This window comes from Triturus cristatus, chromosome 4_2 (assembly GCF_964204655.1).
Source record: "Triturus cristatus chromosome 4_2, aTriCri1.1, whole genome shotgun sequence".
Lineage (NCBI taxonomy): Eukaryota > Metazoa > Chordata > Amphibia > Caudata > Salamandridae > Triturus > Triturus cristatus.
In genome coordinates, this window is record NC_140586.1 from 222,255,658 (window position 1) to 222,544,015 (window position 288,358).

Sequence of the window (288,358 nt, forward strand, 5' to 3'; positions counted from 1 at the left end):
TAATAGAATTGAAAATTCTTGTCACGAATGTTTGCAAATTTTTAATTGCTCACAAGTAGTCTCTAAAACTGCCAATTGTCTTGCTCGACAGATGGTATACCCGTCAACCTGTTTGTTGGCTTGTGAATGAGGGTAAAGTCTGGTATTTGTTAACGTGATCTTAATATAGTGCATGAATTGTATTTATTAGATTGCAGCAACCCTAAAGTGATTTCATATCTCTTGTCGAGGTCCCAAAGCACTTTGCAGACCAAAGTTAATGGTTATGATTCTATGGCAGTCCACGGAGGCTCTGATTATGCTTCTCTTTGCTTTACTGCAAAACACAGCAGCCAATAAAAACAACTTTAAACTCCAGCATACCCCAGAAGTACAACCCCCTCCAGTAGTATGCCCCAATCACTGTCAACACTTTAGTATATAAAGTCCGAATCACGACATCACTTCCTCTTTCTTTGCTGCTGCAGCAGCAGATAAGTGTTTTTCCCTTACCTTTTTATCAGTCTGGTAGATTGTGGGGAAATATTTGTTTGAACGATATTCGTCGCTAATGACTTCTATTTCAGGCTTGTGCTGAAGGTTTGTTAGCTTGTAGCGTGATCGGCGGATCGGTCCCGAAGCGTTTGTTCTCGGCTCCGGTCCCGCTGAGGACGTGGCGTCTCGCAGCGCGCGCGCGCGTCGCTGACTAGTTGCGAGCGTTAGGGGGCGGTGGAGAAGGAGGAGGCAGACGCGACACGCTCGTGCGCAGAGAGCGGTCGCGTCGTTACCCGGACGCTCTGCCTGTGCGCGCGAACTCGTTTTCAGCACTTTTGAATTAACGGCTCCTCGCGCACAGTAGAGAAAGACTGCACCCATCTCTGGCCTCATATTTTGAACGCTTACCGGAGCGTGTGACCGGAATAGAGCCTTGCTCTAGGGGAGTGTATTGGGGTTCTCCTTCCACCTTGACTTTGACTCAGAACCTTTAGTTTAGGTTGTTTTTGTTGGTGCACTTGTTAGTGACCAGGTTCTGACAGACCCCTGGGCTGCTCCCCCCCCCGTGAATCTCCTCCAACCCTCTGCTTCAGGCAATGGCGTACTACGCCGAAGAGGAGGATCAGTGGGTAGAGTGTGATAATTATGAGGACTATGAGGAACCTGAAAACTTGGAGGAGAATTTGGTTGAAGCCCTGGATACCCACGTCCAGGGTTCAGTTAACAAGGCGTTGATAAAAGCCCTCAAACCTTTTACTAAACCCCTCCTTAAGTATGGCAAGAGGAAAATGAAGACCCAGCATAGTGACGCAGGCACTTCGCAGTCTTCGGCCAAAGTATTGGCGCGTATGGCAAAAAATGTTATGAAAGACCATGGATCCATGGCTGCTTATACCACGGATGAATCATTACCATCTACTACTAACACTTCTGACTCGGAGGTGGAATCGGTGAGACCCAAAAAGAAAACAAAAAAGGTGAAACAAGGCGGATGACAGCCAGGCCCCTAAAAATCTATTATTCGACCCTCAGAGTCTTATTCATCCGCGATCCTCGGAGTGGGTTCCCTGTCCTGAAGTGGCCCATTATGTGGGGGTAAACTTACGGCAGGGTTTCGAGAAGGAGGTGCGCGCCACATTGAGATCGGAATGTCCGCGACCATCGCTGACTGGCAAAGTGGCGGACACGCCAGAGTTAGACCCTAATATGGCTACGTTTATGCGAAAATTCGCGAAAGACCCGAAAAAGGGTTTGGATAGAGCCTGGCGGGGGTGCCAGGATAAATTACTGGATGTTTCGGGGCCCCTTACAAAAATATTAGACGCGGCGGTCAACGCTAAAAACCAGAATGTTCCATTGGACACCTCTGATATTATGGAGTGGGCTCAGCGGGCCCTGTGCTTTTTAGGGAATGCCAATGTGGTGCTGTCAACTGAAAGGAGGCGCTCCTTCTTAATGAGAATAGACTCTCAATTAGCGGAGATGGCAACGACCGAACCGGGTTCCTTGGCCAATGGCATGCTGTTTGGCGACAAATTTGTCAAAGAGATGGGCAAATACGTGGCCACTTTCTCAGCCCTAGACAAGGCGCAGGCTAACATCAAGAAGGTGTTCCACACTGGTGTTTTTGATAGGGCCGGACGCGCTAGAGGTCGAGGGTCTGGCCGAGGCTATAACCAGACCTCCCGAGGGGCGGAGCAAAGAGGCAGAGGTGGTCAGAGGTCGCAGTTTTACCCTTCCCGCAATAGGGGTGGACGAGGTCGAGGCCACAGAGGAGCCTATAGAGGACAACAAAATTCCGGAGATAACTCCTATTCAGGTAACGATTTTGAATACCACAGAATGCATGGTGGGAGGTCGTATTGCGTTGTTCCTTCACAGGTGGCAGGAGATTACGGTCGATCCCTGGGTGTTACAAACAGTGCAGGGCTTCCACATAGAGTTCTACGCCACTCCGACTCAGAGTCAGGTGCCCGGCTCCCTACATTTTTCCCTACAAGAACAGAGTTTCATCGACAGGGAAGTGGAAGCACTACTCCAAAAGGGTGCGATAGTGAGGTCTATTCCCCATCCTCGGGGTTTTGTAAGCACGATTTTCTTGGTCCCGAAGAAGGACAAAGGGTTCCGTTTAGTGTTGAATCTCAGGGAGTTCAACGCTTGGGTGGTGTATCGCCACTTCAAGATGGAGGGCATCCATTTACTGAGGGACATCCTCCTAGAACAGGATTGGCTCGTTCGCTTAGATCTGAAGGACGCCTATCTGGCGGTTCTTATTTTCCCGCCACACAGGAGGTTTCTCCAGTTTCTCTGGCGCGACCAGTGGTTCGAGTTTTCCGCGATGCCCTATGGTCTGTCTTCCGCCCCTTGGTGCTTCACCAAACTCATGAGACCGGTGGTCCAATGGTTGAGAGAACGAGGGGTACGTCTGATAATTTATCTCGACGACATTCTAATTATGGCACAGTCGAGGGAACTCTTGATGAGTCACCTGTCTTGGACTCTCCAACTGTTACAAGACCTGGGTTTCCTTTTGAATCTGGAGAAGTCGGTCCTGATTCCATCGCAATCGATGGATTTTTTGGGCTTTCAGATCAATTCTTTCATGTGCCAGTTACTTCTTCCCTTGAGGAAGAGAGTGGCTATCAGGAAGGAATTGAGGAGAGCGCTTGCCTCTCCGACAATATCATTACGGACACTGGCTCGCCTCGTAGGCCTGTTGGCTGCGTCCATTCAGGCGATATTCCCGGGCCCCTTGCATTACAGGGCCCTTCAGAGATTGAAAATTTTGCATTTACGCAAGGGTCTCCCGTATGCGCAACAGATAGCCCTTTCAGCGGAGGCTCGTACGGAGATCAATTGGTGGTTAGACCATATGGATGCCTGGAACGGCAGAGCCATTTTCTCCTCCAGTCCGGATGTAGTGATAGAGTCAGATGCGAGTCGCTGGGGCTGGGGAGCGCGGTGCGGGACCATGGAGACAGGGGGTCGTTGGTCTCAGGAGGAGCTAAAATTGCATATCAACTGCTTGGAACTTCTGGCGGGAGCGTTTGCGATTCGAACTCTGGCCCCGCAGAAGATGTCTTGTTGCATTCTACTACGCATGGACAATGTGTCCGCGGTGAGATACATAAATCGACTCGGAGGGACACGATCTCGTCTCTTGGCAGAGATAGCCAAGGACTTCTGGCATTATTGCCTGGACCATCGTCTGGTGGTGACGGCGGAGTATATTCCCGGGTCGTCCAACGTGATTGCCGATTGGAATTCACGACATTTGCGGGACAGCAGCGACTGGAAGCTGCATCCCAGCAGTTTCGAAGCATTGAATCTCAAGTGGGGACCCTGTGTGTTGGACCTGTTTGTGTCCAGACTCAACAGTCAGCTTCCACGGTTCTACAGTTGGCGGCCGGATCCTCTAGCGGTCGGCTCGGACGCCTTTCTTCACTCGTGGACGACGGGCATTCTATATGCCTTTCCACCATTTGCCATGATTCCGAGAGTGTTGGCTCACATTCGCAGACAGAAAGCAGAACTAGTCCTGGTTACGCCTTGTTGGAAAGCGCAAGCATGGTTTCCAACCGCCTTGACCTTGGTCTGTGCGCCTCCGGTGCGTCTTCGGTCGTTTCCGGACATTCTCACGGATCCTCAGGGGCTTCGCCACCCGTTAGTGTTGCAGAACCAGCTGGTTCTCATGGCCTGGAGACTTTCAGGCATCGCTGGCAGGTGCCGGGAGTTTCGCAAGACACTCTCTTTTTCTTATCCCAGGCTTGGGCACCCTCCACACACAAGCGATATGAATCGGCTTGGAAGCGATGGGTTAGTTGGTGTGGTGAGCGACAGAGTGATCCCGTGGGATCCGATATTCATCTAATCGTGAATTTCTTGTCGGAATTAGCCAAGTCCGGTTTGGCGTACTGGACGGTGAATAACTTTAGATCGGCTATTTCAGCGGGCCATCCGCATGTGGAGGGCAGACCGGTGGGGGAACACCCCTTGGTTTGCAAGGTGGTGTGAGGGATTCGATTAGTGAACCCTCCGCAACCTAGGTACACCGTACTTTGGGATGTGTCGGTGGTTTTGCGTTTTTTGAGGAACTGGCCGAATAATGAAGCCCTGTCTAGGAAACAATTATCGGCAAAATTGACAGTCCTACTGTGTCTAATTTCATGTAGACGAGTGTCGGATGTGCGAGCATTGGATTTGGCAGGTAGAGTATTTACTCCTTCGGGAGTTTCCTTTACGATTTCCAGACGTACTAAGACGCAGTCTCAGTGTATTACATACCCTGCATTTCCTCATCACAGCAAATTGTGTGTGGTCAAGTGTTTGAAGGTTTATGAAGATTGTACTAGGGAGTTTAGATCTGATGTTTCAGGACAATTGTTAATTGCTCTTCAGCGACCTTTTCGCCCGGTCACATCTGCAACCCTGGCCAGGTGGGTCACTTGGTTACTGGGTCTTGCGGGGTGGATGCTTCCATTTTTGGAGCTCATTCTGTTAGGGGAGCTATGGCCTCTAAGTCTTTTGGGGCGGGTTCCCGGTTGCAAGATATCATGACTGTGGCGGACTGGTCGGCTGATTCCACATTCAAAACGTTTTATCATAAACCTATTGTGGATGTAGCTTCGGTGGTGGTGAATCAACTTTAAACTAGCATAATCAGAGCCTCCGTGGACTGCCATAGAATGAAAAAGTGTCTAGCAAGCGCGACAAAGAATTTTCAATTCTATTAAGGACACGGAGGCGAGAATTATCCCACCCAAGCAGTTGGAATGATGGCATTATTGTGTATTTGCTATGATGTTGTACCCACCCGATAATCCTATACATTGCCTTCAACGTCTTTTTGTATGGGCGTTACGATGTCAGTTTCCATTTCAGGAGAACAGACCAAGCAACCTTGAGGTTCTGGAGTTTTGGCATCGGCAAGGATGATACGGCTCATCTGGGAGACAACTCATCTTGGCAGAGGACAGATGGCAGCGTTTCCGGAGAGGAAATTCGAGGTTCAAGTTTGGACGCACGTCGATGGGGAAATCGGTGGTCCAGTGTTCAACGGTCAAGTTGGTGGACTGTGTTAAAGAGTTTTTCATGCAAAGAAAGAGGAAGTGATGTCGTGATTCGGACTTTATATACTAAAGTGTTGACAGTGATTGGGGCATACTACTGGAGGGGATTGTACTTCCGGGGTATGCTGGAGTTTAAAGTTGTTTTTATTGGCTGCTGTGTTTTGCAGTAAAGCAAAGAGAAGCATAATCCTCGCCTCCGTGTCCTTAATAGAATTGAAAATTCTTTGTTGCGCTTGCTAGACAATTTTTCATTCTATTACAGGACCGGAGGCTTCGTATTATGCTTCTCTTTCTATTTATTGCTACTCACAGCAGCCAATGAAAACTTGTGTTATATGAAAAAACAACAACATTTCTCATGATGCACATATCGCATCACTTCCTGCAGGGCCCCATAAGAGCCGGCCATACCGGAACTAGTCCTCTTTCTTTGCTGCTCACGCAGACAGTTAAGTTGAAAGCTCCGATTTATATCGATTGTTATGATGACTTTATAATGGATATGCATTTGTTTCATGGATATGCTAATGCTTTTGATAGGCACTTGTTTGCTTGGATATGCTATTGCTTTTGGTGCGCAATTGTGCTTCGAGTGATCTGCTAATGCCTGGGTTCACGGCGGTGGTGTCGGCGAGAGCGCCCTGATCTGTATCGGCAACCTTCGGGTTGCGGTGTCTTTCACTCGCGCTGCGGCGCTTTGTGTTCACCGCGGAGGAGTGCGGTGAAGTTGGGGGCACTTAGGAGGACGAGCGGTCCGAGGCGCGAAAGCGCGAAGGTTTAAAATTGAGGAATTTAGACGCGGCGCTCGGCCGCTTCGCATGCCTTGAGTGGCGCGCTGCACCCTTTCTCTCTTCAGCACCCGGTACCGCCCCGCCTTCGGTGGGACCGAGATTCTTGGTTTGTGGGCGCTGAGGCTTCCCTTGTATGCCGCTGACGCCAGGAGCCTGGTAGTTTTGGTTTCGTTAGTGTTCCCACGTGCGTAGCCCAATCTGGTTGTTTTTTAGTAGGATTTAGGCTACGCACGTCGCAACAGCCCGGTTACTTTCACTTTTAGGCATTTGGTTTGTGATTTCCTTCGAAGAGCACTGCTGACGCCTGGCTGGCTGCAAAAACGACCTGGGCCTGGAGGGAGCACACCTCCTTGTATCTGATTTGCTCTTTGGCTCCACTACGCCCTGGGGGCTGCAATAATTGTTCTACAGCTGGTGCTGAGGAGCTAGGTACCGGGGCTGCTGTGCTGTGGGTTGGCTCCCCCCTTGGATTTCCTCCTTGATATTACCTTATGAGTAATTACCGCTACAAGTGTGGTTCCACTATGGATACATGGGTGCATTATGAGGAGGATGATACCTTGTATGAAGAGGAGGTAGGAGGACCTGCCATTGAGGACAATATTGTTGAGGCCCTGGATGCTTCTGTCCAGGAGTCGGTCAGCAAGGCCCTAGAAAAAGCAGTTCCTGGAACTGTACAACAAGCTCTGGCGACGGCCTTAAAGCCCATCACTAAGCAGCTGGAGAGGTTTGCAAAAAGGCATGGCTTCCCTAGGCACACGGAGGGGACGTCAGGGGACTCCCAGGATAAGTCGTGGCCACATTCGGAGTCCTACGAGGCGCTTCCGCGCCCGATTAGAGAGCGTGAGAAATTTAAGGACACTGACACAGAGTCTACGTCCACCTCTTCTGACACCCCGGATGACTCCCCTCCTAAAAAGAAGTCCAAGAAGACTAAGCATGCGGAGCCTTCCCCGCCGGCTCCTACCCCCTTTAATTTCAACCCCGCAGATATTGTGCACCCCAGATCATCGGACTGGTTACCGGCTCCGGAGGTGGCTGCGTACTTGCACGAGAACTTAAGCAAGGGGTTTGATAAGGAGGTGCGCAACAGACTAAGGTCAGAATGCCCAAGACCGGACCTCTCAGACAAAGTGGCGGAGACGCCGGACATTGACCCCAGCATGCTTACTTTTCTGAAAAAGTTCGCCAAGGATCCCAAGAAAGGGATTGATCGCGCTTGGCGGGGTTGCCAAGACAAGCCGGTGTTTTCAATAGGGCCGGACGAGGGCGGGGACGCTCGTTTGGCCGTCAGCACTCCCAAGGTCCCCAGCGAGGAGATTTCGGACGCGGCAGAGGTGACTGGGACTCCACCCGTGGTGGCACTTTCTACCCCACCAGACAGCGCTTCAACAAGCGGCGCTTTAACAAAGGCTCCTACCGTGGAGGATTCCAAGCCGCCGATTCCTCAGGTGAGCGCTCCAGATTTACTTCCTCTTCCCTTGGGGGGGGCGTATTCGGTATTTCTTTCACAATTGGGCTCAGATATCACAAGACGCTTGGGTACTACAGACAGTTCAGGGGTTCCACCTAGAGTTTTTTCAGACACCCCGTCAGGTACAGCGCCCCAGGCAGCTTTCTTTTTCCCAACTCGAGTGCGATTTTATAGATTCAGAAATAGACGGATTGCTGCAGAAACGCGCGATAGCTCCTTGCAAAGAGGGCCCTCGCGGTTTCTGCAGCAATATTTTTCTGGTACAGAAGAAAGGAGGCGGTTACAGGTTGGTACTCAATTTGAAGGATTTCAACCACTTTCTGACTTACAAACATTTCAAGATGGAGGGCATCCATCTGTTGGCGGATTTACTGAAACAAGGGGACTGGTTGGTCCGTCTGGACCTGAAGGACGCTTATCTGTCCATTCCCATATATCGTCCCCACCGCAGATTCCTTCAGTTTCAATGGCGGAACCGGTGGTACGAGTATTTGGTCCTTCCTTTTGGACTTTCCTCAGCACCGTGGTGCTTCACCAAGGTACTGAAGCCGGTCGTGGCCTACCTCAGAGAACAAGGGGTTTGCATGATTGTCTACTTGGACGACATGCTCATTATGGCGCAATCTCCGGAGCTAGTGGCTCGACATCTGCGCATGACCATTCATATTTTGCAGAATCTGGGGTTCGTGATCAACGAACCGAAATCAGTCCTCTCTCCCGCGCAGACGATAGACTTTCTGGGGTTCGTCATAAATTCTCAGACGGCCCAACTCTGCCTTCCGAGCTCCAAACTACGAGATATCAAGAAAGAGCTACGCTCGTTCCTGTCCAAACAGATGGTCTCGCTCAGGGGGATTGCCCGAATAGTGGGCCTCCTTGCGTCATCCATTCAGGCGATATTCCCGGGCCCCCTGCACTACAGGGCCCTTCAACGCCTAAAGATCCAACACTTACAGAAGGGCCTTTCTTACACAGACGTAGTCCCTCTTACCCAGGAAGTGAGAGAGGAGATGCAATGGTGGTTGGCCCATGTCGAGGCATGGAACGGCAGAGCAATCTTCGGCTCGTTACCAGAGGTGGTCATAGAGTCCGACGCCAGCCGTTGGGGTTGGGGAGCGCGCTGCGGAAATATTTCCACAGGGGGACGGTGGTCCCTAGAAGAGTTAAATCTTCACATAAATTGTCTAGAGCTCCTCGCGGGATCCTTTGCGATCCGGACGTTGGCTCCCAGGCAGATCTCGTGTTGCATCCTTCTTCGGATGGACAACATATCGGCAGTCCGATACATCAACAAATTGGGGGGCATGAGGTCCTCAATGTTGGTGGAGATAGCGAAAGCCTTTTGGCACTATTGCCTGACCAACCAGATATCGGTGATAGCGGAGTACATTCCGGGTCAGTCCAATGTGGTGGCGGATTGGAACTCTCGACACCTCAGGGACGACAGCGACTGGCAACTTTGCTCACGAGTGGTTCAGTGGTTACAGGAAGTTTGGGGACGTTGCGAGATCGACCTCTTTGCCTCCAGACTGAACCGTCAAATGACGCAGTTTTTCAGCTGGAGGCCAAACCCTCTTGCGCTGGCGACAGATGCCTTGGCACAGGAGTGGACTCAGCAGTTGAATTACGCGTTTCCACCATTCATCCTCATTCCCCGAGTGTTCACTCAGGTGATGCGCCAGAGAGCAGAAGTGATACTGGTGACTCCTTTGTGGAAGTCGCAACCTTGGTTCCCGTTGCTGATGGAGGCGAGTTGCGACTTCCCCAGGAGGATTCCTTGGTCCTCGACCATGCTCCAGGGCCCTCAGGGGGAGACACACCCGATGGTTTTATCGGGGCACCTGTCCCTGATGGCCTGGAGACTTTCAGGCAGTGTTGGCAAATGCCAGGATTTTCGGACCAGGCTGCGAGCTTTATCAATCAAGCGTGGGCCCCCTCTACCAGGAAACGATATTCGTCAGCCTGAGGATGCTGGGTTCGTTGGTGCATGGGACAACATGTGGATCCCGTGGGGGCAGGATTACCCTATATTGTAAATTTTCTTTCGGAGAAGGCGTCGCAAGGTCTAGCCTACCGCTCGGTTAATAACTTCCGCTCCACCATCTCGGCAGGCCACTCTCAGATCGAGGGCAAGCCTGTCGGGATGCATCCTTTAATCTGTAAACTCCTAAAGGGCATTAGAGTAGCCAATCCACCCAAACCAAAGTATTCCTCCTTGTGGGACGTCTCGCGGGTTCTGTCCCTCTTTAATAGTTGGCCGGACAACAATACGTTGTCCAGGAAACAGTTGTCGGCCAAACTGGCCATGTTACTTTGCCTAGCGGCTTGCAGACGTTCCTCGGATGTTAAAGCGCTCGATATTACAGGTAGAGTATTTACTCCAGAGGGAGTTTCGTTTAAAATTACGTCTAGAACTAAAACCATGTCACGTAGTGTGGATTATCATGCTTTTCCAGATAATGCTAAACTTTGTGTGGTTCAATGCCTCAAGGCTTATGAAGAGTGTACCAGGTCTCTCAGGCCTGATGGTGTGGTACAATTGTTAATTGCTCTGCAAAAACCGTATAAACCTGTTACTGCGGCTACCATAGCCCGATGGCTTAAAAATGTTATGCAGGAGGCAGGGGTGGATACCCAAGTGTTTGGTGCACATTCGGTTCGAGGCGCCATGGCCTCTAAAACTTTCATGCTGGGATCTACGGTGCAAGATATCATGCATTCTGCAGACTGGTCGTCTGAATCCACGTTTAAACAATTTTATTATAAACCGGTGGGTGATATATCCTCTGTTGTTTTTAATCAGCGTTAAACTAGCATAATATGAAGCCTCCGGTCCTGTAATAGAATCAAAAATTAGCTAGCATTCGCGTCAAGAATTTTCAATTCTATTAAGGACACGGAGGCGAGGATTATCCCACCCGGTTAAATTACTGTAATGTAATTTTTGCCCACCCGTGTTGTATATACTCTGTTTTGACAGAAGTTACGGGTTGTTTATTTCTGTTCTTTCAGGATCTGACAAGAAGATGGATTGATCCGGTGTACAGAGTGACGTGTTTCCCAGCTGGTCTGGTGTTCTTCCACGTTGGAAGCTGTTGTTGTTGAACTTTGATACTTGTTGAACTTTAATACTTATTGGACTTCTGTTCGGAGCAAAGAAAGAGGACTAGTTCCGGTATGGCTGGCTCTTATGGGGCCCTGCAGGAAGTGATGTGATATGTGCATCATGAGAAATGTTGTTGTTTTTTCATATAACACAAGTTTTCATTGGCTGCTGTGAGTAGCAATAAATAGAAAGAGAAGCATAATCCTCGCCTCCGTGTCCTTAATAGAATTGAAAATTCTTGGCGCGAATGCTAGCTAATTTTTGATTCTATGACAGGACTGTAAGCTTCAGATTATGCAGTCTCCTCTTTACTTTTTATTCTCAACAGCCATATAATATTATTCCTGCGTACTACACCCTCATCCCCGTAATTAAACATGAGGTGATCGCCACCTATGACATGAGAAAGAACATACAGTCCAAAAATGGAACCAATTGACTGCAAGGGGATTGAGGCAATAAACGACCGCACTTACCCTAACAGTAGGGACACTTAAATGCTTACTGTGGTGCACAGAACCTGAAGTTCAACCCACCTCAACTATCAAACGGAGAATCTCCCAACTTTAAATCAATCTAGAATGATTCAGCACCCTAGGATACATAAATCATAACACTCATGATAAATAAGAGTTCAGCAAAAGTTTTTCAAGTAGTTAGCACACACAATACATGTTTTTTACAGTACATAATATCCATTAGACATATCGGATTAAGAATTCTTTATTCATTTTCTTCTTTTGACAATCAATTCAGAACCATAACCAACGCGTTTCATCATCGCAGATTTCTTCAGGGATCTAATCAAATCTCTTCTTAAAAACGGCTAGAATATTCTGCTGCATCTATTGTTTTGTACGTCATTTCTTTCTGAAACCAGCTGATGGCATCCTCTCAGTTGGGGAGTGTGACTCTGTGATTACTGAATCAAGACAATAGTTCAGAAATGTTCTGAATAGTATCAAAGTATCCAGTTTTCAATTTATAATTCCAATCCAGTTGGTGGTGTCCTATTGATAAAGGACACGTTCCAATATTTCTGCTCGCATAGCATCCCACGGTATGGTTTGAAGTGAAATAAAGCGCATCCTAGGGTGCTGAACCACTGTAAATTGAGACAGTTAAAAAATGGCTTCACCCACTCTTAGCCCAATAAGGCTAATCTGATCAATTGCATTTCCTGTTTTTTTCTCATGTTCTGACTAGGACAAAAATATGAAGTTGAGGTCCCTGCTGGGCTTGGACCCCCTTCCCCCATGGTGGCCATGGGTTTCTTCTGGGAGAGGCTAATAGGGTTAGTGGTCAGGACAACTGCATGAATAAAAAAAAATTAAGCTGGCGCATCAAGAATTTTAAATTCTATTAAGGACATTGAGGCAAGGATTATGCTTCTCTTTCTTTACTATTAAAATAAAATAGCCAATGAAAACAAGCAAAGCTTTAAACTATATATCCTATGAGCACTGAGCCCAATGTCTCTACCGATCAGAGGGTTCCAGTCCCCATATATATATACTCCTGAAAAGAATATCCATCCTTTTTATTTGGAAACATCGAACAACTTCAACCGTGTACTAACAACCTGCCTCCAATGTGGGTACCAGGAATCAACTGCAACTTCACGCGAACGGGCTCATCCTGACATGACAACTCCGAGGCATACTTTTGAACGTGAACCTATCAGATGGATCTCCAACCACACATGTCTCTAAGCGTCTATGCTGGTTTCTTATCTGCATCTGTGGATAAGAGAAAAAATCGAAACACCATGCTTTTTAAGAGGAAACTGAAACCACAGGGTGGGATAGACAACATCATATTGAATGTATAACAATTACGGTAATAATGCCAGCAATATGATCTATAATACTCAGTATCAAATATAACATAGAGTGGATAATCTTTGCTTCTGTGTCCTTAATAGAATTCAAAATTCTTGACACACTAGCTAGAAAATGTTTTATTCTCTGTCAGGACAAGAGGCTTAGAATTATGTTAGTTTAAAGCTGTGCCTCCAACAATGAAGCAACATCTACAATCGTCTTATGATGAAATACCGTAAATGTTGAGTTAGACACCCAATCAGCCACTGCCATTATGTCCTGCAACCGAGAACCAGAGGAAAAAGCTTTAGATGCCATAGCACCTAGGACCGAATGGGCCTCAAAAGAGGTCACATCAATTCCCTGCTTCAGCCAAGTGACCCAACAAGCCAATGTTGCGGAAGTCACTGGACGAAAAGGCTTTTGTAAGGAAATAAGCAATTGTCCAGGGTATCTATGAATTTTGCGTGTACAATCTTCATATGCCTTAAGGCATTTTACCACACACAATTTCTGATTATATTGAAAAGCCGGATACAACACACAATGTGAATCAGTCTTAGTGCATTTGGTTATCCGAAAAGAGACCCAAGTAGGAGTGAATAATCTTTGTGTTATATCCAACGCCCTCACATCGGACACTTGCCTACAAGAAATGAGGTACAGGAGCCAACAATTGTTTCCTTGTAAGATACTCGTTTGCTGGCCAAGCCCTTAAAAACCAAAGGATCGCATTCACATCCCACGAAACAGAATCTTTCAATTGATCGGATAAACCAACCTGATACCTCTAAGGAGTTTGCAAATTAATGCAGGCTCCCCTACTAGTCTATTATCCTCACATGGATGACAGGCAGAAACAGCAGACTGAAAATCATTAACCATCCTGTAGGCTAAACCTTGGGTAGCCAGTTCAGAGAGAAAATTAGCGAACACTGGAACGCTTGTTCCAAGGGATCAGTCTCGCGTTTACTACACCAATTAACCTAGTTGTGCCAGGAAGTAGCATATCGCTTGTGCATACTAGGGGGGCAAGACTGGGACAGGAAAAACATAGCCTGTTCAGAAACTCCTGGCACTTGCCATTTTCTCCAGAAATCCTCCACACCATGAGCGACAATCATTCCTGAACCACCAGCGGGTGTGGGTGACCCAACGGATCTACCAGAAGGTCCTGGAACATTAGGATCTGGACCAGCGGAGCACAAGACTGTGCCATCGCAACCGAGAACCATGACTGAGCCTTCCAAAAGGCAGTCACCAGGGGGGCGTGGCTTAACCGGCCATCATGGCGGACGCAGTGATGGAGCAGGTAGTGCAAACATTTTGTATACCTCCTCTATTCTTGCATGAAAATACTAATTATATAATCTATTAACTATAATATTATTAAAGAAGTATTGCATGTATACTAATCAACATTATTTAAACTTAAACTACACATGGGATTTGCTATTTGCATGGCTAAATAACTCTTATAACTAAAATCTGTACGCATATTAATGAATTGTATATGTGGTAATAGAATACTGCATGATATATGTTGCTTTGTGATGTTGCATCATCGCGGAGGATCGAAAAGGTGAATATAATGGCTTTAAATGTCGCTATATGCTAGATAAATACAAGCACATATAGGGATTAGTAAGGGGTTTACATTAGAATGACTATTTTTATGTATTAATTATTCTTTTGTGTTTGTTTCGCTTAAATTGACATCTGGGCCTAATCCGATATGGCTGTTGACATCGCATGCAGAAGAGGCCACTGTCTCGTGATGCGCGGAGTGAACTGCGCAAGTGCGAACAGTACCCTGAACCTCTTAGTCACCTTTGCTCATCATGTCCCCTTTCAAGGATATGAATTTGGTGGTTCGCCAAGATAGGGGAACAATCAACCTTACAGCAAACCGGAACAAGCCGACACTTTGGCTGACAAGTGACCTCACCCCTCGAACTGTACTGAGAATCTGGAAATAAGAATCGGACGATCCCAACCAGCCAATCACGACTGTCCTAAGCCTAAAAATGTATCTTCTTTAACCTGATATTATTATAAAAAGGGTAGTAGAATAGGGAGGGGTACCTTCGTAAGTTTGTGACGCCTTTCCTGATGGTCCAGATGCTGCCCGACCGCTTGATGGCTGCAAACTTTTTCCGAATCCACGGGCTATGATAGATGCTTGGATGATTTCTGGTCCTTTGATAAAAATTGGGGACTGTAACGTGCTGAGCAGAGGACTTTGAGCTTTGGCCTGCTTTATTCGGACAATTTACGACAAATTTGGTTATGCAGAGCCAATTAATTAGAGGACTCCAAATAGCCAGATTAGGTAAATATGATGTTCTGTGATTTACTTGAATTGATCTAGAAATTCTAAACTTTGACGAGACAAATGCAAATATAAACCATTATGAAAATTTATATAAACAAATATTGATTAACAAGAAATATAAGTTTGTAGTTTATCATCAAGGGAAATAAGGATTCTGAGTCTTAAATGTGTTTTAGCTGGTTCTAAATCACCATCAACCAATCCAACTAATTGGTCCGTCGACCAAGTGGGTGGAGCGCCTTGATGTTTAGGATTAGGGATCTATAGGCAACGAATTTAATGTATAATTTTGTAAAATTACTTTTCTCTCCCTATAGGTTATAAGGTGTTCCCCCACATGTCTAGCACTTTAATTACTCATACCTCCTGTGTGCAGACTCGTCAGAGAGACGTATGAGTGTTGGTGTTATGGGCCCCACCAATGACTGCGTGTGTGAATAAGCTAGTGTGACGTCGGGTCTCCGACGCAGGGAGGATATTTGTAAAATTGCCCCCTTTTCCCGGTCTTGCGCTGGATCAGCACCTTAGCAGAGCTCCGTCCACCCACACCATAATCCACTAAATATCCTTCATCATCCTGCTCGGAGACGACTTATAAGTTCCTCCGTTCCTCCCGACTGCCCTGGAGTGCGGCGATGCCACCGGCTTGGCGCCCTGCTGAGCGGCTGTGTAGCTCTCCTTCGCTCTCTCCATCTGAGCGCTGAGCGCTGCTCCTGCCGCTGTGACCTGCCTGGTGCCTGCTGGGTGAGACTGCAGTGTGGGCCCTGTTCCGACGCCTTGGGATCCGGACCTCGGAGCGGGGGTGCCCGGAGCCCCTGACGAGCTGTCCTCAAGGGGAGAAATTGTACAGGCGTGCGGAGATCCCTGCCTGCCCATCCTCCTCTGCCTTGCGGCGGCTATCTTGCTGGTGGGGCCTGAGACGCGGAGGCGCCTGTCTTGCGGTGCTGCCCAGATCATTGTGGGTGCGGCTTGGCGCTTGGGAGCAGACATTGGAGTGTGACGCCCTGTGTCCCGAACTGGCTGAGTGGCCGGGAGCATCGTGCAGCTGTGTGGGGCCTGCCGCCGATCCCTCCACGCTCGCTGTGCTGCCACCATCTTGTTGGAGGACTGCTGGGGGGGATCGGCGCCGCCTGCCCTCAGGTGCTGGCCTGCTTTCCTGCTGTGAGGGGCGTGGTGACACTGCTGCGGCTTGAACTAGCGGACTCTGGCTCATCGTTCCGCGGCCGGCGAGCAGCTGCCCCGGTGTTTTTCGGGGCCGGATTGTGAGCTCAGACAGTGAGTTACCCGCTGACCTCCTTCTTTCTCCTGCAACCGGCATGGGACCTGCCAGCCCCGAGGCAGCTTGTGGGACCATTGGCGCTCTCACATGCCTTGGGGACAATCTTCTGCACTGTGGGGCACACCGGGTGAAGACGGCCCTTTCTTGTTACACGAGGGCCCCGTGGGGGCTCTGACTGTGAGTGGGGTGAGTGCCGCGTGCAGCCTCCGCTCCGCGTGTTCTGGGCTCATTAACATACTGCCGAGGGGCCTGTGTGGGGCCCGCCCGGTTCCGGGGTGCTTGTTTGGTGTGCTGGAGTGTTGCGGCGGCCTCCTCACTTGTGGACCCGTATCTCCTCCCAGCCAGATACCTTGATTGTGCCACACGCATATTTTGTGTCTGTATCTCTGCCATCCTAGTTCCACCTTGAAAGGCGGCCGCCTGCCTGGTGGGGTGAGCTCCTCTTTCCCTGTTCACTGCCCGGCCCACAGTCGACCATCCTGATGGGCAAGCGTGGGCCCGGCGGGGCCAGCCTCAAGCAGGGCACCATAGATCAGTTTCCCACAGCCACCGGGGGAAGCTCAGCTCCAGATAAAGCTGCTCTACTGGCTGCAATCAACAATGCCTGAGATATGTTGGATGCAAAAATCGGCGCGGTGGGGTCTGAGGTCTCCTTTCTACTCCAAGATCTCCACAAAGCAGTTGACCGGATCACCGAAGCGGAAACAAGAGTCTCAACGGTGGAAGATTCAGTTACCTCACTTCAAAAGAAAGTCAATAGGTTGACTGTTGTTACACAGGAACTGGCTTCTAGGGTGGAGGATGCTGAGGGCCGCACCCGGAGGAACAACCTACACTTCGTGGGCCGGGCCGAGGGCTGCGAAGGGGTATCTATGACGATCTTCACCACTAAGTGGCTTAAAGATATCCTGCCTGCCGATCTCCTATCCTCTGCCTTCATTGTTGAGCGGGCGCACAGGGCCCTGACACGGAAGGCCCTCCTGGTGAGGCCCGAGGCCTGTCATCGCTAAGATCATGAACTACGCCGACCGGGATGCTATTCTGCGATTCGCCAGGTCACATAAAGACTGCTTCATACATGAATCTAGCTCTATCTTGGTTTTCCCAGACTACACGCGCTTGGTCCAGCAACAACGCCAATCCTTCATGGCCGCCGTAGACTTAGGGAACTGAATGTACAATACATGCTGCTGTATCCGGCCCGGATGCGGGTAATTTATAATTTCAAGTCATATTTCTTCAACCCTTGACCCTCCTGGTAGATCGCTCCCCCTCGGCACAGCTCTGCCTGTGTGCCCCCGCTGCAGCTGCCGCTGCTGAGGACTCGCTCGTAAGTCTGCTCACCTTCCGCTTCTGCATCTCCCTGTTGTGTCCTGACTTCTGTTTTTTGCCTTCTGTTTTCCCAGCTGCCCCCTATCTCCGTGTCCTTTTGCCTTCTCTGTGTCCTCTTGTCTTCTCTGTGTCCTTTTGCTTTCTGTGCCACTGTTTTCCCCCTCGTTTTGTGCCCCGTTTTGCTTTCTGTGCCACTATTTTTCCCCCTCGTTTTGTGCGCCGTTTTGCTTTCTGTGCCACTGTTTTCCCCCTCGTTTTTGTGCCCCATTTTGCTTTCTGTGCCACTGTTTTCCCCCTCGTTTTTGTGCCCCATTTTCTGCTTCTGTGCCACTCGTTTCCCCCGCTGCTGTGTCCCCTGCGGCCCCACCCCCCTGACTGCCCACTCGCTGCTCCCGCCTCCCGCCTCCCAGCTGCTCCTCCCTCCCACCTCCCTATATATGCCGAAGGTGCGCCTAAGGCAAGCCCATCTGCACCCGTCCGTGCCTGGACCGCGCCCAGCGCCAGGAATCCTGGCCCCCACACACACACCACGACACCCGCCTCCAGCACTCTCCACGCACTCAACACCGGACGATCTCGCACCTGCTGCCAGGCCGCCCTGAAACGCACCCAAGGACCCTTCTCCTGCCGGAACTGCAGCTTCACCAGCATCCGGCCCGCCAACCCGCCCAACATGGAAACCAACTTCCTCAGATGTATCCTGCTCAACACCCGCTCTGCCCGCAAACACGCCGTCGAACTCTGGGACCTACTCGACACCAATGCCCCAGACGTCGCCTTCCTGACGGAGACCTGGCTGACCCCCTCCTCGGCACCCGACATCGCCATAGCCATCCCGGAAGGCTACATGATCACCCGTAAGGACCGCACCAGCGGAATAGGAGGAGGAATTGCCATCGTCCACAGAAACACTCTCAAAATCTCGACACACGCCGACGACACCCTCAGCACCACCGAACACCTGCACTTCCAGATCCACACCGACCCCAACACCACCCTCAGAGGCACCCTCATCTACAGACCCCCCGGACCCCGACTGCAGTTCAGCGATTCCATTACCGACCTAGTCAGCACACACGCCCTCGCCTCCACGGACTACATCCTCCTCGGGGACCTGAACTTCCACCTCGAGAACAAGAACGATGCCAACTCCTCCACCCTAATTGACAACCCCGCCAACCTCGGACTCAGACAACTCGTCACAGCACCCACTCACTCCGCCGGCCACACGCTTGACCCCATCTTCTCAGCGAGCACCCACGTCTCCTTCGACCGCACCACCGAACTCCACTGGACCGACCACCGCTGCATCCACTTCACCTTCCGGAATCCCACCACTCGCCACCACACCCAGCAGATGTCTCACCGCAGCTGGGGCAAGATCACCGAGGACCAGCTAACCGCCGCCCTCGCCCAGAGCCCACCCGCAGACCCAACCGACCCCAAAGCCGCAGCCTCAGACAATGGATCAACGACAGCGCCAACACCCTCGCCCCACTCAAGAAGCCCCCCAACACCCATACCAGCAAGAGAGCCAGCTGGTTCACCGAAGACCTCCAGGCCACCAAGCGAATCCTGCCGAAAACTAGAAAAAAACTGGACCCGCGAAAGAACACCGGAAAGCTACACAGCCCACAGGAACGCCACCCGCCGACACCACCAACTCATCAGATCTGCCAAAAGGACCGCATTCAGAGACCGCCTAGACAACAACGCACACAACAGCAAAGAGCTCTTCAGCATCGTGAAGGAACTCTCCAACCCCAGCTCTAACACCAACGACATCCCACCGTCACAAGACTCACTGGCCACCTTCTTCCATCGCAAGATCGCAGACATCCACGACAGCTTCGTCGCTGTCACCACCCCGGCAACAGCCGACACCCCCGCTCCCACGACCACCACCCGCACCCACCGCCTGCTCGCCTGGACCAACATCAACGACGACGACACCATCAAGATCATGAACATCGTCCACTCCGGATCCATGGAAGACCCCTGCCCACACCACATCTTCAACAAAGCCAGCAGCACCATCGCACCCCACCTCCGGAAAACCATTAACATCTCCTTCGAGACAGCGACCTTCCCGGAGAGCTGGAAGCATGCAGAGATCAACGCCTTACTAAAGAAACCCAAGGCGGACCCCAAGGACCTCAAGAACTTCCGAACCATCTCCCTGCTCCCGTTCCCGGCGAAGGTCTTCGCAAAGGTCGTCAACAAACAACTGACCAGCTTCCTCAAAGAGAACAACATCTTGGACCCATCCCAGTCCGGGTTCCGCATGAAACCACAGCACCGAAACTGCCTTCATCGCCGCCACCGACGACATCAGGATCATGCTCGACGACGGGGAAACCGCAGCCCTCATCCTCCTGGACCTGTCAGCAGCTTTCGACACAGTCTGCCACCGCACACTAAGCGCACGCCTCCACAACGCCGGAATCCAAGAGAAGGCCCTGGACTGGACCACCTCCTTCCTCTCCAGGAGAACCCAGAGCGTCCGCCTCCACCCCCCTTCTGCTCCATAGCCACCGAGATCATCTGCGGTGTATCCCAAGGCTCATCTCTCAGCCCAACGTTGTTCAATGTCTACATGGCACCACTCGCCCACGTCGCCCGACAGTACGACCTAAACCTCATCTCCTACGCCGACGACACCCAGCTGATCCTCTCGCTCACCAAGGACCCCCACACCGCTAAAACGAACCTCCACAAAGGAATGAAGGCCGTCGCCGACTGGATGAGGAACAGCCGACTGAAGCTGAACTCGGACAAGAGGAAGATCGTCATCCTCGGCTCCACCCCCTCGGCCTGGGACAACTCCTGGTGGCCGACGGCACTAGGAGCACCCCCTACACCCACCAACCACGCACGAAACCTAGGGATCATCCTCGACTTTACATTCTCCATGACAAAGCAGGTCAACGCCGTCTCCTCCTCCTGCTTCAACACCCTCCACATGCTTCGCAGGATCTTCAAGTGGATCCCCACCAAAACTAGAAGGACGGTCACCCAGGCCCTCGTCAGCAGTAGACTGGACTACGGCACCGCACTCTACGCAGGAACCCGGCCAAACTCCTGAAACGACTCCAACGCATCCAGAACGCCTCCGCATGCCTGAATCTCGACTCCCCTGCCGCAGCCACATCACACTCCACCTGAAAGACCTGCACTGGCTCCCCATCAACAAGAGGATAACCTTCAAGCACCTCACCCACGGACACAAGGCACTCCACGACACCGGACCAGTGTACCTCAACAGACGACTCGGCCTCTACACCCCCGCCCTCCAGCTCCGCTCCGCAAACCACGCCCTCGCCACCGTCCCCCGCATCCAAAGAGTGACCGCCGGCGGCAGATCATTCTCCCACCTCTCCGCCAAGACGTGGAACACCCTCCCCATCCGCCTACGGCAGACCGAAGACCTTCTAACCTTCAGGAGACTCCTCAAGACCTGGCTCTTCGAACAGTAGCAGCATTCCCCCCCCCCCAGCGCCTTGAGACCCTCACGGGTATGTAGTGCACTTTACAAATGCTATGATTGATTGATTGATTGATTGATTGATTGATTCAATACCCCCGAGGCAGTCTTTGCATGGTCTGATGAGCACCCACAGCTCCGTGCGAACTCCCCATCTGCCTTAGACTCATACTCCTCTCGCAGCTCTAGAATGCAGCGGCCACAATGCAATAAGTCCCAGAAGCGGCGAGGACCGGGGTCGGATAGAGCCTCGCCGAGTCCTGAGCGCCCACCTTGATGGCTGCCGACTGCTCCACTGGCCAAATACAATTTATATATGGGGCTCTATCTTAGTAATGTCATCCTCTGGGTGGGCATGGGTCCCAGCCTGCGGGCTGCTAGGCCAGGAACGTCTTGCACTCCCAGTTTTCTTAGGCTGATAGGGTGGGATGGGAATCTTTGGTGTGATATCGGAGAGCCCCCCGTTGGGGGTCCTCTGCTCTATACACCGTGACAGATGATCCTTGTTTTTGGAAGTGTCGGGTGGGGGGGTTCGTTCTTTGGACACGTTGGTTTATTTTGTTTATGTATTGTCAACACATGCAGACGGTGCGTTAGTTTTCCTATTGTCTCCGGTGAGGCACACCCTCTCGGAGACTTAACAGTGGTCTCCTGGAATGTTCGGGGATTGCTGAATAAGGTGAAACGGGGGGCTGTCTTGCGGCAGGCAAAGAGGTATGGGGCAGACATCCTACTTCTGCAGGAAACCCATCTATTGGGTACGAAAGCCCTGTGCCTCGTTCGCTTCGGCTTCTATCACATCTACCATGCAGGGTTCACGAGGGGCTCCAGGGGGGTGGCAATTCTTATTCATCGCAGAGTCCAGTTCCAATATATAACACATAGAGCAGATCACGGGGGTCGATTCCTTTTCGTCGCAGGCAAGGTACATGGCGAGTAGATCATCATCGGGAGCATTTATGCCCCTCCACCTCTAGGTGCCGCCGTTATTGAAAACTTATTGGGGGTCTGGGGATCCCTCCCGACTGGTTTGACCCTGATGGGGGTGACTGGAATGATACAATGGGGCCTTCTGACCGACAGCGCACCTTGGACTCCCCTCTAGCACAGGGTCCGACCAAACTATATACTTTGGCATCGACATTGGACTGGGCAGACATATGGCGCGAATTCCACCCCACTGAACGGGACTACACATATCTGTCGGCGGTCCATGGGTCACAGTCCCGACTAGATTACTTTTTCGTTCCCCGGGTATTTTTGCATAGATTTTCTCATGTTCAACATCGACCACAAGGTCTGTCCGACTATTCCCCGGTCACGATGCGCTTTCACACGGGCTCACGCAGGCCCCCGTTGCGCTGACGAATGTCCCCTTGGCACCTGCGTAGCCCGGCCTATCAGGATATGCTCAACTCCGCGATCACTACATATCTAGCCAACAATGGTCCCTCCGCCCCCTCGAACACAATCCTCTGGGAACCCCTCAAACCGACCGCCCGGGGCTCTGACATTAGCTATCGCACACAGGAGAAACGTATGCACCGCGCACAACTTGATACGTTAGAATCGCGTCAGGCGACCCTGTCTGCCCAACTCAGTGCCAATCCTTGTCCCTTCCTTCGCCGCAATTTGCTCCTAGCGCAACAAGAACTGCGTCAATATCTCCTGGGAGAAGCCAAGGAGATCTGGGAGGCATCTCAACACTGGATATACCAGTGGGGGGACAAGTCCAGTAAAATGCTCCATAGACTGTGCCAAGCAGATGGCGCCCCGGCTGTTATACCTACGATTCGAGGTTCGGACGGGTCCCTGTACACATCGCCGGTGGAAGTAGCGGACAAATTCGCGAGGCACTTCACATCTCTATATGGCCGTAAAGAGCAGATCTCTGCCGAACTTATAGCGGAGTTCCTCACGGATATCCCGCCTTGCCGGCTCCCCGACTCTGTGCGGGAGACCCTGGAGGCTCCAATTACACTCGAGGAGTTGTCGGGCGCCCTCAATGCGATCCAGCCAGGTCATGCCCCGGGTCCCAACAGGTTCCCCATGGAATTCCTTCGGTCCCACATGATTCTATTGGGGTCTCACTTGTTGGCGACTATTGCGGATGCAACTGACCTGGGAAGTCTGCCTAGGGACTGGCGACGCGCCAAAATCGTGCTTTTTCTTAAACCTGGCAGACCCCCCGAAGACCCGTCTTCCTATCGCCCCATCTCCCTTATTAATTTTGAACCCAAATTATTGGGGAAAGTCTTGGCCGACCGCCTCCGGGGGTGTGTCGCTGATCTGATTCACCCAGACCAGTCGGGCTTTATGCCGCAGAGGGCTACGAGACATAACATCAGACGAGTCCACAATGCCATTGCCGCGGCCCCTACCTTAGGCCGTCCTGCTGCCCTTCTGTTAGCCGATATTGACAAGGCTTTCGACTCCTTAAGCTGGGTCTATCTTTTTCAGCTACTTGAAGCGGACAACTTCGGACCCCGTTTTCTGACATATGTACGCCTGCTGTATAAGAATTTGACGGCGTCCGTCCGGATTGCGGGACAACGCTCCCGACCTTTTCTGATCCTGAGGGGTACCCGCCATGGCTGCCCGCTTTCTCCATTGTTTTTCGCCTTGGCAGTCGAGCCCCTGGTGGCCTGGGTCAGAAGTGACCCGGTGCTCACGGGGTTCGATTGGTCTTGATCACGGTCTGATCGTGTAGCCTTATACGCTGATGACGTCCTTTTTTTTATGACGGACCCGTGGTACTCTGGACCCCAAATCCTGGAACTCCTTAGAGTATTTGGTGGCACCACCAGCCTTCACACTAATCCCTCCAAATCCGTTCTCTTTCCAGTGTGTGGACATCAAGGCCGTGGATCATGGGCTGCGCAGCTGTACCGGGCCATGGACGGGTTTAAATATTTGGGCATTTACATCTCCCCTTGCCCCAAGATCTCTTGGACACATAATATCACTCCATTAATGGTTGGCCTCAAGAATTAAACAGCGGTATGGTCTGCTCTCCCTTTGTCCCATTATGGGCGCTCTGCCATTTTTAAGATGGTGTCTCTGCCTCTGATTTTATATCGCCTCCAAAATTTCCCGTACCCTATCCCTCGTACATGGTTTGCACAAGTGAACGCAATACAAAATAACTTCCTATGGGGAGGTGGGGTTGTCCGTGTGGCGCTCCGCACATGTACACAGTCCACGTATTGTGGAGGGATCGCGGATGCCGATGTTTATTCCTATTATGTTGCGTCTCACATACTGGTCATCAATGAACTATGGTACAATGCTCCCACGGATCCGGCATACGCTATTGAACACGCTGCTATGGAACAGGTCCCACTACTCCACCTATTATATAGCTACACAAGGCGAGATCAGGCAGACTAACCGTACAGATGTGGCGGTCTAAGACCAGACAGATGGGATGGAAAGGGAGACTAACTCAACAAACACCCTTGTGGCAAGGTGCATGCCTCAGGACTGCTATTGCACTGTGAGGGTTTCGGGGATGGGACCTGGTTGGGATTTCGACCCTAGGAGATGTCATGAGGGGTACCACGTTAAAGTCATTCCAACAACTACAAACGGATTTCGGCTCACACAAGTCACAATTTTATACATTTTTACAGCTTCGACACGCACTCTCCCCCCAGATCCGTAATATGGAGACCCTCCCAGAGTTCCAGCCCTTAGAGGGCCATCTGATAATGGGGTACTTCGGACTGCATAAAATTAGGCAAATTTATTAAACGCTGATGACACACACCCCCACTACTCTGGACAAGACCAGACTGTCCTGGCAGGCAGACATCCCTGAATTGACGGATGACGATTGGGCCGAAGCGATAGCCAGCCCTAAGGGCGCAGCTGTTTCTACACGCTTCAGGCTCATCCAGTTCAAATATTTGCATAGAGTTTATTACACTAGGGTACGTCTGTGGCGAATGGGGGTCATTCAGTCCCCAGTATGCTTGCGGTGTGTCAGTGAGGAGGGGTCCTTCTTCCATACTGTGTGGACCTGTACGGCCCTACAGCCCTTTTGGAACAGGAGTCGATCATGTCTTAATGAGGTGTTGGGGTGGGTGCTTCCACTGGACCTACGGCTGTTTCTTTTACATTCCACAGACGACATTGGGGGGAATCGCTACAAACAACATATATTGTTCCTTGCCCTCACTATTGCTAAGAGAGACATTGCGCTGTGTTGGAAGGCATCATCTCCTCCGACTACAGGCAAATGGAAGGCCGAACTAGACAGGTGTATGGGAGCTGAGATCGCTGTCTTTGAGGCTCGGGGCTGCCCCCGGAAACACCGTAAGATATGGACATGATGGGCGACATATTGTGGAATTGACTTTTACCCCCGCCTGAGGAGGACCCATAAGGGATACCCCTTGCTCCTTGCCCGGCATCAACCCAAACTATGTTGTTTGCTTGTATTACCATCTTATAGTGACGAATATTGGGAATCTGTTGAATCATGTGCTGTATCTTGGGATTTGACCACTGTCTCCATATTGTATTTATTTTTGGTTTACCTGCATGTTTGGCAGGGCCTGTTTATTCTCATGGAAATGGTTATTGCTGCATATACTGTTCAAATGATCATACGTGCCACTGTGGGGCTACTGCCCGATATACTGCGAAATGACCAAATAAAATTTGTTGTCAAAAAATAAAAAAAAGGGAGTCACCAGAATCAACCCCTCAGTCTGCCATCGTGTTTGACATGAAAACCCGCTGGATCACTGAGAAAGGGAAAAATGCATAAAGCAACTTCCCCAGCGAAAACTGGAGAAAGGCATCGGAACCCGCCGCACGAAAGTCCAGCCTCCAACTGTGAAAAGTCGGAGATGAGTATTGAGGCGAGAGGCAAACAAGTCCACCTGGCAAGGGCCCCATAATTCATTAAGGTATCTGAAAAGCAGCTATAAAGAAACCCCAGGAGGGAGGCATTATCCATCGCAAGTCTGTTGACTGTATATGCTGGGTCTGAATGCGAGCAGTACCACCACTTGTTTATGTTTAGCAGGTGGGATGCAGTGTAATATGCAAATATATCAGCTGCCGCTATCCCACCGCTATATGTCGACAGGGTGCAGGTTCGTAAAGCGACGCAAATGGCACCTCCCCCCCACAGGAAGCCATTCAGGAGTGTGTTTATTTGGGTAAACCAAGTCTGTGGGATGGGGTATGGATAGTTTTGGAGCACATACAGGACACGTGGAAGGAAGACCATTTTAAAAATAGCTGACCACCCAAATAAAGACAGTGGTAGGGGCGACCATCCCCTTGTCTTTTCCCGGAGCCGGGACAGGAGGGGGCTAATATTCCGTGACCAGGATAACATTTGGTTCGGTGAGATATAGCTCCCTAGGTATTGGAAGCCCTCTATCACATAGGACAGTTGTGATGCCCATGTCGCACGCCCCTGATCGCCACATATTGGGAACAGTACCGATTTTGCTGGGTTATCACCGAGGCCCGTGGTTTCACCAAACACTCGGAGTATCTGAAGTATTCATGGGCCAGAAAATCCTGGGTCTGTGAGGAAGAAAAGCACATCATCTGCTTACAACGCGACCCTGTTGGACCTGCCTGCTGACCAGTTGAATCCCCTTATCGAATGTACCTCTTTTTTCTGCTTTTTGTTTCCCGCAGGAAATTACAATACGGTCGTTGTAACGACCGTGTTGTAACAACTCATACCATTACTCCACAATTCGTAACAACGACTTGCGGAGGGGAGAGGCGCTGGATGTTGGAATAGTATAATTTACTATTCCAACTCCAGTATGTGCACCAGTAGGGAAAGTGTTGGATTTTAAATTCAACACCTTCTGCCCCCTCCGCAAGTCGTTGTTCCGACTTGCATAGTAATGGTATGCGTTGTTACAACGCGGTCGTTGTAACAACCGCGTTGTAATTCCCTGCGGGGTAAAAGTATTTGTGGTAAACTATGTTTACCCCCTTATCACGTGGTCATGCCTCACCCACACCGCCAGGGGCTCAATCAAGCGGACACCCCTGCCCTGTACCGCGACGGATGGGGAAGCATGCTGAACACGTCCCCGCTCCCCGCACCAAAGCCAAGAGTTCTGTACACAGTAATTGTATATAGAACAAAAAGCGGGACCGAAGTTGAGGGCAAAGAGGAGCTGGAATAAGTAGGTCCAGCTTAAGGAGTTGAACGCCTTGACTATTTCTGCTAATAAGAGGGCCGCGGGGCAACCCAATTCAGGGGCTTTTGCGATGGTGTTATGGACTCGTCGGATATTGTGCCGGGTACAGCGGTGTGGCATAAAGCCGGCCTGGTCGGGGTGGGCCAGCTCCTGAATGCAGGCACAAAGGCGGTCGGCAAGGACCTTGCCCAGCAGTTTAGATTCGAAATTCAAAAGAGAAATTGGGCGATAGGATGATGGTTCCTCCGGCGGGCGCCCTGGTTTAAGGAATACTACAATTTTGGCGTGGTGCCAATCAGGAGGTACATTATGTTGATCTAAGCCTTCATTAAAGTAGAGGGGTTCTTAAACATCTGGCAGAGTTCATTCAGAAACCCTAGTGTCCCTCTACACTGAAATTGCATTGAACAAAACTCAAAGAATTTTAAATTCAGGTGCTTCTAACTCAGTTTCGACTGTGGACTGTGGTATTTATGAAAACGTACAATTCCTTCAGGATGGGTGTGACAAGAGGTTGTCAATTTTCACACTCAGAGTACAATGGGCAGCCAAAGGACTCTCAGAACTGCTGATGGGGTAGTTCTCCAGAATGAAGACCTAATGGTTAGAATTTTGAGAAGTTTTCGATTACTAGACCTATGGTGAAACCGATGTTACCTGCTTGGTATCTTCCACTGGTTTCTCTGCAGGGAGTTCAATTAGAACCCTTAACCTCTGTTGGTTTAAAATGTCTAAACCATGAAGGTGGTCTTTCTATTTGTGATTACTTCCCCTAGAAGGTTTGGGGAGCTATCTGCTTAATTGTGTAAGCCCTGTTCTCCGGCTAATGGAAGATGGGATATTTTTCAAGTCCTAATCCTGCTTTTTTCCCCAAAGATTCTTTCCAAGTTCTTGTGTTGATCAAGAGGTACAGTTATCAACTTTCTTCCCTAATCCTTCTTCTAAGGAGGAACAGTTATGGAATCTATTGTATGTAAAGAAAGTGGTATCTGTTTACTTGGATAGATCCACCAGCATCAGAAAATCAGATCATCTAGTTGTAACGTTTGGTATCAAGGACCAGCAGATGGATATGTGATACTATAACAACTAGCCTATTCTTTATCAGATGTACCGATCCCAGAGGGAGTAAGGGTAGGTCCATCAGAAGTGTCTGTACATCCTGGGCAGAGGTTCAGGGTGTTACATTGAGTGAAATGTGTAGAGTAGCGACCTGGGCCTCCACATATACTTCTGTTAAACATTACAGGATTGAGGGTGTTTGACTGTGAAAAACTGTTTGATCTGAAGGTCTTGGCCTCAGTTTTGAATATGTAGTTTGATCAATAACTTTGTGTTATTTGATTTTGCAGAATTATCTGTGTGGAGATGTTACTTATTCAGATGTGTTTGCCTGAAGGCCCAGTTATTACTTTGGTATGCCTTATGTTTAATGACAGGAATGAGGACATAGGCCTGGTTACTTACTGCTACATTTCATTATCCTTAGTACATTACGTCCTCGTCACAGACATTACACACCTCCCATCCTCCCTGTTTTACTGGCCTTCAAAGGCTTTGTATTTACAGGAAATGTAATTGGGCATACTAGCCTTTTATGGCTTAGGGTGGGTGTAGCCATTCTTGACCTTCCTATTCTTTCTCATGTTGGAGGTGGTGATCACCTTATGTTTAATGACTGTGACGATGACATACCGGACTAAGGATGATGAAATATAATGGTAAGTAACCTGGCAATAACATAACACCTAAAATATTGTAGGTAGGAAAAACCTGCAATACCAATTAGTATACAAAAACTACCTGTTAAAAATGATTCCTCTCTTTACTCTCCAGTGGGTCCAACTGTTTTCCCCATCCACTTACTTTGGACAGTGGAATGGTCCTGTTTAGAACGCTGGTGGTTAAGATAATGAAAGTTGGAGGGAGTGACACTGAGGAGTGGCAGCCCTGTGACAAACATGGTGTTGAACATTAAAGCTGAAGATTTTCTTACTACAACTACTGCGGATACTGTTATTACTACACTACCCATAAGCCCAATATACAATGACCAGTCAACAGTGAGCTGTCCATATAAACATCGATGACCAATTAAGATCCACCTCTTCTTTGCTGCTAGGCAGTCATGTTAAATAGTAATTTTATTACATTGTCTTTACTTTGTGATGTTGGTTTATCGTTATTTTGTTTAACATTTTATTTTTCAGCCTTTTTGGTTTGCAGGTTGTGCGGACATCTGTCGGTGACACCATATTATCCATTCTTAAATTGTGTCCTTTTTAGTTGGTCAGGTTGTGTTTAACGTACACCCTCGCTGATGCCTGTAACGCCCTGAACGTCTCAGGATCGTTTAACAGACACGATAATGAGAACGCAACCACTTGTGAAGGTTTAGTTATTTTAATGAAGGCAAAAATAATACAAGGAATAAACAAAGGTTATAGTCACTGGAATCCTCCAGGCTAAGTACGTTACCAGCCCACAGCACGGATGGTCCTAACCGTCCTCTGCATATACGCCGATCCCGGCGTATGTCAACAGAGGGCAGAAATGAAATGGCCGACAATGCCAATCGGTAGGCTGTGAGGGGCACGAAGAGTGTTGGGGAGAATCGAGGAGTCAGGGAAACACCCAGCCGGGGTCTCTACCTGAAGGGAGCAGCCGCTCAACCTCTTCCTCAGACTGCACCGGGACGCGGAGTCACCTCCTGGTGATGCGTCACCGATACCCCAATCACAAGCAAAGAAGACTGAACCGAGAGCAGCCGCTCGATCGATCCCGTGGACTTCCGAGTCTGTAACGCGGCAAACACCTCCTGGTGTGCGTTACAGCTGGCAGTCCCTGTATCTCTGGTCGGGCTGGGAGTTACGACTCCAACCAGCAAAAGCGCCACTGCGCTTTGACTCAGCCGAGTCAAAAAGCGAAGCTCAATGGTTATCCGGTAGAGCTTCCGGGTCCTTCACAGGTGACGATGGGGCAAGACACGGCCCAGGGAGTATCGACTCGACCTACCTCCGTTCTTGCCTTACTGGAGCACCACTCCGGAACACTGCTCTTCACTAAGCAGGTACGTCGGTGTAAACACAATATCCGACAGCGTTGTACCTCCCGGTTCCTCCCTTTATAGGGCGTGTTTTCCTTGAGTTATGTAACAGCTCTCCTGTTTACATAAGGGCGTGTTTTCCTTGAGTTATGTAACAGCCCTCCTGTTTACATAAGGGCGTGTTTTCCTTGAGTGATGTAACAGCTCTCCTGTTTACATAAGGGCGTGTTTTCCTTGAGTTATGTAACAGCTCTCCTGTTTACATAACCTCTCAACCGCTAAGCATCCTGGGAGATGTAGTCCGTTTTCGCTGGTTGCCGTTTTCCTCCCCTCGCATGACAGGAATTCTTGACAGTACATCCTCCCTCTCAGCGGCTCCCCCCGGGTCCAGCGCTGGCAGGAAAACGCCGATGGAACAAGGAGACCAAACGCGGAGCATGAACCCCTTCAGCCGGTTCCCATGACTGCTCCTCCGGGCCATAGCCTTTCCACGCAACCAGGTACCACAGCTTCCCCCTGCGCCATTTGGACGCCCGTATGCCTGACACTTCATACTCCACCTCCGACTCCACGCATACTGGCCTAGGTGTCCCAGACGGCTTGGAGGGTGCTGGTTTGAGCAATGATACATGAAAGACAGGGTGTATCCGCAATGACTGGGGCAAGCACACCTTCACGTTCACGGGACCCATACACTTGGTAATTTGATAGGGGCCCATGTACTTGGGATGGAACACACTGTTCTTTCGAAACCTCATGTTTCTTGTGGATATCCAGACGTAGTCTCCAGTGCGGTACAGTGGCCCGGGCCTTCTCTTCCTGTCTGCCGCAGCCTTGTTTCTTCTCTTGGCCTCTATTAGGACAGCCCTTGAGCGCATCAACGTGTCTTTTATGTGTGCCACCCTGTCCACTGTGGCGGGAATCCTGTCCTCTCTGAACGGATGTAGAAATGGCAAGAACCTGGGATGTTGGCCATAGTTGTTATAGAACGGAGATGACTGTGTGGAGCTGTGAGTGGCGTTGTTATAGGCTATCTCTGCAACCCATAGCAAGTCGACCCATTCTTCCCTGCCCTGGTCCACAAAACATCGCAGATACTGTTTGAGCATTTGGTTCAGACGCTCGGTTTGGCCGTCCGTTTGAGGGTGGTAGCTGGTGGACAGGGCGGTCTTAACATGCAGCGCAGTGCACCAAGTCTTCCAGAATTGCGCAGTAAACTGCGACCCCCGGTCCGACACGATCACCCCAGGTAATCCATGCAGTCGTACCACATTCTTTAGGAGTAGTGACGCCAATTCCCCGGCCGTAGGGACTCTCTTGCAGGGGATGAAGTGCCCCATTTTCGTCAAGTAATCCACCACCACCAGTATTGCCGTCATCCCCTGGTCTACCGGTAGGCCCACCACGAAGTCCAGTGATATGCTATCCCATGGTCTATCCGGGGTCGGAAGTGGATGTAAGAGCCCTTGGGTTCGGCCATGGTCGGCCTTCATGGTAGCACACGTAGGACACTCCTGTCCCCACCTCCTGACATCCACTCTCATGGTTGGCCACCAGAAATGCCGTCCCATGCTAGCCACCGTTTTTTCAAAGCCCAAATGACCTGCGCATGGAGAGTCATGGCACCAGATGAATGCTTGTTTCCTTAGCCTAGGCGTGGGTATCAATAGGCACCTGCCCTTCAGGGGTATCCCGTCCTTCAGCTGCCATTCTCTGTGACTGAGGAGCCACCTCCGCCATGCGAATGACCTGATCCCTCTTTTTATTCCCCTCAGGAAAGTATCCGGTTGGATAACCCCCAATACCATCCTCGGGGAAATGATGGAATGCTCGGTCGCAGGCAATGGTTCCTTAACTGCAGATTGACGGGACAGGGCGTCCGCCTTCCGGTTTTCCGTCCCCGGCCGATATGTGATGCGGAAGTTGAACCCCGCAAAGAAGATCATCCACCGCAGCTGTCTGGGAGAAAGGTGTCTTGTGGCCGTCATGAACTGTAGGTTCCGATGGTCCGTGTACACCGATACCACATGTCTTGCCCCCATCAACCAATGCCTCCATTCGGTGAAGGCGTCCTTGATTGCGAGAAGCTCCTTCTCCGCAATATGGTAGTTGCGTTCGGCGTCGTTGAGTTTGCGGGACATGTACGCAACGGGATGACGCACCCCTGTGTCGTGGTTGCGTTGGGACAAGATAGCCCCCAGCGCCACATCCGATGCGTCCGCTTCCACCACGTAGGGGAGATCCGGATCGGGGTGAGCCAACACCGGCGCCTTACCAAAGGCACTTTTCAGGGCCTCAAAGGCTTTGTTCGCTTCAGGGGACCAGACAAACTCCTTGGACTTCCTCAGTAGCTGTGTGATTGGGGCCACCAATCCTGAAAATCCATCTATAAACCGCCTGTAAAAGTTGGCGAAGCCAATGAAACTTTGGACGTCCTTCACGCTTTGGGGCACCGGCCATTCTTTCACTGCCTTGATCTTTCGTTCTGCCATCTCCTGTCCCTCTGGACTCAGTATCACTCCGAGGAATTCCACGGATGTGACGTGGAAGTCACACTTGCTGAGTTTACAAAACAGCATGTTTTCCCTCAGCTTTTGGAGCACAGCTTTGACGTGGTGTACGTGCTCCTCCACACTGGACGAATAGATGAGTATGTCGTCGATATATACGACCACGTAGATATCCAACTCCTCTCTGAATACCTCATTCAAAAAGTACTGAAAGGCTGCCGGGGCGTTGCACAGACCGAACGGCATGACGAGGTACTCAAAAAGGCCGAACCTGGTCTTAAAGGCGGTCTTCCACTCGTCTCCGTCCCTCATGCGCACCAGATGGTATGCCCCTTTCAAATCCAACTTGGTGTAGATACGAGCTTTCTTGACCTGTTCCAGAAGTACACTGATGAGAGGCAAGGGGTACCGATTCTTTACGGTTATCGCATTCAATGCCCTAAAGTCCACACAGGCTCTCAGCTCCCCATTAGCCTTCGGGATGAAGAAGAGTGGCGAGGCGGCCGGAGACTTGGACGGGCGGATGAATCCTAGCTTGAGGAGTTTATCCAGGTACCCCCGGAGATGCACGTTTTCAGGCTCCGTCAGGGCATACAGCCTGCCGCTGGGAACGCTGGCCCCTGGCACCAGGTCGATCTGGCAGTCAAACTGTCTATGTGGTGGTAGCACTTCCGCTTTCACCTCATCAAATACATCCTCAAAACTGTGATAAGCCTGGGGGAGAGCCACATCTTTTTCTGCCGCTGTAGCCACCGTCTGACTCCCGCTCTCATCTGCGTCAAGGGATTCCGTTCTTATTCCACAATGCAGGATGCAATACGGTGACGTCAGTTCGATGCGATGTGTTGGCCAATCCACAGAGGGGTTGTGTTTCTGTAGCCACGGCAATCCCAATATGACGCCATATTGGGGCGCTCGGATGATGTTAAAATCGATTTGTTCCAAATGGTTCCTCCCACATCTCATCGGAAGGACCCCCGTGTGCTGCCCGATGGGCCCCGTCACCAATCGCCTTCCGTCTACAGCATAGACGTCTTCGGGTACAGCTTTGGGAAGAAGCACTAGCCCTAGCCTGCATGCCTCGTTGTGGTCCATAAACATGCCAGTGGCCCCTGAATCCACCATGGCCACAACGGGTATCCACTGGTCATGCACTCCCACGTGCACCGTGAGAAACAGGTGTCGTTGTCCCTTAGTGACCGAGTTGGAAAGTGAAGGGATGGATGAGTGACTCCGAGATGCCCCTTCTTTGGTCTGGGAGTCCTCTAGTTTTCCCGCCGGTACGTCCACCACGGCTGTTACCAACCGGTTGGCCCGATAACGTGACGTCTTTGGTTTGGCAGGGCATTCACGTACGTAGTGGCCTTTTTTGCCACAATATAGGCACAATCCTTGTTTACGGCGTGACTCTTTCTCCGTGGCTGTGAGGCTCGCTCGTATTGCGCCGATGTCCATGGGTTCTCCCTTGGATGCGGTGGAAGTTTCAGGACTTCCCACTGTCACATAGGATGGAAGGGATTTTCCTTTTCTCCCATGATCCCCCATTCTTTCACTTAGCCTATGTTCCAGCCGTAATACCAGGTTGATAAGGCCCTCACATGTCTTGGGTTGTGGGTCAATATGAGCCACGGCGTCCTTGAGCTCATCGCACAGCCCGTGATGGAAGAGCGCCGTCTGTTTAGCAACAGGCCACTTGGTTTCCGCAACCAGCCTTCGGAACGCGTTGAGATACTGCACCAGGTCGTTGGATCCCTGTCTCAACTCAAGCATTTCACGGTCCGCCGTGTACGAGTCAGCCCTTCTGTCGAAGACCTTCAGGAATTCCTCGTGAAAAGCACCCCAATCACATAAGATGGGGTCGTCCCTGCTCACCAGAGGTACGGCCCATTGTGCCGCGTTTCCAGCCAAATAGGATATAAGGAAAGCCACACGAGCCTGACTCGTGGGGAACGCCCTTGGTTTGCACGATAAATGTAGCGCCACTTGTGTGAGGAATACCTGCACTGTGTTAGGATCCCCACTGTACCTCTCTGGTGTTGCCAAGGGGACGGCTACCGGCATTTCCACTACTACCGCAGGGGTCTGGTTCGTGAGGGAGGTGCTGGGCGTGAGCGGGTCCAATTGGATAGCATCCAGTCTGGCTTTTACATCGGCTGTTTCTTGCCTGGAGGCAGCCAATTCAATTTGCACGGTCGCCAAAGCAGCCAGCACATCATCAAGTGTTGCCATGTCTGTTATCGACCGGGAGACAGTTAGTGTTATTAAGGTCGGATATTTTGTAACGCCCTGAACGTCTCAGGATCGTTTAACAGACACGATAATGAGAACGCAACCACTTGTGAAGGTTTAGTTATTTTAATGAAGGCAAAAATAATACAAGGAATAAACAAAGGTTATAGTCACTGGAATCCTCCAGGCTAAGTACGTTACCAGCCCACAGCACGGATGGTCCTAACCGTCCTCTGCATATACGCCGATCCCGGCGTATGCCAACAGAGGGCAGAAATGAAATGGCCGACAATGCCAATCGGTAGGCTGTGAGGGGCACGAAGAGTGTTGGGGAGAATCGAGGAGTCAGGGAAACACCCAGCCGGGGTCTCTACCTGAAGGGAGCAGCCGCTCAACCTCTTCCTCAGACTGCACCGGGACGCGGAGTCACCTCCTGGTGATGCGTCACCGATACCCCAATCACAAGCAAAGAAGACTGAACCGAGAGCAGCCGCTCGATCGATCCCGTGGACTTCCGAGTCTGTAACGCGGCAAACACCTCCTGGTGTGCGTTACAGCTGGCAGTCCCTGTATCTCTGGTCGGGCTGGGAGTTACGACTCCAACCAGCAAAAGCGCCACTGCGCTTTGACTCAGCCGAGTCAAAAAGCGAAGCTCAATGGTTATCAGGTAGAGCTTCCGGGTCCTTCACAGGTGACGATGGGGCAAGACACGGCCCAGGGAGTATCGACTCGACCTACCTCCGTTCTTGCCTTACTGGAGCACCACTCCGGAACACTGCTCTTCACTAAGCAGGTACGTCGGTGTAAACACAATATCCGACAGCGTTGTACCTCCCGGTTCCTCCCTTTATAGGGCGTGTTTTCCTTGAGTTATGTAACAGCTCTCCTGTTTACATAAGGGCGTGTTTTCCTTGAGTTATGTAACAGCCCTCCTGTTTACATAAGGGCGTGTTTTCCTTGAGTGATGTAACAGCTCTCCTGTTTACATAAGGGCGTGTTTTCCTTGAGTTATGTAACAGCTCTCCTGTTTACATAACCTCTCAACCGCTAAGCATCCTGGGAGATGTAGTCCGTTTTCGCTGGTTGCCGTTTTCCTCCCCTCGCATGACAGGAATTCTTGACAATGCCATTTTGTACTCCAATCTCCTCAGGTGTACAGTTGCAGGTTGTCCGGGTTACCCACAGCCTCTCACTTACTTGGTGTTTAAGTGTGGCAGATTATTTTTCTCCACTTTAATTGACGAACTACACAGCAGTCTTTCGAATCCCTACTGCTCGTGTAACGCTCCCGCTTCTGATGCCTCAGCGCATATGGCTCCAATGCCTCAGTGTATCTCTGGACCTGCCTTGATCCCAACTCAGTCCCACCTCGACTTGACCATTCCACACCTTAAACGCTCCTTTCAGGAGCCGAGGCTCCTGAAACCATCACCCAATAGCATTTTAGCCATTTTTATAGAGCTTATAACTATTTTTACTATAAAGACGCTATGATTTTTTACAATAACAAGGTTGAAGTAATAATTTAAAGCAGTTTTTAATACCTGTAATAAATCTTTATATTGACCTGTACAATATTTTAGCGCACTGAAAATTACAAGTTTTACAACATTCCCTGTGGCAATGGTGAGTAACCCATTATTAAGTCGATCCTATGAGACAGCTCATGCACGCTCTGTTGCAAGGCATATTGTGACTTACCAAGAACATAGAGGGGCTTGGAGCCTACACATTGCTTACCATTGTTTGGCTTTTCTTGTCACTCTCATTTGCCTACTTCTTATTCATGTCCCAGCATGTCAATCTTGTGTTTGTCCCTTCCATGGAGCATTGCCCTTTTACGATTTCTTTGATTGGCTGGAATCTCTCCTTCCATTACTTGCATTCCATTGCACTACTGTTTAGGTCGAGCCTAGAGTCAACACCCATGCGCTGCTCTGCTAGGCATGCTGTATTCGGAATATGGCTTCAAGGACCTCCCATCTTTTCGATTGGCTCTGTTAGTGCCCTTCAGTAAATGACTGATTTTCATTGGTGGACATGCTTAATTAGTCCCGCCTTTTGGTATTTCAGAGATTCCTCATTATCATACCCACCGTAAACCGACCACCGTTCTTTAGTGTTTGGAAGGCACAGTTTTACCAAAACTGAGACTGGAACATGGTTCCCCAGGTCCGAAGTCGACAGCTCTGGCGGTTACGCCACTGCCTCTCTCCTGCCAAATATATCAAAATGTATATGCATGCAAATTAACCTCTCCCTTCATATCTACACATTATAAAATCACATTACTTTGACATGGCGCTGACAACACCTTTCAGTAACTTCACACTTATGCTCATGCCACTTATCTTCCTTTATTATGGCTAGCACAATGGCGGCCATCATAAACGCCAGCGCAGATGCTAAAAATGAACTACAGCCAATATCGTCATGGTGAGTGAGTCTATTCGGGTCTCACGCCAAAAAGGGGTTCTGCTACCTTACGTTTCTCTTTGCATGTTTTGGCGAGCGAGTGCTTTTAGGCATCTGTAGCACACTTCTTTAAACGCCCACAGTCTCTGAAGCAGGGAAGCACAGACAGATTTGAGGGGGTACCATCTCTCACAATGCTCTTCAGTCTGTGGTCCAGAGTCCCGCTCTTAGGCGCCCGCCCTTGGCCTCTCTTGATGGGGAGCGGGGCCTGGTCGTAGCTTATGGCTGCAGGCCGCCCGACCACTCTCAGTGGTGTTTAAAGCTGCCACAGCCTGGGATTATGCACAAGCAGTCATCGGCACAGCCTGAATTAGCTTGCACCGCAGAGCAAGCTCATGCTGTGCCTGCAACAACGCCCCCGCTGTGTGCACAAATGATCCCCTTTACACACCATCCAGTTAGCTTCCCATAAGTAAGGGAGGAAAAACACAATCCCCGAGTTGTGGGTCTAGAGCGCAGGGTGGAGGGACAGCGCTCTCTCAGCACACTGTGCCTGCTTAGAGTGAGAACCAGTCTAACCTTCCTGCAATGTATTGCTTGTGAAGAGTGTGCACTATTTAGCACCTGTACGGAAGAGTCGTGCACCATACACTACTTTGGGACGAACAATGGTAAGTTTGCACATTTACATACAACGTGCATACATACATTGTCATATGTATATACGATTCTGTCCACACAATACTAGTCACACAAATCTACAAAATAGTACTAACGGAAAGCAACCATACATAAGCTTATAAACAATTGCACACACGCATTTACCACACAGAACTGTAACATAAACCCACCACCGCCATTAATTATACACAACACCTAAAATGACAAGCAGCAATCACCGACCTCACACAATTAAACAACATGCATGCCCTAGCTACTGCCTAAATACGCACCAACATGGTTGCCACCTGCATTACATCTGTTCTTTAGCAAAATGCACAATAATATGATTATTTTGATTATTGCTGTGTAACTGCACCCTGCTCTAATTTATTTAGCTTTGCAGCACATATGGCACTCCCAACTTCTCCTCGCCCTAGGTGCTTTCACATGCAGTACAGCTTCCCTTTGTGTTCAGGAAGTGGCGGAGATCAAGTCAGATATAAGCGTACCACACCAGAAAACACTCAGTCTGCCCCTCTTTTATATAAGCCCGTTAAACACTGAGATGCTATTATTGTTTTTGTTGAGTATGCATCTTGAGGTGAATTAAATTGCCATGTACCGTATATTAACATACGTGCACACTCATGCATGCATGCAGTCATATAATCAAACACTTAGGGAAGGATTTGCAAAGATGCCGCTGCGTCTTACTCCTATAGTATTCCAGACCAGACTTACTCCCAAATTTCAACAGTAAGCCATAACTTGGCGCGGCATGGCTAAACACTTATAAAGTCCCAAAGGCGAGACCTATTGGCTATGCCAATGCTTGTTTCTTTTGTGTTAAGCGTTCCATGCAAGTGCATGTGTTTTCAAGCTGTTCTCCTTCGTGTACCTCTGTCCGACCTGCAGTCCGTGTACTCCAAAGCACCCTACGTCATTGCACCCTAAGCCCCTCTATTCTTCTCTGCACCACTGTACTGTATGTCACTGCTCTCTATAGCACTTTACTCTTCAACACACTATGCCACTGCACTTTACGCCAATGCACTCTACAACACTGCCCTCTAAAACACTCTACTCTGCACAACTGCACTCTCTGCCACTGAACTCCATGCTACTCTGCACCACTGCACTCTACACCACTCTTAATCTACTCTGCACTCCATGCCACTTCACTCTACGCCACTGCACTCTACACCTCTGCTCTCTATCATGCACCACTCCACTTTAGCCTGCACCACTTCACTCTACTCTAAAAAAAAAACCAATCTACTCTATGCCACTGCACTTTAATCCACCCAGCGCCACTCTACTCTATGCCATTGCACTATGCGACAGTGCAATCTACACTCCGCCACTCCACTGTACTCTGCATCACTCTACTTTATGTCACTGCACTCTACACCAATGCATTCTACACCACTTTAATCAAAACCAATGCACTCTACACCACTGCACTCTATGCCAATCTACTCTGCACCACTGTACTTTATTCCACTTCACTTTAGGCCACTCTACTCCACTTTACAACTCTCCACTCTGACACTCTACTCCATTAAACTATACAACACTATGGCATTACTTCACAATGCTCTATGCAACTCCCTCTACCCCACTCAATGCCACTTTACTCTATTCTAGGACACATTACTCCACTCAACTCTACCCTACTACTCCACACTACGCCACTCCACCACACTCCCCGCTATGCCACTCCACTCTGACACTCTACTCCACCCTTTGCATAGATCTAGCTTTGAACTTCTTTCTGTTTTTCTTCTCCAGGTCCAGCGGGATGGTGCTACCAACTCCCTGTGGAGAAAGAAGAATGCCCAGGTAAGTGTTTTGATATATTACTTTCAAGATTGCCCCTGACTGCAGCATGTTTTTCCCCTCTCTCTAGGAAATTTCTTATCCTTAAAAACAATGAACTTTGGCACCCATATTGTGTTGTCCCTCCATTGGTATTCACCTCTGCTTTTCCAAAATCAAATCTTCACTTTATTCAGTTTACTCACATAGAACCATATCCTATTGGGCTATTAGAAGTTGCTTTAGTATGCACCTACACATTTTAAAGGTGATTGTTTATCTTCGCTATCACTCATGTGTATACACCATGTTCCAAGCACATGCCCCTTCTTACCCGTTTCAGATTTAAGCCCAAAGATTATGGAACAAAAGAGAGGAGAACAAAAAAAAAAAACACAACACAGAATTCCTCTACAGTTTCCCAATTCATGGGTACTCACCCAGGCAGCCACAACCCTCCTCAGTTTTGGCTGGTGTCTCAGCTACTGTTGGAGACATGCACCAATCCTCCATCCAAACGTCCTCCTTCTCCTCTTCGTCTTCCTTGGCCTCTTGTTCTATCTGGTTGTCGGCCTACGAGTCCGCGACCACCTCCTGCTGCCTCTTTGCTCCTGGGTCGCCGGTGTCCTGTTTCCTGACGCCTCCATTGAGTCTCGCCTGCTCCCGCACTTCTGACGTCCTACATGTTTCATCTCCCTCTTGGCATCCTCTCAACTCTGTTTCCCCCATTCTCTCTCTTTGAGGGCTTTTCTGTCCTTCCCTCGTGCCCCCCTTCATTCTCTACTTTCCATATTTTTTCTAGTCCCCGCCCTATTTACTCCTCTCCTTCTAATCGTTCATTGTTCTTTCTCTTTTTAAGCTCTCCTCCCATTCGGGGGTATTACAGACATCCCTTCTTCTTTCCAGGTAGGTTTATAGGGGTACTACTAGCCCCTTCACAGGTTGCTTTCTTTTCTTTGTGGAACCAGCTGTGCGGTACTGATGGCACAGTGATTCTTTTAGTGAAATCATTTTTCTCACCTGATGTAATTTCCCCTTAGTTTTTAGTGGTTTGCTTTGCCTATGATGGAACAGTGTAAAACAAAAGACTGATTAAATATACAACATTAGCAGTAAACATATTCACAATACTTTTAGTTGTAAATGAAGAGAATCTAATTCAAACATTTATTACTTGCCAGTCTTTAATGTTTACTCATTAAATAATACAAAATTCCTTTTCAGTCGGAGTGCAAAATGCATTTGTCTCTGAATCTGAGGGTTACACAGCCATTCTATTGATTGTGCAAAGCTTACTAAAAATCTTAGCGTGAGTGGAATCTCTAGGACCTTAGATCTGTTTGTATTGTGGACCACATTGTTTGTTGAGTTTTAAATTTTGGCTTTAAATGTTATTGACATACATAGAGCAAATTGTGGGTAATTAATACAGTTCTGGTATGTAAGCAATTCAAAGTTAACATTAATTTGATAATATTGGAAACCAAGGGCCTGATTTGGATCTTGGCAGGTGGGCTACTACATCACAACGGTAACATATTTCCCGTCCGGTGAAATATAAATCCCATAGGATATAATGGGGTTTATATTTCGGCAGACGGAATATCCTTCACCGATGTAACCCGTCTGCCAAGATCTAAATTAGGCCCTAAATCTAAAAGTCACTAGGGCAACCTTTTCTGCACATATCCCATCCACACAAGAGACAAACCTTACATGTTTTTCAGCTTTACCCTTCATTACTTAGTACTGTTTTGTACTCTTGTCTATTTACGTGATTTTTTACACATATACAAATTAGTTTTACTGCCTTTTCTTTGAATAAATGTGTTCTGTTACTCAAGAGCCTTCCTCTTACCTAACATTGCATGACACTGACACAGTTCTTTCCCTTAATGTCTTGAAAGTCTCTTATGGCCTCTTGAGCCTCTTTTACAGCAGTATGCAGATGCTCTATATGTATCACCTAGACAGCTCGTGCACTGCCTGTTCAAGACCTTTTGTTTTTTATCAGTGGGATTTGAGACCACCAATTGTTTACTATTGGTTGGCTTTATTATCATTCTCATTTGCTTGCTTATTTTTGGTCAGCTACTGTAAGTTTACTTGTGCATTTGTCCCTTCTTTGCAGCAAGGACACATTACTGGTATCTTATCACTGCCCATTTTTAGGTGCCTTTTTCTTTGCACTTAAGCTCTATAACAGAGTGCTTATTTTTCAGCTGGCTCCTTCATGTACGTCTCTCCCTTGTCCACCTGCTTGCCCCTACCTCCCATAGTACATGCCGGCTGGCTTCCGGCCTCACTTCTCCCATTGTCAGTGTTGGCTTGCTCCCACCCTTCGCCCTCCCATTGTCCGTTTCAGCTTGCTCTCACCCTCCCTCCTCCAGTTTTCCATGTTGCCTCCGTGCTCCCATCCTTCCCCTCCCATTGTCTGTGATGCCTCCTTGCTACCATCCTCTGACCTCCTGCTGTATGTTTTAACTTCTTCCTCCCACCCTCCTCCCTTGTCTGTGTTGCCTTGCTCCGTCCCTACCGTTGTTCGTGTCGCCTCCTTGCTCCTACCCTCCAGTTGTCCATGTTCTATCCATGCTCCCCACATGTTGCCTGTATTGCCTCCCTGCTCCCACTCTCTCCACTTCTATTGTCCATATTGCCTCCTTGCTCCCACCCTTGCCCTTCCATTTGTCCCTGTTACCTCCTTGCTCCCACCCTACCCCTCCCATTGGCCGTGTTGCCTCCTTGCTCCCACCCTGCCCCCACTGGCTGTCTGTGTTGCCTGCGTCCTACCGCTTTATCCCTCCACCTGCCTGTAATTCCCCTTCCTCCATGTTGCCTCCCGACCCACCCTCCCTCCTGCCAGCAATAAAAATCAGTGCTGTACAACATGGCTAAAAAAAACATTGACAGAGCCAATACCTCACATTGGCAAGGCAAGGCCTATTGACTTTGCCAATCTTTTTATTATTAGGATGATTATTTGCAAATATTTAGGAGCTGTAAGTGGTACTGATACACAGTGTATTTTCAAGATACCAGGGATCGCAAAAAAGAACCCCACTAATATTCGGATCAATTTTACCCCAGACAATGTTTTTGTTTTCGTCTCTGAAAAAACACTCTTTGATAACATTTTACAAAATTATGTTCAAAATCCATTTCTAATACTTAAGGCCCTTTGGCTCAACAAATAAAATCATTACTATCTTTCATTCCAGACCCTAATAAAAATCATAGGATTTTACCTATTAAATGTTAAAAAAAAAGATTCATTTGAGAATTTGAAAATAACATATTTAGATGCTTTTTCTGAAGTTCTGAACAAGATGAAGAAGATGACTTAGTTAGCAGTGTTCTTTCTGTGGATAATTTTGATGATGAAAATAAAGAGTCTTGGCAACCCGCACAAGAAAATAGGAAACATGAAAATAAGGACGCTGGTGAAGGGTCATAAGGCCTTGAGAAATCTACTCACCCACTTGCTAAGGCAAGTCTGATTTTATCTGGGCAAGCTATTTTTAGGGACTATTGACCCTGTCTGATAAGAGACTCCAGCTGACAAATAGCAAGTGTTCATTTAATTCAGAAAAAGTGGAGGCAATAAAGATGGCTTTAAATCTTGTTCCATTTACTGTGTGTTCTTTTTACAGATTGTTATCCTGGAGATCATGTTTACAAAATCCTCTAAGTTTGCAGCCAGAGAAATAAAAGTAACGTGAACTGTATCACAGTTGTGCTGTGTGAAATGAAAGGCTACAGGATGTCAGTGGTTTTCCAACACATTTAAACAGCTTGTAAATGAACTGTACACATTATTTCAGAATAATTCAGTAGTTGGGAAACTCCTTTTTGATGTGTGATGGAAACACATGTTTAATAGGAATAAAACAAATCAGAACACTTTACTTGGCGATGTGCAAATGCAAAATATTTGCTGAAACCCAATTTCCACATTATCATTTGTACAGTAAAATTGCATGTCAGTGGCAGAGTTTGTGGCCATTTCAATGGAAATGGACTGTCAGTAATGAAAAAACAGTACCACATCATGCTTTAGTAATAAATCTATTAAACGTGAGAGTTTTTAAACATGACCTAAGAAACATTCCTGCCCTCACCCTGATGACAATGCTATTGATGAACCAAGATGCAAGTGATGAGTTATGTCGACTAGAGTTTTATTATACATGGAGCAAAGGTTTAGTCTATTAAATCAATAAAAAAGGTTTTTGTACAGCAGACATGCTAATCGCACATGTTTGAAGGTGCTCTCATATTTGATAATGAAGAGAAAAAAAACTCAATTAAATAAAATATTTGCCTAGGATCACACAATTTGAGACTAGATTATGGGTCAAACGCATTACGGTTAGGTTGAGTAGATTATTCAAGTCATTAGACCTGCGGGTCAAGTAACATTTTTATGATTTTTTTGAGACCTGATGATCTGACTCACAAACTCCTTCTTCTTGACACTTTTTATCCAGATTAAATTATGCATCCATGCTCTTCGAAGTGATCTTCTTTCCTAGAGCTGCTTCATATATTTAGAACAGACTAAGAAAACAGTTCCCAAAGGAAGTGTGTAATAGACTTCGTGAGGAATGCCCAACTTCCTCCCTGCCAGGAAATGTTTGACAGACTCCAGATATAGATCTTAAGCTGCCATTTTTTCCTGGATACATTTATAAAAGACCAAAAAAAGTGTATTGATAGATCTTGGAAAGCCTATCAGGATAAACCCCAGGATTTGTCAGGTTCACTTTCACTTTCCAATAGTCTAGATTTAGCTTTTACAGCAATAGACCAAGGCACCCTCACTGATCCAGAGATTCTAGCTAGCTTGGTTAAAAAAACATTTATCTCTTGGGCAACACCAATTATATCTTATCAGCTGAATGCTAGAGAGCCATACTCTTACTTTTCAACCTCATACTTTGCGATCTAGCAATTAATGAAGCTGGACTCTCAGCTGGAGGCTTCCTGTTTGGAGACACTTCTGTTAAAGCAGCGACTAGGTTTGACAACTTATTTATTCATTTGGACAATGCCCACGCCGCCCTGAAAAAAGTGTTTCAGCCAAACCTTTTCCCCAATGCTGGCAGGGACCACTCTGCCAGCAGTTTCTCCAACCGGGTTCTATACAGAGGGTTTCCTCATCACAGAAACACCTGGATTGACAATTAGAGAAGTATTCCCTTCCATACAATGGTTGAGGTCACAGAGGACACTTTCCACATGTAAATATCCGTGAAAATTCAACAAACTCTTCCTTTCAAGATGAGTTATCAACTTTCTTCCCCTCTAGGTTTAGGGGGTAGGATTCTTCATTTTATACACAATTGAGAAAATAAACTACAAAAAATGTGTGGGTTCTTCAAACTGTCTTAGGGTTTCATGTCAAATTCTTTTCCACCTCTATCCAAACCAGATGACCAAAAAAGATTATCTCTTTCACAGAGCAGACACAAATCTTCCTAGACCAGGAGATTTGTTCTCTTACTCATAAACAAGCCATCAGACCGTTTATACTTCATCCCAGTGGTTTCCTCAGCAATATTTTCCTTATGGACAAAAAAGAAGGAGAATTTCAATTAGTAATACAGCTCAAAGAATTGAACTCTTGGATTCTGTACAGACACTTCAAGATGGAAAGAATCAATTTTCTGAGCGCTTGTAAGAGAAAGCGACTTTATGGTCCACTTGGATCTAAAGGATTCTTAACTAGCATTCCAATGTATCATCCCCATAGATATTTCCTTCAATTTCAATGCAAAGACCAAACCTGGCATTTTTTACCTCTTCCTTTCTGTCTGTCTTTTGCCTCTTTGTAGTACACCAAGTTGCTGAAAACAGTTATGAAATTCCTAAGAGCCAGAGGAATATATATACTTAGACAATATTGTAAAGTCTTACGATACCCTTGTGCTTCAACTGATTCAGAAAATTTCTTTCCTTTCAAATCTAAGCTTTGTCATAAAGAAAGCGAAATCAGATCTTCTTCCTTCAAATCAAACGACAATATTGGGTATTGCAGTAGATTCTATCTCAACTTTATTATGTGTACCAATTTAAAAGATCTGAGCTATCTAGAAAGGGATTTTCAAGGTTTTGACAAACAAAATGATTTTGCTATGTTGCATAGGCCTTCTGTTCTTTTCTAAACAGGCTATTTTCTTGGACCCTTTACAATATTGTGCCCTCCAAAGGTTATTGATACTTCATTTAACCCCTTCGCTGCTAGGCCTTTTCCCCTCCTGTGCTAAGCCCTTTTTGGGCTATTTGAGGTAGTGCGCGCTTAGGCCCCTGTAACTTTTTGACCACATTAGGTATCCACGCCAAATTTGCGTCCTTTTCTTCCAACATCTTGGGGATTCTAAAGGTACCCAGGGTTTGTGGATTCTCCTAGAGGGGTCACAGAAATTAGTCAAAATACAGCAATTTTTTTTTTTTTTTGTGAAAAATGTGAAAAACGGGCTGCAAATGAAAGCTTCTGGGTTTTTCTCTGCAAATGGTATCAAAAAAGGGTTTGTGGGGCTGAAATCACAATTTCTCCAGCTTTTAGGGAATGACAGACTTTTGTTAGAAAACCAACATTTTTTACACAGTTTTGGCATTTTTCTGGGACATACCCTATTTTTGCTATTTTTTGTGCTTTCAACCTCCTTCCAGTTAACGGTAGAAAAGGGTAACAAAACAATACTGGATCCTGGAAAGCTATACATTTTTGAAAAGTAGACAAAATTCTGAATTCAGCAAGGGGTCATTTGCGTAGATCCATCAAGGTTTCTTTATAGAAATTTACAGGCAAATATAGGAGAAATTAAAAATTTGTTGAAAAAAGCAGCCTCTTGAGTCAACGTTTTTACCTGTAACTTCTTCGAATTATGACATCTCTTTGAAAGCAATGTACCGTTACATCCGGTAGACCTTCCTGGTTGTGTGGACATATAGGACTTGTAGGTTCATCAAGAGCCCAACGAACCCAGAGTAGAAAAATGAGCAGCATTTTGTAATGTTTTTTTTTTTTGGTCCGGGTATATAGCAATTATTGTGGGAAAATGTATACTTGGAAAAATCGGTATGAAAGTCACCTATGTATTTCTGAAATGGGAACAAATTACAGAGTTCAGAAACAGTGCATATTTGCACATTTTCGAAATTGGGAATACTCATATTTGCATGACAATTATTGGTCATTTTTCAAAATGACTTTTTTTTTACACAATGTCTTTCATTTGGAAGGGAGAAATGCATCAAAAATCAACAGGTAATAACAGTTGCTTTACAAATTTGAACTACCCTAAGTCTCCCGAGAAAAATGGTACCTCACTTGTGTGGGTAGGCATAGTGCCCACGACAGGAAGTGGCTCAAAACCTAAGGTGAACACACCACATTTTCACACTGAAAATTTACACTTTTTTTGCAAAGAGTCTAGCTGTAGTTTTTGAACCCTAGCCCTGCCGGCACCTAGGGAAACCTAGCAAACCTATACATTTTTGAAAACTAGACACCCAGGGGAATCCAGGATGGGGTGACTTGACTGCCTCCCACCATGGTCTGTTACCCAGAATCCCTTGCAAACGTAAAAAATTGAAAAAAAAACCACATTTTCCCCACATTTCTGTGATGGAAAGTTCTGGAATCTGCGTGGATCCACAAATTTCCACCCACCCCGCGTTCCCCAAAGTCCTACGAGAAAAATGGTACCTCACTTGTGCGGGTCGGCCTAGTGCCCGCGACAGGAAACGGCGCAAAACGCAACGTGGTTTTGGAGTGAAAAATGACCCTTTTTTTGGCAAAGTGACTAGCTGTAGATTTTGTACCTTAGCCCTGCCGGCACCTAGGGAAACCTAGCAAACCTATACATTTCTGAAAACTAGACACCCAGGGGAATCCAGGATGGGGTGACTTGACTGCCTCCCACCATGGTCTGTTACCCAGAATCCCTTGCAAACGTAAAAAATTGAAAAAAAAACCACATTTTCCCCACATTTCTGTGATGGAAAGTTCTGGAATCTGCGTGGATCCACAAATTTCCACCCACCCCGCGTTCCCCAAAGTCCTACGAGAAAAATGGTACCTCACTTGTGCGGGTCGGCCTAGTGCCCGCGACAGGAAACGGCGCAAAACGCAACGTGGTTTTGGAGTGAAAAATGACCCTTTTTTTGGCAAAGTGACTAGCTGTAGATTTTGTACCCTAGCCCTGCCGGCACCTAGGGAAACCTAGCAAACCTATACATTTCTGAAAACTAGACACCCAGGGGAATCCAGGATGGGGTGACTTGACTGCCTCCCACCATGGTCTGTTACCCAGAATCCCTTGCAAACGTAAAAAATTGAAAAAAAAAACACATTTTCCCCACATTTCTGTGATGGAAAGTTCTGGAATTTGCGTGGATCCACAAATTTCCACCCACCCCGCGTTCCCCAAAGTCCTACGAGAAAAATGGTACCTCACTTGTGCGGGTCGGCCTAGTGCCCGCGACAGGAAACGGCGCAAAACGCAACGTGGTTTTGGAGTGAAAAATGACCCTTTTTTTGGCAAAGTGACTAGCTGTAGATTTTGTACCCTAGCCCTGCCGGCACCTAGGGAAACCTAGCAAACCTATACATTTTTGAAAACTAGACACCCAGGGGAATCCAGGATGGGGTGACTTGACTGCCTCCCACCATGGTCTGTTACCCAGAATCCCTTGCAAACGTAAAAAATTGAAAAAAAAACCACATTTTCCCCACATTTCTGTGATGGAAAGTTCTGGAATCTGCGTGGATCCACAAATTTCCACCCACCCCGCGTTCCCCAAAGTCCTACGAGAAAAATGGTACCTCACTTGTGCGGGTCGGCCTAGTGCCCGCGACAGGAAACGGCGCAAAACGCAACGTGGTTTTGGAGTGAAAAATGACCCTTTTTTTGGCAAAGTGACTAGCTGTAGATTTTGTACCCTAGCCCTGCCGGCACCTAGGGAAACCTAGCAAACCTATACATTTCTGAAAACTAGACACCCAGGGGAATCCAGGATGGGGTGACTTGACTGCCTCCCACCATGGTCTGTTACCCAGAATCCCTTGCAAACGTAAAAAATTGACAAAAAAAACACATTTTCCCCACATTTCTGTGATGGAAAGTTCTGGAATCTGCGTGGATCCACAAATTTCCACCCACCCCGCGTTCCCCAAAGTCCTACGAGAAAAATGGTACCTCACTTGTGCGGGTTGGCCTAGTGCCCGCGACAGGAAACGGCGCAAAACGCAACGTGGTTTTGGAGTGAAAAATGACCCTTTTTTTGGCAAAGTGACTAGCTGTACATTTTGTACCCTAGCCCTGCCGGCACCTAGGGAAACCTAGCAAACCTATACATTTCTGAAAACTAGACACCCAGGGGAATCCAGGATGGGGTGACTTGACTGCCTCCCACCATGGTCTGTTACCCAGAATCCCTTGCAAACGTAAAAAATGGACAAAAAAAACACATTTTCCCCACATTTCTGTGATGGAAAGTTCTGGAATCTGCGTGGATCCACAAAATTCCACCCACCCCGCGTTCCCCAAAGTCCTACGAGAAAAATGGTACCTCACTTGTGCGGGTTGGCCTAGTGCCCGCGACAGGAAACGGCGCAAAACGCAACGTGGTTTTGGAGTGAAAAATGACCCTTTTTTTGGCAAAGTGACTAGCTGTACATTTTGTACCCTAGCCCTGCCGGCACCTAGGGAAACCTAGCAAACCTATACATTTCTGAAAACTAGACACCCAGGGGAATCCAGGATGGGGTGACTTGACTGCCTCCCACCATGGTCTGTTACCCAGAATCCCTTGCAAACGTAAAAAATTGACAAAAAAAACACATTTTCCCCACATTTCTGTGATGGAAAGTTCTGGAATCTGCGTGGATCCACAAATTTCCACCCACCCCGCGTTCCCCAAAGTCCTACGAGAAAAATGGTACCTCACTTGTGCGGGTTGGCCTAGTGGCCGCGACAGGAAACGGCGCAAAACGCAACGTGGTTTTGGAGTGAAAAATGACCCTTTTTTTGGCAAAGTGACTAGCTGTAGATTTTGTACCCTAGCCCTGCCGGCACCTAGGGAAACCTAGCAAACCTATACATTTCTGAAAACTAGACACCCAGGGGAATCCAGGATGGGGTGACTTGACTGCCTCCCACCATGGTCTGTTACCCAGAATCCCTTGCAAACGTAAAAAATTGACAAAAAAAACACATTTTCCCCACATTTCTGTGATGGAAAGTTCTGGAATCTGCGTGGATCCACAAATTTCCACCCACCCCGCGTTCCCCAAAGTCCTACGAGAAAAATGGTACCTCACTTGTGCGGGTCGGCCTAGTGCCCGCGACAGGAAACGGCGCAAAACGCAACGTGGTTTTGGAGTGAAAAATGACCCTTTTTTTGGCAAAGTGACTAGCTGTAGATTTTGTACCCTAGCCCTGCCGGCACCTAGGGAAACCTAGCAAACCTATACATTTTTGAAAACTAGACACCCAGGGGAATCCAGGATGGGGTGACTTGACTGCCTCCCACCATGGTCTGTTACCCAGAATCCCTTGCAAACGTAAAAAATTGAAAAAAAAACCACATTTTCCCCACATTTCTGTGATGGAAAGTTCTGGAATCTGCGTGGATCCACAAATTTCCACCCACCCCGCGTTCCCCAAAGTCCTACGAGAAAAATGGTACCTCACTTGTGCGGGTCGGCCTAGTGCCCGCGACAGGAAACGGCGCAAAACGCAACGTGGTTTTGGAGTGAAAAATGACCCTTTTTTTGGCAAAGTGACTAGCTGTAGATTTTGTACCCTAGCCCTGCCGGCACCTAGGGAAACCTAGCAAACCTATACATTTCTGAAAACTAGACACCCAGGGGAATCCAGGATGGGGTGACTTGACTGCCTCCCACCATGGTCTGTTACCCAGAATCCCTTGCAAACGTAAAAATTTGACAAAAAAAACACATTTTCCCCACATTTCTGTGATGGAAAGTTCTGGAATCTGCGTGGATCCACAAATTTCCACCCACCCCGCGTTCCCCAAAGTCCTACGACAAAAATGGTACCTCACTTGTGCGGGTTGGCCTAGTGCCCGCGACAGGAAACGGCGCAAAACGCAACGTGGTTTTGGAGTGAAAAATGACCCTTTTTTTGGCAAAGTGACTAGCTGTACATTTTGTACCCTAGCCCTGCCGGCACCTAGGGAAACCTAGCAAACCTATACATTTCTGAAAACTAGACACCCAGGGGAATCCAGGATGGGGTGACTTGACTGCCTCCCACCATGGTCTGTTACCCAGAATCCCTTGTAAACGTAAAAAATTGACAAAAAAAACACATTTTCCCCACATTTCTGTGATGGAAAGTTCTGGAATCTGCGTGGATCCACAAATTTCCACCCACCCCGCGTTCCCCAAAGTCCTACGAGAAAAATGGTACCTCACTTGTGCGGGTTGGCCTAGTGCCCGCGACAGGAAACGGCGCAAAACGCAACGTGGTTTTGGAGTGAAAAATGACCCTTTTTTTGGCAAAGTGACTAGCTGTAGATTTTGTACCCTAGCCCTGCCGGCACCTAGGGAAACCTAGCAAACCTATACATTTCTGAAAACTAGACACCCAGGGGAATCCAGGATGGGGTGACTTGACTGCCTCCCACCATGGTCTGTTACCCAGAATCCCTTGCAAACGTAAAAAATTGACAAAAAAAACACATTTTCCCCACATTTCTGTGATGGAAAGTTCTGGAATCTGCGTGGATCCACAAATTTCCACCCACCCCGCGTTCCCCAAAGTCCTACGAGAAAAATGGTACCTCACTTGTGCGGGTCGGCCTAGTGCCCGCGACAGGAAACGGCGCAAAACGCAACGTGGTTTTGGAGTGAAAAATGACCCTTTTTTTGGCAAAGTGACTAGCTGTAGATTTTGTACCCTAGCCCTGCCGGCACCTAGGGAAACCTAGCAAACCTATACATTTCTGAAAACTAGACACCCAGGGGAATCCAGGATGGGGTGACTTGACTGCCTCCCACCATGGTCTGTTACCCAGAATCCCTTGCAAACGTAAAAAATTGACAAAAAAAACACATTTTCCCCACATTTCTGTGATGGAAAGTTCTGGAATCTGCGTGGATCCACAAATTTCCACCCACCCCGCGTTCCCCAAAGTCCTACGAGAAAAATGGTACCTCACTTGTGCGGGTTGGCCTAGTGCCCGCGACAGGAAACGGCGCAAAACGCAACGTGGTTTTGGAGTGAAAAATGACCCTTTTTTTGGCAAAGTGACTAGCTGTAGATTTTGTACCCTAGCCCTGCCGGCACCTAGGGAAACCTAGCAAACCTATACATTTCTGAAAACTAGACACCCGGCGGCTTCCAGGGAGGTATGGCTTGCGTGGATCCCCCAACGTTTCCTTACCCAGAATCCCCTGCAAACCTCAATTTTTGCCCAAAAAATCACTTTTTTCACACATTTTGGGGTGGGAAAGTAGTGGCATCACCGGGCTCACACAAATTTACCACCACCCAGCGTTCCCCCAGGTCTCCCGGTAAAAATGGTGCCTCACTTGTGTGGGAGGCCCAAGTACCCGCGGCAGGCAAGGGCCCCAAAGGTAGTGAGGCCACCTCAAGATGGCCTATCGCCAAACCACCTGGTTTTGCAAGGGGGGTCACTTTGGTTTTTGGCCCGGTGCGCGGCGGCCATCTAGGGAAACCTACCAAACCCAGGCATTTTTGAAAACTAGACACCCGGCGGCTTCCAGGGAGGTATGGCTTGCGTGGATCCCCCAACGTTTCCTTACCCAGAATCCCCTGCAAACCTCAATTTTTGCTCAAAAAATCACTTTTTTCACACATTTTGGGGTGGGAAAGTAGTGGCATCACGGGGCTCACACAAATTTACCACCACCCAGCGTTCCCCCAGGTCTCCCGGTAAAAATGGTGCCTCACTTGTGTGGGAGGCCCAAGTACCCGCGGCAGGCAAGGGCCCCAAAGGTAGTGAGGCCACCTCAAGATGGCCTATCGCCAAACCACCTGGTTTTGCAAGGGGGGTCACTTTGGTTTTTGGCCCGGTGCGCGGCGGCCATCTAGGGAAACCTACCAAACCCAGGCATTTTTGAAAACTAGACACCCGGCGGCTTCCAGGGAGGTATGGCTTGCGTGGATCCCCCAACGTTTCCTTACCCAGAATCCCCTGCAAACCTCAATTTTTGCTCAAAAAATCACTTTTTTCACACATTTTGGGGTGGGAAAGTAGTGGCATCACCGGGCTCACACAAATTTACCACCACCCAGCATTCCCCCAGGTCTCCCGGTAAAAATGGTGCCTCACTTGTGTGGGAGGCCCAAGTACCCGCGGCAGGCAAGGGCCCCAAAGGTAGTGAGGCCACCTCAAGATGGCCTATCGCCAAACCACCTGGTTTTGCAAGGGGGGTCACTTTGGTTTTTGGCCCGGTGCGCGGCGGCCATCTAGGGAAACCTACCAAACCCAGGCATTTTTGAAAACTAGACACCCGGCGGCTTCCAGGGAGGTATGGCTTGCGTGGATCCCCCAACGTTTCCTTACCCAGAATCCCCTGCAAACCTCAATTTTTGCTCAAAAAATCACTTTTTTCACACATTTTGGGGTGGGAAAGTAGTGGCATCACCGGGCTCACACAAATTTACCACCACCCAGCGTTCCCCCAGGTCTCCCGGTAAAAATGGTGCCTCACTTGTGTGGGAGGCCCAAGTACCCGCGGCAGGCAAGGGCCCCAAAGGTAGTGAGGCCACCTCAAGATGGCCTATCGCCAAACCACCTGGTTTTGCAAGGGGGGTCACTTTGGTTTTTGGCCCGGTGCGCGGCGGCCATCTAGGGAAACCTACCAAACCCAGGCATTTTTGAAAACTAGACACCCGGCGGCTTCCAGGGAGGTATGGCTTGCGTGGATCCCCCAACGTTTCCTTACCCAGAATCCCCTGCAAACCTCAATTTTTGCCCAAAAAATCACTTTTTTCACACATTTTGGGGTGGGAAAGTAGTGGCATCACGGGGCTCACACAAATTTACCACCACCCAGCGTTCCCCCAGGTCTCCCGGTAAAAATGGTGCCTCACTTGTGTGGGAGGCCCAAGTACCCGCGGCAGGCAAGGGCCCCAAAGGTAGTGAGGCCACCTCAAGATGGCCTATCGCCAAACCACCTGGTTTTGCAAGGGGGGTCACTTTGGTTTTTGGCCCGGTGCGCGGCGGCCATCTAGGGAAACCTACCAAACCCAGGCATTTTTGAAAACTAGACACCCGGCGGCTTCCAGGGAGGTATGGCTTGCGTGGATCCCCCAACGTTTCCTTACCCAGAATCCCCTGCAAACCTCAATTTTTGCTCAAAAAATCACTTTTTTCACACATTTTGGGGTGGGAAAGTAGTGGCATCACCGGGCTCACACAAATTTACCACCACCCAGCGTTCCCCCAGGTCTCCCGGTAAAAATGGTGCCTCACTTGTGTGGGAGGCCCAAGTACCCGCGGCAGGCAAGGGCCCCAAAGGTAGTGAGGCCACCTCAAGATGGCCTATCGCCAAACCACCTGGTTTTGCAAGGGGGGTCACTTTGGTTTTTGGCCCGGTGCGCGGCGGCCATCTAGGGAAACCTACCAAACCCAGGCATTTTTGAAAACTAGACACCCGGCGGCTTCCAGGGAGGTATGGCTTGCGTGGATCCCCCAACGTTTCCTTACCCAGAATCCCCTGCAAACCTCAATTTTTGCTCAAAAAATCACTTTTTTCACACATTTTGGGGTGGGAAAGTAGTGGCATCACCGGGCTCACACAAATTTACCACCACCCAGCGTTCCCCCAGGTCTCCCGGTAAAAATGGTGCCTCACTTGTGTGGGAGGCCCAAGTACCCGCGGCAGGCAAGGACAACAAACGTAGTGAGGCGACATTTGGGATAGGCAATGTTGATGTTGCCTCACTACGTTTGGGGCCCTTGCCTGCCGCGGGTACTTGGGCCTCCCACACAAGTGAGGCACCATTTTTACCGGGAGACCTGGGGGAACGCTGGGTGGTGGTAAATTTGTGTGAGCCCGGTGATGCCACTACTTTCCCACCCCAAAATGTGTGAAAAAAGTGATTTTTTGAGCAAAAATTGAGGTTTGCAGGGGATTCTGGGTAAGGAAACGTTGGGGGATCCACGCAAGCCATACCTCCCTGGAAGCCGCCGGGTGTCTAGTTTTCAAAAATGCCTGGGTTTGGTAGGTTTCCCTAGATGGCCGCCGCGCACCGGGCCAAAAACCAAAGTGACCCCCCTTGCAAAACCAGGTGGTTTGGCGATAGGCCATCTTGAGGTGGCCTCACTACCTTTGGGGCCCTTGCCTGCCGCGGGTACTTGGGCCTCCCACACAAGTGAGGCACCATTTTTACCGGGAGACCTGGGGGAACGCTGGGTGGAGGTAAATTTGTGTGAGCCCGGTGATGCCACTACTTTCCCACCCCAAAATGTGTGAAAAAAGTGATTTTTTGAGCAAAAATTGAGGTTTGCAGGGGATTCTGGGTAAGGAAACGTTGGGGGATCCACGCAAGCCATACCTCCCTGGAAGCCGCCGGGTGTCTAGTTTTCAAAAATGCCTGGGTTTGGTAGGTTTCCCTAGATGGCCGCCGCGCACCGGGCCAAAAACCAAAGTGACCCCCCTTGCAAAACCAGGTGGTTTGGCGATAGGCCATCTTGAGGTGGCCTCACTACCTTTGGGGCCCTTGCCTGCCGCGGGTACTTGGGCCTCCCACACAAGTGAGGCACCATTTTTACCGGGAGACCTGGGGGAACGCTGGGTGGTGGTAAATTTGTGTGAGCCCGGTGATGCCACTACTTTCCCACCCCAAAATGTGTGAAAAAAGTGATTTTTTGAGCAAAAATTGAGGTTTGCAGGGGATTCTGGGTAAGGAAACGTTGGGGGATCCACGCAAGCCATACCTCCCTGGAAGCCGCCGGGTGTCTAGTTTTCAAAAATGCCTGGGTTTGGTAGGTTTCCCTAGATGGCCGCAGCGCACCGGGCCAAAAACCAAAGTGACCCCCCTTGCAAAACCAGGTGGTTTGGCGATAGGCCATCTTGAGGTCGCCTCACTACGTTTGGGGCCCTTGCCTGCCGCGGGTACTTGGGCCTCCCACACAAGTGAGGCACCATTTTTACCGGGAGACCTGGGGGAACGCTGGGTGGTGGTAAATTTGTGTGAGCCCGGTGATGCCACTACTTTCCCACCCCAAAATGTGTGAAAAAAGTGATTTTTTGAGCACAAAATGAGGTTTGCAGGGGATTCTGGGTAAGGAAACGTTGGGGGATCCACGCAAGCCATACCTCCCTGGAAGCCGCCGGGTGTCTAGTTTTCAAAAATGCCTGGGTTTGGTAGGTTTCCCTAGATGGCCGCCGCGCACCGGGCCAAAAACCAAAGTGACCCCCCTTGCAAAACCAGGTGGTTTGGCGATAGGCCATCTTGAGGTCGCCTCACTACGTTTGGGGCCCTTGCCTGCCGCGGGTACTTGGGCCTCCCACACAAGTGAGGCACCATTTTTACCGGGAGACCTGGGGGAACGCTGGGTGGTGGTAAATTTGTGTGAGCCCGGTGATGCCACTACTTTCCCACCCCAAAATGTGTGAAAAAAGTGATTTTTTGAGCAAAAATTGAGGTTTGCAGGGGATTCTGGGTAAGGAAACGTTGGGGGATCCACGCAAGCCATACCTCCCTGGAAGCCGCCGGGTGTCTAGTTTTCAAAAATGCCTGGGTTTGGTAGGTTTCCCAAGATGGCCGCCGCGCACCGGGCCAAAAACCAAAGTGACCCCCCTTGCAAAACCAGGTGGTTTGGCGATAGGCCATCTTGAGGTCGCCTCACTACCTTTGGGGCCCTTGCCTGCCGCGGGTACTTGGGCCTCCCACACAAGTGAGGCACCATTTTTACCGGGAGACCTGGGGGAACGCTGGGTGGTGGTAAATTTGTGTGAGCCCGGTGATGCCACTACTTTCCCACCCCAAAATGTGTGAAAAAAGTGATTTTTTGGGCAAAAATTGAGGTTTGCAGGGGATTCTGGGTAAGGAAACGTTGGGGGATCCACGCAAGCCATACCTCCCTGGAAGCCGCCGGGTGTCTAGTTTTCAAAAATGCCTGGGTTTGGTAGGTTTCCCTAGATGGCCGCCGCGCACCGGGCCAAAAACCAAAGTGACCCCCCTTGCAAAACCAGGTGGTTTGGCGATAGGCCATCTTGAGGTGGCCTCACTACCTTTGGGGCCCTTGCCTGCCGCGGGTACTTGGGCCTCCCACACAAGTGAGGCACCATTTTTACCGGGAGACCTGGGGGAACGCTGGGTGGTGGTAAATTTGTGTGAGCCCGGTGATGCCACTACTTTCCCACCCCAAAATGTGTGAAAAAAGTGATTTTTTGAGCAAAAATTGAGGTTTGCAGGGGATTCTGGGTAAGGAAACGTTGGGGGATCCACGCAAGCCATACCTCCCTGGAAGCCGCCGGGTGTCTAGTTTTCAAAAATGCCTGGGTTTGGTAGGTTTCCCTAGATGGCCGCCGCGCACCGGGCCAAAAACCAAAGTGACCCCCCTTGCAAAACCAGGTGGTTTGGCGATAGGCCATCTTGAGGTGGCCTCACTACCTTTGGGGCCCTTGCCTGCCGCGGGTACTTGGGCCTCCCACACAAGTGAGGCACCATTTTTACCGGGAGACCTGGGGGAACGCTGGGTGGTGGTAAATTTGTGTGAGCCCGGTGATGCCACTACTTTCCCACCCCAAAATGTGTGAAAAAAGTGATTTTTTGAGCAAAAATTGAGGTTTGCAGGGGATTCTGGGTAAGGAAACGTTGGGGGATCCACGCAAGCCATACCTCCCTGGAAGCCGCCGGGTGTCTAGTTTTCAAAAATGCCTGGGTTTGGTAGGTTTCCCTAGATGGCCGCCGCGCACCGGGCCAAAAACCAAAGTGACCCCCCTTGCAAAACCAGGTGGTTTGGCGATAGGCCATCTTGAGGTGGCCTCACTACCTTTGGGGCCCTTGCCTGCCGCGGGTACTTGGGCCTCCCACACAAGTGAGGCACCATTTTTACCGGGAGACCTGGGGGAACGCTGGGTGGTGGTAAATTTGTGTGAGCCCGGTGATGCCACTACTTTCCCACCCCAAAATGTGTGAAAAAAGTGATTTTTTGAGCAAAAATTGAGGTTTGCAGGGGATTCTGGGTAAGGAAACGTTGGGGGATCCACGCAAGCCATACCTCCCTGGAAGCCGCCGGGTGTCTAGTTTTCAAAAATGCCTGGGTTTGGTAGGTTTCCCTAGATGGCCGCCGCGCACCGGGCCAAAAACCAAAGTGACCCCCCTTGCAAAACCAGGTGGTTTGGCGATAGGCCATCTTGAGGTGGCCTCACTACCTTTGGGGCCCTTGCCTGCCGCGGGTACTTGGGCCTCCCACACAAGTGAGGCACCATTTTTACCGGGAGACCTGGGGGAACGCTGGGTGGTGGTAAATTTGTGTGAGCCCGGTGATGCCACTACTTTCCCACCCCAAAATGTGTGAAAAAAGTGATTTTTTGAGCAAAAATTGAGGTTTGCAGGGGATTCTGGGTAAGGAAACGTTGGGGGATCCACGCAAGCCATACCTCCCTGGAAGCCGCCGGGTGTCTAGTTTTCAAAAATGCCTGGGTTTGGTAGGTTTCCCTAGATGGCCGCCGCGCACCGGGCCAAAAACCAAAGTGACCCCCCTTGCAAAACCAGGTGGTTTGGCGATAGGCCATCTTGAGGTGGCCTCACTACCTTTGGGGCCCTTGCCTGCCGCGGGTACTTGGGCCTCCCACACAAGTGAGGCACCATTTTTACCGGGAGACCTGGGGGAACGCTGGGTGGTGGTAAATTTGTGTGAGCCCGGTGATGCCACTACTTTCCCACCCCAAAATGTGTGAAAAAAGTGATTTTTTGGGCAAAAATTGAGGTTTGCAGGGGATTCTGGGTAATGAAACGTTGGGGGATCCACGCAAGCCATACCTCCCTGGAAGCCGCCGGGTGTCTAGTTTTCAAAAATGCCTGGGTTTGGTAGGTTTCCCTAGATGGCCGCCGAGCCCTGGGCAAAAAACAAAAGTAACCCCCCTTGCATAACCAGATTACCTATTGTTACTACAGCGTGAGAATTTAGGAATAATACTGCAAAGAAAATGTGGCAGACAATTTGAGGTTTACAGGACAATGGGGATAAAAAATATTTTTCAAATCACTAGAGAGACATCACCATGAACTCCCAAAGGTTTTCGACAATATCTACAGTTGGTGGGTTATTCTTACATGGAAAGTGTACCTTGGCAGAGAAACAAAAAAAAAAGATTCCTGCACAACCATCTATTCCTCAAACACACACACATACTGGTTGGATTTGGCACGAGGGCAAGTCATGGTTCAGTGTATTAAATTTTATTAACAAGAGATTTCACAAATATGAAATGCACTGTCAATAATTAAATTCACAAAAAACCAAACCAATGACTTGCAGCTCGTGAGCTGTAAAGCCACGTCAAGGCACCAACCGCTTTACAGGCCATTCACACACCTTTCATACGTGATACAAACAAGACCATTCGCACCACCAGGTACAAAAGCAACACAGTACAAAAATCACCAAAAAGGGACAAGGTACACCCTGCTTCAAAAAAACAAATAATACTGCACAGTCATCTAACCCGCAAGCACACGCACATACTGGTTGGATTTGGCACGAGGGTGAGTGATGGTTCAGTAGATAAAATTGTATTACCAAGTGATTTCACAAAAAATGAAATGCACTGGTAATAATTGAAAGGGCAAGAAACTGAACCATTGACTCACAGCTCGTGAGCTGTAAAGCCACGACAAGGCACCAACCTCTTTACAGGCCATTCATACACCTTTCATACGTGTGAGACATACAAAACCATTCACACCGCCAGCCGCGGGCCCATCACATAACAAAACTCACACCGGCACACAGCGCCATTCAAGGGCCCATCACTTTCACACGCCCACAATCCAGACACAGCAACTACACAGGCAGAAGGATTGCGTGGAGTGGCACTCAGCTAGCAGTGTGTGTAGTGACCAGCAGAAAGTCACTACTCACACACAGCCAGCCAAGCACCGGTCGACACACACCGCTAGCCAAACGCCAGTCCACGCACACCGCTAGCCAAGCGCCAGTCCAGGCACACCGCCATCCAATCGCCAGTCCAGGCACACCGGCAGCCAATCGCCAATCCACCTACACCGCCAGCCAAGCTCCAGTCCACGGACACCACCAGACAAGCACCATTCCACGCACACCGCCAGCCAAGCTCCAGTCCACACACACCACCAGACAAGCTCCAGTCCACGGACACCACCAGCCAAGCTCCAGTCCACGGACACCACCAGCCAAACACCAGTCCGCACACACCACCAGTCCACACACACTGCCAGCCAAGTACCAGTCCACGCACAGCGCCAGCCAAGCACCATTCCACGCACACCACCAGCCAAGCACCATTCCACGCACACCGCCAGCCAAGCACCATTCCACGCACACCACCAGCCACGCACACCGCCAGCCAAGCACCATTCCACGCACACCACCAGCCACGCACCAGTCCACGCACACCGCCAGTCCATGCACACCGCCAGTCCACGCACACCGTCAGCCAAGCACCATTCCACGCACACCACCAACCAAGTGCCAGTCCACACACACCAACAGCCAAGCGCAAGCCTACACACACCGCCATCACATTTTGGATTTTTTTAGAAAAAAATAAAAACACAAACAAATTGCAAATAGATACAAATCTTCTAACAGAAAATCAGCAACTAAATACATTGCACTAACACCAACATTGAAACAGAATCAAATTATCCAAAGAATACAGACCAGCCAGTTCACTTTACCACTCAAGAATCCTCCCAAAAATTTTTTCGCGTGTGGTACGCTCTAAAACAAGCAGAGAGACACAGTGCAGGATGAGAGGGACAATCGGGGCAGTACATACGACTCTCCTTCCGCAAACCTCTTCGCCAACAGACTCTACATCTCCTACTGGGAAAATCTTTTGCGGGTGTGGGAGGAATGTGATCTGGAAAGTGGCGTTCTTTCAATCTAGCAACATCCTCCACCAGTCCAACTCTAGGAACACTTGCCTGTTCCACTACAACAAGGCTGCCTATTACAGACTCCTGAAACTTAACAAAAGTCATCTTTGACTCAGGGCAAGAATCCTGGAACACAACAAAAGCATTAAACATTGCCAAGTGGAAAAGATGGATAGCCAACTTCTTGTACCAAATGTAAGCCTTACGAAGAGCAGTGTAAGGTTCCAACCTCTGATCTACTCTGTCAACACCACCCATGTACCTATTATAGTCTAAAACACATACAGGTTTGCGCGCTTCAGCGACCTGACCCCAAACAGTCACAGGTGCAGTGCTTTCATCATGGATGGAAGTCAGCATGTAGACATCTCTCCTGTCTGTAAACTTCACAGCAAGAAGCTCCTGGCAACGCAACGCACTGCACTGTCCCCGCACAAGCTTTTGACAAACAAGTTCTTTCGGAAAACCTTTACGGTTACAGCGGACTGTGCCACAAGCAAAAGTGTCCACTTTGGCCAATTCCCTGAACAACCGTACACCAGTGTAGAAGTTATCTACATATAAATGGTGGCCTTTGTTAAAAAATCCTCTTCCAAGTTCCCAAACAATTTTCTCAGTCACTCCAAAAGTGGACGGACAACCAGGGAGGTTAAACCTAGATTCCTTACCGGTGTACACCCTGAAATTAGAGACATATCCAGTCCTACTGTCACACAGCATATACAGCTTTATTCCATAGCGTGCCCTCTTACTAGGAATGTATTGCCTAAAAACCAAGCGGCCCTTGAACAACACCAAAGACTCATCCACTGCAATTTCTCTACCAGGGGCATAAATCTCAGAAAATCGATCAACAAAGTGATCAAGGACAGGCCTAATCTTAAAAAGACGGTCACAATCAGGGTGATCTCGTGGCAACGCTAAACCATTATCTACAAAGTGCATCATCCGAAGCAGAAGCAAATACCTGTCACGACTCATGACTGCCGGAAAAATAGACGTTGCCATCAAGGGACTGCTAGACCAATATGAAGCCAATGATGGCTTCCTTAGCAAGCCCATCAAAAAAGTTAAACCCAAGAACTTCTTCATCTCTTCAACATTTGTGGGAGTCCACCGGGTAGCTCTAGAGTGTGGCTTAAGACTGGCACTGTTGTCCCTCAAAAACTGTTCGGCATACAAATTAGTCTGCTCAACAATCTCTGCCAAAAACACATCGTCCATAAACAACTGAAAAAAATTTACAGGCAAAAAGTTCTCGGTATTCACTCTAGACCCTGGAACACCAGTAAACTCAGGAAATTCCGGCTGCACCATGCCAGGGGCAACCCAGAGGTCATCACTTTCAACGGGAAGACTTGCAGCCCCAGCCTGCAGCCCAGATGTCTCTTGCCGCACTACACCAACGGAAAGGCTTGCAGCCCCAGCCTGCAGCCCAGATGCCTCTTGCCGCACTACACCAACGGGAAGCCTTGCAGTCCCAGCCTGCAGCCCAGATGTCTCTTGCCGCACTACACCAACGGGAAGCCTTGCAGCCGCAGGCTGCAGCCCAGATGCCTCTTGCCGCACTATCGGCACATCAGTCTCCTCTTCTAACACAGGCACTTCATCCGCGCTAAGAGTATCTTCATCATCCGATGACCCCATACGGAGAGAAAACTCACTGCCAGAATCGTCCCCTGCCCCCTCTCCCTCAGAAGCAGAGTCAGTCTCTGACCCAATATCAGAGGAAGACTCAAACAGCAAACCAACAACCTGCTGAGCAGTCATCCTGCGGCTAGCCATTATACCTACTAAGATGGAAGACTGCACAAACAAGTCAACAACAACCAACAATGTGCAAACCAAGTAAGTAAAGAAATGTGTACCTTATATCAATAAGATCAATGTACTCAAAAACTATACAATCCAAAATCAAAAGAGACAGCTACACTCACCAGAAACAAACTCTGCAGTGACACAGCAAAGACCAACGATATCAAACTAGAAAGAAGAAAAAAAAACAAATTACTCACAAGACAACAAAATACACATCATGCACCAATGCAAAAAGTTTTTGAAACTCAAAAACCAAACATACTGCTATTATTACACCATTTGCAAAAAAAAACAGGCAGAGAAATCAAACACATTTGCATTGTACAAAAAAACAGTCTCTTACCAAACTACACAAACAGCAAAACCACCAGAACCAAAATGTCACCGTGAACAGAAGAAAAGCCTTCACCTAGAACAAAAAAGTGAACAAAAAAAACATTACAATTGGAAATCACAAAACATATAACAATAAACATTATAACATGCCATGTCACTACCCAAATGGTCAATCGGTTTGTGTGCCAGGTCAGGCAGAAAACAGCAGGAAAAAAAAGGCTATTCAGTCCCGGGGCAGGTGACCCAAATACATATAACAAATTGCACCCTGGAAGCGAGGGGTCACTTCTATTTCTAATTGAACTAATTCCCTGGTGTCTAGTGGGCTTTTCTGCCTCCAATGGGAGCAGAAACGGCAAAAAAATAAAACCGATCTGCCCACAGAGGGGGCAGAAAAGTCTTCAAAACATTTAGGGGCCCAAGGAAGCGACCCTTGCCCAAGGGGTCGCTTCCTACAATAATATTTATATCCCTGGTGTCTAGTGGGCTTTTCTGCCCCCCCCCCAAAGAGCAGAAACGGACAGAAAGACGACCAATCTGCCCCCAGGGGGGGCAGAAAAGTATTCTAAAAAATTAGGCCGCAAAGGAAGCGACCCTTGCCCAAGGGGTCGCTTCCTACATAAAGAAAAAGACATCCCTGGTGTCTAGTGGGCTTTTCTGCCCCCCCTGGGGGCAGAAACGGGCAGAAAGACGACCGATCTGCCCCCAGGGGGGGCAGAAAAGTCTCCTAATCACTTTACCACCCTAGGAAGCGACCCTTGCCCAAGGGGTCGCTTCCTACATAACGAAATAGACATCCCTGGTGTCTAGGGGGCTTTTCTGCCCCCCCTAGGGGGAGAAACGGGCAGAAAGAAGACCGATCTGCCCCCAGGGGGGGCAGAAAAGTCTTCAAATTATTTGGCCCCCAAAGGAAGCGACCCTTGCCTAAGGGGTCGCTTCCTACATAGCATAAACAATATCCCTGGTGTCTAGTGGGCTTTTCTGCCCCCCCCGGGGGCAGAAACGCGCAGAAAGCGGACCGATCTGCCCCCAGGGGGGGCAGAAAAGACTTCCACAAAATTTGCCCCCAAGGAAGCGACCCTTGCCCAAGGGGTCGCTTCCTACATAGTAAAAACAGCATCCCTGGTGACTAGTGGGCTTTTCTGCCCCCCCTGGGGGCAGAAACGCGCAGAAAGCGGGCCGATCTGCCCCCAGGGGGGGCAGAAAAGACTTTGCCAAATAATCGTGCCCAAGGAAGCGACCCTTGCCTAAGGGGTCGCTTCCCAAACTCCAAATACAAAATCCCTGGTGTCTAGTGGGGCATCCCTACTCCACGATCGCGACGCTGTGCGCGATCGTGGAGCAGGAATGCCCTGTATTGAGAGATCGGGGGAGAGGAAATACTCTTTCCTCTCCCCCGATGCCTCAATACTAGAGATTTCACCGCCGCGGCCCCCACCAGACGCCAAACACCTACCTCTGCTCCCCTCGGACGCGCTGGAAGAAATGGATTCCAGCGCGTCCAACGCTTCCTGATGACGCCGGCGCGCGCTGTGCGCGCTGACGTCATCAGAAAGCGTGGGGGGGCTCGGGGGGGGTCGGGGGTGGCAGCGGAAGCTCTTCCGCTGCCACCCCCGTAAAGGGGGCCAAGATCGAGGGACAAGGGGGGGAGCGCCAGCGCTTCCCCCGGGGGCTGTCCTCATGACGGAACGGTTCCGTCATGAGCACAGCCCAACCGATGCTCATGACGGAACCGTTCCGTCATGAGCATCGAAGGGGTTAAGGAAAGGTCCCTCGTTCTCAGATAAGATTCAGCTCTCCACTGGGGATCGCCAGGAAATGCAATTGTGACTCAGCTCTACAGATCGGAAAACAGAAAGAAATGATTTTTATTTTTCCATTATGGAGAACTCTGAGTTGGTTCCCAGTTCTTCTAGAACTGTCTTGTTAACAACCTTGGATTTGTCCAATGTTTCCTTTACGGCTCCTGAACCCATTGGGTCAACCTCATCTTTTAATCTGTCAACAACTATTGCATCTAGTGGCCTTTCTGGAGATGCTGGCAAGTACAGGTCTCTCAGAACAAGGTCTTAACCTTATCAACAAAGCCAGGTATGGCTCAACTCACAAAAGACATAAATCATCTTCGAACAGAGTTGGTCTGGCTAGTGATTGGAACAGGATTTGTATCCCATGGCAATTTTTAAAATATTTTGTTGTAAAATTTCTAGCATCTTTGACAGTTGAAGGACTTTCTTGTAGAATAATGAATTATTACCGTTGAGCGATTTCTGCTGGTCATTTGCCAATAGCAGACCACCACATTGGTGAGCCACCTCTAGTCTCTAAACTGTTATGAGGTGTTAGATTTTCTTCACCACCTTTTCCTATATATTCAAAATTATGGGATGTCTTTATTGTCCCACAGTGGGTTCCGCAGTACATGGATGAATGGATGAATGCTCTCTTCAGCCCTTTCAAGTTCTCTCCCCAAACAGATTAGTATTGCTCCCAACACTTTATGGCAGTCGTCTTCGAGACATTCTCAACTGCACCTTACCAATGAGGTGAAGCATAATTTCTCCAAATTGATCAAACTCACCCCATTTTTCATCTACAAATCTTGACAACGAGAGGTTGAAATTCCGTTGAAATGTGATAATTGGATTTGTTTATAATTAATGTCTTTGCTGGACTGGAACAAAGAACGCTTGGTGAATTACCAGGATATCAAAAAAAATCATCATTCTGTCCATTGCCCTATCATTGTGCCATAGACACCTATATATATTTTATTTTTTGCAGAGTTTTATATAACGCGAACTTGACCCGAATCGGGTATCAGAGCGCGTTACATAGTACCAGTTATGTTACATGAGGACACACATTCATTTTTGTTAGGCACGGGGAGATTAAGTGATTTGCCCAGAATCACAGGATGTTCAGCGTCATTGCCAAGACTCTAACCCAGTTTCCCAGATTCGAGGTCGACCGCCCAAGCCATTAGGCCAACTCCTCTCCCCAATATGTTTCTCTTCATTTCACTCACTGTGATTACTTTTGAGCACTAAGCATAAGTTTAATGTTCTTGGAAAAATATTAAAAATGTGAATCAATACCAATATAACTAATTAATGGTGGCTATGCCACTGTTTGATTTTGTTTAATTCTGTGATTGACTAATTTTTATTGCTATAAATAATTATTGATTCCACTAGGAACCGTTGATGTTTAAGTATCACTGTCAGAGGGGCAATGGCTTCTAAATACTCCAATTTTGGGGCACGTCCAGAAGATATCATCTGAATGGCAGATTGGTCATTGAATTCTATCTTTAGGTTATTCTGTTATAAACCAGCAAGTAATATGTTTTCTTTAATTGTTGATATGCTTTAAACTTGTTGAACCTAAAGCCTCCAGTCCTGTCACAGAATAAAAAATGTAATAGCATACATGAACAAGAATTTTCAATTCTATTAAGGACACATAGGCGGAGATTATCCCACCCGATTTCTGCCTCCTTATTTACTCCACCTATTTTGCAATTTAATTTGATGATAACAGTTACTTAGCACTATGTTTTGCTTTAGTTTTAGACCAAAATCAAGAAGAACTCTCAAAGTTACAGTTTTCACAAGACATTGAAACCTCACATCAAGAAGAGTTGGATTGTATTTGGTCCTCATTGTTTATATTGACAGTTCAGTGGTCATTGATCATTGTTCATTGGACTCATGGGTTTTTGTGCACTCATGGGTACAGTAGCTTTTTTATACCTCCAATATATTATGTTTTAGGCTATTTCTATGTGACTGCTGAGAATAAAAGTGAAGAGGAGACTGCATAATCTTCACCTCTGTGTCCTTAATAGAATTACACAACCCATAGCTCGTTGAAGAAAAAACTTTTACTCACAAGATGGCAGACCATCCACTAATCACAGTTCAGTATATATTAACACACCTGACCATAGTAGGTTCACCTGTTCTTGCTGCAAAGACTTCATCCCATATCTGGCGAGCTATCAATTCTTGCTTTTGATATGCAACAAAACAAACAGTAGACTAATCATGCAAGTTGCCTTAATGCCTTTTTTAAGCAAAGGGGAGCTTTTTCCATGATTCCAACCGTGTTTGTGGCTGTCCACAGACACACAGGGCACTCAGGCTCAGGACACTTGGGATGCTTACCTGCTTCCTGCTTTTGTCTTTTTCCAAGGCCGACCCGCTGAGCGGCTGCATTCATCATTTGTACTTTGTAGGGTTGTTCGTTTTTTTACCTTGCTGTGTCACGGCATCAGGAATCCAGCTCATGAATCCATCTTTGCCCTGTCTGCTACGCTGACAACTCTGCCTTTTCAGCCCCTGTAGCTTGGCGCTGCTGCCACCTACAGGGCTGGACAAATTGCAAACGATCCAGATAAAGGTTTCGAGTAGTTTATATGAAGAAAGGTTTCTTCTAGAGACCATCAGCCTCCTGTAGTTAGATCGCCACATCTTGCACCCCAGCTAGATCGACTGGCATCTGCTTCGATCACAGTGTCAAAACAAGGCTGAAAGTGGCTCTGCCATTCCAAACATTCTTGTGATCGAGCCACCATTGTAATTCCTGTTGCAATTCCATGAAGAACTTGATCTGATCTGTGAATGATAGACCTGTCCTTAAATGAAGAATTGTTAACTTGTGGAGGGCACAATAGTGTAAAGGACTTGGGGAAAAAGCCTGAATTGATTAAGCTAGACAACCAACTAATCAGGCTACCCAGCGAATTGCAATGCAATTTTTTTTGTGAGAACTTTGCAAACCTCCTTTTTGATGGCTCCAACCTTTTGTATTTGCAAGGGTGAGGAAGTTTAGATGTATCTATGGCAAATCCCAAAAATGTTGTTTGTTTTGAAGGAAGAACATCTGATTCTTCTTTGTTTATGATAAATCCTAGATTCTGAAGAAAAGGCATAGTTAGATTCAGTTGTTGGAGGGTGATGTGATCCCGAGACATTAATAGTATATCGTCTAGATAAATAATTAGACTAAGGCCTCTGGCTCTTAGGAATTCTACAACTGATTTCAGCAAATTGGTGAAACACCAAGAGGCTGAAGAAACACGGAATGGAAAAGCTAAAACTTTGTACATGTAGTCTCTCCGTTGAAATGGAAGGAACCATCGATGAGGAAGGTAAATTGGAACCGCTAGATTAGATCTAAGCAGAAAATAAAACCTCCTTCTCTTAAAAGGTCTCTCAGAAGTCAGATGGATTCCGTCCATCTTGAAATGTCTGTAGGACAATGGTCTGGGGACTTTGAAACAGATAGTTATCCTCTCCAGGTCATAAATTAATCTATGTTAAAATTATATGGGCTACCTTACATAAAGTCAATTTAATGTATGCTGCTACTGTTCTGGATTTTAGAAATTTTGTTTGCAAGGCAAGTGTCCTTCTAGCTAATGTTTGTGATTTTGGACATATTTATAATGCAATTATATGGGTACCTTACACTGACATAATTTTAATGTATGTGCTTATTGTTTTCAGTGCCTAAAAAGTAATTGAACAATGACCGGGGTTTGTAAAACATTTTGGTTTACAGTAAAAGTATTGCTGAAAAAACCCTTAGGGTGATCAGGATGCCTCAGAGATGGCCTGTTTTATAATAAGAAAATGGATTTCCTGATCAATAAATGTTTCTTTTTGTCCTATGAAAAAAATCTTTTTAGAAAGATTTTTTGGGTTAAACTGTAATAGACAAATACTCCCTCCTAGACTTAGATGGAAAGAATGTTTTGACTCACTTTGAAAAAAAGGTTAGATGAGTTTCCACAGTAGTTTCAATGTGGAAAATGTCCTCTGTGGTTCCTATCCTTTGGAAGGAAAGGGGTGTTCCTCTGGTTATCATTCCAGGTGCCTCTGCATTAAGTGTATCCTCCATATGAAGGCTGGTCTGAGAAGCAGCTGGCGGAGCAGCCCCTGCCTCTGCCAGCCCTCATGAAAAGGTTAGGCTGGAAAACGTTTTTCGGAGCTTATTGCACTTTGTCCAGAAAAGTACTAACAAATCGAGAAACATCCTTGAGAAAAGGATTTCTGAAGAGCTGGCCTCCTGCCTGGACAAGCTCTGCTGGTTGCTTAATCACAAAGTTTATGGTCAATATGAACGAGGATGGGCCTTTGACGTTACACAGATAAAGCACAAATGGCATTGCCTAAAAATCAAATTGCCCTCTCGGCCCAGCCAGCTAAAATATCAGGGTTAATCGTAACACCTTGATCTTTGGCAGAGAATGCAAGGTCTAGGAGTTTAGATAATGGAACCATCAAGTCTCAGAGTTTATATTGACAGCCTTATTTTGGGCCTTAAATACATTTTCTAAGAAAAACTGCAAATGTCTCTTTCCTTTTGAATAGGCGTCACGTTAATATGACTTGGAGCACCCTTGCTCCAATTGATTGACTACAACACTGTATCCAAACTAGCAAACATAACCTGGAGAACATGTGGAATACATCATCCGCGTGCTAAGCCTTGAAAAAGTCCCAGGGGGACAAAACGCGTCGGCTATCAGTTGCATGCTGTGTTTTTACGGACAACTTATGAATAAATAATAAATAATCTATTTTCCAAGAATTACTCGTATAAGGCTTTACTTAGAAGATTTTCACTTTGTTCTCTCTATTTGTGGACTATGGACTACAACCCATGCTACTTGATTATTTAATTGTGAAATTGAGTGCTGAACCATGCTGTGTGTTTTGGTTTGGAGTTTTTCTTTTCCCCACATAGAGACGTAGTACAAGCCATGGAAATGCTAAGAAGCAAGTTTCCTTTAATTAGAAGTAAACTTAAGATTGCTGAAGCGTGCAAATATGTAATTTAGAAGTCTGACCTTAATGTGAAATGCTTAGAAATGTTCGTCATAACTGCAGAATGTTCCGGTTTTAATCAATGTTTTATTTTACTAAGGAATATATTTGTAATGATTAACTTTCGATTCTCACCCTATTTCATATAATGCTTTAAGAGAATAGTTGCACATTGAAAATAATATTTCTTGCTGGTATTAATGAAATGCATTACTAGATAGTATTTTGAAATTGATGTTTCTCTTCTTTAGCATAGTCCTTGTGTACGCAGTGAAACATTTAATATTTAGAAGGCCAACATGCGTTTGATGGCTATGGGAACTGAGTCTTATGTTTACAGAACTTAACTATGTAAGAATGTCTGTAGCTAAATTGTGACAAAGCTTTGCAAGCCGCATGTATTTTTGTGGGAAAGGAAAAACTGACCTTGGTCACAAAGGAGTTCTGCCATTTAATTGGTCCAGAGAGGAAGAAGCCTGCAACAATGTTTGCAACATGTATTCACGTTTTTTATATCAGTGCGTGTTTCTAGTTAGATTCATTGCTTTATCTCCACTCCCTGCCTACCTTCTGGTCCTAAACTGACGGTTGTGTCCACTGCCTGCTTCTGTTTATCCTTATTTTATTTCAGTGCTTTATTTTTACAGATTGCTACTGCAACTGTATTGATCACTTACTTGTATTACTGAGATTCTGCTGAGTTTCATGAACTACTCTTTATGGGAAGCTTGGCTGCTTTAATTTGGCTTTGAGCTTTATGCTCCTTTAATCTCACTCTTTCCCTTGGAATTTGAACTCTTCATGGGGTCTACTAACTTGGAAATTCTGGTCTGATCTCTTAGAATATGATCTAATTCCTTTATAGTATGCGCTTGATGCATTATTTGTCTAATTTGTTTCTAACCAACCCTTTTTATGAGATTTCTGTAAACTTATATATGAATAAAAACAATAAAAATACATTTACTAATCTCTTTATGAGAATAAAGCTTTTAAAACATATTCAAACTCTCCTTATTGACTGAACTTCGAATTTTATTTGAAATTTGGTTGTGATGCTAAAATAGCTCTTTGAATCAAAATACAGTGGCAAAAATCCGTCACCTGAAGCGGGAAGAAACCAGCACGAGAATGGGACTTAATACTGTAAGTGTTGGTAATTGAAAGGATGATTATCACAAAAATTGTGCTCGGAATGTACTCAAATACACGATACGGGAGGTCGGGACATTCAGCGTATCGACAGGGTCAACTACCCAACAGATAAGGCAATTAGAAAATCTGATGCACACAGAAATCTACCAGTGTCTACATGCCACCACCTTAATATAATATCACAAGACCAGCAGGATTCCCAGAGGCCTGCGTTTGGCCATAAAACCATTACTATTTGAGCTCTACAAAAAGTTCATGGGTAACTGTTAAGTAAAAAAAGGAACCAATGTTCATTAGATCCCATTCTTATGATTACAGAAGAGCTATCTCCGGTCCTCATTGGATTAGAAGAAATCTCTGAACTCAAAAACACCCTGAAGCTGAGCATGGAGGCAGATATTTGGCAAACAACCTTGAATGATATTAACTCAAAACTTGATTCATATGCCAAAGAAATCCATGAAAGGAAAATCTCCAAATACAAAAGAGATACCATAGACTACAAACTCGACGAAGTCTACACTTGGGCTGAGGTATATGCCCAGAAAAGAGGATTCCGTAAATAAACCACTACATCTTCTGAAGAAAGCATAGCTACCAACAGTGAAATACAGCCTAACCGGCTGCCGGTCACAACGAGAATATTTCCTGCAGAGAAGCAGATGACATGTGTGTCAGAGTTGTGGCTAAAAAAGACACTTTTGTTGCAGACAAGTCCAGCATCCAACCACCCACCAACAACACTGAGCAGCCACAACAGCACAAGCCTAACAAAATCCACAGGGAAAGCGGACAAATGCAAGGGAAAGAGTGACTACCAGGAATCAAACGAAACACTAGTCATAAACATCTCTTCAACACAGCTAACCCCTTTACAGACATCTGTCCTCAATAAGGGTATGTCTTTTGTTCCAACGCACCACACTAATGCACTGACTACCAAGGTATCTTTATTTAAATTTATGCGCAAATTGCGATTGCGGCATTTCTTTGGTAATTTGGAATCTACATCAACAGGTGGGGAAGAACCTCAGTACTTGGCATTCAAACTTAAGTGCATTTTTAACCTCCCATATCACACAAAACTTTGGATTCATTTGAGACATTTGTAAAAAAAAGATTTCCTGAAGATGGATTTCTCAGCCCCTAACCATAGAAACATGTCCTAATGTGAAAGGGATGCCCTGAGGTCATTAATCTTGAATAATATTCTCACATTTCTACCAGCGGATAAAGGGGCACCTTGGTTGTAATGGATCAGTGTTTTTATGAACAAATGGCTTTGAACACATTAGTGATGAGCAGACATACCTGTCTCCGGATCAGGATACCACTGTGCCATATATGAGCAAACTGACGTTAGACAAAGCTATGGAAATGGATTGGATCAGTACTAAGACCAAACAATTCTTGTTCACGGATTACTCAAGGAGGCCACTCCTGTATATGTTACCCAAAATATACAAGAGTTTAGATGATCCCCCATTCAGACCTATTGTTTCTGGATACAGGTCGATTCATTAGCAACTTGGGAGGTATCATGACACATTTCTTCAACCCCTAGTACAGACTAGTCCATTATATGTTCAAGACACCACAGATTTTTTGAAACCACTAGAAAGTACGAAGATTGATGACAGCAAGGAAACATGGTATGATGGAGTGGTTTCTTTATACAAATCGATACCCCACCAAGTGGGGATTGATGCATTGGAATGGGTACTAGTAAATACAGATGAGATAAGAGCAAATAAGTTATTTCTGTTGGAATTACTTCATTTTTGCCTATTCCATAGCTACTTTAGCTAGGACTACAATTTTTACTTGTAGAGGAATGGGACATCCATGGGCTTTTCTGGGGCTCCCAGGTATGCAAATATCTTTATGTCCAAGTTTGAGGCTGACTTATCAATCGATGCATGGATGAAACCTTTGGTGATGTACCGCAGATACGTTCGGACATGCTAGTGCGCGATGGGCGGAAAGCAAGCCAGGAACAAAAGGAGCTGAGGAGAACGGAAGAGCGCTTTGTGTTCTAGAGGACGCGTGCATGTCTCACGTCCTTTCTCGCTGCATTTACCTGACTTCCTTCTGAGTGGCTCCCACGTCCATTGGAGTTTCTCGCGCTGGGATCCTGTTCCTTACTTCGGAATGCACCAGTCGCCGTGGGGGCCTTCTAACCCTCTTCTTCACTGCTGAATTCATCCGACGCTGCAGGGGCCTTCAACTCCTTCCAGCAGTTACGGAGGTTTGTCCGACGATCGCGAGGCCCTTCAACTCCTTCGTGTAGTTACTGCGGTTCGTCTAACGCTGCGGGGGCCTTCAGAGTCTTTCCCTATTACAGCGTTTTTCCTGAAAATACAAAGAAAAAAAACACATTTATTTAACTTTGCATGAATCATACATGGTACTTATCTGAGTTAGTCTCCTCAGTGTATGGAGATTCTGTTCCCTTCCTGACATTGCTTGATTGCTATAAGTAACAAAAAATATATATTTAGTATCCTGAGCTTGAAGGGACTGAATTATATTCTTAGTAATTAACCCTGCACATTTTTGTGTATATTTTTGTTATCCTTTGTGGGAGAATATGTTTTTTGGTTTTCTCCTGGTTTTATAGGATATGAATAAGTTGGGGCCTACCTGGATTCCACGCTGAACCTCTTTTAGGTTAGTATAAGGTATATCTGTTTTGATTGCTGTATCTTTTTGTCCTAAGCAGTAGCTCATAATTTCATATCCCTGCCCTGTAGATATATACCACTAACCCTGATTGCTATTATCAATACACTTACCTGGAAGATATAATTCTACAGGTAGTTATCCCATCACATCATTAATGGGGCCTCAGTGTTGTTTTTCCTCCTACATGCTGATGGTAATACATATAACCTCATCTCTACTAGAGGAATCACATAAGGACCATCCACCAAGAATATCCTTACCTAATGCTATGCATTCCCTTCTACCTTTCCTTGTTTTGTTTCCCCTCTTCGGCCAACTCTGCCATGTTAGCTTTGACACTGTTAGGCTGCATTGGTGAGTGTGGGAAGTTGGGACCTATCTTCAGATCTTGAATCTCGACCCTGTTGGAAAAACAGGTGAAAATTACAGAACGCGAAGCCCATGTTTGTTTTCCACCTGGGCGAGATGGATGAACATCAGATTACTTTAGCTGACGTAGCTCACATGATAGGGAATTTGCAGAAAGAGACCCAAGCTCTTACCATTAGAGTAGCTGCCTTGCAGTGAAGATCTCCTCCTGCAGCCTCAGCTGATTCCACTGCTGGGGCTGCTGGTAATCTGTTTTCCTTGGCACCCTCCTCTTCTAGTGTGGGTCATCCAGTCTTTTATGTAACTATCCTTGCACAATACCTGTACCACCTCCTGTGTGATTTCTGGGGGACCCGGCCATGTTTGCTACTTTTATAAATCAATGGCAATTACATTTCATGTGTAAAGCATCTTGCTGTCCCACTGAACAAGCTAAAGTCGCATTTGTCTTCCCATCCCTAGGAAGAACAGCTTATCATAAACCTATACAAAGTTAAAAAATAAATTAGATACGTTGTTTGATAGGCATTCCATATGCAATCCGTAGACACTGAACTCTTAAATCTAAAACAAAGGTCCAAAGATTTGATGACTTACATTTCCAGTTACAATAGATTGGTGGCAGAGGCAGGGTGGCCTGAGGACAAACGGAGTGCTCTTTTTTAAAGGGCTTAAAGTTGAACTTAAAGGTGTACTTGCACAAGTAGTAGATCCCCCAGAGTCCTGTAATCCTCTTATTGATCTTGTGGTTAAATTAGATCATCAGCTACATGAGCGGAGATGAGAGAAAGGGTGTTTTGACCCCAAAGTGGTTATGTATAAAGATAAGAAAGTAGAATTTGACAAAGGCACAGGAGGACCTGAGCCTATGCAAATAGAAAGTTTGCGGGTCCTCTGAGTGACGAAGAGATACAGCGAGGCTGGGATAAGACGTTGCGCCTTTATTGTGGAAAGCAAGGACACTTTCTATGTGACTGCCCCATAAAACCAAAACGGAGTAGTGAGCTGCAGTGGCGTCACTGGGGATGGTGTCACCCGGTGCGGGTAACTCATGGTGTCACCCCCTCATGACTTACCGCATGGACCTCCTCTGCTCCGAGGCCGGCTTCCCCCTCATTTCAGGGCGTGCCTGGCGGTTTAACCAGATTTAACTGGTGGATGCGTTTCTGCCAGGCAGCTCTCCACCATGGTGGAGTCATGTGACAATGACACCGTAGTTGAGCCTCCCACCCAGGCTTGGACATCGGGGGGAGGTGCTCCTACAAGCTATTCCAAATAAAGGTCTCAGTTCAATAGCACATAAATGCCCAATAAAGGGCAGCCAAATATATCCCCCCGCCCCCCTTCCTTTACTCTGATGGGAGTGACAGAAGTAAATGGTCTGAAAAATGATAGCGCCACAGATTCACCCCTTGTGTCGTCTACACATTTCAAATTACAGATGGTTGCCAGGTCACATGATAGTGAATTTTACAGTACATTTTTCATTACATATTCAAATTGTATCAACTTTCAAAGCACAGTAAATAGTAGATGATGACCTTAAAGAACATCAGGTTACCCACCCAGTCATATGTACCCATAGACATTATTTCAGAGAGCACCAAAAATAGACACAAGTAGTGAATCAAGTGTGTAGCAAGCAAGGCAGTGAGTAACCAATACTAGGGGGATTTTGGGGGGTTGAACTTCTCACACCCCAAGAAAATTTGGGAGACAGATAGGCCAAAACAAAGCATTTTTCAACACATTTTTCATTACATATTAGATTGTATTAACTTTTAAAGCATAGTAAATGATTACTTTATAGAGCACCAGGATACCCAGTCATAAATCACAGACATTCCTACAGAGAACACTAAAAAATTAAATGCCGAGCATGAAACATGAATTTAAATATAACCAATTTATTAAGCGAGATATTGCCCAACACTGGAAGTCATCTACCCCGCCCCCAGTTCAGGCCTGGAAGAAGGCATTGGATCGCTGTATGTCCGCGGAAGAGGCAGTCTTCTTGGCAAGGGGCTGTCCGAACAAGCATAGTAAAGTCTGAAAGAGATGGGCCCGCTATTGGGGCATCGTCTTATCCTTGCGTGCGGGCGCAGAGACATTGGACCCGATAGAAAGACTGATCAGAGCCCCGGTAGTCACCCATCCGAGGCCCCAAGAACTTTGAGCTGCAGGAGGGTAGCCGGAATATGGAACAGGAACTGATGGGAAATGTTAAATGTGCATGCTGGGCAGTGGGTTGGTGTGATGTGCGGGAGGGGGGGAGGGGTTGTGGGTCTGGTGTTCCGCAGACCAGGGGGGGGTTGAACAGGGATACCAATTCTCACTCTTCCGATATCCGTTTTGGTACTCTGTATGGGGACGAGTTCCCCGGTGTCCTTAAAATGCCAATAAAGTCTGTTGTCAAAAAAAAAAATATATAACCAATTTATTCTTCTACCACCCAAATCTGTGTAGACAATGAGAGCCCAGCCGTGCCTCTGCAGACAGATACCCCTGTGCCTGTTAACAACAGTGTGATAATGACTCATTAATCAGGTTGTACAGTGGGCTACCTGCTAGTCAACAGTTTATTGGAATTTATAATATAATAGGTATGGTACTTCATACTGGTGTGGTGTTCCCACTATCCAGCAACACGATATATCAGTGGTCGAAGTGGGGAAAAAAAAGTAGGGGAACTGTGGGCGGAGAATCAGAGGGCGGGAATAACCCAAGGATTGGATCAGTGGGCGGAGCCAGAGGTGTGGCCAGAATGCGCAAACAACCCAATTTTTTGTATTTGTTTGGTTTCACTGCCCATTTTTATCAACCAATGGATACACATGATTATTTAAGGTTATAATGAGTTATTGACAGTAAAATGTATTCACAAAGTGGGATATACTAATCACAGAATGTCCCCAAATACGTTAAAAAGCACAAGCCATTTGTCTCCGAGCCATGGAGTTTCTGTCATCAGCACTTCTCCCTTTTCCACAACAGCAGTTCAAACATGAATGGCTAAAAATACTAGTTTGCAAATGTTTTCTAAATAATAATGGCTCTGCCATATTTGCCTCATAATGCAAGATCTGCAGCATGATCTGACCATTTAAACTAATAAATTGTTTGTAGCTCAAATGTATCAAAAGTTAATAAAAAATGTGACTTGGGTTGCTGCGGAGTAGATGACAGCTCACTGTTCTATGTTAGGATTTTAACTTATAAACTGCAAGTAACAAAAGGATCTCTCTGACAAAAGCAGTAGCCCACTGGCCTATTTACATTATGCGCACTTTGTGATCTGCATGGTACATGTTCTTTGCAGCAGGTACATTAACCCTCTGAGCTACCTTTCCATGAGTCAAATCTTCCATTAGACAAAATTCCGATCTCTCTCTACGAAGAACATTAATCACCAGTCATCATGACATTTTTATTGTTACCGAAAATTGCTGGAGGCCTGGAAGGAGGCAGCAAGCACTTTTAAAACCATAATATACTTACAAAAATTATGCCTCCACCTAAAGTCAGCACCTGGTGCGGTCACACCGGTTGCACCGCCCTAGAGCTGGCCCTTCTCAAGGGTCCTGTGATCTCAGTAATATGGTCACTGTTGTTCTAGGATGTGCTGCTTCATAGGCCTGCCCTCAAGACTGGAGGTGAACTTCAGTATGAATATTGGTGGACAAGCCTTGAAAGTTAACCTACACTTGTCATGCTAGGGTCCACCTGCTGGTGCTACGACACCGGGGCTTCTAATGTCTTGCGAAGCCTTCTAAGGTCTAGCATGAGATAGTGCTCTCTCAGGAGAGGGGTCTGGCGGACTGGTTATTAAGGCTGAACCTGGTTCCCCAGTTCCAAATTCAGCAGCTCTGGCCATAGTGCCACATCCTCTCCCCCACTGAACACCATACTGTCTCACTGAGAAAAACTCAGACTGCCTTCAACTACAACCCAATTGTTGCCAGCTATAAACACCTGGATGCGGCTCAATTTAAATTACACACTGGGCAAGACTCTTTCATACTATAAAGAGGTGTCTGCCATCATGCGTCTAGTAGCAAAGCTGGTGACTTTGGAACCTGGGCTTGAATCCAGGCAAGGGGATTAGTTTCCCATTGGTGCAGTGGCACTGACGAACAGCATCCAGGTAGGCCAGTTCCTTCCTTGCGCTAGGCTACATGACACGCTACCGATCCATACTCGAGTACTTAATCGAAATTCTGTGATTGCAGACATTCACATAACAAAACTTTTTTTTAAAAAGCAAATAATGTGTGAAATGCAGTTTTAAATGTAGGTAATTTCATTGTTTATTTAAAGGCTGTAAATATCCCCTTGGTATCTTTTAGACTGACACTCCAGTGCAAAACGATCCATAACAGGATTTGTAATGCGTAAAAAAGAAAAAAAAAGCACATACATACATACACAGAGGCGTACCTAGAGCTTGTGGCACCCGGGGCTATCCCTCAGATTGCCGCATCTGGGGAGGGGGGGTTGCTAGGGAAAAAGGACGGCGAGCACTTGAAAGAGGTCCGAGAGACACGTAGTATCGCCGCTAATAGTTACCTCGATCATGCAAGTTACATGCACATACATGACACGGTCCAAGGCTACACAGTTGAATACACCGGTGGCTGGCAGTGACTGGCAGTACAAAAGAGAACACACAGACTGCATGATCTATCTGGGGACTCAGAAAAACCGCATGAGACATCCATCAGAGAGCTGCGTGAATAATTACCTGGTAATCCCCTCAGCACAATGCAAACATGCCCATACATGACACTGTTCAGGGATCCATCATCTACAGCTGACATTAAATGACCATTCATCATGGTTCTCCCCATTAAAGCAGTGCACTTTGTGATCTGCATGGTACATGTTCTTTGCAGCAGGCACATTAACCCTCTGTGCTACCTCTCCAGGAGTCAACCCTTCCACTAGACAAAACTCCGATCTCTCTCTAGGAAGAACATTAATCACCGAGGTTAACATGACATTTTTATTGTTTCTGAAAACTGCTGGAGGCCAGGAAGGAGGCAGCAAGTTTTTTTTAAACCAAAATATACTTGCAAACACTACGCACCCACCCGAAATAGGTACCCAGTACAGTCACACCGTTCGCATCACCCTAACCTGCTCAAGGTTCATGTGACCTCAGTGACAGAGTCACAGCAACTGGATCACTGTTGCTGCTTCGTAGGCCTGCTTCGTAGGCCTGCCCGCAAGACTGGAGATTAACTTCAGTATGGATTGTGGTGGACAGGCCTTCAAGGTTAACTCACAATTGACACCACTAGGGTACACCTGCTTGTGCTAAGACATCAAGCCTTCTAAGGTCTAGTGGGGCCTTCTAAGGTCTAGCATGGGAATGTGCTCCCTCAGTAGAGTGAGTGGTCTGGTGGACTGGTCATGAAGGCTGAACCCGGTTCTCCAGTTCCAAATTCGACAGCTCTGGCCATAGTGCCACATCCTCTCCCCCACTGAACACCATACTTCCCCACTGAGAGAAACTCGCACTGCCTTCAGCTACAACCTAATTGTGCCCGCTATAAACACTTGCATGTGGCTCAATTCAAATTATGCACTTGATAAGAGTAATATGCTGCCTAAAAAAAAAGTAAAAGCAACGACTCATAGGGAATGCAAGATTAAGTAAAGCATGTGAAATGTAAGCAGAAACAACATGGTTACCTTAACGATCTCTCCCTCACTATTCAGAAATCAGCGAGTGGTTTTACCTGAAAAAGGACATGACTAGAGGGCCCTGAAGGGAACCGTTTCAATGTCCATTGCTTATATCCTTACAAAACGTAAGCAGTATGGTTTAAAAAGACCACATCCATAAACACAGAGCCATGGTACACATTTTGTTTTCCAATCCACCCATCAACCAGGTATTGCAGTACATCCAGAAATGGCACACTTTCCCACCTGGGAACAACAATGCTGTTCAAAGAAAGACGAGAAAACAAAAGTAGTGATTCACTGGCAAACTCTGTAAAGTAATGCTGATGTATTTGGATGTAAATAAAACCAATCTAGCCACTTTACAACCACTCTGTCTTGCTTTATTTAGTTATGTATTTATTTTTCATATTTAAAACCTTCTATTTCTCTCCATCCCGCTGCACTTTGGAATAGAAAAATGTCAGAAAAAGGGTATTTCTCGCAAGAGTGTTTTTCTTTTTTGGATCCATTTCACAGGGAAGCAACTAAATGAAAGAAGGAAAGAGAAGTTGTGAACTGTTTCTTCAAGTTACCGTTTTCAGTAAGTGAGGAGCAAGACAGAAAGAGAGGGAATAATAGGAAGGGGGGGACAGCTGCCAGCCTAAAAAAGAAGAGAACATTGCCCGAGTCCTATTCCTTCTCTGCCCGTCCCCAAACGTCCACGAAAGCAAGCCGAGCCATAATCTGAATGCCTTTGTCCTCCCCCCAAAATAGTGCCGACTGGGGCGGACCGCCCCACCCTAGCTATGCCACTGTACATACAGCAGACTTAATTTATGAAAAGTGCAGAGGGAAAAATGCACCGACCTCTGCGTTACTTTAAGGTTGTTGCCTCTTCATTACTCACCTGGAAGCGACAGCATTCGAACATGTTTGCTTTGGCCTTCGGAATGACATCAGCTGCCTGCACCCGGGCCTAGAGTCTCTGGTGAGTAGTGACGACGCCACTGCCTAGAGAGGCGCGCAGACGCGGCGGAGGAGGAGACAGTGCGCACTGCGCACAGGCACCTCCTCCTCCTGAAAAGTTACGTTGCGTTGCTCTGCACGGCACACACCAGCCCTTTGGTGTCACCCAGTTCGAGGGTGTCACCCGGTGCGGTCTGCACCCCCCGCACCCCATAGTGATGCCGCTGGTGAGCTAGAAAACTGAAGCGCCCGAAGACTAGGGAGACAAGTTCTTCAGGTAGATCAGGACTAATGGTCTCCCAACTCCTAGACCAAAATCATGTTGTATCCTCTCTTCATCATTTTCAAATAACAGCAAAACTTCTGTGGGGCGATCAGTCAATCGAGGCTCAGATTATGATTGACTCTGGCGCAATGGGAAATTTTATTGACATGCAATGGGCCAAATACATGGAAATTCCTGTGGTCCCTAAATTTGTAGTAGATGAAGTAAAACCTATTGATGGAAGTAATATAAAATCTGGTCCAGTCACTTGTGCTACCGCTGAACTGGAACTTCTTATATTAGATCAACACAGAAAAACAGTTCTGTCTGATCTCATTTACTCACCCCAGTTCCAAGCAATTTTGGGAATTTCCTGGTTAACACAACACAACCAGACCATCGATTGGAGGGCCTGTTCGTTGTCTTTCTTTTCTGAATTTTGCAAGCCCCATTTCAATTAAGAACCTGTCAAACAAAAAGATATAGTTGTACTTACAGATTCCAATGAACCTGCTTTAACTGCCTGTTATCTAGATATGGCAGAGGTGTTTGAAAAGGAAAAGGCCTCTAGACTGCTGCTAGACCGACCCTACGACTGTCGTATAGATCTGGTCAATGGAGCACAAATTCCTTATGTTCCAATTTATGCTCCAACTGAAAAAGAGATTATCTATCTGAGGGAATATTTGGACGAAATGCGTAGAATAGGATTTATCCGGCCTTCCCGTTCATGCTCTTCTTCTACTCTCTTCTTTATCCCTAAACAGAAGGGAGGTCTTCGATGTTATATTCACAACCGCACCCTAAATGACATAACCATAACAAGCATTGGCATAGCCAATAGGTCTCGTCTTTGGGAACTTATAAGTGTTTAGCCATGCAACAGTTGATGTTGTTGCACCAAGGATATTGTGCTAGATAACTAAAGACTAACTAAAAAACCAAAGGCGAGACATATTGGCTATGCCAAGGCTTGTTTTCAAAGGTTGATCACTTAATATCAGGTGACAGCTGTGCTGTGAAGCTAAACCTAATAAAATCTTACTGCTCATTGATACCACATACAGTTCTGAATAGTCATTAAAATAGTAATTTCAGAGCAAAATGGATTTGATTGGTACAAACGGCATAAAATGTAGGTGCACACATGACGTCATGCCAGGTGAGCACTGTAAGGGAAGGGAAATCCTTTAAAGAGTAAGCTTCTCTCTGGATTTCCCTTCTCTTTTTGAAACTCAGGAGCAGCAACATTGTCCTAGTGTCACCAGGGCTTTAAGTCGAAGGTTTTCAATATTATATACAAGCCATAGTTGCTGCTTATTTATCTTATGCAACTAACAACCACTGACAAAGCCAATAGTCCTGACTTGTTGTAGTTATGATGTTACTTGTTGTATGATATATCTGGATGCAATGAGAGAAACAGCAAAATGCAAGTTGGGTGCACACTATGCTATGAACAGATTTTTAGCTTCCGTGTTTTAAGCCACGCCCTTAATTACATTGGCCACGCACCTTTGAGAGACAACCCCCCCCCAGTTTTTTCATCCCACTTAAAGCCCTGGTTAAAAGTGTCTTAAGCTAATCCTAAAAGGGATGCCGGCAACTCACCAGAGACCTGGGAGCTGAGGATGCACGGCTGCTCAACCCTGCGTTTGCATGTCTGAGAGCAGCACGTGGGCTTGAGAGCAGTCATTGCTGTCTCGCGCTATCCTTTTCACAAATCAGGCTCGTAAGGTCTGGGACAGCGCTATTTATTTCAGGGCAAGAGAAGTGGCCTGCTTTCCTCAACAGAAGAGCCTTCCCTCTGCGCACGCGCACGGCATCCCAGGCTGGCGACGTCCAACGAAATATTAGCACTTTAACCAGCCTGAAGGACAGCCCATGAAACGAGCAATTAATTACTAATTGTGCAATCAGTACCAAACCACGGCTAGAGGCTACAATCTCATGCGCCTCTTGGATTCCCAGGCAGCACGCACCGAAGGCTTCGGTTAATGCCCTCCTAAGTTTAAGTTTAGTCCCACGGGAGGAACTAAACACGTTTTAAACATTTATTACAAGCCCTGTGGTTCCCCTGCTACGAGACATTCGGTTTTAACGCAGCGTCGGTAAAATTATAACAATGAAGCTGGTGCCACCAAGCGTCAAGGAATATATTTACATCAGAAAGGGCAAAAGGAAATGTATATATGCAGCAACTGTACCATTTCTAGCGGTCAAAGTATATTAAAACAAGCGCGTCCTCGCATCCGCGAAAGTAGCGACGGGCAATGTTTACCTTGCGGGAGCGAGCAGCGGCAGGCGCGATAATTGCAAACAGATGGCGCCGCTGCTCGCTCCTGCAAGATAAATTCCACACATGCACGAGGGCCTATTGGGAACAGTGCAGTACATGCACGAGTTTCCCAAAAAGTCCTAAGCGATTTCAAGAGGTCACTCCAAAGCAGTGCTTGCGCGCTGCATAGGCAAGACCTAAAAAACCAGTACCCCCTGCCACTTATCCAATCATTACTTGATCAGGTTAAAGAGGCCAAAGTTTTTACCGAATTGGATTTAAGAGTAGCATATCATTTAGTGAGGGTAAAAGAAGGCAATGAATGGAAAATGGTGTTCTGCAGAAAATTCTGTCTCTATGAATACCTTGTGATGCCTTTCGGCCTTTGTAAGGCCCCTGCTGCCTTTCAGTTTTTTATTAATGATGCCTTGAGAGAGATGTTGGATATAAGTGTGATACCATATATAGCTGAAATCTTAATATATTCTTCCACTACCACTGAACATATAGAACATGTGAGGAGAGTGTTGGAATGCTTGGGAGAGAACCACTTATATGCATAGCTGGATAAGTGTGAGTGCAACACATCAAAAGTGACCTTTTTAGTATTTGTGCTATCTTCTGAGAGGGTAACAATGGATCCACAAAAGATATCTGCCATCATGCATTGGCCTTTCCCCACTTCTGTGGAAGGAGTTCAGAGCTTCCTGGGCATTTCTAACTTCTATAGACGGTGTATTGATAATTTTGCAGCTCTTGTAACTCCCAATACTAAACTGTTGAAAAAGGGGGTTTCCTTTTGCTGGTGTTTCGCGGCTGACAAACCCTTTACTAAACTAAAAAACACGTTTGTCACTGCCCCTGTTTTAACACATCCTGATTCATCCCAACCATTTATAGTGGAAGCAGATGCATCTTAGGTTGCCATTGGGGGAATTCTGTCACAAGAGATAAAGAAACTGGACATCTACTTTCCATGCCTTCTAGTACCATAATTTGAACCCCGCGGAACAAAACTATTCTGTGGGAGACAGGGAATTGCTAGCAATTAAATGAGCATTTGAAGAGTGGCACTAGTATTTGTTGGGCGCTATGCATACAGTGACCGTTTTAACTGACCATAGGAACCTACAGTTCTTGAAGACAGCTAGAGATCTTTCTATGCGGCAACTGCCCTGGACACAGTATTTGAACGACTTTGATTTTGTTATACAGTTTCAGACAGGTAAAAAAACATGGTAAAGCAGATGCCTTATCAAGATATGGCTGTGAAGAAGGGGTGGATTCTATAGATTGTCCTCTTATCATAGCACAAAAGTGCATTTTGGGGCTGTATGTTCAGAAGAGGATTTTTTTAGGGAGGTGTTACAAGAACAGGATTGTAGAGAAATTGAGGAATTGGAACAAAAACACAATGGTGTAAAAGTACAAGATCTCCTGTACATCCAAGGGGGTTTGATGCTTCCCACAAAACCTCTACAACTTCAAGCTCTTGAATGGTGCCACTCTCACATGTTATCGGGACACCCAGGTTACATGAAAACCATAGAACTCCTCAGACGATCCATTTGGTGGCCTACTATGGTTCAGGATACCCACCAGTATATTCAACAATGTCATGTTTGTGCTCAGAGCAAAGGTTCTCACCAGGTTCCAGCTGGATTATTGACGCGTATGCCAACAACCCCCACTCCATGTCATTCCATCTCCATGGATTTTACTGTACAGTTGCCAAAAACAATTCAGGTGTTCACTGTGGTTCTTCTAGTTGTGGATATGTTGATCAAAATATCACACTTCATTCCTTTGAAAACATTCTTACTTCTAAAGAACTGGCTACCATATTTCTACAACACATAGTAAGATTACATGGTATTCCATCTATTATTGTATCTTACCGAGGTCCCCATTTTGTATCAAAATTCTGGAAGGGGTTGGGGTCCTTGTTACACATTGATGTGCGTGAACCAATGTTTACAACAATATCTGAGGTGTCAATTGCTTCTTTCCACTGCTGATTGGGATACATTTTTATGGACGGCTGAGTTTGCTTTTAATAATGGGAAGCATTCTTCTATTGGTCATTCTCCTTTTTACTGTAATTGCAGATTTGATCCTCGTTGTTTATTGTTGCCTCCGCCTGTTCCACACCTACCCCTGCCGCCCTAGTATTTGTAAACCACCTTTGTGAAACACAAAAGACAGCCCAGATGAACCCATACAAAGCTAAAAGCATGTACAAGGAGAATGCAGATCTCCATCGCCGACCGTCCCCTGACTATACTACAGGAGACAGGGTATGGTTATTCACACATAACATAGCAGTGAAGGAAACACAACAGTTTAAACCCTATTCCATAGGTCCTCATACCATCATAATGGTATTTATCTGGTTGCCATGAAATTGGACCTCCCTTCCTCTCTCAAAATCCACCCAGTTTTTTAGGTCTCAACTGAGCCAGCGCATGCCCTGCTCTGGCAAGACATTTAGTAAGTGGGCTTCAAAAAGCCGACCACAGCTTTTTGTGTGGCCTAGAGCGTGCGGTTACGCGCACAATTACGAGCAGAGGCACCATCTGGCTTTCCTCTCTCGTCATGGTGCGCGCACACCACTCGCCAGACGTGCCTCCTTTTTTTTTTTTTAACTTGCAGCACGAGGCGCGCTTGCTTGTTAAACATGGCTGTTGCCTGCCTTTCTTTTCTATTAATTAGCGCTGCGCGCACCACGCACGGTGCACACTACTCTCACTCGCCCCCGCTTCTCTCAGCTTGTCTTCTTGCATGCTCTGTAGCTCCCAGCAATCTCTAACGAAATCTTCAGTGCGTGGTGAATGCAGCCGGTGATCTATGGGGAGTTGTGCCAAGAGCTCGGGCTCGACGCCGGGCCCTCTCGGTCTCACACTCATTCTCTTTCTCCCTTCATTCTTCCTTGACGTTCTCTTCCCCCAGCTGTCTTTTCTCCTCATGCCTCTCCCTTAACACCTTTCTATCTACTTCTGCCACCGGCTTCTTTGCCATCCTCTATCTCATTCTCTGCTTTTTTCTCCACGATTCTTCTTTTCTCGTTAGCCTTCTTTCTTCTCCCTCTCGACTCTTTTCTTCTGCACTTATCCATCCCCCTACACAAGCACCATGTCTGCCCACCAACGGCGTCCAGCGCGTGCCTCCCGTCCCTCCTTGTTGGTGTTCATCGAAGGCGCTCACGGGCCTCTCTTGTTCCTCGTCGCAAACTTCAACTACGGCACCAAGGGTTACAACGCAGATGGGCCCATGGAGCAGAAGCTGGTGCAGGAAGGGTCGGAGACTATGCCCTACATCGACGAGTCGCCCACCATGTCGACGCAACTCAGTGCCCGCAGCCAGGACAGCGACTACTGGGGAGTGTCGCCCACCCCATCAGAAGTCCTGCTACCTGGGGTAAGTGTGCATCTTCTTAAAACCTGATAAAGTAACCCCCCCTTCTATAATAGGAAATAAATGTACATGTGTGTTTGTGCCTGTGCTAAATATATATTGTATCTGAGTCATTTGGCTTTTGAAACTATCTACTTAGATGAACCCCTTGGTTTCCAAAAGCACAGTGAATCGAATTCCTACATTCTATATGTGAACATTGCTAGCTCCACCTAGCAACGGCGGAATAACCCAGTGTGCTGATTTTCCCCTGAGATAAAAGAAAGCCTTAATTTTCCCTCCTACAGTTATGCCCCCATCGCAAATTGAATACATTGCTATCCTTCTTGACAATTGCATAGTCACAACTGTGCCAAAAGCGTTGCTTTATCATCAAGTTGCCACTATTTTCCCCACATGGCCTGTAGTCGCTAGGATGGCAAAGAATATTTATTTGCAGTGGCAACAGAATTGGTAGACAATCCTGCACACTTTCGACTTGTTTGAGATCAGGCGTGGAAGTGACTGTATGCTTCTTATTTAGTAGGTTGTTTTTTTCACGCAGGATTGAACTCGTCCCAATCACAAATTGGTTTTAATCCTAGTTCTGAGCTAGCCTGATCTGTCTGTAGACACTGACAGTGTTCTTGCGATTCGTAAAAGAAATGTGTAGGTTCTACAGAAGAGAGGTGTTTCTGGACCAGTAAATGTTTTGTGGGGCTGTTTCAGTGGGTTTTCTGTCTCAGTAAATTGCAGATTTAGGCAGTACTCACTCATTCAAGCTATTTTCTACCAGTTGATAGAGCAGGGCCTTAAGTCAGATGGGGTTCTTGGTCTACACATTGCATTCGAGTGAACAGCTGCTGGAAGAGGCTTGGCTTGCTGTGCAGTCCAGTCTGTTAGTCAGCAGTGAGAAGAGAGCGTGGGCCGCTAGACTCCTGTAGTAGCCCTTTACAAGTACCTTGCTGCATTGATGGCTCAATTTTGTAACAGAAAATGTCAGTGTGCAGTGCAGATTTTATATTGATTATTGCATTACCGACAATGGTCATCTATTAGTCTTTTATATATTGATGGAAGCTTTCATTAAAATGCTAAATATAACACCATTGCAAAGCTTATTTTACAAAATGGATTTGGATTTTAATTAAGAACATCAAAACCAATGCCTTGGGGAGTCACGCTGGTGCCGGAGCCCAGACGCTGCCTGCTGAATATCTGGGAGCCTAACGACCTCTCGCGCTTGGCGCAGGGCTGGGCCACACTAGGATTAATGATAGCTAAACGCAACATAGCTCAAAAATGGGGGACAGGGGAACTGCCGCGCCTCACTGCTTGGGGCACAGACATGGACGAGGCCATGTTTGCAGAGAAGTCGGCCTTTATCAGACGGGGCTGTCCTGGCAAATGGAGTAAAGTATGGGGAGCGTGGAACTCCTATAGGGGTGACATCTGTGACCCGCCCTCAGATCCTGAAGACGATGCCTCAGACACAGACTAGGGTGGGGGACCCCGGGGATGGGGGAGCGAAATGGTGGATGTTGGAAAAATGTACCGCTGTTGAACTGTTTTCCGCCAACTTGCCGCATTCAGGGGCTACTGCGTTGCTCTACATTGTGGAACATTATGTATCTGATTACTGTATTGTGCTGCTGCTAATGAATACAATAAAAACAAGTTTAAAAAAAAAAAAACCAATGCCTTGTTACAGTGAATAAATGGGCTTAAAATGATTCACTAAATATATTTGTGATGAAATGTAGGCATCCAGCATTGTCCCCGCTATTTTCCCGACAAAAATCCTCAGGAATTGCTCGCTGACTGTCCCAGTAAGTTCCTTGGTGACACAAAACACAGCTCATCGCCTGCTGAGTCGCCTTTGGGACCTTATAAGTGTTTAGGCATGCAACAGGTGATGTTGTTGCACCAAGGATATTGTGCTGGATAACTAAACACTTATAAGGTCCCAAAAGCGAGACCTATTGGCTATGCCAATGCTTGTCATGTGTTGTTATTGAAACCCGTGGTGAAGGGTAAGTTTTGGTTGATGAAAATGAAGTGGAGGCTTTTGTGGATTCTTGTAGAGTGAGACGTCGCTTGCAGTATCTGGTTCATTGGAAAGTGTATGGTCCAGAGGACCGTGTGCGGGAACCTGCTGGACATGTCCATACCCTTGCCTGTTTCGTTTGTTCCACAGATGCTATCTGGGTAAGCCCAAACCAGTGGGGGGTATTCTGGGGAGGGTGTACTGTCGGGCTTGCTCCGTTCCCGACTGTGTGCACGCGAGGGCCGGAGCAAGCCAAGAACAACAAGCATTGGCATAGCCAATAGGTCTCGCCTTTGGGACCTTATAAGTGGATTACTGTTAACAAGTAGGCATTAGCGTTTGTATTTGTATATGCTATGCCTGCTCTGTCTCTTAACTACAGGTCAAACATTCTTCATCGATGACATCTGCCGACTGTGTACTCCAGAAAAAACAACTGTAGACGAGGGGCACACATAGATTGAGATTGAAACAACTTCTGTAACATCAGTGCAATACATGACTAGTTTTATTGTCCTATTCGCTCAATTAATTTGACTTAACTGGACGTCGAGCAGCAGACTGCACTGGCTACAAAAGTGCAGCCCAGGGCTGGGACATAGTGCTCCTCATGACCCCGTGCCCTCTGGTAACCCTACTCTTTAATATAGTGTAAACGCACTGGATGGCGGAGTCTGCTCAATGCGGGCAAAGCCAAGAATGGGTCCCAGCATCTCGGGGAGGGGGAGGGAGGTAGTGTAACACAAGATAGTACGCCTGGACCCACTACTCCTGCTGCGTTCATGACAACTAGGCCCTTCATGCAGAAAGAAAATGGTCATGCTTTCTCTCTGAAAGAAGTGCAAAATAAGTACACGTAAGAGCAGCAGAAACATTCCAAATACACAGCTACGCAAATGCTTCTTTTTTTAGTTATGTTGGTTGCAAATAAAGTTGTGAAGCGTGAAATAATGTACGCATTAGTTTGTGAGTTAGAACGCTTCCAAGGGCCTATGAGGGGTTTTTATTAAATAAATAATTTCTTTCAAAGGAGGGCCGCTATGCTTAGCTGTAACATTAAATCACATACAAATGCGCGAAGTGTGGTTGTTTGTTTACAGAATTAACTGTAAGTGCTGCCATAAATCAGAGGTCTGGCAAGTCACTTCCCCTCAGTCACTTACACGCAACCACTGTGTCCATCTGCCATAGAAATAAACAGAGAGCGTTCTTCTAAGCCGCTGGTCAAACTTTTTTGTAGTCAAGTGAACTGATTGCTGCCACAACATTTATTGGGTTGGGAACAAATGTATGGGAGCACACAGAAGACTGTTGTTCATGCAACAAATAACTTACGAGTGTCGGGTGATGGAAACTATACTCCGAGTTTTACCAACCTACATCAGATTTCACAGGGCCCCCCCTGGGAGGAGGGCCCCGAATGAACACCGGGTGGCAACTGATTCACGCACAGCTTGAAGGCATGCAGATAAAAGGTAGAATCAACTACAGCCATTTGTTTCCGTTTTGCTGTTTTGTAAAAGCAGAGCATGGTAAGTGAAAAACAAGCCCACAGAGCAGCCCCGGCTTTACCCCGCCCCCTCCAGCAAAACTTAATCAGTAGCTGAAAGTACTCAAAACAGTGGTGATTGAAAGCCAGACGCAGTATAAAAACACTGTCTAACTGGTGGGGTAACATCTGAGCGGTATCCATGGCACTATTTGCAAATGTAAGATGTGCATGAATACAATTGTGTAATTGCGCCTAATGTAGCATAGACCCAATTAGATAGCGTGACATCACAGAATATATCGCCCAAATGTTTGTAGTCTGTAATACCTACAAACAGACTGCCGCTCTTAGGCTCAACAATGAAGCAATACAACTAAAACACACAAAACAACACCAGGTCCAACAGTTAAAACCATGCAGGCTCAGAACACACTGTACCTTTTTTTAAAGTTTTGAACTGCTATGCGGCATGACGGTGCAGTTAGACCCCGGGGCGGGTGAAAAGTCACTGCAGTTCGGCTTGTGCTGCCTTAGGGACTGTGCTCTCAATGCAGCAGTTACTATAAGGAGCGCAGGACACCTCCACAAGTGTTTTTTATAGAGGCACTACAGTTGAAGATTCTAAGGGTGGAAGAGAACTGCTCCGTTAGCAAGCATAGGCACTATAGCGCTTCCAGCTTCAAAAGTAACTGCAGACACAAAAGAACATGGAAGGGGGGGGGGGGCGGTGAGTGCTAAAGCAACACAGGGAAGGCTGGAATATGGTGAGCACTTTCGCGGCCGCTTTGATGTTCTCAGTGGCCGCCCGGCTCACTGAGAACATCAAAGCGGCTGCGAAAGTGATCAGCAGGCTGCCAAATGGTGCGCGCGCCCGGCGCACATGCACTGTAGTTGGCGGCCTGAAAAGCACTCATTTGCACTTCCAAATCCCGCTTTCTATAGCTCTCGCCAGAGCAGCGCTAAAGCGCTGGCTCAGGCGAGACCTAAAAAGGGCTGAGGAGGGGAAAAGAGCACTTTGCGTTCTAGATGATGCGTATGTGTCTTGACTTCCATAGAATGTTTTACTCATTTTTCGCCTCACCACATCAGGACAGACACCATAGACCTGTTACTGAGATGGTTTCCATAGGTTACACCATTACCGCTTCCTCGGAAACACCATAGAACAATATACTGTGGGTTTAATTTATACAGTTGGGTTGCACCACTGCTGTAATGAGGAAAACATAGCTGTCCACCATGCTCCAATTCTTTGAACAGGTATGTAGTAGAATAAATGATACATGAAGCACAGCCTGTTCCTTTCACATACCTCTACAAATACTGGTAAACCCATTAGTAGCATCAAGTGCACAGAAATATGACCAGACTACGAGTCAGAACTTGCTATAGTTCAATGAGTGCTTCCCAAATAGGATGTAGCACACACAGCACTCCAGCTAAACATACATGCCCATCTGCAATCATTCCAGAGTGTCACAGTGCCATTGTAGTGGCAATTGCACGCTATCAAAATGGAAGGTAACAACATGGGGCCAACTGACAGTTATGCAATGTGACCAGGGTTATTATGAAATGACTATGTCACCTGTCTACCCAGACCATGATTAGTTTTAATCTTGTGGGTGTGAAGATTAGGAATAAAGTTATGATACCAATCATAACACAATTGTGACAGCTTGGCCCTTGACCTGAAAAAAATAGAATCACCCCTGTGATAAGCTTCTTGAGGTAGCAGCTGTGGTTGGTTGAACTGAGCTAGCGCTACATCTCCCTGAAATGCACTAATTTCTTAAATGAAAGCTTGTGACTGTGTAGAAGGTGTCCTATCAAGACGGAGTGATGACTACATTCAACAGTCAATGTCACACAGTAGCAAATACTAAATAGGCACTGACAAAGACAAATGGTCTGGCCTAGACATACCTGCCATTTTTTATTTATGTCTCTTTTCCAAGTATATGCACTAGACATTAAAAGTGTAAAAATGATAAAAAGGAAAAAAAGCCTACATCTACAGGTGATGTGTCTGTGTTTGAAAAAAGGATAAACTGACAACTTACACAAAATAAACAATAAATGAAAAATGCATGTATTTCATACCTGCCAGGCTTCCCAGGTCCAAGGATAATGTGCTGCTCCAGTTCCGGTTTTGGCAGGGCTGAATTAAAGCAGAAATGAAGCAGATATTCTATGTCAGGACCGGAGGCTCTTATTACGCTTCTTTTTTACTTTCATTTTGACAGCAGCCAATAAGACGTTTAAAGTGAAAAAACTGCACTTCTCATGAACATTCATCAACATAGTCACATGTACCAATCATAGAGCCCTCAGATCAATATAACAGCAAACCCCCATCTTATGTCCTCTTTCTTTGCAGCTGTGCAGCCAGTTAATTGTCTCTCTGTGTTTTTTTCCCTTAATGACTTGTATGTTATTGATCCAGCGGAAAGTCGCAAATTTAAATATCCTCTCTGTGTCACAGATCCGTCACCACACTTACTCATTCACACACGCATTTATTGGTGGGGCCCATAACACCAACACTCATACGTCTCACTCGTATCTGTACACAGGAGGATGAGGAATCCGCTGGACATGTGGGGTACCTTATTAACTATAGGGAAGGAAATTTGTTACAATGTATACATATTTATGTCAATACTTATAGGATCCTAACCTTAACATCAAGGCACTCCACCACTTGGTCGACGGACCAATTAGTTGGACTGGTTGATGGTGATCTAGAACCATCTAAAACACATTAAAGCTTCGGAATCCTTATTTAATGCCCTACTTAAAGAACCACAAACTCATTCTCTGCTAATCAATGTTTAGTTTATCTAATTACTTGCTTTCAGTTGTATAATTAACATTTCGGTCTACAAAGTTCAAATTTAATTTATCAACACAATTTAGCATGACATTTATATTTACCTATTTGCTATCGGGGTCTTTTCTTTTAATTCTGTTAGTTCTGCCTAACTCAAATCCCTTTTGATAAATCGTCCCAATCGAATGCAGGCTAAGACTCAACAAGTCCGAAAAGTTCCTTCGCTCAGCACGCACAGTCCCAAAGATATCCAAAGGACCAAGCAATCGTGCAAGCAAGTCGATCACGCAAATTCGGGACACCCCTCCGGAACGCACTAACTTCTCTCTCTATTCTACTATCCTTTTATAATAAATTCTGGGGAACGTGTAACATTTACTGAATTGGGAATATCTTCTGATTGGTTGAACCCTTTAAAGTTGCAATATGGTCCTTTATTTCTCATAGTCCTGGGTTCTCATAGAATTTGCTATGTGCTTCTCTTAGCTCATCCCGTTCTCATTTGAAAAGGTCCGATGTATCGACATGTTGACCTTCCGTTATAGGTGGTTATTGTTCTTTTCGGGTCATTCACACTGACTGAAATCTGGCAGTCCTCCACATTCCTATCCTTGACAAGGAACACTGTGCTCTGAATTGAGGATGCCTGGAGATCTTCGGAGCCATCCGAGTCTGCGCAGTAGACATCGTGCTCACAAGACGGTGGCCACTTCCGAACTCTATTTTGAATATTATGGCTTGGTAGGCCCGAATGCCAACTTAAGCAAAACAAACATAAAACATAGTTAATATACGGAAATGAAGATTCTAATGTTTAAACCCACACTAATCCCATTATATATTAGTATTTTCCTGGCTTCTAGCGACATTTAAAGCAATAATACTCACCATTTGGTCCCAGCAGGAACGCAAAACATCACAAAAGCAACACAAATCATGCAATTTCTATCACCACACCTTCTATTGTTAATATGCGTACCACAGTTAGTCATTAAAGTTATTCTGTCATGCAAATAGCAAATAGTCCCGCGTGTAATTTGTGTTTATCAAGGTGCACTTTGTTGGTTAGTAAATCATAGCACACAGTTAATACAGGTTAATATATAAACTGATTACGTCATTAGTATTTTCATGCAAAATAGAGAAGGTATACAAAATGTTGTTTTACCTGTTCCATCATTATATTTTGGTATCCATGACAGGTATGTTTGCATGTCCTGAATGGGCGCTTCGTGTCACATGCCCTTTGGTTAGTGTATATCTCTTAAGGCGCTTCGCACCACACGTCGTATTTAGTGTTTTCACTTGATTTTTTGGTTTATTTCTGCTTGTTGCTACTATCAGGGGAGCGCTGCGGCTTCCCAACTAGGAAGTGGGACCGGGGAGAGGGACGCCACATCGTTTTGGACGGACAGTCCCATTTCTATTATCACGGGATCCAGCACATATGTGTGCTTTGGAAAGACTGCCGGCTCTCATAGCACGGCTTAAGTTGAACGCGTTAGGCGGCGCTTAAAATCTCTGCTTGCCTTCTGGGCCTGTATACTCCCCAGGGATGCCCTGAACCTTAATTTTTCACAGGGTTGCAATCATTTCAATAGGCTTCAGCCTAGAGTGCTGGCAGTCAGCTTCCTCCATGTTCTATTGTGTCTGTGCCTAGTTGGGTTTTTTTCATTCGATTCCTACCTTGAACTGCTTCTTGGAAGCTTTGAAGCATCCCTCCCTGAGGTACATTTGGTGGCTGTCAATCAGCATTATGGTCAGGTATGACCCATTTGATGTAGAATTGGACCAGAACCAAGAAGAACATGAGGGCTCTCTTGAACAGGAATTAGACGAAGCATTAGTCTCTAGTGTCCAACAGTTGGTGACCAAAGCCCTGGTCAGGGCTCTTGGCCCTATTACTCGGCACCTACGAGACTACGCTCGCCAGCAAGGGTGGATTTCGACATCCCCCTCTCTGGCTGAGGATGACACTCTACCTATGCCTCGACATGGCTAGGCCAAAGCCAAATCAGGAAGGGACACTCGCACAGCGGCCTTTGAAAAGCTAGAAGTCTCCCTATCAGGGGATCATGATTATAGTGCCCCCCAACACCGCTTCTTCACCTCCACGTACCAAATGTGAGGACTTCAACTCTTCTGATTCCAGGTGCTCTGAAAACGAGGACAAATCGGGCTCCAGCAAAAGAAAATGCACTACTCCCCACAGTGAGTCCCAGAAACCCCCACAGTGCTTAATTTCGAATCAGGCAATATCATCCACCATCGCTCACCCAACTGGCTCCTCCCACAAGAGGTGGCTGACTATGTGCAGTCTCACATATGCCAAGGATTTGACATGACAAAGAAGTACAAACTAGACTCCACACTGAATGCCCCAGGTAGGATCTCGCCGGCAGGGTGACCAACACCCCTGAGGTGGATCCAGTTATGGTCTCATTCCTTAAAAAATATTCCAAGGATCCCAAGAAGGGGCTTGGAAGGGCCAGGTGCAATTAGGACAAATTATTGGACATCACTGGCCCCCTCCCTAAGATCCTAGAACTGGCTTTCCGGACCAAAGATTCACCGACTCTTATCGACCCCAATGTCTTAGCGGGATGGGCCCAAAGAACCATGTGTCAGCTAGCGAACTCGAACTGCGCAATCTCTACAGAGCGAAGGTGATCGATCCTCATGAGAATTTACCCCAAATTGAATGAGCTGGCATCTTCTGAAGAGGGTCCAATACACCAGGGTCTCCTATCTGGGGCACCTTTTGTTAAGGAACTAGCCAAGTTCATCTTGACGTATAGAAAGTTGACAAAGCTCAAGGGTCCCTTAAGAAACTTTTCTGCCAGTCTCTTTTTGGGAGGGCCAGATGTTTCAGAGGGCATGGGTCCGGCTAAGGTTATTACCAAGGTCCACAGCATGATTACTACCCACGGGGTACAAGCATGGGCGTCCGCAGAAATTTTTCCAGGGGGGGGCGAACCTGGCAAATGAAGGGGCGTGGCTAATGTTAATCAATAGGGGCGGGGCTAAAATGGCAGACAATCAGGATCTGGTAATGTTCGGGCCAACCTGAGAAAAACAAGCACTGGCATAGCCAATAGGTCTCGCCTTTGAGACCTTATGACTGACTCACTGACTGAAGAACTTATATAGCGGACTTTTGCCGAGGCGTCTTGGCGCTGGGTAAGTATGATGCCGGCAGTATAAGTATTTAGTTCTGCAGCAGGTCCCAAAGGCGAGACCAATTGGCTATGCCAATGCTTGTTGTTATATCTGGGCATGTTGAGAGGCTAGGGGACTGGGTCTCGATGTCGGGATGGAAGCACAGCAATGACCTACTCAATTTGAATTCGTAGGTAATACAACCGGAGGGGTGAAATGAAAGGTTCACAACCAGGAATAACAGGAAGGTAGAAAGTTAGGCTGGTTAGAAAGGTAAGGAGGGGTAGAGGCAGGCATGGTGGTGAGGGGAGAAACAGATGCATGATAGGAGAGCGCTGTGAGGGAGTTAGGTGAAATGGGAAGAGGCACTGAAGGTGGGTCGGGTAAAGACCGTAGTGAAGCAAACAGAAGGGTAGCGAGGGGTGAAGGGTAGACAAAGAAGTGAGGTGTAGAAGAAAAAGATTCAGGAGCAGAGACAGGTAAATCAAAGCTGGAGAGGGGAGAATAACGCAGTCGTAGAACGTGAGGGGGCCAGGTAGAGAGAGGGAGAGGTGTGTCAGACAGGTAGAGACAGCTGAGGAAGAGGGAATAATAAAGACTGAGGTAGACAGGTGAGGTGGAGGGGTGCGTTGATATAAAGGAAGTGCAGAGATGTGTCACAGATGTTACTGAAGAGGAAAAGAAGTAGAGATATTGAGAAAGAAGTAAGGCACTAAAAGAAGTAAGGGGGTGAACAGAGGTAGAACAAGTGGAAGGGGAGAGAACACGTAGAAGATGAATGGCAGGGTAAAATGAGCGATCAGGCAGTGAGTGTGAGGAGTGAGATACAGAGGGATATGTGGCAGTGAGCGCGAAGTGCGGGGTACAGAGGGATATGTTGTTGTAGTGAGCACAAGGTGCGGGGTTGTAACGCCCTGAACGTCTCAGGATCGTTTAACAGACACGATAATGAGAACGCAACCACTTGTGAAGGTTTAGTTATTTTAATGAAGGCAAAAATAATACAAGGAATAAACAAAGGTTATAGTCACTGGAATCCTCCAGGCTAAGTACGTTACCAGCCCACAGCACGGATGGTCCTAACCGTCCTCTGCATATACGCCGATCCCGGCGTATGCCAACAGAGGGCAGAAATGAAATGGCCGACAATGCCAATCGGTAGGCTGCGAGGGGCACGAAGAGTGTTGGGGAGAATCGAGGAGTCAGGGAAACACCCAGCCGGGGTCTCTACCTGAAGGGAGCAGCCGCTCAACCTCTTCCTCAGACTGCACCGGGACGCGGAGTCACCTCCTGGTGATGCGTCACCGATACCCCAATCACAAGCAAAGAAGACTGAACCGAGAGCAGCCGCTCGATCGATCCTGTGGACTTCCGAGTCTGTAACGCGGCAAACACCTCCTGGTGTGCGTTACAGCTGGCAGTCCCTGTATCTCTGGTCGGGCTGGGAGTTACGACTCCAACCAGCAAAAGCGCCACTGCGCTTTGACTCAGCCGAGTCAAAAAGCGAAGCTCAATGGTTATCCGGTAGAGCTTCCGGGTCCTTCACAGGTGACGATGGGGCAAGACACGGCCCAGGGAGTAACGACTCGACCTACCTCCGTTCTTGCCTTACTGGAGCACCACTCCGGAACACTGCTCTTCACTAAGCAGGTACGTCGGTGTAAACACAATATCCGACAGCGTTGTACCTCCCGGTTCCTCCCTTTATAGGGCGTGTTTTCCTTGAGTTATGTAACAGCTCTCCTGTTTACATAAGGGCGTGTTTTCCTTGAGTTATGTAACAGCTCTCCTGTTTACATAAGGGCGTGTTTTCCTTGAGTTATGTAACAGCTCTCCTGTTTACATAAGGGCGTGTTTTCCTTGAGTTATGTAACAGCTCTCCTGTTTACATAAGGGCGTGTTTTCCTTCCCTCGCATGACAGGAATTCTTGACAGGGGTACAGAGGGATATGTTGTGGCAGTTAGCGCAAGGTGTGGGGTACAGAGGGATATAAGGCAGTGAGCGCGGGCAGGGCCGGCTTTAGCGCTCGTGGCGCCCAGTGCGACAATGCTTTTTGGCACCCCCAATGACCACCTCCACTACAGGTTCTTCATAACCATCCTTTCACAGCACCCCTCAAGCCTCCGTAACCATTCAGTCTCAGGTGCATTTAATCCATTTTATAGCGCCGCTCCTATCAGTGTAAGGTGTCAGAACACTTTACATCACACAGATTACATAGAGACAATCAATCATAAGTGTGTAAATCAGTGCATAGGAAATGTTACATAAGTGGACAAGAAGGTGTAGGAGTCACAAGTCATCCGTACAGGTAGGCAGGATAGTTTAAGAGGGCTTGGTCAGGAGAATCAGAAACCTAGAATTTAAAACCTAGCACCATGGATGGGGGGTTCTCTTTATTAATAAGAATTGATTTCTACCCAAATTAACCCATTTTGCCACATTAGGATAATGAAAAACTGGGGGGAAATCATAACGCCCTAGCCCAGTTTGCATGCATCTTTGATAACAGTTACTTGCTCACGGTTCCACATTAGGATTTTAACTCATAAAGAGTTATCAACAATATGGTCTCTCTGACAAGTGTGACCCACTGACCTATTTACATTACATTATACGCACTATGTGAGCTGCATGTTCTTTGCAGCAAGCATAGTAACCCTCTGCGCTACCTTAGGATGAGTAGAAACTTCCATTCCACAAAACTTCGATCTCTCCCACTCTCTCTCTCTAAGGAAGTGCATTAATCACTGCAGTCTAAATTTTTATTGGTGGCTGAAAAATTCTAGGAGTCCAGGAAAGAAGCAGGTGCTTTTAAAATCATCATATTAGGGCCCCCTACACGAAGTCAGCACCCGGTGCGGTGGCACCGGTCGCACCGCCTAGAGCCGGCCCTGAGTACGGGGAGTGGGGTACAGGGGGATATGAGGCAGTGAGCATGGGGAGTGGGGTGCAGGGGGATATGAGGTAGTGAAACACAGGGTCGGGACGTCCTGCCAGACATGATAGGGTGCATACTGGCAGATAGATATGTTATTGACACGAGTCTGTGAACGTTTTAGTGGGATCTGAAATCCGGGCTATGCTGCAACCCCAATTTTTGACTTGGGAGAATAATGCATCTACTCCCCCAGAACTTCATTCAGAAGACCCCTTGCTCTCAGGCTACACAGTGTTAAAAGGAGGTCTTGGTGTCCAGACCTAACCACTCCTGGTTGTGGCGCGCAGCTCAAACTGGCCATTGTCATTCTGTTTGTGATAATCAGCCACAGACAGAATGACAATGGGCGGGAGGGGCTGCGAGGAGGCGTGCGAGGCGCCCCATCAGGGAGCTGAGGCCTCTGGCAGGGAACAGCTCTGCTCCCTGCAGGGCCCGGAATTACGGACAAAAGGCGTCTGTAAAAGCATGGGTGGCCGCAGGGGGGGCAAGGAGGAGCACTCCAGGGGGGGCAAGCACCCCTCCTTGCCCCCCCTGCGGACGCCCATGGGTACAAGTGGTGGACACAAAACCACTAACAACTCCACCTATTATCATTCACATGCATGTAGTGGAAGGAACGGCTTCAGAAGAGGGCAGTACAGAGGGTCATAGGGATCCTCCCAAGAACCCGGATCTACAGGTGAGACTTATCCCTCTCTCTGAGGTTTCTTTAGGGGGCAGAACCAGGCTTTTTCTACACAATTGGCAAAGGTTGACTCAAGACTCCTGGGTCCTTGAGTCAGTACAAGGGTACAGGTTGGAGTTCTGACACCCCTTACCATAGTTGCCCACCCCAGGATATGTATTTTTCCCCAGCGAGAGCGAGAATCATTTAATCAGAAATAGAAACTCTCCTACAGAAGGGGGCTATAGGTTTAATGACTCCTCATCCATGGGAGTTTCTCAGCTCCATCTTCCTGGTGGAGAAGAAGGGGGAGGGTCACGTCTAATTCTAAACCTGAAAGATTTCAATGCCTGGATTATTTACCGCCATTTCAAGATGGAGATCATCCATCTCCTGTGGGACAATCTTCAAGAAGAGGACCAGATGGTACATTTGGATTTAAAGGACCCATACTTGACCATCATAATGTATTCCCTCATCTTTGTTTTCTGTAGTTTCTCTAGCTAGGGCAATGTTAGGAGTTCACAACCCTCCCCTTTGGAGTGTCCTCCGCACCGTGGTGCATCACAAAGATTAGGCAGGTGGTTGAAACCCTTCGAGCGAAAGGAGTGCGTTTGATCTGGACGATATTATTCATAGGGCGCAGAGTCCTCAGACCATCTTATCACACCCAAACTAGACGATCCACTATCAATACCCAGAGGCAGCAGATTGTTCCCCCCACTAATCCCACGTAGGTGTCAAGCAGAACTGGACATAGCGTGTTGATTTTAAAATTGTTTAATGTGTTTTTAAAGACTACCGCTGCATTGTCTTCTGCCTTATTCATTTCATTGGTGTCCCCCTGGTCCGTCGCGGCTTGTGCCGATTGAGCGGAGGGGTAGACACGGAGTTTGCAAATCCTCACTTCCTGTGAGAGAGGAAGGTTAGCGCTCCATGCTTGTGCAGTCCCGCCCACTCCCCACATAAATCCGAGTGCGCAGAGCGGACGCGCGCAGCAGATTGTTCCCACCACTAATCCCACGTAGGTGTCAAGCAGAACTGGACATAGCGTGTTGATTTTAAAATTGTTTAATGTATTTTTAAAGACTACCGCTGCATTGTCTTCTGCCTTATTCATTTCATTGGTGTCCCCCTGGTCCGTCGCGGCTTGTGCCGATTGAGCGGAGGGGTAGACACGGAGTTTGCAAATCCTCACTTCCTGTGAGAGAGGAAGGTTAGCGCTCCATGCTTGTGCAGTCCCGCCCACTCCCCACATAAATCCGAGTGCGCAGAGCGGACGCGCGCAGCAGATTGTTCCCACCACTAATCCCACGTAGGTGTCAAGCAGAACTGGACATAGCGTGTTGATTTTAAAATTGTTTAATGTGTTTTTAAAGACTACCGCTGCATTGTCTTCTGCCTTATTCATTTCATTGGTGTCCCTCTGGTCCGTCGCGGCTTGTGCCGATTGAGCGGAGGGGTAGACACGGAGTTTGCAAATCCTCACTTCCTGTGAGAGAGGAAGGTTAGCTTGTGCAGTCCCGCCCACTCCCCACATAAATCCGAGTGCGCATAGCGGACGCGCGCAGCGGGCGTCCGCGCCTGACCGCCGCCAGACGCCAGGAACGCTGCCCGTTTGTATCTACCCTTCCCTATGGCTCCCACTAAATACTCCCGCCAGGAGCTACTGGCCATGAACACTTGTAACCCAGCCACTAATGCTGCAGATCATACCTCCTCCTCTTCCAGTAACAAAGTACCGATCGGACTACCGTCTCTGGGAAGACACCCTTTAAACGCACCAACTACCAGTAAACCTTTACCTATCATACCAAAGTACCTTTCCTGTTTATACTGCAATGTTCGATCCCTTCCTAAACACGCTCTCAAAATCTGGGCACTTTTAGACTCTGACAAGCCCGATCTTTTCTTCATCACCGAAACCTGGCTATCGGAGTCCTCACTACCAGATATTGCAACCGCCCTTCCCCAGGATTATAAAATTACAAGACTGGATAGGGCAGATAAAAGAGGCGGAGGAATCGCCATTGTGTACAAAGCCAACATCAAGCTTCACCTTGTCAACTCACTTGCTGCTGAGTGGGGCGAAATCTGTACTTTCACGGTAACATTGGGGAACAATGAATCCTGGAAAGGAGCCCTCATTTACAGACCCCCAGTAACTAAAACCAACTTTGTAAATAAACTTACCGAGACCATCGCCTCGCATGCTTTATCCTCGACAAACTTTTTTCTATTAGGCGACTTTAACCATCATACTGAACTAGCACAAGACCCGCACACCGCTGAACTTATCACCAGTATGAGCGCGTTAGGTCTTGACCTGTTAGTGACCGGCCCCACCCATTCTGCCGGTCATACCCTGGATCTCCTTTTCACTAACTCCAACAAAATAACTATCGACTGTTCTGTACCCGTTCTCTGGTCGGATCATTTTAAGATCTATTTCCATATTCAACTTACCTCACTTACACCCCAACCTAGTAAAGATCCCATCATGAGTAGACCTTGGAACAAGATTAGCCCTGAAGCATTTTCCTCCCATTTTTCCCCCCCACCCATTGAATTGCTCAATGATCCCAACCTGGCAGCCATCAACTTAGATCAAGCTATCACTACTACCCTCGACATAATCGCTCCCAGTAAACTAAAGAGATGTCCCAACAAACTGTCCCCTTGGTTTACTGCTGAACTTAAGACCATGAAACTGGCTGTAAGAGCCCACGAACGCAAATGGCGCCATACCAAAGACCCTAGTGACAGGTCTCACTACAAAAAACTTCACCACCAATATATGAGCGACATAGCTCTAGCCAAAAAAGTCTACTTGGGGAATAGGATAGACCAGGCCACAAACTTGCACAAAGAACTCTACAAAATAGTCAAAGAGTTCTCCAACCCCTTAACTTGCCAACCTGTCATAAACACGTCCCGGGAATGGGTTGATACCCTCTCGTCTTTTTTTTACAATAAAATAAATGATATTTACAAATCATTCACCAATTTTACTGCTTCTACTACATTCCCTGATCCGTCCATCAATATAACCCTGCCTGTCCCCATCACCATCCTAAACCAATTTCACCCGTTTACGGATGATGAAGTCACTCATACCATGAATAGAATCAAGTCTGGCTCCCCTACTGATCCAGCTTCTTCTCTAATTCTATCCAAAATTGCGCCTATCTTGATCCCTTACCTGACTAAAATTTTTAATCTCTCGCTCTCTCACTCAACGGTCCCTTTACACTGGAAAGAAGCCATCGTCAGACCTATCCTGAAGAAGTCCTCTGCCGACCCATCCCAACCTCTGAATTACAGGCCCATTTCTCTGCTCCCGATGTTTGATAAGATCATGGAATCCCTAATTAACATCCAACTCACTAAACCTCTTGAGTCAAACAAAATATTAGACCCGTCCCAGTCTGGATTCAGGGCGTTCCACAGCACCGAAACAGCCCTACTTGAAATGGTAGATAACATCAGGTTAGCTTTGGATGCTAAACAATCTGCCATTTTAATACTACTCGACCTATCTGCTGCCTTCGACACCATCTCACACAGCATTTTGATAGAACGGCTGACAGAGGTTGGTGTTGAGGGCTCAGCTTTGGCATGGATCGAAAGCTATCTGACTGGACGGAGTTCTAAGGTTCAGATTGGCTAATCAGGAAGTAGATAAAGGTGTACCCCAGGGCTCTATCTTGAGCCCCACGCTTTTTAATCTTTACGTATCACCCCTTGCTAGATTAATTAAGGCTCATGGATTCGAGACCGTGTCTTATGCAGACGACACTCAAATCCTTATCACCCTGGGACCCAACGCCACTAATATCAAATCGAGATTCCAAAAATGCATGCTAGCAGTAAAGGACTGGATGTCAGACAACTATCTTTTACTCAATGCGGCTAAGACGGAGATTATGTTTTTCGGTAATGCTCATAAGCATTGGTCTGACGATTGGTGGCCAGCACCGCTGGGTGTCTGTCCTCCTCCCAAGACAGCAGCCCGCAATTTGGGGATAATGCTTGACAATGAACTCACACTGGCAGACCACATTAATAATATCTCCCATACCAGCTTCGGACTCTTGCGCAACCTAAAGAAAATTTTCAAGTGGATCCCTCTTTCCTCTCGCTTGCCTTTAATCCAGGGACTAATTATTAGTCGCCTGGACTACGGCAATGCTCTTTTCGCCTCTATTAACGAGAATCTCCTGAACAAACTCCAGGTCCTTCAAAACACTGTAGCCAGAATGGCTCTTGATTTACCCGCCCGCACCTCCTCTGCCCCCTGTCTGAAGGCGCTTCACTGGCTTCCCATAAAAAAACGCATTAAGTTTAAAATGTGCTGCCTAGTCCATAAATCTCTGAATGGCAATGGCCCAGTCTACCTAGCAAACAAACTGATAGATTACCGCCCCACTAGAACACTCAGATCTTCCAGCCTGCACCTCTTAGCAGTCCCCTAAGTACGAACTGTCAGAAATGGTGACCGATCCTTCTCCAAAATCGCCCCCGAAAGCTGGAATGCTCTCCCCCTACACATAAGACTTGAACCCAGCCATCAGAGATTCCGCAAACTTCTGAAAACATGGCTATTCTAAAATTCTGCATGTCTCCTAACCTACATCTGAGCATCTGCTGGCGCTATGAGAACTTCGGGTGATATACGCGCCTTACAAATACCAATACATAGACATAGTTCTGATCCCAGCACAAAGCATAGAGTTTCTATGGTTTCAGCTAGACTTTTGGTTTTAGCTCAGCTGGTCCTTCCCGCTCAGTAAGGTCAGAATTATCAAGAAGGAATTGAGCTCTGCTCGTAGGGCTTCTGGCCTCTTTGATTCAAGCCATCTTCTCAGGGCCACTTCACTACAGAGCCCATCAACTGCTTAAGATCCAACATCTTCGGAAGGGCCTAAAATACTCAAACCAGGTCGGCTTGTTGAAGGAGGCAATGATGGAGATATCTTGGTACTTACATCACATGGAAGCCTGGAATGGCAGGGCAATCTTCGGATCTTCTCCAGAGATGATTATCGAATTGGACACCAGCCGGTGGGGCTGGGGTGCGAGATGTGGCCCGAACTTCACATAAGGCTGCTGGTCAGTAATCTCCAAGCAAGTTCTTTCGCAAGAAGGATCTCTCCTCGGGGAAGATAGACTGTTGCATCCTTCTGCAGATGGACAACGTATCTGCAGTTAGATATGTCAACAAACTGGGTGGAACCAAATTTCACCTCCTCAGGGAGACAGCCAAAGACTTTTGGCACTTTAGTCTCCAGCATTGGATTTCGGTAGTGGCGGAGTACCTTTCGGGACAACACAATTTCAGATTGGCATTCCTGCCACCTTAGGGATTACAGCGCTTGGAGACTTCCCCCGAAGATGTTCCATGGGGTTCATTCCATTTGGGGGTCCCTACACAGTGGATCTGTTCACCTCAACCGACAGATCCCAACTTTCTTCAGTTGACGTCAGGATCCGGAAGCTTTCCTTCCTGAGTAATGCATTCCCTTCTTTTATAATTCCCAGAGGCATCAGAAGGCGGTGATAGTTCTAGTGACTCCATTTTGATAAGCGCAAGCATGGTTTCCAGTACACTTCAAGATAGCTTGTGCTTGCCCATTGCTGATCTCGTTCCAGTGGATGGAGTTTGGTAGGCATTTTGCAGAGTGCTGCGGCCTTCGTCAGACAAGCGTGGTCCGCTATTGCACACAAACGTTACGCCTCAGCCTGGAGGTGCTGGAGTGGTTGGTGCCGTGAACGGAGTGCAAATCCTGTTGGAGCTGATTGCTGTCTAGTAATACATTTCTTGTCCTCCTTAGCATCTGCAGCTATGGCTTACAGGTCAGTTCATAATTTTCGATCAGCACTCTCGGCAGAACATCTTCCAGTGGAAGGTAAGACTATCGGTGAGTATCCATTGGTGTGTAAGCTCATGAGAGGGTTTTAAATGTCCAATTCACCGCAACCAAGATACTCAAGTCTTTTAGGACGTTAATATTGTCTTTACATTCTTAGGGAATCGCCCGGATACGAAATATTTATCCCATAAGCAATTGTCAGCCAAATTGACTGTGCTTTTATGTTTGATGTCCTACAAAAGAGTCTTGGATGTATGAGCCTTAGATCTCTCAGAGTATTCGCTCACCATGACAATGAAGTTTAATTCCAGGTCAGTTTCTTATCCAGCGTTCCCTAGTTATGCTAAAATATTTGTTGTACAATGTTTTAAAGCTTACGAGTACTAGTGAGTTTTGTTCACACATGGGGTGTCAAATGTTAATTGCATTACAAAAACCCTTCAAACCAGTGGCGGCTACCACTCTAGCCAGGTGGATGCGCTGGCTGATATCAGAGTCAGGGATTAATACTTCCATTTTTGGTGCCCAATCGGCTAGAGAAGCCATGGCCTCGAAGTCTTTTACATTAGGGTTATGACTGTATGAAATTCTGAAAGCAGCGGACTGGTTGCCCAAAACCACTTTTGTTGTTTTATTATAAACCTATTGTAGATGTTGCTTCAGTGGTGGTGGCACAGCTTTGAAAAAGCATTTATCGGAGCCTCCGGTCCAGACATAGAATAAAAGAAATTCTAGCATATGCAATAAGAATTTTCAATTCTATTAAGGATACGGTGTCGAGGATTATCTTATCCTAAATTAAATATATATATTTATACTGTTTAGATCTAATGATTGATGATGTTATAAGTTCCCACAATGTTCTATGTTATGAATTTTTTCTTTTATGCTGGCCAGTGATTACTGCTTCAGTTTTTCTTTCCTCATAGGAAACGATCAGAAGTAAACGCGAACCAGGATAAGTTTGAGATATGGTTGGAAGTTTTACTGCGGTGGTTAATAGGCTCTTCAGATGCTATTACTGTACAGGTTTTTGACGGCCTGGGGCAAGGGTCTTCAAGTTGAACTCTGGTTGAGTCCTGTGATTTCTTCAAGTTGGTTGGATATCCTGACGTTGAGGGATTCCGGAATTATGAACTGTAGATTCAGAGTTTTGGGCAAAGAAAGAGGACATAAGTTTGAGGTTTGCTGTTATATAGGGCTGAGGGCTCTATGATTGGTACATGTGGCTATGCTGATGTATGTTCATGGGAGGTATAGTTTTTCACTTTAAACGTTTCTTATTGGCTTCTGTCAAAATTAAAGTAAAGAAAGAGAAGCATAATTCTATTACAGGACCGGAGGCTTCAGATTATGCTTCTCTTTCATTTTACCGCAAACCAACAGCAGCCAATGAAAATCATCATAACATGTAACGTAACATTCCCAGAATGCTTAGTGCAATGAAAACAATATTAACCATAATAACCATAGAGACTAGCCCTATATAACAGTCCACAACCGGAGCACTTCCTCTTTCTTTGCTGCTCCTACGAAGAGATAAGTGCTCGATCGTTATATCTTGCTTTGTCTCTAAATTGTGAAGTACTGATATTGCAGCCTGTGTTTCTCTGGCTTTGCGTGGTTACTCGCGCGCTGATTTGAAACGGCGCTCTGCGCTTGTGCGCTATACCGGCTGATCGGAAGGTGGCGGTTCCGCCTTTGAAGCGCGCCTCACCTTCCGATCGCTGTCCCCTTTGCTCCACGGTGCATTCGCCACGCTACGGTGGCGGGCGGCGCTCCCCCTAATTTGAGCCCGCAGTGAAACTTGAGCCTCGCGTCGTGTAGCCCAATTGGGCTCCTTTTGGGCTACACGACGCTTAATTGATTTCCTCCTCGCTCCACGCACTTTTTCTTCGCGCGTTGGAGCAACAGGTTGTCCAGTGAAAGTGCCCTTGGATTGACGCCTTCCCAGGCTGTAGTGGCAGGCCCCCAGCTGTGTACAGGCTGGTGTATCTTTTGGCTCTTTACGCCCTCTGGGTGTCCTGATTACAGCTTTGCTGAGGAGCATTGATAAAGTCTCTGCTTAAGAATATTTGCACCAGGGTGGCTCCCCCTTGACTGATCCCTTTGGGACTCCTGTGTATATATCTATACCTTTTTGTAGTCTTGACGTGCCATCTTCTCCCGGGTGGACATGGAAGACTGGGCCTACTTCGAGGAGGACGAATATGGGTACTATGAGGAGGAGCATGCTCCCCTCGAGGACAACCTTGTGCAAGCTTTAGACGCCTCGGTTCATGACTCCGTCACTAAGGCGGTGGAGGTGGCGGTCCCTAAAACCGTGAATAAAGCATTGGCTGCGGCATTAAAGCCAATTACAGCGCAGCTGGAAACTTTCGCCAAGCGACATGGACTGTTGCAAAAAGATACCATGCAGGCGTCTACTTCGTCAGGGGGTAAATCGAAATCTAAGTCTAAATCGTCCAACTGGCCTCATGCCCAGACAATCTCCACTCTTCCCCCCCCCCTGCGTCCAGGGACCACCCATATTCGGGGGCCCCTAATCCCTTGTCTGCAACGTCCAGGGTGGTCACGGATACCGATACCGACACAGACACGGATTCCACCAGTCACACTCTGTCGCCCAAGAAGGTAAAATCTAAGAAGTCAGGGGTGCGCTCTCAATCGCCCCCAGTTTATCAACCTTCTACACCTTTTGACTTTAATCCCCAGGATATAGTGCACCCTAGGTCTTCGGATTGGGCGCCTCCTCCGGAGGTGGCGGACTACATTCACCAAAATTTACGGCGTAGTTTCGATAGGGATGTTCGGAACCGTTTGAGATCAGAATGCCCCCGTCCAGATGTCCCGGACAAGGTTGCGGACACTCCGGACATAGACCCCAACATGCAAGCATTCTTGAAAAAATTTCAGAAGGACCCTAAGAAAGGCATCGACCGCGCTTGGCGCGGATGCCAGGATAAGTTACTGGATACTATTGGCCCATTATCTAAAATTTTGGAGATGGCTCTGAAAGCCAAGGAGTCTGGGGATCCGGTTGACCCTGACATTTTGGCGGGTTGGACCCAGCGTGCGATATGCTTCCTGGGCAATGCAAATTGCGCCATTTCAGCCGAGCGCAGGAAATCTCTCTTAATGCGTATGGATACCAATCTGACCGAATTGGCTGGGGCTGAGCCAGGCCCCCTGGCGGACGGCCTACTCTTCGGAGACCGTTTCGTGAAGGACGTCTCCAAGTATGTAGGGACATTCACGAGCCTAGATAAAGCCCAATCAAATATCAAACGGGTGTTCACCACTGGCCTTTTTGGAAGGGCCGGACGAGGCTGGGGCCGCTCGTCAGGCCGTCAGTATCATCAGGGTCCTGCGAGAGGTGGTTATGGCCGAGGCCGCGGAGACTTTCAAGATTCGACCAGAGGTGGCACCTTCTATCCGACGAGACGATCCAATCGTCGCGGGTTCCACCGCGGTGGCAACAGAGGAAACTCCCGTCCTCAAATTACAGCAGGTAAGCCCAGTGTCTTTGTCTGTGTATCCTCTGGGGGGTCGGATTCGCCATTTTCTTCGCAATTGGCAGGCCCTTACTCAGGACGCTTGGGTTCTTCAGACAGTGCAAGGGTTTCACATAGATTTTTATCAAACTCCTTTTCAGGAGTCGACTCCCAAACCCCTATTTTTTTCCCAACAAGACGTGCATTTTATAGATCTAGAATTAGACGAGCTGCTGCGCAAGCACGCGGTGACCTATTGCGAGGACGACGGTCCTGTAGGCTTCTGCAGCACCGTATTCCTCGTACAGAAGAGGGGTGGGGGGTTCCGACTGGTTCTCAACCTGAAGGGGTTCAATTCCTTTGTCCTTTACCGACATTTCAAGATGGAGGGTATTCACCTTCTGGCGGACCTCTTGAGAAGTGGGGAATGGCTAGTCCGCCTCGATCTCAAAGACGCTTACCTTACAGTGCCCATTTTTCCCCCCCACCGCAGATTCCTGCAGTTTCAGTGGCGCGGCAGGCGCCTGGAATATTTGGTCCTTCCTTTTGGTCTTTCCTCGGCTCCGTGGTGTTTTACCAAACTCCTGAAGCCAGTGGTGGCACATCTCAGGGAGCAGGGCATACGCCTTATAGTCTATCTAGACGATATCCTGATTATGGCTCCCTCAGCGCACATGGCGTCTCTTCACCTACAGCTGGCTAAGTCACTGTTAGAGAGTCTGGGTTTTGTAGTGAACAGGGACACGTCAATCCTCTCTCCGACGCAATCCCTGGGATTTGTGGTCGACACGCAGTCGGTGCAGTTGCTCCTGCCCAAGCACAAAATCAAGGACCTGAAGAAGGAATTGAGGAAGGTTCTGGACCGGCAGGTGATGTCTCTGAGGGAGATCGCTCGTCTGGTGGGCCTGCTGGCATCATCCATACAGGCGATCTTCCCGGGCCCGCTACACTATCGCGCTTTACAGCGGTTGAAGATCAGACACCTTCAGAAGGGCCTCTCCTATTCAGACCTTGTCCCACTCTCGGAGGAAGCCCGAGTGGAAATCCAATGGTGGTTGACCCATGCGGAGGCATGGAACGGTCGGGCGATCTTCGGATCTCACCCCGAGGTGATCATAGAGTCGGATGCCAGCAGGTCGGGCTGGGGAGCCCGCTGCGGGGAGATCACGACGGGGGGCAGATGGTCTCGCCAGGAACTGGAGCTTCATATCAATTGTCTCGAGCTCCTGGCGGGCTCATTTGCGATTCGCTCCCTCTCCCCCAGGAAGGTCTCTTGCTGTATTCTATTGAGAATGAACAACATTTCAGCTGTACGCTACATCAACAAGCTGGGGGGTACCAGGTCCCCGATGTTGGCAGAGATAGCCAAAGATTTTTGGCATTTTTGCCTAGCGCATCAGATATCGGTCATTGCGGAGTACCTTCCGGGGCGCGACAGTGCGGTGGCGGATTGGCAATCACGCCACTTGAAGGATTACAGCGATTGGAAACTCCATCCATCCCTGTTCCATCCGATCCAGGCGCTGTGGGGGCCCTTCCACACGGATCTTTTTGCCTCCAGACTGAACTGTCAGCTCGAAGCGTTCTTCAGCTGGAGGCCGGATCCCTTGGCGAAAGCAACAGATGCATTCGCTCAGGATTGGTCTCTGAACCTTCACTATGCGTTTCCCCCCTTTCTCCTGATTCCCAGGGTGGCGAATCAAGTTTCCTTGCAGAGAGCGGAGATTGTATTGATTACTTCACTGTGGAAGTCGCAGCCGTGGTTCCCAGTTCTCCTAGAGATGGCGTGCGACTGCCCGCTCCGCCTCCCGTGCTTCCCTCAGATTCTCCAGGACCCTCAGGGAGAGCTCCATCCGCTAGTGCTAGCGGGGCAGCTAACTCTGATGGCCTGGAGGCTTTCCGGCAACAGTGGTCGTTGCCAGGAATTTCGGAACAAACTTCCACCTTTATTCAACAAACTTGGGCCCCTTCTACCAGAAAGAGATACGACTCGGCCTGGAAGGCCTGGTTGGGTTGGTGCTTGGAGGGACATCTGGATCCCGTGGAAGCAGACCTCCCTCACATATTGAATTTTCTATCTCAAAAGGCCGCCGAAGGTCTATCATATAGATCGGTGAATAATTTCCGTTCCGCCATTTCAGCAGGGCATTCACGCCTCGATGGCCGGCCGGTAGGTATGCACCCGGTGGTATGTAAGCTTCTGAAAGGAATTTGCGTCTCAAACCCACCTAAGGCTAAGTATACTTCTTTGTGGGATGTTTCAAAAGTTTGAATCTGTTTGATGCATGGCCTAATAATGAATTATTGTCTCGTAAGCAATTGTCGGCTAAGCTTGCCATGTTGTTATGTTTATCTTCATGTCGCAGGGTGTCCGATGTTAAAGTGCTTGATTTGGAGGGTAGGATTTTTTCTCCTGAAGGCGTATCTTTTGTTATCACGGCTCGCACTAAAACCTTTTCCAGATCTATAGATTACAATGCTTTTCCTTTGAATGAAAAACTTTGTGTGGTCAAATGTCTGAAAGTATATGAAGAGTGTACGCAATCACTTCGCCCTTCTGGATGTTCCAGGTTGCTTATTGCCTTACAGAAACCGTTTAAACCGGTGACTTCCGCTACTATTGCCAGATGGCTGAGATTTGTTATGTCGGAAGCAGGCATTGATATTAATGTGTTTGGGGCACATTCGGTCAGAGGTGCTATGGCCTCCAAGTCATTCATGCTGGGTACCAGTATACACACACATGGGGTGTCAAATGTTAATTGCATTACAGAAACCCTTCAAACCAGTGGCGGCTACCACTCTAGCCAGGTGGATGCGCTGGCTGATATCAGAGGCAGGGATTAATACTTCCATTTTTGGTGCCCAATCGGCTAGAGAAGCCATGGCCTCGAAGTCTTTTACATTAGGGTTATGACTGTATGAAATTCTGAAAGCAGCGGACTGGTTGCCCAAAACCACTTTTGTTGTTTTATTATAAACCTATTGTAGATGTTGCTTCAGTGGTGGTGGCACAGCTTTGAACAAGCATTTATCGGAGCCTCCGGTCCAGACATAGAATAAAAAAAATTCGAGCATATGCAATAAGAATTTTCAATTCTATTAAGGATACGGTGTCGAGGATTATCCTATCCTAAATTAAATATATATATTTATACTGTTTAGATCTAATGATTGATGATGTTATAAGTTCCCACAATGTTCTATGTTATGAATTTTTTCTTTTATGCTGGCCAGTGATTACTGCTTCAGTTTTTCTTTCCTCATAGGAAACGATCAGAAGTAAACGCGAACCAGGATAAGTTTGAGATATGGTTGGAAGTTCTACTGCGGTGGTTAATAGGCTCTTCAGATGCTATTACTGTACAGGTTTTTGACGGCCTGGGGCAAGGGTCTTCAAGTTGAACTCTGGTTGAGTCCTGTGATTTCTTCAAGTTGGTTGGATATCCTGACGTTGAGGGATTCCGGAATCATGAACAGTAGATTCAGAGTTTTGGGCAAAGAAAGAGGACATAAGTTTGAGGTTTGCTGTTATATAGGGCTGAGGGCTCTATGATTGGTACATGTGACTATGCTGATGTATGTTCATAGGAGGTGTAGTTTTTCACTTCAAACGTTTCTTATTGGCTTGTCAAAATTAAAGTAAAGAAAGAGAAGCATAATACTCACCTCCATGTCCTTAATAGAATTGAAAACTCTTATTGAACATGCTAGAAATTATTTTATTGTCCTAGCAGCCCTAACACTGAAGTACACTTACTTTAAGGCAGTTGTTCCCAATCTGTGCGCCGTGGCACCCCAGTGCGCCATGAAAAGTAGCCAGGGGAGCCGTGCAACAAGCACACAGATTGGGAACCGGAAGCCTTCAGTGTACAGCAGTGCACTCTCGACCTGTATTTTTGTGAGCTGAGAATTCTATGAAGTTTCCGCAATTAAATAACACAAGCACAAACCATTAAAAACGCTGATGCTGTTTGCTTTTTCCTGCTTTTGTGTTCAGATGTCACATACTATTAAGTATGCGCTTGCATGCATTCCTCAACAGATAAACAGATGTTTAGTTGGACCCCACTTCCACTCAGCATGCTGAATGTTCCAGAAACCTATTTTAAAGACACCAACCTTTCCATAGTGAGGCACGGCTGCAAAGACCAGTGTTTGCCCCATGTGAAAATGTAATCTGTTCAAATATCTTTTGCCGAGTCTTCGAAATACAATCTGCTAAAATCTGGGCCGTACATAAACCGGCTTCTATGAAAAATCAACATGCATTTGAGGTGCAAAGATTCATTTTTGTGGGAGATGTTAACATAATATGGAGATTTTGGTAGTCTGTTTTGCAATATGCTTTTGTAAAGTTTGTTTCTGTGGTCTGTTTCAATGTGCTACTCCTACAGTCTGTTTTCACATGCTACTCTGGAAAGCAGCAGAAGTGACTTATTTAATTGTTGCTAGCTCATCTAATGGCCTCAAAGTGTGAGAAGAGGGTGGCAAGGTTGTGGATAGTTTTTCTGCAATATTGTCATTCTAGCTGTGGTTCTAGTATCAGTGCTCGTGCTGGCAGTCTTACTAGTACCCAAGAAAGCCACACTAGTAAAGTCTGGACTTTCATATTTATTTGTAGGATTTGCATGGCACCTCCAATTGGATCCCTTTTGTTATTACCACCCCTACATTCCATTCTTCCAGAATTTCACATGCCTCCTCATACAACCTGCACCAGCACACTATTCAGCCGGGATGCCATATTTCCCCCATCTTTGCAAACAATGCAGTTTGTTGCATAGTTCAACATATGTTAGTGACAGAGCACCACACACACATGAACACATACATGCAAAGTCTAGTGTAAAAGCAATAGTTCTTCGAAATTCATTTGTGAGTCAAATGACTACATGCAAGTAATACCTAAAAGGTCTTACCGCGACCTGTCACGCACATCATAGCCTACCATTGACACACTTTCACAGACTCCATGATTTTAATATCTTCATCGGCTTCATCCTAATTATTTTCAGGGAGAAAAATTAAAGTACCCCTGAGGCTGGGCTTACATCCCCCCACTTGCCAAAAAAAAGTAACATAATAGGGAGCCACGGCCAATAGCTCAAGGGAGCCGAGGGTCAAAAAAGTTTGGGAACCACTGCTTTAAGGGCAGATGTATAGCAGTAAAATGCTGTTATTCACAGTTAAGCGAGACAGTCGCTGTTTACTATGGCCTATAGTATGTTGTAGAAAAATGGTAGGCAGAAGCAAATCGTGAATGACATTCGATCAGGCCAATGGGTGTGGAGATCTGACCAAAAGTACCTTTTTGCATATTCATTCACGTGTATACTTATTTATTTTAACGAACACGAGGCTGGGAGTACACCATAAAAGCTCACCAGGACTGAAGCGCCAACGTTGCAATTTATTTTGATTCTTTTGTACTGTACACAACACCTAAATAAGAATACATACCTTGCATGGAAAAAAATTGTCTAGGGGAACTTTGCCTGTTTCTTTTGCATTTTTTGTCATTTTGCCTTTGCAATTGCACCGTCAAGCTCTGAATCATAACAAGTTCATAGCAGTCACGAGGAAAAGAAGAGATTGTGCGTTCCAAGCCTCTCGTTAGATGGTATGAGTGACGCGAGCGAGTAGAGATCTATCGTCTGGAGAGAAGGGCATCGTGCGTTACAAGCCTCTTTGTGGACTCACAATATCACATGGTCTGTACGTCGTCAGAGCGCGTTGCAAGCCTCATTCTGGCTTTTTCTCCAGCCAGTGGATGTTTGTTTAAAGGTTGGAGTGAACGGATGGAGGTCTGTGGTTTTTAACGCAAGACGTCGCTGATTGTGACGTCGGCCGCCTGGGCGGTTGCTATGACGAGGCTGAGGGTCTCCGGAGGAGTCGGTAAGGAGTGTGCAGGGGTCTGCTAGATTGCGTTGCGGTGGCGTGGTGCTCTCCCTTATTTTGTCATCCCGTGTTTTCAGTGCAGTACCTTAGTGTCGTGTGCCAAGCTGTTGACCATTTTTGCAGTGTGTCCCCACAGCTTCTTGTGTTATGCTCATGCATGTTTCAACAGTACACATTGGATTATTTGACTACAGTGTAAGAGGGGTACTGATCAAAAACGAAAGTTGTGGCATCCAAGTGGAGAAATTGTGTACTTAACTGGTAAATTTGGCATATTAGATCTTAGATTGGGAACATTAGGTGGTGGCGGGAGAGCATTCCAGGGAGCAATGCAGGTGAAATTAAGACAAGTGGCTTTTGGTAATGTGCGAAAAGTGTTTTGGATGTTGACAGCAGTAAGGGTTCAGAGGTAATAAGGCATGGCACTGTTGACATGGAGGCATGGTTCAAAGGAATTGAGCTAAGGGTTGGGAAGAAGTTCAAATGGGGTCTACATAAAGAACGCAATTCTGCCGTACTGAGGCTGTAATATAAGATAATGCCTCGGTTACCTACCGGTAAGCTTAATTACTCCTAGTCTTCCTCGCCACAGTGTAGTTCATGTGTTGATTACTGTGGCTAGGAAGACGGACGAGGAGGTAATGCCCTGGGTTACTTACCGGTAATCTTTATTACTCCGAGTTCTAGTCTTCTTCACCACCAGAGCCAGACTGGGAACCAAACCCGGCCCTGGCAAAGAGCCCCGGGTGGGGGGAGGGGGGGAGCTTTGTGCCGCTTTTTTGGTTGAGCCTCGTGTAGCGCGCATGCGCTGCTCTAGGAGCGGGCCTCTTGAAATCACTCTGGACTTTTCACAAGCTCGTGTGTGTGGCTTTTTTTACAGCATTATTTCTATTGGGCTTTGCGGGTGTTATTTAAAAAAAAAAAAAAAAAAAGGAAGCACACAATTGGGTAAAGGTAGGTGCATGTCCCACCTTTCCCAGTAAATGTATCCGCCCAAGGCCCACAGCTTGCAGGAGCGAGCAGCGGCACCATCTGTTTGATTATGTTTCCAAATTTCGCATTCGCCGCCCCGCTTGTTTAGGACTTGTACCCTGAACATTTGGCTGTCCTATTGGCGCTACGTCTCGTCGGCTGCAGCTTAAATACCAAGCACTTTTTCTCGCGGTGTCTCAGATCCTATGATTGCTGACTGACGTTGCAGCTAACAATGCGCAACTTTATGCCTAAATGTTTATGACCTCATCGGTAATTGTTACAACGTTAGGTGGCTTTCCGCTTAGATACCAAGCAGTTCCTTGCTGTGTCTCAGATCATTTGCTTGCTGACTGACGCTGCAGCTGATGATGCGCAACATTATGTGTAAATGTTTATGACACCATCTGAATTTGTTAAATGTAGGTGGCTTTCCGCTTAAATACCAAGCACTTTGTTGCTGTGCTTCAGATCCTTTGCCCCTGCCCTTCTGTCGCGCACGCATGGCCAGGCAGCATTGCCCAAAGGAAACCCGCCTTGCATTCCGACCAACATGAGTTCCCCGGAAGCCTCAGATAAACCGGACTCTACTGTAGGTAATTCCGGTCTGTTATCCCACCTAATACTATACTACCCGCCGCCATTGACGGTGCCTCTAGACTGCGTATTCCAGAGAATGGCACTCTCCTTCCGCCTGCAGAGAATGACGCAACTTATCCCCTTTCAAAGATTTACAACTCTGACATCACCACTGTCTCTCTTCCTCCCAACTCTGACCCCACCACTGTCTCTCCTCCTTCCGACCCCACCACTGTCTCTCTCCCTTCCAACGCTGACGGCTCCACTGCCTCTCTTGGTTCTTGTAGGAAAGTCACCTGTAGTCAGTCCAATAAGGAATATCTTCACACTTTATTAAAGATGTTTTGGGCCAGGTACCCGAGGGAGAAAGATGCACGCCCTTCCACCTCAGATAACTGTAAACATTTCTGCTCCCGGTACGACAAAAATCATGCACTGAGTAACCTTAATTTCCTCCGAGACTACCGCCGTGGAAAATGCTAACATTTCTGTGCCAGTCTTGGAGATGGCTGGCATCTGTCCTATCCTCCCAGTAGAAAGTGCCCCAACTGTACCATCCCTGGAGGAGAAATCCGACAGTGCCCATTTCTCCCCCGCCTTTAGTAGAGCCCAAGCATTTTAATCACCCCGTAGCCAATACTGACCACTCTGCTGTGCTCATAAGTGACCCGAACCGTAGAACAGGCACCACTGGGATGGCTGATGCATCTCCCATTCCATCTGATGTTTTTCCCCTTCCAGAGAGTACAACCGGTTTGCCCACCTCCGTCCCTTCCTCTTTTCATCTCTGACTTCACTCTCTCCTCCTTCTCCACTCTCTGATCACACCACTCCCTACCTATGTTCTTACTCCAACCTCCCCCCGGCAGATCTGGTCTATCTCTCCTTCAACACGCACCTTCTCCCAGTACAGAGAGTACCACTGGTTTGCCAAAGTCTGGTATCACTCCCTCTGTAAGACCTTCTTTCTCTGAAAGCAGCATTTCCTCTCGTCCTTCCTCATTCTACGTCAATTTCATCTCCCATGTTCGTACTCATTCTGGCAGCACTACTCCGTCGGTGCTTCCTAACATAGGGAAATCAACGGTGATCCATTCTTTACGGAACGTCTTAGCTATTCGTTATGGAGGTTACAGGCTTCTCATTTTGAGGAGCAAGACAACAACCCTCCCACATCAGGTAACTCGGATTACAGCTCTCAGTGCGAAATATATTGTGAAAAAAATGTTCTTCGATCAACGACTCCCCCTGGTTTGCTCGCCTTGGGATGACCCTTGCTCGTATCCACAATTAACTCCCTTCGAGGCTATCCCGCTGGAAGACACTACCGTTTCTGGACCTCTCTCAGACCACCCTCCCCCCTCAGGGGATGAAGCCCCCTTGGCACACATCAACCTGCTCTTTGACAAAGCTGATCAATCGTCTGCCCCTGCATTAGACACAGACTCTTCTGCACACTTATTTGACCAACATCCTTCCCTTGGAGGCGACACCTCATTCTTACGTCCCCCCCCTTATCTTATTCTGAGTCAGTCAGTGCCACCTGCTCCGTTTCCTCTTTAGTAGATGACACCTCTTCTCTCCTAGCATCTGTTGATTCTGACGGCGCTCCTTCTGCCTCTTTGAATCCCAATGTGTTAGAAATGGGCTCTTCTTTTCACCCATTGGAGATAGGAGCGGCACTGTAATGATGGTGCAGAGGCAATTGTAATTCCAAGAATTTATTTCCAATGTACAAGAACAGGCGAGCGCCAGGCTACACAGTCTCCCTTCCACGACATCAGTCAGCATCTGACGTTCTGGACTGGAAACTGTCCGGAACCCACAGGGATTCCACGCCACGCTCCACACATATATCAAAAGAAAACAATACTGTAATAAAGTCATACACTACACATCCCCTCCCTTGGAAAATAAAAATAATAAAGCAAAATAAACTGTAAGGAACCTACACGGCAACCATAAATAGGAAATAATAAAAATGGAAGGAAGTACTTTTAGGGAAGAAGAAAAACATATCTGTTACCAATACAATCAAAATGTGAGTATATTTCATAACACACTACTTGACATATTCCTTAAGCCATGCAGGTAAAACTCTCTTCCTTTTTCCACTGTCCACACCTGTGTCCCCATCTTCTTTTACAACCTCCATATTATTGCTAGAACTACCAGGACCCACTTCCCCCCTCCTTACAGTGAGACAGAATTCCGGAAGGATGGAATTCTTTTCACCAATCTCCGAGGTGACTTGGACCTCCTTGGATGCCCCATTCTGTTCCTCGATCTCTTTTGCAACACTATCTTCACAACCCAAATCCACTTGAATTTTGCTGCAATCAAAATAATCGTCAACCCATTCAAAATTAGGTGTATACTCAGAATTGGGTGTATTCTCACAATGCATCTGATCCAAATCAATTGCAACATTTTTCATGTTCCAAACCCTTCCATCTCCAAGTCTAACAGCATTACGGAGAACTTCCACTACCTGTTGTGATGTTTCAAACCTACTCTCACCTTTAGGAACTTTATTGGGTCTTTTAATTTTTACCCAGTCACCTACCCTTACAGTTACCTCCTTTGAGCTATGCTGTACATCATAGTACTCCTTACTCTTACCATGTGCTATTTCTAGATTATTCTTTACTTCTTCTGGTGACCTTTGTGCAAACCCGCCTCTCATTATCCAGCTGGGACAACATTTACATCTAGGCCTTCTACCTCTCATCATAACAAAAGGTGATAAACCTGTTGTAGAATGCTTTGTTACCCTATAAGCCCATATGGCTTTTTGTAATTCCAACTTCCAGTCCAAATGTTTACTCATTGCAAATTGAATTACACCCTTGAGAACACGGTTAAAGCGTTCTACTGTACCGTTGCCAGTAGGATTATAAAGTGAAGTTGTCTTATGTTGGATGCCACACTTCTGGAAGTATTCTTTTGCAGTATTGGAGGTAAATTGTACCCCATTGTCGCTTAATACACTCACAGGTAACCCTTCTAAAACAAATATTTTATCTAAGAACTTTAAAACAGTGTGTGTGTCTACTTTGTCTACAATCCTGACCACAGGCCATTTAGTGAATATATCAACCACAACAATGCCATACTCCCTCAACTCGCCTACTGGTCCAAAAATATCAATTGCAATCACTTCCCAAGGAAGACTGGGAATCAACCCTTCACTCATTGGGGGTCTCAACGTTTTTAGTGATTTATCCGCAGAGGAATAAATTGTGCAACCTTTAACAAACTTCTCCACCTCCATGTCAACTCCCGGCCACCAGAACACGCCCTTAACAACAAGCTTGGTCCTGACTACTCCAAAATGTCCTTCGTGACACAACTCTAAAATTCTCTTCCGCAAACTTCTAGGAGGAATTATTCTATCACCTCTAAGTAGTAAATCTTTATCCAAAGATAATTCTGTTCTCACATCCCAATAAGCTTTTTCTTCCAAACTAATATTACGTTTCTTTGGCCACCTTTTACCAATGTAGTTAGAAACTGCTTGTAAAACCTCATCCTTGGATTGTTCATCCACCCATTCAGTTTTAGTAATGACTGGGGTGCCTGAATCTTGAATAAGGTCGATGCTAAAATTCCCCCAAGGGTCATCCTCGCATTTCTCCAAGGGTGCAGGTAGTCTGGAGAGACAACCCGCGACTATATTGTCCTTCCCTGGTACATAAATGTATTCTTTCATCCTCATGGATATTCTTGCCAGCCTAGCAGAAGCTCCTACACTACCCTCACTAGTCAAAATCTTAACCAAAGTCGATGGTCAGTGCAGATGATAACTGGCTTGCCCCACACAAAAGCTCTAAAATGTTCTAACGCCCAAGCACAGGCTAATGCTTCCCTTTCAATGATGGGATATCTGGTTTCCGCAGGAGATAAGGCTCTTGAAGCGAACAGAATAATTTTTTCACGACCATTATTTTCCTTCTGCGACAAGACTGCACCCAGTCCTTTGTCGCTTGCATCCGTGGTAAAAAAACACTCTAAGTTTGGATCAAAACTATTCAAGGCATTCACATTATCCAAATATGTTTTGATCATTGAGAACTCTTTTTCACAGTCCTTTGTCCATTCAAACTTTACTTTTTTTTATTTAAAAGTGAGCGGATGTTGTATAACATGCTAGCAAAATTAGGTATACATTTTGAGCAATATTCACTAATTCCCAAAAATGATCTAACTTCCTCCTCGGTGCAAGGAGCTGGCGATCTCATGATTGCATTAATAAGTGCAGGTTTTGGTTTTACACCCTCGCCACTAATGGTGTGTCCTAAGTAAGATACTTCTCTCTCGCCAAATTTACATTTGCTGAGCTCTACACTTAAACCAGCATTCTGTAAAATTCCCAAGATCTTATTAAGCAGTTCATCATGCTCTCCTTTGTTAGCAGCGGCTACCAGAATATCATCTTGAAAGAAACTCACACCTTTTATTCCACCAAAGAGTTTGTGCATCATTCGCTGGAAAACCGCTGAGGCGAGGCCAAATGGCATACGTTTAAACTGATAACACCCAAAAGGTGTAATAAAAGCAGTGAGCCTCTTTGATTCTGGTGCCAAAATAACTAGATGATAGGCTGCCGATAGGTCAATGGTTGAGAACCAGCTAGCAAGTGAGGAAACCATTTCATTAATTTTTGGCAGGGGAAATTTCTCTATAACGATGTTATTGTTTAGGTGGCGCAAGTCAATGCACAGACAAATTTTTCCGTTGCCCTTCTGCGCGACGACAACCGGAGAAATCCATTCCGAGCTTTCCACCTCCTCAATTACGCCCTTAGCTAACAAATCTTGTAACTCTTTATTGACCTCCTCCCTTATTAAAATGGGGATAGGTCTCACCCTATGAACTCTAGGTTCAGCTGCTTCTTTAAGCACTATTTTATGTTCAAACCCTTTTGAGTGCTCCTAATTTCTTCTCAAAAACACATGGAAATTTTTTAGCCAATAAATCCCCCATTTTGCAGGTTTCGTCCATTATCAAAACTTTTTCGTCGCTATTTGGGTCTAAAACAATGTGTAAATTCTTTTGATCAAACCAACCCAAAACTGATGGTCCATGTTCTGCCACATATAATTTACCTCTTGCTGATCTTCCTTTGAACAAGAATGTAAGCCATCTGAACCCTAGCACGTTAATTTTTTCCCCCGTAAAACTTACCGGGTTCACATCCGTAGGATATAAATCCTTCCCCATTTTATCTATGAACTTTTCTTTCCAGACCAATTTATTTACAATAGTATAAGGTGATCCAGAATCCGCATATACGTTAATCCTGACACCCCCCAAAGACACTTCACATATAGGCTTTCCCTTGACTGATTCATCCGAGACATTTATGACATAGTTCCCTTGTAAACTTTTAACACAACTGTCTTCACTGTCCCCTCTAACTTCATTGTCCTCATCACCTTCCCACACATATTTCACATTACTTCTTCTACGGCACATTTTGCTAAAATGACCCACCAACCCACAAATGCCGCATTTCTTCTTTAACGCTGGGCAATATTTTCTGAACGCTAAATGTTCCTTGCTATCACAGCGGTAACATCTCCTCTCATCTTGTCTCCATTCTTTCTGTGCAGGCTTTTGAACTTGAGTAGGCCAACGTTGTCCTAGATTCTTATTTGCATTCTGTAACTTAAAAACACCACTAGGATCTTTTCCCGACTCTTTAACCACAGTGGCACATCTTCCTGACGTCTCTGATTTCCTTACTATGGCCAAAACATCGTCTAAGGGTGCATCCCCGTTGACCCACAATCTGTCTTGTAATGAAGAATTGTTGCTATGCATGACCAGTTGGTCCCTAATGAGGTCGTCATGAAGATTACCAAAATTGCAATCTATTGCTAGTCTCTTGAGGTCATCTAGCCACTCATCCACAGGTTCCTCCTTATTCTGTTTCCTTTGGAAGAATCTGTCTTACTACGCCGATACACACCTTTGGAGCGAAATATCTGTCAAGGTCTTTTAGCGCCGCCTCAAACATATTCACATCGCTATCAGTGGTTTTCTGCATTCTCGAATATGTTTTTAAACCCACAGGACCTAAAGAGTGAAGTAGTAGTCTTTTTTTTTTTTTGTTTTTTTTTGTTTTTTTGTAGTCCGGTTTCATTTTACCTTCCTCATCAATGGCCTCAATGTAATTCACAAAATATTCTTTCCATTCCACCTACTTTTTAATGGGCTGTGGTCCATTCACCCAAAACGCATGTGGGGGACTTATAGAGAAATTTTGTTGGGCCATTGTTTGTACCTCTGTTTGGTATGCTTGATCTCCTTGGTCCATAAACAGTTCCCACTAATTCAGAAATGGGGAATATGCATTAAGAACTTATAGAGATCAAACTCTATTGTAAACAAAAATGACTTGCCAAATTTCCAAAGGTTGTTCCACTTGTATATCCCTTCTTAATGTCTATTTATATCTTTTTAATTTGTTTTAATAATTAAATATCTCCCCCCGACTCTCTCACCTGTTCTTTTCTTTTAGTTGTTGCTTCTCGACATCATTCACGTATGAGTTCTTGATTTAAATTGTGTATTCACTTCTATATGTTATTGGTTTATTTATTTTTCCTTATCTTTCCAACTGCTGATGTGAGAATCTAACTTTCCTTCCCTTCTGTTCGCGATCCTCCCGAAATGGCCGCTACATTGCACGAGGTCGCGTTGCGTGACCTTGCGCCCTGGTGGTGCTGTTTGTAATGCGCATGCTCCCGCGTTCGTCTGCCTATGACTGAGCGAACTGGGTTCGCGCTGGTGTAGAATGTTGCTGCCGGTTAAAAGATGCAGCCGATGGCCCCAACAGTTCACGCTAAAAGTAAGTAAATAATGTTACATTCAATTCGATCAGCACTTCACAGCAGAGCTAGATGGAGTCACAGCAGAATGGAAGATAACAAAACACGTCTGAAAACACCTCTGAACGAAACTATTTGTCCCTCGATGGAAACCTTGTTAAAATTTCCTCTCCCTCCTTTTTTTTTTTTTTTTTTTTTTCCTTTGAGACAAAATGATGGCAAGATCTTCGTAGGTTCAATCCGTATCCTCGGCAATTGTAATTCCAAGAATTTATTTCCAATGTACAAGAACAGGTGAGTGCCAGGCTACACCGTCTCCCTTCCAGGACATCAGTCAGCATCTGACGTTCTGGACTGGAAACTGTCCGGAACCCACAGGGATTCCACGCCACGCTCCACACATGTATCAAAAGAAAACAATACTGTAATAAAGTCCTACACTACAGGCACCTCATTCTTACGCCCCCGCTTACCTGATTCAGGCAGTGCCATGTGTTCTGTTTCCTCTTTAGTAGATGGCACCCCTTCTCTCCTAGCATCTGTTGATTCAGACGTTGCTCCTTCTGCCTCTTTGAAACCCCATGTGTTGGAAATAGGCTCTCATTTTCATCAATTGGAGAATACCTACTTCTGCGAAAAAAAACAGTATTTGTCATCCTCGTATGAAATATTTACATCTCTGGCGCCCTCCTGTGGTAAGACCAACTTAACTCCTTCATCACAAGTGGAGTACCTTCTTCTCTGTTGCACCAGTGTCCGATACTAATCTACCTAATCTCTCCATGTGGGGAACTGCCTCTTCAGTAGTTGAGAATCTGTTTAATTCTTCATCAAACAATACTTCTTTATGCCTTTTGGTAATAACGGATTCTTCTGTTCTCCCCCTACTGGATGCTACCACCTCTGCTCCACGTGGGATTGATATCAATCTCTTTAATCCTCATTCAGAGATATCCAATACCCTTTCTGCAACTGCTGCTGATACCGACTTTTCTTCCGTATTACGGCATATATCAAGCTTACGACACCAGCGGCAACAGATCTTCCAGCTCCCTCTTTAACGAGTATGGTCCTCACGCCTTTCCCATTCGGGGCTACTACACCCATAGTGGATAGCAGTGCTTCTGCCTCTCTCTTAAGGAACAATGCCTCCACTCCTGCCACCTCCGTGAATACTGACAGTACTCGCCCATCTGAGACAACCACATCCATAGCGAGGAGCGGTGCCTCCACTCCTGCTCCCTCAGTAGATGCTGACTTTCCAAGTACTGAAGACATGGAAATATATATTCATAATAATTTTTGTTGTATTTGCATCTCATGGTAATTAATTTAAGATATTACTTCGGCAGACCATGACTATTCTTTAGATACGATACTGCAAGGAGTATGACTTATATTTTCATAAAACATGCTTATTTATTACAAAGGATACCTCATTGTCATGAACTAGCATGGAGAGTGGGGTTGTGATGCATGCTCCGTTTTTGTGACCTTTATCAAGGAAACAGCTTCAAGATAGCCACACACAGAATGTTACATTGCCGTTCACTTGCATCAAGCCACTTGTTTTTCTGCCATGGCGTTAAAAAGCCTTAGAATGTGTTCAAAAGTGTTTACTAAGGCAAGTGTATATTCCCAACTCGGACTGCATGATTTAGTGTGTAGCTATTGTATAGCTCTTCAATCCGTGGTGGCACAGCATCAAGGATAATGTGCTGCATGGCTAAACACTTGTAAGGTCCTAAAGGCGAGACCTATTGGCTATGCCAATGCTTGTTGCTTTTGTTGCAGGGGGTCGATATTGCAGCTATGCCCCCCAGGCGTCTAAAACCGGCCCCCAACCTGGTGGCCCACCGGGGAAATGCTGTTGCATGCTACCGCCAGGCCAGCCCTGCTCGTCACACTAATTAACACATGAACTACACTGTGGCGAGGAAGACTAGAGCTGTGGTCTAGGGTAAAGTGTACCAAAAGCAATGTACTGAGCTGAGAGGTAATTGCATTTATATAGCGTTGACATCCCCCGATAAGGTGTTGAGGTGGTTTAGGGTGGTGCTTCATGCTAATGTGGAACTCCAGGGTAGTGGTGAGTCCAGTTTCATTGGTTATTGTTGATTGTTTGGATTAGTCTTGTGTGCCCCAGCAAACCATCTCATGCATTCACTTGAGGTTCTTGCGGTGATTTACATTAATGGGAGTTATTTGATATCACTAGCTAGGGTATGTTACACATCAACATAATTGGTGTGATTAATAGATGAGCTAGAAGAGGTTGGGTATTGTTAGTTTACACAGGTGCAACTTTTAGAGAAGGAGAGGTTGTGGTGATGTAATGGAGTTGTGAGGAGTTTGCAATGATACATTAATTGACATTAAGGCAAATGTGCATCTTGCAGAGAAGGTTGTGCTGAAGAAGAGGCATGCAGAGAAGGGAAGGAGAGGTCATGAAAGGAAAAAAGGAGAGGCAACAATCAGAGGTTTATAGTAAATGTCTGCAAGACTGTATAAAAAAACATCATTATGTGCCTGTAATGATAGTGCTATATTCGTTATTTGATTAGCACCAACATTGAGAAAATAATCTGTCCACTGCCCAAGCCAGGTCAACTGATGAGCTCAAGGGTTGAAAGTGAAAAGTGATAGCTATGCTCATACATAGAGAAATATCAGGAGCATTAGGCTGCACTCAAGGGAAGCAGTAAACTCTTTATCATACCAGTGTAAGAAAATATATGGACAGGACCACTGGAATTATGCAAGTCTGCGTCCGCTACACTTTGTGCTGCATTTGCCACATAATCCATCATCTGATGTATAATTTTCAGATTAAAAAATGTTTTCTATCTCAAACGGATTAGGATTTATTAAAAAATTAGCTTAATGTATTGCTGCACAGCAGAAGGCCCTTCACAAATTTGACTGACAAACTTTCAGTTGCTTATGGATGTAGCTTGGTGTTAAAATGGTACTAATTAGGTGAAACCTTTGACCAGACAGTGTTAACGTTTTAAAAAAGAATTAACTGATAATATAACAATGTGTGGATGTATACAGAAAATTTGCATTTCCTTGCCACATAATTTAGATTTTTCAGTCTGGTGGGCAGAAAATCAGGATTTTATTAGACACGAAGGCTAAGATTATGCAAATCTCCTTTATTGCCACAGCTCAGCAGCAACAATTGAAGAGAATATAGAACTTCAAACAACATTCTAACATAGTATATAGTCCATGAGCACTCGGCCATCTTCCTTCTTTCCCAGTGCTGCGAACAAGAAAAAACTCAGTAGAACATAATGTATTCCTTGATGTGGAATGATCCAATCCTGTCAAAACAATTCAGAGGCATCTTATTCTGCAAGAGAAAAGACAGAATAGGTCAATAATTAAAAAAAAAAAACCATAGGGTGGGCTAATGAGGGATAACCTTAGCCTCCGTGCCTTTAGTAAAAGGCAGATTTTTCTGCCCACCAGGCTGTGAAAATCAAAATTTTATGGCCTGACACGGAGGCTAACATTATGCAAGTTTAAAGTGAACCAAGTACATGGTCAATCATGTTAGTGATTGGTCTAAAGTAGCAGTTCTTAAACATACTTTCATTCGACCAGTCAGCGGCTCTAAGAATATCTTGGAGTCCCCCCGCCTAAAATAAAAGCTTTTGAAGCTGACACGCCTCTGAGAGAATGTGCACCAAAGATAGAAACATCTAGGCCACTCTAACTCATAACCACTTTAACCCATCTTGCAAGCGTTGGAGATGGGAACTGCTTTATGAGGAGATCTGTGTGAAATCAGAAGTTTAGTTCCATCTCCTCTCAGACTTTCAACTCTTTTCATACTCTTTAAGGCATTTCACAACAAGGTCTTTCATTCGCTGAAAAGAAAGGGTAAAAGATGGAGTATGATATAGTTTTTGTCTTTTTTATTTATTTTTTTAATTTTATTTTTTATTTTTAGATAAAAGCAAACTCCTTCAGGTTGGTAATCCCTGCTAGTAACATCTAATGCTTTAACATCTGAGGTTCGTCTAAATGACAACCGGCATAGTAATACTAAGTTTGTAGGAAATACGCTTAAGAGAGCGGCTTATATCTCCAATCACTGGGCAACCTCCCCTGGCCTCCTCCGCTACCCTGCGAAAGTGGGGGCCCAACTGCAGGAAATATATTTTAAAAAATTCGCAAGGGAAGCCATTTGGGCCGGGAGCCTTGCCGAAATTCAGATCACCCAATGCTGTCCCCAGTTCTTCTGCCATAAGCGGTTCTTCCCAGGTCTCATCCGGGAGGGCCTTAGGCGGAAGATCGTCCAAAAACCAACCAATGACTTCCGCTGATAGACCTTCTACGGGGGCATACAATCGCTCATCATGCTCCGCAAAACTGCTAGCGATGGCCGATGCGCCCAATACAGGTAACCCATCCGACCCCACGATGCCAGGAAGGACCTGGGGGCGAAGAGAGCCCTGTCATAATCTATGTAACATCTTGCCCGATTTGTCTCCGCATTGTCAGATCCTACTGCGGGTGGCCAATCAGACCTGGCGTGCCTCATCTAAGAGGATATGGGAATATTCCTGTTGAGCCAGTGTTGGAAAACCACTCCCACACTAGAAGGGGTGGTGGTGGTCTCCCGGACACACTGTGGTAGCTTGGCTCGAGTGGTCAGGAATCAGGCTCCGTGCTAAGCATACAACATACCCAAACAATAACCATGCGTGCATCCGTTCCAAAAACGACTCTACACCGTAAAAATTATGAAAATAACTTTCTTTATCTGCTTTTTCTCTTAGTTGCTGATTGGAGAAAATAAATAACAATCACAATATACAAACTTTTTAGAAAGTGCAGGACAAATAAATACTGGCTTAATGATTCAATAAATAGGGGTGATCATAAATACTGAAGGCATAAATAAACGTGCAATACAGACAGGCAATTAAATATTCTGAGGCAATAAATACTGTAACCAATAAATATTGTGCATCAATAAATACTGTGGACCAATAAATACAGTGGAACAATAAATAGGTTAAATACAATAAATACCGTGCCCCTAATAAATACTTAAAAGCTGACAGTGACACTCATGGAATCAGATCACTTTTGATTCCTACGGGCTGATTTGGCCCAAGCACAGCTTGTGGGGATGTGGAAGGCTTGAGGGTGTCTACTCCCTGACTTGGACAAGGCTGAGGCCTAAACTGAGGTAGATAAAGGGGGAAAATACCAGAGACCTGGCTCTCTCTCTCCGCACAACTTCTCTAGATTAGTCCCAGTTCACCCCTGGCACAGTCAGGTTGGTTCCAGCACCTCCCTAGCCCCTTAGAGCAGTCTCTCAGGTCTCCACAGGGCCTTAGGCGCCCTCTACTCCACTTACTGCCCTTTTTCTGATGCTCCGACGCCGCTGGAGTCGGGTCGATGCCGTGAGGCGGTTCCAGCTCGATGTCGGCGGCCTCGGCACAATGTCAGTTCTTTGACGACGCCGGCAGGCGGTTCCGGTCTCGATGTCAGCGGCCTCGGTTCGATCTCGACCTCCGATTCGATGGCGTCGGGCAGTCTTTACTCGATGTCGACTTCGGGCGGCTCCGGTCCGATGGCGACCTCGGCTTCGATGACGTCGGCCGGCCTTGCCTCGATGTCGACTTCCGGCGGCTCCTGAGTGCGATCCTCACTCCCGACCTCCGTTACCCTTCACCTCGGTCTCCGACGACTCCGGAGGGCGGACTTCACTCCTCCGATGACGCCGCTCACTCGACCTCGGGTGACTTCCTCCTCGACCTCTGGTATTCCTCACGACCTCTGACGGCGCCCTCTCTCGACCTCTGGCGGCTCCGGGTACGACGTCTGCTTTTCCAGTCAGCGCCGCTTCTCCACCTCGGGCTTCAGGTCTTAGGCTACTCGACGTCGGACTTCAGGGAAACCAGCTTCCAGGTCAGGATCTTGCTGTTCTCTTGTTTCTAAGGCCTGTTCCTGCTGTCCAGGTCCTCAGGATGGTTTTTCTGACTTCTTCCCACACAGGGCTCTAGGCTGGGCTCCGTCAGTAGGGACTAGTATCAAGGGTGGGTTTATGGACCCCACTCCAGGCACAAGTTTCCACCCCCTGCTGCTTCACTCCTTCCTCCTTCACGTTTTTGCTGCTCACTCCTCACCAGTCAGGTGCCAACTGCCAGCTCCAACTGCCAACTCTCTCTCTTAGCTTCCCAACATTCTAAACCGCCTCCAACTGTCACAGGGTTCTGGAATGTTCTGGAAGGTGCTAGCAGGTTCCAGTGGATGCTGGTGATGTCACAGGTGGCCACCATTTTGTGCTTCAGGCCCTCAGACAGAAGTTTCAGGGGTAGCTAAAATGGCTCCCTGAATCTGCAGCAACACGAAAAAGTCTGGTGGTTCCCAAAAAGGAAAAATACCAACAGGGTTTGAGGCAAAAGTGGGACAAAATAAATAATGATGAGGAGGGACCACCCAAAGGGCTGACAGGTCTAACAACCAGCAATAATTGATGGCGGGCCAGCCCACCCCCATCCTCCCGGCTGCGCTCCTCCAACTCGAAAATTGTAGCCTGTGCTCAAACCAGGGCCTCTCTGCGTAACTTTCGAGATGCTACGCAGAAGGAGATGTCCACCCCTCCAATCGTGGGCTTCAGTGCCTCCCAGAGAGTCCCAGCCCCCCGGACCGAGCATTACGTTAGTGACCAAATATTGATCAATGGCGTCTTCCATCCGTTCTCTGTTGTCCTCCTTCTGGAGCTTCCAGGTGGATAAGCGCCATCGGAACGGTCCGCATGCCCCTCTGGCACGTAAGGTAAGAACCACTGGCGAATGATCCGAGTCCCCGCGGGAGAATGTCCGCAGTCACCACTCTGCTATGAAAGGCCCTTGGGATGAATAGATAGTGTAGGCGGGAGAAGGAACCATGAACCGCCAAAAGAAACGTGTAACCCTGTGTAGGGCCATGCAGTCTGCGCCAGGGGTCAACCCAGTCAAGACTCAGAGCCAAAGAATACAATTTAGTGGGGTGATGGACTTCTGGCTGACCTCCCGACCTCCATTGGTCCCTGGCCCCATCCATAACATCATTCCAATCACCTCCGACCACCGCTAGACCCTCGGGTATAGTTGCCCACTGGGCCATAATTCTCTCCGCCAGCCCCCAAGAAAGAGGCGGAGGCGCATCGACGCTCCCTAGAACTAGTACCTCTCCACTCACCATGCCCTGTACAAACAGGTACCGGCCCTGTGTGTCTCCCCAGCCCTTCGCGTGTGTATGCAACTCGACAATGAATTAAAATGGAGACTCCCCCCCCCCCCCCCCCCCCCCCCCCCCGGAACCACCCACAAACCCAGAATGAAAGACTTGAGTAAATCCAAAGCGCTAAAAACATAACGGCTTATTCCCCATGAGGTGCGTTTTCTGCAGTAGCAACACCTCGGTGTGGGCGTGCTTGGCAGATTTCAAAATAGCCCCCTGTTTGATCTTGTCTAGTGCCCCCCCTAACATTTCAACTAAGGACCCGGAGAAGGCCCGAGGCCTCCCGTGTAGTGTCAGGCATTCCCACACTTTGTGTACCCTGTAGATCAATAGCAGCAGCAAGAATGTCAGAACCCAAGTAGACGGTGCGACAACCCAACAAACCCCTCCCCCAAAACACAGCTCAACCCCGTACCTCAAAAATGGAGAAGTACCAGCAGGCAAGGCAGGTTGACCCCAACAGGAGGTCCCACCCCCTGCCTGCCAATGGATCCCCAGTTCACAACCCTTTGTCAGCCTTTTTTTTTTTTTTTTTTTTTTTTTTAGTTCAAAACCTTTATTTCAACATTCAACAACCATACATCCTCTCGCCTACAACCTCACGGGCCGGCTGTAGTAGACAATATATCGAGATTTCAACCCCCTTGTACACAGCCAATCTGCTGACAACCCGGGGGTCCGGCGGCACGGTTATATATATATACCCGCCTGAGTGTCAGTGATGTGTATTACATAGCAGTCCCGGGCCACAGGATGAGGGTGTGTCCATTAGGCCCATTCGGACCATACGCCATCAGCTATCACACGAGTCCCGATCACTCTGGGCCAGCGAACACAGCACCCTGCGACATATGTCCCCACTTGTCTCTTCCCCACCACGGCCAAGCCGCAATGAGCACCTGCTAGTCGGATGCCACACCAGTCAGCACTGCGCTCTCTGGTACCTGACGTTCCCCCTTCAGCTGAGCTAGTCTGCGCCGACAGATACGCTCTAAACGGATCCCATATGTCTTTAGCCCTGCTCTTCAATGGTTGCGTTTCGGCATAGATCGCATTCTGGTCCTGGCAGTACAGAACATCCTCCAGCCACTCCTTGAATTTTGGTGCTCGACCCCCTACCCCACCGACATGCAACACGCCGTTTCGCAAGCAACAGTGCAATGCTAACAAATTTACGGTGCTCCTTGGGTACCGACGCTGTATGGCCCAGCAGCATTACGAGCGGGTCCAGTTCAACCACAGCCCCCACCATAGCCATAAGCGCAGTATGGACTTGCAACCAGTAGGCAGCCACCCCTGGACACATCCAAGCCAAATGTAGAAAATCAGCCCCCTCCGAGTGGCACCTTTCACATCGGTCAGTATCCGACAACCGAAATCGAAGCTTCCTAACAGGAGTGTAGTACCAACGCTGCAAAAACTTATAATGGATCATACGCAATCGGCAGCTTGAGGAGATCTGGGAAGTGAGCTCGCAACAATACGCCCACTGTGCCTCCGTGATGTCCCTACCCAACTCAACCATCCAACCTTGAAGCGCTTTACAGCCCGCATTCCCACCACACTCTCGAATACTGCGGTATAGCTGAGAGACCAAATGCCTACCATCCGTAGAAGCAAGCAGAACCTGCAGCGGAGTCACCACCTCAGGTTCCTCCGGATAATGCGGTATCACCAGTCTCATCCCTTGCCGCAACCGGAGATAGTAAAAGACCTCCAGCGGATTAGGCTGATAACCTTCAAAAAATTGCTCTTTCGTCTTGAACTGACCATTCACGAAAAGATCTCCCCATTGTCGGATCTTTATCTTAACACATAACCCGCGGAACCCTCCTTCCTGTAACAGAGAGAGGCTCGGATGATAAACCAGCGGCAACGACGGAGCATATAGCAGACTATAGGTCATCCTGCGCAGTATGCGCTGCCAGGCATCAATCGTGCACGTCACGGTGGTGAGCGGCGTTTCAATCGCAGTGACGGGACCATGTATGAGTCCCTGCAATGGCAGAGGCCGAGCTATCCAGTCCTCCACCGCCAACTGCAGCATGCAGGGCGTAGGGGTAAACCAATGGTAAGCAAAGTGTGCCTGCGCGCTCAGGTAATACGCTTGGAAGTCGGGAACGTCAAATCCCCCCCTTACTGTACGGCTGGGTAATAGTCGACCAAGCCAGTCTGGGCTGTTTACCAGCCCAAAACAGTCGCACTAACTCAGAGCGCACTGTCCAGAAAAACAAGCATTTACAATGCAACGGTCTCGGCATGATGAGACACCTTCCCGGGCAAAAAAGCAGCGGCACCCGAGCACTTCACAGGTCTTTAAAAGACCATTTGCATGTTGATGAAACCTCGCTGTTTCACCCCTTCTAAGAGCCCCTGCAGCTCCACTCTGCCTATTGTTTAAAGTTCAGCTCCCCCCCGAAATATTTGCACAGCCCCCCCCCCCCCCCCCCCCGAAATTTGGCTCTAGTTGCGCCTCTGCCCTGATGTATGTAACACAGCGCCCTGATGTATGTAACACAGCACCCTGATGTATGTAACACAGCGCACTGATTTAGCACCGCAAAGATTTTAATGCAAAGCATTAGGCTTTGATCTAAAATGGAACAGAGAAGGATAGAACTATGTTGTTGATAAACTGCTCAACGTGAAACCAGAAAGAAAACGCTGCCTCAATCCCGGCTTCGATTTCACTGCATTGTGTGAACCCGAGCAATTACTTTTTTTATATCTTCATACTGACATGAGAGCATCTTGAAATTCATCAGGTCGGGGTGTGCAATGCACAAATGCAAACAACTCTAATGTTACATCTACAGTAACATCCTTGGCCGTATATAGCGCGCAAAAGACAGCTAACAGAGTGCAGCAGAGGCAAGAAAAGAGACTACACAAGTCCCGCAGTCCGTCCTCCACAAACCATCCAGCGTCTGACTCGTAAACCAAGAAGCCCGAGCCCAGGAGTGAGGGGGAGGGCACAGAGGCGCACCAGGAAGCGAGGAGGATTCGAACAGAACAAAGGGGAGGCATATGTGGCAGCCTCAGAACGTGGGTTCTTTTGGTGGGGGGCGGCATCAATGCACAGCGGGTATACCATGAATTACGGGGTCAGAGAAGGGGAGTCACGAGGTAGGTGGGGGGGGGGCAGTCGCACAGGGACAGCTGGCAGAAAACTAAGTGGAGCCCTCGTGGGAGAAGGAAAGGGACAATGGGAAGTGGGGGTATGTAAGGGGGAGCAGCGAGGAGAACAGAAACAAGAGCAAGCACACACCACCGAAAAGGCAGCGTCGTTTTCGGATTCGGGGGCGTGTTTTGCTGTTGTCTCCTCCCTGAGACTTTTCGCAAAAACCACGCCCCCCGATCCGAAAAGGACGGGGCCTGATCGGAGTGACTGACCTCTTCTCCAGTGGCTGGCCAGCATTTACGAGGCCAGCCAATGGAGAACAGGGGAGAAGAGGGGCTGGATAAAGCCCCTCTTCTCCAAGTCATTAAATCTCCGACTTCCGGTTCTGCCTTTCGGCAGACCGGTAGTCCTCGACCTAAAAACGCACCTGGGTAGTATGGTATGTTCTGGAAAAAATATAAGAAGCGAGGCAACACCACCATTTTAATCAAGGAGGCCCTACCAGCCATAGTCAACGGCAATGATATCCAGCGCGTAACATCATCCGTCAACTTACTTATGGCTGTACCATAATTCAGACGCAAAGTCTCTTCCCGGCTTTTCGAAATTCGAACTCCTAAGTAGCGAAGATCCGACTCACACCACTCAAGCGGGAAATCCAGTGCATATCTCCCCACCGCGGTTGTCGGAGGGAAAAATTGCAATTTCTTCCAGTTAATGTGAATTCCAGACAGTCTCCCGAACACCACAAATTCGCGGAGCAGCGGATTTAGGTTATTCTGCGGGTCCACCACATAAAGCGTTAAGTCATCAGCATATAAGGACACCTCTATCTGCCTTTGAAAACATTTGAAGGCACTTTGCTTGTGCAGTTGTCGGATACGACATGCCAGAGGTTCAATTGCTATGGCGAACAGCAGCGGGGACAGCGGGCACCCTTGTCTGGTTCCCCTATTCAGTGGAATCGGATCAGACAGCTCCCCATTGATCAACACCCTGGCCGTAGGGTCAGTATAGAGTAGTTTTATCCAAGCGACAAAGATTTTGGGAAAACCCATCCTGTACAGAATAGCAAACAAGTAATTCCACTCAATTGAGTCGAACGCCTTGGTGGCGTCCAGGAATATAGCCGCGACAGGCAGTTCCGGCGCTATTGTTTGAATCAAGGAAAAAAGCGTTCGCAAGTTACTGGCGGTGGATCTACCCGGGACGAACCCTGCCTGATCAGGAAGGGCAATTTTAGTCATTAACAATGAGAGTCGCGTGGCCAACACCTTCGCCAAAAACTTGGCATCACAATTTATCAAGGATAGTGGTCTATAGGAGTCGCAATCCACCGCATCCTTATCTGGTTTCAGCAGGGAGGTTATCACCACCTCTCTCATCGTTCCCGGCAACACTCCTGTCTCCAGAGAGTCCTCATAGACTTCGTGAAGCACAGGGGCCATTATATCAATATAGCTTTTGTAAAATTCCGCAGGTAAACTATCCAGACCAGGCGCCTTACCATTACTCAGAGACCTAATCGCTTCCCTTATCTCAGCCAGTTCAAATGGGGCTCCCAGGAATTGCCTGTGGGCATCACTCAACCAACATAGTGCTACGTCGTCTAGGAAGTCCCCAAACTGGACATCAACACCGTCACGGGCGGCATATAACCCCTCGTAATGCTCAGTGAATTGCCTTAAAATCCCCTTAGTGTCTTGATGTATAACTCCGCTCGATGCACGTATCTCTAATATGTGCGAAGCGCCCCATGAACGCCTAGTGATTCCCGCCAATGCCCGACCAGGTCTCTCCCCCTCACAATATCGACGGGCCTGACAATGTTTCCCTCTGAAGTTGGCCTCTCTGTCCGGCTCTCGCTCGTATTGCGACAGCTTTTCCCTAAACTCCTTGTGGAGAGGGCCCATCGACTTTCGGGCCATGCCAGTCTCCAGCTCCTTAAGTTCGGACTCCAGTTTGGCGAGCGTGCTACGTATGGCCCTTAATACCCCAAAGCTTTTGGAGATGTAATAGCCCCTCACCGTTACTTAAACGCCTCCCAGATGGTCTCAACACTTTCTACCGACCCTTTGTTGCGCAGGAAGAAATCCGCTATCTCCTCCCCCAATTCTGTCTGGAATAGGGGATCCAATAGTGCCGTGGGTTGCAAACGCCATGGTGCCGCTGCCCTACCGCACCCCGGGACAGCCACCTGAGCCAGCACCGGACAATGGTCCGAATAGGACCGCGGCAAGTGCGTCACTCTGCCTAAATCCTCCGCTAATCCACGGGACAGTAAGCAATAGTCAAGCCGAGACCAAGTGTTCGCATGCGCTGTGTAATGTGTCCCCTCACGGACCCCAGCATGCACGAACCTCCAACTATCTATAAGGTCGCCTTCCTGCATTATGCCCGCCACCACATCCCTCGCACTTTTGTTATATTGGGGGCTACCATCCGATCTGTCTAGTCCAGGCGTCAATGTAATATTAAAATCTCCACCCCATATGATATGCATGGATCCCGTATTCAGTATCTCACCCCACAACTTGGTGTAAAACGCAGGCGAATCCACATTTGGCCCATAACAGTTGACAATCGTGATCGTAACAGTACCCAGTCTACCCCATAACAATACAAATCTACCCTCATCATCCGTACGTTCACCCAACCGCACAAACGGCACCGTTTTTTTTTATCAAAATCGCCGTACCCAGAATATGAGGAGAAACTACGCACAGCTGCCCATCTACTCGCAAATGTATAAGTATCCCGGGGACTGAGATGCGTTTCCTGCAGCAGAGCGACCTGCACCTGATGCTGTTCCAAATAGGCCACCACCCTCCTACACTTTCTCGCGTCATTCAACCCACGGACGTTCCAGGACAGGACCGTTAGTCTGGAATTACGATCTTGTTCAGTCCTCTTCAGTCAACCACACATAATCCAGATCGCCACTCTGCCTCAACCACATCTCCCGCCCAAGGGAACAGCCAAATCGCACATAACCCCTGTAACATCCAGCCGATGCAACTACAGGAACCCCCGCGGCGGAAGCGCTGTGTATTCCTAGCCTTTTCCCATACCGCAGCCAACCACCGCTGTACCACACCGTCACACTCGTCTCAGTTTTCGAACAACATTCAGATAAACAAACACCACAACCCTTGAACCCCCCCCCCTCCCACTGAAGCAATCCCCAACCTGCCAGCAGCGTACCCTCCCACCCACACCCCGAAAACTAGGGCGAAGACACCTCACAACTCCAAAACCGTATGCTAGGGTAATTCCCATCGGGAAACTTATCTAGGTGGCAACACTAATACCCCCCCCCCCCCCATGACAGCCCGCCCGAACCACACAACGTGCAGCCCAGCCCAGCAACCAGGAGGGGCGTCCGGCGCTATAATCAGAGGCATCTGGGGCAGACCATCAGCGGCTAATAATATCAATAAACCTGTTATATCAATAAGGTCCTGCATCGCAGATGGAGATGGACCCGATACCTTAGAGACCCCGGTACCAACCGTCTATCATAATACCCCCACTTCTCCCACAGCAAACAGACCAATACAGAGACCCTTATACTGTCCGTCAACAATAAATCCCAATCTGAGCTCTTGGGCAACACTCTACGCTCAGCAGTAAGTCTGTAGGCATATACAGTACTGTCCACTCACGGTTCACCATCGTCCAGCATCTCTTGATTAGGGGCCATTTCGTCCTCGGCTCCAGCCCCCAACCTCCGAGTCCGTTTATGCTGCTTGAGAAAATCCTCCACCTGCTGTGGATTTGTGAAGAATTTCTGTCTCCCTTGGTACGTGACCCGCAGGCGCGCCGGGTAGAGCAATGCGTAGTCTATTTGCAGGTTCCGCAATTTCGTCTTGACTGCAAGGAATTTCCGACGTTCCTCTTGGACCAGTGGAGTGAAGTCCGGATACAGCGTGAAGGAATTGCCCTCATACGACAACTACCTCTAACTTCTTGCCGCTCTTAAGGCCGCATCACGATCGCGGTATTTTAGCATCCGGGCTATAATCGGCCTAGGCGTCGCTCCCGGCTTCGGTCTGGGGCCCAGGGCCCGATGCGCCCGCTCCACTATAAAGTGTGGACAGAAAACATCTGAGCCAACCGCCGCCACCAGCATCTTCTCGACATACTCCTCCATTTTGCCCACATTGGTAGTTTCTGGAATACCTACGATGCGTACGTTGTTCCGTCTGCTCCTCGCTTCTAAATCCTCATTTTTAGCTGCAATTGCACGCAGGAGATTGTCCATTCTGGATAACTGCGACGAGTGTTGTGTCACCTTATCCTCAGAGTCCGATATGCGCTGTTCCGCCTCTTTCAAGCGCTCCTCATGCGCATCCAGCTTGTGCACCACCGCATCCATGCGCGACGAGATCCTGTCCACCTTGTCCGCAATTGTCGCAAACCCTTGGCGCACCTCGCGCAGTACATCCTGTAAATTCGTCGCCGTTTCCACAGCTCCCCCCGACGCCTCAGCCGTCTCATCCGGGTGGCGCGCCGTCTCTCCCGGCGCTGTCGTCTTCTTACTGGCCGCAAACGTGAGTTTGGGCTGCCTAGTGTCCGTCTTGCCCATCACTGTCCTCGGGCGAGGGTCTCCAGTACCACCAGCACCACCACAGCGACACCCCCACTTCCGCTCCTTCTGCCAATCTGCGAACCCAAGTAATAAATTCGTATAGTCCACGTCCCTCTATGCAGGCAATCGTTTCCGCCACCAATTTAAAAGTGGATCGCACGCACAACTGCACCAGTTCTATATCAATACCTCAGGCCACGTGGTTGTTATCTGCTCTCAACCGCTCAAGCGGGGCGCCCCATCCATTATATTCAGTCCTGGGAGGACAGTACGCTGTAACCGGTGGCACCAGTCCTCTCCTCTCACAAAATCGGGGGGGAGGGGGGGTGGGAATCGACACCCCTTGCCTCTGTCCCCGGTTCCAAAAGATTCTCGCCCCGAGGTCCCCTACCAAGCGCCAGGCAGATCCCGGGCCGCAGGAGGTGCTTAGGCCCCGCAGCCACTCCAGGGGGACGGGGGGTGGGGGGGGAGAGGAGGCGCCTCCGCTCGCTCTCACCCGGCAAACCGGCGTTCCGCTCCGCACCACTCGCCCAGCCAGGTCACTGCGATCCCGGGGGGGGCCCTCCCAGACCGTCTCTGTTGTCTGCAGCCTGCCACTACGTTCTCCGCCACGGCCTCGCCTACCAGCCCGATCCGGGGCCGCGGCCCTGCGTTTTCCGGCGTCTCGTCCGCCGCAACTGTCGGCTCCTCTTTCACCGGTACCACAGCAGCGAGAGCCTTCCACAGCCGTCTGTCCACTCCTGACGTCGTCCTGGTCCTCCGCTGACGATGCCGGCACCCAGGTGTGCCCGTTAAGGATAAATGGCCGGATTAATGCTGCCGGACAGCGGGAGCCCTACAGGAAGGCGTCCATTCGCCGGTGCCCCACCTAGCGTTCTCAGCCCTTTGTCAGCCTTGCCTCTCCTCCCCGTGGAGCCCCACACAAGATAGGCTGTAGGCTGTCTCACTTGCTTCTCCCGGACAGCGCAAAAAATGACAATCCAGAAATTTACATGGTCAACTTGGGTTCAGTCCGCTGATGCGGGTGGCCGGGAAGTGCCCCCCCTCGTCCTCTAAATCCCCACCCCTCCATGCAGCACCACAGGATTGAGATCGCTGCCTGGATTTGGAGCGCTTTCCCCCTCTCCCCCTCGGCTTTAGTTGGTTCCGGGCCATTCCACTCAAAGATTAATCGGATTCCCTCCCAGGGGGAGAATGTGGGCGCAGCTGCACCATCTCATCTGTCCATTGGAACACCTCCTCAGGTGAGTCGAAAAAATGGGTGCGAGACCGGTATACCACACACAACCTGGCTGGGTAAAGCAGGGCATAGGGAAGCTTGAGCTCCCGGAGGCGGGCCTTGGCAGCCAGGAATGACTGCCGCTGAACCAGTTCAGTATAGTCCGGAAAGATGAAAATTTGCGAATTTGCAAACAGCAACGGCTTCTTAGCCCAGGCCTGCTTCAGGATGACGTCCCTGTCATGGTAATTGAGGAGTTTAGCAATAATAGGCCTCGGGCGGGCTACTGGAGGGGTCTTCTGCATCAGGGCTCCACCACAAAGCAATTTAAAAGCTCCCCAGGGGGGAGCCAGCATTCCAGCCAGTTTGTAAGAAACTGCTCCATATTCCCAGATTCTCATCCCTCCGGGAAGACTACAAAGCGCAGGTTGTTGTGGCGCGCTCTCTCCTCCGAGTCCTCCACCCTCGCCTCCAGGCACCGCTGTGAAGTCTCAAGGGACGATACCTTCTGCTGCAGATTGGCGATCGCATCCTCCGCCCCCTAGACTCCGTGATGCAGGCAACTGCATTCCTCAGGTCTTGGCGCAGGAGCATTACATCAGAGCCGACCGCCCGATCTTGGCCTCCAAGACATCTCTGGATTGAGTGATAGCAGCCACGAGGGCTTCATTGTCCGGTATGGCGGCTTGCGACCGTTCCCCCCCCCCCCCCCCCCTCCTGTTGCAGCCGGAGCTCCCTGGCCTGTAAATTTATCCATCGCGCTCTGCTTGGTTTAGCCACCGCCGGGCCTATCCCTAGTCATAGTGCTGAAATCGCTGAGGTCGATCCCGGCCATTGGAGCCCACCAAGTGAACACACCACTGTTGCAAAGAGGCCGGAATCTCCGACCCTCAGTATCCAAATGAAGACCGGCCTTCCCTCAGGCAACTCCACTGAACTCTCCCAGGGCACCTTAGGCATCAGATCTAACCCCCCTGCGGCCTGACCCGACTGCCCAACCCCCAATGGATACACTTCGGAGGAGATGAAGTAGGGGGGGGGGGGAGAAGGAGATGTCCCAGGGCCTCAACAGTGAATTAAGGGGCACCGGCCACCACCGGGCCGCCCTCCTCAACAATGCTCCCCACAGCGCCCCAATCACTGTGACCCGATTTGGTCGCCGACACACTCCGCACCCCCCTCTCTGCTGCCCCCCCCCCCCCCCCCCCTTCAGGAGGCCCCAAACAATGTCCGGCCGAAATAGTGGCAAAGTCTGCAAGGACAGAGGGTGAAGGCTCAGCGCGGTGCCCCGGCCCGGCGAACACACCAATGGACCGCCACTCAGGGGCCTCCCCCCTCCGTGCGAACCACTCCAGGCCCCCGCGCTGCATCTGAAATGCGGGCAACATCCCCCCCTTCCCCGCCGATTTCCCCCAGCAAGTCCACACTCGCTGGTAGGGGGAAGGGAGGAACGAGGAAGAAGCAGGCGCCGGCCACTCACCAGGCAATGCAGCCAGTTTCCTGCCCCAGCCGGGCGTCGATACGGGAGAGTCTCTTTGCGGGGGGGCTCCCTACACCACCGGGAGTCTGCGTGGAGGGTGGCCAAAGCAAATCCAGCGGCAAGATGGCGTCTGGCTCCCCGCACCTCCGAGGGTTCCACTATGGCTCGCCGCGACCCCTTCAGGCCGCCGAAATCCCGAGCACCCTAGTCACAATTCCGGGGGCCGGGGGAGCGCCACCATCCAAGGCAAACCCCGCTCTGCAGGCCTCAGCCGATGTCCAATCCACCACCAGTATGGGGCTCGCTATCCGATGGCCAACTCAGCCTCCAGGCAGCGCAGCCAGGAGATCAGCCAACACCCCGGCTTAAAGTGCGGCCGCGCCACAAGGAGGCCGCACACAGTCTTGCTCGCCGCACCACCGATTGCAGACCGCCTACTGGGCCCAGACCGGCACGGGGGGAAGTCGTCTGGAATCTGCAATGGCAGGGCAGCCCAAGGACCACAGCAAGTGCCGGAGAAGCAGGTTAATTGGAGGATCAACGTGAGGCTGGACGGAGCGTGCTCAGCCCACGTCCGCCATGGTGGCCTGCCAAGCCCCCCCTGGAAGACCTTTTTAATGTCCCTCTGGGATTTTTGAATTGAGCTGAACGCTCCCACATATTTGGCCATTTCACAAATATATTGTTCCCCAAAAAGGAGGCCTTGTGAGCTGGGTCTTCCCTTCCTTGTTTGCCAACTCTATCCGTTTTGGGTAGATTTTGATGCCTTTTCTATGCTCATTGGAGATGGCGATATTGGCATTGCCTGGAAGGCAGATGGTCCGTTAGACCCATTCGCGTAGTTCCCTTGGGTCTATAGGGTTTCCTTCAACAGAGGCATTCTCTGTCGTATCAAAGAGTTTTGTTAATGGCCCTATGGTATCTATAAGGCAGTCTTGGCAGGACCTCAGACTCTTGTCTATTCCTTTCCTCTGGTCTTTTGCACCCTTGGCTATGAATGCTACCACCTTAGGGTCTAGCACGGGTGTCATAGCTATCTTATCAGGGAGGGATGGTCGTGGGCATTCGGATCTCAATCTGGACCTGACCTCCTTAGGGATCTCCCTTCTCAGCCAGAACGTAAGGTAGTCCGCCACGTGTTGGGAAGATAACCATTCTGGAGAAAGGGGGTGTTTTATTAGGAGGGGGTCAAACATGTCCTCCCCGAAGGGGTCGACGATGCCCATTTTGGATCCTGAGGCCTTACTTGCCTCTTCAGAGCTTGCCATTGTCTTGTCCCCCCACTTCCTCTAAGTAGGTATCGAACTCAGAGGAACATGATAGGTCTATCTCTGCTTCCAATGGTTCATCGCTATTGATGTGGATAGGGAGCTCAGGGCCTGTTTGTTGCCCTTCTGTGATGCCCAAGGCATCATTGTGGTCACCGCCTGAGAAGTGTGAATGATCTGGTATCCCCTTTGTGTCTTTTTCGCACCTTTAGATTGTTCGGGAGCAGCTCCTTCTCTTTGGGGCCTTCACTGCCCCTTCGTTTCCCTGGATATGGGTATAACTGGTAGAGGGCCATGCTATGGATCGTGTCTCAATTTATTTTATTAATGGTCTCATCAGGTGAGTCCATAACTTTATCCAGTGCCTTATTAACCATTATCTCTATTTTCCCTTCCAGGTTCGATTCTGGGTTAAGTGTCATTGTGGATAATTGGATACAACTCTAATGAAGGTCCCCCCCCCCCCCTTTTTTTTTAATTTACATTGTTTAAACCCTTTGTTGTAAGATCTATACTATTCTTTTCACTGGTTTGGCTCGTTTGGTTGTTCTTGGATGTACAATCAGCGCAAAGTACTAAAAAATCTTGTTCTCCGCTTGAAATGCGAATTAAGTGTGAATTTGCTCTTTCTGCAATGTCCAGGGGTTGAGGGAAATATCTGTAGGACTAACAATAACTAACTAGCCTCTCCGTGAAGATTAACTGTCAAAATCTGCTTCTAAGCCAGTTGCGTCTCTAGGGCAACCATGCACGTAGTTGACATGCGTGGTTGCTTTAACCTAAGGTCCTTTCCTCTAGTCATGCGTTCCTCCTGCCGCTGTGCGGCTCAAGGGGTCGCACCGCAGTGTTTGTGAGAGGAGTGGGTGTTCTGCTCCGCTTTCGGCTTGTCCAGACGAGAGAAAAAGAGCAGTAAGCAGCGCTCTGCGCTTCGATTGCTCAGTGTTGCATTTGAGGGCCGCAGCCTGTTTGCCTTGCCTTGCGGTAAACACGGGCTGCTAGGCAACAGGTGTGCAGTCTTTCAGTTGAAAGACGCAGACGCACAAGGGGGGCTAAAAGGTTAGCGGGATCCCGAAGGGTGCACCAGAGTTGTCGGGCACTATTGGGGTTACATGGGAGTCGCGAGAGGCTCCGGAAATAAGCTTTAAGGAGTCACAATGGGCTCCAGAGATAATCTTAGGGCAAGAAGAGTAATCGCACAAAACGTTTGTTTTGCTAATAAGAAATAAAGAGTTTACACGCATGGTAGGGTCAATAGGACCCAGCTATGCGATAAACCTAAAAATATATCCAACAACAAGCAGACAAAACATCATGCAAATTCGGGAGTAAGTAGAGATACTTATCTTGTGAGCAGCAGCAACAAAGAAGGAAGATGGCTGGGTGCTCATGGACTATATACTATGTTAAAATGTTGTTTGAAGTTCTATATTCTCTTCAATTGTTGCTGCTGAGCTGTGGCAATAAATGAGATTTACATAATGTTAGCCTTCGTGTCATGCCATAAAATTTGGTCCTCCCTTGCCGCATAATTTCAGTGGACTTGTGTATGTGTAACCAATGCAAACATTGAAAATGTTGGAGCAGGTGACTGGTGATCTTCCTCAAGTTTGGCTCTCAGAATTAATTATAAAAGCAAAATGGGATCCACATGGATGTGTCTGAATTGTCACAGTATGAGTACGAGTTGAAGGTGTAGAGTACAGCATACCCAGACAGTAAGTATTTTGCCTGCACATCTGTGGCTTGAGAGTGGCGATTGAGACACAGAGGTGACCAATGATGACTGGTCTCCATTTAGAAATTCAGTAAAGGTTTTGTTCACAAGTGCCTGTTGATTCGACATCCTGAAGCATCTTTCCTTCAGTAGAAAGCAGGAGAGAGGGGTGGAAATGCAGATTCTGGCATGCAAAATGAACATGCCCTTTAAATGAGACCCACCATTTGGTCATGCATAAACACTTTCAGTTGGGCTAGTGCAGAAACATCACACCTTTATGCCTCTGCTGTGTGTATTCCAGGCAAGAGACTATCCTGTTGAGAAGGGCATCACCACAGAAAGGGCATTTGAAAATGCGGCCTGCCCACACCAGTTCTGATGCATAAGACAATGGATGCACTTGAAGTGTGAGTAAAGCTAAACATTCTATTTAAATTCAACTATAGTGGGCTATTAGTTAAATAGCAACATAGAAGGGAGTTTGATACTTTGTTCTGCAAGACCCTAATAATGCTTTGAGGTATATTAATTTTTCTAGACTGAAGTGAGAATTCGGAATTATCAAATTTTTGGGAGGAGGCAAACTTTTTCTAAATAAGTGAATTTGTTGTCAATTTTATGGATAGTAGCTAGGATCAAATCTCAAATACATTTTTGATTACCTTTTTTAAGTGATAAAATGTAGTTTTCAATGATGGGGAAACATGACCAGCAATTCCAGCAACCTTGCTTTACTACACGTGTGATCCTGTGAAAATCATAACATAGCCTAGCCAGTGACTACAAGCCATAATCCTCTAGGCCCAGCATCCCCCGCACCCAAAAAAACATTGTCCGCTCTCAGAAAACATGCTAAAAGCATATATTTGACACAGGCATGCAAATTGCTCCCCCCCCCACCCCACCCAACCAAGTATTTCAACAAAAGATCAAACGTAGCTCTCCAAAAGCAGTTTAGGAAGTGCCGCAGAACAGTCTGAAGCAGCCTGAACCTCCCTTCATTAACACTGGAACCAAAAGCAGAGAAATGTAACATTTCATGCGCAAAGCTATTTTCCCGAAAAATTCAGAGCATTAAGAGTAAGCGAGACAGACAATAAATAAAACCATAAAACTCACCTGGTGCTGAGCGGGCTCGCCTACATGTCCTAGGTGTTCAGACCCCATGCAGCCCTCTCTCCTCACCTCTCTGAGTGGTATGGCTGCCCTTTCTGCTGTGCCAGAGCCCACTGTAATGCTACTCTTGTGAGTGCTTGGTAGTTGGCACAAGGGCACTGCACACAAAGCTTCACACCTGCCTGCTTGCCCAGGAACCTCTTCATGCACTTCTTAGTGCCTCAGGCAAAGTACGTAGGGGCTATATGCGAAGGGCCACTACATTGGGGTCTTGGATAACATACGGAGAAATGCATAGGTTAAGGTTTTAAGGGTAACTCCACTTAAGACAATGAATGGAATGGGGACAGTGAACTAGGATAGGGGGAGCTGCTTAATAGGGCACATTTAACTGGCGTGTCACATTTGCAACACAGGACAATGTTTATGGCACTGCAGTGTTTGCACAGCACTGACCGCGCATGCACTCGGGACACACAAGTCCACTGTGAACGGAGGCGCCTGTCAGTGGCACAGCAGCATTGACCAAGATATTCAATTCCACACTGGGCCTCTCCAACAATCCACCATAACCTAGTTAATTACTTTACAAATACAGGAGGCATAGGTTCTGAAGGGAAGGTATGTCGCAGTTGTTTTAGCATTTATTATTAGCACGTGCCCTTTTTGAAATGGGACCATAAATCATTTACAGAGAGTCATAAATCATGCCCTATCCTAAATCAATCACTGGTTAATCGTAAATCTTATAACTCATTTCACTCAAAATTATTCATAGGCCATAAATCAGACATGTCAACTTGGGTGGTGAATGTAGTTATTTGTGCTTGTTTTTTTCTCTGTGCGCGAGGGGGCTATCTTCTCAACTGCTGTTCGGCTCAACTCGCTACCTTGGCTTTCCATTTGTGCCCTGCTGTCCGGTGGGCCTTGGCTGCATCTGCCACCCCGCTCACCCCGGAGGTGTGACCTTTAGCAGCACCTGCACCTTGTCTTACCACCTTTCCCGGCTGCCTCCTTATGCTGTACCACAACATTGTCTTTTATCCTAGGTGTTGGTGGGTGTCGTTATTTGTAGCGCGCTGCCCCGCTCTTCTACAATGGGCGCACCGTGGGGGCAGCGCTCTTAAACCCCCCCCCTCCCCCCTTCTCACCTTTGTCTCACCCTATTGTCTGCATAGTATTCCGGGCGCCTCGGGTTGATCAGCCCATGCCTGATGCTTTCCTGAATTTGCTCAATGCGATGTTGTCCTTCCTCCTTGATCAGTCCACTGCCCCATTAGATAGGGCCCCCGCTAAATTTATGCCTTGGGATTATTTCGGACCACATGATTGTGGTGGTGCCAAAAAGTCTTGCTGCTTCCTTTAGCCCCACTGAATGTCCTGCAGGAGGTCCATCCTGCAAATTTGGGTCGGGTCAATGCCTTTCAAGTATATGATCAAGATATCGGGGTTGCGTACAGCTGTCGTTGGCAATTTGGACAGTGTCGCTGCCAGTTGTCCCAATTTCATTCCAGAGGTACCTTTCCTCTCTGATTCTTTGCGGCCGTCCTGGTGCTCCTGCCGTGGTACCACAACGCTTGAGCTCAGTTGATAAATGAGTTCCCGACCAACCAGACTGTCCTAATCTTATCTCCTGCTAAGACAACAACCATAATTGTGTAAGTTCAGGTGATGCGTGGCTGTTGTGAGTTCATAAACTGTGTAACCTCACTTATGACTTGCATGCGCTGGAACGCTATATGATCATTGCCTTGATCTGTCGCAGGCATCCCATGTCGGGTGGCTGTTGTCACTCTTCCTATATTAAATGAGGCCTTGCGCATGACTGCTGTGAATTGGAATTTGCTCTGCAGCTCACCATTTCTGTGATTGAAAAGTGGCCCACCTCCTTCTGGCCATGTTGCCAGGTAGTTCCTTAAGCAGCACACTGGGCAGTATTTTGGGTCAGCTAGCCAGTATAATTTTACCCAGGTCTCCTTCCCTTGTTGTTTTGGATCTCTTCAGTGTTAGCTCGACCGAAGCTAGGCCTGGCCTTACATCTGATACCTGCAAGAATGCCGTGCCTGCATCTACTTTTGCGGGTGCCTCTAGATCGCTTTCTCTGAATGTTCCAAAGAGTGCTGAGGCGAACGCTGCCTTAAAGAGCGTGACCTCGCATGGGTCTCGTGCCACCGCCTCAACTGTGTCCATGGTCTGGGTTAGCTTTTTGGAATCTATCCAGAGTTTTGTGTTTTTGTTGCTCCTTTCCTTTGTTTCTGACCTTGTCCTTCTGGTATCGTGGATGTGCCTGATATGGAATCCAGGTCAATCCCCAGGAACGCTTTTCTTGTTGCCGGGCTGAGTGTTTTATCTGTTGCCCGGGAGACTCCTAGCTCTGAGGCTAGTTCTTGGAATGTCCTGAGTGTGCTCTCGGCTATCCCTGTCTTCCTAACAAAGATGAAGTCATCCAGGTAGTGTAATTTACCTCCCCTAGATGTTTGTGTAGGGCCCATTCCAGAAATGTGTTGAACTTCTCGAATTATGAACAAGGTACTGAGTAGCCCATTAGCATTACCATGTCGAAGTAAGTTTGTTCTTCGAACTGGAAGCCCATGTGGTGGTAGCTTTCATGGTGTACCGGGATGATATCAAAGGCGACTCTAAGTCACTCTTCGCCATAAGTGAGCCTTTTCCTGTTGTTCTTAAGTCTATTGCATCATCAAGGGTTGAGTAACCCACTGAGCCGGCATCCGGATTGATCCCGTCCTTCACGGACTCCCCCTCTCAGAATGATAGGTGCTGTAGGAGTCGGATTTGACCGTATTCTTTCTTGGGAACTATCCCTAGTGGAGATATTACTAGCTCATTAGGCAATGGGGGACAAGGAGGCCCTCGTATATGTTGCCCAGGATTTTCTCCTTTTCAATCTTTCAGCAAATTACCTCTGTGTGATTTTGGGCTTACCTTAATTTCTTTGCTATTTTTGTGTTGATGGTGCCATGTAATTGTATCCTAAAGCCCTCTTCGGTTCCCCTTGTCAACAGTATTGAATCCTTCCTGTTGTCATAATTGTTTGATAGCCTTCTGTGTTTGTGGGCGAATTGACCTGCTATAAACTGTCCCACTCCCAGCAGCCTCGCTTGCCATTGTTGCCTCAATTAACTCTTATTTTTTTGCTTTACCCTTGTCTGCTGCTGGCCTCCCGCTTGAGTATGGTTGTGCCTTGTAATATGATCTGTTTCTCCTGCCTTTCCCTAAAGCGGTTACACTGAAAGTGCTGATCTGCTTTCCTTGACCATGCCTTGGCTTCCTTTGCCACCATCATCTTGTGTATGAACCCAGATACATTCTCTTCATCCTGTTCCATGTCGGGTGTTTCTGCATTTTTATTCTAAAACGTTGCCGTATTCTAACCATGCTTTGCCTGCAAATTGCCTATGAGCCTAATGTATTCTTGCCTTCTTAGAGCCATAGGTCCTGCACGCAGTGTGGACATTTTTCCACGATGATACATGCCTTGATTCCAAATGCATCTATCCAATTGTCAAAGCTCCTCTCCCCTACTCCTGCTGCCAAATCTAGTCCTTCTAGCTGGACCTCTAGCAATGTAGAGATATCAGTTCTGATGCATGAGACAGTAGATGCATTTGAAGCGCGAGTCAAGCGAAAATTCTATTTAAACTGCACAGCATAGAGGATAGTTTGATACTAAGTTCTGCAAGACCCTAGTTTGATACTAAGTTCTGCAAGACCCAAATAGTGCATTGCTGTATTTTAATTTTCCCAGAATGGAATGCTAATTCGAAACGTTCACACTTTTTAGGGGGCAAACTTTTTATTTTTTTATTTTAAAGAAGTGAATTTGTTGATAAATACACATTTGTATGGATAAGCTAGGATAAAATATCAAATACAGTGGTTTATTTACTTGTAAATTTCTTAAAGCTACATTTGGCTGCTTTAGAAAAAATGTAAGTGATAAGGGACATTGACCAGTAATTGCAGCTTCCCTGCATGACTACACTTGTGATCCTGGGCAAATCATGCTATAGCCTAGTCGGGGACTGCAATGCCATAATCTTCTAGACCCCCCCCCCCCCCCCCCCCCCAAAAAAAATTATTGGCAGTACTTAGGAAACACACCAAAAGCATATAATTGACATATGTATGGGGGGGGGCTAGCGAGCCCGGAGCAAAATGGCCGCACTCTAGTGGCCAAGATAATCATCCGTCAACTATCCGACTCATCAGGCGCCATCCATGGCTGAATTAAGGCAGCATCTGACTAAATAGCACTGTGGTCTGTGTTGGCGGCTCTCCTGGGGGCCCAGACTGCTTCTATCGGGTGTCAGCTCACCTTGACTTGCCAGCCTCGCCTGCGGTAAAATGGCGGCTCCCTGAGCTCGGACTGCTCCCCGCATCACCGACGGCTGCTGCGGAGTGGCTACTGCGGCCCGGTGGCGGCCTGCGTGACCCCCTGGTGCTCGGTGTGGGCGTTACGGCCGCCCCCGCTGCTGGTGACATCGGCTGCAGTCCCGCAAACTCACAGGACGGAGGGGCGAGGGGATGGCGTCTGACGGCCGGCCTCTGCCTCGGGCTCCGGAGGAGGAAACGGCGCGTTCTCGCATTGGTGATTTGCGAGCAGCGAGCCGAGGCCTGAGGTGAGGCGGCGCGGCATGGGGCGGTGCAGGGGCCCTGACGAAACTTTTGCTGAACTTTGGAGATCCCCGGGGGTCTGTTTGTGGCGGCTGGTGCGCGGAAGCTAGGTGAGGCCGCGTCTGTGTTCGTAGCGCAGCGGCCGTTGGCTGGCTGGCTGGCAGCGGGGGACTCCCTTTATCTGCGCTCTGGGCCGTGCGCGGCCGGGATGATGGTTCTCTCCTGCTCCTGCATCCGCCTCGCGTCTGGGACTGCGCTGTGACGGCTAGGCGGTGGAGGTTGCCTGCTGTTGGTGGTCGTCCAACCTCTGTGGTGCTGGCGATCTCACTGCAGTCGAATCTACGGGGCATGTGGTGCGCTGCTACTGATGTCCTTGGAGGCACCCGGGGACGATCCTCTGATACCTGGCTGAACCCCTGTATGTCTGGAAGGTATTGTCCATGGTTTGTCACTATCACGTAGTGCTCTCATTTATACAGTTGTGACCGTGCCCCTGGCTGGCGCAAAGAGCAGCTCACCTCTCTGATCTCCTTGCCTGGGGACTGCGCCTGTCTTGTAGCCTCTACATGGTGGTCCCCTTTGCTACAGGCAATCTGCTGTGTAGTGTGCCTTGCCTTCATCACTGTCAGGCGGGCTGGGGTCTGTGTCACACGCCATTGACTTTGTCTTCGTGACGCAGTGGATTTCGGGAGATGGATTATATCTGTTTGAATTGCGCTCGTTGCATCCTGCGGTTAGCTGATTTACTGTTCTTTAATACCTTGGGTGGCGCCTCAGTCCACAGGATTGATAACTAATAGCTGGTCAGAATGGGCAAGGCGGACAAACAGCAAACCAAGCTGCAGTTTGAGACAAAAAAGCATACTAAAGCCACCACACCTGCCATCTCAGACTCTGAACCTGACTTGGAGGCTGGGGCAACCACGAAATTGGAGCGTATGATGCTCAGTATGCAACAGTCTGCACACTATTGACGCCAAGATCGACCACATCAACATGCGCATGGACACCATGGCCTCGAAAATTACGAAGCACGACTCGCAGATCGCGGAGGCAGTGCAGCGCATTTCTACAGCAGAGGACCGAGTGGAGGCGGTTAGTGCGTCATGTGCTAGCATGGAAAAAATACTGGAGGTGATCAGGGCCAAGAATGAGGACATTGAAGCCCGCTCCCGCAGGAATAATTTTCCCATTACTGGGGTTGCAGAGAGTACCAACACTGGCTCCATGGAAACGTATGTCAAAACAATGCTCACAACCCTGCTGGGAGCAGAGCACTTCTTGAAGGTGCTCATAGTTGAGCGAGCCCACCGCTCTCTGGCTGCTCGGCCGGTCCTGGGTGCTCCGCCATGCCCTATAATCGCCAGATTGCTGAATTATAGGGACAGGGCCACTGCTCTCAGGCTGGCCAGGGAAAAGGGACGACTGGAGTATCCGGGAATGAGGATAGAGCTTTTCCCTGATTTCACGGTCGCAGTGCAGCAAGCTCGCCGAGAATTCCAAGCGGTTAAGAAAAAGCTGCAAACCCTCAAAATCCAATATGCCATGCTCTACCCAGCACGTCTACGCATCCAGCACAACAGGAAGGCACGTATTTTCCTGGCACCAAAAGACGCACTTCAATATATCCGGCGCCTTGAACGGCAGGAGGCTCCGCGTGAGAGAGATGGGAACTCTGACACAGAAGACTGAGCCTGGGAGGCACTATTAGAGCTCAGTATTACTGTTCTACTAGTCCTATGATGACTATCTTTTATGTATGAGGAGTCTGGTTGATATGTTTTTGGGATAAAGTATGCATTTAGTTTGATATCCATAGGAGACTATCCTCTGCTGGAGGGAACCTGTTCATAGATAGATGTTCGAGCAGCGGGGGTCCTGGTTCCGGGAAGTGCGCAGCACGAGTTGCTGTCTTATCGTTGGGTTGGGTTGGGGTTAACAGCCACTGACAATTGAGGAAAGTTATGTATTGGTTAGCCTGATTCTACATATCTCGGCCCACCCTGGTTTTGCGGGGGGCCGAAGGGCTACTAGCGACCCACGATATGGGAATACCCCAAAAGGTTCTGTTTGTTGATGGGGTTTCATTGGGCGACCTTATAGAGGCGCTGTTTTTCTTAATTTCTTGCCTACAGTGGGCTGTGAAAGGCAGATTGTTTTGTTTCTGTTATGCTTATGGGGGGGGTTTGCTGGCAGTGTATGTTTTCTGCTGCTGTGGGTGGATGGGGTGGTTGGGGATCCATATGGTATGGTATTGGTGTTGGCTGGTCTAGTATAACGCACATGGGGTGGTGTGCCTCATGTTTTCTAGATTGCATGGTGCGCTATGTGAATGGGGAGTGTGCGCCTGACAGATGTGCAACAGTCTAATATTTCCTGGATTAGCTGGAATGTGCGGGGTCTTAATAATGCCAAAAAAGTGAGACAGGTGTTAGCTTATTTAGATCGGCATCATATCCACATTGCTCTGTTGCAAGAGACACATCTCACTAGTCAGAATGTCTCCCGGACTGCCAGTAGATGGGCGGGGGTGCGGCTGGCCGCCTCGTACTCTTCATATGCGCGGGGAGTGATGATCCTTGTTAAAAGGGGTGTTCCGTTTATCCCCACACATGTGGATGAGGATGCTGAGGGACGCTTTATAATAAAACAGGGTATGCTCTATAACACGAAACTGACCATTGTAAATTTGTACGGTCCTAATGTGGATGATCCCACCTTTTTTGAGGACCGCGCTCTGCATCACAGACACTACAGCCCAAATACAGCCACGCAGCAGCACCAACCTGGCTCCTGGGCACGGGGATAGAGTTTTCTCCGCCACTTCGCTACGCTGCTTCTAGCCTCCCCCGCCGCCTCTTTCCATCGAGGCCGCTGTTGGGGGGGGGGGGGGGGGGGGACTACAGCCCCCAGCATTCCACTTGGGAACCGCCCATTTCCGGCGGAAATCGCGCCCGATGGCGCTACTTCTGCAGACCCTCTCCCGGTGGAGCGGGGGGACCGCGCTCTGCATCACAGACACTACAGCCCAAATACAGCCACACAGCAGCACCAACCTGGCTCCTGGGCACGGGGATCGAGTTTTCTCCGCCACCTCGCTACGTTGCTTCTAGCCTCCCCCGCCGCCTCTCTTTCCATCGAGGCCGCTGTTGGGGGGGGGGACTACAGCCCCCAGCATTCCACTTGGGAACCGCCCATTTCCGGCGGAAATCGCGCCCGGTGGCGCTACTTCTGCAGACCCTCTCCCGGTGAAGCGGGGGGACCGCGCTCTGCATCACAGACACTACAGCCCAAATACAGCCACGCAGCAGCACCAACCTGGCTCCTGGGCACGGGGATAGAGTTTTCTCCGCCACTTCGCTACGCTGCTTCTAGCCTCCCCCGCCGCCTCTTTCCATCGAGGCTGCTGTTGGGGGGGGGGGGGGGGGGGACTACAGCCCCCAGCATTCCACTTGGGAACCGCCCATTTCCGGCGGAAATCGCGCCCGATGGCGCTACTTCTGCAGACCCTCTCCCGGTGGAGCGGGGGGACCGCGCTCTGCATCACAGACACTACAGCCCAAATACAGCCACACAGCAGCACCAACCTGGCTCCTGGGCACGGGGATCGAGTTTTCTCCGCCACCTCGCTACGTTGCTTCTAGCCTCCCCCGCCGCCTCTCTTTCCATCGAGGCCGCTGTTGGGGGGGGGGGGACTACAGCCCCCAGCATTCCACTTGGGAACCGCCCATTTCCGGCGGAAATCGCGCCCGGTGGCGCTACTTCTGCAGACCCTCTCCCGGTGAAGCGGGGGGACCGCGCTCTGCATCACAGACACTACAGCCCAAATACAGCCACGCAGCAGCACCAACCTGGCTCCTGGGCACGGGGATAGAGTTTTCTCCGCCACTTCGCTACGCTGCTTCTAGCCTCCCCCGCCGCCTCTTTCCATCGAGGCCGCTGTTGGGGGGGGGGGGGGGGGGGGGGGGGACTACAGCCCCCAGCATTCCACTTGGGAACAGCCCATTTCCGGCGGAAATCGCGCCCGGTGGCGCTACTTCTGCAGACCCTTTCCCCACGTCGTGGGACGCGCGCGGGCGTCGCCGGGCTGAACCCGGGCAGAGGGCGGGCCGTCTGTGGCCGTCCGAGGCAGACAGAGGCAGGGCTGGGCCACCCCCCTTAACTTTGCTGATCTGGGGGCATCCGGCTGAGAAACAACTTCTGGCTACCCACATCTACATCTGCTATGGGGAAAAAGACGTCAGCTGCATCTAGAAGATCGGGTAAGGCTAAACAACATGCAGCACCTACTACCCCATTGCCAAGCCTAACGGCCATAGACAAAATGTTGCAAAAAACAATAGGGGTCGTTGCTACGGCTATTCAGAATACCGAAAGACGCCTCTCGCTCCCACCAAGCCTGCCCTGGTTTATGCATCATGATAACTCTTCTGATAAATCCCTTGATTCCCTACTTGCGACATCTTACGCAGGGCTTCCGGGTACAGCCACAAAAGAAAACCACCCTAATGGAAACATAGCACCTCATGACCACCTGCCCATGGATACCAGGCTATCGTCAACTCCGACTATGTTAGAGCTAAGCCCAAATAGGGACCTGGATCTTTTGCCATCTCCAGTTGACAATTCGATTCATACTGAAGGGATTGACTTATGCCATGACTTTGACGCCCTGGACTCAGGTGGGGATAAAAGCACTAGTGGGCCAATGCAAACAAGGGGCCAGAAAGCAAAGAGACAAAAAGCTAAGAATAAACGGAAAAACATTGAGCCTGTACAAAACAAACAGAAGGGTGGGAACAGCCAATTACGGAGATCTGTTGCCCCCGCAGCATTAGATAAGTCTAAAGAGGCTGGCCTATCTAACAGGATGGATTCGTCCATTATAGAAATCAACACAGTGTCAGGGGCTCAGGGATTCTGGGGGAGACTGGAGACATCTACTCTCTTGGGTCCTTTGAATTTACATGTTTCAAATATAGAAAAAAGGATGAGAGTGTTGACTGATCATGTTTCTAAACTAAGTTCTGGGCGCCATCAAGAAATTTTTCCCTCTCTAGGGGCAACTACCACTATTGATGATGTCCAAACAAATCAGCCCAAAGTGTCTTAACAAAACTAATAACAGGGTCCCCTTGCTGCTCCCAATACCGGGCACAAGTAAAAGCCTACCATCTGTGGAGCACCGTGCTAAACGGGTACCTAAACGAACATCACCCAAGGTTGCCACCCCTATAGCGACTGCTCAAACTGTCCCCAAAAGTAATTTGGCACATTTGGGTCAAACCAATACTGATGTCCTACCTGATTCATCCCCCCCCCCTCACCTAAACCGGACCAAACTATCTTAACAACTGCCAAGCAAATTCCGGCTCGTATTAGTTTACCTCGAGTGTGGACCTTACGTCCTGGTCTTAGCCAATGTCCCTAAGCTAAGGAAAGATCAAGAGGAAAACTTTGTTAGCCTAAAAAACAGAACCCTCCATTGGCTATCTAGACATTGTCAATTTCCGATGGATGGCGCTGGAGAAATTATTCACACCCAAAGAGTGGGGTGGGTGGGCCCCCTAAGGAAAAAGTTTGAAGGGGACTGTATAATTATAAACTTTAAGTCCCCCTCTATGGGCCCAATGTACGTTAGCAAAAGCCCCACAGCCCTCCCACTGGGAATATAATACCACACTTCTCCCCCTGGGGTATTTTTATAGGCACCTAATAGATCCTAATCCTAGTCTTGGGACTCATTTCTTGGGACACCGCCAGGACATTAATACTGATTTTAGAATTAACAATCGACGTTACCACCAGGGCCAACATCCTGATATTAGTAATGGCCTTCCATTGGATAACGTGATTGTACCACCTGCACACCAAATGTCATATCCCCCTTTCTTAGTCGCTCCCCAGCACGTTCCCAGGGTGAGGCCATATGCAGTGACCAATCAAAATATCTACCCGGATGAGCATGAGAGGAGGTACTTGTATAATGTCCCAACATATAATCGATTTGAACACGCTTTTTCAAACCTAGAGTAACTGGACTGACTGGGGGATAGTGACAGGAACAGTGAATGTGCAGAGGCAGCTAATGCAACCGAGGATCCTTTAGATCCGGTAAAAACTGTTATACCTCAAGCCATGGCCGTACAGCCTGCCTTGGTTGAATTCCCAGTCGCATGTGAGGACATCATAACAATCCCCCAAATTAACCCCAGGCAGATAACCAGGGACAAGCATTTAAGCACCCCAAGCGGCTGTGATTTGTCAATCCTTAGCTGGAACGTTGCAGGCATAGAATCTAGACTGTCCGACCCTCAGTGGGTCCAGCTATTGGATGGCAAAGATATCATCATGTTCCAAGAGACCTGGGCCGTAGGGAACGTGCACATAGAGGGTTATCATTGTTTTAGTGTGTTTGCCTCTAAGCCTGTCTTTGGCCGTGCAATGGGAGGACTTTTCATTGGGATTAGAATATTGGCGGGTGGTACTTTTAAGGATTTATCATTCGGGAACCCAAATATTCAGGTTCTCGAATACAAGCGAAAGACCAAGATTTATTTAATTAATTTTTACAATAATGATTTTAATTCAAGATCAAACAAGAACTATATAGCACTTTCTAATTTATTGGTACACCTTGAAACTAACATGAATATAGGCACAGACGAGAAGTCAGGGATCCTTATCGGGGGTGATTTCAATGCGAAGATTCCTGAAAAGCACCGATTAGAGGACAAAAGCTGCCCAGATTTAGCAGATCGTAGAGGCATTGAGCTTGTTAAGATATTAAATGAACACATCCTTAGCAATGTAATGGAAGCAAGCCAATCCTCAAGGATGATTTGTGCCCCAACGCATAGAGGGAGAGATTCACACTCAACGATCGATTTTATTTTCACATCCCCCTGCCTAATAGATCGTGTCACTGACTCAAATGTGGTTGAGACATCATATGGAGACCATAACCCCCTTATAGTCACCTTATACTTGGGACCTAGCCCAGTATATGCAAAATTTAATGGCGCAAGAGATATTACGCCATCAGGTGATGGTCTCCGTCTAAAATGGAGGGGAATTGATTGTGAAGCCCTAATGGATCGTGTAAAAAATGATCACCTTGCATTAATAAATTCTTGCTTATTGCCCGACGGGGACTGCCACAGAATAGTCACCGATTTTGGTAAACTATCCGTGGCAATAAAAAACTATTTGTTAGTCCCACTACCCACTAAGGCGAAAGACCCAAGATGGTTCGACTCCGCCTGTTCCATGGCAAACAGGGAACTGCGCAGGGTACTAACCATTAAGCCAAGGAATATAGTGGAGGTACAATCAGCTAGGAAATTTTATAAACAAAAAATAGCTGAAAGAAAGGCGGCACTCTTGATGGAACAGTGGGAGTCCCTGGTTGTCAGCGCTAACATGAAGAGCAGCGGACCATTTTGGACCGCAGTTAGGAAAATGCGCGACACGGGTAAACACCTATCCCCAATTGGCTGCAATATAACCAGCAGCACTTGGGAAGCCCACTTTTCCAATATATATGCTACCCCTTTTGAAGAAACAAATACCCCAGATTTGGGACAGTTGCGAGACTTGCGGATCGATCATTCCGAGGTGATGTCAGCCGTCAGAGAGAGCCTTGGCAACAAGGCCCCTGGACCAGACGGTCTTCCCATAGATATTATAAAGCACAGTCCAGACCTATGGGCACCAATTTTACATAATGTTTTTAACAGTCTGACAAGAGCGCCTATCCCTATGATGTGGTCTTCTAGTATTATTGTCCCAATTTATAAAAAGGGCGATAGGTCAGAACCAGCTAACTATCGCCCAATCTCGCTCTTGGACAACACTTTAAAAATACTTGGGCGAGTCATTTTATAATAGGGTGGTAGAGTGGGCGGAAGATTCTGACCTACTGGATCCATGTCCGATGGGATTTAGGAGCGCGTTGGGCACGGTCGAGCAATGTCTGAATTTAAAACTAATAATTGATAAGTATACCGTCGCTCGATCGTCCCCTATATACCTCGCCTTCATGGATCTTTCATCTGCGTTTGATCTGGTAAACAGATCAAAACTGTGGCCCATGCTTCTCAACTATGGACTGGACGAGCCCCTAGTGCATTTTCTGGCACATCTCCATACTGACCTTAGGGCTCAAGTTAGAATTGGGTCGGGGGGCGAAGTTTCCGGAGCCATAAAAATTGGTAGGGGGGTTAGACAGGGGTGCGTTTTAGCACCCCTGCTGTTTATCATTTACATCAATGGCATAGCAAAGGTTTTAAAACAAGTAACTAGAGATGTCCCAATTGTCCAGGGGCATCCCTTGCCAGTTCTGTTATACGCAGACGATGCGGTCCTTATGGCCCGCACCCCTAATGCCCTCCGTTTGCTTGTGGAAAACTTTGTCCATCATATGGCGGGATTAGACCTGCGTGTGAACTTCAAAAAATCTTTTGTTATGTCATGCGGACCTGGAAAACGGAAACTTAATACCATCCATATCGGGTCTGATAAACTTGATTATGTAAATTCTTTTATATACCTTGGGGTGGCCTTCGCTGCGAACAACTCATGGAGTGGGCACTTCGCCCACGCCACGAGCAAGTTCTCGAAGGCCATCAACTCCATATTGAGTCTTCCACGCCCTAAAAAATTAGGTGCAACCAGTGCTATTTTAATTTTTTTTAGATTGCAGTGTATCCCTGTTGCCACTTACGGGGCGGAAGTTTGGGGCCCTGCTAAAAATCCCGGTATCCAACGAGAAGAGACACGTTTCTGTAGGAAAGTATTGGGTGCCCCAATCTCGTCCTCCGAATTTATTTGTCACAAAGAGTTGAACCTCCCTTATATTAGCGACTTTATCAGATGTAGACCAGCCCTATTTTGGCTGAGAATCTGGAGGAATAATGCTGCCTCCTTAACACAAGACATAATTAAAGATTGTCTTAAATGTGACCACGGCCTCTTAATTCCATGGCTTGCTGGGGTCCTAAAATTATTAAGCGCCGTGAATAAAGGAGATCTTTTTTCAGATCCCTCGAGAATCGGATGTCAAGATAAGGTCGAGGTTAAACAAGCACTATATGCACTCTTTGAAACTGAAAGGATGGAAAGGGAAATATCCAAATCAACTGTTGTCAGATACATGGAGGATGACCTGTCCAGGCAACCCCTCCCACTTTATCTTACTTTGCCTATGTCCAGTTGGGAGAGGTCTCTGTTATTTCGATTAAGGGCAGGTTCTATAAAATTTTCGCTGGGCTTTGCTTTGGGTTATAATCACACTACAGAATGTAACCCCTGCCCCTGTGACGGTACCAGCAAACAGAATGATCTGCACTTTTTATTTTTTTGTAAATTTTATTTAAAATATATTAATTGGTTCTTAACACCCTATTTTTGAAAACAAAGACCCCTCTCCTTGGAGGAGTCCCGCTTGATGTTACTCTCCCTGGATACAGAGGAACTGACCTTTCGTACTAGTACCTTTTTAAGTTTAATAATTCGTGTACGCAATATGATGGAAAACCCTTGAAAGATTGCTGTCCTAGTTCCCTTTTAAAAATTTTAAAAAATATTGTATCCTGTATATTGTATCAATGAATTGTTTTTATGTCTGTACTTTTATGAATTCAAGCAATTCGAATAAAGGTCTTTTTGATTGATTGATTGATTGATACAATATGGTGTAAACTCTACCAATTACCGTCTGCGGCGGTTATCTATGGGGGTGAGCTTAATGTGGTTTTAGATCCTGCGTTGGATCGGATGTCAGACGGCTCTGGCCCCCCGGCGTGCTTACGGACATCTGGCGCCTTAGGCACACGCATAATAGAGAGGGTACATGTCACTCATATGCACGACAGGCCTGGTCCCGCTTAGACTACTGGCTGGGTACACCGGAGGTCTGTACCCGGACCACCCTGGTGAGGCACCTGCCTCAGACACTGTCGGATCATTCGCCGGAGGTACTGGACATGGCGTTGCCGTCTTGCACTCCTCCGCCCTTTCAGTGGAGGTTACAATCTACTTCATTGCTAGATCAGGTATTCAAGGAGGGGATCCGGGAGGCTATCTCGGATTATTTTGCGCTCAATTCAGGGTCCGTTCCGACTATGGAATTGTTGTGGGAAGCATTTAAAGTAACCATACGGGGGAACTGTATTAGTCTTCAGGCCGGGGTCTTAAAGTCATTGCGCCGCTCCATGACTATGCTGGAAAAGGAACTCTGTGCTCTAGAACGCGAGTACGAGGACCGAGCAAACCCCGGTACGTTGGCGCTTATTAAGGGGAAAATAGTGGAATACAATGCAATAGCTGACCAAGAGATAAACCATCTGTTGCGTCGTTGTAAAGCACGATATTATGGGGAGGGAGGCCGGCCGGGCCAGGAGTTAGCCAGTCGTATACTGGAACCCCAGAGGAGAGCACATATGGGTCAGTCGATCACCACTGATGCGGGCACATACTATGATACGCCCAATATTTTACGTGCCTTTACGGACTATTATGCTGGAGTATATGCTCATAGGCCTGTAGCTGACGCAGCTGAGCTCGAGCACTATCTTGAGGATGTTGCTTTGGTATGGCTGTCACATAGGCAGCAAGACTTTCTAATGCACCCACTTACATTGGATGAAGTGCGTGATGCTATAGCAGCTTTGCCGAATGGAAAGGCTGCAGGCACTGACGGATTGCCGGCTGAATTTTATAAAGAATATGTAGACCAGTTGGCTCCGTGTCTCCTGCAACTATATGAGGGGGCGTGTGAGGCTCAGTGCCTGCCGCCCACCATGCGGGAGGCGCTAATGGTTGCACTTATAAAGCCGGAGAAGACTCCGGAGAGCTGCGAGTCTTACCGCCCCTTATCCCTCATCAACACTGATGTTAAAATTCTGGCAAAAGTGTTAGCCACCCGACTGCAATTACTTCCTCCTGATATGGTCCTTCCGTATCAATCGGGTTTTGTTCCCACTCGTTCCACGTAACCTAATTTACGGACGATTTTTGCGGTTATGCATGTTCTGGAACCCAAACTGCCGGCGGTGGCAGTTCTTCTAGATGCTGCGAAAGCGTTCGATTCAATATCCTGGTCATATATGATCACGGTCCTGCATCGCATGGGGGGTTCCCTTTGCTTTCACTAATTGGATTAAATTATTATATACTAATCCGGTGGCCCGGGTTCGGATTAATGGGCAGTTATCCGAAGTAATCCCTATCCAGCGAGGTACACGACAGGGGTGCCCACTATCGCCACTGTTCTGTGCCCTGGTGTTGGAGCCCCTGGCTTGTATCTTGCGTCAGCGCCATGCCCAGACGGCTTTGCGATTTTTGCAGCGTCCGCTTGCAGTCTCCATGTATGCGGATGACATGGTGTTGTATGTCCGGGAGCTGGAGAGATTTCTCGCGCAGCTTATCTGTGAATATGTTCGATTTGAACGCTTCTCGGGCCTGGGCATTAACTGGTCCAAGTCAACCATACTGCCGCTCACGGAGAGCACGCGGCCATTTGACGTACACTATCCCTTAACGTGGTGCTCGGATACTGTAAAATATTTAGGGAATTCGTCTGTGTTTGGACCCGCAGGCCATCATACGGGATAACTTTGGCGCGGCCGTCACGCGACTTGAGGACCAGGTGGATTAAATTGCCGCTCTCGTTTGCAGATCGGATAGCGCTGATTGAAAATGGTGGTTCTCCCGTGCTTTTTGTATCTTTTTCTGAATATCCCGGTGCACCTGCCGCGGCACTTTTTTGACAGGCTTCGTTCCATCATGATCACACTAGCCTGGGGAGGTAAAAAAAACCTAGTCTTCGGTGGGAGATTCTGACTCTTCCATATGATCAGGGTGGCTTCTCTGCGCCTGACTTTCGTCTGTACTACCTTTGTGCACAGGCGCACTATGCCTATTATTGGCAGCAAGATCCAGCTTATATTCCGCATGTCGCAGTAGAGGCTGGCGCGGTGTACCCGATACCTCTCAGGGCGATGTTGGTGAATAACTATACGGTATTTGAGAAGGGGGAAGTTGATACTGTGCAAGTTACTGCGAGGGCCTGGCGCGAACTTGGTCAGCGAGCACATAAATTGCCGTTATATGCGCCTGGAATGCCGCTTCTTTATCACTCGGATCTTTCGGTCACTGGTGAGACCGGTATGCGACATCCCCTTAAGGATATGGGGTTGGCTGCGATGGAGGATGTGTTCCCGAGTGGCCAGGCAGCGTTTCCACTATGCATCTCTTTGCTTATGCTAGATTGCGTTCTGCGATGCGGGATCTTTATCCCACTTATCCTCTGGAGCCTCCGGCTTTGGAGGCACTGCAATTTATTTACACCACTAAATCTAGAGCCAGGTTGGTCACCCGGCTTTTTAATGCTTCTCAGAAGGATGTGCCCCTGGGTGAGGCAGCTGCCCTGGCCAGGTGGAATGCGGTGCTGCCGGAGCCCCTCTCTGAGAATGACTGGTTGGACTGCTGTCGTATGACTGGTCGCTTGACACCCAATGGGAATCTGCGGTTAGTGCACTACAAATACCTGCACCAGCTCTACTACACGCCGTCGCAGCTTCATCGTTACAGGCTGCAATCAGCTGATACTTGCAAGCGCTGTGATGCCCTGGGGGCTGATTTTTATCATCTAGCATGGACATGTCCCAAAATAACTGCATACTGGAGCTCAGTCACGAGAGTTCTTGGTCTAATGGTTGATGAAGTGGTAGAATGGGGCCCTAAAGTGTGTGTGCTGGGTGTCGATGCCAAGGTGAAACTGTCCAATAAGAAATTTGTTTCTGTAGTGTTACTATTAGCTAAACGCAGGGTCTCAATGTGCTGTGGCAGTAGGGTAGTGCCCACCACTAAGCTATGGCTGCAGGACCTGACCTATTGCCGTGATCAGCTCACGTGTTATGGGGAGGAGATACCCGCCCAGTCCAAGCCGCGGGATATTTGGGCTCCACTCATGTCCTGTCTGTTACGAATTACCGATATTTGAGGCCCCCCAAGTTGGTTGTATGCTTACCTGCCTGTGTTCACTCTACATGGTCTTATATGAAGGTTCTGTCTGTAGCTCCGCATGCACTGGTTGATGTACCATAACACACTATGAGTTATATAACATATGCGAATGTCATGCGTATACTATGCCAATGCCACATTTTGAGAGACTGTATAATGTTTTTTTTTTTTTTCTGTATGGAAAACGACAAGCATAAATGTAAAAAAAAAAATATGGAATTAGGATGGGACATTTTAAAACTGTAATAAAGAGTATGTGGTGAAGGAGAAATAATTGAGGTTCACAATAAAAAACAAAAAATTAAAAAAAATTGACATATGTATGAAAATTGCCCCACGCCCTCAGCAGAATTGCAGCAAACTAGATCAAATGTAGCTTGCAGAACAGAATGATGCAAAAGAAACAATTGATGGACGGAATGCTGGACAATGCAGTCATTCACCCCCAGTCACAAGGATCTGGGTTAAATCCATCATTCTTTTGCTCACCTCACCACCCCACCCCAGTTTGAACCCAGCCATATGCAAATCAGTCTTGACCCTGTTCCTTGTGGGAACAGTCCAGCCCGAATTGCCAAGCCAGGTACTCCTGAACAGAATGAAGCAGCCCAGGCTGCACTTCATGAACATTGGAACTAAAAGCAGAGAAAAGTAACATTTTACGACAGAAGCCATTTTCCTGAAAGGTTCAGAGCATTAAGAGTAAGCGAGACCGAAAATAAATAAAACCATAAAACTCACCAGGGACTCCGACTCCATGCAGCCCTCTCTCCTCGACTCTCCGAGTGCTATTGCTGCAACCCTGCTGCACCGGAGTCCACAGTAATGCTACTCTCATGAGTATCTGGTAGTTGGTACAAGGACACCGGGCACACAGCTCGGCACCTGCCTGCTTACCCAGGACCCTCTTCATACAATACAGTGAACTAGGATAGGGAAAGCTGCTTAGCAGAGCACTCCACTGGTATCACATTTGCAACACATCGCAAAGTTTACAGCACTGCAGTGTTCACTGGAATCCTCCAAAGTAAGAGCTACCCCAGTTAGGCCAAAAGGGACTGGGTAGAAATATTACAACACAACAAGATTTCTCTTCTGTACCAGAATTGTTTTAATAATATTGTTGAATAGTATCCACTGAACCAAAACCTCACACCAGAATAATGAATGTCTAGAAATTGCAATCTATTTAACTTTATTAGATCAGATTCACATAAAAATACATAATTATTTTTCACAGGTTTCATTCAAATATAAATAAAATAATTTGGCTCAGTTGATGATGTCAAGTTCCTGAATTCCGAGTCTTTATCAACATTCACATATGGGTAAACACTTTAGTATATATTCATACAATTCTATACACAAATTGTTACAACCTTCTCTTTAAAAACTGCAATTTCCTTAGTGCAGAGTACAATTTATATTTAAAAACTGTCATGGGGCAAGATGGCCGATTGGACGTAGCCCGTCTCGGCTCCTGGTCCGCGTACTGTTCTGGAGCAGATTGCTGCGGTTTTACCGCACTCTGAACGCTGCAAGCCGCTCCTACACCAAGCGGAAGATGTAAGGCACGACCGGAGAGCCCTCACCTGCCTCTACCGCTGCAGTAACGGACCCAGCGCGCACATAAATTAAACCCCACTAGAGATTCCCTTCACAATCTGACGGCTCTGAGGGGCACACTTAAAGCTATTTGTAATAGGGCAGAATTCACGCTACTCAAACTCTGACACCTATCTTATTCCCTGGGTGATAAGATTGGCAAACACCTAGCCAGACAGCTAAAAGGCAAACGAGTGCGGGAATACATAGGAGGTATCCTTGGGCCCACTGGGGAGATTACACATAAATATGAAGAAAAGTCCGAGATCTTCGGCTCTTTCTACAAAACTCTTTATACTAGGGACCAGTTAGATCATGACATCCAACGAGAATACTGTGCCTCCCCCAGGTTTCTCCTGAATTGAATGACCCCCCTTACTGCTCCTATCTCCTCCGGAGAGGTGAACTCAGCCATACAAGCTCTTAAGCCCCGTAAGGCCCCGGATCCAGACGGATACACCCCCCTGTTCTATAAAACTTTTGCCCTTGACATCACCCCGCACCTCACGCGACTGTTTAATAAAATGGCGATAGAGGGAGAGACTACTGGATCATTGTCTGAGGCTGTGATCTGTCATACCCAAACAAGGGAAGGCCCCTTGCTTATGCCCCTAGTATCGGCCCTTCGCCCTATTGAAGCTCGACGTGAAACTTTACTCCTCCATTTTAGCTAAACTCCTGAATGACTTCATGCCCGATCTCATTCACCCAGACCAATCGGGGTTTATCAAGGGTCGACAAACACACAACACCCGCTGCATTGTTCACCTCCTAGAGAGAGCTAACATACATCATATCCCCGCGGTACTGGTAGGCCTGGATGCCGAAAAGGCCTTTGATAGGGTCGATAGGGCAATCTTATTTACTACCCTCACGAGCTTCGGGTTTGCTCCTCAATTTCTCACTATGATTTGGGCCAACTACGTACAACCTCGATCCTGAGTACAAGTCAATGGATCTTCACCCGCCTATTTTCACTCTAGAGGTACCCGACGGGGGTGCCCCCTCTCGCCCCTACTCTTTGCCCTGAGCATCGAACCCCTAGCAGTGGCTATTAGAGCCAACACGGACATTCAAGGCATTCCCTTTAGTGGGAACTCCCATAAAACTTCCCTCTTCGCGGACGATGTCCTCTTGTTGCTTTCCGATCCTGCACACACTCTTCCCCCCTTTACAAGCTGAACTGGAGTGATTCGAGGGGATGGCGGGCTTTAAAAAAAAAAAAGCCTAGGCAAGTAGTATATTCTCAACCTCACTCTCCCGCCCGCGGAGGTGCACAGGTTTCAACCCTTCACTCCCCTGCAGTGGACCGCTTCATCCATACAATATTTGGGAATCCAGTTAACGTCCAGGGTGGATGGACCCTATGCTGTCAACTTCCCCCCCCCCCCCCCTCTCGCCCCTACTCTTTGCCCTGAGCATCGAACCCCTAGCAGTGGCTATTAGAGCCAACACGGACATTCAAGGCATTCCCTTTAGTGGGAACTCCCATAAAACTTCCCTCTTCGCGGACGATGTCCTCTTGTTGCTTTCCGATCCTGCACACACTCTTCCCCCCCTTTACAAGCTGAACTGGAGTGATTCGAGGGGATGGCGGGCTTTAAAAAAAAAAAAGCCTAGGCAAGTAGTATATTCTCAACCTCACTCTCCCGCCCGCGGAGGTGCACAGGTTTCAACCCTTCACTCCCCTGCAGTGGACCGCTTCATCCATACAATATTTGGGAATCCAGTTAACGTCCAGGGTGGATGGACCCTATGCTGTCAACTTCCCCCCCCCCCCCCCCCCCCCCAATCTCACCCGGATTCAAGCGGAACTCACGTGTACAGGAAGGTGAATATCTGACTATGGTTACCCCCAACTTTTTGCCTAGTGTCTAGCTGGTTTTTCGACTTAGCCTGAGACCCTGAATGGTAGGATCTCCGGCCAACTGTCTGCTCTCACTTTAAAATGGACTCCATGTACCCTAGGTACATACCCAATTGGTAAGGATCACCTTATTGGACCCTGTACAGTGTACCCAGGGCATAGGTGTACCCTAGGCCTCCCAGGGGCTGCAGCATGTATTATGCCACCCCTGGCCTGGCCTCCCAATCAGACACAACTGGCTGATCACTCAGCTGGGGCAAGGTCGTGTAATCACCCCTTGCTTAGATATAGTATACCTATATCTACCCTTAAAATAGACACATGAATACCTGTGAGCCACTCCTATGGCAGGCCTTAACAATCCTGGAGGCAGAGTGCTTGGTAACCTGTGAAATGGTGCTCTAGCATGAGCTGAGCCTGTCTGCAGGTTTCGGAACCATGTCCTTATAGCTGTTCTATGATATCGCCTACCATATACTCTGAAAGTGCCTTATAATCTTAAACGGTTATGGTAACTATGGTTTGGCTTTATAAAAACATGTCGTGTAAGGTGTCTAACACTTTGGAATAATACCCCACACCATTTCTGGTGATGAGGATATTATTCCCGCCTTCTAGAGGGAGAGACATGTTAAAATCCTACTTTGCTGGTTAACTCTGACCAAAGCCTCAGCATCACAAAATGGATGCTGCTACCACAGACACAAGTCTGGCCTCCTGCTGCTGGGAGTCCTTCCAGCGAGGGAGGCTTGGACAATAGGTTTCCTGCCTTGGGAGGTGCGAGCACCACCCCAGACAGGACTTAGTGTATTGGGGCAGGGAGGGATGAAAGAAACTAGACACTGCCTGGGGCACACAAGGTGTCCCATGCATAGTCCAGTTCAAACCGGCGCTGGGGCACTCCAGCCCCAGCTCTGGCACGAAACTGGACAAAGGAAAGGGGGTGTAACCACTCCCCTTCCTGGTCCCACCCATAGGAGGGACCTTGCAGGTAGCTCAGGCCACTAGCCCAGTATATCAGTAGGTAGCTGAGCCCTGCAGAGTAGATTATCCTGAATCTGCAACTTGAACAGAAACTCTGGACCTTCGACATTCGACCTCCGGAAGAAGACTGAAGAATCTCCCTTGTGGCCAAGGAGTGACAACCCTGGGCAACCAGGCACCATCCAGCGACCGCTGCTTGCTTTGGGACTGATCCTACGAGGGACGACTGCAGAGACTGACCAGCGCCGAGACTTCCAGACACCTCTGAACCAGATCTACAGCAAAGCTGAGACCCGTGGAGGCGACGAGGGACGTGGGACTGGCGACTTGGGAAAAGTGGCTAGTAACTGACTAGCGCGACTTCTGGGGCTTCTTCGAGGCTGTGCTTGGGGAATTGAGAAGCCCCCATCCCGAGCACCATCTGCAAAGAAGATCACCTCCCCACACTTCACGTGTTGTGCGTGGGGCCCTTTTGCACCGGAGTTGCTCGACGTGTTGTCCGGTTGCTGGCCTGTTGGCTAGTGGCCTCTGTGACGACGAACCTTTGATTTCACCTTGCTGGTCAGGCTCCTCCAGACTGGCACTTGCTCCTCTGTGAAAGAGAAGCACCCCAGACCTTCCTGGTCTGCAACAGAAGCAAGTCCTCCATTCTGCGTGGGTTCCGCTTGCCAAGGCTTGTTGGGTCCTAACTCGACATCGCCGCCGCCGACAGCAAGAGCCTTCGTGGGACAGCTCGCCTCCTGGTTCTGGTCGTCCTCGACGTCTCCTGGTACCCGTGGCTGCTGCGACAAGCATCACCTCTTCACCTGCATCTGCACGACATTGCCTGGTTCCTTCCCGGCTCCTGGCTGGTGACCTAGACTCTGTCCCTTCTGCTTGCAGGTATCCTTCCTTCTTGATTCCATCCTTGGGATCCACCGGACACTCTTCACTGACTGCCTGTCAGCAACTTTCCTTCAAGCATCCATAGGAGTCAACGACGAAACCCGACGCAAGTTCCCACCTATGCACCCGCAGCCCGTGGGCTAGGTAACTTGAGTACTCCGGTGCTCACAAGGGTATTGACTATCCTAGGGTCTAGTTTCCAAGTCTCAAACTCCTAGCTATTCCAGAAGTGTCCTAAAACTCTTAATTCCTAATAACTACTATTTCTTTTGACTTTTACGCATTACGCGTGAGTGTTTCCACTCTGCACCTGAATCCCGTGGGCCTCCCACTTCCTAACCTTTGGTAGTATAGTGTAGCCCCAGCGATGGCCTATCCTGTGTTCGTGACAGTGGTTCTTATACCACTTACTTAGTATATGGTTTGTGTGGCCCCTAGGGCCTAACTGTATTACTTACCTGTGTGACTTAATGTATGCTTAAATAAGACTGTGTTGTACTTACCTCGAATCTCATAAAGAGTGCTGAGGGTATTTTGACTAGAATAAATACATTCTATTTTTATATATATCTGTTGTGGTGTCCTTTCATTTGGTATTCAAGGGATTACAAATGGTATAACAGCTGGCTTCACATGCCATTCAGAGTTTAGCCTAAGACTGCTCTTGTCCATGCTACCACTAGGATAGCTGGTCTATAAGGTTGACTTTACAACCAATCACCATAAGGGTTGTTTGGACTGATACAAGGTGTACACTAGAACTAGTGACATCATATATCAGGCCAACTTCTCACAACGAGGTGGAAACCTCTTTCTCTCTTGGCTTGGCTGCATACATGCTGTCAAGGTGACACTCCTTCCTAAACTTCTCTACTTATTCCAAGCCCTGCTTATAGAGCCAGAGAGGGACTTCTTTCGCTGAGTTAAATCTGTGCTCCTATAGTTCATTTGGCAGAGGGGACGTGCCCGCTTATCATTCTCTTTACTGCGATGCTCCCGAGTGGAGGGCGGAGTGGGCCTCCCCGATATACACTTATAAAGCGGCACAGCTGAGGGTACTAACTGAGTGGTCCAAACTGGAATCGGATAAACATTGGTTGCATATGGATCGTAGTATTGCAGGGCGGACCATATGGGACCTAGCTTGGCGTCCCAAGCACGACAAACCCAAGAATGCGTACCTAGCACTCCTACGCGGACCACCCTGTGGGTGTGGGACTACGTCGCGGGGGATGATCGATGGACTACTTTCCCCTCACCATTTACACCACTGCATTTCAATCCTGCCTTCCCCTCAGGCCTGCATGAGGGACCCTTTGACGCTTGGAGAAAGGGAGGTTGCCTTGCCCTGACGCACCTTTTTCATAACTATGACCCCCTGACCTTGACAACTGCAAACGGGACTATGGTTTCACCACACCCAACTACTTCATTGGGCTCTCACCCCGAAGGTCCGGGACGCAGCCACTCGCCCACCTACTAGATTTGAATCCTTCCTCTCCAAGACCACCACAATGAAAGGGATAATCTCGTTCATCTAATTTTTTACTCTCCACCGCCAACTCTCCGCGTCCACGATACATGGCTATGTGAGAGGGGATTTTACAGCGCGATGTGTCAGAGAGAATGGTCCCATTTATGGTCCGAGATCTCTTGATACAACCACTCCGTAGACCTCCGGGAAGCCCATATAAAGACCATGATGGACTGGTATCTCCATCCGTCAAGGCTCAAGCAGATCTTCCTCAACACTTTTGACCACTGCTGGAGAGGCTGCGGCCTACTGGGCGACTTCCAGCACATTTGGTGGGATTGCCCGACTATATGCCCCATTTGGGCAGAAATATTGGCACACATTAAAGATATTCTGGGATATCCCATTCCAACTACTATGGCAGAGATTCTTTTGGGGCTTCGAGACCCTGCCCTAGAACACCAGTCCTGTGCGGACAAGGCCATCATGTGGCTTTGTATAGGTGCGGCTAAAGTGACCTTGGCGCCTACCTGGAAGCAGAGGGAAGCTCCGGTGATCTCCCTTTGGCACTCACGGTTATGGCGGTTACTCAGCCTGGAAAGAGTGTCTGATATTTTTCAGGATAATTACAAGAACTTTGAATTCAGGTGGGGGCCATTAGTTACATTCCTCTCCAGGGGGCTGCCGCTAGCTGTTTGCCCTCCTACTGTCCGAGCACTACACCTCTTTCAATTTTGATCAAATTGTCACTACCCCCAGTTGACTCTATCACTTTGATTTTGCCGCCACCATTGTTTGGGAGGGGGGTTGGGGTTTTGATTATTTGTGCCGGGGAGTTGTTTTTGTATGACACTAGTACGCCTTATCAGATACCTTCTGGTTGGAAGGATTTGATCATACATCATCACAGAAAAACGCTGAGACGCCCAATTAAGTTGTTCAGTTTATATGATGATCACGGGGGACTGCCCACACCCCTCCTTTGTGAGCCGCTGTATCCTTCATTTTAGCATTCATTTCGGATTTGGGGCCAGGGCTTTTTCTAGGTATTGTGTTTTTATCAGCCTTTTACGTCTCGTCGATAAGCAGACGCTCACTGCGATGAGTGAAATGATGATGCTAACTTAAGATGTACTGGGAAATAAGTTTAATAAACACATGTTTGACAAAAACGAATGTCATTAGACTACACGGAAAAACAGGGCACACTGGGTAGTGTGTGTACACTTCACAAGGGGTACAGACGAATGGTATAGTGGGCTTGAACACTGCATAAGGGGTACAAAGGCATGGAAGTGTTGCAACTGCATCCAAAGCTAATAGACAGTGCACAGATAGTACTCTGCCAGTGGTATAGTGTGGTCAAGGCATAGCTGTGTTGGACAGTTTTTATGCACAAATTGATAATCTCATAATATTTTCCCCCTGCAGTGTGGGAGATTGTGCCTCTGTATGTGTGTTTTTAAACTAATTCCATTCCTTTGTGTTTCCACTGTAGGCTTAAAGGATCGGCCCTGGTCTGAAATCCCTTTGCATCTGGGTCAAGTAGTCATGCACTTCTGAGGATAATCAAGACCACTTTGCATTACTTCAAGCTGTCTCGCCGGCCCCCTTGTATTCGCTCTCTAGCATACAAGACAGCTCCCTGGGGCTCTTACTATCTTTACTCTCGCACAGACTGCTGAAGTAGACAAATGGAAGAAAAGGAACGGTGTGGCGTGACATGTCGATAGCCAAGGAGACTAGCCATACCTACGACATTAAAGCACTCTCCTTTGTCAGTAATTTAACTTGAAGGGCATTGTGGACATCGACATAAGACAAAAGTATGGGCTTGCACCCCTGAGTTCACGAGGTCCTACAAAGTGTTTTGGAGGGCAGTAGTTTTGGAGGGCAGTAGTGAGTATCTCTTGTCTTTTTAAGAGTGCCATTTCCGAGAGACCCCCCACTCAAAAAATGAGTTGTGTGCCATGGAAAGGCGATAAGTTAAAGTTGGAATCTGGGGCTCAGTCGCCGCCCATCCAGATTTACCACGAGAAGCAACGCCGGGAGCTGTGTGCCCTCCATGCCCTCAATAACGTCTTCCAGGATGGTAGCGCCTTCACACGTGAAACGCTACAGGACATTTTTCAGAGGTAAGTAAGCCTGCCACCCTGTTCCTGCCCCTGCTGAACAGGATGTGTTTGAATAGATGTAAACTTAAGATTACTTAAGCTGCATTTGCATAAAAGCTTGTTTTTAAAATATTGTGACCTATCAAACAACCATCATTGACGACTACTACTAGTGGGTCACCATTAGATTCTGACCAACAAAAAATACTTGAAAAATATATGGAATCAATTCCTACTTATCTAAGTAAAATTAAATGTGTAAGAATACTGTAGAAAAACAAAGAATTCAAAATCGAGAGGCTGGAATAAGGAGAGGGATGAGGGAAGTTGGAATAAAAAGTGACAAGTGTTCTGAAAGGTGTTGCTGCTGAGTAGAAGCCTTGCTTCATTGTTCTTTTCATTACTTTGGGGGGGGGGGGGGGGGGCTGCGGTGGTTGAAGTAGATCAGCTTACTTTGCTTTTGGTGACTTGCTATGTGGAGTTTTTTTATTTGGTCTTGATTTACTTGATAGGTGTCTTTTTATATATAAAGTATGAGGTCTTTAAGTTTATTCTGGCTTTAAGGGTAGCAGCAGTGGAGACGCTTTTGTTGATAAATCATGTGTTTAAGTGAATTGTAGCCTTCCGAGAGATAAGTGATGTGTTTGGTAAGCCAGACAGGATGGCCCTTACGCCATTAGAACCATATCTGGCGGGTGTGGTTGCTTAGGAGCTATACCCTCAATAGGCCCACCTTCCAGCAGCTCTGACTCTGCAGTCTAGTTTTCCAGAGTTTGAGGGGTGAGACAAAGGGGAGGGATGTCTGCAGGGTACTGCTGGGAAAGGGACTTGAAAAGAGGCAAAGTTGTTGGAGTTTTGAAGTGGACTTTTTTAAAACAATTGTTTTAATTAAGCAGAAAATACAGATTTATACATAACAATGTAATATATTTAATTACCAAAATTGTATATAGATTAATATACACAACCAATGTATCTCCCAATTTCCGTAAAGTATTTATTAATATCTCCTAAAGTACAAAAAAAACACTTGCCACCTGGTATAATAATGTTCCAATCGCTTTAACAGACTGACTTACTGTTATGATTGTGCCTTACGAATATCCAACCTGCAGCTTCCCCAGGAACTTCACTAAAGTGCGAAAATCATCTAAAAGTGCTTCAATTATGCATCCCAAAATACAGCAGTAACCTTATTCGTTACCCGGCTGCTAATAAAGTGGCAATCCGAATGCTTGCCTAAACTTGACACACCTGAATGTTTCCATACACTTGTGCCAGATGGAGTTCACACCCATAGTCTTCCAGGTGTCCTTGTGTGAAATCTTACCAACTTCCTCATTCTGAGGCAAGTGTCCCATATCTTCTTATAACATGTCGTTTTATTGATCCAAATATGGTATCAGAGCTCTTTTTCACTATCTTGTGAATGCACAAATCGGGTACACTTGTCTGTTAATAAGAGACCGCAATCAAGCACAGTGGTGGAGGTATATTTATTTAAGCTTGAGCGATACAAGGCATTCAGCTTTCAAGTATACTCTGCCAGACTCAGCTGGCGCAATCTACTTATACCATTTGAACATCATTGACCTAGATTGGAATCGCTGGGTCAGACCTGCATGTGCATAATAGATTGTGCAAGTTAAGCTGAAGTAAAATATTGACAAGAACCTTTAACAAAGCATGAAAACATTCTCGGTGCAGAGGACAGGTGTGGTTTCCACATTTGCTGTTTGTCGTCCTTACTTATCTACCTAATGCTTCAGTTTTAGAAAACAAGGAGATGCTAACCATAATAAACAGTTCATGAACGTATACCCTCCTCGGCCTAACTGCAAAAGCCAGGGTTTGTATAGCTGTAGAGTTCATAAAATCGTGATGAAAACGACAACATGAAGGACAGTTCAATATTTCATTTTATGCTTCCACAATTTTTAATCTATTAGCCCATTCAGCAAGCGTAAGGACAACAGGAGATTTCCAATGTTTGGTTATAATCGAATGGGCGACCGCCATTCCGATAAAGATAAATTGTGCACCTTCTTTCCCATGCCGGGAGTGTGCAGCAATGCCACAGACTGCCAAAAAAGGTGACGGGTCAACCTGCTAGACTGCTTCGCCTAAAATCTGAGCAAAGATCTAAGTCCAGTAATCTTTCAAAACCCCGCACATGACCAAAAAACATATTTCCAGTCCCCTCGTTGGTCACTCCTGGGGCATTTCCCACTGACCACCTGGAACATTTTATTGAGTCTAACGGGTATAATACAGCAGCCAGCCATTGTAAAACAGCATCCAGCTGTTGTAAAACGCTATTCTGTGAAAATGAGCACGTCTCAGAGTAAACCCACAACTAAAGTACATATACCACCTTTCCCTGTTCATTTCAACACCAATGCGGCAATTCCATTTACCACAGATCCCCTTGATAAGTCGAGGCAAAGTTCCTTACAACATAGACTAAAACTCTCCAGCCTTACTTGACGCAAACAGTTTCCTCACGAAGGCTTCCGATGCATTAAAATCGGCCAAAGATAAAGATTTAAAAGCTGAAACAAATTGATTATACGAAAACCTATAGAATCCACCATGCCAAAAGGCAGGCAGGGGTAGTTCTTCAAGGGATGCAACTCTAGTGCCTCAAATAAAATTACCTACCTTGCTAATCTGGATAGCCCACCAACGATTAATAGCATCCCCTGAAAAACAAGAAGATAAATGTTTGCAATAGGTCAGAGGTGTTTCAGCATGGATTACAGGGATTATATACTTCATAAATGGTCGATGGCGAGTAGACCAAAGCACCAAATAGTCTTGTATCTCCCCTTTTTTGGTACTTTGGGTTCATTAATGGCCTAGGGGAGACTGCTGAACCAATAATTCTTCAACCTATAAAGTTTAACCGAATCATCTAATGTAGACGATTGCTCTGCAAATCTAATCTGTACTACAAAGGAAGCCCAATAATACTGCTTAAAAGTGGGAAAAGCAAGATCACCTGCAGATTTAGAGAGTTGTAAGATTCTCATATTAGCATAATGGGTCTTTTGAGAGTGAATAAATTGAGCTAATGGCTCAATAAATAAAGCAAATTAATTTCCGGGAAAGGGGGCGATATTGCCGAGTACCTCCAGTTGGTTATATTGTACCCACACATACATTATTTATGTTGAGTTTTTCTTGTACAACCAAAAGATAGACTTCGTCAACTTTGGAAACTTACATTTCTCCAAGATCGTAAATCTCAATCTCACGAGGTCAAAAGCTTTCTCTGCATCTAGCAGAATAATAGCCGTAGAGAAATCAATTCTCCTAAATAAAGCTTATTGGCCTTCAAGTTACACCCATGTATAAAACCATTCTGGTCCATGTGGATCAGACTATTAATAACTATATTAATTCAATTAGCTAAAACTTCTGTAAAACTTTTATGGTCTGTATTAAGAAGTGTATTAGGACGACATGAAGTTGGAGCCAGCGTCTCCCCTTTTTAAAAAAATAAATATTTAACACCCCTTTTTAGGTCGAGCCTAGCGTTGCAGCGAATACGCTGTTCACTCTGCAAGGCATATTGTAGTAGGGACAGATGTGGAAGCCCTGCCCATATTTTTCATTGGCTGGCGTCATCGTCCATGGTAAATGCTGGACTCAGTGCCCTAGCCACCCGAGTGTGTTCATACTAGGGAGTCAGACTGCCTGCCTTCCTCCAATGAAGCACGTATGTCTGTCATTTGAGCCTCTGGTCTCGTGCCGTCTGTGTAGCTTCGCATCTTGCACTTCTTATTGGAATAAAAATAGCCGGCTTTCCTTCTGTCTCGGCTTATCCCTCACTGGCACTCCGGAAGGTCGGTATTTTACTCAGAAGTGGGGAGTGCAAGAGGTACTCACTGCATGCCTGAGACTGCACATGCAACAGCTCTTCAGGCGAGTGAGTACGGACAGATGTGCAGAGCGCTACACAGAGAGGCGTCTTGGCACATGGCCATTCGCTGATGTCAAGCTCCTACAATGGGTAAACTCCAAGGCTGCCTCGAGCCACTATTCATGACCGGAATTGTCATTGGTGTATCAATTAGTCATTTTCTATAACATTGCGGGCATCAGCACTTTTAGTGGTCCAAGCACTGGAAATATGACTGCTTTCTATCACACTTTTGTATTCTGTTCCCTAGCATTTGAACTTCCAATTTCTTTCTTGTCTCCAGCCTTCAAACCCGGGTTAATTTCTCGGGGCTAGGGCTATTTAAAAGCCCGGTCAGTCTCTAGCGCCGGCCAGTTGTCGAAGGTGACGCACAGCAGCCACCTTATCACGTCTTTCTCTAAACTCCGGCTTCCCCCATCACTTTTTGTTCATCGCTTTAACACTGAAATGGTGTTTGGGGAGTGAGCACCTTTCAGTATACCTAAAGAGTACACGGAGAGACGAATTACTGGCCTGAAGCTTCAGAATGCTGCATTCAGCCGAGGCCCAGAGTTATTGTGCCTTCTGTAACTCATGGCAGAAAGGAAATAATCTTTTATATGGAGATAGATTAGATGGGGAAAAGCTGAGAGGAGGAGAAATATTGGGTGGAGGGAGGTGGGTACTGGCACTAGTGAGCGATAAAAATAAATCTGGTTTTGTATCCGCTTTGCTGCCTGGTCTTTCCAGCTCGAAGGCTAATCTAAGGACACAGGTGAAAATCCTGCAGCTGCCAGTTCAGTTCAGCCTTTAATTCTTCTGCTGTGGATAAAAGGAGTCCCAATGAATAAAGCAACATTTAAATGTATTAATGGTATAAAAGTACACTTCAGTTTGGTTTGTGATCTTTTACAGATATCTAGGAGTTGTATACTCATTCTCTACATTTATGCCATGGCAATAAAAATGCATGTTTCTCAATAACCTGTTATTTGGAGCAACTGTACAAATAAAAACACATCCTGTGTTATGTTGGTTAGTGCCTTTCCATTTCTGGCGTTTGCAGCATTTTTAAGATCTTCTTAGTTTCTTGTTGCTCAAATGGGTGTAATTTCTGATATTTATATATTTCCCCCACCTTCATTGCTTGATATTTGCTCATGAGAAAGTGTCACTCATATCCGTTGAATTTCACTCATAATTACACTGATCATACGAAAATGTCACACATAAGCAATCTGAATCCTTGGCAGCTATGCTGGCTTCACGGGTGACTTCTGGTTTGTGGGCTCGTTTATTACTGATTACACCAAGTCTAAGTGAAATGTAAGAGGTAGAGCAGTAGTGTTGCTGCGTGCCCACGATGCTGCTGTGAGTTCACTTCTCTCTGGGCTGGCTTAGCTGTGTTCGTGTGCTCACCTGCGTTTGAATTTCACAGCAAGCGGGACCATTTGTTTGCTGTCCAATTTCTTATTTGAGCAATATATTCTGTTTTTGACACCGGGCTGGCTTGAAACATGATCCAAACTGGACTATTAACCCTGTGCAATTTCAGTGCTTTCACTTTCGAGGGAGGAGAGAGGGGATGTAGGAAGTGGTACGCAGCTACCAGCAAAGTGCACACTCTCCCTGCTCGGGTTTAACTCCTTCGTGCCCTGCCTCTTGAGTAGAAAGTTCAGGACTTGTTGCACCTTAGGCAGACACGAGAAGCATCTTCTACCCTTCCAGCAAGCGACGCGTGTTCTTTTTAATTTCCATTCTGAAAGGGACACAGACTTCATGCTTAAATGACCTGCCTCAGGATATTTAATGCGAAATGTAGCAAGCTCGTTTTCTCGTCCTACCTTAATCTTTTAGAGAACCAGGGGGACCGTAATTTTAAAAAACAAACTGGAAAGGTGAAGGGCTGCCTTCTTCAATGACTGTTAAATATTGTTTTATTTTTCCAACGTTTATAAAGAGAACAAATAGTTGTTTTTTTCTTGATTATATGGTGTGCAACTAGTTGCTTTACTTACGCATACATTTTGTGCTATTTTGTGTTTTGTATGAGTTTCAAGGTGAAGCTTCTTTTAACCTGAGGTCCTTTACGGTAGTATATATGCATTGCCTCTTTTTCCCTCACTCTCCTTCCTTTTGCCTCCCACTGCTCTCCTACTCACTCTCCGTCCTTGTGCCTCACTCTGCTCTTCTCTTCACTTTTCTTCCTTATGCTCATGCTGCTCTTCTCATCTCTCCTTCCTTGTGTCTCACGCTGCTCTTTTCCTCCTCCCTCTCCTTCCTTGTACCTCTTGCTGCTCTTATCACTCTTTCCTTGTGCCTCCTCCCTCTCTCCTCCTCATTCTCCTTCCTTGTGCCTCACGCTGTCCTTCTCACTCTCCTTCCTTGTGCCTTATGCTTCTCTTCTCCTCCTCCTCACTCTCCTTCCTTGTGCCTCACGCTGCTCTCCTCCTCCCTCTCCCTCCTGCCTCATGCAGCTCTTCTCATCCTTCCTTGTGCCTCGTGCTGCTCTTCTCCTCACACTTTCCTTGTGCCTCACTCTTTCCTTTGGCTGCCTGCTGCTCTTCACACTCTCCTTACTTGTGTGTCACACTGCTCTTCACCTCCTCACACTCCTTCCTTGTGCTTCATGCTGCTCCACAACTAACTATTCCAATCCAAACCACATAATTCCACTACACACCACATACATTGACTCCATAACACAGGGGTAAAAAACATTGCCATTTACAACGCCAAAAGCTTGAAATCAAACAAATGCGAGACCTAGTGCACTTCCACTGCTGGATTAAAAGAGTAAGGAATGCATCCCAGAGCTACGATAGATTTAAATAGAGCCGTCAAAGTGGCTACTTACAAGGAGCTAAAGGGTTTATAAACTTCTGCCCCAAAGCCATCATCACTTGGAGTTTTAAATCCAGAGAGGTGCTTTATCCATTCTCTACCTTCACCCCCATCAATCGAATTAGCCAACCAGTTCTCTGCCTCTTTCCCTAGCTCTGGTAGTTGCACTTCCTGCATAAATTATGCTACATAGGCCAACCCCAAGCTCAATGCTTCACTTTTCTAAAGGGAGGAATAATACTGTACATAAAATCTCGCCGATCTCCAGGCACTCATTTACCACCAACCCCAACAATTAAATTACAGTAACATTTTTCTTTTGCTGACCATGCCAAAAGGCACCCCCTTTTTCCCCCCCTTTCTCATACATTTGATTATAAAAGGTAGGACTATTTAAAACCTCATTTTGTAATATGCTGTATCTGCAGCTAGTTGTAAGTTTTCCTGTTCCTCTCTCTCTCCTCTCCCTTTAAAAAAAATATATATATTAATTTTGTTTTTCTTCTGAAAAGCAAATAAAGAGATCACACAGCCCCGGATAGTGGCCTTAAAGGCTTCCCATTCAATTCCTATATCGTAGAATCTTCATTAGTTTAAAAATCGTTCAATTTCTGTAGACGGTGACTGAAAGAAATCATTTTGGTTTAACAAGGCTCTATCCATGCACCATCTATTTTCTTTGTTCTGTCCACTCAAACATTTCAAGCTCACCGCAGAGTGGTCTGGAAAAAAAAAACCTACACAATATTGCTGGGACATCTTAGGCAAGGTAACTGGGGAAAGAGAAGGCTTTCCTAGAGGCGGTCCTGTGGCATTTAGAAAAGCAGGAAAATATTCTACCATTAGGATTGTGTGTCTGCCAAATTTTATGAACTCCTAACCTACGGTAGAAATCAACAAATATTTGCTCTGTTCATTTCTTATGCAACATCTGCTTTGGATTTGAAGAATCTAAACAAATTGGATGGTAAAAATGTAAATCTCCGCCCATAATTAAAATCGCTGGCCTTTTGCATAATCCCCACTGTCAAAATTGGAGGGGTTAAATAATGTCATGAATAGGGCCATAACATGAAACAATATTGTACCTAATCTTATACAGCAATACAGGTACAGTGACCCAATACACCTCCCCATTAATCACATAGGGTAAAAAACTAACTTTGGATCTTTTAGTTAGAATGACAGCAGTCCTGTGCGAGGCTTTAGCCGAGGGGAAGAAACATTCCTTGGCCCACAAATATTTTTATGTAATCCCTTCTTTCCCTTTTTATCAAGTGAGTTTCTTGCAAAAGAATAGAGGGATTATATTGCTGTAAACCAGCTAAAACAGCATTTTTTTGCAGTCTATTATTCAAACTATTCACATTATGGCTGACGATAACTCCATGAATGTTCGTCTTTCAACATTGTGATCTATTACCTCTCCTTAAATTCCCTTGACAATAATTTACAATAAATACCAGAGATGGTAGCTAAGAAAAGCAATAAATCTACATTTGTGACGCAATATAATACGGCTGTTTACCTGCACTTTTTTCAGATGCAGTGACCCCCACTAAGCCCCCTTCCTGCCCTGAAGCCCAAAAAACCCTGTACCCTCCACCCTTTCCAGACTTGTAGTTCCTAACTCCGGAAACTAAGAACCACCTCCTTGCTGTCTAATGGATGCAATCTCCTGCACCCATGAATACCCAGAGCTATTCTTCAGACCCCCTCCCCCCCACACTTGTGCATCTGAGAAAGGAAATTCTCAGTATCAGCAGTTGCAGTAAAAATATGAAATTTGCCCCCAGCCCCGACAACAATTTTAATTTAGCAGGGTGCAACAACTGAGCCTGAGGTACATTTTGTTTTATACGATGCTATGCTGCAAGATGTTTAAAATCACAGCTGCATCTAGATGTCTTATATGCGAGGTCTGTAAAACTTTTGAAACTAATGTCGGATCCCACTTTGAAGGATTTCAGACGAGTTGCTTTCCTTCAGAACTTTGCATGAAATCTGAAATCTTGAAAATGAACCCAATGAGTCAGTAGTTTTGTACCTGCTTTGAGCTGAGTAAGCAACGCTCTACTTGCTTTAGCAAAAACCTGTGTGGATAATAATTTAGACAATTCCTCAAACAAATCTTTATTTTGAGCAAAGTCTTCCGGAATTCCCACCAATCTCAGGTTGGCCTGCTGAGATCTATTCTCAAGATCCTCCAGCTTGCTCTTTACTTGATTGATTTCTTTATGCAGCAGAGAGATTGTCTGCTTCTGGAGTGGTTGAATGTCCTCCTGATTCAGAGATCCTCTGCTCAGCCTCAGCACATCTAGAATTCAAGCCCTGGAGACCCTTCCCAATACCGACCAGCTTAGACTCTATCATATTTGCCATCTCCTTGTGAGCCAACTTTATCTCTTGAACCTCTATCAGAAGTTGTCTGAATAGAACACCCAATTCTGTATTAGAAACATCTGTATTCAATACATCCAAAAAGGTCTGGAATTTGTGCTCACATTTAAGAACTTTACATGAATCTGCCTGGTCCGCCCCAGAAACCGAGGGGTTAATTTCCCCCCCCCCAACTCTTCTCCACAAGGGGTGCTACTGTTACATCTTGTTGGAATACTAAAGTTTCTACCAGAGGGATGGAATCGAACGTGAAAGAAGAGATTGATACAAGACTAGGTTCAACAGAACCGTTCAAACAACCTTTTCCAGCCCCATTCGAAAGGGTATCTTCCATCTGAAGCATATGTCTTGAGGGTTCCACCCCCTCCCCCCCCCCCCCCCCCCCCGCAATGTGTCATTGGAAAAGATTGGGTACTCTGGGGTAAACCAGTGGAGTAGTTAGGCTAGCCCCTTCTCCCCCTCTCAAGCTTAAAGCAGCTGACTCTTTTGATGTCAAAGTCTTTGATCCCGAGCCATCATGCCCTAGATGGCAAGAAAGGGCCGGTCACTCACTAAAGCTTTCCATAGTTGGTACTTGTGACTGTGGGGTAGATACAATTGCCTAATGTGGTTCAGTATTTGGAACGTTCTGAGCAGAGGGGAGGAAGTTAAAAACATAAACAGCCTGACAAGCACTTCTCATTGCGGGGGGGGGGGGGGATATTTTTTTGCTTACTAGGCATAATTATCAACCCTCCAGGATTCCAGTTTAAGTGTGATTCCAAGTGCGTTTTTGCACCACGTTGTCCCTTTCCTTCCTGGATAGTGCTTCATCAGTGAGATGGCCACAGGCCTCAGTGAGCAGGGGGCGATGCCCAGTCAGATACCCTTGAACTATATTGGCAATTCCCTAGTTCGGCAGCCATAGTTGATTCAATAGTAGAAGGTTCTGGATATCAAACATGCCTTGCTGCACCTGCTGAACTCGTTCTTGCTCCAACATATATCTTCTTCCTTCACTGCCTCCGCGAGTACACGAGCACAGCAAGAGCAAGCAAAGTAAACAAGTGGTAACAGGGCCGAAGCAGTCGCTGGTTTGTCCACATGGCTTTCCCCATTGCTGAAAATGCATCTGCCAAGCAAGTACGAAAAAAAATGCTCGCCCAGCTCACAGAAGGTCAGCGTTTTCCCCAAAGCCAGAATCATCACAAGCTGCTCACCACAGGATTCCAGTGCGGGCGGTGCCGCTGCAACCTGCCAGCAGAACTGATATGGCAACAACACGGATTCCACCGCCAGATCTGGAAAGAATCGTGGCCTCTCCCACACCCCCTGCTTCCACCCTCTCATTTGGAGTGCTCAAGACTGCTTGCAGATTAGGGCACATATCTGAACCTCCCTTCCACATCGCTCTGGGCCACCATGATGAGATCAATCAATCGGCATGCCTGCCGAATTCAACTCCGATCATCACCCTGCGAACATCTGATGTGGACTCTCTTAACTTCCAGATAATGTCGTCTCACTCCCCCATTTACTCCCCTAACTGCTCCCCTACTCAGGGAATCTGAATTCTTCTTACCTGAAAGGAGGGAAGTAGTGGGCTTGGCCAAGATCTGCTCGCTGTGTTGTCTTAGTTCAAAACCTGTACGCTCCTCAATAGACCATTTAGGAGTGATGTACTGGGACAAATATTGCAGTAGATGAATGTTTTCAGTCTTACTCAAACCCTTTCTTACTCTAAACCAGTGGCTCTTAACCTTTTAACAACTTAATCATTACTGTAACCCAGGAACCTCCTCTGAATCATTATTGAAATCTGTGGACCCTAGTGAGTCATTACTGGAAGCCTAGGATTGATGCTTAAGCATTTTTGATGATTGCACCCACAAAACGATGCACTGAAATAAAGAAACAAGCATTCATCAAACCAATGCATAAATATTTTATTTAATTTAAGAAACCAATCTAAAAAATGTTTTTAATGGTATGGTTGGAGCCTCTTTAAATTCAATTGAGGCCACTCAGTGTCCATACTGTATTCTTTTGATGCACTTGCACTGCCCCCACCATCAATCTGAGGATACTAACTTAATTTTTAACCTCCAATTTCAAATTTCCTTACATGTACAAAACGTTCTACATTTTTCATTTTGTTATTTATTGATCTACAATTTATTAATCTGTTAATATTGAATTTTCTAAGCAGCTGAATAGGCTTTGCAGACCACATGTTAAAAACAACTGCTCCAGACAGTTCTATAACTATCCAGTTTTATCATCACTGTAACAGCAGTTCAAAGGTTCTCATGTTATTTCTGCATACTATGTACCTTGTAAATAGTCTCGGGTAACTCAACCAAGTTATTCCTATGTTTTTTCTGGGTGGATAATTGATGAACACAATCTTACTCTTTCAAGGTTCCCTTTCCTTGGCTAACCAGCAAGATTTCAAGCAAGGATACTTGGCGTTTGGTCTTATGCTCCTTAACCCCTTCGGTGCTCATGACGGAACGGTTCCGTCATGAGCCACGGTTGAGCTGTGCTCATGACGGAACCGTTCCGTCATGACCACGCCCGCGCAAGATTCCGTCAGCACAGCGGCGGAATTTGCGCAGCATGGAAGGGGTTAAACAATTCACAGTTCAGTATCAAACTAGGTTCTGACAGACTTTGGATTTGAAATCAATAGCATAACAAAGGGATTTCCTCTCAACCTTTCCACATGTGTAGATGATCTCCTTTGAGCTCTGGTATTAACAGGACCCACTTGCTGTAGCCTAAGGTCCTAACCTGTAATAAACAACTTACCTGAGTAGCTCCAGACTCTTATATGAAGGTCCTGCTCTTCCACATCCATGTTTTGGTGGCAAGTTTTTCGGGAGCTGCATGACAATGCAGCAAGACTCTGGTGGCAGTTGGGAGCAATTTCTGGCATAGGTGGAGGCATGTAATAACAAGCATTGGCATAGCCAATAGGTCTCGCCTTTGGGACCTTATAAGTGTTTTGCCATGCAACAGTTGTTGTTGCACCAAGGATATTGTGCTGTATAACTAAATACTTATAAGGTCCCAAAAGCGAGACCTATTGGCGATGCCAATGCTTGTGCAGCGCTGACAGAAATGTCTTCAGAGCTCCTTTGTGAAAGTGTTGTATAGAGTGAAATAGAAGGAGCAGATAAACGCGAAGAGGCTTTTATAAACAAAAGGGCGCTTTACGGCAATGCATTAGAGGACATTAAAATCAACCCAATGCCTCAATTTCGGTGTAGTTGCTTTGTTTTCACAGTGTGATGGAAGTGGAGCGCCATGTTGGTGTCCTAGAATCAATTGGAGAAGGAAAACATGATGAACACGCGCAGAACAATCTCTTCACTAAAGTATGAACTGCAACGACGCACACTGAATTTGTGTCTGTATTTAATATAAAATTTGCATGAATCTACTAAGCTGTCAGCTCTATCTTTAACTGTGCATGGACCATGGTTGGTGTTCATTGGTTGACATTCGAAACACGCTGGATACAGCCTGTCTCAGTAATCGATAGGATCCGTGCATTGAGACACAAGGGCGGGATTATGCTGCAAAGCTTTATAACAGTCTGGGCCGCACAGACCATAATAAAGGTGCCCAGACTGCATGGGACGGACTCGGGACGGGCAGACACCCACCAGATCTATTTTTTTTTTATTTTTTATTAAGGCACACAAAACAGGCTAGGTGAAGGCAAAACCCTTCCTAATAGAGGGCAGACTTAATTGAAACAAGCCATCCATAGATTTGGCAGTCTCTGGATTCAAACCTATAAACCACGGACACGTAATGCACTAACATACTTTGCTAAGGTGCATGGGATTCAGACCACCTGTTCAGGTCAGATTACTAGACATGCCATTTAATGGAAATGACTTGCTTGAAAAGGAGGCACATTGTGCCTTGCAAACAAAGCAGATACTTGCACTGCGAAGGTGATGGGAGCCTTATCAGCAAGCCACCCAACTGCTTTTCAAAGGGAGGTTTGCTCACTATAGTGCTCATCAACTTTACTGTTCTATAGAGACTAAAAACAATACACACGAGCAGTCAGTGTGGGCTTGGGCCTATGTGATATTCTGTAGATGAGGGCCCCAGGCAAGAGATACCAAGCAAAAACAAGTGTGATATCCATTACTGCACAAAAGATTCTTTTAGCCAAGCAGGGGGGCATCTCTGTCCATCATTGAATTGATAAGTGGTCACACCAGAGAAATGGAGCTGGACATCCTGACTGGGTCACGATGAAATCCTTTGAATAGTTGCCAGTAATCCATGATCCTGTCGGTGTGAGTCAGGGAAACGATTGTCCGCTGAAGACCAAAGTTCAGTAGCTGCTTTGGAAAAGTACAATAAGGGGCTATGGTGGTTCCTGGGAGAAACCTGGGAACTACTCTGGGTGTTTTTCTCTTGATGCACAGGGAAAATCCCCAGTAGGATGAGGAGCAAGCATCGCGGCACCGACGCTTTACTTGTAATGTTAAAAGTAAAGCGCAGGTGCCGCGATTATATCAAAAGTAAAGAAATAGATGTTTTTTTCTATTTCTTTACTTTTGCTATAATCGTGGTACCCGCGCTTTACTTTTAATGTTAAATGTAAAGCGCGGGTGCCGTGATTATAGCAAAAGATGACAACAAAGGAAAGGCAGATGGCCGCACTCGCACGTGCACTCAAGCTTGTAGCCAGCCAGCAAATGCCTGGGTAGCACTTTCGAGATCCCCTTTACTAAAAGTCGAGCAACAGCGCATGCGCTGTTCTAGGCTCGACCTAAAAAGGAAGATGGCCCTGTAACCATGGAAAACTGGTTTGTGGCTGCCACCCTCAAATCCACTGGATAGTGCTGTTTGCTCAGACGGCTGTGCAGAAGGAACACAATGAGCTATGTGGACAATGTCTGGCGGCAACTGGCAAGCATAACTCTGAAAAGACCAATGGAACTTCATGCAGTACTACTTTCAACAGTAACCATGAGATGGGGAGTAACGTTGGGGAGTGTACAGTTTTGATTACTCAATTCAGTTGGCTGGGCAAAGGTTAGTATATTCCTTTAGAGGGTCCTCTGTGCATTCTGCATATTTTAAGGCTTCCATCATGGAGTAAGCAGAGGAGAGGATTCAGCTAATGCTGTAGTTAAGGCACTGTACAAAGGTCTTCAGACAATGTGCAGCACCAGTTAAATGAGTACTTTCATCTTCAGTCTGAGTCAATCAGCACTGGAGGAAAAGGATGTGCTATTTGGAGTGTAGCAGTGCAACTTGCTCATGAAAGAGTATCACTAAAGTCTTGAATTCCAGACCTGAGTGGAGAGGGTGAATATGTAAACTTAGAAATTACGAGAGTGGTAAACTGATGTTAGTTGGGACAGGTCTGGAGGCAGTGAAGAACGACTACCCAAGGACTGCTGGCTAATTTAGAAAAAGTACGACTAACACCAATAGCACTGGAAATAGAAATGAGACTATTGTTGGAGGATATACTGTGTCCTGAAGTCACAGGAAAGTTACATTGCTTGCCTCTGATTTGTTCAACTGAGATGTTAAAGTAGGACATTCAGTTATTAATCAGTGGATTGTTTAGACTTCATGGAGTTTGTGTTATTCGGTGTGATTCTCGTAGGGAATATGCCATGTTTCTCATCAACTGTGTGGTTTATTAGGTTAGGGAACCGCTTGGTTGTTGATTCTTGCTTATTAACGTGCTCTGTACATCTTATTGGTAATGCATGTGTTTAGTTTGTATGATTCTGTGTAAATTGACTTCTATTGTTTAGGAATTGTAGTTTGTTAAAGGGTGTGGTGCTAAATGCTTAGTACAGTAGGATAGATTGGGGATTTTTAAGTTGTCCAACTTTAAGTTGTTGTGGGAGTACTATGTGAGCATTTCCTTTCTACTCCATACGGTGTAGTTAGTAGTTTGCAGATGCAGGTGTAGTACCCATCTGTCTGTTTAGCTGCGTGCTGGTTGTATGTGTCCACATGTCGTGGATGTGTGGAAGAGTAATACCCTCATCGCATGAGTTGCATGTTTGTGTATGTCAGTTGGTGCGAACTGGGGAAAGATTAGTACCGTTACCAGTGATAGTATAAGGGACTACCCCATGGTATGCAAAGAGGCTGTATGCAGGACATACGCTGTGGTATGGGAAGTGTTGTGAGATGTTGCATGGGGAGCACCCTATGGGTGCAGTGTGGGAGAAGAGAAGTACCATGTTGCCTGGGGTAGTACCCCGTGGAGTGAAAATGTAGGTGAAATGTAGTACCTCTTGGTGTTGAGTGATGGCCACAATTTATCCCGGAGTCGTCTTTCTGTACGAATGCACCTTTGACAAATGTATTGTACAGAAGGCTGAGTACGTTTGTGATTGTATTAAGGTGTTGCATAAAATGGAGTTGGTCCGTGATGTTTTTGAATGGTAGTGTTTAGAGTAGGTCTGGTGTGTTGTAGGGGAGTACTTTACCTTCTGCCATCTAGCGGTAATTGTGTTATTGCTGGACTTGGCATAAAAGGACTAACTTGTACTCACTGAATTGCTTCAGTCATTTACCTGTTATAGGACTGGGGCCTTAAAACAGGACACATCTTGTTTCAATGGGTGGCTCGCAAAAGATATTGACACCATAGCGCCTTTGAAATCCCACTCCTCCGAGTCTTAAGCCCTCGGCATCTTGGTTCTCTGATGCTCTTAAGTCCAAGAAATCACTATCTAAAAGGTTCGAAAGGCAGTGGAGGTCTAAATATGATAATGGCACAAAATCGATCTATCAGACTGCTCTTATAAATATCATGTGGCTATTCGGATGGCCTAAAAAATATTCATTGCCACATCCGGTTCATGGGCCGCTTATATACCCAGTAAGTTGTTTAAGCTGGTCAACTCCTTGCTCTCCCCCATGGCAACTAAAAATACCCTCAGCCCCTCGATGGAGCTTTGCGAGGGCCACTCCGATTTATTTTACAGCAAAATCCGAGCCATACAGGATCAATTTCCGTCTTAGTCCCACCAGTCAAGGAGCATCATCCCATGCCTTTTCCAGCCCTCAAGTGTCCAGTTTTGCCCCCATATCCTTTGACGAAAGCTGCAAGGGAGATCGCAAATTGCAAATAAGACTCTCCTCTTGACCCTTGCTCCACAGCCATCCTCAAACTTGCTGCCTCAGTGGTGAACCCTTGCTTGAATAGACTGCTTAATGATTCCCTTGACAGGGCGCTGGTTCCTTCCAGCTGGAAACAAGCTCTACTGCTCCCTCTGCTCAAGAAGCCATCTGCCCACCCTAAAGTTCTCAGTAGCTTTAGACCTATTTGACTCTTTCCTACAGTTGCTAATCTTATGTAAAAAAATGTAAATAGGCAGCTGTCACACTTTGTAGAGTCTCTATCTGCTCCAAGACTCACAATCTGGGTTTGGCACTGGTTACAGCACTGACTGCCATACTTGAAGTCTTTGAATACATCAAAACAAACTTACATTCAAACACCCCTGTATTGTGAATGCTCCTAGATCTCTCCTCTGCATTCGATACTGTCTCACTATATTTTGCTTGAGAGACTTGAAAAGACCTGTATTAGAGACCAAGCCCTACTGTGGCTTAAATCCATCATTAGCGAGGGCTCCCTGGCAGTCTTTCTTCCTCCATTCACCTCCACACCCACACCCTCCACCCCACTCTTTCCATCTCCGGTGGGAAGAAACCTCGGGTGAAATATTTGACTCCTACTTTACCTTCGAGCCCTAGATCAAGGTACTATTCACCACCTGATTTTTCACTCAGAGGTCCCTGAGATGCTGGACTTTTTCCGCGTGGAGTAGCGTAGGATGATTGTCCATGCTTTGTTTAACCTCCATGTTGGATTACTCCAACAGTTTCTATCTGGGGCTCCTGGCCTTTCCTATTCAGCATCTCCAAATCATTGAAAGCTGCTGCCCGATCCAGTTTAAGGTACTCATCCTTGCCTTTAGGACCTAAAACCATAAGGACCTTCTCTACCTTACACGCCACTTCAGGCCTTACATCCAGGAGAGATCTTTGAGATCCAGCAATCTCAGACATTTTCAACTCCCCCCGCATACACAAAGCCAGAAGAGGATGTAGATCATTCATCTTCTTGGCAACCAAGCTGTGGAATGCACTTCCTCTTGGTCTGAGAAGCAGCCTGTTTTGAAACTGTTTTTAGAAAGGGTCTTAAAACCCTACTCTTCGACTTCTGCATTAACATCACTTCATATAATTTCTCCTAGGATTCTTGTGGGTGACCCTTTCCGCTAGTGCCGGGACATCTTCTCGGCGGTAGCTGTGCGCTTTATAAATGTATTGTACTTATCTAGAGTTTGATTGTTGTACTGTGATCATTTTTCAAACTGTCTACTGAAGGCTGTCATCATTGCGTTCGGAACTCTTTCTGGTGGATTTTCCAGAGGATGTGGTACTGGGTGCAGGTGAAGTGCTTTCTTCAGCCTGGCACTTGGTCATGTCGATTTGGCCAGCCAGGAAGATGGCAAAGGTGTGAGAGTTTGTTGTACTGAGTAGTTTAATAATCTGAGGTGGCTGCTTGAGGACATAGTGTATGAGTATAGATGTGATGACAGGTCTCGTGTTGGAGTCTGGTCAAGGGAATTTTATGTTGTGATGTACAGTTAAACCTTCTAGTTTTAGTGTATTGAATGGGTAGTGTTAGGGATGACAGGGAAACCGTTGTCTAAAGAAGCCTGTGGGATCTGTGCCCTGGTTATCACGTGACCAGGTGTTCATGACTACATGTCTTGTGTCCATAAAAGTTGTATGCATGTTGATTGATTGAGGGAGAGGGTCTGAGAACTGAAGGACATGCTGCACTTTATTCTATTAATAATTTACTAGTTGCCATAGGCTTTTTAAAAAACAAGAAGGCTCTCTGCATTATTGCACTAATCTTCGACAGTACCCCCCTGTTGGAGCGTGTATGCCATTTTTTGTTGCTGCACAAGTTGCTTTCTGGGGAGGAACTACAAATGGGCAGCCTGACGCAACCACACAGCGGGGGCGCCTAAGGCAAGTCCACCTGCGCCCGAATCGCGCTGAGGGACGGAATCCCTGGCCCATTTGTTTCAGAAAAAAAGCCTGCAGTGCGATACTCTAGGGAAGATCTTCCGCCTCTGGAGCTAAAGGGTAAGAATCCGTGCTGCATGAAATTAGAACCTAGCTCAGGCTCTGATCAGGAGAAATGCCCTAATTGTCATTAAACCTTGCTATTCAAGCAACTCGAGACTTACAAAGAAAAACGTCTGATTTAGTCTCTCAAGCGACCTTGCAGGACATTTTTAAACGTTCATTACTTAACGGTAGGGCCCTAAACACAAAATGGTGATCGCAGAATTTATAGATTCACATAGGGTAGACATAATTTTCATTACCGAAACCCGGGCTAATAATGCTTCTGACCCTGATTTGGTCTAGGCGATACCAGCAGGCTACATGATTGCCAAAGCGAACAGACTAACCAAAAGAGGGGGTGGGCTGATTTTCTTCACTTGTGACCACCTTATCACTTGTTCTCTCCCAAGCGTAAGTAGTTTCACCTGTGAGAATGTCTCATTTCAAACTGAATTTTGAGGGTTCTTACTCTATTGCCCCCAGGGCCTAGAGCACCTTATGTACCATATCTAAGTTCCTTGATAGAGCCTAGCATTAAATTGATGGATTTTTCAGTGTTGGGGGAACTTTAATTTTCATCCGGAGAATACGGAGGACAAAGACACTATCTTCCTGACAGACCTAATGCGGAGTATAGGACTACATCAGTTAGTCGAATCTGCGACACATTCAGCAGGCCATACACTGGATGGTATTTTTTCTAGCAACCCATATCTCAAGATAACGGATTTCCTCTCTCTGGTGTGGTCGCATCATAAGACTGTGATGTTCACCATCAACTTACCACATTTCCTGCCCAAAATGGACAACCATCTTCAGGCCACAAAGAGTTAGGCATGGCAGAAGATCAGTTACTCAGATCTTTTCTCTGTTCTACCAGAAACCTTAAAGGAATTCACCCATAGTCTTATGTCAGATCTGGATAGAACTATCCAGAATTTTTCGACTTGGATAAAAAAAGCAATCAACATACTTAACCTTGAAAAAGTTTTCTCTGATCGCTGCAAGTCCCCCTCAGAACCATGGTTCTCAGAGCGTATAAGAACTCAGAAAAAGCTGTGTAGGAAAATGGAGTGAATCTGGAGATTTAAATATGATTCACATGATAGAGAGGTGTACAGTCAATCAATTGTAGAATACAAAAAGTTAATACTAAAGATTCCTCAATCCAGCAATTCATTAAAAGGAGCTTTTCTACACCGTGACAAATCTAGCAAAATTGCCTGTCTAGCAACAGTAGTTGCAGCCAGATGTTTTGCAATACTCTTGCAAACTTTTTCCAGAAAAAAGTAAAAGTCTTCGACACTTTTATATCCAATTAACCAACTGTGTCTATATCTTTTGACGAATGCATCACAATTCTCATCTAATATGTTTCTTAAGCTTTCCTCACTTAGCAAGTTTTAAACTTAATTGGATAAATCAAATCGGGATTACCATTAGATCCATGCTTTCCAAAAATTGTTCATCTTGCCCCTGACCTCTTTAGCACTCAACTGACTATGATTTTTAATAAAATCATCAGTACAGGATGTTTTTCCTTTCGAGTGGAAGAAAACCTCCATTCCACCTGTGCTGAAGAAAAATGACTTGGATCCTCACGAGCCCAGTAGCTACTGGCCCATCTCCAGACTGCCTTTCCCAGCTAAAATATTAGAGAGGGCTTTGAAGATTGAGCTCATGTCATACATTGACAGTAACAGCCTTCGGGATTCCAGCTAATATGGTTTTAGGAAAGCACAAAGTACTGAGACAGCACTGATAGCCGTATCACAGGAACTGAGGCTCATACTTGATAGAGGATGTCGGGCTGCACTGATATTATTCGATCTCTCGTGGGGCCTTTGGTACAGTCAACCACAATAACTTAATTGACCGAATCGCTGAGCAAGGAATAATCGGCCTTGCGCTCAAGTTGGTAACCTTCTTTGTAACAGATAGAATGAACCATGTTGCTGAAGGCAATTTCATCTCCGAACAGTTTTGTTTGCCATGTGGGGTACCCCAGGGCTAATCATTGAGCCTTACTCTTTTTAATGTGTTTGTTACCCCACTGGCAAGACTGATAAAATCTTTTGACTTTTCGGTGGTGTTTTACACAGACGCTACCCAAATAGTGGTGTCCATCTCAAGCAACCTTGAGGACACTGCCCAAAAGTTCAGCTCTTGTATGTCCCAGGTAGACTGCTGGATGAGATCAAATTCCCTGAAGCTCCACTCTGCGAATACAAAGGTTCTTCTTTTTGGCAAAGACCATTCCTTTTGGTCACTAAGTTGGTGGCCACAGGACATGGGGGCTCCACCCTTACCAGTGCGGAAAGTGACCAACCAATTTAATTTTTATGGTGATTCTGAACTCCTTGGAGTTGCACATAAAATATACAAAAGCAAAAAGTCTACAACAAACCTTACAATTATTAAAAACCAGATTAAATACTTTCTAAAGCGAACTGTTTAGTGGTCTCGTATAAAAATTTGTATACAGTGCAGTAGCGGCAAAAAATCAGGAGAAACCACAGTCTGTGTATAATAAAAATCCTTAACATACAAAGTGCAAATGTGCCAAAGTTTTGTGCAAAATGTGAGAAGCCTGACCAACTGATGACATACAATGGAGGATGTTTGATTATATACAGTGCAGAGTACTGGCAACAAAAACTGGATGAATCAAGCTTTATGTATAACACAATTCCTTATGTATAAAGTGCAAGTGCGTCACAATATTTTAGGAGATATAAGAGACCTCCTCAACTTAGGCCATGCATTTTGAATTATAAATTGGAATTCCATTGTGATAAATTAGTGCAGTTCAGTGCGGGCAGCTCTAGGTGGTATAAAAGTTATAATAACCTCAACAGTACAATTATTAACCAGCATTGGCATAGCCAATAGGTCTTGCCTTTGGGACCTTATGTGTTTAGCCATGCAACAGTTGCATAACTAAATACTTATAAGGTCCCAAAAAGCGAGACCTATTGGCTATGCAAAGCGGCCGTGCGATCGCAAAAGTGAAAGTAATCGCGTTCACGATCAAACATCAAAGCGGCCCTGCGGCCGCGAAAGTGAAAGTAATCGCGGTAAAGCGTGGCGCGCGCGCCCGCGCACATACACTGTCGCTCTAGGCTGGCCTGGTAGCACTTTTTGGAGCCCTCTCAATAAGTCTAGCCAGACCAGCGCATGCGCTGGGTCAGGCGAGACCTAAAAACCTTAGAATTCTGCTTGTGTTGTGCAAATTTTTATCCTAAGGATCAAAGTCAGCCTGATTAAAGCTGGGGACACTATAAAGATCCTATTGAGGAAAGAGAAAAAAATAATGGTTTAAAAAAGATACATTTTTTGGAGCATACTGCTTCAGAGGGTGGAGCCAACAGAAAGTTCCGTACCTTCACTGCTGAGGTGGTAATATACTTAAGAACACTGACTGGTTTTGATAACCAGCGTCTTAATGGCTGTAAAGGGTGGGAGAGACTAATAACACGTGATTTAAGTCTTGCACCCAATTTCCACAAATGTTGCAGAGTTTATCTTCCCTAGTCCCTCCAGTGCTCCTGTATCTTAATTGACCCACTCGCTGAGCAAGGAATAAGCGGCCTAACGCTAAAGTTGTTAACCTCCTTTCTCACAAATAGAATGAACCATGTTGCTCAAGGCAGTTTCATCTCCGAACAGTTTCGTCTGCCATGTGGGGTATCCCAGGGCTCATCGCGCCCTACTCTTTTTAATTTGTATGTTACCCCACTTGCTATGGTATCCATCTCAAGCAACCTTGAGGACACGGTCCAAAAGTTCAGCATGTCCCCGGTACACTGCTGGATGAGATCAAATTGCCTGAAGCACTACTCTGGGAAGACAGAGGTTCATCTTTTTGGCAAAGACAATTGCTTTTGGTCACCAAGTTGGTGGCCACAGGCAATGGAGGCTCCACCCTTACCAGTGCGGAAAGTGAAGAACTTAAGAGTCCTGTTTGATCAACTTAATTTCGAAGACCAGGTCAATGCTCTTGCCTCTTCAGTGTTCTTTACTTTGAGAATAATCAGTAAGATCTGTCATTCCTTCCGACCTTCAAAAATTGGTGGTTACCACCTTAGTCTTAGCCAAATTGGATTATGGGAATGCCCTTTTTATTGGCATCCGGGAAAAAAAACCTCCTTACACTACAGATGCTGCAAATGTCTCGGCTCGCTTCTCATTGGAATACCAATTGGTCTCACAGGCCCTGTGGCAAAAATAATTGTGTTTAAGGTGCTTTGTATTGCCTTTCAGGCACTACGTGATATTGGTCCACAACATCAGCTTGAGAAACTTGTCAGGTGCATCCCTCCTAGGAGACTGAGATCCTTGAAGCAAAATACTTAGTAATAGCCAAGGTTAAACAAGCTGCATGGGGAGGCAGGAGTTTTGTTTGGAAGACCGCAAAATTATGGAACTCCCTCCCCATGAATTTAAGGAAGCGCCCAGATCTAATGTCCTTTTGAAAATCCCTGAAGACTTGGCTCTTCAGCCAGTAGAGTAGCACTTTATCTCCCTGGTCTTACTCCTCCTTCTTTCGCTCATGATAGCAGCATCAGCATGATGCTTCAGGGCATTCGAGCGCTATATAAACTCAAAAATCAAATCATGGTGTCCATGTGAGTCTTTGTGTCTGCATGGGTATTTGAGAGTTTAACAAGTTGTTAGGTTAAAGTGTAAGTGAGATATGTTGGAGATTGAGTATGATTGTCCCTTTAATTTGAATGCGAGAGAGAATGACTGTTCCTGGTGTTATTTGTAACAAAGGTAATTGTATATCCTGGTTGTCTCCATTTCCTTTCTAAGCAGATCTCTGAAATTCCGAGTATGACTGATACAACGGAATGCTTATGTGGTCTGCAGTGGGAGCTTGGAGGTAGCAACAGTTGGAGGGAGGATAGACTGACGTACTGTTACTGTAAGCTACAGGCCTAGCTGAAATAAAGAAGTTACTTCTTACCTAGGTGGGGTCCAGTCTCTTGTATGATGACCCTGCACTCAAACTTGAACATGGTACTCTCCGTGGGTAGTTGATTTTATTAGATGACCTCTTATTGCATGTACCGGTGTGAAAGGGTGCCTGGGCATGGAATCCAGTTCTAATACCTAACCAAGTCCAACTTAAATATTTGTACAGGTTAGGGTCGGCAACAAACTCACCTTTTTTTTTTTTTTTTTTTTTTTCCCCCTTTTGCTCTAGCTTGACTGGTATACGAGGCTGGCTCAGGAAGGCTGTGAGGGAGATTCTAACTCTGAGGCTAGAAGAGAAAATTGCAGCAGTACTAGGAGGCCAAGTGGGCTAGCATATTTGTCCTGCTAGATGTGATGTCCAAGATTAATGTTGTTGGAGGCGGAGATAAACATGAGCAAGGCATGAGAACAGAAATTTGCGAGAGTATGAAACGTGGTGTTTGGATGGTTACAAATCTATCCCAAGATGGGATGTTTTGTCGCAAACGGAAATAGTTGTTTTGTTGGGTAACTTGCATTTATATATCATGAATGAAGGAAAATAAATGAATCCTAAATCAACAGTAACCATTTTCAGTTGGAATTCATTATTGCGTAGCTATTTCTTCATTACCCCCACTAGGAACCAGGGCACAGAAGTCGTAAATGGTGCTGATTGGTAATATTCACAACCGTGATGTTAAAGCTGATTTGTCCAATGCGTTGGATTGGTTGCTCAAAGCATCGTGCCTTGCAGCCATCTCATGCTATAGCTACTGTGCTTCACTCTCAACCCTGGCTCCCAAGTGACAAAGCATCATATGTCCTTAACTCATCAACAAAATTAGTACTTTTAAAAAGGGACCCATTTTCCCAGACCACCCACTTAGTAGCCAATGTTATCAGGGAATGTTATTTTGAGTACTGTCATTGTGCATTACCATTGATACCTGGGCAAGGCCCTCAATCCTAGATAATTGTCAAAGCCATGTATAGGATGCTGACACCCAGAGTCATTCATCAATATTGCATCAGTTCATACACTTATTCTTCCTAATTCAAGTGCTGGAAAGACTTGCATACCACAATTTTGACCTTGTCTGTAGGACAGCTATACTGCTTTCATTCTGGCTTTTCATACATATACCGTGGTTATCAAGCACAGACTTGCATTCACAGACCTCTTTTATTAAGACAGGCCTGATGCATTATAGATTTAGCACCTCTTGACATCAATATACATGCTTATGGAGCCTTGAAAAAGCCCCAGGCTTGTGTGCATACAGGGGGCAAAACACATAGTGGCTATCAGATGCGTTTGTTTTTCTCATTTGATGTACTAGAACAATACGTCTCTCAGATGCATTTTTTCCCTCTTAACTCGATGTAAAAGAACAGCAATATAGACCACATGTGATAAAGTGAAACACAACCGCATATAAGTATTTGTTACAGATTTGTTGATTCGGTGTCAATAAACAAAACATTGTCCTTTACAGACCCAGCTCTACCACCTAGGTTAAATGTGAGTCTAGAAAGTTTAGATTAAAACTAACTTTCTGAGCAAATCTGCATGTTACGTGATACAATGAATTGGACAGGATTAAAGGTCATCATAGTGGTGTGACAGTGAGCTTAAAGCCCTTGCAGGGGCCAGGGTCCTTTTAAACTGCTGGTGGTTGAAATGGAGACACAAGATGACCGTAGTGGATGTCGGGCACAATGTGTCTGGTTGAGCTTATGTGAACTTGAGGTAAAATTGTTGCCATTTGTTAGGAGCTGGTATTGGTGGATCCCTAAATAGTAGTGAAAACATTTAACGTTTGGGGTGTGTTGCCCTTGGTAGCTCAACTACCGAGCACATAACGTTCCTTTGAGCCTATTGCCTCCCTTTTCAAGCTCATCCCCCACCCCCCGCACCCCCTAAAATTAAAACCAGCTCACCTCTTTAGTGAGACATTGAGCAGTTAGGATGTCAGGCGAATGCTCCTTAATAGAGTATTAGAGTATGGTGAAGCAGACACAGCTATCCCGCCATTCACAAACCTCCTCAACAGTGGGCATAGCACTTCTGCCACCTCCAATGTGGGCCAGTGACATTTTACATTTCAGAGAAGGCTGTGATTGGACCCATTTGCTGTTCAGGCTCAAAACCTGACTGTCTTTCTTTCCTTAACCTAACTAATGAGTCTGCCATGACTGGGAAAATTAGACCATTGCTAGGTTGTACACGTGAGCAGACCACCTCGTGCTTCTCCTTTCAACTTAATTTTGGGTTGCCTTCAGGATGAAAGCTATATTTTTGGGGTAATTTGAAGTTTGTTGTAAGGGATACATGGTGCTATCTCAGTTCCTGAGCTGACTTTTTCTAGCATCCTCAGGGGAGAAGTTAACCCGAGACACCTTTGGTAAAACGGCATTGCTAGTTTGTTCCCCTTCAGGAGCGAAGGTGGGTAAATGAAACCTGAATAAGTTGCTTTGGGCTGAAATGATGCATTCACATGTTGCTGAAGTGAAAGAAGAGTACTGAGTGGTGCAGTTTGCCAAGCTTAAAAGTACTGCAACCTGCCAGGCTGTCTCCTGAAGAAATGACGTCCCCTTAAGAGGCAATTGTGGATCATTTACAACAGCTTTAAAAACGAGCATTTGCAATGCAATAGGTCTCGCATTTACTCGAGTTTAAGCTATTGGCATTGTAAATGAATTACTTTTTGTTTTAACAACATAAATAAAAGGCAAAGGCATTGGTGGAGGAGTGTGGCTCAATGTTTTAGAGCGGCAGATCCTGAAGCAGAGTTCTGGCCAAGGACCAGGGTTCGATTCCCGCCTTGGCGGGGCTCGGGCTCAATTTCCTCGGACCTGTCTATTCTCGCCTCGGTGCCTATTCTAATCACGGGCCCCACGCTGCAACTCTGGGCAATAGCTTGCTTAGCCTCCACACCGGCCCCAACAGCGCTTAGGATGCCTGGCTTCACCCAGGGGGTGCCCAGGAGTGGACACTTCACAGGGAAAGCCAGGAGGGGTTCCACAGCGGTATGAGTATCAGCGCCAGGAAACCGCAAAAGGCGACACCGCAAGGTGGCCGTCTGGTGACAGTGCGCTCTATAAGTACCTTGACATTTACATTTACATTTACCTTGTGGAGCACATATATGTGACGCATTGTTTACCCTACATTTCCCAATACAGTTTGCTTGTTTTGTGGCTAGCCATCACACATCTTGTTAAGGGTATTCCATGAAACTTTTACTAAGTTAACAAACCTTGTTTTAAAAATTGCCTCCTGACAGAATTGCCGTATAATTTTAAATGTAACAGACCCAGATTCTGAAGGTTATCGGGCATATTTAACTAGTCTCTGCCTCAGTTCATTCTGTTCCCATTCAGATGAGAAGTGGCCTGGCGGTCTGGTTCAACTTTCGTTTTTAGAGTAGGGTTCAGACTGAGTTGCCTATGGTTGGTCTCCATGAGGTGTAGGCATTGGACTTTTACTTCTACATCACATGCTTCCGGATGTCTTCGCCCAGCTCTTAGTCATTTGTTTGAAAGGATGGCTTATCCTAGAATTGCAGTATGAATAGTTTCCTCAGAATCACGGATGAGGGGTAAGGGGCGGAAATGCTGTGTGTCTGACTTTGTCATTAGCTAGCTGTGAAGGCACTTACATAGAACACAGAACCAAATCTAAATTATTGGTATTTTTGGATAATGGTTGTATGCAGCTCTTTCTAGGACCACCACCGTCCCCACAGCGTTTTGGGACCACCACCGTCCCCACAGCGTTTTGGGACCACCACCGTCCCCACAGCGTTTTGGGACCACCACCGTCCCCACAGCGTTTTGGGACCACCACCGTCCCCACAGCGTTTTGGGACCACCACCGTCCCCACAGCGTTTTGGGACCACCACCGTCCCCACAGCGTTTTGGGACCACCACCGTCCCCACAGCGTTTTGGGACCACCACCGTCCCCACAGCGTTTTGGGACCACCACCGTCCCCACAGCGTTTTGGGACCACCACCGTCCCCACAGCGTTTTGGGACCACCACCGTCCCCACAGCGTTTTGGGACCACCACCGTCCCCACAGCGTTTTGGGACCACCACCGTCCCCACAGCGTTTTGGGACCACCACCGTCCCCACAGCGTTTTGGGACCACCACCGTCCCCACAGCGTTTTGGGACCACCACCGTCCCCACAGCGTTTTGGGACCACCACCGTCCCCACAGCGTTTTGGGACCACCACCGTCCCCACAGCGTTTTGGGACCACCACCGTCCCCACAGCGTTTTGGGACCACCACCGTCCCCACAGCGTTTTGGGACCACCACCGTCCCCACAGCGTTTTGGGACCACCACCGTCCCCACAGCGTTTTGGGACCACCACCGTCCCCACAGCGTTTTGGGACCACCACCGTCCCCACAGCGTTTTGGGACCACCACCGTCCCCACAGCGTTTTGGGACCACCACCGTCCCCACAGCGTTTTGGGACCACCACCGTCCCCACAGCGTTTTGGGACCACCACCGTCCCCACAGCGTTCTGGGACCACCACCGTCCCCACAGCGTTTTGGGACCACCACCGTCCCCACAGCGTTTTGGGACCACCACCGTCCCCACAGCGTTTTGGGACCACCACCGTCCCCACAGCGTTTTGGGACCACCACCGTCCCCACAGCGTTTTGGGACCACCACCGTCCCCACAGCGTTTTGGGACCACCACCGTCCCCACAGCGTTCTGGGACCACCACCGCCCCCACAGCCTGAAGGAACCACCACCGCCCCCACAGCCTGATAAGGACAGGGCTTTAAGTGGGCCGGGTCTCGCCGGGTCTGAGCAGCGGCAGTTTTTTTAAGGGGGCCTCGAAACGGGTCTCTATCGGGCTCTGTGTTGTGCCCTGGCACAGGCGGTTTGTATTTTTTTTCCGGACTGCAGTGACAGCAGGCACATAGATGTGCGCGTGGGGAGCGTTGTAGAGGAAGGGAAATCCTTTAAAGAGTCATTTTCTCTCTGGATTTCCCTTCTCTTTTTGAAACTCAGAAGCAGCAACATTGTCGTGGTGTCACCAGGGCTTTAAGTGGAAGCTTTTTCAATATTATATACAAGCCATAGTTGCTGCTTATTTATCTTATGCAACTAGCAACCTTTGACAAAGCCAATAGTCCTGACTTGTAGGTATGATGTTACTTGTTGTATCCTATATCTGGATGCAATGACAGGAACAGCAAAATACAAGTCGGGCGGCACACTGTGCTTAAAACAGATTTTTAGCTTACATGTTTTAAGCCACACCCTTAATTACATTGACCACGCCCCTTTGAGAGACCCCCAGTCTTTTCATCTCACTTAAAGCCCTGGATAAGGACCACCACCACCCGCACAGCCTGATGAGGACCACCACCCACACAGCCCGATAGTATCACCACCACCACCCCCACAGCCTGATAGGACCACCACCGCCCCCACAGCATTCTAGAACCACCCCCGCCCCACAGCATTCTAGTACCACCACCAACTCTACAGCGTGCTAGGTTGTCAAATGAAAGCATGATGCCCAATTCACAAAACATTTTTTCACGAGTAACTATTTCTTACTCCTGGTAACTAGGGAATAAGTCAAACCCAAGTCAACAGTAAGACCAGGGTAAGTTCTGAGAATGCGGCCCTTGGGGTCTTGCCGACAAGGAGCATCCTGGCAACCCTTACATCATGTCGTGGCCTGCCCCTTGCTTTACCCCAGCCCTGCCTGGAATCTCCCCACCTATCTGTCGCTGTTGGTCGCAGCCCTGCCCATCTCCTCGCTTGCACAGTGTGGAGCCGCCCCCCACCCCTCCCAGTGGAGGCTGAGGGCAGTGTTCAGTGACGGGGCGTGTTTGCACCTCACACCTCAGGCACGTGAGATCTGCATGCCGGAGATGTCCGGCAAGTTGGTATTTGCACTGAATGTGCTGCAAACTTGTTAAGGGTATTCCATGAAACTTTTACGGAGCTAGCGAACCTTGTTTTAAAAATTGCTTCCTGACAGAATCGCCGTATCATTTTAAATGTAACAGACCCAGATTCTGAAGGAAAGTGAAAGCGCGCCATGCGCGCGTTGTCGTGAAAACGCCGCGAGCTGTGCACATTGCCTGTCCTCCAGGCGCGTGCACATGTCCTGTCCCCCTTCGGCCAAGAAACCGATGATCTCGTCAAGGCGAGCAGCGCATGCGCTGTCGCTAGGCGAGACCTAATGAAAAACAAGTCCGTAACCAGTAAACAGATTCTCCAGAAGATATGTGCTTCATTGACACAGATGTTGCTATCTATCATGTTGCAAGTCAGTGTAGAGTGGGACAGGCTGTTACCTTGCAAAAGTTGCAGATCCAATGTGACCCTCCTGTTTGCAGCTCCTAGAAAATGTTAATTTTGACTCTGCAGAACTTTCCTTGAAAAGCATTCTTGTTGTTTTCCATTTGTAGTCATTTGATTTGTAGCGTACACTGAGCTGCTTATTTATTCTAGAGGTGAGAAGTATCACCTGGCTAAGGACTGGTGGGGTGCAGGAACTGTGTCTGTTTTCCTCTATAAGGTGATGTTCTCAACCTCTAAGCCTAGGCTGAGAACTTGGATGCTCTGTACCCTTAAACCCATTAAAGGAGTCCCCCTTCCCCCCCCCCCCCCCCCCCCCACGCCCCACAAATAAGTTGGTTAGCCAATTGAGCCTATTTTCCTGTGCCCTGCACTCTAAATTTCCAGGTAGGGGAGCCAAAACCAAGGAAACGTTTAAGTACTAGGCAGAAAATATGAAACTTGATTCTCCATTTATCAGGAAACCAGTGCCTGGTGGCGAAAAGTGGTTTCTTCAGATCAAATCTAAACTAGGCTACCTCATTGTGGACATATTAAATTAGCATCTGAAATGCTGTAGCTGGCAGTCTGTTGTTGAATGTTCCCACAGTCCTAGCTAGATGTTTGCTGCTGTATATTGGTACAAGGCAAATGTTGTTGCTTGCTCGTTGGGGTGATTTTGTACAGGTAGCAAAGCATCCCCAAACATTGTGTTGGGGTACATTTTAGAATAAAACTAGTGGTATGCAAAGTTTCTGCTTTTTTTTTTAATTTATTTTTTTATTAAATGTATTTTTTTCATGTACTCCTATCAAAAAGCACTACAAAATATTTGGTCGGCTTTTTTAATAAAAATACCAAAAAAAGTGGGACACTAGCATAGCTCTTCATTTTCAGCATTTTGTACACAAGTATAGTTTGATATACATTTATGTTGTGAGGGTGTTGTCTGTTTGGAAAAGCCTCATAGCCTATTCACTCACATACAAAACTCTTCTTCTCCAGTATTGAATCTTTCATATTTTTACATGCTTGAATCTCTCTAGTTGTCATGGTGGGAGACCCACCGTAATTGCAACAAGCAGTGCTATGAATAAACGTTAACAGCCATCGAGAAAGCAATTGACATTGCTAACCAATGCACATTGTTTTAATAGAACCAAACTTCAGCCAATCGGAGACCATAGCCCTGAAGCATTCTTCCCCCTGCGGGGCCACCGTAATTCCAATTTCTAACCGTGTGTGAGAGAGTCTCCCTGATCTCTGCTCAGTTCTTCAACTTCAGTCAACTTTTGACCCTTGCCTTCTTCCAGAAGTGAAACATTTGACCTGTACAATGCTTGATGTTCATAGGAATTACTGCTTTGGCGGCCGCTGCACCATCGTCCATGTGCCCATCAATGGAACAAAAACAGGCTATTCTTCCTTCCTTAGAAGGGGCACCAGTGACCCTGCACGCGGACCAAACCTCTCCTAGAAAGGTTTCTCCATTGCCTTCTGCTCCTCTCCTCGAGATGGAGGAATCTGGAATGAAGGGCTTTTTGGAACAGCATACAGTCCCACACAGCTGAATGTAATATTCCAAGATGCGGATGAAGAGTACCTTAGTAGAGGAACTTCTAATAATTTGGAGGTAAATTATTATTTTTTTAGATAGCGGCTAAACACAGAAATGGCACCAAAGCGCACAGTCCAATTTGCATTTGTTGGTTCTTTTACTTGTTAAGTTTCAACTTCTCCGTAGTTAAATCCAGTCCAAACACAAACTGTACAAGGAAGGTGACTGGGTAACATCGATAAGCATTTTTTGGCAATGGCAGCCATATCTATTAGAGCTTCAAATGAGTTAGCCATTTTGGGACGTTACGATCGACAGATTAGGTCAGATTTGTCAGCCTTCATTGTGTTTTTGCCATAAGACAAAATGAAAGAGGCTAAAGAAATACTGCAGGAAAGTGAAAGGACTTCCTCTGAAATCATCGGTATGGCTATATCCTCCACGGCGTTTATGCAAATAGCAGATGAGGCTGTGTTAACCCAGCATGGGTGGTTAAAGGCCACATCCTTCTACCCGGAAGTTCAGGCAAAGATCCAGGATATTCTGTTTGATGGCAAACATTTATTTGGAAAGTATGTAGATAATGCGTACAGGTATCAACCCTACTCCCCAGCAGGGATATCTGCCTCCATACACTGATCACACAAGGAGATGATGGACGGAGTGCTGAAACTTCTCAAACACTCACCCCCCCCCCCCCCCCCCCCCTTCACAGATCTGGGTTGAATCCATCATCATTCTTTAGCTCACTTTGCCACCCTAGTTCAGACACAGCTATATGCAAATCAGTCTAGAATGCTTGTTTCGAGTCCAGGGAGGACCTGGCCTGGCAGTTCGGGCTGGACTGTTCCCATTAGGCATAGGGTCAAGACTGATTTGCATATGGCTGGGTTCAAACTGGAATGGCATGGTGAGCAACAAAAACGATGGATTTAGACCCAGATCTATGTACTGGGGTGAATGTATGACATTGTTCTGTATGCTGTCCATCAATTGTTTTTGCATTCAATACACTGCTCCACAGCAATGCAGGGTCTCCTCAACTTCCACCTATTCAAGGCAGCCAACATGCAGGTGGCCCCTGGCTGTGGGGAGGGGGCAAATGGAGCCCAAGAAGCGGCTAGACAGCAGTGATTATTTACAGGCACTTGTCACCTCGCAATCTCACCAAAAACCCTCGTGCCAGCATCTCTCCAACTCTTACAGTCATTGGAAGAGCATCTCTTCAGACAAATGGTTGTTAGACTTAATACATAACTGTTACACCCTGCAATTTGTTCAAAAAACCTCCCAATCAACCTCCTCCCATGAGAACGTATCGACATCTTGCTCTGTTAAAGGAGGAAATGCGTTCACTACTCTCCAAGGGATCAACAGAGAAGGTTCCTCTCCTGCAGTGCAACAAAGGTTTTTATTCTAACTTCTTCCTCATGAGGGAAAAGTCAGGAAAATGGAGGCAGGTTATGGATGTAAAGCTGCTGAACAAGTACGTAAAGAAACAACCTTTCAGCATGTTGTCTCTCGACCTCCTGCGCGTACTTCCACATCTCCCCCCCCCAATCATGTGAAACAGCAGTTCCTGAGGTTCGAGGTGGTGGGGTGACATTCCCAATTCAATTCAAATTCCTTCCCTTTGGGCTATATAGTCTGCTCCGAGGGTGTTCACGAAATGCATGGCTTCTGTGGTGGTGTTCTTAAGAAGAAATGCTTAACCTGTTTTCCCTCATCTGGATGAGTGGTTGGTCAAGGGTCCCACATACCACTTTGAATAATATTGTTCGTTTTTTATTGCTAGCGTCTTAGCTTTTGCAATATCATATGCAGTTAGTTATGGTCGCTATCTCGATATGTTTATCTTTGAAAAAAATCTTTTTCATAGCTTTCTAAATGAGTGGTGTTGCCTAACCCACCACTGTTTTTAGTTCGAGCCTGGGCAACGCATGCGCTGTTGCGGGACATGCAGTGTTGGAGTATGGCTTTGAAGCCCTGCCCGCTTTCCACCCATATTTGTCATTGGCTTGTGTCATTGTCCTTGGTAAATGCTGGCCCGCGTGTCATTATTAGGTGCGTTAGTCCCTCCTTGGTACTGCCTTGTCTGCATTTGTAACCTCCTATGGCGACTGGCCCTTTTACTTCGGATGCGATACGGTATGTCCTATTTTTAGTCTGTAAAAACTCTTTTCTTTAATGGATTTCTCCTACTGCAGGTACGACGTGCTTTCCTTGCCATGCGAACTTTCACTTTCAAGCAGCCTTGGATGATGGTGGCCGCTGCTTTGAAGTGAAATAGGTCTCGGATTTACAAGAGTTTGAGCTATTGCCATTGTAAATGACGATAGCTTAAACTCTCGTAAATGCGAGACCTATGCATTGCGAATGTTTGTTTTCTTTGGTACTGCTGACTACTCTGATTCAAGCATGTGAATCTATAAAAGATTCTGTACTGGAGAAAAAAGTTGCTTAACTGTACTTTGTGGCTCTCGTATTAATATCTTTCATAGATTCAAATGAGACCTTCCCACCTCCCCTCACGGTTCACCACTCTAATACCATATACATATGTGCGTGTGTGTTCCTTTTAACACTCATGCTTGTATGGTGGCCCTGCTGGTGAAGAGTGCTTCAGGAGTATGGTCTCTGATTGGCTGAAGTTTGGATTTATTAAAATAATGTGAATTGGTTAGCAATGTCAATTGCTTTCACTACAGCTGTTAGAGTATATTCATAGCAATTGCTTGTTGTGATTTACTGTGGGATTCCCACCATGATGATGGGGAAGATTCAAGCTTGTGATTCTCTGAAAGATATCCATACTTTAGAACCACAGTGCACATGTAAGGAACTTATTTTTTTTTTTTTTGGTTACTGTCTGAAGGTATCAAGATGGGTGTGCTGCACTAACAAAAAAGATGCATCAGTTTCACCATAGACTAACACTGGTGTGAGAAGTTTTACTCCGGTTTGAAGGAGAAAAACATGAAACTTCGCTCTTGTAGTAAAAGATTTGTACGCTCTTGGGTAAAAGGATGCATTTGGCATATTTCTTTAGTATTCTGCAAATTGTTGTAGTGCAGCTGCATCAGACTTGGTTGAGCATTGCTGTCCCCTGTCCAAGTTCCCATCAATGATCTTCAGTGAAATTTTTATCTTTCTATCAAAAGGCATCTTTGATTCCAATTTTTGATGTTCGCTTAAATTCTTACTTTCAATTGTGTGTATTCTCAAAATAGTTAGCTTACTATGTGCCAGGTATTAATTTAACAAATTACCTAATTGTGCTTGCTCATCCGTTTGAGGTGAAGCTCCTCTACTGCTTGGAAATAAAAGGCGCTTTGGTCCCACTTTATACCTTCCTGTACCGTCCTGACTGAGGTCAGCATGAATCCACACAGCAGCCAAATCTGGGAACCCCTAAACTCTCACACTAGTGGTCTCTCAGAGCTGCACCCCTGGTCCTACACTTTATTTTAGGTCTTTGACCTGTCCTTGCACAATGGTTACTTCTGGTTAGGAGCATGGGTTCAGCACACCCAATCCTTATCCTACATTTTCTGTTAGACTGATACTTGGTGGAACTACATTTTTTGAATGAGTCTGCTAAAACTATGATGCAGAATGCAGTATGCCCTTGGTCATTACGCGTGAAAGGAGATATTAACTAGATAATTTAAGAAATTCTCTTGAGTGAACCATTATTTTTACACAGTAAAACGGGCCCTTCAATTCACGCATTAAGGGTGAGGCTTGGAAGGATATAGCGTTTTAGAATTTGCTGTTTTGGATCTGTAGTCTTCCTGCTGCAGTGGGGCTATGAGGTCATGGCTAGCTGATCTAGACCTTAGCCTATATTTAATGTTTTATTTCCACCCATGTTCTGAAGGTCTCCAAGAACCTCCATAGTTCAGGAGCAACGTTGTATGTACTGAGTAGGATTCATCAGTATAGTTGGACTGGTTTCTTTAGTATTCAGTCTTCCAGGCTTGTTGAGTAGTGGCCTCTGTGTACTCCTGTCTTGATATCAGGGTAGCAAGCAGGTTTTATAATCTTAAAGCAACGTTAGCATTACTTGACTTTTTTGATCAGTTCTAGGGAGGTGCATTTTCAACAGCTTAAATGTTTGAACATTGATATGTTGAAACAATTTATTTCCATATGTATTTTCTTAAATGGTGTTTTCCACATCTATACAAGCATACACTTAGTATTTTCCAGCAACTGTAAAGACAATAGTAATCTTTGATCGCATTAACTGAGATCACAGATGGACAGCAAAACGTTCAATGGATTGGAATGAACTTGTATCATTCACAGCATGGTTTCATAGTAATCAATGTAATTGTTTCAAAAAAGAAAAACTGAATTATCCGCAGCCATTTATGTCTAACAACTCCTAACTCATCTGTTCCTTTTCTGTTCTTGTTTAGCTCATGTGTGCTGTTGTAGAAGGGGACTCATCATACGCAAATTTATCTTTGCATGCCCCAAAGAATCAAGTTAGAATTGCCAACCCACATTCCTTGTGTATAGGAACAAAAGTTTCCCTAGGCACTTTAATTCCCATTGGGACTTATTCAAAGGGGTGCAACTAGAGTCCCCTTGTACGGTGAGTTTGGAGACACCAAAGCAATGCATGGTGTTAGTAGCACAAATGTTTATTTTTTCCTGAGGGAGGTTAAATGTTTCTAAACCGTATTTTCGCTAACGCTTTTTGTTTATGGAAGTGATTGTTTCCCCTGCACTTAAACTATCCTCCTCCACTTGCAGGCTCTCTCCTAACACTATGGTGACACCGCATAAGAAGAGCATGCTGGGAAATGGGAACTATGATGTGAACGTTATCATGGCTGCACTACAGACCAAAGGATATGAAGCAGTGTGGTGGGACAAACGAAGGTAACATAACTTTCTGCAAGTTCAAGATCTGTTGGTACCTCACATGCATAGCCCACCATGGAAGCACAAGTAATGTGCTGATTAAGTTAAAATGCACTGCGAGTGATGCTTTTTGTGGCATAGGAGTTTTTATCTCCGTGGGTATTAAAGTCCGAATTGATAGGTACGGTAAACCCACGATATGTTTCACCGCACTAAACATTGGAAGGTACTGTTTATTTCCATTAAAAATGATGCTTAGATTTATGATGCGTTTCTCTGGGCCAGGACAGGATTTTTAGGTTTGTGTATAGTGATAAGATACAGAGATTCCACTTATGTGTAGGGAAAGTGGCCAGTGCTGGAGCCTACTGGTTAAACATGTAGGGTTCTATGGATGTAGGTTTACCAGGGTCAGACAGGCCTTTTATTCCACTGGGCATTTTTCCAGTGGGCAGAAGTCCAGGTTTGACACCCTAGGGTGCCCTGGTGCCTCTATCACTTTCCTTATCACCCCGAGGTTAATTGCAGCAGGCACAGGGATGATTCAAAAAAGGGAGGGAGTGAGGAGGAGATTGGAGAGAAAGCAATGAGAGATAGCGAGTAGAGAAAACAGGTGGATGGAAAGAGAGAGAGAGTGCATGTGAAGACGAAGGGAGCTATGCTGGTTTGAACATTTTTGTCAGGGCTGCTTTTGGTTTCCCACAGCAGATATATATACAGTGCTAGCTAGACCCGTGTGTATCGGAGCGCTTTACAAAGGAAAATAAAAATTGCACTACATCACAGGACATGAGTATGCATAAAGATATAAGCACAGACATCATACTTATGTATACAGTGAAGGGGGAAAAAATGTAGGCGGTTGAAAGTCAGATAACCATCTTCCTTGAAGGTCGGAGTGAGAGGGGAGTCCATTAGGTTATTGATGCCTTGGTTGGCTGACTTGGTCAGTAACGTATTGGTTGAGGAGCAGGAGTTCCTTTTTGAAGCAAGAGAAGGGGGCGTTACATCTGAGGCAATAGGGAGTGCGTTCCACATCCTGGGAACGTTACCAGAGAAGGATCGTCATTGGGTCGTTTTCCTTTTCAGTTTCGGGGGGATGAGAAGAAGTGAGATGGTGTTTCTCAAAGTTCTGGATTTTCCAGCACATTTATGCCGGTGGGTGGTGTTGGACATGGCCATTCTTAGGGTAATTTAGTCCAAAACATTTTGCTTTTTCCTCCTAGTCTTTGCCAACTCTCTCCGCATAACCTTCGGAATCTGAGCACTGTCCCACTGTAGTACAGAGGGAATGTGCATGCCTCCACCTCGCCCACACTGGGCAGGGGGTGCGTACATGATGGGTGTAGGTGACATACCTCCATGCGCCTCGTAAACCGGTACACCACATACCTGGGGTGGGTATGGCACTGGCTAGTATTGGGACATAGTACTGAGTGTGCCACCCATCGGGTAGCCTGTCAGCCCTTTATTGGCTCTGCCATTGCAAGCCTATGGGGGCACCCATGCCTAGGTTGGCTCACTTGCACCTCAGCCAATCCTGATTGTGTTGTCCCATACCATGAGGCCACCCAGGGGAAGCCCTGACAGGCACCTGGGGGGTGGTAGGCTGAAGAGAGGGCAGGTACATATGGATGTTCCCTGCCAAGGTAGTGAGGAACCCCCAAATTGGGCTTTCCCTGCCTTGGAGTTTGGCTCTTCTAATGGGGAACTCCTGGGCTGTTGCCAATTCTCAGGGCCCGGGGCATGTCCTCACTGTCAAGGCAGTATGGAGGATGCACCCTGGCACCTATGGCATTTTGGATAGGTGCCTGGCCTTCCATTACGGGCTGGTGAGCATATACATGCATCTTCGGTGTTGTAACCTCCGGGGCAGGCCTGTGTCTGCATGCTTGCATCTATGGTGCTAGTGGTAAGGTTCCCAGTTCGCCGTTGCTGGCCGGGAGTGCGCAATTGCTCCCGTAAGGGCGTCCACCCATGTTCAGCTGGTCTGGGCAGGGTGGTGTGTGCGCACTTGCAACAAAGGTGCCAGTGCAAGCCATGTGCTCAGCCTGTCCTTGCCGGGTGAAAGTGCGTGTGCCCTTCCTACCTGTGTTGGGAAGTGGTGCTAATTCAGTGTTCTTAAACATGGGCTGATCTGTCATTGCAGACTGATGGGTGCTCACTGCAATCTATCGTGAGTAAACACATGAGCAGCTTGCCATTGTGGGCCGCTGTATGTGCTCTCGTGAATGTGTGTACCGCCTGCCTATGCAGGCTTATGCGTGCACACAGACACACGTATTAGTTAAACCCGTGTCCAGTCTGCTGTGCATACTCGGCGGTGCACTTGCTCCCCTCGTGCTGGGGAGTGTGTGTCCAACCTGCCAGTGCAGGTCTCGGTGTGCCATATTGCACATGCGCCCAGGTAACTGAGGAATACCGAGGTGTGTTTTTCACTACCTATTTGGCTTGCTCTTCCCATAGGTTAACTTGGGTAAGTGGTTGACATTACTTCGGTTGCAAAAGTGAATTGCAGTTTAGCAGCTTCATGTTTCCCATCAATTGGGTCGCCATGCCAAACCCTTTCCATTGGTAAAGTTTTTTTGGGCATAACTCGCTTAGACATGGCACTTACAGAATATAGACATTTCTATGCTCAAAGAGTCTCGTGGACCGTGGTGCCTGGCTACTGTGGACACCCGGAGTCGCGAGGAGCACATTTGTGCATTAATAAAGCAACAGCCATAAACTATGGACATCCATGGTCACATCAGACCTCTGCCATTTGAGGGCCGAATTAGTTAGATTGGAGAGAGAGCTTTTGACACTTCATCTTTAGTGGGACCATGATCCGGCCTCTAGTCGCTAAGATCTGCATTCCATGGCAGACAGGCCTACAGTTTAGGGGAGACCTCTGTAGTTCAAAGGGAGACCCCTTGAACTTCCCCAAACTACAAAGAAACGCAACAGTATAACTACTGGTACCATCCTTCAGCAAAGGGTGAGATTCAACTGCGGGACTGAAGAGCCCGGACTGAATGGTGCACATTGCTAGAGGACTCCGTTGTGCACATGGAGGATAACTGTCCGAATAGTGCTCGGACCAGGGGCCTTCTGTTCTCCCGGAGATCTCAGGGACTTCAAAGATCTCCAGAGAGGGACCTGCACCATCTACCTGTGACATCTGGAGAGTGGTTCCCTCTCAAGTGCCCACATTGGCTAATGAATCTCACCCCCCCCCCTCCCCCCCCGGTCTGGTCTGGTGCAACCTGTATCATCGTGCACTCAACCTAGGGCTTCATTTCCAGGGAGGTACAGAATTTGCAACTCATCGTGTTTGAAATCTGAAGTGCCTGGTGCGACTCATACCAACGTGCACCAGAAGCTGTGCCTGGATTGCCTGAGCACGTCCCAAATCATCATATACTGATAGGGGGCGCCTCCTCCGATAGAGAGCTTTTCCTGTGTTACTCCCCATTCATCAGTTATTCTCTTTTGACCCTCATTACGGCGAACCAACTGCCTTCCCAACACCTGGCCCCTCCCAAATACATCTGACGCCAGGTAGTAGCGAGAAAGATTGGGTTGAAGTAATGCTTCTGAGACAGTTCAGAGGCGGGGTCAAGAGACTGTGACTCCTTTGTTTTAAGACCTGTGGGTGAACTTTCCGAGTGGCTGCTAAATTCTCCTTGTTTACTTCTGCCTCCAAAATAAAACTGCTACATATTCCCACCTGCTTCCAGAGGACCAAGACTAAGAGTGACTTTGGCCACGGACGACCTAGTGTCCGGGAGGCAGGGTTGGTTATCTTCCATCTGAGGGTATAGTAGGATTTGGGTGAACTAGAGGGTGGAGGGAGGCATTGGCCATGGTGTCTGCAGATTGTGAACCATTGATCTGCCGGGTACCAGATGCGTTGCATTAGGGTACTGAGTGCGTATGTGTGTAAGAGCGTTTCGTATAGACTGGTTGTTACCTGCAGCACCGCGGTGTGTGTGTGTGTGTGTGTGTGTGTGTGTGTGTGTGTGTGTGTGTTAGTGATCATGTGTGGACCACCTGTGATTAATGACACTGGCCGGCGGTGCCGCTTCATACGTTGATTGTGTGCCAAAAGCACAATACATTGGGTTCATCCGCATGGCTCCGACCCACGGTGCTGCTAAAAAGTGTTTTCCACTTTCATGCATGTACATATTTTTGATATCGTGCACCGCATAAGGGTGCTCTCTTGGGGGAGGTTAGATTAGGAATTGTCCAGTGTGCATACTATTGATATCATAACAATGTGTGTCTAGTACTCCTAGTAATATTTCCCAATATATTTTTTTATGCCCAAAACGTTTCTTATCATATTATAATGATTGAATATGGGTTGAATATAAACGTTTTTACATACATCCTGTATGAAGCCTCTTTTGTGATGCTTAGTGTATTTATCACAAGTGACTGCTGGGCCTTTACTTCACACATTGCCTCTGATATAAGCCTGACTGCACAGTGCCAAGCTACCCAAGGGTGAGTACGGATTGTACAGTGAGTGTAATCCCCTACCCTTGACTGGAGCAGTAGGTTCTGTCTGGCTGGGGGCATCCCTTTAGCCAACCAGACACTGCTGGTTCCAGCAGGCGGTTACTGACCAGTTTGTAGGTCAATAGAATTTCTGTGTCAGTCTCTCTTTATCCTAGTCTTGGTTCCTGTCACAACCTGCCTCGGTATATGTATGTCATTACTATCCAGTTCTTGTGTGGAAGCAATGTATAAGTTACTGTCTGGTGCTATGGTTTATCATGCTGTGATGGTGGAGTTATTTCCTGCTGCGGGAGTTGAGCAGTGCAGACTAGAGCAGTGTGTGTGGTTGCTTCTCAAAAATGGGCTAATTTCTTTACTACTTAGTATTTTGGGAGTGGGCAAGGTGAGTATAGTTCCGGAGTAAAATCTAGGAATAAAGGTAATATTCTTGAAGCTTGTGCTGCTTTTTTTGTGGTACTGCCTGTGCTTAGGTTTACAGTGAAGCTTCTTTGTCCGTGCCCAGCACTGGTGCCTACTACTGGGGCTGACTGTCCACAAATGCATTCTTTGTGCGTTATTTGTTAGCTCATTTTCAAATGCCTGTTTCTCACAGACTCTGCCTTTGCCTCCATTCCCCTTGTCCATTCCCACAGGGACGTGAGTATCATTGCCCTCTCGAGTGTAACAGGTCTCATCATGAACCTTCCCTCCAGCTTGTCATGGGGGCCGGTGAAGCTCCCGCTAAAGCGCCAGCATTGGATCTGTGTCCGGGAAGTGGGTGGCACGTACTACAATCTAGACTCTAAGCTGAAGTTGCCTGAGCGGATCGGCACTGAGGATGAGCTACGGTAGGTCCTGTAGTGTGTCCTTAACAGTGTCCAATCAGCTGATGCATGTCGCACCTCTTCGGATGTATGTACGGAACTTGTTTGGTTCCTAACTGTAGCAGCTATCCATATATTGTCTTCAGATTCACAGCTAAGGCTGTTTTCTTGGTATCCCTTTTCATTCCGCAGCATGAGTGCCTTCACATCTATTAATAGTTCTCCACAGTTTTTCCACCCTGGTGCTTCCCCTCTGTGCCTATGTAGAAAAACAGTCACCTACCCATCAGATCTTCCCAAACTATTGTGGCCATTTTCTAACTCCACACAGTTTGTTTAATAGAAAACCAATAATAAAATATTTGTAATGGACTTAAGGCTCTTGACAAAGGTTAGTTTGGCAGGGAATCATTTACAGTCTGTACCATAAAGGTCACTGTGTTTCAGAGTCGGTTTGGAAAATTTGTCTAGGAATCTTCACAGGTGGGTGGCTTCTTATGGGTTGCTGCCTGGCCCAGGAACAGTTACCTCTATGTTGCGTTGCACACGTTCACCCCATTAGGTTGCACTGCCGATAGAAAAGCAGTTTCCACTTTGGTGAAAAATTCCTAACTTGTAGGGTGTTTGTAAGCGATTGCCCATTGATCTTGTGTTTCTTTCAACTGTTCATTACCAGAAATATACAGGAAGGGTCAAGCCTGTCCCACCTGCTGCCAATTCCTTGAATTTTGAACCGTTAAGTCAAAGGAAGTAACAGCGATTTAGGATCATTGAATTGAGAGAGGTTCTAAACTAGGAACCTGCATCACAAATTCTGCATCTTGGTCCATAGTTCAGGTACAGAATAGCGGACCGAACTGGATCTTTGAATTTGGAGGTTCTGGCTTTTGGTATTTTATACAGGCAGGCCTGCTATGGTTTCTTACTGGCAGAAAGCTGCTGGTTTTCCGGAAGCCCTTAACATGATTTCCCTCAGCAGCACTAGCTGCAAATTAATTTGTCCAATCTTAAGCCCTACATCCGGAAGAAAAGGGATTCCGGATGAGGAAAAGTAGTCACTTCTGAAGCAGGTTGGCACGTCCTCTGCCGCTCCTATAGCAGCTGCTGGTTCACAGAGACTGTGCAGGCCCCTCCCCTTGCTTCTGGTGAAGAAGTCCAGTGATCCAGAAAAAAGTGGAAAACGTTTGTTTACTTTTTTCTACTTTTCTTTGGCTGATTAGGCTACCCTCATCAAAACCATGGGGAGGAGCAAGGCTGCTGTAGTGAACTTGCAGTGGCTGAGGGACCACCACAAGAGCATGCAAGCTGTCTGGTTGCAATTGACTTATTGTCAGTTATAAGTAGGTTTAAAGCCAGGCCAGTGGCTGGGTTTTTCACTAATTTCCTTGCTTTTTATTCAATGGCTTCCCTTGTCCAACGTCTGTTTATTCTGACCCTTGGATCATTGCCTCTTTTCTTGTGTCCGTCCACTGCTCACTTTTAGCAAACTACTTTTTATTTTTGATTAAGAAATCCATGAGAGTACATGTGCTTGCCTGATGTCTCCCTTGTGTGCTTCTCTCTCCTGTTCCTCCATATTGCGCTCTCCTCTGCCTGCTTTTCTCCCAACCCCACCCCCCCACTCGGACTCTCACACGTCCATATTCTTTTCTCCCCTGCGTTCTGTGATGCTGTCTCTTGACTGTGTTGCTGTCTGCTAGGTCTGAATTTTGCCCACTCCCTGTGTTGCTGTCTCCCTCGTGTACTTTTCCTCCGGTGTTGCTATCTCCCTCGTGCTTTTCTCTCACCCCTTGTGTTGCTCTCTCCCTTGTGAACTCACCCCACCCTGTACCATCACAGAGACTGCATGAGGTATTTACTGTGCAGGGAACTAGATTCCGGGGTACACTGCCCCAGATGTTTCCTTCACCCGAGCCTTGGATCTTGCTTAGCTCTTACCTAGTGGTTATTAATCCAATCTTCCACTATTTTGTGTGAACCCTGAAAGGACAGGGCCCATTTCAGCAACAGCCCAAGTGGGTATTCTGTAAGCCCAGACTGTGGAGCCCTTGTAAATCTGGTCACTGTGCCCTGCTTCTCTCCATCTGCTATCAGGGGCTGTGTGCTTGCGGATGCGAAAGGAGCACTTTCAGCGAGAGGCTGCTTGGGGGCACCACGTGATGTGGTCTGGCTGGCTATGCCACTCCTCTCCTGTCCAATTATTACTCTTTGTTGGACTTGGCCCTTTTTGCAGGGTCATCCCTAAACTTTTTGCCTTCCTCCTGTATTTTTTCTGACCTGTTGTTGGCTGTTTTATGACTCTGGGCACCTTACCACTGCTGATCAGTGCTAAGGTGCATATGCTCTCCCTATGGTAAAATGTTGATGTTCATTGGATTCCATGTTTGGCTTATTTGGTTTACTATCAGCCCCTAGTAAAGTGCACCAGGAGTGCTAGGGCTTGTAAATACAAATGCTGCTGGTGGGCTTGCAGCACTGGTTGTGCCACCCACTGAAGCGGCCTAGTAAAATGTGTCTAAGGTCTGCCATTGCAGAACCTGCGTGCAGTCTGGTACTGTCATGCTGACTGGTCAAGTGCACCTACTTGCCAGTCCCTAAACCTTCCCTTAACTACATATTAGTCACCCCTCTGGTAGGCCCAAGGGCAGGGTGCATTGTAGGCATAAGGTAGGACATGCCCTGATGTGTGTGGCATGTCCTAATAGTGAATTACAGCCATTTTCGTTTTTCACGATTGAAGGCTACCTGCTCTCCATAGGCCAGATTGGGCTGCTGGAATTATTACACGCTATAATCCCAGCGGACTCAGAGAGCATGGTAGAAAGTCAAGTTTAGTATGCCTGAACTCAGAATAATAAAATACTTATTTTAGTTAAGTTTATTTTAATATCCTGTGTTTGTAAATACTACTTTTAGAAAGTTAGTATTTACTTGCTTAGTCATTTCAGTCCGCCTCTGCTGTGTGTGTGTGTGTGTGCTGCCTAGTTTCAGTGAGGGGCAGGGCTGGGGAATTCCAGGAGACAGGCTGGCTGCCAGGTGGTGGGTAGAGAGATTACACCAGGATGGGTGGGAGGAGCACACCTTGACTCTGAATAGACCTGTGCTCTGCCACCACAATGCTGGCTCTGCCCGCTGTGGAGCGGCTGATGTCTCTGCCCTGTGCACTGAAAGGAAAGTGCAGAGTCACCACAACAAAGTGCTCCAAAACCGGACTGAGCCAGGCACAGGCCCCCTGGCGACAAAGAACAAAAGAAACTGTGTATAAAAGAAGGAGCCCTGCTCCTAAGAAATCAGATCCTGTTTATGCCAAGAAGAACCTCTGCCCGAAGAGAAGGACCTGGGAAAGCTGCATGGAGGAGTACTGTCTCTAAGCCTGAGAGACTGGCCTGTGGAGGGTGCCTTGCTGCTGGAAGGAGAGGAAGAAAAGACTGAGAAAGACTTTGAATTCAACTTGTGCTTTAAAAACAATCTCCAAGGGCTTGCTTGTGAACTTGCCCCCTGAACTGCGCCCCAGGAACAATAGGCGCTACCCCTCCCTGGAAGAAGAGGAAGCTGCTGTGGGTGGATTGCTAACGCTGACCCCAGAGAACCTGTGTGCCCCCATCTCGCTGAGCAACGCGACTCCTGATCGACTGTGCTGCTGTGAGCACCGTGAAGGCCTGCCCTGCCAGGCCTGAGCAAAGTGAACAACTTCCCCCTCGAGCCGTAGCTCGCAACGTAAGCAGAGACTGCCTGTGTCCCAGCGCCGAGCCTCTGCGACCCCAGGCCGTAGAGACCACTGTGAGGACCGGCGGCGCACTGGTTCGCCGATTCTGGACGAAGCCGACAACGCACGCGCTGAAAAATCACCCCCGAGCTGCCCCTCCTGCTTCTAACATCGAGGTGTGCTGAGACGTCCTGAGGCGCCCCACGAAGCATCGCCGTCCACTGACCAGCGGGACTCCAACACGACGCGGGACGCCCCTGCCAAGGACTGCTGAGGCCGCCACGAATTGTGTCCCCAAGAAGAAGGTACTGTGAGCCCCAACGCGACCCTATACGACGCTTACTTTGCTGTGTACGGTCCGTACGGCGCAGTCATCCCACTACGCTATTCACGCGGGAACCGCGAGTCTTTGTGCGGTTCGCACCAAGGCCGTACGGCGCGTCCTGCACCTGTACGGCCCGTACCGCTTTAAAGAACTAGATGCTGCTCATGCGGGAAGCGTGAGGAGTGGCAAGAGGCATGCCGGACTCGTACGACGCGTACCTACGAAGGTACGGCCCGTACGGCTTGAGTCCCAGTACGCGTGCTCACGCGGGAAGCGTGAGAAACGGCACGAAGCGTTCTAACACTGGTACGAACCGTACGGAGGGCCCTACGAAGCGCACAGACCCCCAGAAAGTGCAGATTGCACCAGAAATGACCATTTAGAGAACTGTGGCCTCCTGAAAAGTGATAACAAGTAACTGGAACCTCATTTTAAAGTGAAACACTGTATTCTGAAGCCTGATTAAAGAACTTTACTTTTATAAATACAGTCTTGTGTCCCTGTGTGGTGGGTTGGTGGTTATTGTGGGACGCCTTAAATGCTTAGCCTAATGCCCTCTGGAATCTAGCCTGACTGCTCGCGCCACATTACCTAGAGGGTGAGCAGGGGTTATGTTCTAAGAGTAATCCTTCCCCCTGACTTAGAGGAAAGGGTCCCTGCTAGTCGCAAGTGCATACCTGCGCCAACCAGAGACCCCGAATTCTAACACTCTCGCAGCGAAGATACAGCAGCAACTGGAAGTCTGTCAGGCTCAGCCCCATTATCTCCCTATCTTTTACTCATATGAAAGCTTGTTCTGATTTTGTTTACAAATTCCTAGCCACCTTGAATGGGAGTATTGACCAGTTTTTAAACCAGTTGAAGAAGAGGGAAGGGAGAAGATCATGCTCAGTAGCTCTATAGCGTTTGTAGGATTTGTGACGGAAACAGCATGGGTGTCCTGTGACACCAGGTCTGCCTTCTTCACAGAACTACTGGTGCCGTTTCCTTGACAGTATTGCTGGTCAACTGAGAAACTGCACCAGTGCTCTCTAGTGAAAGAAAAGTGTGCCACACTTTTCTACTTCACTGCACTGTACTGTAATCCCTACCTTGACCGGTATGATACTGGGATCCCTCTAGGCACAGATTAATTATTCTACCTGAGCAAGCTAGGGTATTGAGGTGACGTGGGAGCTTAATTGGACATTGCCTTAGCTTAATACCAGTGACCATGCCATGTGGTTGTTCAGATTGGCAGATCTGGGAGTTCCTCAAACAGTACATGCTGCTTTTCCTTTGACACCTTGTCAAACTGTCCCCACCAGAGATCCGCTTTTGCTGACTTTTTCCTACTGTAGTATGTCGGATATCCAGTCCCAATATAGGGTGAACATGTGATTGGAAATTATGTTATAAATTTGTGTTCAGCTGTCCTGTAGTTATGAATTGGTGTAAATGATTCAATAATCTAGACTTTTATTTCATGCAGGGATGTGCGGCTTATGTTTAGTGCCATTTCTGTAGTGAACTACACATAGCGACACCAGTAGTGTTTTATAAAATAGCTATTCTTTGCTTTTGTCCCAAGGTACCATGGTACACATTGTGCCACTTTAATGTTTTATTTGTTTACCATAGAATCACAATAGGTTACATAACTGAGATGGGTAGTAACATCTCCATGGTATCACATTTAAATTAGCTAATCCCTATTCAAGTTACCCCCCCCCCCCCCATTTTACAAACATTCTACATTAGCTCCGGGTCAGTCAGTGCACAGTACGATATTGATACTTATCATAAATCAACTCTATCCCCCAACTACCCCCCTCCCATCCCTCCCACCAGGAATGTCACATACAATCGACATTTAGGTGACGGTTTGGGTCTATTGGCAGTGTAGGCATACAGATGTATCTAATAGCATGTGTCATGATCTAAGCTGCAGCAACGGCAGGGCGCACTAACCATGTTCTCTTAGGGCTCCACAACACTCTTAGCCAAGTGGCAAGCTAACTAATCTACTGCTTCAGGTGTTGCAGCAGTCAGGGGAGTATCGTCACCAACGTCTTCTGGGGTCTTTAGGAGTGTTACTAATGCTTCCCATGCCCTTGCTGCCTCAAGGGCCCTCTCGCTGCCCACTCCTTTTGCTACCTGCAGCCTAACTAGCCCTAATTGTGCCACTTTCATGGGTGACCGTGACTGGATAATGGACTTGACCACTTTAGAAGGGCTTCATTGAGCTGCTATGCATTGCTTTGTTGCATTTAGTGGGCCAGTTCCATCATATAGTGCTGTATGTTGAAAGTTGCACTGATGCATTCTGTTTTTAGGTCTCGCCTGCAAACGCAGCGCGAAGCGCTGCTCGCAAGCGAGATCTATTGTTGCTGACTTGCCTCGGAAGTGGGACAGGAGATGTGCACGCACAGGCTTTTGGCGGATTTGAGTTTGTGTACGCGCCTACAGCCACGCGGCGTGCACATCTCCTGTCCCGCTTCCCTCGCAAGCCAGCATGCAGTTTCTCAACACGCACGTCCTAGGCACCGCGCAACCACTATGTACTCCTGCTCCAAACCCCCACACCCCTGTGCCCTCCGCTTCCCCCACCACCGCTCCCATCCGTGTCCCTCACTCCTGGAGCAGGGCTGCTGCTGTCCAATCACACATGCGGGCGGGATTCCTCCTAGGAGATAGAAAGCGGCTAACAAACCTCGGTGTTTCCTGCAGTACTGACCAAAGCTCCTTTCCTCGGCTGCCTGCGATGAGCGACAGCAGCGCACAGACCGACGGACAGGAACAACCAGGGACTGAAAAGCGGCACCCAGTAACTGTCCTCAGACTCAGACAGCATAACGGAAAGCAAACGGACCTCAGCCACCACCCCGCCTCTGCTCTAACGTTCCTGCTGTGCGTAAAGGGGCGTCGTTTATGAGCGTAACCGAGCGCCGCCTGCAGCAGCACCACCGCGACTCCATGTTTAACTTTCCCCACCTCCCAGAGACCCAGAGCCGGCCAGGCGCGGGGCTGCCCCTTACTCACACCTAACACACCGCAGCCCCACCATGCCTGGCATGATGGACAAGGGGATTGAGTTCCTCGGGAGGACCCGACCCAACGGCGCCAAAAGCCCCTCCAACGGGCTCATGAGCGACGAGAGCGGCAGCGACGACGAGCACGGTGGGAGCCTCGAACGCTGTGAAAGAGAGGTCATGGAGGGCTGTGTGGGGGAGAAAAAGAATGCCCATCAGGCTCATCCCCTTGCTTTTGTCTTTCTAGATGTCGGGATGAGAGTGGGAGCTGATTACCAAGCTCGGATTCCGGATTACGATCCCGGTAATTTATGTTCTTACCAGACTCTTGCGCCTGTGGTAGCCTTGGTAGCAGTGTCTGCACTGGCAGATTTTGGGAATGCTTAAACTGTTATAAAGTCAATCTTTATGATTTTATTCACTATCCACATGTATTGTGAACATGTGTATGTTTTTATAAGATTTTTCTGGAGAAAAATAATTTCAATAAAAGAAGAAGCGAATTCAGCCCACTCTTTAGGAACGGTGAGCTGCCCAGGGTCATGTTGTGTTCAACTAGCATCCTTGGTCGAGCGCATTGTATTTCTAAGCCCCAGCCTTCTTGGGTTTTTCTCCCTTCTTTGCCTGGTAGGCAGAGAATGTTGTGTTAAGACGCCTCTGCTCCGTACTGCGGTAGCCTCGAACGTACACAATTGAATTCACAGCGAATGCATTTCGTGTGTTCATGTGGGAATGCAGTTTACGAGGGAACACATAGGACTTTATTTCGATGGCACTCCTACATTTTCCAGCTCTCGCTACCTTTGTAAATGTGTGATTGTAAACATCAGCTGGAGGTATCCTCGCACAGTGAACATGGCAAGTAGGCTAGGCTAGTCCACTGTGCAAGAGGCCAGCAACCAATGGGAGTCGGAGCGCTGACCACGCGACAACCCCAAAGCTTTCATTTCAAAAGAACAGCGCTGACTATTGTTTGCAGTCCATGTGCCTTGAATCTGCGACCAGGTTGAGAAGAGCCGCATCGATTGTTATTTCGACCAGAACGAGCGCTAGAAAAGCCAATAAGTCATCTTTTTTAAAAATATGATTTTGTATGAGTAGTTGTGTCTATAGGTGCCTGGGTGAAGGCGAGAGCGTATCAGGGGGCAATCCAATGCAAGTATAAGGAAGTGCACGGGCAAATGGGTTATTGACCCAGTTCAAAGCAGAATGAATGGGCGAGTCGTAGGGTGCGTGTGTGAATTAATGCACGAAAAAGGGAATGTATGGATGAATGATGTATGCACAAATGGATGAATGAGAGTGCATGAATGAGTGAAAAACAAGTGACAGTGTGGCTGGATGAATGCTTAAGACTGAGGGAGGCCAGGATGTTGTAGGGTGGTGTCATCTACTCGTGAGAGGTGCCTGCGCTCTGCCAGTACTCATTAACTAATACTTTAGCCTTGTGCCCAGTCATTCATTTTTTAATTCATTCGTACGTACGTGACCTGCGCATGCATCTACTCGTTCACCAATTGACTCGTTCTCACAGTCTCCTATTCTGCCTGTGTTACCCTCGGATAGGTTGTCTATTGTGACCACATGGGCTAGTGTTTCCGAATCCACATGGGCCAGGGTTTTGGAATTTGACATGTTTCACCCTCGGAGAGCCTGCGGCTCGTAGAAGTCTCCTTCGCGGCAGGTTTGGGCGGTGATCGGAGCCCTCCACCCGGACAATAAGTGGACAAACCTCGTCTAGGTGTCAATGTTTTTATTCAGCTCAGGGCTTTTTCCTCGGTACATCTCAGATGTTTTCTTGGAGCCAGACTGTAATAACAAACTGCAGTGTTTGGAAGGATGTTGTTGCTCGTTTTTGTTACCCCCTTTCTGACTCTGCCCCGTACCATGTCTTAAGAAAACAAGCATTTGCAATGCAATAGGTCCCGCATTACTGAATGTTTGAGCTATTTGTGTTGCATTATTAATAGCAATGCCAATAGCTCAGACTTTAATAGTGCGAGACCTATTGCATTGCAAATGCTTGTTCATATGGGCTTCTGTACATTATGCACCCCTTAGTTTTTTAACTAGACCGTCCTGCTTTGTGGCTAAGAGACCACTCTGACAAACAGAGCAACTTATTATATCTGCCAAATATTTCAGTGGGTTTAAAGCGACTGTACATGTACACTTACGTGGCCAGTTTGAATCCCATGTGGTTTACTCTATCTTTATTTTAAGACTGCTTTTCGTTACTATTTGGGTTTTTAATGGTGCAGTATTTCCCTTTGTGGCAAAGATATAAAAACACTGAACTGTTGCTACTAACACAAAGTAAAAAAATAAGTTCATTGTAGAGAATTCAGATATTGAATTCCCTCTTAAATGCTAATATTATTACTAACAGGATTGAACACCCAATGCAGGGGAGTCTATAATTTTCAGGCCAGATGTTCAGATCCCAGCAGTGTACTTCTGAGTTAGCTAATGACATTGATTAATGAGATAGTTGTTTGTAAGTATGTATATGGCATTCCTATCGTGCAAACCTAGCCAAAAGGCAGCAGAGTGCTGTGCATTGTCAAAGTCAAGCAAAAAGTCAACGAGTAATAGGAGAAAAACTGGGTTGTGATGTGCTCTATATGGTCTCTTTATTATAATGTCAATTCTTCTAAATGTTGGGATGAGACCTACTTGTGTGTCGCATTGTTTTTTGGTCTCTCCTTTGGTTGCAAAACTACTATTGTGAACTTTCAGTGAGCTTAAAGCCTGCCTTTTGCTTACCATCGGTTGACCTTTTTCTCTCTAATTTGCTTGTTTCTTATTCAATGGATTACTTCCGCTTGTTTGTCCCTCCCTTGAAGCAGCTCCTCTTTACCATATTTTTGATTGGCTGACTGGTATCCTTCTGCTGCTCACTTTTAGGACTCTACTTACTTTTCTTTTTGGTTAGGCACTGCATGAGATGCATGTGTTTTCTAGCTCTCTCCAACCTGTGCTTCTCCCTCACCAAAAAGTTTCTCTAGCCCTCATGGGCCTCTTGCTCTCTTATGTTTACTTCTTCCACCAAACTTCCCCATCCTCCATGCTCCGTGTTGTGCTCTCTCCCTTGTGCGTTTCTCCACAGCCCCATAGCTCTCTCTCGTGTGATTCTCTTTTTTTTGTGCTTCTTCCTCTTACCATCTGTCACTTGGTGTTCTCACCATTGTGTGCTTTCCCCACCCCTATGTACTGTCTCTCACGGATTCTACTTTCCCCTCCACCCACTACTATGTTGTCCCCGCCACGCAGTGAATCATTTGTAATTTTTCACTCAACCCCCTCTCACCCCCTTTTTCTTTTTTTTTTTTTTTTAACTGATCCAAGTAGCGTTCACCAACTTGGATCAGCATACAAGTGGAAAATGTTGCCCACGTTATTACTCTGTAGGCATGCGGATACGTGGTGAATCCTACAGAGTAAGACCGACAATAGTAGTCGTATGTCACATAGCCATACTTTTTTTTTTGCTGATCTGTTGCATTATGTTTGCTTTAATATTTGCATTGTTCAGCATTCCGTCCATTGTTTGTTCCTTTTGATAATGTAGCATCAGCAATCTGCATTGGGACAGCAAACCAGTCCAAAAGATGACTTCTATTAGCTTTACCAATGCTAGATTTTTCACCCCAAAATTCTTTTGAAGGCTTCTTGTGCTTCCACAGCGCTTCCTATTTTCCCACAGAACACAAGATGTGGCATTTTGCAGCTGGCCAGCCACAGAACACTCCCTTTGTGAGCCTGTAACATCAAATATAGCCAGCATTGGGAGCATTACAACAAGCTGGCCCGTTCCAAACGGTACTCTCTGGGTGCTAATACTTGTTAGTAACCCAGCAACATCCCAGGCAATTATTTGTGATTGTCCATCAGAATTCAAATATAACTGAAAGAGACAGCTCTTTAGTGATTCCCTTATCAGAAGAAGAACTACAGGTAGTTTAGAGACTTCTTCTGGGACATTTGGGCCAGGTGTGCCTCAGGTTTGAGCAATAAGCGGTTTTACCCACGTTCTACCATAATCCCTGTAATCAAGGGCTTTTATCCTTCTCTTTGCTTCTCCTAATGAGAGGCACTCATGGAGTCAAACAGCATCAAGCAAAATGAAGTGTACTATGAATTTGTTGAAGATAATGCAAAAAGATTTTATGCTCGACCCTTTTTCAAACAATTCAACATTTTTAACCTTCAACATTATTCACCATTCCAACTAACTTTACAACCTTCAATCTCTATCAAAGAGTAAACACTTTGTCCTTCCTGTAAATTACAGTTGTAAGTCACAACTGCGGGAAAAATGTCTACATGTTTAATACAGTTGCTCGTTTTGTACCGCAGTGTCACTTAAATGTGACTGGGAATAACCTTCTATGTCAGATCTGGTTTAATCTGGCAAAATAAGATGTGTAAAAAAAATGTAAAAAAATTGTTTTAATTAACATTCATTAAATGATTATTTGTCCCCTCCCAAACAGGTCATTTCTAAAATACCAGCTGCGAGGGAAGAATTGTGAGCTGCTGCTGGTTGTACCAGAGGAGGTGGAGGCACATCAGCGATGGCGGCTGGATGTGTGACAGACAGCGAGGCCTTATGCATTGCGTTAGCTGGACACCCAATAGAGCTGGAATGAAGACGACGTGAACATGCTTCTCATTTCCTCAGTATGGATTATTTTCTTACTTCCGTCTTTTCTGAGACTTGTGTGCTAAAGACGGGAGGGCTGCCAGCACTTATGCAGATATATTCTGAGATATCCCCCTCTCCTGAAAGAGGTTTCCCTGACCATCATGCTAAGATGTTTTGGTGCTATCCTATTCCCTGGGGTGTAGCTGTGCTGGAGTCTGCAGCCATGGTCTCAATTTTTGGGGCATAAGGATTCCTTCTATCTTCTTAAAGTCTCCATTGCTCAGAGTACCCCCCCCCCCTTTTTTATTTTCTTTTTTTATCTTGTCCAGGAACCTAGTATGCACCAGACTTATCTTGATCTTTTGGTTGATGCTCTTTGTGACATAAACATAAATGATAAAAACCCAGTCTACGAAATGGAGCCTGGAGGTTATATCCCGTTTAGCTTTGTTTTTTTAAAGGTGAAACGTTTGTGCATAGTTTATTAATTCACTTAGTGAATAGGATGTTTAATGTGAGAGCTGGAAGTCTCACTATACAAATTACAGGGTCCACTTTCTTCCTTAGTCATCCCCTCCCCCACCAAGGCAGAGATTTGGAAAGAATTGCCAAACTTTTAGAACCAACCAAGAAATATGTAGCGTTACAACAGTTCCAGTTTGTGAGTTCCCTCAACTATGGATGTACAAGCTGCTTCAGTGTTTTATTATTTGTATAAATGGTTTAGCAGCGATGAATGAGTAGGTCAAAAACAAACATTGGTGAGTATGTATGTTAAAGCACATACATTAAGTTGGATTTACATGGCTGTTTCTTGGGGCACAGCAGTTTATAACCACGGATGGGATTTTGCAAGAATACCATTCTGTTTGCTAAAAAGAGGAGGAGAGAACGTAGGAATTGGTACACCCTTGTAATCTGGCTTCTACATCTACAATAAAGCACCCCTAATCCTTGTTGTAGGAGTCCTTCATAAGAGCAATTGCTCTGTGGTCAGAGAACATTGAAACCCTAATGTAACAAATTAAGACCACAAGGGAGTTTTTGAGTTTCCATTTCTTTCTTGCAAAGCAGTAGGTCAACTCCACTGGGAAAAGTGAAGACAGATTGTCTTCAGAACTACTGGTAAACCACAATATGCCCACCAACTGTAAATGTTGGAGTGGGGTTCCTACTAATAAATTCCAACCAGGAGGCTGACCCTTCTCTTAGCAACAAGATCTTCTTGCCAGGTATGCACTTAAACTGTTATTTACTTGCCGTCAGGAGCCTATTTGTTTTTCATTTGTGCAGCATATATTTCTAAATTCTGTGGGCGAAGTTGTCTCTTTTAAAGGTTGTGAACTCTTATACAGTGCCCCCACACAAGAACATCCTTCTCTTATCCTCATATGAACATGTTGCTTGACTTCAAGATACGTTCTAAAAGTGCTGGGGTAGGTAGCCCTAATAACTTTGAATCTGAATGGCGCAAAACTGAAACCCAAATATGTTTTTGAAGAGGGATGTGGGTTCCGTTGCAAATGTAGCTGAAAATGTTGTGACTGCCCTTTTGTGTTATGATATTTTGTTTTCGAGGACCAAATGCTCTTTTTTTGTTACTTATGACCTTCTTGTGCTTGTGAAGCTATCTTCTATAATCCGAAGTATTCCTGCAAGACTTTCTCTGGTGGGGTGCTTCAGAGCAGGATCTAGGACAGTTGTTGATCTCTTCAATGCCACACACCTCTGGTGCCTTTTTGTCCACAAAATCGAATTCCTTTTTGTAGTCAAGCCTTATAATTCAGGTGGATATCCATTATCTTGGGATGGTTTAGAGTTTGCTTTTATTTGTTTCTTTTTCCTTGTGGGCTCATTACTGTTAAGTGTGAGTTTGTTCGAGATCTGATGTATGTTCCATTTTCTCCTGAAGCGTCGGGCAAGAATGGCAGCAATGTTTTCCTCTTTATCCATGGGCTTTAGTTGACAACCCTTCCTTGTGGGTGCAAAGATCTTGCACTCTGAAAAAGCCATAAGACCTACTTTCTTTTCTTTTTTTCTAAGATCTAGTGGGCTGCAAAGCCATGTCCTTGAGTCACCACTACGTCCTTTGTAGTGATGACCATTTTGTCTTCACTGATGTCTTCTGACCACGTCTGGCATGGTTGGGATTTTTGAGGCTGAACACTTGTCATGTCATGGTAGATAGAGAGGCTTTCTTCTTTACCTTGGAACAACTTATTCAAGGGGCCTGGTCTGGCCTGTGGCGTCTCAGCATTTTAGTTTTTGTTACTGGCAGTGTTGGATTTTCAGTTTTATTTCTCTCTGTGGGTAGAAGCAGGCTGCTGCTTAATATGTTGCTCATGGAGCCTCCCCTTTGGAACGGATGGTTGTGATGACCATTGTGAGGCCAGTATATTGACACATGCCTTAAACATTATACCAGTAATAATGGCCCTCACAGCCTCAAATATTTTTTTCTAGTGTCCGATTTGTTGATAGAGCAGAGGCAGCTGGTTGGCGTTGCCACAAAAGGATGGGGGTTAGCAATGTAATTTTGGGCAGCAGCCTGTACCCTGGTCTCCTCATTGAGCATGCTGCCTGACAGAGGGACTGTCTCTGTTCTGCATGAATGGATGAAAACTGCGTTGTTGAAATCTCCACATGAAGTTTAGTGAAGCATTTCATGTGCCTAGCAGGGTATTTGCTTGACAAGTCTTGCTTGTTCATACACTACTCTTGGTAGAAGAAGTATGAAGATCTTCAAACTGGCATATCACTCTTTCTTGAAAGCAGAGGGAATGTTAGGCCACTCTTGTGCTTCACATTTCATAAAAAATCCAGCTCGTGAGCTCCGACTAGGCAAATTCTCAAGGTTGTGGTGTGCCGCGACTTGATGTGAGTGTTGGCTGCTGAGCCTGGCACTCTCTGATCTTTGCTGCACTAATGGAGGCAACAACATTACTTTTTTCTGTTTCTTTGTGCATGTGAGAACTAGCCATGTGCCTACTGCTGGGAGAAGCCATCTCTTTCACAGCAAGTATTGTTTGACGGATAATCTCAGCAGCATCATCCAACTGGAATTCCTTTTAGGGAAATTATTACCATGGAAAGAAGAGGTTGGTCAGCAGCCCTGTCAACGAATGTGTCTCTAAACTGGCATCTTTGACTGATGCTACAGCTATCCTTCAGTCTGATTTCCTTTACAGGTCTTAGTGAGAGGTGAGGACATGGCCTTTCTTTTAGAAAGGAAACATTGGCAAAAATATTAGCTGCTCAATCTTACGAAGGCTTGCTTCATCAAAAGAAATGCGTGAGGAGACTGGGTAAGGCAGTGTTTAATACTTCACTGCTCTTTGTGAATAAGAGCTTCCACACAACTTCAGAGTGCAATCTTAGTGTATATGTTTGAATGTTAAAGTGTTGTATTGTGAGTACTTTCCTTTTTAGTAATCAAATCCTTATGTCGGACATTCAGATAAAGATGAGTGGTGAGATGGAGGGCAAAGAATCTTAGGGTTCCGTTGTTGTTTGATAATTGTGTCATAATACTGCAAACCGTTTATCTTCCATCCCCGGTAGTTTGAGGGGTAGAGGTCAAGTAGGGCTCTGCAGGTAGCAGGTTTCATGGTTTGAGGGGGTAGGTGATACGTTTTATACTTTATAATTAAGTCCACCTTTCGGGGTATATTTTGTGGACCCGTGGTCAAAGAAGAAACCGCTCTAAGCTACATTACAAAAGTAGGAGTTAAGCCAATTAAAAATCTCCTGGGGCCGCGCAAGTGCCTGGAGCAGTCTTGCCAAGGTGGAGGCAGTGGGCGCAACTGCTTTCTCTGTTCAGTTGGTTACTGCTGAGTGCTTATAAGAGTTGTATGCACTTTACATGTAGGCTTTTTTGTGCGGATCATTTGGAGGCAGCTGCATGAGGTAGCTTTGTGTGTAGCATTTGATGCACAGCTGATATCTCAAACATTCAAGATTCCAGCACTTGTAGGCGCGACATGGCTGTACTGTAACATCCAAACTCACTGTGGACAGTTGTCAGTCTGCCACAGTAGCTCTCCCACACATCCAGAACATTATATCATTCATCTGGTATCACACTCCAAGCAATGCAGCGTTCTCTCCAGGATGCATCATCTGGGATCATGTCACCCAAGTACATTCACCAAAATTCTAGTTCATTGAAATGATTTCATTTAAAAACGTCATCAAAACTGTTGCTTAAATTAACATTTCATTGGTAACAATTTGTTTGAAAACGTTTCCACTGAAAGTGTATTCATTTCAATTACATCCTCTATCCTATATTTTTCAGTATGATTTTGATTGCATTTTATACCTGTACCACTTAATACATACATAGTATTTGAGGACCCTAGTTCAGTACCTAGATGTATCTAATCAGAGCCTTGTTCTTGTACATTTCCTTAACCTTCGCCCTAAAACATACTTTAGCTTTGATCCCTTGTGATGCACCTTTCCATGAAAATGCTTTGCTTTGGTTCCTTTTCAATTACATATTTCACTAAATATAAGTTTGGGGTGGGGCAGAATGAAGTGCCAGTATAGGGACATCTTGCCTGATTACGGTTGGGAGAAGACGCATCTTAGCCCTATACCATTCCCTGTGGTGCGTGTGCAACCTCATTGACTCTATGAGCAGACCTCGGCCTGACACTACTGTGTTCCCATTTTGCCCATTCTCTAGATGGCATGATTCCCTCTATTCTGACACAATAGACTGCATGTTAACGACTTCATTGGTCGTGATAGTGGCCTCTCCGCAGTAACCAACTCCTTCCTACAAAAGCACAAGCCAGGGAGTGACGATGCTGGCCCGTTCTAAGTTCAGGAACAGGTGTGCATACAACCTCCCACCCTCATCAGGGCAACATGCGCATCTCTCCTTGCACCTTAGCAGCACCCAAAGGGTTAACGGTTCTCGCTTCGAAATCCTACACTGCTGCATGAATCGCAGGATTCGACGCAAAAGGGGGACAAATACCTCTTGTTTTTTTTCTTTTTTTTTTTTGTGCTGTTTGTTTACAGAGTATGTATTTTGTTAACCAAATATATATAAAAATATTTTGAAAAATATAAAAAATGTACAATCATTTCTGTTTTGTGGAGAATGAAAATAAGGTCTGTTATGAACAATGTAAAAAGCAAATAAAAAATTTATTTCACATTTTGGGCTTGTTAGTTTCCTTCCCCTCCCCCGCCCCCACTCTTTCTGGGCAGAAGAGGTGCAGCAACAGCTGCCTGCGAGGATTTCTGTACTCATACAGTATGCGTTTTGCAGAGGTGTGTGGATCTGTCACGCTACACCAGTTATAATGCAGATCAAGATTGGGACAGAATGGCAGAGCTGTGTTTTGTTCCTGGTGTTGGAATATCTTGTAGTGCTTCAGATTGGGGCGGAGATGTATTGGCAGCACTGTGCATGGTTCCCAATGCTAGAATAAAAGTGGATGTTGTATGTCAGGACTATGGTGCACTGGCTTTGTTTGTAGGGGTTGGTGGGGGGTATCCAATGCAGGAATAGCAATCCTACTGCTTGGTGATGAGGTACACGGCCTGTCTGAAGTGTATGCCCATTACTTAATGGCCTTCAAGATGGTGTAAACGAGGGTGGTTCTGAACAGAATTTCTAGTTGTATGTCTCTCTCTGTCTGCACCACCTCTCTTTTTCCAAAACACAGCCTCTCCGCATGCCCTGAATTAAAGTTCAAAACATTAAATTTTTATCTTAGACTCCTGAATCGCAGCTTCCTTCTTTCCTTTTTTCAATGAAATTGTAACTTACGGAAATGTAAACATATATGTGTATTTGTTTTGGCAAGTAAATTATGATTCTTTTTACCCTCTGATATTGCGAAATCTATATTGCCGTTGGTATTTAAAAACAAAAAAGACCAGCATGAAATGCTGTACAAATTCTTAAGTACTTTATATAGCGAGGCACTCTGGTTGAGGTGCATTTCATTTGCATTGTTTGTAGTCTTTTTATAGGCTCTCATTTCTTACTATAAAGCTGTATAGGTTTTGTTTCAGGATTTTTAGGTCAGCTTAAGTAAATAGGGAAAGACTTGAGTTTCTTTGTACATGAGCTGTCCCAAATCTTTTCTGAATTGTCTACTGTGTTCTTTGCATCTTTGGAGATCATCATAAGCTGGCCCTCGTGCTAAACATCAGAGCCAACATTTATTTTCTTCTGTGTTGCAATTGCTATGTTTCTCCAGGTCTGTCATGGTTTCTTCACTTAAGGATTTCCTTCCATTCATGGAATCGACCAGTTTCTTATTTTTGTGACTTATTCCTATTATTATGTATCTGAACCAGGCTTTGGGTATGCACCCGAGGCCCGTATGTTTTTTGTTAAACATATGTTTGTCATTTTAGAGTATACTAGGAGTAAACATCATGTTGCACATTTAATGGACCACATACCCACATCATAAACCTTTTACTACGCATATGTGTTTTTATAAATCCTGTTGGTTTACATTGCAGTCATTTACCTAAACCTGAATTGGGTGAATTCGTGTTCTTTTAACTTGAATTTACTTTATTTGTGCAGAAAAGATAGTTGCTTGTCTTATATTGGAGTAGAAATTTGCAGAATAATTTGCTATATTTTGTGTGCTTTTTGCTGCAAGCCTTTTCGTTTTTAATGTCCTTATTTCTAACTGCAGCTTGCAAGTAAAACTTATATACTGCCTATTAACCCCTTCGACGCTCATGACGGAGCGGTTCCGTCATGAGCGTCGGTTGCGCTGTGCGCATGACGGAACCGCTCCGTCATGGCCCCGCCCGCGCTCAGAACCTTCAGCACCGCGCGGAAATCCGCGCAGCGCTGAAGGGGTTAACAGTAGCATGAAGGTAAAACCTCCCTTGCTATGTCTGCCCTTGTAAACTGCCCGGTGTCCGCTCTACTGAGATTCAAATACATCTTTGACACAAGCATCGTGTCTGAGGAGGGCTTCTGAGTAGAAGGTGCCCCAAGCAGGTCAGTAGTGAGCAGTGGTATAGAAAAAGCACCCCTCCATAAGTAATGGAAAGGGGGAGAGCTTCAAAATGCTCTGTGACGTCCTGCCTATAGGAACCCTGTACGAAGGCTGTTGGGTCCGCAGCAGGTGAGGAGATATTACATGACTAGCTAACCAAGATAGCAAAGCAACAAATATGCCAAGTAGCAAATTGGGAGAATGGCTTAACCTATTCAGGCTATCTTTTGGGTATATAATTTGTTAATTCTAATAATAATTTAAATTGCTGAACTATTCCTTATTATGGTGGTAGCTCTAATACATTTAATATGCGTTACATTAGCCTATAATAAACCCTGACCAATGATAGAAAATCCAATGGCGTTTATTGTTTTGAGAGGCCTGGCTCCTTATTTTGAACCTGTAAGTTATTCTGAGACTTGTCTGTCATTTTCCAAACATTTCCCATATTCCCTCAGGATGTAGTCCAAAGGAGGAGGTTAGGGGAAGGAGGCCAATGTTTTGCATGTGCTTCTGGGCTTAGGATATCAACTTAGATGTGACCCCACAAAAAGGGAGTGAGTGACAGTTGTGTCCCTAAGAAAAAGGAAACGCGATATTAGCGACTCCCCAATACCATTTGAGGCATCCATAGGTATTTCAAAATCCTCAGATGTCTGGAGAAATTGTATTGTTTATGAGGGTGAGACTGCAGCTCTGTCCTCAATGACTGGGGCTCACGACTGCCTTGTTCTGCGTCCACAACATCTAGGTAGGCAACAGGAAAGGGCTAGCAAGTCAGGCACATCACCTGTCTCAGCCAGCTTAAAAAGAACACTACACCTCGAGGAAGTGTCTTCACAAGGTTCACTTCTGAGAGAAACCGAACATGCCTCTTTGGCTGCTTTATTCCTGGGTATTTTAGGTAAGTTAGTCTATTCTGGTCCCTCTTGTAGGCTGTTTGTCCTTTTTTGAAATTCAAACTGCTTGTTCCTAATTTAACATGAGGTATATTCAGGCTGTGAAATCCTATAGCACCCGATGGCCAAATATATTGATTAATACTGTTGGCTCATAAGTCCCAGCTGCCCACTTGGGTGTTAATCTCTGGAGATTGCCGCTAAGCAAACGGCCTACGAACCACTGCCTGATATTCATTTTCCTGCTAGGTCACTCTTGACAGGGTAGGAGGAAAGGTTTGGATCAAGGGAGAGCATTAATACTTTGAATTATTGACTGCATCCCCTCTTTTTACCCAGGTTCCTTGGTGCTGCAGTTTTCTGCTTCTCTACCCCTGCAGCAGGTCCATAACATGTGTTAAACTACAGCCTCAACTGGTGAGGAAGCGCCTCTTGTCCCTCCTGAGGATCTAAAGCCATTCCTTCTGAAGAACTGACAGCCTGATAGAAAGGGGGTTCAAGTTTACAGTGAAGAAATTACGGTTGTTATAGGTGCACATCTAACATATTCCACTGAGTTATCTACTCATGGGTGGTCCTATACGCCACAGACTGCAGCCCTGGGCTCTTTACGAAATATACTCTTAACGGAGAATATCAGTTGTTACCACACATTCCTTTCCAACACGTTGTAGTACATTGTGGTACTTAACCATCTATTGTTTGTGATAATGACGGATATTCTTGTTAGTTCCCACAAAAAAAACCTTTTTACAAAAAGAAGTGTTCTGAGAGGCAACTCTTCCAAATACCCCCTTATCTCCTTCCCTTATCTCCTTTTCCACTACACTGAACCCTAAAAAACCCTTGTACTAAATTGGGTCTTTTAATTGGGTTGCTTGGTTACCCCCCTGAAAGGATATTCACTACCCTTGTCTAAGTGAACCCTTAATCATTAAATTAACCTGAGCTCAACACCCTGGTAGCTATGTCACAGAGCAGACCGGCTTAACTTGAGACAATGTTTTAAGTATTTGTAAAATACCAAAATATTCATGAAGTAAAAATGCAAAACAATACAAATCCTAAACCAAATTAGAAAGAGTAAACTGGAGAATATAATGGTCCTATGAGGCAATTACGATCATAGGACCATTATATCCTCCATTGTCCCTCTATACTGATTACTAGAATGGGTGAGGGTTTTACATAAAAAGGAAAAGACTTCATACTCTTTGTTCGCAAAGGTGGTGTAATATCCATGAGGTGTACTCTAATTTTGTTTAGGCAGAGGAATATTCACAATTTGAGGCTGACCATGATGGAGCATGGGTCCTCCCACATCTAACAATAACATCCAGTTTAAGGCAGCCACTGTACCCACAATAAACCCAGAGACAGAAATCTGGTAGGACAAAATCAGGGTTTTCCAGAACCTAGACCGTCCATACACAAGAATTCTCATGCCCACACACTCCAGCCTGCACTACCCAGGGGAGAGGAAATCCCGGAGTCCTCCCTCCCGGAAGAAAGGTTGCAAGATGACCCCATACCCTGCAAAATAACTTCCCTCACATACATAATTGATCAATAACTCGAAACACTCTCCAGCACTTGCAAGAACAATGGGAGCAAGACCTGGAGGTTAAGGATGACGAATGGCCTGAAGCCCTATAGTCCCCGAGGGAGGTAGCTATAAAGTCTGGGTTCAGTCTGCTCAGGTCACTGCTGTTTGTATGACATACTGTCGTATTGATGACCACAAACTAATTTTAATAAAAGTTTTAAATCTGGAGCAGCTAGATTTGCTACCTCTGGATGTGAAGTGTACCTGGCCAATAAGGGTTGGGTAGCCCATTTATTACTTAAAGAACATAACCTGACATTCTAAACTACATGAGGTAGTTTTTCACCAAACCATGTTTGGTGCTCCTTATAACCTAACTAGACTTCTAAGTCACAATATGGTTGATAATTAGGAGGTATTGCAGTGGCTCTGTATGTATGAAAGTTGCCAGGGTTTGGGTCTACTGCATCAACCATTACATGAGGTGCACAATTATAAAATTGATTTTAAAAAATTAGATTCAAACTGAAAATAACGTGGGAAATTCGTTTTGCTAGACAAGGAAACCCACACCAGAAAGGGTGCTCTGTTTGAAGTGAGGTAGAAAACCAATATTACTATGGATGTCTCCGCTATTAGTAATAATTGGTAAAATGTAATGTGTCATCCAAGATGAGAATGCCAAAAGGATAGGTTTTCTGGATTTATCAGAATTTGACCCAAGCTGACGGCTCCTTAGACCTTTTAAGTAGAAAAGACTTAGACAGTGTAACAATCCTCAGACAGAGAACCCACTGAACTACAACCCCACAAACCACCTGCACACTAAATGGAGATGGTGAGTTCTGGGTAGCAATAATTCCTGGGAAACTCTGAGGAGTACGCGATGTACTGATTTAGATTTTCTTGAACAATTGAACAAAAAAGACTATCCTTTGGTCCTAAATGGGACGAGCAAAAGAAACCAGTGACTTATTAGCACAACACATAACCAGGGAAGCTGGGTTCAAATCCCAGCTTTGCCATGTGAGCAAATTATTTAGGACACTGGTTGGAAATATATGTAGCTCTCTATAAAATATTTATTTCTTTGGCCTGTGCCTAAATACAACTGCTTGTGATTAGTGCTATCAGTTATTCTCTGGTTTTAATCTCCTAGCTCTGGTTTTACTCTCCTTCCCACATTCTCTTTATGCCTCCTTTTGAGGTATAGTTAGAAGCTGGGCTACAAAGGTGTTTGCTGGTCTCTCAATTTACTACATTCACTGTCTTAACTAGAGTCAAAAGCGCTGTGGACCAATATGCATTTGACAGTCAAAGAAATTGGCCAGTTATGATTTGCAACATACATCATAACTCGCACCCCAGCCATTTTGTATTCTGTGATCAATTTTCTGCAAAGAAGTGTGCTTAGCACAGTGCGAGAAGCTTGAGTAATGTTGTACGCTGTATAGCATAAGTAGCAAACTTCTTAGTTTTTTTAGGTTTTGAGTTCTCCAAGTCATGTTTTCATAGTGAATTTTTGTTCTTTTTAAGTGATATCCTACATTCAGCTACCATGTCTCCATTTCACGCTGCAGTTTACTTTTAGCCAATTTGTGGTGGTAGTCTGCTTCATTTCTGCACTTCTGCCAACCGAGAGCCGTGAGGGAAACTGCCAACATCCCGCTCCAAAGCCGTGAGGGGAACAGCTACCTACATACTACAACCCACAGCGCCCACTGCAACCTCGGTGCTCGCTGACGCGGTCACCGCAACGGGCGGTCCTTCAAAGCCTGCGCCGGCTTCCCGCAGCTCGGGACTCGCGTGGTCGTTCCCGGGCCCGTCTGCGTCAGGAGGTGGCAGGGCAGGGCCATTCCCCTTTGGCCTGCCTTCTGGAAAGTCGTCCCTGAATTCCAGAGTTATGCAGGTAGCAGGCTTATAAGGTGGGTGCTTTTGCTGGATAAACCGAAAGACTAAAAAGGAAAAAGTTTTTGATTATTTGCCTCCCTTACCTGGATGTATTCTCTCCTATTTGGGAGCCCTGTGTTCCATATAGCAGCCCTGGCTGAATTTTACCCACTCTATGTATTGTAGTTCCATCTGATACAAGGATTCTAACAAAATAAGAATACTTTTTTTATCTGGAAGCTAAAATGGGGATACGTATTTGTGCAGGGAAAAAATCAACATTGGGCAGTTAATCTCCAACAAGCCACCAGCCAACTTCGATAGATAGGATGCTGCAGAGGGCAATAGGGGTCGTTACAAGTGAAATTGAACAAACTGAAAGACGGTTATCAATAACACCTGACCTAGTCCTTCCCCTGACTAGCCCAGAACGAACACCAGTCCAACAACTTGCAGAATCAGTCTCCTTAAGGGCCCATTCTAGGACACGGGCCCTGGTACATGAAGCACCGCTCCTGGATTTAAACACCGAGGACCCTCCTCCAGGTCCACGAAAGCGAAGGGACATGAAAACTGCCACAAAACCAGGGAAGGCTCAGAAGAGGGGCACCAAAGACCTTGAAAAAAATCGGGGCTTGGAGAGGGTAGCTTTGGGCAGGGATGCGAACGAAGGCATAGAAAAACAAGTGTGGGTGTCTAACTTAGTTAGGGATCTACATTTGGAACTCTATAAACATTGTTAAGGAGGAATTTACTATCCTGACCTCTCGGGTTGATCAATTGACATTCTTACTAGAAGTATATATGGGAAAAATAGACTCTAGTTTGGATGTCCCGCATTATCAATGTATGCCTTTAACCTGCCGAGCCCACCAGGAAAAAGACCATGCCCCAGATCCTATTTTTAGTTTGCCCCTAAAAATGCAGAACAGGGAGGATGGAGCTACTGACACAAATGCATCGAGTAAGTCAAATGAGGCTACTAGCCTACAAAACCAAGAGCCTAGAAAGGGTAGGGAGGATGTAATGAAACGGAGATCCATCGTAGGAACAACCCCAGCTGAATCTAAGATACAGAACCAGGGCCCAGAGCATAGAGCAACTGGGGAGCAGGACCTAAGAATAGAGGCAGTAGAGGGTAGCCCAGCCTTACCATGTATTAATCTCCCCCCCCCCCCCCCCCCAGATTCCACGCCATATGTTCTGATCCTAGCTAAAGTCCCAGAACTCAAAATAGGACAAAGGGAATCACACTAAGACTTAAAAAATAAATGCATGTTCGAGGCATATGAGCTGCAGATTACACACTTTTGCATAGAGCGCCATCTGGTGTTGGGCCCGGATGTTTGCAGTTTGTTTTTCCTCTTAGAAAGTCTTTGGAAGTCACGAGGTCGGTGACTCCTCCTTTGGATCGTATTGCGCATGGGCTTCTGCTCCATCCTCAGATTGTTTTTTTTCCGCCATCGAGCTCGGATGTAATCTTCGCGCTCCGGTTCCGAACAGCTTCCAGTTCGACGATCGACGCGCGATCTTCACCCCAAATCGCGGTATTGTTTCGATCGCGATCTCTTCAATCAACGCACCTTCTCACCGGCACAAACCTTCGGTTCCCGTCGTCGACGGCAGCCTTCGGGCCTACCCAAGCTCCGGTCCCGGCTCATGGAAAGAACTCCATTTAAAAAGTGCCCTCGATGTGGGTCCAAATTTCCCCACACCGATCTTCATGAGGTATGCAACCTCTGCCTCTCCCCTGAACACGAGGCTCGAGACTGTCTGGCCTGTAAGTCTTTCCGATCCAAAAAGACTATTCGGGACCGAAGAGCCAGAAGGAACATGGCACACTCCTCGACGTCCATTCCAGTCGACATCTTCGGAGATGACATCGACGATCCGGAACGGCATCGCGCCGAAGAGGACCTCGTCAGCGCTTCCGAGGCCGACGAGTCAGATGTGAAAGACATCACTCTGGCGCAGAGGGTCGTGAGTACCAATCTACCCTCCCCCCACACCCGCGCCGACACCCAAAAAGGCTTCGGTCACGCCTTCGCCTCCGGGCCTAAGCAAGACCAGAGACACTGCTTCACACACCCAACCTTCGGGCCCGGTGAAGAAGCCAAGTAAGCCTTCCGGCAGCTCGGGCTCGAGTCAGCCTACCAGCAGTGCCGAGAAACACACTTCGGCACTGAAAAAGAAACCGGCCTCCACACCGAGCTCCGCACCGAAGCCCTCGGGGTCGAAACTCAGCTCTTCGGTGCCGACGCCATCTTCGGTACCGACCAAACCACACAAGGCCACCGACACTTCCAAGCCGAAGCCCATCTCGGCACCGACCAAGAGACCGGAGGTTCCCAAGCCGGGTTCTAAGCAACAAACCGGCACGGAAAAACCTAAAAAGACATCGGCCCGACGCCTTCGGCGCCGAAGGACCAAATAACCTCACCAGAACTATTTACACCGGATCCCTTGCAAAAAACTCTTACCAAGGATCCAAAAACTGGACATTTGACACTCTCTACCAAAAAGAGACATTTGGAGAAGCCTGCTCCGCCTCCACCTCCAAAGAGGAAGGACTCTGCTACCTCTCCGTTCAGAATACCTTCCCCCTCCCCCTCCACCTCCTCCTCCTTCCCCACCTCCACCCCCTCCCCCTCCCCCACCTCCACCCCCTCCCCCTCCCCCACCTCCACCCCCTCCGCCCTCTCCACCCCCACCTCATCGTTCTCCGACCCCGTCTCCAGACGATGATGATCAGGGGGACCCATATCATGATATAGGGGATGTGCCACAGGACCCCACCCCTACAGGATCCCCAGACCCATTGGACGATTACAATATTCCTGATATCCCCAACGTCCCACAAGATTATCTTTACCCTTCTAGGCCATCTCCCCCAGAAGATTCATTCGGGTTCAACCATCTTCTGCAAAGGGTGGCACATTATCACGGGGTGGACTTGCATACCGACCCCGTGGAGGAAGATTTCCTCCTAGACACATTTGATACCGCACATAGGTCCACCTCCATACTGCCCATGCTCAAAGGAGTGGTAAAGCATGCGCCAGAAGTTTTTAAGGACCCAGTTAGAGCCAGGGTCATTAACCCACGTATTGAAAAAAAATACAAACCTTCTTCCTCAGATCCCTCCTACATCAGAGGACCAGCGCCACTAGATTCTTTAGTAGTATCTAATGCACGTTAAAGGGCAAATTCACAAGCGTCCGGTGATGCACCACCACCTGACAAAGAATCAAAACTACTAGATGCATCAGGCAAACGCACAGCATCCCAGGCGGCCAACATATGGCGTATAGCAAACACTCAGGCACTACTGGCCAGATATGACATGGCTCATTATGACGAGTTAGAAAGCATAATGCACCATCTCCCTGAAAAATATAAAGCTAGGGCCAACGAGTTAATTCAAGAGGGTAAAACAATCACAAATACCTCCATACGTTGTGCCCTAGATGCAGCAGACACAGCCTCCAGGGCCATCAACACCAGCGTCCTTCTCTGTCGCCATGCTTGGCTAAGGGTATCTGGTTTTCAACCAGAAGTACAAGCCTCCATCCTTAATCATCCCTTTGACCAGTAACATCTATTTGGGCCAAAGGTGGATGAGGCCTTAGAAAAAATGAAAAAAGATACGGATACCGCAAAATCCTTGGGGGCTTTACAGTCACACCCGCCCAGACTCTCCTTTCGCCGCTCCTCCTTTCGGAGTACATCCAGAGGCTACTCCTCAGACACAGCGTCCACGTCATATAAATCCCCCACTCAGACCACCTTCACAAGAGGTTACCAAAGAGGCGGCTACAGGGGTAAGAACAACCACGCCCGTTCTGCCACACCTCCTACCCAATGACTATCCTTAACCCCCCTCCCCCCCCCCCCCACCCCCCACCCCCCTCCGGTCCCCCCAGACCATTCCACTCCAGTCAGGGGCAGACTCCAAAATTTCCTTCATGTCTGGGCGACCATCACCTCAGACAAATGGGTGACTCAAATAATTTGGTCAGTCTACTACCTAGAACTAACATCTACCCCCCCCCCCCCCCCCCCCCCCCAAACATTCCACCCAGGCAATGCCCAATGTCACAAGAACATTCAAAATTACTAAAGCGGGAGGTAATCTCCCTCCTACAAAAACGGGCAATAGAACACGTTCCTGTCAATCAACAAAATATGAGGGTCTACTCCCTATATTTTCTCATACCAAAAAGGGACGAGACTCTACGACCTATTCTATATCTCCGGCCCCTAAACACATACATACACTCAGACCATTTTCATATGGTAACGCTTCAGCAGGTACTTCCGCTCCTCTCCCAAAACGACTTCCTCACCACTCTGGACTTGAAAGACGCATACTTCCACATTCCCGTGCACCATGCTCACAGAAAGTACCTCAGATTTGTAGCGGACGGACAACACTACCAATTCAAAGTGCTCCCGTTCGGAGTCACAACAGCACCACGGGTATTCACCAAGTGCCTGTCAGTGGTGGCGGCACACTTGAGAAGACAGCACATTCACGTCTTCCCATACCTAGACGATTGGCTGATAAAAGCCACTTCATACAATCAGTGTGTACGACACACCGCCACCACAATCAAACTACTTCACCAACTAGGCTTCACGGTGAACCACCAAAAGTCCCAGCTACAACCATCCCACATAAAACAATACCTTGGTGCCACCATAGACACCTCAAAAGCGATCGCCTACCCCAATCCGGCCAGGATTGCAAGCATTCAGGTTTTACGACAAAAATTCATACCTCAACACTCCCTTCCAGCACGAGTGTTCATGCAACTAATAGGGATGATGGCCTCTTGCATTTTCATATTGCCCCACGCAAGACTCCAGATGCGTCCCCTCCAAGAGTGCTTAGCGCACCAGTGGAACCAGGCCCAAGGTCAACTGACAGATCTGGTGTTGGTAGACGGTCGCACCCATCGCTCTCTTCAGTGGTGGAACACCACAAACCTTTCCAAAGGTCGACCGTTCCTGGACCCGGTTCCCCAGATAATACTAACAACGGACGCATCGCTCTCCGGCTGGGGAGCTCACCTATTACATCTCACCGTGCAGGGCACATGGACGCCTCAACAAAAGTTACTCCATATCAACCATCTGGAGTTACTAGCAATCTTTTTAGCCTTAAAATCTTTTCAAACACGGATTTCAGGCAAGGCAGTCCTCATTCGCACAGACAACATGACGGCCATGTATTATATACAAAAACAAGGCGGCACACACTCTCCACAGCTCTCTCAATTAGCACAGAGCATATGGAGATGGACAATTCCCCACAAAATCGTTCTCCTAGCTCAACATGTCCCAGGAGTCCAAAACACCGTGGCAGATCTGCTCAGCAGACAGACACAACAAATCCACGAGTGGGAACTTCACCCACAGGTTCTTCATCTGTTCTTTCAAATGTGGGGGCATCCGCAGATAGACCTCTTCGCCACCCACGAAAACACAAAATGCCCAAGCTTCGCCGCCAGATACCCACACCCATTGTCCAAAGGAAATGCGATATGGATGAACTGGTCAGGCAAATTTGCGTACGCTTTTCTGCCTCTCCCACTCGTTCCATTAGTGGTGCGCAAGCTACAACAGCACTCCCTCACACTAATCCTAGTAGCTCCAACGTGGGCCAGACAACCGTGGTACACCACGCTGCTGGAACTCTCTGTAGTACCACACCAAAAACTACACCTCTCACCATGCCTCCTAACCCAGAACCATGGTGAGATCAGACACCCGGACCCAGCTCAGCTCAACCTTGCGATCTGGCTCCTGAAATCCTAGAATTTGGGTACCTAAATCTTCCCCCTGACTGTATGAACGTCATCCGAGAAGCTAGACGACCTACCACTAGAGCGTGCTACGCTGCCAAGTGGAAACTATTTGTTGTTTATTGCCATAACAACACCATCAATCCCCTGGACGTGTCCATCCAACACATCATAGGCTACTTACTCCACCTACAAAGGTGTGATCTAGCCTATACGTCCATTCGACTACACCTCGCAGCAATTGCAGCTTACTTACAAAACAGGCAACATCTATCACTCTTCAGAATACCTGCCATTAAAGCCTTCATGGAAGGCCTGAAAAGAATAATTCCCCCCCAGAGTACCACCCTCACCTGTGTGGAACTTAAATATCATTCTCACAAGACTAATGGGGCCTCCCTTCGAACTGTGGTAAATATTCTTTTTACCGAAACTGAATTTCATACGGAATCTTTAAAAATACAGTAAAATAGCTCAGAATAACAAGAGGCAGAATCCGTGGTATAAGAGGTTTCTAAATGGGCTTTATTCCATCCAAAATGGCCGACTCGAGTCGCGGCCTTCAGGTTCCGTCACCACGAGGGTTCAGGAAGTGAAGTACAATACTTTATTGACAAGAAGTAACTTTTATAGGTCATACATTTACAATGAAACAAGTGCAAAAAGGCGTAACAATTGATAAGATAAATTAACATAGTGATACGTAATTGAAACTAGGCGTAATAAGGAGCAAAAAGAAACATGATTGGCTCTCATTATCTTACATAGGTGGATCTATACGATAATACTTAACATGGATGCGTGCGCAGCAGCATGACGTGTGATTGACGTGCAACTAGGGGGTGAAGGGGACTTGACATTTAGCTCTACATGTGGAGACGAGAAGTCTAGGGGGTCATGTCAACCTAATCCCAAATCATATCTAACATCCTATGTTTAGAGAACTATGTTATCCACAAGGAAGGACTCTCGGACAGAATCTATTCTATACTAACTGTATGTGCGTGTACAAGCGTCTAAGTGTCTATATGAGAAGCGAGGGGCAGAAAACTTTCCATGGCAACAGGGCTATGAATCACTTGCAGGAGGACGGAAAGGCTGAGTCCTTTGCTTGTGAGCTAAAGGAAATGTTTACCTAAATCACTAGACAGGAATGCATCGGCTGAAGAGCAAAATAGATAATTCGAAGGTGAAATACAGCTTCTTGGCAGGCAGGCGAAAACTGGCCGAGGCAGGCACCGTTAGCTGCACAGGGAGTAGGACAAAGTTCATGGATACAGATGCGAGCTCAAGCTGAAACTGTCAGAGACAGAGAGCAGGGAAAGGCTTTGAGGAAAGAATCGGGCCTACTTGCCTGAACTGTAAAAATGGAGTACCTTAGCCATATAAAGTCGGTGGCTTTTCATACTTAGGAATTGAATATCCAGCCCATTGATGGCGGATCTGACAGAGAACATGTCGACGGTAGACACACACATGTTTGCGTCTTGGAAACTGGAACTGGAGGGAACATACATGTACTTGTGACATGCACATAGAATCGTTGGGGTCCAAGATAGGGGACATAACTGATCAGGAAAATCCACATTTCCACATTCCCTCCTTGTCCCCTACTTGCCCTTCAAGAGATATCAATCTTCATTATTCCATCGATTTGCTCATGGAGCATCATTTCTTCTTCCTTCTTTTTCCGGCATTTTGAACGAGAACTTTGATATGGAATGCATGATGTGGCACACAGACCACAAATCGCTGGTCCACATTGCAGGCATAAACAACAACTGAAGAGCATAAGAAGGCCAATACCTAGGAAGGATAGAACTCTCCATCCCCAGGCTGATATCACACTCCAAAACCACCCGGACCACGTCCAAGTGCCTGGATTCTCGTGTATCTGGCTTACAATCTTATGAAGGCGTGTTATAGCTTTATATACAGATGGCGAATTTTCTGGTATGAATATGCAGCAGCTGGATCCGATGACCCTGCAAGCTCCGCCCCTATCGGCCAGGATGACGTCAAGGACAAGACGATTCTGGAGAACAACAATTCTCATCACTGATTGTTCCTCTGTCAGATTGCCTAGGGCGGTTATAGTCTCGTTTACTACAGCTTCAAGAGTCTTGGTGAGTCTGCGTATCAGCTTACTATTTGATATTGTACCTATATAGGGGAAGATACCTTTATTGAAATCTACATACTTGTCCCATGCCGTCTCAGTATAATCGACAACTGGGAGATCTCTACGCTCTCTTTTGTGTACTAAATGAACATTTCGATAATAATCAGGGGGAGCTAGGAAAACAGGTGGCAAAAGGAATGCTATGTAACAGGTACCATCCCAATCTAGAGGCAGACGCATATATGCCGTCTGACCACATATAAAGTAAGAATGGCGAGAAGCTCTAAATGAAGATTTCCCTTGATCACTATATTCTACTGTAGTAACGCATTTGCTATGGCCCATGTGTATGGAACCAACTTTTCTCACACATAATTCACCCTTAACTGGAAATACTGACATAGTGGGCAGAATTAATTCAACTTCGGATTTGACGTTCAAAATCATGAGGTTAGGCGTAAAATTACCTAATTTATACACTTCATTTTCTAAATCAGTTCCTGTTCTACTGGGGTGACCCTCCTTATTAGGGTGACAGACTTTGAATAAAACTAGATTCAGATTTCCCCATATCCAATGTTGTTGATAAACTGCTGTGTCTGGGTCTATGGAATTTAGTAAACTAAACCATGCTCCACAGGAGCCATTGTGTGTGAACGGATGTGGAAAGAAAGGCAGAACTCCTTTGTTACTCTGATAGGGAGGGAGTCGGCCACACACCCAACAATTGGTGGCATTACTAGTCTGATGGGAATGATGTAACATACTAATGAAGGTGTTATTGCGCAGCGCAAGTCTATAAGATAATTCATGTGGCGGTAGGTCACTAAAAGAATGTTCAGCAGTAATATTATAAACATGTCTAGAAATAGGATGATATATGTGCAAAATCACACTCGTAATGATTATTAAAACACTCAATAAAAACAGAATTAATAATGTCCTCACACAGTAGCTACGCAGTGATTTACAATACGCCTGTCGTTTCAACATTTCTCTGGTATTTTCTCTACTCAGGTCCAAGGGATACATGTCAGAGACAATTCAACCGCTTCACCTTGGAGAGGACTTGAACAATCAAATTGCTCGACTGTTTGGGCCTAAGTTTTAATTTATAGTTCTGAGAGTCATTCCTTTCAACAAAGGGAAGTTTTGAATCAGTCTGTGAGGGAGTGCAGGGCACAGTGTCTATATCCGAGGATAGTCCATGAAATTTCTTAACGTGACTGGAATGTATCCATCCTTTGCGGCCCTCCACTTTCACGGCTGTTCTTGTGGTCAGCAGGACTAGCTTCGGTGTTTTCCACCTGGGCTCCAATTGGGTTTTCCGATCGAAATTCCTCACAAACACCAGATCCCCCGGAGCAACGTCATGGGGTTTCACCTCAGTGTTGTCAGGAAAAGCTGCAGCTACCTGTGAACGACAAGATTGTAGTGCAGACATCAAGGAAGCCAGGTAATCTGTCAGCATATTACAATTAACATCAGTTATTTTACGTGGTACAGGCGTCCCCCACATATTTGGTGGCCTTCCGAAGATCACCTCATACGGGGATAGCCCTGTTCGAGAGTGTGCTACCATTCTTATGTAAAATAGTGCAACTGGTAAGGCTACTATCCAGTCAACACCTTTCTCCTTACATATTTTAGACAATCTGATTTTCAAAATTTGATTATGTCGTTCCACGAGACCTGCTGCCTCGGGGTGTCGGACACAGTGGAACTTCCACTGATATCCCAACAAAAGTGAGACATGTTTCATTAATTCGGATGAGAAAGGCTGGCCGTTATCTGAATATACAACACGTGGTAGCCCGTACCGTGGGAAGAATTCTCGAACTAACTGTTTGGCAGTAGTCGGGGCCGTGTAATCTGATACTGGGTACGCCTCAGTCCATCGGGAGAGAGCGCAGACAACTACAAGAACATATTTGAATCCTCGACATCGTTCCATCTGGATATAATCCATTTGGAGCACTTCAAAAGGATGATCAGGAGTCTGGAATCCACCCTGTTCTACGGGAACACTTTTTCCCGGGTTGAACTGACAACATATCATACAGGTACGGACCTTTTGTTTAGCTGCTGCTCGCAAATGTTTATTGAACCAAATGTGTTGAATGCTATCTAGCATAGCTTTTTCTCCTAAATGCGCCGGGCTGTGAATTGTAGCTATAATGGCTTGGACCATAGAGTCAGGAAGAAACCATACAGATTTCTCCTTCGTCATCCATCCCTGATCTGTCTGGATCCCTCCTAGTTCAGTCCATTTCTTTAATTCTTCTGCAGTAGCATGTGTCTGTATGTCAATTACGTCAAGTGCGGGATCCTTAATTGTCATACACTGTGTTGGTGTCTGAACTATTGGCTTTGTCATGTCTAATGTGCGATTCTGAGCAGTCTGTTTAGCTGTTCTGTCAGCTAAATCATTGCCTTGAGAAATGATATCAGTAACCTTCGTGTGTGCTTTACATTTCATAATCGATATAGCAGTAGGTAGATGTATTGCGTCTAACAAGGCATGAATGAGGGGTCCGTGCTGAATGTGGGCACCATGGGAGGTTAAATAACCTCTCTCTCGCCACAGTACGCCGAAGTCGTGTACAACTCCGAATGCATAACGCGAGTCAGTGTATACATTAACTTTCTTATTAGTGGCTTGAATACAGGCTTGTGTTAGAGCAATAAGTTCTGCTGCTTGGGCTGACAAAGTATCTATACAATTTGTCTCAATAACTTCAGTGTCTGTTGTGACTGCATACGCGGCCACTAAATCTCCTGTACTTGTTCTCATGCACGATCCGTCTACATACAACGTCAGGTCTGGATCTAACAATGGAACGTCTGTCAAGTCTTGTCTAGGTTTCGTCTTTATTTCAATGATTTCAACACAATCATGAGCTAGTGGGTCTGTTCCAATTACAGGTAATAGTGTAGCAGGATTCAATGTATTACACCGTCGGATCTCTATGTGTGGTTGAAACAATGTCAGTTCATAACCGGTAAGTCTTGCTATGGTCAAGTGTTGTGTTTGTGTTCGGTTCACAAGAACCTCTACTGCATGTGGTACTTGTACTGTCAATGGATGTCCTAATACTATGGCATCGCTTTGTCTGATTGCTAAAGCTGTCGCCGCCACTGATTTCAGGCATGCAGGCAAAGCCTGAGCTACGGGATCTAATGTACTGGAAAAATAAGCACATGGCTTGCGTGATCCTGCTTGATCCTGAGTGAGTACTGACAAGGCAGTACCTTCACGTTCTGTAACAAAAAGTGTAAAATGTTTGCTATAACATGGTGTTGCTAAAACAGGTGCTTGACATAAAGCTTCCTTTAGGCTTTCAAAAGCTTGTGTATGTTCCTGAGTCCAAGGGAGAACAGTCGATGTGGCTGCCTCCTGTGTGGTTAGCTGAATGAGTGGTTTTGCTAGAAATGCGTACTGAGGGATCCACTGCCTACAATATGAAGTGAGGCCTATAAAAGCCCGCACTTCCTTTTGTGTCTGGGGTATTGACATGTTAGCAATTAACTGGATGCGATCTGGTGTAAGTTGCCTTCCCTCCTTGGACAGCGAGTGACCAAGATAAATAACTCGCTGGACACAGAATTGCAGCTTAGAAGGAGACACCTTGTGCCCCTTGTCGGCTAGAAAATGTAAAACTGTCAGAGAAGCCTTTTCACATTCAGGTTCGCTTCTCGCGGTGATCAGCAGATCATCGACATATTGAAGCAGTGCAGTATTGACTGGCATGTGGATACTGTCAAGTTCTCGTTTCAGTGCTTGGCTGTAGATGCTGGGGCTTTCTGTGAATCCTTGGGGAGCGCGTGAGAATTTAAAGCTGCGCCCATTTAAACTGAATCCGAACAAATATTGGCTTTCCGGATCTATTGGGACGCTGAAAAAGGCATTCTTGAGATCAATTACAGTAAAGAATGTTGCTTCGGAATCAATTGCTGTCAATAATGATGATATATCAGGGACCACAGGAAATAGTGGTACAATGCACTTGTTTAGTTCACGCAAATCAATAACCAATCGGTATACTGGTGGGGCAGTAGGATCAGTTCGTTTAAGAATCGGAATTATCGGTGAATTACATACATTGGAGTCTGTTTCTACAACTACTCCCTGGGCAATTAGCTCATCAAGGATTTTCAGCAAAGCCACTACAGCATCATGTGGTAACTTGTATTGTCGCATTCGTGGTAGTACCACTCCTGCTTTCAATGTGACTCGGTATGGTGTAATGTTCATGCAGCCAACATCCGTAGGGCCTTGTGCCCATAGATGTACTGGTAAAGTCTGTAGTCGGGGATCCATGTCCCTAGACACATAGTGACCTTTAAAATCACGTAGAAACAACCTTACTCCTTCCGGAGAACAACATATTATGGCTCCTAGTGCTTTCAGAGTTTTAATTCCTAACAGATTTTCTGGGCATGATTTAGTAAGCAATAAATCTGTAGTTCGTGTCAAAGGTCCTATCGTAAGTGGGAGAGGCTGTGATACTTCATTAACAATAGGTTTTCCTGAAAAACCAAGGGAAACATTTTGAGAGCCTGAGAGGGGTGCCCCTGGAACTTCACTACGTTTTATAGTTGTTCGACTTGCCCCTGTATCGAGTAAGAATTTTCTATCTTGACCTAATAATTCACTATGTACATACGGTCCTTCTTGATCTACAGGAATCTCGATGAGCGGTAAGTCAACTTCCCTCTCTAGGCTTGTTCATGCGTAACGCTGATACTCAGGATATTCATATTGTGCAGTCTGATACATTTGTCGTGTTGTGGTTTGTGTGGCAGTAGCAGGCAACGGTGGTGCAGCTGGCACAAACTGTATGGGCTGCTGTGAGGCTGGCATGGACTGTTGCTGAACTGGCATGGACTGTCCATGCTGCATAGCTCCTTGTTCATTCTGATCTTGTCTAACTAATCGTGGTCTCTTTTGCAATACCTGTAGCTATATTACGTTTCAGGACTGGACAGTCGTGTACATAATGGCCTAGTTGTTTACAGTAATTGCAGGTTCCTTTTACGGGAGCTGCAGAATCACCAGAATGTGTCACACCCTTTTTGTGACCCTCTGCTGGTACTGTCTGAGAAACTAGCATTTTCATTTTTGTATCCTTCATGCGTCTATGCTCGTGTTCTTGTTCATCCCTAATTCTATTGTGATGATACTGTAACATTTGTAGCATTTGTGACGGAGTGTTACTTTGCCAGGTACTCTCGAATTTCAATATTCTATTCTTCACTGGAGGCAATGCATTTTCCACTAATTTTGTCACAAATAAATGTGGATATGAGTCACTACTTGCTTTTATACCACTGTTTATACCAAAACATTTTTCAAATCGAGCATAATAATCGCTTGTGTCTTCATCTTGCTTTTGTTTGCAGGCTGTGATTGCACCCCAATCTTCCTTTTTTGTAGTTAATAGACGTGGCAGTACCTGTACTAGTAAACCTGGTAACAGTTTAACTTTATCCCCGAGCCCTGAACCTGCAGTTCGGGCCCTTTCTTCCTCTGCTAATGCTGTCCAGTCTATCTTTTGGTCTCCCACTTCCCACTCTTTTTCTTTCAGTTTTTCATAGATGCCAGCAGGCAAAAGCACCTTTAATATCGTCATAATATCAGGAAAGGTGTACTCTCCCATTAGTAACATGTCCTTAATTTCTCGGTGGAAACCCGCTGGGTCTTTGTCATGACTAGGTACTACTTTCTTCATTTCTAATAATTCCATTTTTGATATGGGTGTGTAAACAAATACACGGTGAAACTCATTGTCTTCGCCTTTTATTGGGTGCACTTCTCGTAAAGGATTTTGTCTATCCATATAGTACGGCGTTCTTTCTCTGTGGGGCAGCGAGAGAGAATCCGGATTTACAAAAAGGACATACTGTTTACGTGACACTAATATCTCTTTAATTAGCTTGTTACTAGAACCTCTCCATCTGTTCGTGAGTAGTTCCGTTAATATATCAGGTAAAGGACCAGGGTCAGCATGTTGGCTCTTATATAATATAAGGAGTTGCTGAATCATATAGATTCCAGCTAAACGTTGTTCATCTGCACTGAGATTAAAAAACGTGTGTGCTACGGTCTCATCACCGTATATTTCAGGACTGTCAATCCAGTGAACAGCTGATCTGGCTAATTCTTGCTCATCCATGGAATCGAGGAGGTGGTAACCCCTTCGTTCTCGTAGTATTTTATCTGCGGCTTGAAACAAATGTTCAGGAGACTTCAGATTTATTACAGGCGTCGGATACGTTCTGCTATTATTTGGGCATACAGAGTGTATGGGATCAGAAAAACATCTAGCATTATTACAGGATCTTCCTCTGCCTACATAGGCTATGGTCTCTGACTGTCTTGCGGAATTCCCTGATTCGGACACTTCATCTTGCTCGAACTCGTCTGTTCTCAATCTTTCTTCATGAATACGCTCTATTTCTCTACGGATTTTTCGGCACATGGCTATTATACAATTTTGCTTATTGTGTCTCCCTTCTGATATATTCTGGCTCCATCTTGTAAGAATAAGCATTGCATTCGGGTCTACCCCCGGACGGTCTTGATTTCTGATCACACAGTTTATGAGGAAACGTAACAGTTCCCCCTGTATCTCTACTTTCTGGAATTCCATAGCTCTGTTAATACATCCTGGATCTCGTCCTGTTTGAACAAAATGGTATATGTTATCTAGATGCGTAGTCATTCCTGGTAACCTTGCTAAATACTCTGCGGCTCGCCTGATGCGTAATGATGCCAGGACCATTTCGTCCTCTTTACCAACCACCGGGTCATATCTACAATTTACAAGGAGTTCCTTAAGCGTACGTTCACTTACGAATTTAGGAGTACGTGAATGCGCTGATTCTTGAAAGACAAGTTTATTTATTCTGGGTGGTGTAAAGGTATTGCTAGCACCTCCCGTGGCCCCATCTGGGGCATCGGGTGTGAATGGGTTCGTTGAACGTGACACAGCAACTATGGGTGTCGATACCACTGTAGAATCGACTGCGGGGGCAGATGTGCTTGCCGAAGCTTGTATCGGGACTTGCTGTTGCACGGGGTCGGATACCTGATCCTGACGTTGAACCCCTCCGCCAGACGGTCTATGTAGTGTGGCGTTAGTATACTCGGGAGCTGTGTCGTCTAGATATGAGGAAAGAAAAACATCTTCTGCGGTTCTGGGATGCCCCTTTTGATGTACCTTAATTGGAAATAACGGGGGTGGCAAGTCTTTTGGCATCCCTGGAACAGCCTTTGGTAGTCCTTCGGTTAGAAGGGGATACATACCATTCATAAGAGCATTTCTTTGTCTATTTACTTGTTCTGACTTCACTCGGATACCTTCCTCAATTAATAGATCTTCTTGAACTTTATTTGAACTTTCTTTACTCCTCTCTTCTTGTCTACGTGCTTTTTCTGTACGTCTATGAGATTCTTTACGCCATAACTCAACAGCGTCTTTCTGTGACTGTCTGACCTTTCTTTTCCATAACTCTTCCTCCACTTTCATGATGCACTCTGCATCCCAGGTTCCCGCTGCGGGCCACCTTTGACTTTCCGGCAATCCCTTGGTATAATCTACCCATAGATCAAGAAACAATATGGCATCTAAGCCATGCTTGTGGTACATAAAATGCCCTGGAGTGTCCCTAGGAGGAATAGGAACTGCTTCTTCAAGCACCCCTTTTCTGGTAGTAATCTGTCTTAACTTCGAGAAGAGCGGCATATTGACAACTGATCTGATACTTACTCTTGAATTCACTTAATACGAAAAACACAATAATGAACAGTGAACAAAGAACAATCATTCATACCACAATATGCAAGACATTTGAACACTTTAAACATTGAATATTAAACATTTTAACAATAACCGACAATGATGACAGTCTGCCTAACTAATCACCACGCTGAATTCTTGACAATAACTAAATACTTCGGAATACTTGATATACTGCTAAACAGTACATATACACTGCTAAACAGTGCAGACCGGATTTGTGTACCCAAATCCGTCTTGACCGGCACAACCTATGTGCGCGTCAACACGCCTCCTCGGCGATGGTACTCACCGAGTAGCTCCTTGAAACGGAAGGCCTCAGAGAATGGACAGGACTCGATAACTGCGGATAGCGGACCCTCTGGACATCGGGATTTCGAAAAACCTGGTGGGCTTCTGTATACCTCGGATCTTGCTCTCTCAGCTAGGCTCTGGTCGGGATACTTCGCACTTCTCACCGCCTCGTCTGGGTTGATCGCAGCCTCAGTCGCCCCCGCTTGACCGGAGGGAGCTTACAGGAAATCCTGCTGGTACGCGTTTATGGTCCGTCCAGCTGTGGCAGGAGACCGGGCCTGCAACGCACCGCCGGCGCGTGAGATGAGAAAGTGTCCCTGTTCGGGCGCCATTATGTGGTAAATATTCTTTTTACCGAAACTGAATTTCATACGGAATCTTTAAAAATACAGTAAAATAGCTCAGAATAACAAGAGGCAGAATCCGTGGTATAAGAGGTTTCTAAATGGGCTTTATTCCATCCAAAATGGCCGACTCGAGTCGCGGCCTTCAGGTTCCGTCACCACGAGGGTTCAGGAAGTGAAGTACAATACTTTATTGACAAGAAGTAACTTTTATAGGTCATACATTTACAATGAAACAAGTGCAAAAAGGCGTAACAATTGATAAGATAAATTAACATAGTGATACGTAATTGAAACTAGGCGTAATAAGGAGCAAAAAGAAACATGATTGGCTCTCATTATCTTACATAGGTGGATCTATACGATAATACTTAACATGGATGCGTGCGCAGCAGCATGACGTGTGTGACGTGCAACTAGGGGGTGAAGGGGACTTGACATTTAGCTCTACATGTGGAGACGAGAAGTCTAGGGGGTCATGTCAACCTAATCCCAAATCATATCTAACATCCTATGTTTAGAGAACTATGTTATCCACAAGGAAGGACTCTCGGACAGAATCTATTCTATACTAACTGTATGTGCGTGTACAAGCGTCTAAGTGTCTATATGAGAAGCGAGGGGCAGAAAACTTTCCATGGCAACAGGGCTATGAATCACTTGCAGGAGGACGGAAAGGCTGAGTCCTTTGCTTGTGAGCTAAAGGAAATGTTTACCTAAATCACTAGACAGGAATGCATCGGCTGAAGAGCAAAATAGATAATTCGAAGGTGAAATACAGCTTCTTGGCAGGCAGGCGAAAACTGGCCGAGGCAGGCACCGTTAGCTGCACAGGGAGTAGGACAAAGTTCATGGATACAGATGCGAGCTCAAGCTGAAACTGTCAGAGACAGAGAGCAGGGAAAGGCTTTGAGGAAAGAATCGGGCCTACTTGCCTGAACTGTAAAAATGGAGTACCTTAGCCATATAAAGTCGGTGGCTTTTCATACTTAGGAATTGAATATCCAGCCCATTGATGGCGGATCTGACAGAGAACATGTCGACGGTAGACACACATATGTTTGCGTCTTGGAAACTGGAACTGGAGGGAACATACATGTACTTGTGACATGCACATAGAATCGTTGGGGTCCAAGATAGGGGACATAACTGATCAGGAAAATCCACATTTCCACAGAACCTTTGCATAAATGCGAACTACAATTCCTAACATGGAAAACAGCTTTCCTTGTAGCCATCACTTCCCTTAGAAGGGTCAGTGAGATACAATACAAGAACCTCTTCTTCAAATGCACCATAACAAGGTTGTTCTCCGTACCAACCCAAAATTCCTACCTTAAGTCATCTCCCCTTTTCACCTAAACCAATCTGTAGAACTACCAGTATTTTTCTCGCAACCACAGACCATTGCAGAAAGGGCTCTGCACACGCTAGATGTCAAACGAGCCTTACTCTACTACATCGAGAGAACACAACCTTTCAGAAAGACCAAACAACTGTTTGTCTCTTTCTCTCCACCACACAAGGGCAACCCCATCTCAAAATCAGGGATAGCTAGGTGGATTGTAAAATGCATCCAGATTTGCTACCACAAAGCAAAACAAACGCTATCTGTTCCCCTTAAAGCCCTACACGAAAGATAGGGGCTTCCATGGCATTTTTAGGGAACATCCCATTAGATGATATCTGCAAAGCAGCTACATGGTCAACACCGCACACTTTCACCAAACACTATTGTGTAGATGTGCAAACTAAGCAACAAGCTAGTGTGGGCCAGGCTGTACTTAAAACACTATTTCAAACCACTGCAACAGATACCGGTGGTCGCCGCTAAGGTTGGAAACTGCTATATAGTCTATGCAAAAGTGTGTAATCTGCAGCTCCTATGCCTCGAACGGAATATGCTACTTACCAGTAGGCATCTGTTCTTGGCATGTAGAGCTGCAGATCTACACACGCCCACCCGCCTCCCCGGCTACCTGTATCTGTTCCAGTCTATCTTATTTAGATACAACACACATGGGTTTCTTCACTGTTAGTACTACGCTCCATCTTTCCCTGCTGGCGAAAAACAATTTGAGGATGGTGCCGAAGCCCATGCGCAATACGATCCAAAGGAGGAGTCACCGACCTCGTGACTTCCAAAGACTTTCCAAGAGGAAAAACAAACTGCAAACATCCGGGCCCAACACCAGATGGCGATCTATGCAAAAGTGTGTAGATCTGCAGCTCTACATGCCAAGAACAGATGCATACTGGTAAGTAGCATATTCCTTTTTGGTTGTCCAATGAACTCCAATTCTCTTATAGAGATGCAAATGAGATTCTATTTACGCGTAGGGTGGGATGGGTGGGCCAAAAAACAAGACCTGCCTGGTGACCTTATTGTAATCAATTAAAAAAATAAACAGGTTGTAAGGTCCCTCTTAATGCGAAATAGTCCAAGACATGAAGGGGGGAAGGGGGGAAATCAGACCCCTTCCATTGGGGTATTTCTATCCACTGAGACCCACCCCAGAAAGCACCCCATGGGTAGTCTGCGGTGCAGGTCTTAGAAACTGGCCCGAGCAAAACTCTAGGGTGGTACAGGACCAATCGAACTCGTTGTTTTTTAACCTTCCACTTGTAAATTGATTTGCACCCCTAGAGCAAGTTGACTGACTAAAATCGCTCCAGCCACCTAAACTAGAATCCAGTCTGCAGAGGGATCATTGGGGAAACCACCCTAATGGGAGGATACTGCGTAAGATTTCTGTTAGCCCTAGACAGAAACTGACTCGGGAACTAAGGAAGGCTGACTGGGAGGAAGGTGCCCAAAATGAGGGGGTGAAGGGGCACTCTTATACTAAAATCCATACTACACCAGATATATTATCAAACTCTGTGCTAACACCCATACCCCAGTGCCAACCAACTACAGCCATCATAACCACTAAGCCCGATGGGAATGGCACTAAGCCAGCTGTAGTAGCCTTTGAAAGCCTAAACCAGTCACCAAGAAACCTATCCAAATTTCAAGTTCTATCGGGGAATATTGCGGGTCTTGCCTCTAAACTAGAAAATCCAGAATGGGGAGCCCTCATACATGCAAATGACATCTGCATGTTTCAAGAACCTTGGGCAAGGGAGGGCACCCATACACTAGGTTATGCAAACTTTTTCCTATCCGCTACTAGTGGAGGCAGGGGTAGACCTGCTGGAGGACTTTGCGCATGGATTGGCATGCATCTGGTTTGCACTGCAAAACAGGTTGAGACAGCTTCACGGGATATACTCTGTCATTCTGACCTTTTCTACTAAGGTCAGAGAGGCCATAATTAATGTCTATTCCCGCCCAGTCAGTTATGGCCAGGAGTCGTCAACCCTTGAGCAATAGTCCAGTTTCTTGCCCACTGTTCCAGAAAATACCCCGATAGTTCTCGCTGGGGATTTTAATTGCCAATATGAACCCCTGAAAGATTTAATCGGAGGGGATCCCAGTGAGGAAGACCAATATTGGGCTATACCAGAGTTGAATGCTCCAGCCACTCTGGCTTGGACCCCATTGTGTCAGTATTCATTGGAAGAACCATTCTATTAGGGCTTGTAATGGTCGCACTAAATCTGACTCCCCGGCAAACCATACCTACAATAGACCAGGTTGTTCCTCCATTTTGGATTATATTCTGCTGGACACCAAAACCTGGTCCCGGGTGATTGACTTTAATGTTGTCCCCCGTCATGATAGTGACCACAATGCCTTAATTTTAGAGATGCAAAAACAACAGTTGATGGACCTCAATTGTGTGTCTTTTGCTTTCTCGCCCTAAGTGCACCAGGTATGCTCAGACTTGAGTCCTGGGCTCACTATGCCACTGGAATCAAGCTATCCTGGCTGAAGAGGGGTGAAACCCCGAAACCGGTCCTAGGATGCATGTTTCCAGTCCAGGGAGGACCTGGCTTGGCAGTTCGGGCTGGCCTGTTCCCATGAGGCACAGGGTCAAGACTGATTTGCATATAGCTAGGTCTAAACTGGGGTGGCATGGTGAGCAAAAGAATGATGGATTTAACCCAGATCTCTTGACGGGGGGTGAATGTTTTGATTTGTTCTGCATTCCGTCCATCAATTGTGTGTCTTTTGCATTCTCGCCCTAAGTGCACCAGGTATGCTCAGACGCGAGTCCTGGGCTCACTGTGCCACTGGAATCAAGCTATCCTGGGGGTGAATGTTCTGATTTGTTCTGCATTCCGTCCATCAAGTGCCTTTTGCTTAATTTTAGAGATGGCATCGTTTTGTCCTATGGCCACTCATACAAATCAACGTCTAACTAGACCTAGGCTATTTTTATCCAATTGTAGGAGGAGAGTAAAAAGGGGGGCCTTTTGTAACTTGCAGGAAAAGATTCTATACTTAGTTCCTACCAAGCGGGTTTTAGAGCCAAGATGTCCACAATAGATCAGATACTCAGGCTGCAATTTCTGTACTGTAAGACTGTGCTTATAGAGGGAGGCAGCCTCTATCTGATCTTTGTGGACCTAAAATCGGCCTTCGACCTGGTCCCTTGGGATAAATTGTGGTCCATTTTGTTAGACTTGGGGATTCCCCCTTACCCCTGTCAACAGATAAAACGGCTCCATGAAAACAACTACGCCCAAGTTAGGTATGGTGAGCTTACCGACCCCATTCCAATAGACAGCGGGGTAAGGCAAGGATGTGTCCTAGCCCGACCCTCTTTTGTTTATTTATTAATGGTCTGGTGGAGGCTCTGAATGCTGGGAGGGATATAGACGCCCCTAGGCTTGCGAACAACAGGGTCCCTGCCCTGATGTTCGCCGATGATACCCTCTTATTATCCAAGTCCCCAATGGGAATACAGAGGGCCTTGGATATTTTTCATCTATTTTGTAAAAATAGGGGTTTGGAAATTAATTAATCAAAGACAAAATTTATGTTTTTTAACGGAGGTAACGCCACACGACCAAACCCTCTTTTAGATGGGAAACCGTTAGAGAAAGTGTCTGTTTTTGACTACTTAGGCCTAACACTTACCGACAAAATGGAGTGGACTGCACAAATTAACAAGACCAGCTTAAAGCTGGCACAGACAGCTGGGGGGGATAGCAAAGATGTCTGGGAAGTGCATACATAAAATGGCTGGTCCAGCAATGATAAATTTTATAAGGCCCAGGGTAGGAGAGCGGCCTTACATGGGGCAGAAATTGGGGCCATCGAGCATGTGAGCATTTATCTAAAAATAAGAACTCTCATTAGGCAGCTTCTAGGTCTCCCCAAAAGTACACCATTAATGCCACTCCGTATGGACCTTGGGTTCAACCCAATTGCAGAGGAAGTTGGCCTTGGGCCTCTTCTCTACTGGAGACGTATCTGGAGTACTCCAGACCTTGAGTCCTTCAGACAAGAGTTGAAAGAAGTCGTAAATTTACAGAGAGTTGAGAAAATCCCCTGGCTGTCCTACATCAAAAACACCTTGGCTGCTATGAGGATGGGAGACCTATGGACTAGCGCTGAAGAAACTAGCATGACCACTCCCAAGAAGGCCTTGTCAAAGATCTTTAGAGAATTTAAACTTAATCCGATAAAGGCCAATTCCGACACAGGCGCACTGACCCGATCATTTTTAGCGGCAAAAGACCAATACAAGCTGGAATCTGTTCTTGATGTCATACAACCCCCATTGCAAAAAAACTGTACCTGCAATTTAGGTACGGTGTACTACCATTGCGCGTATTCACAAGTAAATGGGGAAATACTTTGACTCTGGACTGTCCATTCAAATAAACCGGAAACAGACCAACATGTTTTATTCATCTGCCTGGCATACAAGAAGGCTAGACACCGATGGTTACAACAGGTGTGCCAGAATCTTGGGAAAAAGTATTGCGCGGAGGCCTATAGGATCCTAAAATCCTAAAATATGATACCAGTCTGCCCATAGTGTACTCAGTTACTCGTTACTTATTTTCTATGTGGTGTGTACGGTCATCTATTTTAAAAGCTGGGTCTATTGGATAATTTTAGTTTGTCAACGCAAACAAAATTTACTAACACTTTTTAACTATCTTTTTTAAATGTTTTTAAAATATTAATTCTGAACTAGCTCCTTTTTATATTTAGAACTCCTCTTTCTCTTAATGTTGCAATGCACACGCACCTTATCTTTGCACTAATCATGTGTGCAAATTATGCTGTCATACTTTTTTTTTATGTGCTTTTATGGCCATATAGGCCGAAATAAAGAATTTTTTTAATTGAATTGATATCCTACATTCAGCTACCATGTCTCCATTTCACGCTGCGGTTTACTTTTAGCCAATTCGTGGTGGTAGTCTGCTACAGAGCTTGGCCTGCAGACCAGCATTGCAGCCATGAGCCAGTGCAAACTAGCAGAGCTTTCCCCACAACCACATACAGGATTGATTCCTTTTCTTTATTAAAATTGCTTATTTTCACCAACTTCTATACCCAAAATGTATTGAGAATTTGGGAAAACTATGCCAGTTTAAAAATACTAAATTGCGGCTGCAGGATTTCGAATTCCATCAAATTTGCAATTTTACTGTAGCATATTATTTTTGTCACTCCCATTTTCCACCCCTCTTAGTGCCCCCTACACTCCCCTGCAGTCAAGCACCTCTCATATTGCGTGCCCTTTCTGTCACTTTTCTTGCCCACCGTGCTTGTGATTTTGTCTGAAATCTAGAGTTTCAAGATAGCACAGTAAACAATTTAAGGCCCAATTGCATGTCTTGTAAAATTCAAAGCCAGTTGCAAGAATGTATGAATTTAATTGACGCTACATACCAGAAATGCGTTCTGGCAAGTGTTTTTGACAGAAATTTCTCAGGAACTACTGAATGGATTCACCTCCCAAACGCACTTTGAATAAAGTTCTACATTCGTTCCAAGTTTGGCTTAATTCAATTCAAGAGTTTTTACTGTAGCTGTGAGCAAATTTCCTTTGACTGCTAATAATGGAAAACGCATATTTTTTGACCCATCAGGTCTGTTCCACCGGAGGCAGAGACTCGCAATAATTTGAGTGCAACTTCATCAGTGGGTTGAGACGGACTGGCACAACTTGTCTTCTCTGATCATGGCTGCCCGGATAGTCAGTCTGGTGTTGCGTTGTAGATGCGCGTTCTGCTTTGCGGGTGCTCCTAGCAGTCGTAGCCCACTTCAAGTCTGACGCAAATGCTTGTCAGCAGTTGAAATCCACAACAGACCTGTACGCACAGTCGGGCAGCTGCACCCCAATCTAGGCAAATACAGACAGCAAGGTAGATACAGCCCGAACTGTGCCTACACACATAATGACAGATGACACTGTCATTTTGGGTCTGTTAGCTTAAAGCTATTTTATCCAATGTGCTTTTAACAATGGGCACGAATTCGAATTTTAATGTTTAGGCTCTGTTTACTTTTCTTGAATAAACTGTTACAAAAAGAATTAGGCCATGGTGAGGCTCCGTGGATTTTGGAGATTCTGTGGCTGCAGCATATACTGCTATATTATGGATTCACATTTGCATTATTTATAATCTACAGATCTCACCCCAAAAAAAAATTCTCGCACAAAAAAAAGGTTCCTGCAATTAGTGCATATTAAAAACCGAGATTGTTAAAAAGGGAAAACAGCCTTTACCACGAAGGCTTTTCTACGCGTTTCGTTTACAATGGTACACTTACCTCGTAAATGTCTTCACAACGCGTATTGCTTCCACGACCGTCTTTACCACGCAAGCAACGTCATCACGGAACGTCTTCTTCCTCATCCGAAAAAATGCGTCCGTCCTTTTTTAGTGTAGGCGAAGACGTGCGAAAAAGGCAAAAAAAAGAAAGGGGGCTTGGGGGGGTCTCAGAGCTCAACACTGAGCCTTATTTGTAGATGTGATGCAATATTGAACCTTGCTAGGACGAGGAGAGGGAATCTGTGGTAAGGCAAGTTATGAACTCCCTGTGCCTGCTTGGGTTTGCGACAACAAACTTGCGAGTTGGAGCAATCCGGTTTGGTTTTTTAAAGGGTGCTGAAGTTTGTTGCCCAGTTTTCAGCTGTGACATTGTTTCCATTTAGTTTGACAAATTCAGTTTCTTGGGTTAGGCGATAAATGATAATCCAGAACTCCTTGGAGTTTTTGGTCTGGCTCTAACTGAAGTGCTTCCTGGTATCTGTTTTGCGTGCCAAATTTGCTTTTTGTGGTACCCACGGAGGTTGTGTACTTCCTTCGGGGAAGTGATGTTAGACCCTGATTTCAGCAATCTGATCTTTTTATTCAACAAGCTTTTTTAGGATCTTAAGATCTTTTGAAAACCAGGGGTGCGACAGAGTAGATCCAGAAGATCTTGGTCTTGGACAAGGCTGTTGGGTGCTGATGAGGGCAGAAAGGTGGTGTTGCACAAAGGGCACCCAGTCATGAGTTGCATGCCACGGCGGGAGTCTCTGGTTAACCAAAGTAGATTTCCAAGTAAAATATTTCACTCCATCTTCTGAGGACCATATGATTCGCTTCCAGCTTTGATGCATGCCATTTGAGCCAGCCCTCCATAGGGTGTTATGTGCCTTATTCCAATGATCTATGGTCAAGCTCTGGGGCACGTGGTCGCTTTCACAGCATAGAGTAATGAAGAAAGACTTGAATGCATCGATCAATGAGATTGAGCAGAACATGCAGGGAAAATGTGTGTGCAGGGATGGTTGATCTTCGGGGTATCATCCATTCAGTGCGCCCGATATCATTCCCTATAGAGCAGCTATGAAAGTCTGTCCTGTAGAGTTGGTTCTTTGAGAGATTATTAGCTGTGATGGGTTCAGCCACCGGGAGTCAGCTTTTTCAATAGAAATGTTTCGAAAAGGGTTGTGAAGTAGATTTGGCTTAAAGTGGGTTAGATGATCCTGATGGCTAAGATTAGGAGCTCCAGCTCCTTGACTTTTTGCTTTTTCCCCAGGGGCTGGCAGATGAATGTTCACATTTAGCAGAAATATTCTGCCTGTTAAGGCTTTCAGATTCCAATTCTTGACTTCCACACTTAAGAATATGATGACCGGTGGTGTGGGCAGAGGCCACGAAGCCCCAGCGTGATAAGAAGATGGATAGGCTGCCCATTGTGTGGCCCTTAGTGGATTGACTGGTGGCGAGGATGATGATCTTGTGGTAGCCTTCTGGTAGGGTTTCCACTTCAAGCCACGATTCCTGTCTGCATATTTCATGTGATGTTAAATAAGACTTGGCATCTGAGTCCGTTAAGATATTTTCAAGGCAAGCTACATTCCAGAAAAGTAGACTCGTAAGCCTGAACACTTCCTTTGGACTTGGGATTGAGGTGAAGTGCCCTTTAGGTGTGAGTCAGTTTGATGAGGGCCAGGATGGCAGGCCGCCCGCCTTCACGCCCCAATCCTCTTGCTGAATTTCCAGTGAAGGTGTGTCAAACTTACAAAACCTTCCTGCTTGATTGTCAGAGATGATTAGCGCTTACCTATTGTTGACTGCTCTTGTATAAAGGGGGCCTATTGCGTTTCTAAGTAAAGATGAAGTTCTTGGTGGTGTAACTGGCCTATAGAAGCTTTTAATTTTGTCCTGGTTAGAGGGGGGGACTTGCAAGGAGCACACTCTGGTCTTGTTGAATAAGAGCAGGATAGTGGGGCCTTCAGGGTAATGTTATGAGAATCCCCCATTCTTCTAAGAGTTTGCGGTTCTCATTTATTGTGCTGACTGCTGAATGAGTAGTCCAAATCACGGCTGTTGCTTCCTTTTGGGGGAATATATTTGAAGGACCGACCTGTATGCTCCAATGTTGCTGGAATTTAAGTGGCAACGATTGGGTGAGGCCAGATGTTTGACCATATTTCCTCGATTCAGTATGTCGTTAAAGCCTTAGGAAGTGTACTCTGTATGCACAATTGTTGTTAGCGTGGTGGTGGGTTGTTTTGAGCAGAAGCAGTACCAGAGTGGTTCAAGGGCATTGGTAGGGCATGCAGTTGTTTGTTAGTGTCCCATCTCTCGGCTAATGGTGTGGCCAATAGCTCTAATGGAGAGAGAATTCCCATTTGGAGGTGGAGGAGAGAGGCTCAGCGACTGCCCCTACTTAATGGAAAGTCAGTTTTGGGCTAAGTTTATTGGCCCAAAGACACCTGCGGGATAGTTGTGGCTAAAGTGCCGGTCTCTGGTTTCACAGGAGGTCATGTTCTAGCTGTTTCATGAGGTGTTGTTGAGATACCAGAGAGCTGTGTAACTGTTTCGGGGAGCAAAGTGTATACTAACAGCTTGGGGCAGTATGATACCCATTTTCAGCCACTGGATAACTTCAGCGTATATTATGGCTGTCTCCGGTTTCACACAAAGTAGTTCCCTTCAATGTCAGAGACTACTGTGGCACTGTGTGATGAGACCAAAAAATATGTTTTGGTTTCAGACACATTTTTCAATATATGGGCAGCTCCCCTAACAAAGTTTTACAAATTCCCTATCAGAACAAGCATTGACAGTGCCAATAGGCTGGGAGCCAATGCCTTTCTTGTTCTACCAAATCAACTGAGTACAATGTTCAGCTTTAAAAATATTTTGTTAATTATGTAACCTTTTCCGCAGAGTATAATAATAGAAGTGACCTGCTTGCAGAAGGGCGACTGTTTGTTTGAATTCTGATGTGGCAAATAATTCTATGCCACAGCACGGGGGAAGGACCAGGAGTACCAACAAATATCTACAGCTCTCAAATTTCTCAGGCCCGTGCATGACTAGGTAATCGAGTCAAGATTTTTTCCTTTTCTTCTGGGTCTTGTAGTACTGATGAGCTAAAAAAAAATAATCAAAACTACTAACTTCAGAATGCAAACAAACCTGGACCTGTGTAAGCTACTAGTGTATGGACCCTGAAAACTCTAAAAATGTCTCATGTCCTTTCTCCACCGGAAAATAAATATGCTGTGCCCCTTAAAACCTTTTGGTTTTGGCAGTCACTCTTCTGTCATTACCAGTTAATCATCTTTTTCTTCATGTGCATGAGTCAAAGGCAAGCCAGGGGTGTCTCTGGCTTCTGGGACACTGTTTGCCATAGCTCTTAAGAACAATGGGATATAAAAAAAAAAGAAACCTTTACTGGGGGCCATCCTGAAGTTAGCCTTAACAGCCAGATAAGCTTTGGTAAAGGAAGTCCTTTTAGCTTTGCTAATTCTTTTTGCCGATTGTAGGTGTTCCGCCTCAACAAAAACTATAATAGGTTTTGACACCAGACAGCTAATGCAGTCTATGGGGAAGACCTAAAAAGGGCTGTCTCTTGAAAACTTCTCACTTTGCTAGGTTTTTAATGGGCAATATGTAATCCTATTGGTTTGATTTTTCTTTCACCAAATTGATATCAGAAAAACTATGGTCCTCTTTTTGTCCAAAGTTGTTAGTTGCTATGTACGCAGGTTCACCAGTAATATATTCAACACAAAAGTAGTCTATCATCATCATTATTATTTATTTGTTAAACTCCATTAGTTTTCCAGTTTACATTCTGTACTAACAGTAAACTGTAGTTTGATATCCGACATGACACAGATTTCACCCATGTAGATTTGTCCAATTCTAGTACCATGTTACGTTAGCACAGCTCCACTTGATTATGCCTTCCCAATATTGCCCCCGTTAGCTACACTCCATCCGATGTTCTCCCACTGACTGTTTATCAACAGTTGTCTTCCTAGACCCTATTGTCCTAATCCATTTCTTCCTCCGCGTATTTCCAAGGACCCCACACCTAGTCAAATTTACGGGGTGCCATCATTTATTTACTGTTTATAAAATAGTCCTTTAGTTTTGTTAGTGGAAAACTTTTTTTATCTCCATTATTTTTTTTACTATCTTTTTATTAGCAAAATCCATGCAACCGTGTCATTTCTTCTCATCTGAACATGATGTATGAATTATTTTTTTAAATGTTTATGATCTTTTTACTATCAATTTTCATACAACAGTATAGCGCCACTTAATCAAATATACAGATTATTAATTTTTGCTAGCTGTACAGCCTCGTCAAACTTGACACAGATAGAATTTTTTTCTTCAAAGTTTTAAAAACTTTATCTGTTTGATATAAAAATAAATGTTACTAAACGACTGAGATGATGTTCCCACTTCACCAACTGGAGTCTTCTTTCTTCTTTGTCAATACTCTCTGCAGTAACCAAAAGACAGCATGAGCGCTACATAAACCATCAAATATTTCATCAATTAATGTACTACGTAGGTGATGATTTATTTTTCACTACTAGATAACCTAAGAAGTACCTCTAATGTGGTTTGTAGTCTAGAAAGTAATGTATTGCTTGCTTTCGCAAACATTTTAGTCTAGTCTTCCACCCATATTTTACACTGCTTTTATGGGGATTCGAGCTGGTCATTATGACATTTGTACATGGTACAAAACACTACGGAGTCACCTTAACCAAGCCGCTGTCTAAATATTAAGAAACATTAATTTAACTGACATTTTTAGACTCCTTTATCTCTTCATAATTATTTACTGCTTGTTTCTAGTGCTGCTGTTATTTTCTAATTTCTCACTTTAAACTCTTGTCACCAGAGGATCCTGGTGGTCTTTGGCTCAATATTTTATCAAATAGCATCACAATTTCCTGGAAACAAATGTATGATTAAGATGTGCACCCTTTTGGAAAGAACTGCAAATTTCCTGATGGTTTGTATGAAAATGTATGGTCAAGAGTATCAATCGAGAAATTATGATTTATCGTAGGAGGTGACTTTTAAGAGGTGCAGACAGTGGGTTTAGAAAGCAGAACTTTGAGATAGGAGGAACAACCCCTGGACATGTCCTCACAGCAGCAACTGTCTTCTTCTCTGGTTCAGCTTCCAGAACCTCTGGAAGCTGGTGTTGTACTGTTGTTCCTTGTTATTGGAACAGTAAAGTTGTACTGTGTACATAGTTTGGTTGCACCCCACTTCCCACCTGATTACCCATGCATTGTGACGTAGAGTGGAACTCTACGTCTGTACATATGGACCGTAATGGAATGTTCGGCATTCCTCCACCAGCTGCTCTGCAGGTCAGCTGTGTTTTGCGTCCGCTGTCTGTGGGCCTTTTATATTAAAATAAATCTAACTTAATCATATTCTGGAAGTGTCTTTGTTTCTTTGACACTTCAACTGGTAACCATGACATGAATGAAAGAGCAGTTGCTAGAACACAACACATCTTTCTTTCAACAATAATAAAAAAGTAAAATGTTACAGATAACAAAAACATTACATAATATAAAACAGATTACAAAATATTAATAACACATGTAATCATTATGCCACTTAGGACTCTGCCTTACGTCTGGCACTTCCTACACAAACAGACTTGCCATGACTGTTAAACACCTTCTCATCATGACATATGCCATTCCCCACCTTTTCCACATGGTCACCACCCAACTTTTTCAACCACACAATATATGACACTTTGGATAGTCCACTTTTTCCATCAGTTAACCATTTGGGCTCTGACCATTTTGACAATCCCTTTTGAACACCCCTGCTGCTAGTTCTTATCCAATCTCCAACTGTAAACACTTGTCTTCCTTCTTTTAATTTGTCATTCTGTCTACACACATTTGTCCTGGTACTTTTTGATCTTACACTCTAAGCTCCTCTTACACACTTTCTGTGAACGACACCGAAGCATCCATGCAGGGGAAACCCTTGTTCCTGGTTGTCTGCCCCTAAGGAGTCTAAATGGGGTCTCCGTGACAGAGTGGGGAATGGTGCAGTAACTCCACAACATTTCTGTTACTGTTTCCTTACAATCCCACTACTAGTCTCAGTCAATTGAACACATTCCTTCAAAACTCGGTTGAACCTCTCGATTAGGCCGTTTTCCCTGGGGTTGTAAACAGCAGTGGTATAATGGGAAATGCCGATTTTGGAAAGATAAGAGTTCAATTCTTCTGCCACAAATTGGGGCCCGTGGTCTGTAACTAATATGTCATGACAACCCTCCCTGCTGAAAAGTTGATCACCAAACTCCATTCTATTTGCCACTTAAATTTCTACAGAGAATGCAACCGCTGACCATTTGGAAAAAATAATCTATTAAAACCAAGGCAAACTTATTTGAAATTCCTTTGGCATAAAAAGACCCACCTTTACCCACAGCCATCCTTTCCCATGGTTTGCTCGGAAATTTGGTGGAAACAATGGGAGATTCTTCTACACGGTGAGACTTATCGCTGCACATACAATCTACACAGCCCACACATGTTCTTCCACATCCCTGTCCACCTCTGGCCACCAAAAGGTCTCCCTGGCTTTCCTCTTCAGGCCGGGCATACTGCTATGCTCTTCATGCAGTAATTTTAAGAGTCTAGGACGTAAGCCTTCTGGCACCACCAACTTACCATTGCTGTGCACCACTCCATCCTCAGCCGAAAGTTCTGTCCAGAACTCACCAAACTTTTTCTCAAGACTAATGTTGGATCTTGAAGGATTGGATCATTCAACCATTAAGTTCTTAATGGTAGCATTCTCTTTCACAGCTGATTTCCACTCTTCCACAGGAATGGCACACTCACATGACTCAGACATGCAGGCCACCACACAGTCCTCATTGGAATCTTCTTCTGCATCTCCACAATGTAGGGGCAAACGCGAAAAACAGTCTGCGTTAACATTGCGAATTCCCGCAACACAATTTTGATAAGTCATACCCCTGAAGTCTGAACAGCCATTTGTTAATTCTGAGTCTCCTTCCCGGCTCCCTTGGTAGTAAACAAGTCTGTGGTTTATGATCTGACCTCAAAATGGGTTCCCCAGATACAGGTTTTAAAATAGTTCACACCCCACCAGCATGCTAGAGCTTCCTTCTCCATGACCGAATAGGTAGCCTTTGCACCCTTTAGGGTGCGGGATGCGAAGGCCACCACACGTTCTTGCCCCAGGTGTTTTTGGCATAAGTACAGCTCTCAAGCCGTGTGCACTTGCATCCACCACAATCATGCTATGATATGATGGGTTAAAAGGTTTTAACGCCACTGCCTTCACAATTTGTTTTTTTATTATGGTTTGAAACACATTTTGACATTCAGCTGACCATTCAAATGTGTTGCCTTTTTTCATCCGCACCCGAAGAACATGTAACTTGTCAGTGAAATGTTGGATGAATTTGGAATAAAATTCCGCTAAACCAAGAAATGAAAGCAATTTTGCTCCTTGTCACGTGGTGGTGCATCTGCTATGGCATCCAGCAATTTCTTTTTAGGTTTTACTCCTTCCCGTGATAAGGTGTGCCGAAGGTAATCAATTTGCTTCACACCAAATTTGCACTTGTTCACCCCCCCCCCCCCCCCCGATACCATCCCCCCCCACCCCCCCGACCGACCTGAATCTTGTAATTTGTTCAACGTCTTCTCCAGGATCAAATCATGCTCACCTCGGCTCGCTCCCCACACTAGCACGTCATCATGGAACACCAAAACCTTGGACATCCCACCTAAAATCTTGCACATTACTCTCTGGAAGACAGTGGAGGCGGACACTAATCCAAAAGGCATTCAAATGAATCGGAAAGCCCCCTCCGGTATGATAAAGTAAGGTGCTTAGATGTTGGGTGTAACCTGATCTGGTGGTATGCATTTGATAGATCAATTTATGAAAAATAGGATGCATTAGTGATAGACGACACCATCTCATTAATGTGTAGTAGGGGATAACGTTCGACCAGAATATTGCAATTAAGATCCCTCAAGTCAATGCACATGTGCGAATTGCCTTCAGATTTGGGCACCAAAACAATTAGGACTAAGCCATTGTGATGATTCTAATGATTCGATGACTTGTGCATCACATAACCTTTGTAACTCCCTCTTTAATTTCTCCCTGAGGGCAAATTGCACGTTTCTCACTTTGTGCACACATGGAACATTATTGGATTTTAGCACTATTCGCTGTTCAAACATGTATACAAGAATCGACTATGTTCGAGGCATGTGGGCTGCTGAATTCATATCTGTGCATAGATCGCCGCCTAGTGTTGGGCCCGGATGATTGCACATTGTTGTCCTGGAAGAGTCTTCGAAGTATCACGAGATAGGTGGCTCCTCCCCTGGACTACAGTGCGCATGGGCATCCTCTCCATCCTTAGATTGTTTTTTTCCGCCATTGGGTTCGGATGTGACTATCTTAGCTCAACTTAGGAATACTTAGTTTTAGGCCAAAAGGCCTTTAGTTTTCGTCGGTACAGTTACCGTTCGGTGTCGACTACTAGCTTTAGTGCTCCGCACCCTCTTCCAACTTTCAGACCGGATTGGTCCGAACTTCGAAGCTCGATCGATGATGGAATCGAGGACTCCATTCAAGAGGTGTCCGTTATGCCACGCAAAGCACCCTCATATCGACGTCCACCCAGTCTGTAATAAATGTCTCTCGCCGGATCACGACGAATCGAAATGCATGGCCTGTGCACGGTTCCGCTCTAAGAAGACTCTGCGGAATCGACGGGCAGCGAGGCTGGAGGCGCAGCAAGCAGCGCCTGCTCCAACCAACATATTCAGCACCGAGGACGAGGACGCCGAGAGCGTGGAAGAAGTAGTCTCTAGCCCCGCTTCAGAACATGATTCCCGATCGGACGACGACGATGAAGTGATCTTTCGACGTGAAGAAACCGTCGATGAGGTAGGAGACTTCGACGAGGCCTATGGGGCCGAAGAAGACAGCTCTCCTGAGGAGCTAGGCCAATCCGTCAAAACGGAGGCCGAAACTGTACGTCGTCATCAGGCTCCGGTCGAGGGATCGCCTTCGGGCCTTACCCAAGATCAAATACATGGTTCCTCGGCCCCACCTTCCGGTCCGGCCTCGAACACTCTGCAAGAGCCACTATTACCGAAGACGACCGGATTATTAAACCCAAAACCATCCATCGCTCCAGTCCCTTCAAAAACTAAAGTGAAACTGGTGGTGGTCGGATCGAAGGCGTCGAAACCATCCACTGCTCCGACGCCGAAAAAAGTCGTCGGCTCCGACCGCGTACAAAGAGACTTCGGCGCCGAGCTCACCGCAGCGGATGCGGTTGACACCCAGAAAAAGCACGCCCTCGGGCACCGCGACCTTCGGTGCCGACATCGAAGGCCGTAACCTCCGCAGTCAAAATGGCCGCCCCGGCTACGTCAACGCCTAGTGCATCGATGCCGACTAAGTCCTCGACTACGTCGACTGTCGATAGATCCCTTCAGACCAGTGACCCCCTTCCGACAAAAAAGTCGGGGCTGGCCTCGACGTCTACTACCAAGGTGCCCATCAAACCACCATCTGCGTTCACTGTGCAGCAGGTCTCTGCATCTTTACAACGCATCCGTGACCGGGCAACCCTCCACTCTATCTCGGGTCCCGACACACCCACACCCTGTAGAGTGCACTCGGAGCCCACCAACATTACGTTTGGGCTGCCACCGGCATCGGCACTGAAACTATTTCAAATTCGGACACGTGTCCTCCACACACAGTCCACCACCTCTGGCCTTACAGAACAAGACTCTTCGGGGCCACAATTTATCGACGCCGACACTGGCAGGTTAATGCTCCACAAGCGCAAAATAACGCCAGTTAGGGAAGAGGAGCCATACAAAATTCCTCTTAAACGCAAGCTGCCAGCGGAGCAGGAACCAGTGCTCCAAGAACACTTCCAACCCTTCCATTCAGATCCGCAGTCCTTTTCTCCTACCCCTTCCGAATCGGACGCAATACAGGACTATGGCGGGGAGGATACCATCTACCCTGGGGACGTAGATCCAGATGAACAACTACAAGACCCGGATCAGGCGTGGGATGATCCCACAGACCAAAGTGTCGCGCCACATACTCAAGATGCGCAACTCTATAACGTAAAAACGTCTCCTACAGAGGACACGGCTGCATTTAATGCCCTCATCGAACGGGCTGCTGCTCATCATGGAGTGGAACTCCATTCTGACGCCATTGAGGAAGACTTTCTGCTTGACACTTTCGCATCTTCAGAAAGAACTGTCAAAACTCTGCACATGTTAAAAGGGGTTCTAAAACCTGCCAAAGACATTTTCAAGGACACCACAAGAGCCCGGGTGTTAAATCCCAGGATTGAAAAGAAATACAAGCCTGCACCCGGTGACCCTAAATACATTAGGGGTCAGTTGCCATTAGACTCCATGGTGGTTGCCAATGCTCGCAAGAGAGCCCACTCACAAACGACTGGTGATGCTCCTCCCCCAGACAAAGAGTCAAAAGTACTAGAAACATCGGGCAAACGCATTGCAGCGCAAGCAGCGAACATCCTGCGCATTGCCAATACACAGGCACTCCTGGCACGTTATGACAGGTCACATTACGACACGCTGGAGTCACTGCTCCAACATCTACCAGATGAGTATAAAGAGTCAGCGGAGCTCCTCATTAGAGAAGGACAACTCCTCACTAATGCATCCATAAAATGCGCCCTTGACGCAGCTGACACGATGGCTAGGGCAATAAACACAAGTGTCATGCTACGACGCCATGCCTGGTTACGCATCTCAGGCTTCAAACCCGAGATCCAAAACAATATTCTGAACTTACCAGTTAACACAGAATTCTTATTTGGCCCAGACGTTGACACTACCCTAGAAAAAATAAAGAAAGACACTGACACTGCGAAATCAATGGGGGCTCTGCAAACGCAGCAATTTCGTAGTGGCTCCTTTCGTCGCACCGGAAATAGGGGAACAACAAGGGGTCAGGGGGTCACAACAGCAGTATGCTAAAAGTGGCGCACAAAGCACCTATGACAAAAACAACAGGGGTGGATATCGTGGATCCAGCACCAAAGGCAGGGGACGTGGCTATGGCAACACCAGGTCCTCTTCAAAGAACAAACAGTGACGCCCTCTCCTTACCCCCCGACCACATAACACCTGTCGGGGGACGACTCCAGCTGTTCCTGTCTGCGTGGAAGAACATCACCACGGACAGGTGGGTCAGGGACATCATCCAGCACGGGTACTGTCTAGAACTAACTTCCACTCCACCCAACATACCACCAAAGCACCGTCCTATGTCAGCCGAACACTAAGGTTTACTCCAGCAGGAAGTGCTTGCTATGCTCGCAAAAGGGGCAATAGAAGTAGTGCCCATCAACCAGCAGGGCACAGGGGTGTACTCTCTGTACTTCTTAATCCCCAAAAAGGACGGCTCGCTCAGACCTATTCTAGACCTGCGACCCCTAAACCTATATATTCTGTCAGAGCATTTCCATATGCTCACCCTCCAGCAGGTTCTCCCACTACTCAGTCAGGGGGATTTCCTAGCCACGCTAGACCTGAAGGATGCATACTTCCACATACCCATACACCCTTCACACAGGAAATACCTCAGATTCACTATTCAAGGGAATCACTATCAGTTCAAAGTTCTCCCCTTCGGAGTAACAACAGCACCCAGGGTCTTTACCAAGTGCCTGGCAACAGAGGCCGCGCATCTGCGAAGACAAAACATTCACGTCTTCCCTTATCTGGACGACTGGCTAGTTCAGGCCAAGTCAGCACAACAGTGTGCCACCCACATGTCCCACACCATTCACCTTCTTCACGATCTGGGATTCTCACTAAATTACCCAAAATCAAGTCTCCAACCTGCGCACGTACAACAATACTTAGGCGCAACGATCAACACTCTGGCTGCCACAGCTCAGCCAACTTTAGTGAGAATCAACAGCATGCAACTGCTGATCTCAAAATTCCAACCTCAACACTCCCTTCCTGCGCGAATGTTCATGCAGTTGCTAGGCATGATGGCCTCCTGCATTTTCATAGTCCCACACGCGAGACTACATATGCGCCCGCTTCAGGAGTGCTTAGCACGTCAATGGAATCAGGCTCACGGGCAACTAAAAGACCTAGTGTTGGTGAGCGGTCGGGCATACAACTCTCTGCATTGGTGGAGTCCACAAAACCTTTGCAAGGGCCGACTGTTCCAAGAGCCTGTTCCACAAATCATACTAACAGCGGACGCGTCTCTCCAGGGATGGGGAGCTCATGTACTCAATTACACAGTGCAGGGACTATGGACAACACAACAAAAGAAGATGCACATCAACCTTCTGGAACTGATGGCAATCTTCCTAGCCATGAAGGCATTCAAAGTACACCTGTGCAACAAAGTCGTGTTGATCCGGACGGACAACATGACTTCCATGTACTACATACAGAAGCAGGGAGGAACACACTCTCCACAGTTGTCTCATCTGGCTCAGAGCATGTGGAAGTGGGCCATTCAGAGGAACATATTCCTCATGGCAGAACACCTCCCAGGCAAGGACAACCAGATGGCGGATCTGCTCAGCAGACACAGCCACCAAATGCACGAGTGGGAGCCACACCCATCAGTTCTCCAACCGTACTTCCAGCAGTGGGGTCATCCAGAGATAGACCTATTCGCCACAAAAGAAAACGCAAAATGCCAAAGCTTTGCCGCCAGGTTCCCACACACACAGTCGCAGGGCAATGCGATATGGATGAACTGGTCCGGCAGATTTGCGTACGCTTTTCCCCCAGCACCATTAATACCGCTGGTGGCGCGCAAACTAAGGCAACACTCACTGACCCTTATCCTGGTTGCTCCAACGTGGGCACGCCAGCCGTGGTACACCACCTTTCTGGAACTTTCCGTGGTGCCTCATCAACGACTGCGGATAAAACCAGCATTTTTAACGCAGAACCATGGCGAAATTCAACACCCAGATCCCCAGCCACTGAACCTGGCGATCTGGCTCCTGAGGTCTTAGAATTTGGCTACCTAAACTTACCACCTGACTGTATGACTATCATCAAAGAAGCCAGGAGACCCACTACTAGAGCCTGCTATGCGGCCAAATGGAAAAGGTTTGTCATTTACTGCAACAACAATGACATTAACCCACTGGACGCATCTATTCAAAACATCATATGCTACCTCTTACACCTATACCGCTGTAATCTGGCATACAACTCAATATGGATCCATTTGACCGCGATAGCAGCCTACCTCCAAAACAGGCAGCACCTCTCCTTATTCAAGGTACCTGCCATCAAAGCTTTCTTGGAGGGACTCAAACGAGTAATTCCCCCAAGACACCCACCAGCACCAGTGTGGAACCTCAACTTGGTCCTCACCAGACTGATGGGTCCGCCCTTTGAACCTCTCCATTCATGTGCGATTCAATTCCTCACCTGGAAAGTGGCTTTCCTAGTGGCCATCACTTCCTTAAGTAGAGTTAGTGAACTCCAGGCACTAACCATTCAGGAGCCATTCATTCAGGTCCACGCAAACAAGGTTGTCCTACGCACCAACCCCAAGTTCATACCCAAAGTCATATCACAGTTCCACATTAATCAAACTATCGAACTGCCCGTTTTCTTCCAAAATCTGCAAAATGTCGCGGAAAGAATGCTCCATACACTAGATGTAAAGCGGGCTCTCATGTACTATATTGACAGGACAAAGGATTAAACTAAACAACTCTTCGTTGCCTTCTCTCCACAACACAAAGGCAACGCCATTTCCAAAGCAGGAATAGCCAGATGGATCGTTAAATGCATTCAGATTTGCTATCACAAAGCTAAACGCACATTAACGGTTCCCCCACGAGCCCACTCAACACGAAAGTTAGGGGCATCCATGGCTTTCCTAGGAAACATCCCTTTACACTAAATTTGTAGAGCAGCCACATGGTCCACTATACATACATTTACCAAACACTACTGCGTAGATGTACACTCAAGACAGCAAGCAGCGAGAGGAGCCTAGCGCGCAACCAAGATTGCCGCGTAGGTGCGAAGCTCCCGAGGACCTCCGCGACCTCCTGAATTAATCCTGATTATATCCTGTCTTTGATGAGGGGACTGTGTCTGTGTACCCGAGCTGAGGCGGCACCCGTTTTCCGTTTTCGAATCGGACCCCGGACACTGGTGGGAGCACCGATCGAAGATTGCGGCCTTCTCCGCGCCGGCCCCCCGGATTGGAGTTGTGGGGCGATCCAGGGACAAAGCGAACAACAGCGGCGGGCAGGGCTGGGCGACTCGCGTACCCCGCGCTTTCACTTTCGCTTTTGCGCCCTCCTTGCCCTCAAGCGAGGTAGGGTTGCGGAGCGGGGTGCGGTGGTGTGGCCTTGTCCCTGTGCCCGGCTGACCCGCCGGCTGTGAGTTGTCCTGCGGTCCAGTGGTCACCCCCCCCCCCGGAACCCGTGAACTGGTTTATCGGCCCTTTCGAGGAGATTGGCACGACTTTGGGAGTGCGACATGTCCACAAAGCAAGATGGCGACCGGGCCAAGGTGAAATCGACCCGCCGCGGCCCGGCACATCAGTCAAACAGTATGGACCGCTACACCCTCCAGAAGGGATCCCCAGAGGCACAGCGTACATCCCCCGCGGGCCCGGCTGAGGCGTCTGCTCAACCCGCGGATCTGACCCTCCGGGACGTCATGGGCGCCATTGCCGAGATGAAGGCCTCGGTGGACCAGCGCTTTGATACTCTGGCGCAGAAGATAGACTCGGCCCTGGTGGAGGTGGGCCTGGTGAGAGCCGACTTGTCTAAAACAAATGACCGGGTCGATTCCCTGGCCCACACCACCTCGAGTCTCACTACAGACGTGGCGGCCCTTCAAAAGGAGGTGCACCGGCTTGGCCAGGCGAGCGCCATGATGGACCGTCGATTGGAGGACGCCGAGGGTCGGGCCCGGAGGAACAACGTTCGTATTGTCAGGGTGCCGGAGGGACGGGAGGAGGAGGCGGCAGATTTGTTTGTGGAAGACCTGATCCTCACCCATCTCCAGCCCCGGGGGCTGAGTAAACTTTTTGCGGTGGAACGTGCTCACAGGGTCCCCGGAGGAAGACCTAAGGTCGGAGCCCCGCCGCGGCCTCTCATTGCCCGGATTTTTAACTTTCGGGACAGAGACGCTATCTTGCAGACTTCCAGGCTACAGGGACCGGTCAAGCTCGATAATATGGACGTGAATTTCTACCCTGACTTTACTCCGACGGTCCAAAAGCAGAGACTGAGTTTTCTCGGAGTTAAACGTCGCCTACGGGACATGAACCTTAAGTACTCAATGCTTTTTCCAGCTAAGCTGAGGGTGGAGGTGGATGGTCGCACGCACTTTTTTGACCGTCCCGAGGCGGCTGGGGACTGGTTGGATACTCAGCCTGGGGATCGGGGTGGGGGGGGGTGCGGTTGGCGGGGAGGGCTCGCCGGATCAGAACTGAGGGGTGAATAGTAGGCCTTGCTCTGGACAACATTTTGGTTACCATTCACTGATCGTGTATGTTCCCCTCCTATGGAGGTCGTACGGGGTCCATTGGGGGCTTTCCCTCCTCCTCTGGGGGACTAGTTAGTTTTTCATCTATGGGGCGACAGGCACACTGCACTTTGGGGGGGCTGTCTGGGCTCATGCAGGGGTGCAGGGAGGGGGGAGTTCTGTTGGGATGGGTGGGTGGGGGTGGAGTGTTGTTTGTTTGCACCGCAAGGCGAACCCTTTACTGTATTGTTGTTTTTGAGATGCTCTTTGGGGGACGATTGATGGCTTCCATGTATGATGGGGGGTAGGGATCTGACTGTGTTATCATGGAACGTTAACGGACTGGGGGATAGGATTAAGCGTGGTGTGGTCCTGCAGTATCTGAAACGAATTTCACCAGATGTGATCTTCCTGCAGGAGACACACCTTATAGGTAATTCCTTTCATGCCATGAATCGGAGAGGCTATCGCTTGGTGGCCCATTCGGGCTTCACCTCGGGCTCGCGGGGGGTGGGCATCATGATTAAGAACTCGCTCCCATTGGAGATTGATGAGGTGCGCCATGATGAGATGGGACGTTACACTGTCTTGGTGGGTAGAATGGAGGGCAGAGTGGTCGTTTTTGTATCAGTGTACGTTCCGCCGGGGTTGCAATCTACCACGTTTGCGGACCTGGGGCGCCTCCTCCTTGACCTCCCGGATGGGCTTCTGGTAGTTGGGGGGGACTTCAATGCGGTGGCTTCTGGGTCTATGGATCGTCATCCCCCCAGGGACCTCCCCCGGGCACAGGCGTGGCTGTCCGGCCTCTTAGATACACTAGGATTGGTGGATTGCTGGCGACTAAAGCATCCCGCGCAGCTGCAATACACCTTCCACTCGGGTGCCCATGGTAGCCTCTCGCGGCTTGATTATATCCTTGTTCCTGCGGCCTATGCTGGGAGGGTGGGAGAGGTGCGCCATTTGGCGCGGGGTATTTCAGATCACTCCCCATTACTGCTGCATCTTGATGTCTTCCCGAGGGGGGAGGGCAGGGTAGCCCCAATCAATGCCTGGTACCTGCGCGACCCCACTATTCGAGCCGAATTGATCAAATCCTTGCAGCGGTACTTTGAGGAGAATGTGGGGTCTGTCCCTTCTGCCATCTCCCTTTGGGAGGCTTTTAAGGTAGTTCTTAGGGGGGAGGCCCTCTCCTTTATCTCCCATGCCCGGAGGCGCGAGCGGGAGGAGGTAACCCGGGTGGAGGCCGAAATTACTGAACTAGAGGGTGACCTGGGGAGCGGGGTGACGGATGCCACATTGCATGTTCTACACCTTAAGCAGGCGGCCTATAGGGCCCTCGTCACGGAGGCGGCCAGGGGCCTCAGTAGAGAGCAACAGGGGCGACTGTATGATGTGGGTGATAAGGCTGGTAAATTGATAGCGTGGTTGGATAAAAAGGAGAGAGCGAGTCGTGTGGTTCCGTTGATCGAGAGGATGGATGGTGTATGTGTCACCGAGCCGGACGCCATTGTCTCCTGCTTCGCGGATTATTTCCGCGAGGTGTATTCCCCGGTTTCTCCCTGCTCGGAGGAGGATTCCCATGCCCTGCTTCGGGACATCACGCTGCCCTCCCTTTCGGTGGAGGACAGGGATTCGCTGGACGCTCCTCCCACCTCGGACGAAATTGCCCTTGCTATCCGCTCGGTCGCATCTGGCAAGGCCATGGGCCCCAATGGCATTCCTATCGAGCTGTACAAGCTGCGACCGGATGTGCTGGCGCCCCACCTGCGCGCGATGTTCCTGGCGGCCTGCTCGCGGGGTTCCCTTCCGCCGGACCAGCGTCTGGCCACGATCGTGGTGATCCACAAGGAGGGGAGACCCCGTGAGCGGGTCACATCCTATAGGCCTATCTCGCTCTTGAACGCGGAGCCCAAAATCCTCGCCAAGGTGCTGGCCAACCGGCTGGTCGGCGTGGTGGGCGACTTGGTCCACCAAGACCAGTCCGGCTTCATACCCCATCGTAACACGGCCCTTAATCTGCGACGCTTGCACGGGGTGCTCGCGCGTGTCCCGTTCGTGCGGGAACCGGCCATCTTGGCGTCCTTGGACGCCACCATGGCGTTTGATACGCTTGAGTGGCCATACATTTGGGCGATGCTGGCGAAGTTTGGCTTCGGACCGGGCTTCATCAGCTGGGTCAAGTTGTTGTATTCCGGCCCATTGGCGCAGGTGGTGGTGAATGGACGAGTTTCGGCCCCATTCGCACTGGGACGGGGCACGCGACAGGGTTGCCCCCTGTCGCCTCTCCTGTTTGCACTGGCCCTGGAGCCCCTGGCGGAGTGGCTGCGGTGGCACCCTTCCATCCGTGGTCTCCGTTGGACCCCCGAGCATGAGGACCGTGTGTCCCTCTACGCTGATGATATCCTTCTATATCTCGCCTCCCCGCGTAAATCACTGATCGTCCTAGTTGATGTTTTGCGCTCATTCGGTCGCAACTCAGGCCTCGTCATCAACTGGGCGAAATCCTGTGTATATGTGCTTGCCGGGGAGGCTCCGGTCCTACCACGGGACTGTCCGATCCAGATCGCCTCCCAGGGGTTTCGGTACCTGGGTATATATATTACTCTGGACCCGGAGGCCCGCTACGAGCGGAATTTGCTGCCCCCCCTCCAGCGCTTGAAGGAGGACGTGGTGCGTTGGCGGCGTCTGCCGCTTTCGCCGCTTGGCCGAGCGGCCTTGTTTAAGATGATGTCGTTGCCGCGCTTTCTGTACGCTCTCCAGAACACTATGGATTTTGTTCCGGCGCGCTACTTCCGAGAGGTGGAGAGTTTGCAGCGTCGCCTGTTCTGGGACGGGAGGCCACGTATCGCCTTGGCTAAATTGACGCTCCCGTGGTACGATGGGGGGGTTGCCCTCCCGGATATTAAACGGTATTACTGGGCCTCCCAGCTAGCTGCGATTAATCATGGCCTTTACGGGCCCGCCCTGAACCCGGCATTTGAAATGGACAAGATGCTCCTGCCCGGTGGCGACTACAATCGGGCGCTCTACTCTGGCGCGCCGGACCCTCGCCTGACGGGACCGACGCGTGTCATGGTGCGTGTATGGCACGCGGCTAACGCTGCTATGGGGTGGAAGGACCGTTTGACCCGGGCGTCACCGCTATATGCGTCGGCGAGGTTGGGCTCCTTGTGGACCTCGAAGGGCTTCGAGAAGTGGGACACGATCGGCATCAGCACAGTGGGAGATCTCTGGACGAGGCGGGGATTCAAAACTTTCGAGATGCTGCAGACAGAGTTTCAGTTGCAAGGCAGTGAGTACTTCCGGTACTTACAAGTCCGCCACGCGCTGGGCTCCGTCTTCCCGGATGTCGCGTCCATTCCGGAGTCTTCCCCCCTGGAGGACAGAGTGCTGGATGGCCATGTCCCAGACAGCACGATCTCCCTTATATATAAAAAACTGATCAACGACCGATCGGGCCTGCTGACTGGCCTCCGCGAGGCCTGGGTTGCCGATGGGCTGGAGTTGGACGACGAGGACTGGATGTCCGCGGTGGCCTCTCCGAAGGAGGTGGCCATCCCGGCTCGCCTTCGCTTCGTCCAGCTTAAGATCCTCCACCGGGTTTACGTGACGGGGCCAAGGCTTCTACGTATGGGCTTTGCTGAGGATGGACTGTGTAAGCGTGGCTGTGGTGCTTTGGCAACTTTCTTGCATATTCTGTGGGAATGCCCAAAGGTGGAGCGATTCTGGCGTGGTGTGCACGAGGTCCTGCGAGTGGTTACGCGTGTCGTGCTGTTGCCTGAAGCGAGGAGATGCTTGCTGAATGTGTGGGAGCCAACTGACTACTCGGTTCCGCAGACGCGGTGGGTGACTCTGGGATACATGATAGCTAAGCGTGACATTGCTCAATTGTGGGGATCCCAGAGGCCTCCGGCGGTGTCGGCCTGGAAAGAACACATGGATTGGTGTATGTTTCGTGAAAAGGTGGTGTATGTTGCGAGGGGTAAGCCTGGGGCGTGGGTGAAAATCTGGGGCCCCTGGAACGCCTATCGCGGGGGTATTTGCGAGCCGCCGCTGCTGCCGGCTGCCTCACCAGCTCCGTCCCCCTAGCCGACCCCCTCCCCCAGCCATGGGCACGTGGTTCCCCAGTCCCTGATCTGTTCTCATTCCCCTCTTCAGAGTTTGGCGATTGGTTGGGGTCCCCCACTTAAGGAGCGCGTGCTGTCACTTGGGATTGCGGGTTGCCTTGCGGGTGTGGTTGTTTTTGTGTTGTTGTGTTTTGACAAAAGGAAACCGTATTGTTGGTTTGGAGTTATGTGGCCTGCACTACTGATATCTCCTGATTTACCCTTTTTGCACCGCCAAGAGATTTTTCTGTATGTATGTCATATGCTACTGCCACTCTAGCGGCCGGCCAGACGGTTGTAGGCCCATACTTGTAACTATTTGAGATTGCAATAAACGGTTTCAAAAAAAAAAAAAAAAAAAAAAGACAGCAAGCAGCTGTAGGACAGGCTGTTCTCAAAACTCTTTTCCAGACTGCTGCAGCTGGCACCGTTAGCTGCCGCTAGGGGAGGTACTGCTATATATTCTATGCACAGATATGAATTCAGCAGCCCACATGCCTCAAACTGATTATGCTACTTACCAGTATGCATCTGTTCTTGGCATGTAGGGCTGCTGACATTCATATCGCCCACCCTCCTCCCCAGCGCCTGTCGCGGCTGCAGCACTCAGTATTTTCTGTATAGCATGGTCATCACTTACTATATCTACTCCATCACTGCCACAATGGCGAAAAACAATCTAAGGATGGAGAGGATGCCCATGCGCACTGTAGTCCAGGGGAGGAGCCACCTATCTCGTGATACTTCGAAGACTCTTCCAGGACAACAATGTGCAATCATCCGGACCCAACACTAGGCGGCGATCTATGCACAGATATGAATGTCAGCAGCCCTACATGCCAAGAACAGATGCATACTGGTAAGTAGCATAATCAATACTAATATCAGGCTCGTTTACACAGCTAATTGACCAATCTAATAATTCACCTATACTGGTGTCTGATCACTCATGCATAATTACCCAACTAGCGGGTAGATGGCGATTTATTAATAAGGTTTTAACTGACTCCAATGACAAAAAGAAAATTGAAGATGCGTTTTCGGACTATCTCTAATATAACAATCTCCCTGAGACGAATCTAAACATTCACTGGGATGTGCTGAAAGCTTCTCTAAGGGTGGTTCTCATTGAAATCAAAACAAAAATCAATAAAGCCTACAACGCTGAACTAATCAAGTTAGAACAGGATATAAAACAACTGGAGGTATCTCCCACCAATTTCCTTAACCATAATACCCTCAACCAATTAACACAAAAGAAATATGAATACAACAAAATCCTGGGCGTACGAGCAGGGGTTTGGATAAACAAATGTAAAGGTCTCAAATTTTGTGAAGCTAATAAAGCAGGTAAAATGCTTGCGTCCACCTCAAACACAAACAAACTCAACCTAACGTCGATTCAATTAAATACACAAACAACCAAACGCGCACTAAACCTAAGGAAACACTAGAATGTTTCCCCCAAAAAATTCCGAAGCTCTATATCGTAACGACCAAGTTTTCAACCTGGAAGAATGCACAAAATACCTAGGAAACTAAATCTCCCTAAACTATCCGATACTGAAAGATCCGCTCTTGGGAAACCGATAAATGAGTTGGACGTGTCTAAGTCCCTGAAAGAAAAAGCACGGGGCCCAGACGGGTTTACAGCCAAATTTTATAAATCATTCAAAGAGCTTCTCATAACAACCATGTTAAAGGTAGATAACAATATATCTAAGCTAGGCGTTACGTCTGACTCAATGACAGAAGCTAACATCGTAGTTCTCCCAAAAGAAGGTAAAGACCCCTAATTACCAAAAAACTACAGAACGATTTCCCTCATCAATGTTGATTAGAAAATGTATGCGAAAATATTGGCCAATAGACTTAACGCATTTCTACCACAACTTAGAAGCAACTCCCAAGTTGTTTTTTTATCAAACACTGCATGTCCAATGACCATACCCGTCTTCTATGCCATGTCCTCGAAAATGCGCTTTTTAATCCCACCCCATCTATAGCCATAACCCTGGACACAGAGAAGGTGTTTGATAGGGTGTTGTGGTCGTTTTTAAACCAATGCATGCATTCCTTTGATCTTGGTGAGCTCTTTAGTAAAATGGTCATGGCACTCTACGCAAAGCCCTCTGCACACATCGCGATCAATGGTTCCCTCTGTGAGCCCCTCACCCTCCAACAAGGTACTAGGCAGGGCTATCCGCTATCCCCTGCTCTCTTTTTGTTAGCACTAGAACCCCTTTTACAAGATATAAAACAGAATACCGATATCGCTGGAGTAAATTTTAATAACGCTCAGGTTAAACTTGCTGCATACGGAGATGACATCCCATTATTTACAGAAAACCCTGAATCCTCTATTTTAGCCCTGATGAAAACTATAAGCATCTACTCTATACATTTAGGTTTTAAACTGAACAGAGACAAATCTGAAGTAAAACCATTCAACATTCACTGCACGAAAGAGATCCTCGGTACATCTGGTCTGGCGTGGCAACCTGGTTAAATAAAATATCTGGAGATTAAGTTTGGCTGCAATATTCTTGACACACTTCCACACAATGAAAACTCTACCCTGCAGAAAATCAAGAGCTACTAGACAATTTGTCCCCCAAATTTATCACGGCGGTGGGCCAGAATTGAAATGGTAAAGATGATGATCTCCCCGCTAGTCAACTACCTCATCAACATGTTACCCCTTGTTCTATCAGAGGATTTTCAGCACAAACTAGACAATCAAATTTCCAAATTCATCTAGCAGGGTAAAAAAGCTAGAATTTCCCTTAAAAAGCTCAGGCTAGATAGAGCTCTGGGGGGGCGTTAATCTGGCCGATTTTAAATCGTACCAAACTGCATTCTTCGCGAAAAAGGGTTCATACTGGTTGTCTACTCCCAGCAATTACGTTCTAGTTTGGTTAGTAGTAGAAAAGTCTATACTAGACAATCTAACCCCCCTTACCTTGCTGACCTCCAACTTTATAAAACTAACAAGATCTAAGTCTGTATTCAAAAATACAAAAAAATTCACTCTTACAACTGGACAAGAAACTCTATTCAAGCCTCAGACTTTCAAATTTAGAATCATTATGGAGCAGCCTTATTATTAAATACAAAAGTAAACCTTTACACTTTGAACCCTGGATCAACAAGTGCATCTTCTTTCCTCATCAACTTGAACACCCTTTATATCCCTTATCTTTAACAGAAATCCAAAACAAATATGGTTTGGATAAGATAGAATTCTATAAGTTTCTTAAAATCCAAATGGCCTCTTTAAAACCTAAAATACATAAATCCTCTCCATCGCTGCCAAGCTTCATCTCTAATATCAACAAGCTGGGACACCACGTCTCTCATATTTATAAACTTCTACAGCTAAAAACCTCGTCCATAAACAAAAATATTATCACATTCTGGGAACAATACTCTATTAGCCCTCTGTCTGACTCACAGTGGACCCAAATCTACAAATCAATTACCCAGAGTAAAATCTCCCCCGACTTATCTCAAACAAAACTATGGCTCATCCATAAAGCTTACTGGACACCAGCACGCTTACAACCCCTCCGTTCAGAACCGACCTGTTGGAACTGCAAGGAAGAAATTGGAGACTTACCCCATCTTATTCTCCACCGCAAAACTTTGTCAAAGTTCTGGGACAAAGTTTTCACGCTCTTATCTAACCTTTTTGACTCAACTAAAAAGAGAATTTTCTCCCTAATTGCAGGTTTTCTTAGTACTGAAATACAAAAACAAGCAGATAAGGTGCTATTGGATCTCCTTCTCACCTCTGCAATAAAAATAGTCTTGAATAACTGGAAGGACACTCACAATGCCTTCTTCAAAGGTTGGATTAACTGTATCATCCATATTAGAGTCGCAGACAATATCGCACTCCAACAGTCTCCTTGGAAATATTCTGTCGCACATTTTTGGGACAAATTAGATAACTACTTCGCCACAAATAAACCGCCATGACACAAAATGATGTTAGTCGTTTAACTGGGTTTCCTTCACTCACATTATGACCCTTACAACCACTAATTAGCGTAGGTTGTCCTTTCTCTCCCAATTCCGCTTATGCCAGTTCACATGTATGTTTTTATACAAGCATGCTCAGGGTTTGAACCCACACTCAATTAACAATACTCTCCCTTGTCTCATCTCTGTACAACTACCTGTATTTTATCCGATTCACAGACTTTCAGGCCATCCATGGTTTGATTTGTATTATTTCATTTTCTATAATGATTTTGTATTCTAATTTGCTGTCTGTGTGTAAATGTCCTTCTAATCTTATTGCTAGCATTGGATCATACCCATGGATTCTTTTATTGATGGGCAACCAGAGGCGCAACTAGGAAACAATTTCAGGGGGGCTGACTCTTCCAGCAATTGGCAGAGTAAAGATGCGGGGGGTCTAAGAAGGGGTGAAAAACAACAAAGCCTCATTAACAAGTAATCTTTTAAAGGCCAGTGAAGTACTCGGGTGCCACTGTGTGTCTTCCCAGGAAGCTGCCTCAGCCTGGGCTGACACACACGACGGAGGGGGGGGGGGTGCTGAAGCCCTTTGAGTCCAATGGGCGTTGCGCACCTGTGGGTAACAACACCAATTTACAAACATTCATGTATTCTACCCTGTTTAAAAAAATAAAAAAAAATGCTTAATAAGCAAAATTTGAGTTCAAATGATTTTTAACACCCCAGCTCCCCTCTGAACAACTTGGGATACTTGATGCTCCACCTGGCTTTTTCTGCATCTTCTGTGACGAGTACCTGCTGGGGATGGTTGGGATCTAGAGTGATGCAAAACCATTTTTGTTCACACCATATTAACAATGCTCTTCCTTTCTCTACCACGTACACCTTACTAGTTGCTTCCTTACCCTTGTGTGATAATATGCAATTGAAGAAGCCGGGCAAAGGAAGTTTGACACCACAGTAACCCACAGGATCAATATCGGGGAATTCCAATTTGTAAACACCCACCTTTTCCCCATGTGTTTTTGTCATAATCGTATACGGAGAACAAGAATCTGCCCAGACTGTTATTTTGGTACCATTGATTCCTAAATCACACTTGGGTGGTTTATAGTCTTCGCAGATGTCATGGACAGTATTGTCATTAATAACCATTACTTCGACTTCCCCTTCATTAGCAGAGTTCTCCTCCTCATCACATGGACACACCGCTTTCACTTTTCATTAAACACCTGGCTTTGCACATGCATGTAAAATGCCCAATATTTTTGCACTTATAACATTTTTAGGTCTTGCCTCGCATTAGCAGCGCGCATGCGCTGCACTCGCCATGCGAGGGCCTTTTGGAATCGATAGATTCCGAAGTAACTTAAAGCCACGCCCTTGTTTTCAATTGGCGCGCATCATCGTTAGGCTGTCCGGAATTCGGTTTAACCCGATTGTGCCCGACAATACCCTACCGGCCGAAAATAAGCTGACTCTGTTTAAACCGAGTATCACTGAGTTTTCACATTTGCACAACTTGGCCACTTGAGGGAGCCAAAGCAGTACAAAACAGAACTGCACTGGAAGCAAACTGCAGGGAATAATATGAGTCACTCCCCATTTAATTAGGCACGGTTGGGAGGCGGGGTTCAGGTCCTATTTTAATTAATGTGCGACTATGTCGGTCCCCCCACATCTCACACTGCAGACGGCGACCGCCAGTGCTTCAAGATGCAGCAGATAAGTTCTGCAAGGGAGCTGTTTTATGGGTAAAGTTGGCGGGCCTCGTTCAGTGGTGGTGGTGCATTCATTGACCGCCACTAAACGTCATGCACCCTCTTTGGTTTGATATGCATAATGTGGGTGAAGGGCGATTCTCTCTCGAATAATGCCCTCTGACAAGCCAATGCTAATATCGCGCTCCCGGTGCTCGGCACTAGCTCGTTGATTAGAAAAACTAATTGGAACAGTAATCAAAGATAAGGTCATTGTCCACACTTGCATAATTAACCAAGCACGCTTTTGTATTACTCTAGAATTACGGCTATTTCGTGGCGTTTCACTGAGATCTGTAGCCATTGTGCTGCTATTTAGGGTATCCGCACAGAGGGCAAGTCTGGTTCAAGGAGAATGCCTTGTTCCAAGAGACTGTGGGTTTGGGGGCGCCATCTTCTTGTTCCGATTATTATGGAAACGTACGGGCATCCAAGCTACGCATCAGTAATTCCAAATAACCGGAGGAGAGTTCTTCCGCAGTGCCAGCATGTTTGGCCACTAAGATAGCTCGGCGACTTGATGAGCCTCCTATGTAGATCTGGGTGCACACTGCAGACACAGCGAATACGCTAGCAGAGGAGAACTGGCCAATGTTGTGGTTGTGATTCAGGCCACTGCCTCTACAGTCCGGCAGAGTTGTGGCAGAGTCAGTCACTTCAGTTACTGTCGGACAACAGTGCCCCATTTCTAACACACAGGTGCATGAAATTTGCCTAGAAGCAGGCGCGCAAAGCCCATTGGACTTACAGGGCTTCAGCTCCCCTGTTGTGTGTGACGCCCGGGCTGAGACAGCTTCCCGGGCGCACACACACACACACAGACAGTTTTTGAGCTGCTGTGGGCTGGCGTTCGTTCTCTTGCAGCTGCACCGAGCACTTCACAGGTCTTTAAAAGACCATTCACTTGCTAACGAGGCTTTGTTGTTTTTTTTACCCCCTCTTAGAGCCCCTGCATCTCCACTCTGCATATTGCTGGAAGAGTCAGTCCCCCCAACCCCCCCCCCCCCCCCCCCGAAATGTGGCTCTAGTTGCGCCTCTGCCTAGATGCCGTTAGTATACAAAATCTAACATGTTTCCCAAGAGGCCAGTATATCGATGACAGACAGGGTCTACTCTGTTTTTCACCATTCCGAGATCGATAAAATTACTGCTATTTAGGTGAGTGTCCTTTCATTCTTTAAGCACTATTAGTATCATTTTAAGTATTGTAACGGAGATGGGGGTCGTAATGATTGTCAATATTAAAATTAATGTTGTTAATCGACCAGATGCACTCACCTGATGCGATGCCACAGTAAGAAGGTCACACATGCACCTGAATATAAATTGAGAAGAATCGCAGGAAGGATAGGAGTGCTGCGGGTTTAGCCACATTTCGAGAATGGGCAATGCCTATCATTTTAAAACATCTGCTCCTGTTCCCTCTGCACGCATTGCCCTTTCTGCTCGCACGCTACCCTCTCTGCCTTTGCCCCACCTGCTCACCAGTTGCTGCTTGTGATCGTAGAAAATGGTGTGGTATAAAGGTTGTCTGGAATTCCAGCAAGCAAGTGAGTCAGATTTGCATGGGGGTTTACTGTGAAAAATAAAAAAACGTGGCAAAACCGTACATTTTAAAACACGATTTCTACGAAATTTTTCTAAAAAGTCATATTTCGTCAAGGAGCACTCCTGATATATTTAACTATCCCTACTTGTCTCCTTTGATATGTTTCTGGCATCCTTGTTATCAACCCAATATTAAACTTGACACTATTAGGAAGGTCACACATTTGAAATTTGCAAAGCACAGGCAGACACTTCCCATCTCCTTCCTCTTTTATAAGGTATTGCTGCTTAGGTGTATTGTTTAATCAAGAGTAATACTAAGTAATAATATCAAATTATTATGCTCGGGATCGCTGTAATTTTGCACCAAGACATGACTGAACCGGCAAAGTGGAATAAATTATTTATATGGCAAGAAAATGCAAATTATGCTGCACATTTAGTTTTAATATTATCTAATGGTCTGTGATAATATAATTGTGAAAATGACCTGTTAAATACTGGTACATGCAGAATTTGGTGCAGTAAGTGCTGAGTTCCCAAGTTAGCTTCCATTTCTAATTGAAAACTTGAACTAAGAGGTAGTTAGCCAAGTCTAGTAAATACCACACAATAGGGTGTCAGTATTTACCGGGTATGGTTGATATCACCACCATCCGACCAACGTTTTATATGGCACAAATGCGACTTAAAGGTATGGGCGCGCTTTACATGAGCAACAGTTACATTACACAATGTACCCCCGACTCCAACTCTCTCCTCCAGTGCCATATTGCAAACCTTCTTTGGTGCCTGTTTCCCCCGAGTGTGTGCAGAGGGCAAGCTTCCTTTGCAAGGTGTGTGGGTACTGCCTGGCCAGGATCGCATGCTGCACCCCAAGTGTATTTTCCTTGCAAACATCCCCTCCATATGAGCGGGCACCTGGATTCCCCAGTGTTTTGCCAGGT

The 288,358-nt window shown here is 46.8% G+C and overlaps 1 protein-coding gene, 1 long non-coding RNA gene and 1 pseudogene across 4 annotated transcripts; 2 read left to right on the plus strand and 1 right to left on the minus strand.

The window, feature by feature from the left end:
- The first annotated feature begins 1,070 nt into the window (after positions 1-1,070).
- On the plus strand, positions 1,071-43,752 carry LOC146833462 (uncharacterized; annotated as a pseudogene).
- A 29,067-nt stretch (positions 43,753-72,819) lies between these two features.
- LOC146833463 (uncharacterized) lies at positions 72,820-114,975 on the minus strand. Its single transcript, XR_014960589.1, has 3 exons — positions 114,870-114,975; positions 92,545-92,602; positions 72,820-73,628 (listed from the first exon to the last, which is right to left on the minus strand). It is a non-coding gene; the product is annotated as an uncharacterized LOC146833463 (long non-coding RNA).
- Positions 114,976-115,097: 122 nt separating this feature from the next.
- Positions 115,098-230,232, plus strand: JOSD1 (Josephin domain containing 1). Of its 3 annotated transcripts, none has more exons than XM_085601287.1 (6): positions 115,098-115,304; positions 144,643-144,748; positions 171,435-172,071; positions 207,947-208,075; positions 213,202-213,396; positions 224,911-230,232. In XM_085601287.1, exons 3-6 carry the CDS (start codon positions 171,893-171,895, stop codon positions 225,008-225,010), a joined length of 603 nt encoding a protein of 200 aa, XP_085457413.1. In that variant the 5' UTR covers positions 115,098-115,304; positions 144,643-144,748; positions 171,435-171,892; the 3' UTR covers positions 225,011-230,232. The 3 variants fall into 3 exon arrangements, with proteins under 3 accessions (XP_085457413.1, XP_085457414.1, XP_085457415.1); XM_085601289.1 differs by lacking the exon at positions 115,098-115,304 and adding an exon at positions 118,019-118,037; XM_085601288.1 differs by lacking the exon at positions 144,643-144,748.
- Positions 230,233-288,358: the final 58,126 nt, after the last annotated feature.

Excerpts from the sequence above, each read along its gene's own strand:
- JOSD1 (XM_085601287.1), top strand. The coding sequence starts at position 171,893 with ATGAGTTGTGTGCCATGGAAAGGCGATAAGTTAAAGTTGGAATCTGGG. Across the intron at positions 208,076-213,201 it reads GTGTGGTGGGACAAACGAAG|GGACGTGAGTATCATTGCCC; the intron begins GTAACATAACTT and ends CCATTCCCACAG. Across the intron at positions 213,397-224,910 it reads GGCACTGAGGATGAGCTACG|GTCATTTCTAAAATACCAGC; the intron begins GTAGGTCCTGTA and ends CCTCCCAAACAG.